Source organism: Accipiter gentilis, chromosome 27 (genome assembly GCF_929443795.1).
Source record: "Accipiter gentilis chromosome 27, bAccGen1.1, whole genome shotgun sequence".
NCBI classification, from domain to species: Eukaryota; Metazoa; Chordata; class Aves; order Accipitriformes; family Accipitridae; genus Astur; species Astur gentilis.
Window position 1 is genome coordinate 11,263,424 of NC_064906.1, and position 288,358 is coordinate 11,551,781.

General features: G+C 42.5%; 2 protein-coding genes across 8 annotated transcripts; both read left to right on the forward strand.

Moving 5' to 3' along the window:
• The first annotated feature begins 45,462 nt into the window (after positions 1-45,462).
• On the forward strand, positions 45,463-241,629 carry CARMIL1 (capping protein regulator and myosin 1 linker 1). Of its 7 annotated transcripts, XM_049830465.1 has the most exons (39): positions 45,464-45,899; positions 49,901-49,998; positions 124,436-124,486; positions 130,074-130,133; positions 132,392-132,513; positions 134,535-134,632; positions 134,989-135,059; positions 135,189-135,262; positions 140,435-140,510; positions 143,133-143,221; positions 147,967-148,061; positions 152,293-152,379; positions 156,077-156,180; positions 158,155-158,232; positions 158,348-158,424; positions 159,356-159,460; positions 164,245-164,314; positions 168,614-168,695; positions 170,056-170,155; positions 170,243-170,297; positions 175,920-176,092; positions 178,413-178,481; positions 182,956-183,049; positions 185,306-185,404; positions 187,856-187,984; positions 188,244-188,375; positions 192,280-192,455; positions 194,523-194,610; positions 197,652-197,801; positions 211,204-211,221; positions 215,392-215,458; positions 215,777-215,973; positions 219,999-220,105; positions 222,869-223,301; positions 228,524-228,602; positions 231,444-231,677; positions 234,395-234,529; positions 237,103-237,249; positions 240,998-241,629. In XM_049830465.1, the coding sequence occupies exons 1-39, from the start codon at positions 45,860-45,862 to the stop codon at positions 241,132-241,134; spliced, it is 4,296 nt and encodes a 1,431-aa protein (XP_049686422.1). In that variant the 5' UTR covers positions 45,464-45,859; the 3' UTR covers positions 241,135-241,629. The 7 variants fall into 7 exon arrangements, with proteins under 7 accessions (XP_049686427.1, XP_049686422.1, XP_049686423.1 ...); XM_049830470.1 differs by lacking the exon at positions 231,444-231,677 and having other exon boundaries at positions 45,463-45,899; XM_049830466.1 differs by lacking the exon at positions 211,204-211,221 and having other exon boundaries at positions 45,465-45,899.
• Positions 241,630-252,321: 10,692 nt separating this feature from the next.
• Positions 252,322-282,972, forward strand: SCGN (secretagogin, EF-hand calcium binding protein). The gene is made up of 11 exons (XM_049830501.1): positions 252,322-252,447; positions 253,088-253,158; positions 265,680-265,772; positions 266,328-266,417; positions 267,350-267,406; positions 268,314-268,391; positions 278,214-278,269; positions 279,763-279,808; positions 279,921-279,980; positions 280,652-280,720; positions 282,280-282,972. The coding sequence occupies exons 1-11, from the start codon at positions 252,375-252,377 to the stop codon at positions 282,406-282,408; spliced, it is 822 nt and encodes a 273-aa protein (XP_049686458.1). The 5' UTR covers positions 252,322-252,374; the 3' UTR covers positions 282,409-282,972.
• Positions 282,973-288,358: the final 5,386 nt, after the last annotated feature.

Here is a 288,358-nt window from a genome sequence, read left to right on the forward strand (position 1 = left end):
AATTGACACAACAAAATAATTACAAATTATTGCAGCATGTGCCCAGTTGCCTTATGGAAACCCCAGGGTGTGTTCTACACCTTGTGCCCTCTTGTCACAAAATAAACCCTCAGCTCTTTTCCTTGTCAGCGGATTTTTGACAGCCAAGGAAAATAAAGTGCAACTAAAGGCTGACCATCTTATTCATGGGATAACTTAAAAGGACAACGTTTTGGTAATTGTGTTCATTTTTTAGCACAACAAATGCCTGATTATAAAAGCAGCCCAGCCGGGTGGTGAAGACACAGCTCAGTGATGGCTGCGATGGGCTCCCAGCCTGCCATATGTGACGTGGAGCAGACGCGTCTCCCTGGTGGGAGATTGTGTTTCTGCATCCATCGCCATCCCTGGGGCTTGGGGAGGAGGCAAGTGCCTGAGACCGTGGCTGTCCCCCCCCCCGTACCCCACAGGGCACCCACCTTCCCCCTCGGCACCTGGCCAGGAGCTGCTGGTGGCTGCCACCCAGCGCTGACCGGGGACATCAGTTAAGGACAGAGGTACAGAGAGAAAAATCTAGAAGTGTAGAAAATTAAAATAGGGCTGGAACAGACCCACAGAAGTTAATTGTCCTGCCCCAAGGCAAGTCCACTCTAGACAGATATTGGCTAAATCAACTCCCTGAGACTTCACATGATGGGGGATCTGAGCCTTTCCCAGCAGCCTGTCCCACTGCTCCGTGGTCTCCACCCTCAAAAAAGGTTGCCTAAAGTCCAACCCTGCTCTGTCCTGCTACGGTTTAAGACCTTTTAGCAAATATGTGGAATTTATGTACATTTTAAAGGAAATATCTTGATTGGGGATTTTTTCCTTACTTTTCTTGAGCAAGATATTTAGGAATCCTTTATTCACAATAATCTCAAGCCTCTCCCCTGGATTCCTTCTTGACAGTCACTTGCCAAAGGAATGACACAAGAGCAAAGATTGTTTCAGGGAACAAAAATATTCACGTGTCAAAAAGAGTTATGGTTTTGAGTCCAACATCCCCTTTCTGAAGTGAAATGAATGCTGTACAATACTCACGGGCTGCAGAGCCGAAACACCTGGGCTTGCGCCGAGGGGTGGATGCGATGGGTTGACCGACCGGGCTCGCTGCGGAGTGGCTGGTTCTGGGACCCCAACCGGGTGGGCAGCAAGATGACTGCCGTGGGTGAGCGGACCCCTTGCCGAAACCAAGGCAGAGCTGCTCCCGGTCCCCCAGCCCGGTGCTAGCCTGGCATCCCACAAGCACCTCTCTCCCTGTCCCCAGCGCCTCTCCGTGCCCTACCAGGGATTCCTCCCGCACTGTCCTGCCCTGACCTTGCAGCTGCGTTTGCGGGAGAAAACCGGACCACACCTGATACTTGTTGTTGCCAGGAGGGGAGGTTTCGGATGCTTAAGCGTTGCCGCAGCCCTCGTGCTTGGCACTGGTTCAGGCTCTGCTTGTTGCTGGCCGCTTGTGCTAGCGAGCATCCGATACCGCGCTGCACGTGAGGTGTGACAGGGATACAAGTTGCTGGGAGGTACGGGGCGAGGTGGAGAGCAGCCGTGTCCGGGTGAAGCAGTTTTGAATTGGTCTGGGTGGGAAAAATGCTTTTTGTACATGACAAAGAGGGGCAAAAGCTGTGTTGCTTGTGGTGGGGAATGAATGGGTTGATTCAGCTGACTAGCATCATCTGTTGCTGGTAGTTGTCTAAATAGCATCATACGTCATCTGTCACTAGTAGTTTTCATAAGCAAAGGAAATACTTTACGTAAGTAAAGGCTTATTAAAACCAGTAATAATGAAAACAGAGGACAGAGAGGTTCATATCTAAGTCAGCCCACATTTGGGAACGTGCAGTGCCCAGCTGCAAGTGCTAGAGCGCTCCAACTAACAGCGCAAAGAGATGATGCTATGTGGTATTGCTTTCATTAATTGCTGCTTAGAAATGTCTCACTGAGTAAATCAAGGAAAGCCATAAAATAGCAGTGAGTTGCTCATTTGTATGACTGTCCCAGCAGGAGAACGCTGTTTTGCACAAGGTTTGAAATCCCAGGGAGGACAGGGTGTAAACAAGGGAACGCTCACCCAAGATTGCAAAGCATGGTCCAGCAACCCTAGCAGCACCCAGGGGAGAAAAACTCTCTTAAATGAATGTTTTGCTTGCCTCCTAGTATCACAGGGAGGTTTTGACACAGAGCCTTTCTGTGCATTATCAAGATTGTGGCTGATAAAAAACATTTGTTAAAACTTTTTAAAAGCCATTCCTGGGTGGCAATAAGAGGCAGGACTCGGAATGACTTTGTGGATGTTTCTGCTGCTGCTTGCTTCACGAGGGTGTGATGCCCACCCGGTTTTTGTGGGAGATGTGAATAGTTATTCCTCACTAGCATGTGGTATGGTGGAGCTACTGATGTCCTACTGTGTATGAATATTTTCTTTAGCCTCTTGTTCAGTGGCTGAGTGAGCATGCAGTGCTCACCTTGCCATGGCCAAGTGTCATCAGCACTCTGGAGCAGCAAGCTCAAATGCTTCCGAGGCAGATAAATTAACCCCCCTGATTTTACATGGGACCTTAGCATCTCATATTCCATAGGTTTCTTGGTTATAGTCTCTGCCTCCATCTACCTCAACATACCTACATTCTCTGCCTCCATCTACCTCAACATATCTACACAAGTGCACTTTGTGCATAATGCATCATTTTGGTGTGTGACGTGTTTCATTGACCCAAGAGATGCTATGGATGTTTCCGAACAACTACACTAGAAGGTATGCTTCCTATCAAGTATGCCAATCCCTGAATTTAACACAGGCTGTGAAAATAAGTCCCCGAGTGTGTGAGTGCAAATGAATCTCTGGGTTACATCGCCTGAGTCTCACCGGGACGAATGTGCCTCCCAGTGCCACACAACTCTCTGTGCTGCTGCAGGACTACCAGGCTGGGAGAGCCTGGATGGCCACGAAAGACATCAGAACAGAGGCAGTTCAAGAAAGATGTTTTATAAAAAAATAAATAATCAACTATGAAATCATCCAAAAGTACACAAAGTTCTTTCCCATTAAGGAAGAAGAGCTCCAGGATCAGCATAAAGGCTCGAGATGTCCCGTGCTGTTCTCTGGCTCCGCACTAATCTGCGTGTGAGGAGCAAAGGGAGCGCAGCCGTGCCAGAGCTGCTGCTGGTGTTTCCACGCCGTGCGACTGGGAGGCACCAACGGGATCCGTCTTCAGCACTGCAGCTGACAACTAACCGGCAAGTTGGCGTGAAGGGAGCTCAAACCATCGGTGCCCTTGTTACGCCCGGCAGGCATTTCAACGACTGCCGGCTGCTGGGGGAATTCCCTCAAGAGACCCTACCTCTACAGAAGGCTTTTAGGAATCAGGAAGGGACATTTATTTCCTATTTCTGTTATTCATAGAATCATAGAATAGCTTAGGTTGGAAGGGACTTTTAAAGGTGATCCAGCCCAACCCCCCTGCAATAAGCAGGGACATCTTCCACTAGATCAGGGTGCTCAGAGCCCCGTCCAACCTGACCTCGAATGTTTCCAGGGATGGGGCACCTACCACCTCTCTGGGCAACCTGTGCCAGGGATAATAGTCACAACTCAGAACTTCTTCATTTTTATACCTGTGCTAGCATGGCTCTATTGGCAGAACTTTGCAGCTTTTAGACTAGAAAAGTCTAGCAATCTTTAGTAAGATTTATACTCCAAACTAGCTGAAGTTAGAGGGGCCATCTAGATGTATAACACATGGTCTGTTGAAGTTAGGTGAGCCAAATTCCAGCAGTTCAAACGGAAGCTAGAAAGCCTGTTCCTCTTCTCAAACTGAGTTACTGGAGCACACCAGGTAACTTTTTGCTCCATCTTCATTAAACGTGGGAGCTCTGGACTGCATGGACTGTGTTCACAGAGCCTGAGTGTAATTGTATGTCATTTTTGACTGTGATATAGAATCTTTAAAGACAAGATACGTTAAGGAAACACAATGGAGATAAAATCAAAATAACTCGAAATTGGAACACTTGAAAACTTGGCAGAGAATTTGCTTAGGAAATTTGCACGGCAGGGAGGAGTGTGATCCCCCAAATGCTGGGGATTATATTTCCAAAATTACAGCAGGGATATGCAATAACAACTCCATAATATTTTGATTAGGAAGGAAGCAAATAACGTACTGCAGGATGCTGCTGCCATAGCACACCCCTTGGCAACACTCTTGTTAAAGAAAAAGAAAAAAGAAAAGGGAAAAAAAGGGAGAAAAAAAGGAAATCTTCCCATTGCTTAAAGATACATAGAGTAGAATTCAATGCTTGCAGGAGGCATTTGCAGGCACTCCTTCCCTTACCACCATTTTCCTCCCTGAACCCATCAAACAACATTTTCTGTGTTTACAGAAACCCAGTTATAGCCAAGTAGAAAAACTTCTCTTCAAAACCGTTGCAGCCAGTGACAATTTCTTTGGGATATAAGTAGTCTAGCAGGCTTTCCTCCCTTGCTTTTATACAAATTCTTTATTCTTCATTCCTGGTCAGTCTCATTAACTTCGCACACACCTTTCACTGCTCTACGCTCTCAGACAGTGACATGCAGTGGCCTCTTACATTTCGGAGAGGACCACTTGGTTTTAATGATCCACTTCTGACAGTTTTGGGGTTGAAGACATTTGAGACAGGTTTAAGATGCAGCCGTAGTAGGAACTGTTCTTGCTTTGTGGGCTGGCTTGTTCTTCAAACCAGGTTGCTGGGTGTTAAGTAGCACTATCAGTTCCTCGTGAGTGCCCACAACTTCACCTAAAATAGAGAAGTGTCCCAAAGGCCTTGTGTCTGCCCAGGGCACAGAAGGAAGGTGGTGTGTTATTCTTTCCAACACTGCAATATCATCACTCTCTGCATTTGAGTTCTGCTTTCATCATGCAGGGACATTCTTGCTGCATGTCGTGACGTGCCCTAAACCTAAAAAACTAAGGTAGGCCCACAAAATATTTCTAAAAACTAGACTGAGAACTGAAATTCATAACTCTACTAATATTAAAAAACAATAAATGCAGCAGAGAAATTGATTTCATGGCACATAATAATTCTCCCATGTCTTATCCCAACTAATACCTTAATGTGATAGCTACCTCTCTCTTGCTGTCTGTATGACAGGGACTAATGACTTCATCACTCCTTTTCTGTCTAGCATTCCCCATTACTCCACAGTTACAAGCCACCCTCTTCTCTTGAGAGATATCTAAATGATTAGCATGGTTAGGATGAGCCCTGCGGTTTTCTGAAGCTATTACTTCACTCCCAGTACATGGGACTTGGTGTTAAACTCTGCTGCTTCCAACCTGAGGAAGAGCTTCTGTCCCCAAAAGCAAGTCTTTGCATTTTCAGTTATATCTGTAGGTTGAACAAGAGAAGGTCCCCTTCGGTCTTGTCTCACTGCAACTATTAATTTATTACTCTGTCTCACTAACGTCAGAGATTTTTGAACCTGTTGACTAGCATAGACATGCAAAACAAACACAGTCTCTGTGCCAAGAAGTGAAAGGGTATATGGCAGAGGACTAGGAAGACAGAGTCAGCCCTACTGCCTGCTCATCTGAATGAAGTAAAGGGATGGGCACCTGGCCCAAAGGGTATACAAATGTCTGAAATAATGACCCGGGCTCCCTTTTTAATGTTGCTGTTGTTAAAATGAAGCAAACACTGCTGTAAAAGGGTTTTCTCTCCACTATTTTTGCCACTGCTTCTAGCGGTCCTCTCAGGCAATGAATAAAACTTGAAGAAGGGCAGTCTGGTGCACAAATGTTCTCGTTGTCTTAAAGGGGTCAGTGGTCAAAGGCGAAAAAAATCCTGAGCAGTTTTAACGTGGAAACCAGTGAATGAGTGTGTGTCCGTATCTCCTGTGAGGAGTCTTATTTCAGACAGAGCAACTACTTTGCAGTGAGAGAACAGACTTAGAAGATGCTGAAATTCAGAACAACTTGGTTATATTACTGACCCCTCCATTATACAGTTTATATAATTAGACATAATGACAAAGTTAGTGGTTTGTATCTGGCATCCGGTCCTCCCACAGACTCTAGCAATGTACTGCAGCTCCATAGCTTTTCCAGGTTCTCCTCCCTATTGCTAAATATTAAATGTCAGCAGTTAGCAAGTAAAACCAGTCACATAAATGATATTCCAGCAGGATGCTTTCCAATCCAAAACAAATCTTTGGTCTTATTCTTGACACCTTAAAAATGTCTTTTAGCAATAACTAATCTACTTGTACTAGGTCACTAGAAAATACACAGGTTACCAGTTATACTGTCTTAATATCATTCTCCAAAAAGAAAGAGGCTCCAAAGAATTTTAACAATCCTGAATCCCTCATGACTATTGGTGCAATAATAATTGCAGAGAAAAAGGGAAAGAGCAATATTTTTCAGAATTACAAGAGTTGTTACAAGCATAAATTTAGACACATTAAAAAGCAGTGAGTGAAGCGCAGAGGAAACCTATCACAAAGATCTCAGAAAGTGTTATGAAACAAGAATTCCACCTACTCTGTTGTGTGGTCCTGTGTGCTTATGCACAATGGACAGGCTAAGAAAAAGAAAAAAACCCAAAGAAGAGCAAAACATGCTTGCACCCACAGTGCAACTTTGGTAGAACCTGGCCACCTCAGTCCACCGGTGTCATTGAGACCCATACTAGCCAAAGCTCCTCAAAGGTCATAGGCATCAAAATTTTCACAAGTAAGCAGGCATACCCAAAGTTTCACTACTGACCCCCAGAGAGGCTACCGAATACCTGAGCACCTCTAAGGCTATTTTCAGCTCAGCAGCCTGGTGTCCCCAGGCAGCAGGAGGAGGCTCCTTCACAGGATAAAGCCATTTATGCGGGTCTTGTGGTGGTCCCATCCACCCTGCTGTTGACACCAGCACTCATTTACTCCCACCATGAGCCTTTTAACGGAGCTCAGGCAGGAAAACCTAACCTACAAAAAAATTCCCCCGAGCAGCTGGGTCTCCTGGGTGTGCTCGTACTCCTAACGTACGCAGCAGTGTGTGGTTTGGCACAGCGCAAAGCAGCTGTGTCACTTTATTATTCAACATTTACGATTGTCAGGGATGCTGGCCACGCCTAAATCCTCTTGTAGCTCTGGGCTTTAATTGGCAACATGTTCAAAATACTTTCAGTGCTTCTAGATGACAGCTATAGGTGCCTGCGGACAATGCTGGATGGTACCGGCAGCCCTGTCTGTAAAGGGAAATGTAGCTGGCTGTTAATGAATGTCATAGGCCCTTAGCATCACTCAAACAAGCTAAAGAATTAATTTCTATCAACACCTCTATTCACAGAATCTCTGGATATTTAACAAAGGAACTACAGTGCTAAGTTAATAACAGAAAAAGGCAGGGAAGGGAGGTGTTTAGACCATTTAAACCTTGCGTGAAACTATTGTGGCTAATTGGCATGAAATCGGGAACTGAAGGTCATGAGACCAAAGTCAGCTTCCTCCAGATCACGCCAAAGCTTGACCACAGTAATAAGGAGGCACAAATTGAACAAATGTGGAGGAGCATTAGTGCGAATAACCCTCCAGCTGCATACCCTGGTGCGCTTACTTTCCACCTTTGCAGAATGCTCTTCCCTATGCAGGATCAGGCCGGTGCTAACAGGAGAATAGTGACCCTTCCCCAGTTCCTGGTACTGTTCACTGCTCCAACCAATCTGTTCTGCTTCCCTCGTGTTTTTTCTCCTTTTCTGGCATCTGGAAATGGGCGTTGCTCGGACATGAGCAGTCCCTGGGCGGTGAGTAGCTGCCCAGCTGCCTGCACCGGTATGGGCCAGCACAGTGCACCAGCACTGCAGCTACCAGCAGTAGCTGTGCTTCTGCTCCAGCGGGGAGCTGTTATAAAAATCACAGCTCTCGGAAAAACATCTCACACGCGATGAGAAATGCCTTCCTTACAGGCTGCCCCATTATCTGAATAAAAATGTATTCATTTATCTTATCTTGCATTTTAATATCATGAGCTGCAGCATCTCAGCATGGCTTTTTCAGCTTCAGTTGATAATCGTGCTAATTTTTTCCATCTAAATTAAGCCACACAATGCTTAGGAGCAAAAAGCAATTGCATTATGATGTGTATTACAGAAATGTTGAATAAAAACTACGAGGAAATCCTTTGGTGATGATGGCCAGCTGCCTTTCTTGTAGCAAGAAATTACAAAGGCATTGGGAATATGACAGGACTTTTTTCTTTGCAGAATCAGGAAACTTGGGTGGAGGGAGCTGGAGTCGGTCTGCCTGGGCAGAGCAGCTTGGAGGCTGGTTGTTGGTAAGGCTGCTGGTGACTTGTCTGCTTGTTTTCCCCAAACCTGTTCCTCTAGACCAGACGTAACAGCTCGGGAAGAGCATCACAGAGACAAACTCATCCCTATGAATTAGCAGGCGGGAGGACGAGCCGGGCATGTGTTTTGAGCCCAACACGGGGTGAGCCTGTAACGAAAGTGCTCTCCGTAGGAGCCACATTTTTGTGATCTCTCTTAGGGACCTACGGCGGATAGAAGAATCTATGTAAATCTTATTTTGTGTGGCTGCACAGGCAGTACACCCTATGGATTGCAGAGACCTTGGCAATAACAGACTGCAGACAGGGTAGCAGGGCCTGACTTCGTCTGAGCGAAGATCTGGTTCTCCTCCTGGTGGGCTCGAGGAGCAGGGTCCCTCAAAGGGGGTGACTGTGATGATTGTTAGTAAGGAGGTCACAGCAAGCTTAACTTTCAGCAGACAGAGCAGGATGGTTTAGTCCTTAGTCCTTTTATGGTCTCACCTAAACCAAGGATGGGAGAATTACACCTCTCTTCCTCCGCTTTACCGGGTAGTTTGTTTGGTTTCATTTTTTTTTCACTTTCAAGGACATAAATGCCTGGCAAATTGTACCTAATTCTGCATAATCTGGGGACAGCTGAACATCAGATGTATCATGCTGAAAGCCACAGCCTCCAGAGTACCTTCTTCTCTTCAGGTGATCTAGTGGAAAACTTTCCCTTGGGAGATTTTAGGACTTTGTGCTGCATCTTTGATGAGCTGATTGCAAGTCCATCAGTGGTCCTCACTCCCAGCACCTGGGAGAGGAGACGTGGTCCCTGTATAGGGGGGTTGCATGGCTGCAGAGTGGGCAGGACAGGCTGCAGATATGTGCTTTGCACCCTTTCCTGGGGAAAATAAGCAGTTACAGTCTCTGGTGGGACCCACAGGGTGTGGAAGGAAAATGAGGCAGGTTTATCTCACAGGGCAGGGGGCACGGACCACTCAAACCCCTGATTAAGTGTTTGCTGTATCAAAAATGTGCCACCAAAGAGCTGTGACCGGTGGACTTGCCCTATATTTTGTTAGTAATGGAAGTGGGTTTAGCAGCATATATAGATTTACCAGGCACACAATGTATTTGCATTTATTGAGCCTTATCCTGCCACCAATTGGATTTTTGCAATACCAACCTAAATAGTTGTGTTCAGACATACTTTGTTTCTATGTGACTGAACAGTCCTCATGAAGAAAAAAAAAAATGCCCCTTATTTTTGGCACTTTCTTTCTATAAAGAACTTGATTAGAGGAGGCTGGCGTAATCAACTCAGCATCTCTGCTCCAGCCACATTGTAAGGTTACCATACAAATGAAATCATAAAATGGACACACATTTTTGCCTTCAAGGAAGAAATGCCCCCCAAATGCCATCTGCCACCGCAGCAAAAGGGTTTTAAGCTTCTGCTTTTCCACAACAGCGAAAGAAAAACCCGCAAAAGAAGGAAAATCAGAGCGAAAGCCTTCCACAAGTGGGTGTGCTGCAGGATGGGCTATTTTAGAGTAGAGAGCAATTTCAGGAGAGGGGGGTCTTTGGGGCTGTGCAGAAGTGCAGATCGCCCGTTCCTCTCCTGGGGGTGGGGGTACTGCACCCTCCCAAGAGCATCCTGCAGCCAGCACGTCCACCTCCCTCACGTTACTGTCATACGTACACACCGAGCCCATGCTGGAGGAAAACTTGAGCTTAGAAGATACATGAAATCTGTTGTTGCTACAGTTTGGGTTTTTTGTTTTTTTTTTTTAAAGTAAACTACACTTAATGAAAATACCTGAGACACAAAGTACCTTCTTTTCCTTTTGATTAGCAATTATGGTTGCTAATTAAAGCAATACCAAAATAATTGTGTCATAGTACAAAACTAATGCACGTATTTCTCTGTGCCAAAAAAATAAGATTATGACCTCCAGTCATAGTTCCAGAAGAGACAATGCTTTACTAATACTTTTACAGGGCTTAATTCAACGTGCAGATGAGAGAGAAGAACTGTGTAACTTTTGATGTATAGTGCAGGCCACCCTGTCACAGAAAGATGCAGAGAGAGATCACAACCGTCCCTTTTCTTAGAGTTGCAACACAACTAGCCAAAGAGTCAGCTTCAAGTGTTCTCACATTCCTCACTTTCTTTTGTTTTTCAAATCTTCTTTGTGTGTTAAAATATAATCTGCGTTTCTGTTGGTATGGATTTTCTTTGCCTAGTGCCTTCATATGGACACATCTTTGACCATTTGCTCAGGGGAAGACTCACTGGACAAGACTGATTTCCTGCAACCAACTAAATAGTCTTTTTGTAAGAATAAAAGAAAGGCACATCCTCCACAAAAGCTAATTCATGCAGCATGACTCTTTGAATATATAGTCTAGCAATACACAAGTGTTGGAAGTGGCATAAAAGATCCTTGAAAACACTTCTAATTGATTAATTCAGCAGGGTAGCACCGTGGGAATGATTGATTTTAGTCTACCAGACCTCCCTCTGGCCTTTTCAGAGACTGTTGATCGGTACTTGAATGGACAAATGAATACAAATGGCAGTATGACAATAGCACCCAAATTATTTAAAGCTTAAAGTTTTCCTGTCATTTTAGTGTATCAAATTGACTGCAACAGGTTAAAGATGCCCCAAAGACCAAAGCATTTCTAAAAAATGTATCTTTTAAATAGTGACAACATTAAGGTCTGTAGTAATGACTGGTCTCAGATAACTGATCTGATTGACAAATAATAGGTGACTGTGTTCTCCTTAGACAACGAAGGCTGAGGCATAACAAACACGGTGATAAGGACTATCAGAAAGGGTAGATAAAATCACAATAGGAGATTTTTTTTGAGGTCATCAAGTCAGTTTCCTGTTTTAGCTGGATTTGATAGAGCCTTTGCAAACCAAACCAAGGGCATGTACGTTACCGGTGCTTACTTAAACTTAAGCCGCCCTTACTTTGCCAATCAAAGTAAAAAATGTTAGTGACACGGGTGGAAATTTCTGCGGCTCAGCTGGAGTTTAGGAGGCAGGTCATAGCTGCGCTGAAGACATACAGTTATGAAATACCAAAATGAGAAATGAGAAGGACTATTTGTTGGTGCTTGATCCTCTGGGCTTGGCTCAGGCAAGCTGCCGCTGCAGCTCAGACCCACTTTCAGAAGCCATGCAGACCTGCTGCAAAGAAAGGTGGTTTTACTGCCCTTCCTTTGGCAGGATAACGCTTGAACATGGCTCGTGATCTTAGAAATAACCATTTCATTGTGCTTCCAGAGTAATCATGTGAAATATTGACGGCAGAGGAGGCAGGCAGCGGCTGTGAAGGAGCCCCTCGCTCCGTGGGAGGAGGATCACGCTGTCTCCTGCCCTGAAGGAAACCTCTTCTTGATGAACTTACGGCTTTTTGAAAGCTCCTTGGTTTCCCTGGTCCCCTGTCCTGAGCCAGGGCTGTGGGGCTGACGTGGATTTCACACATGGACTTCTGCAGAGGCAGCTGAGGGCTCAGCAGGGTAAGCAGGACACAACCCAGCCCCCGGTTTGAGAGCGAAGGCAGCCTTTCTCTTTCCCGGCATCCCTGATATGACCTTTAAATCCATGGTTTACTTGTGCTTGGTGGGACCTGCCTTGATTACTAAGTGCTGCAAGAAGGGGAAGGGTGCAAACTCGTGCTCATCAAAAGTATTTAGGTATCTTCTGCTGGTATTTGCAAAGGGACTTTGGTACTTTGACATCTTTTGAGGGTCTAAACCTGCTAACGCGGTTTCTCTTCACAACTTCCAGTGGTGGCTGGCTTTGATCAGCTCAGCTGTACTGTCACACCCAACCTGTGCCATCAGACCCTGCAACTGCAGAAAATTTCACTAAACAAGTTACAAGTGTTTCTTCAGATATCATGGTTGGGGCTTATTCAGGCTGGCTGGGACTCAGTTTTATATTGATTCATTTGTCTCAAAATTTACCAACTTGTTCTCTGCAATCTCAGCTTATTTATATAAGTATTGAAAATCTCTTACCCTTGTGACTGTAACGTAAACTATGACAATTATTCACAGAGTGTAACCAAGGAACATCTGCCCAAGCTATGAGCTGCTTGAGGAGGTGTCAGTACAGACGTTTCTGACGTTCCCTCCCCTGCCCCACGGCCTGCAAAAATACATAGTGAAGAAGTGGAGAGGATCACTTCGTATGCACCTAAAAACATTTCCTAGCAAATGACCTAAGCAGACAGCATTTCACTCTGGAGCGAGGAGTGGCGCCTCCTGGAGAAGTCCATCCTCCCCTCCACCAGCTGGCCCATCAGCCGGCAGGGAAGGCCAGCACGTTGGACCACTCTGGACTGGGAACCAAGCAGCTCTCGTGGGGACTTCTCCCTGCACATCTGCTGCCTCTCCCTGGGGCTGTCGATCACTGTGCAGGGTGTCCACGTAGCTGGCAAAATGCTGTGAAGCTTTTCTCCTTATGCTCTACCCCTGACAGCTTACAGCTTTTCAGCTGCACGTCAGAGGGAGCCCAGACTTGCTGGGCTGGACTGATTAGCTCTGCATCCCACCTGTATATTTCACAGAAACGGCATTTTTGTGCAATCCCCCTTTACGTCCCTCCGGTTAGGGCCATGGCAGCACACCTCTCATTATTCAGCATCTTGGGATTGCAATAATTTCTTTTTTTTCCCATTACCAGTGCATAGGAAGCACCACGCAAGTATGTGCCTGAGTCAAGCTCTCAAGTTAGTCCCCGTTAGCAGGCAGACACGTTCATGAAATTGTACGCAGGGCAATCGGAAATGGCTTAACCAAGCTTATCCGCAAGCAGAGTGCTAATGAGCAATAATTAGTTCACTCACGAGCTGTGGGCTTACCTCATCTGCTTAAAAAGGAGTGGGTTTCTAATATAATGCCAATTTTCATTACAGAGATATCATCAGCTAGCGCTCATCTCAGCATTAAGAAGATGTTGCAGTTTCTCAATTCCTGCTGAAAAACCTGCAGAAATACTTTGGTGTTTCTAAAGAGCATCTGGGTATATTAAAAAGACCCCATATGCATGTGTAGGTAAAATATTAATTCCTTAAGCTTTAAACCATACTGGGTTTATCTTGCACTAGGAAAGCAAAGGAAATACAAGCAATTACAGGCAAACTGAATTGCTCTGTCTACCTTCTTCTTAGAAGTTTTTTTTCCACTTCAAGGTGATTTGACGTTTTTGGGTTAGACTTTAGGAACTCAGTGCGGGAGCCCGGCTTTGTGTTGCTGCTCCAAACAAGAAACGATTCAATTATGCATCAGCCCACCCCTTCCCCAAAACTAAACCCTCTCAGAACCTGAACTCCCTTCAGCACAGGTTTTAAATAGAAAGGATAAGTAGGGTAAAGCTGGTTGTGGGAGCTACTTTACCTTCCATATTTTCCATCAGACGATGCCTCTGACCTGGCCGGGGTCTCAGGTCCCTGGCTGTGTTTTCTCCTACTGGGAGATGCCAATCTCCTCGCGCTCTGTGGATGATCAGGAGTGGGAAACGGAGACACTTCTGCGTTGCAGAGCTCTCCTTCATAACTGTGGGTCTATCCGCTACTGTGCCAAGATTTGGTGAATGCAACAGATGTTATTTTAATATAAGGGTTCAAGTTTTATCTCAGATTTTATATTAAAAGAAAGGGCCTAGTTTCACTGAAGCATGGTTGTGTGAAAGCATTATAAGGCTGTTCATCTTAGGCAAAAGTATATAACGGGTACTCCTGCTAAGCAGTTTTGCAAACTTGGTGACAAGCTTATTGCTGTTATTTCACTGCACACTGTTTCCTTAATGCTTGGAATATGTTAATCTTTTTTCAGTTTTGTCTTAGTGGTCTAAAATCTGGATGTTAAAAACAGAATTGGAAATTTGAGCTTAATTTCTTTGTTCTTTTCGAATATGCTAGTTTGCATCCAGAGAATTTACCCCAGCAATTTGACTTCTGCATCAGAACAAGCGGTGTAACATTTCTGAAAGTGGAGAGTTTTGCTCGTCACAAACATGAAAGCACCTTTTGGTGTGTACGTTGGAGAATAACTGATAAGAAAATTAAAAGCGAAGAGCTCACCTGAAAAAAATTGGCAACTCTAAGTTAAACAAAAAGCATTTTTCAACTTTAATAGCGCAATGATAATATTTCATTGGAGGTCTGTATTCCTCCCAGAATTTGCCTGATGCATACTGATATTCCCTATAGCTGTCCATCACTTAGAAAGTAGCTGCTTTCCATTATTTAATACAGATGCTTTACAAATACTTCTGTTATTCGGTTTCTCCTCAAGAGAAACACCCAGCACTTGCAGAGCTACTAGAGCTCAGCCGTGGGCGACTACAGCCCACGCCGGCTTTTGAAGGTGACTTGCAAAGAAGACTTCGGGATCCGGTGGCTTTGATGCCACCAGCACTCAGAAGCTTTGGGAAAAGCAACGGCTGCCTCTGGCACAGGATCATAATCCACAAGGGATTAAAACCCATTTCATCCTAAACGCCGTGCCATAGCATCTACCCCGATGACATACTTACCCTGCTTGGGTTTAAATCTCCATCTGATAAGACCTAAGTGTGGTTCTTTCTCATCTTTTAAAATAAAAGTTACAAGCTTTTATCTGGACTTCCCAAACCAGATGCTCAGGGCAGTGACTGCTCCATGCCTGGTGACTGTAGTAGTGCTTTTAAGGCTCTTGCGTGTCTTTTGCATTTCTTTAGCCCCGGTGCCCTCCACTCTGCACAGGCATAATCTCTTCTTTTTCATCACTTTCTCTTTGCTTTCCAGCTTAGTTTTCCAACATGTCACTCCTTACTCACATCAAAACGATTAACAGAGCTAAAAAGCTTAAGTAAAGCAGTCATTATATTTGGCACAGGTTTGCTAGTGCCTGTGCTGTGGACACTGTAACCGTTCTGTTTAAATGACCAGCTTTGGACCAGCTCTTTTTTTTTTTTTTTTCCAGCTGACTGCTAAATCCTTACCTATTTTGAAAAAAAGTTAGGGTTGAAACCCTCTTTAGAAGATCGCTATGAATGGGATTTATCTTGACTAATTTTATCCATCTGAAAGTTTTGGGACTAGCTTAAGCCCGTACTGTTCTCAGGGAGGAGAGGGGAGGAACTGAGGATGGTCGGTGAGGTAATTTAGCAGGAGAGAGTGATATAGCAATACAAAATGTCTAGATTGCTCCGTTCCCTTTGTCTTCAGAGCAGGAGCTGAGGGTGTTACGCTCAGACCCGGAGGCCACGCTGTTATCTCTGCTTGGGAGAAGATGCTGTGGGGCAGTTCCCATCTCCCCTGCATCGCACAAGGCTCATGCACGTCCTCAAAGTACAGTCTAAGTGGGATTTAAAGGAGATTGGCCCTAGGCCCACTCGGGGATTTAATTCCTTTGGATTTTATGTAAGCAGTCACCAAAGCTATTTAGTGCAAGGCATTAGGTAATGTAGCCTGCTCTGAAGATGTAGGGCTTGTGGGTTTTCCAAATGTTCTGCAGAATGGTAAAGTCCTTGCTTTAGGAACATAGCAGTTTTAATGCCAAAAAAAAGGGGGAAACATTTGGCTGTTGGACAGTTATTCCTTTACGCCGCCCCTATTTTTTGTCAAGTATTGTTTCATGACCCAATGAAATTTGTTGTATGTCCCACAAGTGGTGGGAAAAGTTTAGTGGCTGAACACCTTCCTTTTGTTCAGCAGTTGTCTTCTAAGGTCAAGGCATCTTTGATGAGGCTTCACTGGACGTCTGTAAGCTTGAGTTGGATAAGAGTGAGAAGCAGTAGTGCCCTCACAACAGGAGCTATTGGCTCAGCACCATACTTTTTAACTGGTGCTGAACACGAGACCGCTATTGCTCTGCGTAAGAGTTATCAGATTTGCTGATAATTCAGCTGAGAATTGCTGAAGTTTTGTTGTATCCAAAAGGATGAAATGGAGGGGGGTCTATATGCTAAGTCTATAACCATAAAGCAGAGTATAGCCCTCCAAAGGAAGGGTAAAAACACAACAAACAAAATAACTATTGCTACTAGTTTAGGTTACAGAAGTTTTTGTCTGTCTTGCTCAGGCAATTGCAATTATCACCCGTTTCCTAGGAATTCTTAATATTGGCACCTGTGAATTATTGGCTGTCATACAAACGTTATCTACTACATTTCCAACACCAGCTGCCCTGCCAGGGGTCTGCTGCAGCCTTACAATTAAGCTGTCAGCTTCCCTGGTTGTAAGGAGTAATGACAAAGCAGTTCCAGCTTCTCCGAAACACGCGTAAAAACGAATGGTTGGGGGGGGTCACATTAAGAAAAACAAAACAAACCACGCAAATGTTCTTGAGGTTGTTTTCAAGTACTTATTGACGTGAAATTCTCAGTATTTTAATTTGTATACAAAATGTACCTAGAAACCCATTATGATTTTCTAGTCACCGAAGGCTGGAGTTTAAGCATCACACTGGTACAGCCCTGACAAAGCCTCGGTGGGAAGAGGTTTTGCACAGCAATGAACTGTGAACATTAGTCATACTTGTGTATTCTGCTTTCCACACGTTGAAGGTCTGAGGAGACAAAGAGCCGTGCTCTGGACAGTTTTGAAATCCATCAATCTCTGTCGTTCCTGAATGGACCCCTCCAAGTGGAAAGGCTTTTTGCCCACGCAAGTACCACAGCGTTGCACGAGGTGTCATGCCGCCGGGTATGTTACAGTATGTTTTCCAAAGAACGTTTCCCTGAGGTAAGAGGCAAAATATAGCTCTTGTATCCAATATTGCATAAAGTCTACTCCTCTGCAGGAAAGCAATCTCCTTCTCCCTTCCCAAAACAAAAACACCATTTAAAATTACATTATTACCAAGAACGAGCAGGACAAACAGTGCACTTTATTTTTATTGCCATTTAAGGGTAGTTTAAAGCCAGGCTTATCTATTACCTTATAGAAGATTATTTCCATTTACAAATATGAACAGTATTTCGGTACTGCTTTCCCTAACACCAGTGACTTGTATAGATATATTTTTTTCCTAGGAACAAATTACATGTACCATGAAATATGGTAAGTTTTGATATTGTGTGAGGCTATGCAGTTCATGTACAAATTGAGCTTTTGCCATTTTTCCTTTCTGGATGACATTTTTGCTCCTAGCTTCTTGCTTTTGTCTTAGTTTTGGTGGCAATTGGTTTGGTTTGTTTTCTCACTTGGAAGCAAATCAAAACACAGCAGACATTTTACTGTCTAAATTGCACAGCCAGTTTGGAGCAGAAATAATAAAATGTTCACAACATTACTGTAGTAGGCCTTGCTGGTGAGGTGAAAACGTGCCTAACAAGGAAAACCTAATGAGATTTGATCAAGGCTCGCCATCGATTCTTTGCCCTAAAAGGTTACAGGTCGCGAAAGCTGCATTAGCACCAGGATACAGCTTTTTAGGCCCACTCTTGCTGGGCAAACACTGCGGCTGGACCCCTGATACCTGGCAATGCCCCAGGGTGGGTTTGTGGTGGTGACAAGCCGTGCTGCCAAGGGCTGGACCCAGACCTGGACCTGAACTGGGACCTGGACTCCGACCCAGAACCAGACCCAGCACCGTGCCGCGGGTGGCTGGGGCTCATGGGATGAACACGCGGCTGGGCCCCCCATGCCTTGCCTCCCAGCCCCAGCTGGGATTATGGTTCTAAACGAGTCACTTAACATTTCTGCTGCAGCTTCCCCACCTCTTCCCTTTCACCAAATGCTTACAGTGATATGTGAAGTGGTACGGACGGGTCCAACCCAGCAGAATAGCTGCAGAGACCACCCAAGACCGAGGACCTCGCAACTTCTGAGCACCCGGCTGGCATGGCAAGCCAGCAAAAGCCATCCAAAATGCTCCTCAGCCACACAGCCAGCAAAATTCCCTGATTTGCCATGCTGCAGCAGGGACGTACAATCCTTTTTCTCCGTGTGAAGTCTTATTGTTTTTGTGCAAACCCCTTCTGTTAAATTTCAGGAAAACCCAGAGAAACCTCCTCCCCACAGGTTCCCAGGGCTTTGACATGTGTTGGTGGCCAGAAGCCAAGTACATTTTAGGGAGTAGCAGCAAACAGCTGCTTTTCAGACTCTTCCCAACACAGTTTTAAGACTTGCTCCACGCAGTTATTACAAGCATGATTCAAACCCAGCTTCCAACCCCGGCATGAGCAGGACCTTTTAGCCTGCTTTCCTAAGGAAACACTGTACATGTGATGACACTCTTATCAATAATATTTCTTAACCCACTGGCCAGCTTCAGTCAAACCTCGCAGCCAGGCACCAGTCTTGGAGACCCCAAGTTCCTACAGGGTTCACGAACCACACGTGGCTGGGCCAAGGGAAATGAAAGAAAAAGCAAGTCAACCTGTATGAGACCCCAGAGAACCCAGGGAGAAGGGGATGCTCCGGATGCCTGGCTCCAGGAAAACCTTGCAACTTTTTTCATCTGCGTGGACACTGTCGAGTCCAGCAGGAAAGCAGATTTCATTAGTTCTAGTATCGTTTTTTACAGCAGTATCATGAACTTATGCTCTCTGGCCGATGTCTCCCGCAGTATTGGAACCAGCCCCCTCCGCGAGGTGAGAACGGAGAGTCAATTTTGTGAATGTCAAAGGCCTCTCGGAGGGCTTCTCAGGTGCGAGCCGTGGTTGCTTTCCCTTGGCAGGAGGGACGGCCACAACCAGCGAGGCAGCGAGGACAGGGTTGCTCTCCATTTGAAAACACGCCTTTGTTCAAAGCAGCAGTTTTTTGCCAAAAGCACACACGTACCTGCAGGGAGCTTCCTTCAGGGACCCGGCTGGAAAATGGGGCCGCAGGGGCTGTTCCTTTGAATGACTGCTTTAACAAGGAGGTACAGTGACAGCCTGCGCTCACAGGGACTTCGGAAACCAGCCAGCAGTAGTTTCCTTACCAGACTTTTTTTTTTCTTTTTTTAATTCTAAACTGCACATTTCCAAACAGAAGAGTAGCACGTCTCCTGTAATAGCAGCAGTTTTGCTGCAGCACCTCAGCAGAAGGCAGCTAGGGAGGAGAAGCCGAGTCTGGACATGAGGAACTTGCAAGGAGCAGACCCTCATGACTGGTCTCAGTACCGGCCACGCCAGGTCACAGAAAGCCATGCTCCTTCACCAATGCAGGCTAAAGCAATCTAATTCAAGATGCCAGAAGTTATTTCTAGTAACAAAGCCAACAAACACTCTTCTAGCCAATTAGTATTTTTCAGACTCATTATAAAAAAAAATAAAAATCTCTTTCCCTCATTTTCTCTTTGTTCAGCGCTGCAATGTTTCCCTAAGCCAGAGGCAAGATAAAAAGACAGGGTGGGAGAGATGTGCAAAGATAGCACCATTGTCAACCAAAGAAACCTCCTTCAATTATTCAGAGTATCTGCCATCCTCAAATTTCCCATTCTTACAGCTTGAGCTAAGTGCTGCTGCATGCATTTGGCAGTAGTTCTTATCAACTCAGAGGACAGCTCGAGTAAGGAACATATGTATTCATAGGATAATTAACGTCTAAAGTGCATGTTGTGGTAAGAATTTTCCATATACATTCTCAAACTATCTGCCAAATGTGTGTTTGTAAAGAGTAAGGATCTTCAAATGAAAAAGGTAAATGTAATCCTAAGTAGATATTAAACAGAAGTGCTTTTTTTCTACTTCATTAACAACTAGAAAATTGATCATAAAGCTGTGGCAAACCAAAATACTCACAAAGCTGCAAGCGTCAAAAACCAGTGAGCAACTGAGCACAGGCAACCGACAACTAGGAAAAGCAGACTTTCTGATATCTACCAGTAATATTTTGAATCTGAAAGGCAAACTGGAGTTGAACTCATAACAAAACAATATTTAAGAAGGTAAATGTGAGAGCTGGGTGTCTATGCTGCAACGCTATGAGTTAGAAAAATTCAAACAGATCTTGGTATCTCCATGGATAAACTAGGATAGTGAAGTGACGTGAGCTCTGGGCAGAGGTGTTGAGAGACAGCATGCTCATTTTATCATATTTATCCTTTTGCAGTGTAGTCTGAATGGCATTTTCATGTCAAAATCCCTTTTACAATATATCACCCCCTTGATAGGGGAGAGGATGCTTCAGTTTGCCAGCCAGCTCAGCCCATCATCCTGAACCACTACATTGCATCTCCTTAGGAGTGATTAGACGCTACAGCTGCCTGAACCAAAGAAATCCCCTCCCTTTCCCAGCTTGTCACGGATGCGTTACCCTTGCTGAGTGTCTGCAGAACCATTGGTAGCATTTCTCTCCAAGGTGCCAGCTGAAAGCGAGCCTGAATAAATCAGCTAGAAGTGGCTGGATCTCCGTACAGCAGCACCTGCTGCCGTATATAAGGTCTGTCATGGAAGGCAAGAAAACTGCCTCCAGTAAAACCGCGGTGAAATGGTGAATAACGTACCCCAGCAACTTGCAGCAAGGCTATATATACATTAGGTCAGTGACGTGCACGGCTCCTACCAGCCGAAGAAGCGGGAGGGCTCAGGACATTGCACTGTGACATTTCACAAGCCACCGATCTGGTTATGTTCTTCTCAATCAAACTTTTTATGCTTCGTGCAGCTGGTCAAAAAAAAGTGGGGTAGGTATTATTCTGCATTCCTTCTCCCAACGCACAAACCATCCTCTCTTAAAACTCTCTTAGAAATGCGAAAAAGCTCCCTAGCGGTCTTAGGAAGGGACCCTTTCAAACCAGCCTGTCCCAAACATGGTCCGCCAGCCGCAGGGCTTTGCTCAGCAGGGACTCCCCCATTTCGGGGCTGTAGGGGATGGACGGACAGCCGTGGCGGTCCCCTGCCCTCTCTCCATGCCCTCAGCACCCAAGCAAAGAGCCCTGGACCTAGGGATGCCCGTGGGCTCTGGGGAGTCGTGGAGCTCCGCTCTGTGCTGGCCCCATCCGCGTGGCGGGATGGGTGCTAACCGGTGAGGGAACACGGGTGGGAAAGGGGGATTGGGAGGGGATTAGGGGCCGGGGAGGGGGGATCAGACGCGACACTTACTGCAGAACCGCCGTCGCCTGGCCACGCGTCGCCAGAGCCGCGTCCGCACCCAGTGCAGGCACGAGGACAGGTCCAAGGCTCGAGGGGCTGCCCGTCCCCGGGGCCACCCGGGATGGCCCATTCCCCACTGGGCAAACCCGCGGCAACCCCCGGCCAAGCCCCAGGCCGCCGGGAGGATGCGGCGGGCGGCTGCCGAGGCCCTGCCGTCCCTCCGTCGCCATGCCATGTTTTATGCATGAAGGTGACGGTGCGTAATTTCATCCTGATTCTCCACGCCCGGTGCGTACGTGAGCTCCTGCGACGTGGAGGAGCCACGGCATCGGTCCCTGGAGAGAGAGAGAGAGAGCTCGGGGGGAGGCAAGGAGCGCGGAGCAATCCCGGGGTGAGGGAAGGTGCCCATCGGAGAAATGGGGCCTTTTTCAGCCTCTGCAGTATCGGCTGAAGCTCATCCATCTGCACGTCTACAGGTGCCGCGCTCTGCGTGGACCCCAGAGCAGGAGGAGTTTCACGGATATTCAGATGCCCTACAGAAACCCATGTGCGCTCTGGTCACAAAACCACGGTCTGTGTCTGAAACCCCAACCCCGCTGCTGCAAATCCCTGGCAATGTGGGGAAGCAGGGGTGCCAAGAGTGAGCTCCATAAAGCTTTAGCATGTCCATGTCAGTACTGCACTGGTAGGGGTGGTCAGCATTTCTTAATTTCTTTTACATATATATATATATATATGTATATGTATATATACACATCCATATCTTTCTTCTATGTTTCTATATTCTAATTTCACTTTTGGTATTACAGTAATCCCCAGAGTGCCACTCATAACCCTGTCACCACTGTGCGACGCCCTTGTTCCGTGACTTGACAAATGACCTCTCCTCCAATGAGTTGACAATTTAGGCACCTGATCACATTCCTATAAGCTTCGCCTTAGCAAATATGTGTGTGTTTCTTACCTTAAGTGTTCCCTACATCTCAAGAAAGAGGTTACGATACCCCCCCTCCTCCAGCCCTGCCGCCCCAGCATATCCTTCACCAGGTAAGAGCAAGGCTAAGAAGTGGGTCTGGAGCACACCAGGACCCCTGAAGCCCTTCCCTATCGCAGGTCCTGCTGTAAGACCACTGAAGTTTGGACAGGAGGGCTGCAAGCCTTGCCACATGCACTGGTGTAACTGGAGAGCGGTGGCTGGCAGGGTTTCAGGTTTCGTTGCCATTTGAATCTCGTAGTAGGGTCATCCAAAGAGCCGTCATCGTCAGTTTTTCTGGTCTGATGTAACCAGGTAAATCTTGTACTCTCACTGTAATGATAGATAAAACTCAGCAGATGCATCTGAGCTTCATTTTAAAGTTTGTTGGATTCGTCCCGGTCTGGACTAAAAGTAGTATTTTGAATCTACTTTGAAAAAGTAGAATTTTGAAGTAGTATTTCCCAATATTTCGTATTGGGAATATGAAAAAGTTGGTGATATTTGCCCCTGGAGTTTGTGTTAAAGCTCATGCGTAGCTCATCCACACTGGGAGTTCACACAGGATTCAGCATGACAACCCCCAACAGCCTGGAAATATAAAAACAAACCCACAAATCATTGTGAAGGGAAGATATAAAATTCCACAGACCTCCATTACATTTTGCCAGACATCAGTCATGTCAGATTATTCATTTGGAGCTGATTAGAAATGAAAGTAATGGGTGGTACAGAAAAACTCTTCGAAAAACAGGAAGAATTCGCTCTGAGTCTTGAGTCATTGCGCAATAATTTCATTTTGAGACAAGTCAGAGTGAATTGGCCACATACTGTGGTGGACGACACTGCCGGCATAAGAGGGAGCAGCTAACCCAGGCTGTTTTCTCCACCGACATGCTTCTGCTATGTGAATGGGCACCACCACCTATTTCTGTTTCTATCAAGAAGGACTCATCATATGATGCTTTGAATCTGCTGAAACCATTGCTGTACCAGACTGGAAGAGATTCCTGGGTCACCACATCCAGTCTCCAGCTGCCTTAGGCAATCTCAGCATATTTCCAGCCTTTAATAAATTGTATCTCAGAATTAGGCTTCCTGCCCTCTTGCCCATTCTTTACTTGAGAAAGAAGGAAATACTGGTTGAGGGAACTTTAAGTGGTGGAGACTCACTTTTGATTAGAATTCAGCACAGCTGTGATCTCAGTGTCACCAGTTACTTGCAGTGACACTGATGCATGTAATTTACAGCAATAAATGAGATATAACAGCAGGTATGTGTGGACTGGAAATAGAAATCAAATCTGAAATGAGAAAGGTATGATGGCTTTGTGTATTTTATGCTTAAATAATGCTTATAATTGTCTTTTTAGAATCACACAGACAAATAAATAAGAATAATGTAAGAGACTAGCTATGTAGCATTCAATTTTGCTTGTTTAAGGAAAAGACATTACAATGAGAAGTATATTTGTGCTGATGATAGCTTGTTTGCTTCAGTATTTGATGTTTGCCGTCCTCTTCTTTGTTCTTTTTCAAATACAAACACACCTAAGCTTAGAATATGGTATTTGTAGGTATATTTTTACCTTTGAGTAGGCGGAAGTCATCATTTTTACACTTGATTGGTTCCAATTCATTATTATTTTCTTCATAACTTATTGGGTGTTTTGCATGCAGTCATCTGGCACCAAAGCACAAAGGAGACGTTCAGAAAACCTTAATTATGCACATCATTTTTTACACCACCACCACCACCCCCCCCCCCCGCCTTCAATTTTCCTCCAGCTCATTCTTTGTAAATGAATGATGACATGTCAGAGTCACAAGGCAGGGCACCCAGTACATGTGCCTTTCTGCATTTTACTTTAAAATCTTGACGGAGAGGAAGAGACATGCACAGTAGAACTAGGAACCACAGAAGCAGTTCTCACCCAGTCACGTTGCTCCTGTAACTCCAATCAGCAAGAAAAACCTTGGCAACAGCCAACGAAGGCAACAGCCTTCAGTCATCGCAAAGTTTCCAAGGTTAAATATAACCCCTCAATCCAATGCTCCTCATTGACCTCCCAGCGCAATGTGGTTTTCTAGTGGCTGCTGCTATTCTTCTAGAAAGGCAGATAGTGATGGCCACAGACTGGTGCCTGGAGCCCTGACGTGTGGCTCTACTAGTTTTTTTCCCTAACATGCTGCTGATAAACAAACGCAGTTAATGAACCTTTTCCATCAGCAGAGGGGATCTGTTGTGGGGCTAGGTTCCCCCACTTCTCTTAAAGGCTTTAAGATGCTCTGATTGCAATATAGGCAATAATTTTTCAGCTTAGCAAACCACAAGCCCGCTACATGTCAGAGCATTGTACTTTGGCGTTTCAGATGCCTATGTTGATGTGCAGTGGAATTTAATCTTATTTAATGCTTGAAAGCAGTTGATAAGGTACAGTGATGTTAGTGGATGTCAAGAGTACACGGTGCACTCAGTGACGGAGTAACTAGCGTTTCAAGGAGAACTTCCATTTAAGCCACTCCGTGTGCTTCGGTGAAATGATTCAGTTAGTTAAATCACCAGGTAAGAGAGTTTATAAATACTGTAGGGGGGGGGAAAAAAGCTGTCAGAGTTGATGGCTCAGGATACAACCCCGGCGGCTCAGCTCTCACTGCCGCGCAGTCCTGTGCTCTTCTTGTGCCACCTACTGACCAGTCCCTCCCAACTTTCAAGAACATTTTTCAGTTTATTTTAAAACGCAAATACTTGCTGTTGCATTTTGCCCAAGCAATTAATAGCTAGTGAATACAGTCAGTCTTCATGCCTTCATAATAAGCTCTACTTTAGAGCTGAACCACCTTATTCTGCACTAGTTGGCTCAGTACAAGAAGGATGGGATGAGATGGGATGGGATGGGATGGGATGGGATGGGATGGGATGGGATGGGATGGGATGGTCTGTGTTGTCCAGCATGTCAGATCTGACAGTGCTTTCTGTCATTAAATATGTAATTCCCTGCTGAAATCATAATGATTTCACAGATGTTCAAAAGCAGAAGCTACCTGGAGAGTTTGCTTTCTGTCCATAGGTGCTTTTCCTGACATGGCTGAGCTACGGCAAAGGGCTGACCTCTCGTTCCCCTGTCAGGGAGAGGTACTGAAATGCACGCTGCAGGTCCTCACCCCCTGGGTGTGCTGGAGGAGAAGTGCTTTTCTTTTGGCTTTCCAACCCCCTGAAATCAAGAACTGCCCCTCGCAACTAAGAAAATACTTTCAACTTTGTTATCAAAAGTCAAGACAATCACTTGGACGTGTGTTCCCTAGCTGGGACATTCCCAAAGTGCTTACGGGGTGGAAAACACGTACCCTATTTTAGCTGTAAAGCTATATGTTTGCACCTACCTTGGGTAGATAAACCACAGATTGGCCTAACACGCTGAGTTGCTCCACCAGCTGGTGAAATGCTGGCTTTAACAATTGTTGGTAGGCTGGATATTGCTATTGCTCTGCAAATGTTTCTGATAGCCGCTGTAGCAGTTAACCTTCTGACGGGTTCGAGTTAGAAAGAGTTATTCCAGCCCCCATCCAAGAACCGACTGAAACCTGCAAAGAGTGGTATATGGCTGTGACAAGCCTGGGATTGACGCTCTTTGATGATTGTGGCATCAATAAATAATTCCTCCAGAATAACAGCATCAGGGGAGTATCCAGGCTGCTGCTAGAACAGGTAGTCCTTCCAGAGCTTTTTGTAAGGAAAAGGGGGATCGGAAAGGCACTTTTTTTCTGCACATGGCCTTCAATTATCACTTTGCTCTGGGGCCAAAGCAGCCTTGGCCAGGCCAGGGCTGGAGAAGTTGCTTCCAGCTGCAGTTTCTACCTCCCACTCCTGCTCTCCTCCAGCTGCACATTTCACTGGGGCCACAACCTCACCGTGTATTTTTAAAAATATGTGGAAAATAAGCTTTCAACTTTTTCGTTGCTAAATGGGCTGCCTCCTGCAACTTTTTATTCAGTAGAAAGGTAAAAATTGGAAGATGGGATGATAGGCTTCTTCACCCTAATTTAAAGCATGGTGGAAATTTAGTGTACTCTTTAAAAAAGATGACAAAGGGGTCATGCATGAATTTTGTGTTTGGGGACACAATATTTTCTTTTTAATTATTTAAAGTTCAGTATATTATCTTACATTTTTTTTCCCTTGCATTTTACTTATTGGCCTGTGGGCAATTCCATCTAAAATTAACTGGATTAATCATTCCAGAAATCTCAACTGGATAATCATGTATTTACTAAATATTTTTAGAAACTACTTCAGAGATTGGCAAGCATTTGGATTATGCTACCAATAAACTTGGCACACCATTGTACAGGAAGAAGGGGTTTTTTAGGTAACTATAATAGCTTCCTTGTTCTATGCTCAACTATCCTACAGGACCTGCCACAAAGCATCAAGCATTTAAGATTTAGAAATAACCCAATGCTTTCCACTTGCATACATAGATTTGAGTCAGAAACACTGCAGGAAGCTCACCTCTGACAAAAAAGCTTTCAGAATAGATTGCTTGCTGGGAATGACAGCAGGAGAGATAGCAGTCATACCTCTTGAAAAATTTATCTTAGCATTTTCCCATCAAACATGGAAAATACAGCTGTACCACTTATGGGTCAATAAATAAATATTGTACTCAAGGCACAATTCTGGTGCTTCCTTAATCTTTTCCTAAGCTTCCTTGTTTTCACTTGCAGGCAGCTACCTGGTACAGTAAAGCCAGCTCATTAAGCCACACTTTCAGGCGTGCGAGCTAAACCAACTGCTAAACCCTTTCAGATGCATAAACTCAGGGTGGGTAGGATTGTGTTTCTGCAAAGGACGATGCCTAAAATGGGAGCTGCTGGGAGAGTGGAGCTCATACGAAAGCTCCCAGCATGACTTTACTGTAGTCTTCCTCCTTGAAAAGATGCACCCAAACAAAATACCAGAAAGTACGCAGCAGATTTGTGACTGTTAAGAACCTTTGGAACACTTTATTATGATTATATTGTACCTATGCTTTAATTAGATAAGTAGGTTTCACTATAAAAGCCTCTTAATCAAGAATAAGTTTGCTTTTTAAGTGATATCCATTCTGAAATTTACTGAGCTGCTTTCTGTTTTTTCCTTTGAAGCCTGCTCCCTTACTTACTCATTTAAAGTGTAATTTCTGATAGCTCTTTTAATCATCTTTTCTATCAATTTCATCTCCTATATCCTGGTTTTAGCTCTACTCAGTATTCTCCTAAATATTTTTTCTCTTCTTAATCTTTTTAAATATGCGTCAATTGTTAACACATCACTGTTTTCCATAGCCCAGATTATACTTTCATTACCCTGCATCTTTCTCTTTGAAGTTACTTTTTGGCAGTTGTGACTCCAGCACCAAACACAGCACTCCGTGAGCTTCCCAAGGACTATGTGGGCCAGGACTTTATGTCCTTCTTTTGTATAGTTATGCTTTTGCAAGCACTGTGGTATATAGTCCCATATCACAAAGGAAGCTCACACCCTGTTTGTTTTTCAGTCTTCACAATTGACTTTCTGTAAGTAAATTTATTTCTTAGGATTCTGATTTCATATTTATATAGAAGTGATTATTGCTATGCTTCAATAATTTTTAATAATATCCTATAGAATAAGGAATGGTTAGGTTTCTCATATAACTATAACGTATCTGGTTACCTTAAACCAGAAAAAGAGGTAGTAGCACTTAGACTACTAATAAGATTTTTAAAGATGAGTTATTATTTACCTTCCACTACCCCTTAAGATAAATTACCTCTTTTAATAATCCTGTCAGAAGGTGCGGCTCACCTCTTGGAACAGATGTAAACAAAGAATCCACAGCTATTGCAGCTAATATTACTTGGAGTCCCAGTGCATTCATTTGCCTTCGTGATTCCTGACTTTGTAAAGCTGACAGAGACCCCAATGGCCTGACTCAAAGCCAGCGAAAAGTGTAAACCTGTATTCTAACCTATTGTGTTCTCAAACTGAGGTTGCACAAGAGATCCGGTAGGAGAGAAATAGGTTTAAATCGCTCTATAGTCTGATGCAAAATTTCCCTTCCTCTTGCGCATGACTCGGATGCTTTTACTCACTGACTGCCTTAGAAAAGCATGCCCGATGAAACATTTCTGGGCATTGTTTCTCCCCCCTTCTGAAACAAATGACTGTATAAAAAGAATCTTTTAGGCTTATTGCAGGGACTATTGCAGAGAATCAAAGACTTCAACGCAGTACACCGCTGTAAAGGCACTTCAGTGGTCATCCAGAAAATATAAAAAAATCATTAAGTCTGCAAAGTTATGTTTCAAAAACAGTTTGCCTCAATCCCACAGGCACATTCATTTTCTCCTGAAATTCTGAAACTTCCAGGCTTCAAAAGCTGAAACTTCAAAATTACATCCCAAATATTTGTAATAAAACTGCAAAAGGAGGCATCCTGCATCTCCAGTGGAGCGGTAGCATTTACATCATGATGTAAATAAACTGTGAGTTAGGCCTGAGCTTCTCTTCAAAGTGAAGACCCTGATCACGGCCTTATTGAAAGCTTTCTGCTCTGAGGTTTGCTTTGATGTGTCACACAGCTTGCTGGGATAACTATAACTCAGAGAATGATAGAAAAACTGAGGTTGGAAGGGGCTTCTGGAGGTCACCTGGTCCGACTCCATACTTGAATCAGGGTCAACTTCCGAATCAAATGAGGTTTCTCAGGGCCCTCTCCAGCTGAGCTTTGACAGGTTTCCAAGGATTAAGCTAAGAAAGCAGTGCCAAGTACCTAAGGTCCTCTACCTGCATTAAATAAAGACAGGACCCCAGATTTTCAGTCCTGAAAACTAACAATTCCTTGTTCTTGTCCTAGACCCATTTCCTGAAATGCTAGGGCTCCTGCCCTCCAGGTTTGGCCATAACCAAAACTGTACCCAAACTCCACGTCAGTACATTTTCCCTGGGCGGGTCATGAAGAGGTATCTCATCCTTTGTCCTACTTTTGGAGCATAACCACAGGTGACTCCTCTCCTACAGTGCATGGTGGCACAGCCTCGAGTGCCTTCTGCTGCTGCCGGCTAGTTCGGCACTGAATCAATCCATCCGACACCCTCTGGACAGACGGACAGAAATACGTCTGTGCGTGCAAGCCCCACAACTTTATATTGACATGGGATTCAGCATACGTGAAAGCATGACCCCTCTCACACAGCATTGGACACAGCCAGTTCGTTGCAGCTGAATAGCTCAGTGCTGCAATTAGCCTTTATCAGAGGCTCCAAAATGTTAAATGGCTCCTAAGCAAAGATAGCTCTAGCCGGGAGGACTGACTTGGTTGATGCGATAGGTGAGTGGAGAAAGAGCTGTCATCACCTAACAGAGAGAAAATAAAGAGAACGACATGCAAAGGAACGCACACAAGACCTGCAAACAGAGTTATTACTGCTACTGACCCCAAACGTGGTTGGTGTCTCTCGGGAGGACGTGTGATGTCCAGGAGGGCTCCTGCAGAAGCTAAACGTTCACACGAAGCACGTTCTTCCAAACCGGGAAGTTCAGAACAGGCACTGCTCTTTACTTAGGAAAGAGGTTTGGATCAGTCTTTCGGCTTTTAAGTTCATAAAGGTTCACACACAAGTGATCTTAAAGCCCATACAGCAACAGAGCTGGGAAATCTGTATCACTCTGACTTCATTTGTTGTACAGGTTCAAGCGTCTTTCGTATAGTCACTGTGGGCAGATGGTCATTTGCATCATTATAATGGTTACCCGTGAAAAAGTCAGTGATCTTTTTTTTTTTTCCCTGGGCTTCTTCAGGACATGACTGCTGTACTTTGGGAGAAGTTGTGCACTCTGCACAAGCAAAACAGACTGGCCTTGAGTCAGGCAACACTTTCATTGTCAGCCTCTGAACTAGCTCAGTGAACTCTTCAAGAGCAGGAAGATGCTCTGCATTTTCTTCCTCACTATCCTTTTTTCTTGGGAAAAGCTTTCAGTCAAAATCCAAAGAAGTTAGACATACCCTCTCTGGCATCTCTGCTCAAAATTCACCTTTCCCATGCTGATGTACAGATCATTCTCATCTGACATCACCTAAACTCAGTGGATGAGCAGGAATGTCTGTTTTTTCCCCGCTTTCACTCTATTGTCTTGTTTTGCCAGCTCACATCCCTGACTTTAATCTGTTTTGCCTAGCTGACACTTTTTGCCCACTCTGTAGACACTGAGGATGTGAGGCGATGTCTAACTACCCTTTGAGTATTTTGTTAGTACAAACCCCAGCACACTCTGTTCCTAGGAGCTAGTGCAATTTAAATAATAAAAATAAATCTCCACATAGCAGGAAATGCTGGGTTGGAGTGAGGGGTGTTTCAAGCCCCTTACACTTACACTTCCTTGAGCTAAAAAGATTTTCAGAGTCCTGTTTTTTGCTAATACAGCAATTAAGAAATCAGAGATTTTAAGAGAATGTCAAAGTTTATATGTAAGTTTTATGGCAGAAGCACAAGCAACATCCTGAAGTAGCCAAAACTCATCCTGCCCCCGGATCGTGTGGCCTTCTCACACATTTCTTCTGCTCCCTAGGCTGAGGTTTGTCCCAAAACGGTCTGATGAGGCGTTAGGGACCCATGGCTAACAGTCTTAGTGATTTCCACTGCGAGATCGTACTATTCGTGCTCGCCCAGGTCTTGCAAATGCTCCCAGTGGAGAAAAATTATTCCTCAAATTCCAGCAAAGGACTGGGAGTGAAGTCTCCCAGTGAGATGATCCTTGAGCTATCTTGTCCTTAAAGGATAGTCTGGCCAGAGCAGAAAACTCCTATCTGGCTGCTAGAGGAGCAAAGCATCCAAAGGTGTTTTCTCTCCCTGGAAGACGGGAATTTTAATCATTCTTAACCATATAAAAACATAAGATGAAAAGCACATACCATACTTGTGCTGGTATTTCTGTGACTCTTTAAAGAGCTAGATAAATGACGGTTGAAGAAAACTTTGTCCTATAGGGAATGGACAGATAAGTCAAAATCAGATAGGCTTATTTTTTCTTTAGCACTTTCTGGCCACAAGGTGTCAACCCTTACTCACAAGAAGAACTAATGGCTGATTTATTCTCAAGCAGAGCTGCCGCAAAGTTTATGGCTCTTCCAGGAGCAATGGCAGTTAGGGAAATAGAAAATGAAAAGCCAGTAAATGCAAAGGATGAGCATAAACCTCAACTGCAAAGTGTTCTCCTTCCATCTTGTATGGAGATTACATACACGCTGCACCCGCATAGCTAATGGATTAAATCAAAACTCAATTCCATCATTATTTTTCTGCAATATTTCAGTTTTGATAAGATATATTAAAAAGTTGTACTTTCCTCAACATGTTTCTATTTAATGAAGATGTGAAAAAGGTCAGCAAAAAAAAGGAAACTCTAGAGACACATCCAGGAACACTAAACGCTTCTGAATAACAAGTGACAGAAGAAAAAAAAAAAAAAGTGAGACAAAAGAAAAGGGAAAGCTAGGCTTTCAAAAAGCTCGGCACTATTTAAATGTCTGATAAATAGCCAGATTTTTCAACAGTCCTTTAATAATGAAATACTTTCTTGCCAACTGATGCTGTATAAACAGCATTTTTGTTTTCAGAAAACCTAACAGAGCAGTAATAGTCCAGCTGAAATATAGTAAAGACATTTTTCCCTTTTACCACAGCTAATGGACATTGAAATCCCTCTGGGTTCCCCGGGTGAACTTCATTCGCTCCGAATGGCAGTTCTGCATTCACGTACTCACTCCCAGTGCTAGCTGGAGAGAATAGCGCTGATTTGCCGAGGACAAAAAATACAAAATACACTGCACGTGTAATTTAGTGGCATTCTGAACTGTCTTTTTCAGTGCTGCTGTATTTTTTTACCCTGTGAGCAAGATCGTGTGTGAATATGCATGAATTGATGCTCCATGATGTCATATTGGGGAGGGAGGGAGGCATTTTGGTCTCTGTTTAGGGATTTTTTTCTAGATTTGGAAAAAGCTGGAAAGGGGAGAAAACTCCTTCTGCCCAGTCCACAGCAAAATAGTTTCTTAGTGCATCCACGCTCTGAAAATTGACAAAGACAGTGTGTTTTTACCTGGGTAGGTATCTCCTGACCTTATCGGTTAGTCCCTAGTGCTTCTCATGCCTCTTAGCACCCCTCTGCAGCACGCCCAGCCCCAGCTCTGCTAACTTCATTGCAGTGGCTTCCCCCATGTGACTGTACCAAAGCCACCAGATCCAGCAAGCTGTCACCGATAGTGTCATCCGATGGCCACACGGTCACACAGGTACAGCCCGGGGCCCGGAGCTTGTCGGCAGGACCCCTGATTGCTAGCGATGGTGCCTAAGATGGAAGAAAGCCAGCTCAACTGCTGGAGACTTGACTGAGTTGGCAGCTCAAGAAAACACTTTCTCTTTCAAACCAAGCCTATTTCATGTGGAAATAATCATTAGCCAGTAAACATTGCAAGCTCTGTGAAGGCTCTCTGGGGAGAGCAGAGCTGCACTTCAGCAAGGGAATTAGTAAAAACTGGGTGGGTCTTCCAAGGGAATGAGAAGCAAATAATAGTTTAATGCCCTTGGAAAAAGGCAAGGAGGATCCGAAGTCTGGTGAAGCAGGGAGTTGCTTCAGGAGGAATTGCTTTGTGTAAATGTTGTAGGGAACTCAAAAGACTTCACTGGGCAGCTTCCACCCCCTGCCATTTCCCTCTGCCCCGATCTGGCCGCAGCATCCGTGCTTGGAGGGATGAGCATCTCCTGCTGCCTCGTAGCTCAGCAGCTTTGGCACATAGTGCATTTAATGCTTTGGTGCATGCATTAAATATATTGGCATATATTGCATCTCCCTGAGCTAACTGGGGTACGTTGTGCGCGAGCGCCTGGGCTGGTCCCCTTTCTGCCTGCGGTGAGAACGTCTGGCACGTTTTCTCCAACACAGAGGCAAAGGTTTTGTGGCTGAACATCCTTGTTTTGGAAATATGGCATCACAGGGGCCTAATTCCTTTGCTGAGAAAGGAAATGAGTCTATCGGGTGTGTGCAACTGGGAAGATTGAGGAGGAGTGAAGTCTTTGTGTTTGCGGCATTTTTTCCCCTCTTTTTGTTGAATCACGGCTAAATAAATAAATCAAACAATCCAGGACAGCCATGAGACAGAATCTGAAGAGTACTCAGGAGCACGTAAAGCACAAATAAGCTCTACCAAAGGTCTAATTGTATCTGTGTTCACCCTGAGATGCTGACACACGCATTTTGCTGCTTATTAAAGAACACTAATTTCAGAAGCCAACTGATCTAAAACTGGAAATAGATACGGCTACTCCCAGGGCAGCAGCAATAAACTAGAGGTTCACGGAGCTCCTAGCTTGCTGGGAAACGTGCCTACAACCCTGCTCTTGGAAAGGGGCAGCCAGTCCAATTTGTGGCAGGCTGCTCCTGCTCAGCCAAGGGCAGGAGGTGCCCAAACCTCCCCCCCCGGAGAGCCTCCCATGCTCCCTGGGGTGGGATGAAGCCGCGATAGCAATTGTGGCTGCTCTGTTTGCAGCTGGGGTAGAAGCAAGCTGGATCTCCTCAACATTTTCAAAATATTGGGCTTTTTCTGATGTGCATCTCTTCCTCCAAATAGGTTTCTCTTCTCCAAATCCTGTCCTTGGGGTGTCCTGCTATCGCTGCTCCAGAGCCCAGGAGTCCTGCTGGTTTCCCTGCCAGGGCCCTGACTGCTCAGGTAGATGCTGAATTAGCTGTTCAACTTCTATTTTCACCTAAAACCACAGTTTGCCACCTCTGCTTCCTCCCAGCCCTATCTGCAAATATTGCAGTATGTATACCGTACTGTATACTTACTGTTTGAGATATTTTGGGTTTGAGTTACTGCAAGTTTTACCCTTCGTATTTAAACATGGTGCAGTTGAAAGAGAGGTAGGAAAACCCCAGGACCATCTGCCTGCTTGCAGCACGAGGAGCGGCACTGCCAGCGTCATGCTGCCTCGAATGGAGCTGGTCAGCCCGGCTCTGCTCCAACGCCTGGGCACTTTGGTGGGGCCAGCGAAGCCCCTCGCTCTCTACATGATTCCTCCGGCTGCCGCCAGGCATATTTAAGGTCATATTTGTAATCTGCCTGCACACCCATCAGAAACACAACTGTGCTCACCGAACAATTTAATGCAAGTTGTCTGACAAAGATTTTAGGCTTCTGTTAGGCTGAATGTAAATCAGTGTGTGTAATACTGATCAAGGTTTCCTGTTATGAAGCTACCTGGGGATAAGGGAACTCACTTGTCTACCCAGATAAGCTCATCTGTACAGAAAACTGAATAAAGCCATGCCCTATATACAGAAACAGTGCAGGTACCTATTTTTTCCTATTGAGGTACAGAATATGTTATAATTTTTTACTGGCCACGTGACGGTGTATCAAGTCAGTGTGAACACCTTGTGGAAGTTATAGAGGTGACCTTTACTATTTGCATCAGATTTGGTAGGTCTTGTCTCTGCTAGGATTTGGCTAGTAACGCGTAAAACCTTTTGCACTTCAGAAAAGCCTACAAGCAACATTTAGCTATCCATTATTTAAAGCCAGCAAAACGATGCCAGGAGCCTCTGTGTGCACACTGAAACAAAGAGGCTTTCTTAAGAGTATGCAAAAAAAAGAAGCAAGTGATCAACCAGGCAAGGCCAGCGGTAGACCATGGTCCTCTCTAGGAAAGGCTCTTGGCTGCCTGCGTGCGTCCCTCGGTATCTCACAGCAAACCCTCTTTTCCCCTGTGTGCCAGCTGAGGCAACAGCCTAGGTATTTGACACTGGAGAGCGATGGAATTTTCCAAAGCACAAAATTTAATGGGTTGTTACAAAACAAAAATCGTTTTTGACCTCTTGCTGAAGAATGGGGAGCTAATGCTTTCTATCAGCAGAGAGCTGTTAACGCGTTGAAAAGACGATGCTGACTCCTTGATGGCGGCGCAAATGAATTAGAATGAGGGAAGGAAAATTGTCATCTTGTACTGAGCACCTCATAATTTTGCTGTCAGTTGAAGAGCTAAGATTACTGCCAGCAGCAGATAATACACAGTGAAAGGAGCCAAAAGCATCAAGTTGCAGGAAAAAAAAAAAAAAAGAGCACGTGTGCAGTGAGGCAGGGAAGGAAGAAAGGGTAATAAAAACCTGTTCTGAACAGTAAATTAACCACTTAGGGGCAGATTGAAGACCACTAAATACTACCGGATCCTTTCTGTTAAAATGAAGATGAAAAAAATTAAATACGAACTCATCCCTGACACTGCTTTGTTTTACTGCACATAATCATAATAAACTGATATATTTGTGCTTTGAGAAATTGTGTTACAGAAAGTGACAGCCAAGGTTGATGACTGGGGAACATGCTTCCAAAAATCTCTAATCAAATTCGTGAGTAGATTTGGAGTCCACCAAGGGAATAACCATTTCATAATTGTTTTCAGAGATCATTTGAGCACTTGAACTTGATGAGAACTGGCGCTCATATGCTAAAAGCAAACTTCAGGCTGATTGTGAAAAAAGCCGTTCTTGTTGTGCTAGTTTATTATGTAAATCATCCAGAGAGGGAACAGAAATAATACCATTTGACCTATATCGCTGACTGAAAAGCACAGCTTGCAAATTGTGAATTGTGTTACAGGCAGCCATACAGTTCCCTATTTGCCATCTTTATGTCCCGGCCTAAATAATGCAGTCTTGTTTCTGCTCCCTTAGCTGGGAGGCACCTGTAACTGAGATCCAAATGTGAGCTGGAGATTAGAAACTGCAAATAGTTATTCATAAAATTGTGCTTTGCAGATCGCTGACTATTTTCTGAAGAAGTATGGGGGTACTTCTTTTCCAATAACAAATACATCCAGTAAGTGTGTGGTCTTTTCGATGGTGATTTGAGATTAGAGAAATGGAAGAGTGGTCTAAAGCGTTCACAGCAAGTTAAAAGATCAGTTGTGATTTTTCTGCAGCATCTGCTCTTTATGAGTGTGACCTCAATGTCATGGTATACTGACATGTTTTTCACTTGGATCTTCTCACCTGGTTTACAGTACAGCCCTGCAAAGAGCTGTAACCGCCTGGTGTTGTGGGTTAACCCCAGCAGGCAGCTCAGCCCCACACAGCTGCTTGCTCGCTCCCCCCATGGGATGGGGGAGAGAATAGGAGGGGCAAAAGTGAGAACACTTGTGGGTTGAGATAAATATAGTTTAATAAGTAAAGAAAGGAAGGAAACAAACAAAAAAAAACCCAACCAAAAAAGAAAAAAACAAACCCAAGAAAGTACAAAACCCCTCCATTGCTCTCCACCAGCTGACCGATGCCCGGCCAGACCCTGAGCAGCAGCAGCCCCAGGAATCTCCCTCCCAGGTTTTATTGCTTAGCACAACCTTGTATGGGATGGAATGTCCCTTTGGTCGTTGGGGTCGGCTGCCCCAGCTCTGTCCCCTCTGAACCTCTTCCCCACCCCCAGCCCACTCGCTGGTGGGGCAGCGTAAGAAGCAGAGAAAGCCTTGACCATGTGTAAGGGCTGCTCACAACAGCTAACACATCCCCGTGTTATTATGAACATGGTTTTCATCAAAACCCCAAAACATAGCAGCATACAGGCTGCTGCGAAGAAAATTAACTCTGTCCCAGCCAAAACCAGTACACCCAGTCAAGTGACTACAAAATGTGGCAACAGGGTGAGCAGAAACATCTTAGGGTGTTTTTGCTGATGGCATACCATGGAACTGCAAGGCAGGCTTTCCTTCAGCAACCTCCTCATATTTGTGGCTTCTCTCAGGAATTTTACAAGTGTTTTTCCTTCTACTGTTCTCAAAGTGCTCCTTTGGCACTGCTGGCTTGAGATCGTTGCCTCTGCAGCAAAACGTCCAGTGATTTCATTGTGTTGGAGAGCACTCTGAGCACCCTTCACCATGCAGGAGAGGAGAGGAGAGACAGAGCATGCTTAGGCTAAGTCTTTACTTCAGAAATAAACTGTGCCAGGAGCCATACTCAGCCCCTGGAAAGCAAACATCCGCACTAAAAAGCCATTCCCTGGTGTCAGCCTGCCAAGTGCCACCTAGCAAACAATTCTCCATCACTGCATGGTGACCGAGGTGCTCCACGAACCCCTCTGAAGGCTAAGGGAGCTCATTAGAACAGATACAAGCCACCGCATGCTCACCATCCTCAACACCCAGCAACTCACTGGGCTATTATGTTCACTAATAGAAATACAGGCTTTCTCTTCACATACGTGGTGTGGTGGTGTTTCTCCTGTTTTTTTAAATCCACTGATGTGAATTTTACCTCTCCTTTGCTGGGGAGCAGAACACCTAACTGGATTGTGAAGAGAGGCTGCTCGGTTGTTGGTGGGCTTCCCTGTGGTACCCTGAGGACCAGGATGAATGGCAAGCACTGGTCCTTGCCCCTTCACTTAACCAGAACCTCCCATCACATTTGGTTCAGTGGTGGCATTTGCCCCAGATACCAGCCACTTCAGGTATTAGAAACAGCGCTTGGAATTAACAGCCTAAAGATACTATTTTTCAGTAAGACTGAGTAAACCGCCATCCGTGGAGGTAAATTGGCTCAGAGGAACATATGCATGGACTTGAATGAGAGGAGGTTGTGTGTGTTGGTGATAATCCTATTGCATAGGTTTGTTGTTTTTTTTCAGGTTTGAAAAGAGATGATTTGAATCTGAAAAGTAGCACTTTTTAAAATAATTTGCTCCAAATCATTGGTGACATATATGCACCCAGAAAAACTGGTGTGACCTCAACTTTGCTGTGTTAGTCAACCCTTATGTTAACATCCTGGTATGGCCAGCCCCGGAAACAGCAATCTCATTTTGCCAGTAAATTCCTACTACATTGCAATATCACATCTGATGCTGTTTATATTAGGGACATGCAGCTAGGATGTTCTTGTTGTTTGCTCACATTGCTTTCCCCACTTGCTAATTCCTCTATATGTTATTTGTAAAACTTTCATAAATTGTTCAGGCATGACTGATGTTCCTTACTTTATTTTACAAAACATCTAGGACAACTCTGGACACTACAGAAATGGCAAGGACATCCTCCTGAAGGATCTCATCCTCACGTGGAGCTCTCTTGAAACCAGAGGCAACTGTGGATTTCACAAGGTGGGTGCAAGCCTAAGTACAAAAAAGTGAGTCCCCCAAAATAGTGCTGAATCAAGCCTAACAGTACTCCGATCTGTGAAAAAAAGACCAACACGTTGTTGATCTTGAAAACCATTCAGCCAAAGCTCTATAACTGTTGTATCAACTTAAATAGGTGCAGGCTCTCCGACTGTATTATGCAGGAGAAAACTTGTGCTGAGGGGGCAGAAGTACCATACAAAATATTACTGCCACAGATCATATCGGAGTTCACATCTTCTGTGTGAAAGGAGGAGACTCCTGCAGTTATATGTTCTAGCCATATCCCAGTCTTTTCCTAAAGGTGGCTGAAATTCAAAAGGCTGGTAGCAAAATGTAGCTAGAAAGCTATTTGGTATTTAAAATTCACCTGTAATTGCTGCCAGTCTTCTCTTTATTCTCCACATATTCATCTTGTTCTGCTCCCAAGGCAGTATAGTCCAAGACAACCTTTCCTCTACACTTCTTATCCTCTCCTCCCTGTCTCTTGGGCTGGAGGGTTATGTTTCTCGCCAGTTAGGCTTAGCACACTCTCTTAAAGGTTCTTGTTGACACACCACATGGTCAATGACCTCCCCAGAATGTGCTGCTTCTGAGAAACCTTTCTGAGATTTAAAGAACATATTTTCTGCAGCAGAGGTTGCTAGGTTGAATGAAAGGTGTTGGTCTTGATGGAAGGGCTTTTAGTAGTTTCTGGCAGGGAAGGAGTAAGAATACTAAAGGCTGAGAGAGAAGCTCAAACTTTTAAAAAGGAGAGAACCACATTCAGTTTGAAATTTAGGTCAGAACTACTCCAGATTTATTTTTGTACAGGTTCATTTCATCAGCTTCAGTGGCCACGAAGAAAATCTGTCTTCCTTTTCGGTTATTTCAGACAGTACAAATAACGTCTATGGAGCATGTTTCACTCCCTCGATTCCAGGGGATGGTCAGTCTCACATGGCTGACGGAAACCCAATCAAGGCATGCCGTTTGATTAAGTTGGAGTCCATGGTAAGAAAAAAGAGGTTTGCTGAGGCATCGGACATAGTGAAAGCCTCTAGTGGGGGAGAAATGGGGTCTCACAGATCCTAAAAATTGTGCAGCTTGACTTAGTGACAGGTGAGCCGAGGACCTGCAACACTCACATACCTGTTTTAAATGCTTTAAAATGTTACATTTCCATTCAGCATCTTGCTAAGTGTATTCCACGTGTAGCTAGTAATGCCTGGTACAGAACAGAGAAAACTAGGACGCCGGTTTAGGCTGCGTGTTTAGGAATTGTTTGCTTTTGCTCTCTATTCCACATCTGGAGTCATAAAAATTATAACAGTGTCTAACTAAATGTGATGGGATATGCAGAGGATTATGCTTTCACATGAGAGCTAAGTAGCAGAAGCAGATGAGCTCTTAAGAAACAATGATCCTGGTTTTATGCAAATCTGCCTGCTAAAACGAATGAGGGAAGAGGAATATGGAAATAGATGATATAATAATACAGTACAGTAACCAGAATTATTCTGAATAGATTTCTCTTATTAAGATTTTCATGAGGCATCAGCTGCAATTTGTAATTCTCTTCTTAACACTACCATCAAAGTATGCCTTATCAAAATATACATCTTTGCTGCTGCATTTATATTCAACCTATTTAAAATCGAGACAAAATACTTTTTTGCGTGTGTGTGTGCAGGGTACTGAAATAATTGTAAGAGCATACAGCAACCCAGAGTAAAGGGTTTGAAAAGACACAGAGAACAACAGACTACTTACAAGTGTCCCATTTCCTTTGCCAAACTAGCAACTGATGGAGGACATGCATTTTTCCCTATCAATTTTGTCTCAACTGCTGAAATCCAAAGCAGGCATCCAATCATTCAGCAATATAAGACAAATTTATTATTGTGCAATTAGCTAGCTACTTGTTCTCTGCTCTTTTTCTAATTAGCGTTTCACGTCAAAACACCCCTAAGTCCTGGAACATCTACAGGTTTCTGAACAGATGTGATCAATGTGAGGGTCCCAAATATCACATTTAACGGTATCACCACATATAGACAATGAACACAAAGATATTTACTGGGTAAAAATTATAACAAACAAACAAAAAACTGGAGAGAGTCCAAACCTGGAAGTTTTAGCCTCAGTGGAAATAAGGCTGGCATGGATCAGTAGACTTCATGAACTTCTGAGCTCAGGCATTATTGGAAGTATGTGTCTTAATTGTGCTTCACATACCTTGACAGAGTGGCAGATTAGCTGCCTCTTGCTCTTTAAAATGCCCATAATAATTGCAGTGATTGAAAAGAAACACTTCCTTAAATGATACCGCTCTTGGGAATGCCTGACAGTCTTAGTATTGTGGTATATGGGACAGTATGGCTCCATTTTGTCTGCATTCAACCAGGGCAGTAAACAGTTATCTATGGGGTTGCAAAGGCATAGCTGGAGAAGAATTCACCCCCTTGAATTTGTTCTTAGAAATGTGACTGGCAAGGCTGGGTCATTTATCTCTAAAGCTGTCTTTCATGAGCAGTTCTGTCTTTCATGAGACATTCTGAGCTTTTGCTGTATGCCGCAAGGCAGCTTTGCAAATCAGATTGGATCATCTGATTCCTCCCACCACGATGCTGCTCTGCAGCAGAATGACTCCAGGGTGTGACTTGAATGTCCGTCTGACACCTGCTGTTGGCAACCGAAATCTTTCCACTGGCTTCAGCAGGAGTAGGATCGTGCTACTGATCACATCATGACATCGGTGACATCATACTGTTGCTTCTCAGGAAAAAAAGACTGAGATTCTTCAGTGCTAAAGCCATAATCCAAGTGGCAGAGAAGCTGGCAGAACACACAGCAGTTGAGACTATGAATACCCTACCTTATGATGGTGCGCATGGCTTGGCACCAACTCATATTGACACCTGCCTTATCTGCAGGAGAAGACAGATTTAGGCTGAGAAGGAGGACAAGGGCAACAGGTAAGCTGGAAAACAGGAATACGTTATACCGTATGTCAGTACAAGGTGTGAGGTGACATGATAATACAGACCTGCGAGAGGTGGAGTCAGAAGTTCCTCAAAAGTTACTTCATGCAATTAATGGTTAATCTGATGCATGAAGGCTGCAGTTTTGAGGACATTTCCCCCCCCCCCCCCCCCCATCTCTTTCTGTGTCAAATGTCTCCCTGATCAATGTCTTCTGAAGCTCCTAGTTCTCCCCTGCTCTGTCACTGTGGGTTAAATATAAGCTGTGGATGCTGCAATGTTCCCTGCAGCCATCTAACTCACATGTGATCCAGCCCACTACTCTCATCAGTATTTCTGTCACGCCAGAAACTACAAGAACTTGAACAATCTTTAGAGAAAAAATATATCCAACAAAACCACACAGATCCCATCCCTGTGGCAGGCAAATGGGTTACCCTTTGAGTGACTTTTAAAATGACTTCATAGATCTTCTGCTCTGGCAGAAGACAACGTAACCTCTTTCCATTCTCCACGTGCCTGCTGCACGTGTGTTATGTGATGCCGCACTACTGCTGGAGCGTGATCCTAGCTAGGGCACCCAGGTTGTGATCATTTGCACCAATGCAGGTAACGTGAGGTTAGGAGGCCCTGCTAACACAGCAAGGACCGCTCGGGAGCAGCTCGGGGCAGGAGCTCCACCTGAGAGTTACGGAAATGCCACTGAGATCAGGCAGGAAACCCATTTGAGTCTGCCCCAGTTGTCCCAGTTTAAATTGGGTATCTCTGTTCTCCTCAGCTGTGCTGATGTGCCTCTATCGGTGGGCGAGGAGGGATAAAAGATGATAAAAATTCAATTACTGAAATGACAAAAATCCCCTTTCTGACCTCCTTCACTGATTCAGGTTACAATACGGTCTCACGATTTCTCACGCTGCCACAACACGGAAAGTGGTAACAGCCGCAAGCAGGTGTGGATGACTTGCTGTTGGGGGCTGAACTTCTTCAAGTCTCCTTGCCACTGGGGAAAATGTCTGTGACAACTGCGTCCCTGCTGAACTGACTAGTGGAGAGTAAGGGTCACCGGGAAAGGACAAAAATCACACCTCCTTACAAAGCCAGCAAAGTCTTCACGGTGAGGCTTTGCCTGTAAACTGCAGAGAAGAGTCTCCGTCCGGGAGGCTCTGGGAGTTGACTGTTTGGGATCCCTGGGAAGGTGGTCCAGTCCTCTCTGTGCTGGGAGGTGAACCCTTGGGATTGGAAACATCCTTTTCTTCCCAGGCCAGACTGATGTTGTGATAGCGCCAATATCTAGGCATTGCTGTAGTTGGAGGAGCAGGAAGCAGCGGCCTTCCTGGGCAATCATGTTCTGCCCCAGGGAATAAGGAATGGGAAATGATGCATTTTGCTGATTGAACCTGGCTTTGGGAGCACTAATCCACCTGGGTTTAGTCCATACCTCCCCTACCTTGAACCAGGTCCAGTCTCCTAGGAGCCAAAGCAGGAATTATACAGTAGCCTTGGCAGTGCTACTTCATTAGCCTATAGTGCTAGTGCTTAAAAAACAAAACAAAACAAAACAGCCCTTCCTGCTGCCATCGTTCTGGGTTTTTTTTCTTTTTTTCCTTTACACATCCTGGGCTTGCTGTGCTGGCCAGCTCGTGCGGTAGGAAGCTGTGAAGGAGGAGGTGCTAGCAGTATCCCAGCAGAAAGCTGCAGGCAGGCAGGCAGGCCTGGAAGGAACACATCATTTTTGCAGCTGATGCATGCTGAGAGGCCTGTGGTTGTCTGGCAGCAGCCAAGGAAGCAGGGTCCATGCTTCAAATACTGTTTCAGACAGAAAAGAGGCAGTGGCTTAGTGCAGCTTGAGAAACTGTCATGCTTTTTGTATAAGTGGTCATAGATCCAAAATGTACATGTTTTGCAGAACAGGTGAATAGTGATGGAAGAGAAGGTGTCTGTCTGGAAGTTTTAGCTGAACACAGGGCATTACACTCAGTGCAGAAGTAACTGCATGAAATTACACAGCCTCTTATGCAGACATAATGATCTGATTTTTCCCTCCTGGGTATTAGAAAACATGTGAACTTCTCAATTCTTTTTTCATTTCCTGTCAAAAGATGCCCGTGTTCCTTGTGGAAGTAAGCTTGTGTGTATACAGCAAGCAAGAAACACAGTTTTCTGCTGAGCTGCGAGGAAAGATTGGCAGGAAGGCAAGGAAGAGGTCAGCAGGTATTCTGCATACCTCAGAAAAGGATGCAGCTACAGTGAGGAAAAGGGAGCAGAAGACAGTCAATGGAAAAGGAATACAGTACGTTCTCTATATATATATATACACATATATCCAGATAAGATTTGATTGACATTGCTATATATTAAAAGCACACAGCTTCTTTACTCTTTTACTAGTATATTCACTTTTTGTTTATTTTCTTTAAAGGACGACCTTATTCGTTACATGTAAACAGCAAACTGGAAAGAGAGCGATTTGTAGCCATTTCAGTAGTAACCCTGTCTGTACTGGTAAAACCATCACTGACATTATTTAGAGAGCTGGTTGGTGCCATGGGGTATCATCATAAAATCCCACCATTGGGTCCCACCTACTGCTACTCATGTTTCTTCTGAAGACCCAAGGTATGCAGTAGACCCTGAGACACAGAGCGCAGCAGTATGGTACTGTACCAGGAAAACAACTCTTCTTGGATTTATGCTGTTGCTCTCAGTGAACGCGTTTCAGGTTTTTTAAGTAGACAAAAATGACTTTGATCTCCCAGATCCGTCACTCACTTGTAGAGTACTTGAGATGTGAGGTTTATGCAGTAATCCACCCCTTTAGGATGGAGGGCGACCAATCACAGTCCTGCTGCAGTGAAAATGATCCTTTCAGTGAAACTAGGCATCGCTACCAGAAGCAAGCCGAAGGATTTCCAGAGCTGCCGAGCCTCCTCCTTCGCTCTCCTCCAATAAGCCTCCTTCTGTCTTTATTTTTATAGGCGCAATTAGGCAGCTCACGTGCCGCGTTTCTATAATGTGGCTGTTACGCACGACAAAAATTCTCAGCAGTTAAAGTGCAACAAGCAAAACGCTGCGATTCGTGGATTTTTCTTGGGTCCTGGCAAAGAAGGCACGTTCGGTGCCCTTCACCCTAGCACAAGCTCAGAGACTCGCCTCTCCTCGCACAAGGAGTTTGCTAAGCAATCTCCAGCGAGGGCCTTATCTCAGAACAGGTGCTGAAGCGGCTGCCGTCCCTATGGAGATAAGGTGGGGGAGTGAGGGAGAGGCAGATGAGTTCTGGATCGAAGGTTACCCTCTTCCAGGGCTCGAAGCGATCCAGCCTGGGCCATCCCCTTTCCCAGGCGGCGAGGACTGACGTGACGATGACAACCACCCCCTTCGTAACCACACACCTTTTTTTTTTTAACGACACGAACGCAGAGGAGAGAGAATTCCCGCGGTGCAAAAGCCTGAAGGTGCATCTGCGAAAGGCAGAGTGTCTGTTGAGGAGGGCCGGTGCTGCTACCAGAGACCTCGCTGGCCGCCGAGGCCCTGCGGGAGCCGGAGCCGGAGCCGGGGCCGGGGCCGGGGCCGGGTAGGCCGCGCCGCTCGCAGCCGCCGGCAGATGGCCCCCGCCGCCGCCGCCCTCCCGGGCCCGCCGCAGCGCCGGGGGCTGATCGGGCGAAGGAGGGGCCGGCCTCCCCGCGCTCAATTTCCCAGCCCGCTGCCCTCCTCCTCCTCCTCCTCCTCCCTCTCCCTCTCCGTCTCCGCGGCGGGGCGGGCGCGATGGCTTCCTGAGGGCGATGCTCCCGGCCGCCGCCACCTCCTCCTCCTCCTCCTCTGCCGCCGGGTGCTCGGTGGGCGCGGGCGGGCGGGCGGCTCTCGCGAGGTGAGGAGGCCGGGCCGGGCTGAGGGCACCGGCCCTCCCGGGGCGGGGGCAGCAGCAGCCGCCGCCGCCGCCTCCTCCTCTTCCTCCTCCTCCTCCTCCTCCTCCTCCCGCCCGCGCCTGAGCCGCCGGTGCCGGGCGGGGGGGAGCCGGGCGGCGCGGAGGGGCCGGCCGTGTGAGGAGGAGGGAAGGAGGGAACCGGCGCGGGGGCCGCCGTCAGCCCGGCCCCCAGCGCCTGACGGCTGCCTGCGGGCCGTTCCTCCCCTGGAAATGCCGCTCCTGGCCGCGCCGGCTGCCGGGGGCGTCATGTAAGCGCGGAGGGAGAGGGCTCCGCCGGGCGGGAGAAGCCCCCTTTCCCTCCGTCCGTCCGTCCGCCCGCCGCACACCCGCACCACAGAGAGGCGCACGGCCGGCCCTCCTCCCCCGCCCCGCCGGGTGCATGCCCGCCTCGCCTGCCGGAGGGACGGAGCGCCGCTGAAGCAGCCCTGCCACCGGGCACCCCCGCACCCCCCCCTCCCCCGGCCGCCGGGCAAGCGCCACCATGGCCGAGGAGAGCTCCGACGTCCCCAAAGAGTTGATCGGTAAGGGATGGGGGACGGCAGCGGGGTGTCCTCGGGGGAAGGTGTTGCGGGGGCGGGGGTGGGGGGGGCAAGTTTAGAGGCTGCCGTGAGCGACCCCGGGCTGCAGCGCTGCCTGTGGAGGCGGGAGGGGGGGGGGGGGACGACACGACGACGGGGACCTGGAGGGGACCGCGGCGACGAGGGGCCGGGAGCGGCGGTGGTGGTGTCTGTGGAGCCGGGGGGAGCTCCGTGGGGGCCGGCTGGGGGAGCCGAGGGGGCTCGGCGGAGGGTCGGGGAGACTCCTGAGGGGGCGGCGAGGCCGCGCCGCCGGCGCTTGGCCCCGCTGCTGCGTGCGGGGAAAACGGCCGGGCGGGGGCTACGGGCCTGAGGCGGCCGCGGGCAGGGGCTGGACCCGTCTCACCGTCCCCGGGTAGACCGGGGCTCCTCCGCGGCCCCCCCCCCCCCCCCCCGGCGGGCGGTTGACAGGCGGCCCCGGCCCGGTGCCCGCTGTTCCAGCGCTCTGGAGGGGTCTGCCGGCGGGCAGGGCCGTGAGGGGGGGGATTCTTCGGGGGGCTGGCGGACCCGCGGTGAAACTGCCCCGGGACACCCGCACCGCCGCCCGGCCGGGGCAGGTCCTCGGAGCAGCTCAGCCGGAGGTCCCGAGCTGCGGCTCAGGTCGTTATTGATTATTCCCCACCCCCCCCCGCCTTGAGCTTTGCATAGTTTAAGACTCATTTTCCTAGGTACGTACGTACGAGGGAGCGAGGGTATTTGTAATTAAAGTTTTATGGCCACATGCAGGCAAGCCCCCGTGTTGCGTGGTATGCGCTTAGGAAATCGTGGGTGATGGTAAGGACCCTGAAAATGCTGCCATCTCTATTGGGGAGCTGTCGATAAATGGATCATTAACGCGGTGCGCTGGTAACCCGTGTCGTTTGGGGGTAACAGGTCTGATGCTCTAGGCCTGGTCCTCAGCCACCTTGCTCAGGCCAGAGTTCCTTTGGTTTTACTTGCAGTTTTGCCTGTTGAAGAGAGGTCTAAGGATCTCGCCAACATTAGAATAATTTAAAGTGTTGCCTTAACGACAGATGGAAACAGAAATCTGTCAGGCAACAAGGTACATGTTGCGTTAAATACAGAGCTTCAAACCTTACTTCGTTCATTTACACTGTTGCATTTCCTTCAGTTTCGTCAGTCAGTGCTATCGGTGGTAACTGGTTTTAGCATTTATAAAATATTGGTAAAAATCTGGATGGATGGTTGCAGCTGTCACAGAATTTTCTTCTGTATAGACAAAATAGCTCTTCTGCAGTCCCTTTAGTGGGCTTGCTTTAGTCTATATCTTACTACTAAGAAGTGATCGGCTGGGAAGTGTGCTGGGAGTAGCAATGGTCAAAACCATGAACTTTTTTAAAATGGCTAGGCATGCTTGAGGTGCTCTAATACCTGGTACTTACTCACTGTGGATCTGCGCTGTACTCTGTGTTGTAAGTGAGGTGTCGTGCGTATTACGGGGAAGAACAAAGTGAGCGTCTTCATACATCCCCTCCTCTGGTGGCTTTGGGCAATTTTAAGAATTACCCCCCAGTCTTGGTGCCCTGCTCCCACCCAACTTGCTTTGTCAAGGGCTCTTCTGAGACATTTGGATCTGTTTATGTGGATTGGTTTGGTTTCTGGCAGTGTTTTGGTGTTTGTTTCAAATGACTTTTTGTAGTAACCCTGTGTTTTGAGAATAGGATGAAAGGATGTGCCTTAACCTGTAGTGACTGGAGCGTGGAGATTAAACTGGGGGTAGGAGTGTTTGAGCTGTGGTTTTTGTTCTGTTACTCACTTCCCGTGTGACCTTTGTTGGGTCTCATAGGTCACAGTCTTCAAAAAACCCTCTCTTACTGTTGGCTTACCTGGATGCGCTCCACCGAGGCATGGGTGTCTGAAGTCACCAGCATTAGAAGTGGATGAGCACTTTAAAATACGAGCCTTAATGTTACGTTTCCATCTCCGAGTCCGAAAAACTACTTCGCGAGTCCACTTGCTACCCAATGTGTAAGGAAGTGTCCTGAGTCACATGGGGAATATATGAAATCTGTATCTTACCTCTTTGAAGAAGCGTTTCTAGCCCTTTCTGGAAGATGGAGCCTTGGAGGGAGCTGGCATCCCAACGCTCTGTGGAGGAGTCTGGGGTCCCAAGCCCTTTCTCTCCCTAAGTCTTGTTGAAGTAAGAGCGCTGGAGCTGAGGGCTTGCAGTCGCGCTCACCGCTGCCGTGTGGGACCTGTGGGACAGCGAAGGGAAGCGGGTCTCGCCACGCCGGCGCCTCGGGAGGAAGTCCCTTGCTAGATGTGGGCACTTGGCGTTGTTTGTGGGAGAGGAGAAACCAAAAGGCAGAGGCTGTGGCTGGAGGTAAAGTAGCAGAGACAGCAGCAATACCTTTCCTTCTGCAAGGTGGTAGGACTTTATGAAAAAGACTGTGTGGTCAGCTTGCTTCTGGATTCCCAAGCAGGGATAGAAAGACCAGAATTAGGTGTTACGGCATGGAGAGGAAGCCTTGGGAAGACAGTTCTGATCAGGAGGATGGGGCTGAACTTTCTCCCAGGCTTTGCTTACCTGGCTTGCAGCCTGGCTCCTGACCAAGCAGTTGCCCGGGAAGCTGGCCACGCTGGCTGTCTGCCACAGGGCTGCCGTGGCTTGGGGCAGGCTTCTCGCCGGGCAAGCCGCTGCTACCGAGGATCTTTTGTTTCCTGATAGGAAAATTAAAATTCCTGGGGAAAACATGCCGATTTTGCAGAAAGAGCTCTTTCTGGTGGAGAGTTGCTCTGACCAGGCGCGTTTGACTCGCGCACCCTCTTGCCCTGCAGGCAGAACACTGTGGCCTGGGCTAAACGTCCAGGCTTAATAAATGGTGTGTTGTTTGCGCTAATGCATTCTGACTACCGGATGAAAATTGTACAGAAAAGTGCTATACAGAGCACTATAATTAAAAGCCTTAGGAAGAGCCCCTTACCTTCAGTTTTAGCCTTTAAACTTGAGTGTGCATGAGGGCAAAGTGTGTGTTTCTGGGGAGGGCGGAGACTTACCTGTTACAGATGCCAGCTGTAGTGCTGGAAGTAGGCTAATGTGTTTAAAAGATTTCTTTCTTGTTCCTTTTCTGTGGGGGCTAGGGAGTGAAACTTATGGAAGGTGCCAAATTGGCTCTTCTAGATGAACTCCTCTGTTATCTCCCAGTTACATCAGTGTCAGTAGTTGTATAAGCTTTCTGACAGTTCCCTGTGTATACGTTCCCTTCAGGCTAGGGTGCAAACGTTTAGGGGAAAGGCTGGTTCATTTGGTACTTGGCAGAGACCGTGTAGACATGTGTATGCACATACGTATTAAAACAATGTAACTTTGTGTTGGCACTGTGAGGTGGCTACGTTGTTGTTGGGACTTGGACTGAGACCAGTGCTGCCTTCCATAGCATCCGCTGCATGGCTGTCAGGTGTTAGTATCTGGAAGTCTGCTTGGATTGCTTTGCAACTTAAATGCCCAGAGTGCAAAATGTGCAAATGTTTGCTTTTCCATTACCTGACCCATACAGCCTCCTTGATATTGACAAACAACGGGCTAAAATTTTTGCAATGCAAGAAGCTAGTTTGCTTCAGCAGGCTTTTCAGCTACAATTAATAGCAAGTGAGGAATTTGTTGTATTTTCCCATGGTAGAGCTAAGCAGTGCTGGGGCTTGTCTTGGGAATGCTTTTGATGTGTAAGTAGTGCTGGAAAGAAATAGCAAATTATGTTTAGAATCCTGGTGTATGAAATTGATAATTTATGTCTACTATGATAGGATTATTGTGTAGATTACAAACTTACAAAAGTTGTACTTGTGTTAGGTTGTGTTTAGTACTGGTGCATGTGCATGAGACTTACGTGAGTGCAAACGGTTGAACAACACAGCTCTGAGTCTTCCTGAAAACTTGACAGTGGTGTCTGTTTCCTTCTCATGTTGACACTGAAGGTATTTAATTAAGGTATTTTCTTTTATTTCAGAAAGTGTCAGGGATGTTATTGGAAGGAAAATAAAAATTTCGGTCAAGAAGAAAGTAAAGCTGGAAACCAAGGGAGATAAAGTGGATAACAAAATATTGGTAAGTACAATAGAATGACTCTCATTACATACGTGAAGGAAGAGCCAGTATCTTTTCAGAAGGCATTCATTCTCCTCTGGAAGGATTCTTTGAACTTTGTGAGTGCCGTAAGATACATGTATCACTTGTTTTCCTACTTTCTTGTTAGCCTGCACAGCAAGTTGATGTGCAGGCGTGCACATGTACACACATGTTTATCACTGAGTTATTCTTCAGACTTTACGGTATTGTGTTGTGGACTGATGCTAAACCAAACTATTATTAGAACCTGTTCTAAAATAATTTGCTGCCTTTGCTGGTAAGGTTTCCAGTCAAGAAATGCAAAATGAAGCATGTAGAATTACTTACCTTTTTTTGATCTGTTGTGCTTTTTGAACTCAAATGACTTTTTAGTATTCTCTGTTAAGTCATACATCTGCATTTTAAAAGAAATGCTTAATGTGTGGGATCCTCCATTGTCATTCCTAAAACTGTAGTGGAGGAAAGTGTCAAATTAATCTTACTTAAGTATGCTTTCCTGTTTTCTCAAGAATAGTTTTGCTGGCCTCTCTTGATAAGAAGGCGGCTATGGTAATGAGCTGGTATGCTTGCATACTATCTTGAATACTTGGATATTCAAAAAGAGATGGAACTGTATTTCTTTGTTCTTTTGTTTCCTCTCTATCAGAACTAGAGTCACAAACACAAATAAGTACAGTGCTGCTGTAGTACTTTGCAAGATATTTGGTGCTTTGTGTCAGTAAAAATGGTGTTGCATTTTTGAAAGTTTCATTGCCAAAACTGCTGTACAGATTTTGGGTACATTCCCCATGCAGATATTCTATTTTGTCTTTAAAACCCACAACTTATTAATCAGTTCTGAATTATCTTCATAAAGTACATGTTGCTTATCCCTGGGCAGTAAGACTGTGGATAATGGTCTACTTTTCAGCGAGAGCAGCTGCTTAAGGAATTTGAAATATTTTCTGCATAATATCTACCCATGTTATATGTAGCTCCTGGGTTTAAAGCTTCTGTTTCTGTACTGGAAATAGGTTGAATATGTGAATGTTGATTGATTGTCTCTATTTATTTGAAAGCCATGTTTATAGGGTAGTCTGACAGTTTCACTGAAGCAGTAACACTTGATTGACTTTTTGACTTACACAGAATCATTACTCTTATCAATAGTGAAATACATTGTGGAAATACTGAAATACTTTTCCAATTTGATGGGACCAAAATTGACATCCAAAAGGATGTCAAGCTTTGAATTGTCAGTGAAGTTTCTGAGGGATGTACTACTAGGCAGTGAAATGCCTAAATGTGATGACTCAGATGTTTTTTCTCTCTTTAATCTCCTAAACTCTCAGGTGGGGGACTTTAACCTTTTATGACTGAAGAGGTACTGAAAGGGAGGGAACCTGTTTAAGGGGTTCACAAGGTAGTCAGCACTTCTTGTGTGTGTGCATGTTGTCTTCAGTGCACAGGGTAAGTCTTTCAAGGGGATGAATTGCTGAAGGGGGTGTTGTCTGGTAGAACCATTTGTTCTTTGATGCAAAAATGCGGGGAACTTATTATTGGAAAAAAAAAAAAGAGAATGTTTTCATGATTAGAGAAATTCAGTGTTGACTGCTGGCATTGGATTTTGTGTTTTCTTCCACCACAGAAGAAAACTGCCCTGTGTGAAGCTGTACAAATAACTAATGGCAGTTTTTTTTACAATGTTTCTCTAATTGCATGTGTGTATCTTTACCTGAGGTCTTTTTGCAGAAGTGCTGAATGTTGTCTGCTCTGGCAGAGGCCAGTGGAGGCTGTGGTTCCTTTTGAGGATGCAGAGTTCTCTGAAATGCAGAGTGCTCTGAAAAAAAAAAAATAATTACACCAGTGACACCTTAAGTTGGGTACCTCGAATTAGTGGAGACTTTCTGGCCTTACTGTGTCTACACAGTCTCACTTCTTACCTGTGAAGTAAAGGAGATACACCCTCCTCTCCTCAAAAGAGTGATGCTGAAAATAAATAACCTTGCTTCAGAAATATGTAGGTGCTAAATGCCACAGGAAAGCTGCCAACAAAATTAAGAATCTTTGTATTCCAAGGTGGGACTTGACAGTATTCAGAAAATAATGCACATGGCTGCATTCTGACCAGGGCGGGTAAAACTGAATGCTGAATTGCTATGCCTTGGGTGAGTATGTCAAACTGAATGCTGAATGAAGTGTTGGCGGCAGAAGCAATTCAGTAATTAAAGACTATATCCTTAAGTGTATGCACCAGAGGGCTCAAATGCGATTGCATGGGCAACCTTCATGCCAGCCCTCCTCAACTCCTGAGAGCTTAGTTTTGAAATGTTAATCTGCTGAGCATGGTCTCTTGAGCTCACGTGTGGCAATGAATTGTTTTGTGATTTTGGTTTAAATTTTTAGTTGTTGGGTATTTACAGGCAAACTAGGTAGCATGCCTTGGGTCCAGCATGTAATAAGGAGAAAATACCAGTTGCTTTCAGTCTAGCTAACCCCAGAGCCATGGTGGAATGTGCTCAAGTTTTTAGAGGAGGTTGATCATAGAGGTTGGCACTGAGCCCTGGCACCCAAACCTGTGCGTTAATTAAATGAACTCTCATCCTTCCTTCCTAGGAAAATCCAGCAAAACCAGTACCACTTCGAGACAGGGAGATTATTTAAAAATGACTGCACTTGGCAGGTAACTATAAAAACAGTAGACCTGTGGCCCTGTTGTTCACAGTGTATTCAAGGTGCAGAGTACTAGAATATGGATGTAACCATCTACTGAAGTCACTCTGCTATAGGAAATTCCTCTGATAATTAAGATGGAAATTGGAATCTGAGATGAAAGAGAAAACAGTGCAAAACCCCTGGTGTTGCTTGAAATAAGGTCCCGATGTTAAACTGGTGAAATTGGTGGATAAGTCCATGATTGCCTTAAGGTGCTTTAGGATCTCAGCTTTGGGTGCCAAAGTTTTGCTCAGGCCGGGGCCCAGTGCTGGAGCTCCGGAGCAATATGGGGAGCCCTGGTCAAAGCTTCTCGTAGCTTTTTGCGTCACATACCTGTACCATGTCGGGTGCAGGCAGCCAAACTCCGGCAGAACCCTTGGGCAGGCAGCCCTAGCTGGCTCCACATGGCCTTCTGCCAGAAGCAGAGTGCTGCTGCAGGAGCAGACCCCACTTTGTTTGGCTTCAGTGTGGTTCTCGCAGCAATAGTCTTACTGGGTTAAAATAGATAAAGACATCACTGTTCTGTAATCGGTTGAGGATTGCTTTGGTTTTGTGGGATTGTTTTGTTTAAACCTGGTTTCTTATGAGGACAAGGCTTAAGGCATCATGCTGAGTGTCTGCTGTGTTCCTCCTCTAGCTGGCAACTTCTGACCTTCTCTCAAGTTTCAGCTTAAGCTGATGGGTATGTCGAGGTCTCAGTTGTAATGATAAAAGAGTCAGTTTGGGGGGAAGGGAGGAAAGGCAGTCAGAAAAAGAAGAGAAACTTTACACCTACTCCCTCCCCTGAGGGCCCTACCTTTTGGCACCATAAGGGATCAGGCAGAATGCCCTGACCATGAGAAAGATTTCAGTGTTTTGTCTTGGTTTTTTTTTTTTTAACTCAGAGGCCTCAGTGATTATCAGATTATCACCTATGGACAAACCCCGGTAGGAGACAGGGCTACTTACTTTCGGTGTTTGTGGTGCTGCTTTTTTCCCTTCAAAATAGCCAAGGTATCTGTACAGCATTTTAGTGAATATTTCCTGTTGCTGTTTCTTCCAATCAGATTTATTGTAATTAGTAGCAATCATTGAGAAATTGAAATTGTAAGATAAAGGCAATGTGTTAAATACATCTGACCAACTCCTTATACAATACTGATGTTTTCAGGAGCTGTTCATGACAGGCCAGATTTCAGGATTCCTCTTTGTGTTTTTTTACTACTAATAAAAGAGAATACTCCTAGTCTATTGGCATTTGATATTGGTTTTCCCTTCCAAAATAATATTATTTTAGACATTAAAGATGAGGAAATATTGCAAATGACTGTGTTCTCTATATGGCTGGTCTGGGGTTTTTTTTGCTTTGTTGTTGTCTTTTTTTTTTTTTCTTTTCTTTTTTTTCTTGTGTGGTTTTCTTTAAATGTTTTCCTAACCTCATGGCCATAGAATAGTGTCCTGTGATGTAGTGACCAGCAGCACATTATTAGGAAATCCCATTGACGAATCTCTGTTGAGCTGCTGCCCCAGCTCATTTATGCTCTCTTTGTTAAAGTATCACAATGCTGCTTTGGCAGGTGGCTCTCCTTAAAATGTACTGTATGCCCAACACGGATTCATTGGGAGTAGTTTGTAGGTCCTTGTCGCTTTCTTTGGGACTTATGTTTCCATGGGCTTTTAAAACAAAATTTTCAATTGACTCCTGTCAAATAGGTTTCTGTTTGTTCTGTCCACATGGTCTGAGATTTCTGAGGTTCTGCTTCTAAAGACTCACTTACAAAGACTGAAGTTCTATTTAAAGAAATCTATCTGCATTTCCTTGTAAAGGAGCGATTATGGCCATCTTGTGCACTGTCCATGTGGCTTCTGAATACTGCTTCAACAACCTGGCTGACTGTACTGAAGCAGCTGAGAAAAGCTTCTAAGAGCTGCTGTGCCTGTTCAGCTATAAGGGTGGCAAGTCTCCGGGTGGAGGCAGTAATATTTTGCACCGCCAAAACTATTTTGGGATTGAAAGCTCTGGCGCTTGTTTTCCATTGCTCATCTTTTGTCTGGATCCATCCATGATATTCTGTTCAAATAGAGATGAATTTTTCTATCTGCCTAGGTGCAAATGTCTTGCCTTAAAAAATACACACTTGTACTAAATCACTAAGAGCATGAAGCTCAGAGGGTTGTCCAAGGTTAGTTTTACATAAAATGTGTGCAATCTCACACGTTATATCATGACAGCTGGTGTGTGATAATGATGTTATATATGGACATTCTTTTAAAATAACGGTGTTTCCTCTTCCCTGCCCAGAACATTGACTGTTATGACATATATCTTAAGTGCGTGTTTATGAAGATGAAAGGAAGTAGGTGTTGGTACATCCCTCATGTCAGGAAATCTAAATGGAGTAATCAAAAAAATATTTATATATGAAAATGTATTTTAATACATTTACAAGGCGCTTCTTAGAAAACAATTGAATTGTGGCCAATAAGGTTGCTACAGAAAATTGAAATAATAAGAATACTGCTGGAAAGAGAATTTATTAATCCAGTCATGCGGTTGTATATAGTCCCAAAACAAGAACTGTTTAAAAAAAATAAATTATGTGCAAGTTTTACTGAAATCTATGTTTACATTAAACACTGATCTCTATAAGGTTACTTTTAACTAGTGGGAAGATTTACAAACTTTGCATTCTGATGCTGTGATTGTGCATGTGAACTTTGAAATCCTCTTTGTTGAGATGTTTCCACTTCTAGGAGGGGAAACTGGCCATCCATGGAATTAACCAGGCTGAGAGGAATGCTTCCCTCATCTTTGGGTTGGTGGGGTTGGGAATTGTTTTTTTCCCCCTCAATTTCCTCTTCAAATTCCTACTTCCAGTTTTTCTTTTCCTCTTCTCCTTCCTTATTTCCCACGCTCAAAGCATCAGTTGCAGAGGGAACCTTGTCTTGTGTTTAAATTGGTGTTGACACACTTTTTAGCATAATAATAATAATAATACGAATAAACTCTGAGGCTCCTTTCCCTCAGGTTTGTCTGCATTAAGGGCAAGATCTAATCTGCTTGCTTAATTAAATTGGCCTTTGACCAAACTGAAACAGTCCTCTTTTTCCCTGGCTATCCAGGCAAAATGTAGATTTTCTACAGTCCTGGCACTTTTGTGTCCTTTTGAGTGCAGCTCTGCCCAGAGCTATGTGCTTTCTTGACGCTCGGTTGAAGCATAGAAGATTTTTTGCACGTTGAGAGTATAGTGTATTCTTTGCATGCTTTGGGAGCATGGTATAACCATTACATCAGAAGAGCAGCTTGCTTGCTCTCCCTTTCTTTGCTTTTGGGCAACTGGTACACGTAGGGAAAGGTAACAAAAGGTAACTCCTCTTTCCGTGCCCTGAAAGTACCTGCCTTTGTTCTGTTTCGTACTTTGCATGTGCACACCCACCTGCAGGCCCATATATCCTTATCTGTGTTCTGGAAGGAGGAAGTGTAAACATTACCTCACTCTTGGTGGCTTCTGGTTTTCTGTTCACAGCTCTAACAGCTATCAGGAAAAAAGGAGTGGTGGGAGGCAGGAGTCCACTATGGCTCTGAATTGTTCATGGGATCTTTCCTTCTGTCAATTTTTTCATAACCCGATTAAAAAACAATTTTTTTTAACTGTCACACTCTTCTTTTGCTGAATATATAATGTACCAAAGTGGTTTGCTAATGTACTTTTGCTTCTAGAGGGCCTGACTCCCTGCCACCATTATTTGTGAATGGAGCTTTCCTAAGCAAAGATTTGCATTGAAATCGGTGCATAAAAGTGGCAGAAGACTGACTAGTACATATCATTTCCCCAAAGTTGGAAGTAGAAAATGAGCATTAGGGTCAACTTTGTGTCTCAGTCACTCTTCTCCACTGATGCCTTTTATTTTTTTTCCAAGAAAGAGAAGGCTTGGAAGGGAACAGAATATGTGTTATTTGGTAGACAATATAAATGCAAAAACCTTGTCCATGTTTGTTTGTGTTTTTTTTTTTTCTTTTCTTTTTTTTCTCTCACAGCTTGTTTTGTCTGCCTGAAGACACTTATTCTAAGAAAAGACTTCTCACATGGGGAATGTGGTTCACTTCACTGTAGGTGATGTGGAGGAGGACACAGTAAGCTTGAGAGAGGCTGCAAGGGCTGCTAATTGAAAAGTTCGTGCAGCATACTGTGAAAAATGCTTCTTGTTGCTCAGAGCCCCATTCCAACCATTGTTGTGGTGGAAAAATTGGTGAACATCACTGATTTGTCTGATTCTTAAAATACTTAATTTGGATCACCTACAATTCTGCCTCATTTTTTTTCTCGTGGTGGTGGTAATTTAGTTCTGTGTAAAGTAATTACAGGCGCAGGATTTAAAATTATTCCTTAAATATAACTACTGCTAACTGTGCTTTGTACTGCTACCAGAGTCCCCAAGCTGATTTCTGCCCTTGTTCCTGTCTAATCTCTCCCTGTTTCTGGAACACCCACTCTGTGGCAACTCACGAGTGATATCTTTTTGTTAATTATAGCTTCCCTAATTTGATTATTTAAGATGACAAACTATTATGATGAAAATTTAATTATAAGACCCAGAGTCTGATAACCCAACGCTCCTGAAACAGACCCAACCAAATTAATTGGCCTGCTGGCTGAGGGAAGAGCTACCCTGGCTTAGGGAGTCAGGGTAGCAGAATAAGGTCCAAATAGCTGCGGGATGCAATTTTAATGTTAACAAACAGAAACAAGTTTCTGCTGGTTGGTTCAAAGTTGGGAGAAGAAGTCGCATCGCTGGTGGTGAGCATGGGAGAGGTGGTTGCCTGGCCCCATGGGGACCAGGGCAGTGGCTTCTGGGAGAGTGATCATAGGAGGTGGGTTTTTAGCAAAGGAGAAGGCTTCCCCACCTCAGTCGAACAGTATTTGCTCATTGTTATATTACTGTCACTCTTCAGGGGGCTTCGCAAATGAATCCTGGCAGCACTTGCTGCTCTGAACAAATACAAACGAAAAGGGGCCATGTGTCCTGGTGAGGCTAATGCAAAGGTGTCTGCAGGATAGAAACTGGGCAGGTTATATTTCTGGATCTTCTTTCCAAAGTGACCTTTATAAAAAAATAAAAAAATAAAAAAATTGTGGGCTGCGCTAGTGGGTGCTGGACGTTGTGCAGCTTATTCCCTTGGCTGTATCCCTGCGTGCAGTAGAAGGCCTGTGTGACAGGAGAATGGGCTTCAGAAAGTGTGTATGTGGAGATGGAAAAACAGAAGGGGAGAGGCTGGGTCTATTTTCCCCTTAGGATTTCTGTCCTGCATTGCTTTTTTAAGTGGTGTTTGTCTGTGCTTTTTAGATAGCTCGATAACTAGATTTAATTTCCCCCCCCCTTTCTGCAGTTAAAGTGGCGGTTAGCAGCATGCTGCCTGCTGCGAGGTGGGCAGCGGTGTGGTTGGGATGTCTGGAAGCAGTCTAATAGCCAGGGCTTAGGAGGCTGAGGTCACTCGGAGCAAGCCATTTCCATTTCGTGCTCCTGAGTGCTTGGAAGATGCTTGCCGGAGGCATGTCTTTATGGAATAAGCACTTCAGGTACATGTCTCTTCTCTGAGCGCATCCTCAGTTCTCCGATTGAACAGCAAGCTTCCCCTTGTACCTAAAACTTTGACAAACCACTGCTTTGTAGAGCTTCGCGAAATGTTGAGGATTTGAGCTAAGTTATGTGTAGCTACTTATTCTTGGGGCCTGGGAGGAAAACAAGAAGGTGACATAGCTGCTGCAGAGCAGTTTCTACTCAGATCTGATTAGGGGAAGTACGTGGCTGTTAACCCTGATGTGAATTGGGAGACAGGGCACTGCTGTGTTTGTTCAGGGTCGACCTTTGAATGAAAAGGCTTCTCCCTCTCTGCCTTCAAGGCCATTAGCAAGACCGAAACTATTCATACAAAACTATTGATAAAGGGGAAGCCGTTCAGAGTCTGATCTCTTAACAAACACTTGAGCCTGGTGCTTAAGAACGATACCGTCTTACAGCCGTGCATGTTGAGCTTCTACTCCAATGTAGAGCTTGAGGAGCCTTAGGTGAGGAGCAGTGAAGGTAGGTCAATACAGATGTTTGGATTTTTAGTGCAGCCAGCTTTAGCTGATGATCTTCTCTTCTGGTGTTTACAATGTTTCCAGTAAATATTTGAAGAAATGCTAGCTTTGTTAGGTACTAATGCATTGGTGAGTGATAATTTCTGCCATGTTGGTAAGTTTATTCATATCTCAAATCTAAAATATGTATTTTATATTATTATTTTAAGAAGTGTAACATGAAAAATGGATTTTACATATAACAAGCAGTTTTCTTGACTGTGTCACTGTTCACATCTGCACCTTGGAAGTCTCTGAAAAGCACAGCGTTTGGGCTTTGGGCTTTCTGTTGTCTCATCTCAAAAAGATGCTGAAATGCCTGCATTTTTTGTGAAGCATGCTGGTGTATGCTATGTACAATTGTTGCATACCCACATACACTAAGGGTATCTTTATGCTCCCTTTCCTACCATTCCATCTCCCTCTTTGCTGTCCGTCCAATTTCTCTGCTTCAGCAAGTCTCTGGAAACCTCCCTGCGTGTAGATTACTGTCAGGACTTGGGTTTGCTTTTTAGTCTACCCCTTCTCACACTAGTGTCCCCATTTTCCCAACAAATGTATGTTTTGTTTCAGTTGTAAACTGTTGCTGGTTTTTTGCCTGCACTGAATACTACTAAAAATGGTAAGATGTGCAGGTCTCAACTCTTAAAAGTTGCACATTCAAATTAGGAAGATTTTAGGTGGTTGCAGGATTAATGCCAACGCTGAAAACACGTTGCCTTTTTGCCCTCTCATTATTAAACTATGATCTTTGTCAGCTGGCAAAGATTTCTTAAGCTTAGTAAATGCTTATTATAAGTCTTGGAAATATATTTTTCCCTGTTAAATGTTTTGAAAACATTTAGCAAAAAATACAAAACCTAAAGATGAGTTAGTTTCATGTGCTATTTCCAGTGTAATGCTATCCTTTTAAAGTATTTCCTGTAACACCATTAGATGGATCTGCTGTTGTTTGTATGTGCGTGAAATTGTATGAAATTAAAATCCTGCAGGTTTTTGTATGGTATTAATTTATCACAATGTAGCCTTAATGCAATTTTAGTAGGTCTTTGTTCAGCCTGAGTGGTTAAGTCCGCCCCAAATACATTATTATTCTATTTTATTTTTTCTATTTTTTTTTCTGTTTTATTTTTCTATTTTTATCTTTGTTGTTTATTTTAGAGTATTCCTTATGTTGTTTTTGCTTTATGGAGGGTCTGTTTACTGTCACCATAAAGAAAATATTGCAGACAGTTGTTTGAAATCAAGGCTGGCCTTAAGGACGTATGCATAATTGAAGGCGACATTGGCAAGTCAGCTTCTCCGGCTCCCCTTTCACCTCTCTAACTGCTCCAGTTTTCCACACTGCTCTCTGGGACGCGATTCGTGATTCGTATGGTGCTGATGATGCCTCTCCTTTCAGCCAGGAGCAGCATTAACCTTGTGTGGAAGGGGTTAGTGAATTGTGCTTGACAGAGAGCACTGGGGACCTCCTTTCCTCTGCCTTCCCAGGTGCTGCCTGGTGCTAATGCTCTCTGCCTCTGAGTAAATGCAGTGTAGTGTCGGGGTAGCTTAGATCCTAATGAGAGGAGGAATGCTATCATGCTTGTACCTTGAGATGTGCTGCAAAGAAAGCTTTGCTGTGGAGGAGCCTGTGTGTTCCAAGTTCACAGCGTGGCTGTTCCTGGTGTAAACTTGTTCAGGTGCCAGAGCCCCGGGGTGCTGGAAGAGTCTGGGCTGTGCTGGGTGAGGAGATGTTTCTGCTTGCACAATTCCTTCTGTAATGCTAGACCTCTCTCTTTTGCGGATGCACAGATCTGCTCGACTTCAGAACATGTTGGGAGGAGGGCATTCAGTAGCTGTACTGCTTCTTTCAGTGCACCAAAGAATGAGAGTAAGGAGTTGTATCAGAGGGACTGCTTGCTCTCACCAGTCGTTTCACCAGACACATTCTGGGAGGGCCAGCCTCAGAAATATTTTCCCAAGTCATCTTGAACTGCTAATTTTTTTGCTTTATTGATAATACTTCTAAAAAAAACCTCAGCCTGTGCAAAAGCGGATATGCAGCCTGACAGAACTGGCAAAAAGAAGAGGAATAACTTTCTCCACCTCCCTGTGTCACTGTTTCTGAAGTGGTAATAGCAGCTTTTCCTGGAACATAAAGAGGAAGAGCTGGCAAAGACATGAGACTCTCAGTCAGAAGCCTGGCAGGAATTAAGCAAGCCGCCTTAGTTATTCTTCTGTTTTTGTGTTCTCTTGAAGTATATTTTCCATGGACCAGGCAAAGGGACTGGTTATAAATACTGCACCAGCCTCACTGGGCTTTAGTTCTTGGTAAAGTAAGTGTTATTTTCATACATTTATTTATTCATGCCATTGCAGTTACCTTTGAAAGAAAAGTTGTTGTAGTATCACAGATTGCATAGGTTTTGTTTCTGTAGGAATACCCTTGCAGTGAATGTAGCCAATTGATAGAGAATTGCAGAAGTGTTTTAAAGTACACGAGAGACTTGTTACAGTGCATGGACATTGCTTCTCACTCCCCCAAAACTGTTTCAAGCTGTGCATTAGCCTTGAGGTCGAGGTCTCTGAATTAAGATTTAATATAATAAAATACGCTGAGAAAATCCTTAAATCTGTAGGGTCCAGATGCATCTTTGGGAAGCCATGTGAGCTGTTTGGTACAGTGTGGTTCTTAACCACCTAGTATCTTGAAGGACGCTGAGTAAGTCAGGTAAGTAAGACTTTACTTTCATGGATATCAGATGGCCCTACCTTGGGGAGCAGAGAGGTTTTCATAATTGACCTTTGGATAATCTGATGGCATTGTCTGAAAGAACAAACAAAAAAATATGTGGTCAGGTAGAATTTGTCTTGCCATGTCATTTAAATTCAAGTGGTGGAAATCCATTAAACACTGATCTGTTACATTTTTAGGCTTTCTGAATAACCCATCTGTTCAGTTATATTGAACTGTATCTATTTAAGATGTGACCAAAGCCTGATTTTGGTTTCTTAGCTGTAATCTCTTGTCGTCCAAGTATAGAGCACTCCCAGGTGGTTTTTGGACCCCACACTTGGCAGGGTGAAGAGTGGCTTGGATTGCCCTGTTGCGAGTTTCTTGCAAAGCCTGAGGATTAGTGGATCTGTTGGCGCGTAGTGGAGGCAGGCCAGTTGGACTAGGCATTAGGTTAATGCTTAGGGCATTGTGGATGCATTGACATGAGGAAATTTAGTATCTGGGTTACAGCAGCCTCCGGCGGTAGCGTTAAGCTGCTACGGTAAGAAAAATACTCCTTTTCTAATTTTTTTTTTTTTTTAAATTCCCCTGTAGTGGAAAATCTGTCCTGAGCTGATTTTAGCATTACATGGAGGTAAAAATTTGTAGTGGTTTGCAGTTATCACTATCCACTGTGGGGTAAGGTTGCTTTCAAGCATCTGTAATGCGGATATTGATGTTTTTCCATTCCTGTAGGCAGAGTTCATGCGTAAAATAAATGTTGAGCTTTTAAGTGTGTTTAATAATTACCCCTCCCATGAATGTATACCAATGCATATAATGTTGCAGAAACTGATGCTTTAGATATGTCTGTGACTTAAAGAGCCAGTTTGTTATATATTGCCTAATATTTTACACATAGATTATACACATTTCAAAGATTACTATGTTATGCTCTTATTTTAAGGTCAGTAGAGTAACTGAAACAAGAGGCAATAAAATCAAATCTTCTGAGCCTAGTATGCTGCCTTTTGCATCAAGATGATGTTCAGTTGCTAAATGTGTTTTTCCCCCAGACAGCGAAGGCATCTGCGGATTCTGCAGTGCCCATTTGTTTCAGCCTGGGCACACTCTGTCGACACTTGCTGTGAAATACTGTAGCCTGGTTCACCTTCTGTGCTGCTGAGCTCTTGTAGCTTTATCTGCTTAGTTTATTCATTATTAAACGCATGCTTTCTGCTTGACAAGTGCTATAAAATCCCTTTCACTGTGGCTGAACCCAAGAACCTCCACTGAGAGTCTAAAAGGGTTATTAATTTTTTTTAAATGCAAATACTACGCATTTCTACTTTCCACTGAAGTGCTCTTCAGACCAGACCTGTCCTGTGCCTTAAGCCGTGTAGTCATGTAAAAATGAAGTACTAGATTTTTCCAGATTTCTACTGAAAACAGAAACAAGAATATCTCATGTGTTTGAAAGTGTTTCTAGAGGTCTGATAATATTAGGTCTACATAAAAATGACTGTTCATACTATGTATTATGTGTGTTATTATATGTACTTCTGTATTAATGTAGCTGGTATGCAGTCCCCATTAAGAAAACACACACACAGCATGAAACAGAAAGGTATGCTTTTCTAACATAAGCTACAAGGGTTCAAGCTTTCTGAAGTTTTAATTTTAAAGTAACTCAGTTTAGACATCCAGTGTTAGTGTTTTTGATTGATTTTCAATTTTATGATCATTTGAGAACAACAAACAAATCAAGGCTTTGGGCTTCCTTCTTAAGCTCTAGCTTGTATAAGCACTGGCTTGTCTTTCAGTTCTTATTAAGCATGTTCTGACTCATTTTTGATGCATTATATTTTATTTATCCTTTCTTAGATGAGCATTCCAGTATTTGGGAGCCATAAACATATCTGATATTAATCCAGGACACCAGTTTTTCCTCTAATGGGGGAAGAACAGAGTTAACCACTAGATCTTGGTTTGATAAAAAGGTATCTTCCCAAATATAGGCTTTTTGTTTCTGATTCTTCTTAGAAAATACAGCCATTGTAGATTTTAGCTCAGTCTTCACCTGTGTATATTTATTTGTTTGCTTTGAAAATAATCAATTGGGGACTGTAAGGTTCCTCTTCTGTAAGATTCACCTCTGGGGTCAAGAGAGGTAGCCTCAGGACTTCTCATGCAGTTGTGTGTAACACCAGCAGTGACCTGGGACAGCAGTTTTGCTGTCAAGATAGCTAACAGTGGAAGAGCTGGCTCTTCCCCTAGAAAAGAACAAAGCAGCAGATGGGAGGCTGTCTGAAGAATATTTCAAAGAAAGGCCAGGGAGAGTGAGATCAAGGCCAGAGGAATTACTCAGACTGTTGAGTGAGCTTCCCTCTTGCTTTCTGTACTTGACAGACTGCAGCTGTGAACCTTGTTCTCCTCCACACAGCAGAAGGCCTGGAAGGAAAGGCGTAATTTTTTCTCAGAGTAGGGGGTCAACTAGTGTTTCTCTAATTGGGTGAACAGAAGCCGAAAAGAAAGCGATGGAACTCAAGTGGCTTTGAGGAACTTGACCAATCTACAGGCTAAATGTTTTTATGGCCATTATTAGTAAAGAAGTCCAAGGAATTGAGCCTTCCCATGCCTCAAACTTGTAGGTTTTAACTGGTCTCAACTGTGATCATCTTGGTTGTTCCATAGCTTTGCTTTCACTGGGCCAAGGGGCAGCTGTACGTCAGTCCCAAGTCCTGTGGCTCATGAAATAGCCATAGGGTAGGCTATGGGCATGGCAGGTGGTGTGCAGGTCTCCTCAAAATGCTGTAAACCAAGCTGGGTACCGGAAACCAGTTTCTTCTGACTGGTAGGGTCTTGGTCTCCCACTCAGTGTTGAAGTGGTGGGATAATTCCTTCTGGGTCGTAGTATCTCCTCAGAAGAGAGATGCTGGATTCCAGGATAAGTGTGCAGCTGAGGACCCTGACACTTGGTAGATGTGTAGTCAGTACTGGTTTAGCACCAAATGTACCACTGCCCCTTTCTACTGAGGAATGCTGTTTCGGTGCCATAGGTGCGATTATCAGGTGAAAGCTCTTTTCAGTAACACTGGATCTGCTAAAATGCTTCATTTCCAAGGCATAGAATCAAACTTTCCTTTTGGTTTTAGTGCTGCAAAATGCATGGAAGTTGTGGGAGCACTAATTGGAACCAAGTGTGTCACCTGCAATAAATAAATAATTGGATAAATTTGTATCCTTACCTCCTCCGTCTGGTTATGTGTCTACAAAAATGCCATGATGTTTGTTTTCTAGGTGGGTTTAACACCATTCCTTGGAAATCTCAAGCAGATGTGCAGAGCTCACTGTTCAGAGGCTTGAGTCTGGCTTATTGGATATTTGTTTGAATGTTGTTTCTACACCCAAACTTGCGGATGCTGGAAGCATTTCTGGTGTGAATATTAATGTTTGTCTCTTGTGAAGACTCATAGGGATGAAGCCCCACTACAGTTTCTATGGCTGCTTTTTCAGTAAACTTTGTTTCTCAAACCTTTCTGGAAGGAGTGAGCACTTGTGTGAGAACGCTAGCCTACGGCTGTTGGTGCTTGCTGAGAACGGTGTGTGGTTGTTGGCTTAGCTCTGCTCTCTAAAAACGGTGCTTTACTGAGGTTCTGCTTTTCTTCTTTCTGCCTTTTGTTGTTTTTTGCAGAATGATTGTGAACAAATCTAAACTTGAAAATAAAATATCTTTTGTTTGTTTGTTTTTGGTTTTTTGTGCTTCTGATGTCTGACCACGTAATGTTGTATCAGAGTACATGAGGATAGCATTAACTCTAAATTACACTGAATTTTAGCTATTGTGTTTATGGGTAAAGAGTCAGAAAGTTAGGACCTATCATGCAAGCATTTATAACAGCAGTTTCTAGTGACAGAAAGCCAAAAGGAAAAACGTGTTACCTCAGGTCATGTTGACAGTGGTGTCTGCTGTCACACTTATTTCTTTGGATTTAATGGTAATAAAAATTCCTGAACATAAGCTCTGAGCAGTATATTGATAACTGAGTGAACGATAAGTATGATTATTTCATGGAATTAATTACTTAGGTACAGATGTATAAAAACCTCTAGCTATCAGCATCCGATAATCAAGTAAGGTTGTCAGCTTGCTGTAGCCATCACATAAAACATCTTGCACCCATTAATGCTAAGCGTGTGCCTTGGGTTTTCCCCTGCATACCCAAACCAAGACAAATCAAATCAATGTGTTGTGGTTTGTTTTGTTTTGTTTTTCCCACCAGATTCAAAAGGTGATTATTTGTATGGACTGAGGGGGATGGTTTAATGACAGGAGGATAAGATCTTGAATCGTGGAGTCATAAATGATATTGGGAGCTTTCAGCAGCTGTCTGTTTTCATAAGAAGGCAGACTCTTTTGGAAAGTCTCCACTTTCCAGCTGGGAAAACGCATATCAAGCAAAAATGCCGTTTGAGTTGGGCTTGACAAACCAACTCTTTCTTAAAAAATATTTTTCTTCCAACATCATCTCTGTGCTCTGATCGTGTAAGTGGCTGCAGTGTAGTTCTGGTGCTTCCCAGTGAATTCCATGCGATAAGCTCTCCTGGACAAGTGTTGTCTTTGCAGGGCAGCTTAGTGTTCTTGAACTGTATGATGAGCTGTGATATCCTGGAAAGTTTGAGGCAGACATAGCCACCTACTTGGACAAATAAATAACAATCTATAGTTAAAAAATTTCTCTCCTTTGCTAATGTAGGCTATTCCTGTTTTGCAAATGCTAATTTTTTATATATCTGTTAATTTGCTTGCACATTATAGCAAACTAAGTATATTGCAACGTATTTGTTATTAAAGGGAAAACCAATCAGAAAGGAATTGTTTCAGTCTCTGACTCTAGGGAGTATCACCTGTAACTGAGATCTAAAGCTCTTCCCTGAAGTGAAAGTCCATGTAGGCAGATTTATTGTTATTAAGTAGGGAAAAAACATATTGCGAGGCAACACAAGCATTTAACAGATTTTAATAAATACAGTGTGCAAGGACCAGAAAAAATATAGTATTACAGGTCTGGTAGTTTTTCAAATGACCTTGAAAATATGCAAGTGCAGCTGTTCTTGTTAATGTGAAAGGATGCTTCTTAGGAAAAATGTGAGTCTGGTGGGGGCTAGGTCAGATCCTTGCAAGTAAAAATCTTGAAGATAGTGACTGGTGACATTAGCATCTGGTTTGACTGAGTTGGAAAGATCTACGGATTTGAAGCAGACTTTAGGACGGTGTGTTAGGATTTGGGAACTATCCCTGAGTATTTATCTGGTTTTTGACTGATCAGACTGGGAAGGGGATATCTTTGCCAAGAAACTAGCTTGAAAGCAATGCTGCAGCTTTTTACGGAACAGCAATAGCTCTTTTGTAGTTAAGTAGTGGATATGAGCTACTTAAATTGCTGGAGAAACTGGAGGTTTTCTAACTTCTTAGGCCCAGTTTGGTTTTGGGATTGATTCCTGAAATGCAAGATGTCTAGGAGAGACTACCAACTTGATTTGCATAATTCAGTAGAAGGAAAAGGCAATATTTACATGGCCAGGATGGCCTTTGCCATGGGGTGAGAATGGAGAAGGGCCATGTTGAACAGTCTTCAAGTGTTTAATTTCTTTGCACTTCTCAGTTGTCTGTGTGTGTACTGAATAAACTGACTGACCTTGAATCTTCATGATCTTGTAAGAAAAGATTGTTTACTTAGGACTTGTTGAATGCTGGGCAGGATTAAAGTTTGACTCAGTCTGGAAACTCTTCCCTTACACAGAGGAATATGTAGTATAATCCTTTCTCTAGAAGTTAACTAGTTTCCATTTGAAAGGTCACTAGTTTTTAAAAATGTATTTGGAAAGTTGTTTGCTACTAACTTTGAGAAGTCATATGCTGTCAGGATTTTTCTGCTGAGCTACGTAAGTGATTAAACCAAATTCCCTGGGCTCTGTGACATTTTTATCTTTACACTGAAGAAGCCGCTTCACTTGGTTTGTTTTCCTCTGTAGGGAAGTCCATTGATCCCTTGAAAAACTTGATATAATGGTTGTTACGTTTCTTTTGGTGAAGAACTATTGGCTTTCTGCTTTTCACTTTCTGAATGCTCTGTCCCTTCAAGCAAGGTATGGCACTCGGGTTTATAATTCACAGGATGCTGTATCAAAGGAAAGATGCTTACGGAATGGGTGGTAATGTGCGTAGTTGTGTGACTGCGACTGCGAAGGAGCGACCTAATGTCAAAGCCATGCTTGGCTTTTGTGGCTTTTCTCTTACCTGTGTTTAAAAAACCAAAAGTGCCAATTTCTTTGTAAACACCGCCCCGCCCCTAATGAGAGAGAGAGAGAGCAGCAACCTATGGATGTTTTGTACTAATAAACCCACAGCAATAACTTTGAACCCTCTCTCTACCCTGGAATTTCCTTTGTTAATTGTTACACTAGCCATTGATACACCAAGCTCTTTGTGGTGGGTTTTCATGTTTTATTGGAGGCTGGAGAAGAGCGGGGAAAAGACTTTCTAGCTAGAGAGCAACTGTGTTTTCCTGAGTGAGCTGCTGTGATGAGCATTAGTGACAGACAGTGAGTAAGCTGGGCAGACTAAGGCTGCTGCAAGGCAGTTTTACCTGTTAGTCTAGACAGAAGCCAGGTATCAAATCAACGCAGTGGAATAGCTCTTGTGAGCTGTAGCTAGCGGGCTTCGTGGTGCCGAGAAGGAAAAAGCAGATGGAAATGTTCAAATGCATTTCCTCCCTCCCCTTCCCCGTCTCTTGGATCTTTTATTTCAGTCAGTAATGGAAATCTGTGCTCTGAGTTTTGAATGAATGGCTTATACTGGGCTAGTGTTAAGTACTTAATGAGCCTCATTTCTCAAAGATCGTGCAGTCTGCCTCAGTTAACCCAGCTGTTTTTTTTAGGAGTACTTGTTTTGGCAGAGGCTTTTATATGTGTATGAAGAATGCACAAATAAACCGTTGTGCAATTCGCAATTAAAAAGGAGGTTGTAGGGAATGGGAAGTTTTTAAACTAGATCAGAGGCTGCAGAGCCAAGTAAAACAATTGCTCAGTGTCACTTTGTAGAACCCTGTCTCAACAAGACTTGTGTGTCTGCATTGCCTGCTGAAGAGAATGGAAACGTGAGCCCATGCTTGGGGGAGTTTTGCAGTGCTTGTCAGGATCAGGTCCCAGCAGAGGGATGTGGAAGTAACCAAGTAACCTGTGAGGACCAGGAATTGAATTGTCGTTGGGGTTTTTTTTGTTTGTTTTTGTTTTGGTTCCCCTCTAAGGGATAATTGCAGTGTGGCAAAATTCTGCAGAGTGTGTGCAATGATAGCGGTCAGGACTATTGTGGTTAAAATGAGTGAAACTAGCAACTCAGGAAGTGTGTACTTTTAAGGAGTGTTTGAAAGGATACAAATACATAAATCTAGAGCTCATCCACAGCTGTGGAGTTGTTTCAATTCATAGACATCAGCGGTTAGCCATAAGAGTAACTGTGCTAAGGTTTATCTTTATGCTAAACTCAGATTTCTGCACTGATTAGGTTAGCTTTAAGCAGTTTGGTCTGATGTAAATTTTATTTGGGATGAAAAGGGAGGAGAGCTGTTGCCTTGGTAATTGCATCACATCAGCAGTTCCAGTGACTGCTTTTTGTTGGCTAAAATTCCAATTATGAATGAGGTTTTAAAGACGGACCTGTGTTTTTCTTCTTCCTTTCATATAGGAGTCTTGAACAGCCATCTCCTGGGTGTGCTGCTTTAAAAATCTTTTACCTTTTAGAAGTATCCAGAATATCGAAGCAGGCGTAACTACACAGGTTAAAAATGTCAGCTGTGGGTTACACAAACAATTGCCTAAATTGCTGGAATTCAGATGTCTGGCATATTTGCTACAGCTGGTGTTTGTCGGTGTGCCTGCTCTTACTCTGAGAAGTCCTGGGTAACCTACCTGCTCTTGTGCAGCAGTCAGCTTGCCACGCGTACTGCCACGCTGCTGAGATGCGCTGCTGAGTAAGGAACGTGCTCTGCAGCTAGGTTCTTGTGATGTTGTTTTAACCTTATGTCTCCATCGTACTTAAGAGACCACAGCTCAATTCTTTGCTAGTCATCTGGGCAAAATAGAACCTGCTGCACATTTAGCTGGCTAAAAGCAAAGGGTTTGTTATTTGAGCTAGTTAAGTTGTTGGAGAACAACTCTGGAACAGGTGGGGTGAATCACCCTCTGTGAGTAGAGAGGGACCAAAGGGGGCACCTAGACTTAAGCTCAGACTAAATGCCTGTCTTTTAGATGGCTCAGGTTAAACAAAATGATTTTTTCCTTGTTTTTCTGCGCTTTGCTTTCATGTTTGTGAAATGGAAGAGTGGCTTGGTGCTACCTCGCAGAATAACCATCTTTTTGCCTGAATGGTGTATCCCACTGGCATGCAGGGTGTTTTTACGGTGACAAGCTTCCACGAACGCGTGGTACTTGGTTGTGCTGTTGATCTCTCCATTTGTCTTGCTGTGGCATGCTATAATTGTGGCTTTTGGTCTTCTGCTGGAGTCTGTAATGGTGTATGGGGACGTCTGCTGTGGGCTGTGGCAATGCGCTTAGCAGATGTTTTGTGGAGTCTGCTAGACACCCTTTCTACCTCCTTGTGATCTTTAAAGTGTGTCCAGCGCTGCTTTCCTCTCTCCAATGCTTAGAGGGAAACAGGACTGGAACATGTTGGTCATACAGAAGTTAAACATGTTCAGAAGTGTAATATAGTACTGGACTACTATCATTCAAACAGTGTCATGGATAAAACTAATAATATGTCACATACTGGCTGTGAGGAAAAAGAAGATGTTGGGAAGTATGTTCAGAGATGTTGTAGAGCAACAACTGTGGATTTGATCAAGTACAGTTCGCTTGGGTTGCAGGTGAGGAGGCTCTCTTTCACCGTCTCGATGGAGACCTTTGATGCTATCCTGCCCTGGTATATGTGGGAAACGCAGTGAGTGCTTTGCCAGTCCCCCTCCTGTAGCCAGGGTGGGCACCTCTTCGGTGGTCCAGGCATGGCTGGTGTCCCACCAGGTGCTGGAGGAGGAAGGTGGGCCTTTCCCTTTGAGACATGCACTTCTCATCAGGTGTCTCCCAATGCCTTTGCTCTAACCATGATACCAGAAGTTTTCCCTTTGTTTCCGAGATCAAAATTTTCCCAAAGAGCCAAAGATCAGACTTACTTTATATAAACTAAATCATTTAGAAGAGCTGAGGCAAATGCTCTTAAATCAAACATGAACAGAATAAAGTGTTGTCTAATCTGTCACCAAAAAAACAATTGAACTAGATAGCAACAGGCTTGAGGGGACAGTCTCACAGGAGCAGTGAAATCAGTTCAGGGAATAACGTAAGCTTGTCTTCCTCTCCTCAAGCAGGAGTTTCTTGTTACAGTGCTGGTAACAGGCCTCTCAAAATGCAGCCTCTGAACTGGTGACTTGCATCGCTCTGATTTAATATTATCTTGGCAGTCTTTGAAAGTCCAGCTGTGAGTCTACTTTATTATATTAACCATGGGAACCTATTTTGTATTCACAGAATGTTTGCTTAAACGCAATATCCTGGGAAGGGTAATAATCCATTGTAAATATGATATAGCCACTGAATGCCTTATTTCATGGAGCTCTTGGTCTTTCTCCCTTCCCCCAAGAACTCTTAATTATTTTTCTAGGCTCTTCATGCAGTTACTCTCTGTAAACATGTGGATTTATTTCTGCGTTCCCTCCCTCCTTTCCTCCTGCTGTTTGTTGCACTGCTATGTCCGGTCTCAAATGTTGAAATCTTTGGGGGGGACAATCTCTGTATTCAAGCAGGATAGCGGACTCTCAGTTCTAAAAGGGTTTGTAGGTGCTGCTTGAGCAGAGATAATAATGAAATGTGCAGTGTTTGTGGTGATATGTTTAGCTTGGGATATAAAAAAAGGAGAAATTTAATGACTAGCTATTAAAAAGTCCCAACCTACTCTTGCAAAAACTCAAAATGTCAGGAATCCAGAGCATTTGTATGCAACATTTCTGGCTTATGTTTTATCAACACCAAAGATGGGCCTTGAGTTTTACTGTTGTCCAAGGTGGTTGGCAGATGTGACTGTAACAACCAGAATGTCACAGTCCTCTGGTGCGTGGGGCAACTGTGGTTGTTCTTCAGATGATCAGAGAGTCCAGATGACCTGGGTGACCGGATGCCTCTGCTAAGCTAAGTGAGCCAGGCTGTTATGAATATGCATGGTGCCAGGATGCTTAGGGTGATCAGGATGATGGGGAAGAAATGGAGAGAACCTGGTGTCTAGGGTGCTGCGTACAGGGTGTAAGAGGCACCTGAACAAAGATGCTTCTTTCTGTGGATGAACGTGATCTGCAAGGGTACCACATACATAGGCTATTTACATAGCTAATCAACTCTTCTGAGCGCTTCAAATAGGTGTCTGTTCCTATGGAAGTACTAATAAACAGCTTGCAAAAGTTTTCTTGTATATATGCCCCGGTCACAGAAAAAATTATCACTGTATTAATAGGCTGCTAAGAGGTTTTGTTTTTTGCTTTTTCTTTACACCTAAGTGGCAGATGTCTTTTTCTTTCTCAGCAATTTTAATTCTGTCTCAAATACGACATCTCAGCAAATGATGGTCCAATACTTCATCTCGCTTTCCAGAGGACTTGGATGAGAATCAGCAGGTATCAAAAAACCCCCCAAATCCTACAACCCCCCGCCTGAGCGCTCTAACCGTTGCAGAAGAAAAAGCATGCAGCAGATTGCGTGAAGGATTCTTGGCTGCTCCTGCCTGGCCTCTGCCCTAACAGGACTGCAGTCCAATGGAGAAGCTGTTGCTTGTTTGCCTTCCTTTCAGTTGGAGAATGACTTCCCAAGGGTAGGTTTGTAATGGCCTGTGTAATCCCTGTCTTGAAGCTGCCTAGGGTGATTTGATCTTTAGATGCCATTCCTACTGTGAGAAAAAAAGCATTTTTCTTCTTTTTTGGTATTTCTTGCCTGTCTTGCATCGTTTTGAAGAGATACAAGCTATAAGTGGTGCTTGATGCAGTTTAGTAGAAATTGTAGCCACTTCCAAACTGAAATAATAGCGAACTTTTTTCATCCTCCAAGTATGAAGTGTGAACACACCTGAGGTAATTAACTCCACAGAAATGAGCCATGAGGTATGTCCTCAGCGTGACTGCAAGCGTACCTGCCTCTTGGGGGTATGTCACATAGGGTAATTTTAAGTGCCTGGGCATGGCAGGGTGCGAGACAGTGGCTTTTATTTTAACCTCTTAGATTCCCTGAATGACGTGGAAGGTAAAGATGAAATCAGGGAACTTGCTCCTTCTGTCCTCGCATCCTCCTGCGTGGCTCCTGTCTTCTGCCCCTGCTCTGCAGCGACGCTCTCCGAAGGGGCACGCTGGAGCTGCGGGGTGCGCGCTGCAGCCCAGGGCAGCGTCCCCAGGAAAAGATGTAGCAGGTGAGTCCCGACACACAAGCCTGCCTTGTGCAGTCACACACCAGGACTGCAAATTAACCTGGGGGCAAGAGGCCGGCATGGCAGGCGTGTGGGAAACAGAAGTGTTGCTCGCCGCAGCAAGCTGGGGACGATGACAGGGGGGTTGCTAAAAATTCCATCAGAAACATTGAGGGTCCAGCAGCTCTGTTACAGCCAGGCCTAACGTGGCCTAAGCAAGCTGGGATTTATTGGCACAGGAGTGGAGTTGAGAACAAGGATTGAGGCTGTTACACAATGCTAAGTTAAAAAAAAAATAAATAATAAAAATAGAGAGCATACATGCAGTGTTAGTAGGCCTCGTGTCTGCTCTAGTGTGTGGCATTATATAGTCCCACTAATATTAGTGGTCGCCTCCTCTTGGTTTCTGTGATAGAAAATTTAATCTTTCAAAGTTGTATACAAAGGTGCTGTTTTTAAACCTGAGTTAGAAATGTAGTACACATCTCCTATTTTATTTAAAATCTGGAATATCTCAAAGGAAGAAAACTGTCACGAAGAGAACGCATCCATGTCCTCAAAAAAGACGTAGTTAGGAATGAATAATAGACAAATCGTTTAATGCTCAATCTTCCGTTAATTTGTCAATGTTCACCCCATGGGAAGACCTTAAAGCGTTTTCTTGTTTGTCACCTTAGCTCTCTGAGTGCTGGTTAAATCCTGCTTTTCTAATTTATTGACATATTATTTTCAAGAGATAGATACATTATATTTACTGCATACCCTAGTGGAGCAAACAAAGAGAATCACTTTCTTTTCTGTAGAAGTGCTTCCTGTAGAAAACAAAGGGCTACTAGCTAGGAATCGATATTAACTAGGTGTGGCAACATGTGTGGATAGAACTTTGATAGCAATTCCACGTGTTTCTTGCTGCTTTAATTAGTTTTTAATATAAAGGTAGACCTTTCAGATTTTTAAAGTAAAGGGCATTCTGGACCTAACTTGTCTAGACTTTTCAAAAATCCAGCTTGTTTCATAGCTGCATTTATAAGCCTCTGAATACATTTGAAAACCTGCTTGATTGGTGGTAACTACTGGAAAATTAGAGAAGAAATTCCATTACTTTGTGGTCTTTGAGAGGATCAACAAAGTGAAAGATTTTGGGGGCAAACAGCATTTTCTGAATTATTTTTATTATGGGGTTTAGTAGGGAAGTATCATGAAAGGATGTTTGCAGTGATGGTTTTGTAGCCAATACAGTGGAATCAAATCTTGCAAAACGCTTTCTATTACTAGTTACTTGTTTGTTGTTTCTTTGACTTCTGAGGTATCTTAGAAATCTTGTACCTCTTTCTGAAAATATTCATATGATTGCAGTAATCAAAAACTGGGAAGGAAAATGAATGTGTTTGTGCTAGAAGGTTAGAGCAGGAGGGGTAAACGAGGCCGCTCAACTTTGTTCTGGTGAGGCTCCCTCTGTTATCAGTGTACAGATATGGGGGCTTCTCCAGACAGTGATTGGGAGAATCCAGATTAAGCTCTTCTTCTGAACCTCTTTGTGGAGACTGCTGTATCTTTCTTTTAATTGTGGTTTACCTCGGAATTGATATATTTACTTACCTGGCTGCACCTAAGCAGTATGAAGAATATCCTCTACTGCCGTGAACCTGAAGAACATGATTTGGAAGGGGTGAAGTTGTTTGGGAGGGAACAAAAAAGGGAGCACTGCTCTCCACTACATAGGTTCAGAATGTCAGTATACAGTAAGTGTGAGGAATAGGTATAAAAAGATTTCTTGCAGTGTCAAGTGCAGGGGCTTTAAACTTTCCTTGGAATGTTTTGCCTTGACAGTTCATTAGTTTTATTGCTCCAGTTTTGGCAGGAGCCCAGACACGGCAGTATTATGTCTGCATGGATAATGAAGACTCCATTTATAACTGTTAGAATAAAAAGCTATCAGTGTAATTTAAACGGGCTGTATTGGTAAGTGTGGTTCTCCATCTCTGAAACTGCACAGTGGATCTATGTTAACCCACCCATCAAGTCCTACTAGTAGGAAGCGTGTCTTTTGCATATCACTCCCATGTTGTTTCCAGAAGGTATCTAGTCTTCTAAATTTGTGCTACAGTGTAGGTCCTCTATAGAAAATGTTGTGAGGGGCCATACGTGTTTGATTTTGGCACTCAGTTGCACTCACAGTTGACGAAACAGTCGCTTGTTAGTATATTGCTGGATGACTGCATCGGAGAGGAATGCCACCGCAGGGGTGGGGGAAGGATGTTCACTAACCAGCAGTGGCAGAAGTGTGGGAATTTCAGAACTGAAGAGAAATAGGAGCGTCCAGTGTCTCCTTTTCATGTTTATCGTATTAAGAATTGAAGTACTAGTCCCTAAACACTGTCAAGTATATGAAATATCTTCCCAGCATATTAAATATTGTTTATTCCCCCTCCTCATTTCTTCTTTTTTTTTAAATTTTTTTAACAATTAACAAAAAGTAAATTGCATTGACTGACTCAGTGGATTTATAATGAAAAAAATTAATAGCTAGATAGGCTCTTGTTTAGTATTCATAGTATGGTGTTTTCTAGGAAATGAGATTAAGCTGTTAAAACATCCAAAGAGGCACTATTTTTTTTTCATGGGACTTGTCCTTACATTTAATTATTTAATTATGTATTTTTTTTCCTTACCACTAAGCATGTCATGCATCTCTGGCCTCAAACTGTATCACATGAAAGATTAGTTCCTACTTCATGGCTGATGAAATCTGAGGCAGATTCTCTCTGGCTGCAGAAAACTGGTGATGCTCCCTGCCCTGTGTAAGCGGAGACTGACCTAATGATGGCCCATCAAGCAGTATAATGATAAGGTGTTGTGTATCCCAAAATCTGAAGTTTGCAGTGGGACTGGGTGACTCGAGGAAGTTACTGTGGGGTTCCTCTACTGTCCCAGGCTTTGTCCAGGAAAGCCTCACGCTGAGTTGCTACAGGGGACATAGTGGAGAAATGTTACGTTGTTTTGCAGTTGAGATGCTTGTTTTTCTTCAGGTGTGGTAGCTGTCATTTACATCTGGTAGAGGCTGTCTGGAACTGAAGGCTTTGCAGCTTGTTTAGCATGATGCTTCTAGTTACTTTTTCTTTCCACATTTAATTAGTTATAGGTAGGTCTTGAAACAGTGCATGCTTCTAGAGTAGAAAAAATAAAGATGGGGGAAACCCCCCCATAATAAAAAGGAACAACAACAAAAAAATTTGCTTTTAGAAGGTGGAGTAGGTTCTCTGTGATGGCTGGGAGATAGCAGTGGGTTACTGCCTTGTAGGCATGGTTGAAAATAGGAAGGATGATTGCAGTTATCCACAAGGATGGGGTGTTGGCAGATGCTTAGGAATCGTCTCATTGGGTCCCAGGGAGGGACAGCAGCATGCTAGGAAGGGGACCAGGTGTGCCATGTATAGGAACAGGCAAAATAGAATTTTGCAGGAGAGCACCTTGTGTGGTCTATGCCCACAGCTGTTTTATCTGCATAGGGAGGAGAAACAGTGCTTGTTTAAATTTTTTTTACCATTGAGATGTATGTTGATCTGGCTGGAGAAAGGTTGGATGATGCTCTCCGAAAGGAATATGATGCAGTTGCCACTGGTTCCTAAGGCTTTGCCTTTTCTAACTCATATGATGTCTGTTTAACCAGCCAGCTTCCTGGCACACCTTCAGTTTTGTATCTCTTGCTTTTAATAGCACATTTCTCAGTTTACTGCAGCGAAATAATAAGGATTTTAAGGCTTTGTTTTCCACAGGTTTGCAAAAAAAGTGTCATGCTACAAGGGCAATTTCTTATCCTGATGATTAGTTAGAAGGCTAAGTTATACTATCCAGGAATTGTAGGGGTTTTCACTTGATTCAAGGCCCAACGCTGATGCTGAATACCAGAGGCTTGCGCATGACTGCCATCCCACGAAATGGGAGCGTTTCATGTGACTCTTCTCCTGTAAGACTGTGCCTTGCATTTTGTAGGGTTGCTGCCTTGTGTTTGGTGTCTGTGGGGGTGTTTTTGTACTGTATCAGTGCTATAAAACTTCTGGATAAAGGTGTTTGTTCAAAAGTTTGTGTGGGCTGTGTTAATACCTGTGATTTTGGGTCCTAGAGACCAGCTGGTGTCAGGTATCATATGGTTACATATATACAAACATGTAAGAGGAAATAATCCCCCAAATCATATCTGGTCTTGTTTTGTTCCACCTTTCCCAGCAGCCGAGTGCAGAAATGCTGCCCATGCCGTGGTGGCGGGCAAATGACCAGGAAGTGATGCATGCCGGTGATTAATACCGTGCGGCCAGAACAGGACGTTCAGATCGCGAAGGAACACGAACTTGCCTTTTTTTTTTTTTTTTTATCTGCTATTGTTTAAAACTGACCTGTTGCTTTCTTAGCTGGTGTCATTCTTGTAGAGGAATGTGACTTCTGTGATTGTAACTTTGCAGCAAAGAAATGAGTAATTACAAGAATTTCATAATGATGAGGAATCAAAACACATTTCTTAAGATGAGGAATTTTGCCCCAACCAGGGGGCAAAATGTGTCAGTAAGGTGGACAGTAATACTGTCAGGTAACTGAGCTGAAGGCAAGTCTCTGTTTATGCTTTGTTTTCATATTGCTAAATTGGCTCCTGATTTTCTACTTTTCACTCATTAGCATGCTAAGCCAAATGAGTGTACTCTTTGTCTGGCAGTTAACTCTCCGTTTTCCATCACTTTGAAATATGGATGTTCATATTGCTCTTACAAAAAGCCCATTTCAGGGAAGGATTTCCCCATTTTTAATTAACTTTGTAGTGAAAATCACTGCAATTTATTTGCAATTCCTGTTCATCAGTAGGCACTACTTTCCTCTTAAAAAAAGAATGCATATTTGTATGGGTTTTCACTTTGTACCTTTGCAGTGCCTCACTGTTAAATGTTTATGTAGGAATGCATGTAAATACCAGTGAGTGAGAAGAAACTTGTATTTCTTGTAGAGTGATCTCTGGCTTCACATTTAAAATGTGGCTCATGCTGAGCAGTTTTTTTACTTCATTTTGTCAGTAACAGGAACATTTTTATGTAACATTAATACAGCAGGACTATAGCATTGCTCTAGTTCTGAGACGCTGTAGTCATTTGACAAGGAATTTGTAAAGCAAAAGCCACGTGTTTAGGAACTTTGTAGTTTAAGCTCTAAGTTGTGGTTTAATGGCATTATCTAAAGTAGTGTGACCTACCGCTTCAGTGTAGGTAGCTTTGTGTGGTAGGTGACTTCCCTGCCCCCTTTTAGGTAGCAGGGGAATCTCACCCCTGCAGCGAGTGGTATGGCTGCTGCTGCTTCACTATCAGATCAGTCAGTGTAACTGCTTGGTGGGCAGGCAGATACTGTTGGGAGGTAAAGAAAACTTGAAAGGTTGAATGACTTGCCCAGGAATGGGCTGGCAGGGGAGAATTTGGGCATCAGGGCCAGCTTGACAGTAGAATGATATAGAACATCTCAAGCTGGAAGGGACCCATAAGCATCATTGAATCCAACTCCCTGCTCCTTGCAGGACTACCTAAAATCACACCATATGACTAACAGAGTCATCCAGATGCTCCTTGAACTCTGACAGGCTTGGTGCCGTGACCACTTCCCTGGGGAACCTGTTCCAGTGACTGACAACCCTCTCAGTGAAGAACCTTTTCCTAATATCCAACCTGAACATTGCCTGACGCAGCTTTGTTCCATTTCCTTATGCCCTATCGCTGCTCATCAGAGAGAAGATCAGCACTTCCCTGTCTGCTGCTCCCCGTGGGGATCTTGTAGGCTGCAATGAGAAGAAGATGAGGGGGGATCGGTTGTGCTTTGGGACAGAATAAACTGTTTCGAGATGAGGAGGGATGTGCATCTCTCTCAGAGACAAGACTTGTGGCATAGACTAAGTGGCTTCTCTGGAGTTACAAAGGAGAAAGTCTGAGACAATTCCGTACTTTGAATTAATGTCTTAGCCCCTGGTATCTGGGACTCCTGACCTGGATCCATAAAACAAGCAGTATTTTACCTTTTTGTTTTGTCTGATAAGATATTTCACCTCTGTTTTCCTCTGCCAGAATATTATTTATTGGCAAGTAATTGGCGTAGAAACCAGTATCATAACTGCTTGTCAGCACTGGCTGTTGTTGCAGGAAGAGAGTGGTACTGGTAGTTATGGGAGGAAGGAGAGCAGAGTAGCAACCAGTGTCTGAAATGGGCTGAATGAAGGCTCTCCTGGTTCCGGGGACCTGATGAGCGTGGCTTGCCAGAGCAAGGCGCTCTCAGGGGTTGACAGCCAGCATTATCTCTGTCAGCTTTGCAAGCTGGGTGTTAATGAAGAGAGTCCCCCCTACACCTCTGTGCCTGTCCTGAGGAGGGGGCTCAGCTAGCCCCTGCCACCGGGGTCTGGGTTGCTGCTCCCTGACTGCGCTGGCCTCTTTGTGCCCTGTGGCCGACTGCAGCCACCGTGCCGGGGTCCTCCTGCCTCCTCCCAGCCGTGTGCTCAGCTAAAACTCACCTCATAACCTTGCAGGATCTCTTTAGGGAAAGGCTTCCCAAGGAGGACAGCACTTTCTCATTATTAACATAATCAACTCGTATTTATTCAGCTGAGAGGCTGGATTGTAATAAATGCTTAGAGGACTTCAGCAGAAATGCTGTCGACTCAAAAGCAATACGAAGAGATGATTGCTTATGGGCAATAACTATCTATGGCATAAATTATTTACAGGGTGCTTGAATTGTCAGAGCTCTTGAAAGAGAATGGGAACTTAGTTGTGTGCTATGACAGGGCTGGCTTGTTCAGCCTTGCAGGGAGAGGGGTAAAGAACAACACAGCAGATGATTCGTTTGAACAAAATGAACATGGGTATTCATTCCTAATACATACAGTTTCTGCTGTCACACCCTGGCTCTTCACAGCCATCCCAACTTCTCAGGTTGGTTGGTAGTTTTTGCTGGAGCAGCAGTGCTCACTTTTCATCCTTTACAGGTGGTGACCTGCTGTGAAAAGTGCTGTGTTTTCAGAAGAGACTGCATGTCCATGAAAAAGCACAATTTTACATGTTTGGGTCCCAAACGTGCACACATGACTGTCTAGACTAATAATATATTGAGCTCAGTGGAACTGTGTGTGCATGTGGTGTTTATGTGTATGTGCTATATGTAAAATAAAGCCTATGCTTAAATGCCTTCTAGGATTTGGTCATTAAGTAGTTAATCAGTTTGTAAAGCGCTCCATAAACGTAGAAGGTACTGTGGTTTTGCAGAACACTAATGTGACCATACAGTGAGACAGGGTATTGACGAGGTCATTCTTTGAAAATCAAGGTGCTTAGCATCCTGCCTGTGCGCTTTGTATCCGATTGGGGTGGAGAGCTTAGAAAACTGTTTGTAGGTCTGTGAGATGGTTTGAGAAGCTACAATATTGGAGAGTTTTAAATGTGTACAGGAGAGAAATCACTTTTGTGAACATGCTTCAAATGGTTGTGAGGTATTTGTGGAAAATACAGTGATTCTTGCTGTGTCGTGTGGCCTCCAACAAGATAGAGCTGCATAACAATGTTGTGCACAAAGGTTTTCAAGTTGTTTTTTAGATGCTGGTATACTGCACATTATGTGTGTGTATGGATAGTGTAACTAAGCAGTTACGTTATATATTCTGACATGACTAGTACTGTGCTGGTAACCGCAACATCCCATTAAATGTTTAGCTAACTTAGAGTATTTCCTAGAGAGGAAAGGGTTACACACGTAAATGTTTTTCTTAACTGTGCAAAACACAGAGGCATCTGTAAAGAAAACAAATGCCATGAACACATAGCCAAAAATTGAAAGTGCAGGCAAGTGACTTTAAGGTTAAGGCAGCCAAGTGCTGTCCAGGAATAGGGCTCACGTGAGAACATTACAAAGCCGCTCCCGCTTAAAGTGCTTCAGCCTTCACAGAGTGCTGCTGCTTCTCTCTGGAGGGTCTGGAAATGTGGCACCTTTCCCCTCCTTTTTGAGAACATAACCTCTTCTGGATGAAGTCATGAGATACGTTCTTTGGAGGCCCATTCAGTGAACAGTTTGAAGATTTGATCTAGACCGCAGAAGGCTGTATACTATAGGAGCAGGGGCAGTGTCAAGGGATCCAGGGCTTTGGTGGATTACGTGACTGGTAGTATCGCTCACTGAAACTTTGATCTCCTGTTTTGAAGCTGGAATAAAGCAATGGAACAAAAAGCTTACACTAATGACTTATTTTTAATTCTCTTTTTTTGGCATTGAGAGGGTGCTGTGCAAAATTGTAGGCAGCACTACAGTTTGGATTTTTTTGGACAGAAGGATACATACACCAAGGTTAAATAAAGCTTGCTATTGAAACAAGACACTTGTAATATTACAACTTTGGGGAAGAATTTGTGCTGTGATGGGCTACGACAAATGTCTTTTGTTCTTTACATTAATCTTTGTCTTGTGTGACAAAACCAAACATACTTATTAAAATTATGAAGTTGCTTTTGCAACAGTAATGCCTCGGACAAGGCGAAAAGAGGTGAAGTATTGCTACAGAAGGCAAGGATGTGAGAGGGAGCATCCCAAAAGTTGGGAAGAGTGGTTATAGGATATCATAGCTGCACATGCTTAATATGAGCTAAAACATAGGTTAGGAGAGTCTACCCAGTTCCATTCTTACAGTAAGAAGCCCGATGTCTCAATCTTGGTTCCTCTTTATCCACTGAGAATCTAAAGATTGGCTGGAAGAAATGACCTCCAGGAGCCTGGGCTAAGAAGGACAAAAGAGGAAAATTTGGCCCACGTGCTCCAGCTGACATGGAGAAATTGGCTCAAGAGTTTCCAACGAGCTTACTATTTGAGCTTGTGTGTATGGTGGTGCCGATTCAGCAAATACGGGTGGCTGCCTGTGAAAGTCTGCTCAACTGCAGGAGCGCGTTGGGACTGACTGTGAGGAGCAGGGTGCAGGCACCGGCTTTTGCTATCCCTCTGGATCAGAGGTGACTGGACAGCAAGGACCAAGTCATGCACATGCAGGCCTGCTGGACTCCCTGCCGTGTTGTTCCTTGCCCCTTCCCTGCTGCCTGGGAGCTGGAGATTTCCTTTAACCCAGTTTAAATGCATTCCTCTTTCTGTTTGTCTGAGCTCTTGTGCATCATCTGAACAAACACCATCATGCAGCTCGGTGGGGAAAGCCTGGCCTCTGAGGTGGCAATTAGGCGTTTTACTGGCGTCAGCAAAGTCTTTGAATATCTCTGAACAAACCCAAGATAAGCATTCCTGTAATAAAGTGAGCTGAAATTCACTTAGGTACCTCCTCCACTCATGTCTTCTGAAAGTGTAAAATAAAAACCTTGTAAAGATGCGCAATTTAATAAACCCCAAACTCTTATTGTCCACTATCTCTCCAGCAAATTCTCTGGTGTCTGTAATACTCGATGGTATGTGTCGAAGGCTGGGAATAGCAGAGAAATGAGCTTTTTGTGGTTTGCTGTGAAATGTTCCACATCATGAGGTTTACTAGTCACAGTTACTGCCATTTGTCAGCTACTTTTTCTTTTAACAGTTCATTCACAAATCTGACATCAAGTTGTTAGTGTTGAGAACCAGCTTCTTCTAATTTGTACATAATACATCCTGTGATACTTAGCATTGCTTAAAAAGCCAAACTTATTTCAGTGAAGTATTTCTAAGCTATATGGGAAAGACAGCTATGTAACTTGTTTAAAAAGTGTCTTAAATAATTTTGTGCTTGGAGTTATGTGCTCTACTGACCTTTTCATAGTTATTGCTACATTATTAGCCATTACTAGAAAGTCTTTTAAATATCACATTAGTATTTTTTCATAATAGAAAGCTTTTCTCAAAGAGTTTCAATGAATTTATGCCGTACAGAGAAGACAGAATGAGATTTGCAAACTTTGTAGAGTATTAGTGTAGCGTAAAAGATTTCAAGTTTTCATTGCAGTAAAGAATTAGTTTCTATAAACCACAGTTAAAGAATTTCTTAGAATTCAAATTAGGATTCACATTGATTTGATAAAATTAAAATAAAATAGACATGTCAGCAATAAAAAAACCCACCGTGATCAAATGATTTGTCAGATACAAAAGAAGACACTATTGCAAGTTCGTCAGCTGCTCAGTGACCTTGAAAATTGTCCTATAACATGTTGATTGATATATTAGGGGGTCAACAAGTAATGCTGCATTAAATACCGGGGTTTTTTACTTGTGGGTTTGTGGTTGGTTTTTGTTTGTTTGTTTTGGGTTTGTTTTAGTGGTTTTTGTTTGTGTGGGGTTTTTTTTCCCGTTCCTGAAATGAACTGAGTATGTGCCATTTGCTGAGAAAATAGAGTGATTTTGTTGCTTAAATTTTCTGAATCTATCCAAGGCTTTTCTTGACAGGGAAGTTTTTAGGAAGTGTCAGGCTTGTGCAGTGTTTGAGGTCCCTTTGTGGTAGATAGCTCCTGTCCCTTGGCTGTGAAATAGCATTCATTCCTGCTCTGTGGCTGCCCTGGAGTCCTTTCTTCCTTTTGTAGTTGACTAGACTGGTATTTTTTTTCTCCTGCCCTTTGGGATTAAGGTATAAACCTTTATATTAATTTCCATTATAGGGGAAGTTCCTCATAAACATTATTTGATCCCTTTGACTTCATTGCAAAGAAAGAATATTTTGCAACTGGGCAAGTCACTTTTTTTTCTACAGCGAAGAACAACGGTCCTCTTAAACCCAGCGAGTTGGTCACAGTACCATCCAGCCTTCCTTGGCAAACAGTCTCTTACCATCAGCAGGAGCAGGGACGTGATTGTCCACCTGTACCGGGCGCTGGTGAGGCTGCACCTCGAATCCTGTGTTCGGTTTTGGGCCCCTTGCTCCAAGACAGACATTGAGGTGCTGGAGCGTGTCCAGAGAAGGGCAGCGAAGCTGGTGAAGGGTCCGGAGCACAAGTCTTATGAGGAGCGGCTGAGGGAACTGGGGCTGTTGAGTCTGGAGAAAAGGAGGCTGAGGGGAGACCTTATCGCTCTCTACAACTGCCTGAAAGGGGGTTGTGGTGAGGTGGGTGCTGGTCTTTTTTATTTTTAGAGATAGGATAGAGGATTTAGGAGATAGGATGAGAGGAAATGGCCTCAAACTGAGCCAGGGGAGGTTTAGATTGGATATTAGGAAAAATTTCTTCACTGAAAGGGTTATCAAGCATTGGAACAGGCTGCCCAGGGAAGTGGTGGAGTCACCATCCCTGGAGGCATTTTAAAGACCCGTAGACGTGGTGCTTAGGGACACGGTTTAGTGGTGGACTTGGCAGTGTTAGGTTAACGGTTGGAGTTGATGATCTTAAAGGTCTTGTCCAACCTAAACGATTCTATGATTCTATGATTATAATGTTTAGTAATGAAATTAATTTAAATTAAATTAGTTACCTTCAGTAATAAAAAAAAGAGAAAAGAATCCACAATGATTCTGGGTGTTCCCCCTTCTTCTGTCTTTTTAAATATAGCCTTTATGATGTACCTATGCTGAACACGTTTAATCTGCAATAGAGGTTTATATGTGAAGTTGTCCAAGCCACACAGCTTGTAGGTGTCAATCTGCAGCAGATCCCAGACTTGTGCTGCCCTCCAGCAGTCTTGCCTTCCGCCTAAAGCTGATGTGTCAGCAGTGGTATGCTTGATTTTTGAATTAATTAGGTGTTCTGCTACTGGGCTTGTGGGCTTAGTTGAATTCATGAATTAATCATTTTGTGATTTCTGTGGAGGAAGGAAGGTGATACGTTGGCCGTCCAGCAGGTTTTTAAATTTTTATTTCTTGCAAACTTCAGTGACTGGGGTTGTGATAAAAGCACTGTTGTTGGGTAAGTATTGTATAATTATGATTATTTTCTCAATTAAATTGTTCCTTCCAGCTCTTTCCTCTTTCTATAGTAGTGTTTATTTTAGAGAGAGGTTTTTAGTGGCTGTTTTAGTAGAGATTTGATTTACGTGTTTTAATTCAGTTGGAAAAACTTCAATACTAAGAAAAAGCCCTTTTTTTTTTTTTTTTTTTTTCCCCCTGTCCCTCTTCCTGTTAGTCTTTTACTCTCTTCACAGTAGCACCTAGTGTCTGCTTTTTGAAAGCTGTAAGAACAGAGTGACACAAGTAGGGCTTAGGGCATTTTCAGCCTGGCAGGCTTCAGGGTGGCAGGGGAGAGATGGAGGGGCAGCAGGGAAGGGCTGGCTGTTGGGACAGCAGGTTTCTTGCTACGGCTGGTGGGTGTTGCAGTGGGGAGGCTGGACATGGGCATGGGCCTTCTACTCTGGGACCCCGTTTTCATGTTGTTTTCAGAAGGGAGAAATCGATGCAGACATAGGATAACAGAGACTAGATCCTACTGCACACCTGAAGACCTAGTTGGTATATGTATATGCCTCTACAGAATACATAGAACGAAGCTAAGGAAAATAGGGAGCAACTGTGAAGTGCTATGATGTATATTTGTTACAGTTTATTTTGGAAAGTGTACATCTCTTGCATGTTCCTGTACAGCCATCCCAGAGTCCTAAGTTTTTCTTAACTGTCACACATGCCATGTTGTTTAGGTCTTTCATTTTCACAACCAAGTGGCAAGAGGGCTGCAAGAAACATACCAAATAGGCTTTTAGTTAAGTTCATCTCACTGTAAATTTCTTCCATGCTTCCAGTTCTTAGCAGATTTCCCACTGTAAGAATAAGAGCAAATAACTTGCATTTCAATCCCTCATAGTAAAATCAGCTCTTTTAAGTGCATCTAGATGGCAGCTGCATTTGCTGGGGATGGCTGTACCTCCAGGAAGGCTGCATGTCAAATCCCAAAGAGTAAACAATGATTGATCTTTATTTGTTCAAGTTTGCATAGTGTATCTTTTTTCCTGCCACTCAGCTGACCTGGGGTGAACTGCCTGACTTTGTATGGACATATTTTGTGGAGAGACCATAGTTTTCTGGATTGGACCTTTATTACAGAGATCTTGCAAGGGGATGTAAAACCAGGAGGAAGCCCTTGGGGATGCAGTGAAAGAGAGGATGATCAAAAAGGAGGTTTCTTCTGAAAGAAGGTGGTGAGTAGCAAGAAGTGCATAATCTCCCTGGCCGGACAGACTGGGATGGAAATCACATTGCTTGCCTTCCTGTATCACAGTTTTGTACACTGAGTGGCAAGCTGTTAGAGCTTATGAAGTAAACGTGCTGGCAGGTTAAAAATAATCAGGAAATATGTTACTAAATACATCGGGAGTTTATTGAAATGGTAGTTAATTTAAGTGGAAATCATTCATGAAATCAGCAATTCTTAAATTTGTTTTGCTGCTCTTCAAGTGCCATTTTGAGGCAGGAGTCCTGCTTTTTCAGGCTCAGCATTCGAGGCAAAAGTCTAAAACGTTGCATGTCTGCCAAGGGTTGTGGCTTTTTCTTGGGAATGGTGGCATTGGATCGAAGTGGTTTTTTCACTGACTGATGGTACATTTTCCCATATGGCCTTAGGTTATCTTTTCATTTCTGTTTTTTAAGTAAGCGGTAGTGTTGAGGAATGATTTAGGGAAGCTTGAAAACCAGGTGAACTGGCTGAATAGAAAATTGGACTGGACCTTTAAGTATTTCTTTAGTTTTCATGCCTGGTGCCTATTATTGCCAGCAATGGTTAAATGGCCTTTAGTTGACTGCCTCGCATTTCTTTGAAGGTTGTTTTTGATTGTTTTCTGTACTGATGTAAGAGGAAGTTGCTGAACAAGTTATGTGATTTATGTTGTGCTACATATCCCTCCTTGTTTCTTTTCCTTAAACCTCTGACTAAAAGTACGTGACCTCCTGGGGTGCAAATAACTTGCAGACCTTGTAAATCAGTGGCAAGTTAAATGTGTCCTAGTGTTTCTTAAATAGACGCAGATATCTCTTTCTAAACATAGGAAGCCTGTGTGTCTAATGAAGTACATGACTTTTATGCCAGACAGTTGTTTATATAATACAGTATAAAAGTTTTATAAGTTATCTGGGCAGTATTTCAGCAAAGTCGGTTAGCACATGCCAAAATCCAGCTATTCAGGTAGTACCTATACTTCAGCATAGGGTTATGTGTTCAAGGGACTTCTCAGTCAAGAGCTAAAGAATATTCAGTTGTTTTTTTTTTGGGGGGGGGGGGGGCTTTTTTTTTTAATTGAAAAGAATCTGTGTGACTAGAGATTTAATTGTGCTGTATGAATTGTTTTAGGTTTATTCTTAATGTCTTTGCAAGTAATGTTTGTTTGGGGTCATTTTTGTTTTCTGTGCAGTTAATATCTGAACATTACCAGTCTTAAGTCTTAGTTAATAATTTGTCAGAGCAAACTTTTTCCTGGGCAAGAAAGAAGGTTGGAAAGAAACCATTTGTTCTCTGAAGTGATAGAAGCCATTTGGACTTGTCTGTTTAATTACTTCTGCATGGACGGGAAAGGTGTGTCGGGTGATCCTGCAGTGGGGTTCCTCCATGGAGTGCTTGACACTAGGAAACATCAAATACTGTCTAAAATCTGCTGAAGCGTGTTGCCCTCTACTCTGGGCTTTTGATGGTGATGAAAAACAGTATATAGCCAGAGGTTTTCTTCTTGGCTGTATATCAGAGGATACTGGTGGTTTTCAGAGCTGTGAATTTACACAAAGCTGCTTTGTCTCAGTGGAACTGTTTCAGAGGAACAACGTAAACCTAGAGAAAAGTGGGCATCCTGAGGTTTCTCCAGATAACTTCTAAAGAGACAAACTCCAGAGGACTTTGCCTGTTAGCATTACAGTCTGGCAGGGATCAGACAGTTCTGGGTGACTTTTGGCAAGCCTGGAAAAGAAGCTCTCGGGAAGGGAAGAACTGTCCCAGCCTGGGGTATACTGATGGATGTTTTGTAGTCAAATGGTTTCTTTTGAACATTTGTGTCTGGAGCAGTTTCACAGGGGCACTGAAGCTGTTCACGAACTTACAGCATCTGTGACATTCATCCTTATTGCATGTGCTGGACGTGTGCAACATTAGGCCTGATAGAGCTCTGCTGTACCCTAAATGCCTGTGTGTCATGTAGCTGCTTCAATAGCATGAAGTTTTTCTTGTTTGCTGCATGTGTGTAGCCATTGCCTTTGCACTGGTTTTTTTTCCTGATGTGTTAATATCTCATCGTGTAAACACGCTGTACAAAGAAGGAAAGTTGCGCTCTGCTGTCAGAAACCTTGATGGGAGCTACTGTCTTATGGAGATGCGCGCAGCAGGAATGACAGCTTGCCAGAGAACTGCTGCAGGGCAGGAAAAGTGAAGGTAGTCCATAATGGCTTTATCCTGGTTGTGGCACGTGCCGTGAGGCACTGGATCTTGCATCCTTTAGTAGAGCAACTGTTCCTGAGGTACAAGGCCATGTTCACCCAAATCTTAGCTGGCCAAGGATGAAGGCTGTAAACAGCTGTTTTATTAAGCTCTTCACATTCAAAAGCAGTTGCCTTTAATTGTCAGTGAATCGGCAAAGAACTCTTGCGCAGGTGTGTCTGCTGCATGTGTCTTTTCCAGCAGTCGAGCCTTTTGAAGTGTTATGTGAATTCTGACAAGAAGAGTTGTAGGCCTTTCTGTTTGCAAATATGTAAGGTACTGAGTATGATTTCAGTATTGTCCAGTTTCTTAACTGGGGACTTCTTTTCTGTACTGCTAGTTTTTCAGCAAACAGAAGACCTTCAGGTTTTATTAAATAATCCTTAACAAAGATTAATGTCTGCAATTGTATTTTGAGTATTTCAGGTTGAAGTCTCATCTCTGTACATGAAAGTACTCTTTTTACATGACAGGAGAGAATCTTGTCTTATAACCTGCTTGTTCAAAATTTCTCATTGAAACAATCAGTGTGTTAAAATATGAAGTAAATGACTGTTATGAAAAGAATGCAAACCAGTATCTAAACGAGATCTGTATCAAGAAGTTTCCAAGATAAAATTTTGGATGTTGACTTTGTCTTTGGTAAAAGTTTCTTTTAAAGACCTTAGGGAAAAAACCTCTTTTTTGTTAGAAATTTAAATGGTAGATGCTTGTGGGAAGCTACGCTGTCACACCCCTGAAACATGTTGCAAAGTGATCTAATAACAGGTGAAGAGCTTTTATCTGTTTCTTAGCAATGCTGAAGTTTAGCGGAGTATGGAGAAAAAGCCATCAGAGGATAAAATGAATAATATCTGCCATGAGTAATAATTTTCATTTTGCCTCATTAAACTAGGCACTAATTAGATACATTCTAAAAAAGTCATGATTCTTTTATTCTCATGGTAGCTTTTTGTTTCTTGTAACACCAACTATGTACTTGAGTTGATTACAGTAGAGCAAGAACAACTATGGTAAGGCTAATCATATCTTATTACTTTTAAACCCAGTAGTACTCATGTGACAGAAATCCTGCATTTATTCAGTCTGCTTCCTGAAGATTTAATTCACATAACAATTTGTAATATGTTTACCCAGTGAAGTATGCCAACTTGAAATACACAGTTCCAAAATAAAATTATCCCCCCCCAATCTCTCTCTGGTTATTCTGTTCCTGTTTACTGGTTTACTACTGCAGAATTAAATAAGAAAGAAATTGTTTCAAACAGCCATCTTGCAAAATCTTCAGTGAATGAGGGAGAAAAGTGGGCTCACTACAGGTTGTGTAAAATTAATCACGTCCGTAGTCTGTGGATTTAGAAGGTTGTGGGTTCAAGACATCCTGAGTTGCAAAAAATAATGTGTGAAAACAAAAAGTAAAAAAGCAATTGTTTTGTATTAAAAACCTGAATAAAGAGTACTTCTAACTTTATTCCTAGTTCTTAGTGCAGGAAAACTTGGCTGACGTGTCCAGAGAAAATTAGTGACTGCATTGTCCTAAATAGAAGACATTTTCCTCTACTATCTTGTCTTTCCAGAAAGTAAGAAATATTCTTGAAATTGTAAGGTCATTGCTTTAGCGGGGAAAAGAGGAGAGTTAAGAGAGACATACAGTTTTAAAATACAATAAACGATGGAGACTTTGAAACAGGGAGAAGGGTGGGTTGACAGTTTTGAACTTTATTGAATCCTTTGATTGGGGGTTCCTTTGGTGTTTGAAGTTAGCAATAGCATCTCCGGGATGAGCAGGTTGGTTTTAAAGGGATTAACTTATGTGACAAGTGCTAATATTGAAGATTGATTCTGTGCTGGATTTATGCATTTGTTGACATATTAATTCTGACAACTCTTAAACAAAACCACTAACCAACTAAAAGGCTTTTCATCCTTATTTAAACTCACAAAGACTTTGTGAAGTGGCTTTTTCAGTGAGTGGCTACACAATATGGAGAGGGAAGAACAGTGTGCTAAGAAAGGAGGTATTTTTAATGCTAACAGAAGAGTCAAAAAAACCCCCACCAAACCCAAACTACACAGTGTTATTAAATTGTCCAAATGTAGGCCTGACCGCCCACAGTCAAATTTTAAATTCCTTGAGTTAAAAAATGTTTATGATGAGAGTGCTGATGTACAACAAACTCAACAGCTCTTCTCTAGTGAGTGATAGATGGTAAAGCCAACACTATAGGGCTTTCTTTGAGTAGAGCTGAATTAGCTAAAAAATATTCCCTCCCTCCTCTGCAGGATAGGACTGCACAGATCCTGCCCTCTTACATTTTTCAAACTGTGCTATTTTAATTTCAGCACGCATGCTGATATTCAGCTGGTTACAAGTGTCTAATTATTGTGATTATATGCATGCAGACTTCATCACTTTTTTTTTTTTTTTTTTTCCAAATGGAGCTGGCAGTGCAAGAGACGCTTGGCATTTTATCTACTGTATAATTTGCTTGTTTTTATGCTTAGTGTAACAGCTTGCTGAATGAGTGCCGGAGTGAGACGTAGATAAACAACAAGGGGAGGGTGGGCACCCAGGCACACCGGTCCCAAGTAGTCATTGCGTGTATCCAAAAAGACCTATCAAACAGGCATTGGGAAGGCCAAAAAAGTGAGAGAAAATTCAGAAGTAACTTCTGCTGCTTGCTCCTGTACACCCGTTGACACCCGTGTCTTCATTTCCCCCCCGCCCCGGGGAGGTAATTTCTCTGTGGGTGAATGACATCCGTTGCTTGAAGAGGATGGCCGGGCGTTTCCTTGTGGGTACATCGGTCCCTGGCGGCGGCTCCTCGGGATGAGGAGGGGTGGGTGGGGAAGGCAGCCATTACCGGAGCTCTCACATGCCCCATCGTTTCTAGAGGGACGGTGGCATTGCTCCGTGAGGTGGACCTGGCCTCTGGCCTGCTGCCAGGGCTGCTGCAGGCTGGTCTGCCGAGAGGCGGTAATCACCAGCTCTCTGAAAAATCGAGGATGGCTTCAGTCAAAAAGAAATACGTAAAGTTCTGCCTGCCCCACTGGGGCAGAGTGGGAGGCAGAAGCGCCCAAGGGTGATCTGCTGTCAGGACGTGGCGGTAGGTCCTTGCCCCCTCCTCCAGGGCAGCCACAGGACGAGGTGCCTGGGTGCCTGGCCTGGCCCAGCTGAGCGAAGGGCAGGCGGGGGCCTCAGCAGCCCTCACTGCCTCACTTCTTCCACAGCCTGCGGTTATGCAGCAGCCCCCATGCCTCTGCAGCCTCGCCGTCTGTCACAGCCTGTGTGCTTGGCCTGAGTTTTGCGTTTACTTCCCTGGGTAGCTGCACGTGGTTTACGGTTTGCATGGAGTAATGGGAGGCTGCCGCCATGTTCCTTCTCCCACAGACGCCAGCTGACAGACAAGCACTAGATGCCAGAGGTTCTGGTTTCGTTTCCTAGCCCCGCTGACAGTTTGTGACCCATCAGCATTGATAGATGGGGCCGTGCTACAAGCAACTCGTGTCAGACCAGAAGTTAATCCCAGCCAGTGCCTGAAATAGGTGTGAAGGCTCTCCACGGCCACGCTTGCTGCTGCCGCCCTGGCTCTCGCTTCAGGGAGCCTCCCTGCCGCTTCTCCACCGATTGGACTCCTTGTCCACCTTCCCCCTGCTTTGCATACACCAAGGCTGCGGGATGGTGCAGTGAGATCTGGGTTATCTCAAGACTTGAATCCTGACAGGGGAGAATTCCGTGTGGATCGACTTACTCCTTGAGAAGCCACCTTAGTTGCCTGGCATGGAGTCTGCGGCAGGCCAGGAGGCAACTGCCATGAGCTGCGATAAATGCTTTTTTGTGTGCTGCTTGGGTGGTTCAGTAGTGCTTGGGTGGTTCTATACTGGACTGTGCTCTAAAACAGCCTGCCAAGGGCTGTTTGTTGCTATCGAGTGATGGTAGAGGACGTTGCGAAAACGGCACATTTTGCCCGCTCTTTTCGCCATGTCCCTTGGCAGAGTAGATGGAGCTGTGCTATTAGCCTTTTTTCTCCCACCAAAGAAAGTAAACATTTCAAACCTGTGCAGCAGGACCTCCTGAATTCTGTTCTTCCACTTGACTTTTTTCCGGGTTTTGAGTTGAAAAGTTTGTGATGCTTGTCGTTTTTTCTTAAAGCAGTGGCTTGATTTTATTTGTGTTCTGATTTGTAGCTTTTAGTGTGAACTTTGGTAGCATATCTAAGCTTTTGTTTGCAAGCCTGAGGTCCGTGCTCAGGTGGTTTTGGAGAATAAAATGGATTCTGATGTTACTCCGATACTGACATCAGGATGTGGGATTTACAAAAAACATTAGATGTTATGAGACTTGGCAGTAAAATGCTGAAAGGTAGGTTAACACCCCTTCACAATTCTGCCTGAAGTGAGCTCACGGAAATTCTCAGTTACCTATAAAAGGTCGCTAGGTTGCAGTAGGAACTATTGGCTTGTGAGAATATTGCATTTTATTCATACTTCGTTCTTTTGGAAGTTCTAGCATTGCAACAGGAAATTAATGTTTTCTTATCTGAAATAAAAAAAAAACAAACCAACAATATTTTGGGAAGTATTCCTAAAATGAGAATTCTGAAATACTATTTTGGGGGGGTGTGACGACGACACATTGAAATGTTGAATATCAATAATAGTGTGAAACTTTTTTTTTTTCAAATTGATAGTTTAAGGTACTAAATAGAACTAAGACACATGTCTACTCTTGTGAATACAGAGATAGAAGGCAAAACAATTGACAGAGAAATGTCAATATTGTCTTAGTTTAAAATGCCTATATGCCTCTACATGTTTCCATGAAATGCTGAGCTCATGAGAAAGTGTTTTGGTGTGGGGTTTTTTTGTGCCCCCCCCCCCCCCCCCCCCCCTTTTTTTTCTTTTTCTTTTTCGGTAAGGTATTCATTTGAAGTATTTTTAACAGTCAGTCTTTTTCTCTCTCCTTCCCCCTCACCCTTTTTTGTTTTTCCATCTGCCATATGCTTCACGTCTTCTTGCAAGATCACTGGGGATAGATGATATCTAAATATACTTTTTCTCAGTTTTAGCACAATGTGGCTCTGATCCTGATTGGGACTTCAATGTTCTTCAGGATAAAGATGTTAAGGAAATAGAATGCCATTTGTGAAATGGAGCCTTTATGAATATGACAGGTGTTTGAGCCTTCAGCAGAATCGGCATTTCTCCAAAATGTCCCAATATTTCAGCTGAATAAGGTATCGGCCAAACCCACGAGATATTAAGTTATATGGATGTAAAACAAGCGTTTCTGCTTTTTAATTAGATTTCGTATATATGGTATATTCTCATGTTCTGCTATGAGCTGTACGCTCCCTAAATAAGGATTTCAAGACTGATATATGTTTGGACTGCATTTAAAAATCTAAAGTTGCAATAAGGCAGAGAAAACTCAAAGAAATATAATAAACATATCCAAACTGCCTTTTAAACTTTCTTCCATACCAATAAAAGCAGTTCCTCCCATTATGTATGGTCTCTAAGTATCTCTGCCATGTTTTAACGCTGGCACATTGAAGGAGCCCTGACTGTGGGAAGTGTCTGGTTTAATGGAGACTGCCCCATGTGTTTGTGCTGTGCTGTGTTTTGATCTCGAGTAGGACCCGTGGCTGCTGTGTGCCCCTGAAAGCAGATGAGCAGGAGTCATGAACTGAGGCAGCAGTCAGAATTGCTGAGTGGAATAAGAAGGGCACACGTACACTGCCTGGGTATTTAATGGGTAGGTAAGAGTAAGCAGGATGTCTGACTGAGCTCCATTCTCTCCTGGTCTGAAAACCCCAAGTTTCTTCAATATGAACTGTTCTTCTGTTATTTTTAATTATAATGGGGTCTAGAAATCTAAAAGCAATTATCCACAGTATTCAATGTAATGGGTAGGGATTCTTGGGCAAGCCTAGACCACACTAGCTTGGATACTAGAAGCTGTACAGTACAGAAAGGATGAGGTGATAGCAGCAAATAGTGGCTTCATAGTACTGTAGCTGGGCTGCTCCCTGAGCTAGTTTGGGTTTTTCTATATACTGTTGTTCATGCAATCTAGACATAACTACGTATTGCCAAAGGCACTATACCCTTCAAAAGCTTTAAAATAGGGAAAGTAGGGAAAGATTATGAGAACTCTGAAGTAAGGGGACTTGCTTGGATTTACTGGCAAGGTCTTGAACAGACTGAGGTCTTGTACGTCTCCATCAGGCTCCGATCTGTTAGACAACACAGCCCCTTTGTAGCTTGTTCCCTAATCATTCAGTAGATGAAGCACATGGGCATAAATAAAGTAATATAGAAAACTATAAGCCTCTTGACAGTGGTGTGGATGGTAGTTTGGGGAATGGCAGGCAAGTTTCCTTCGACCTCTTGGTTTCTGGGGTGTGCTGCAAATCATAGACTATGGAAAGGAGGGATTTCTCTGTGAGATCCCAAATGCAGCCAAAAATGGTTTAAAGTCTAGACTACAATTATTGCAGCAGGATGGGGGGAAGTGCAGTACATACCTAGCCTTATGGTTAATTTTGTAGTATTTCTACATATGCAGAAGTACTTACCTCTGGCAATTGTGTGCTATTTGAGAATGCACAGTAACCTTTCTTTAGCAGGACTAGTAAGAGATGGACTAATAAGAAATAGAAATCTACTTGTACTTATGAAATAAGCATGATTTTCCTGTTCTTACCAACTTGCCTTTTTACTTTCTCTGTTAGTGAATGTGAACTATTTTGGATCTGTAGATATTAATTTCTATTAATGTAGATATGCTAAGTTCCCTGGCAGCAGTTTTTTCTGCAGCATAGGAATCTCACAGTGTAGTGGGTTTTTGTTTTAAGTATTAGTAATGAACAAATAAATACAAATTATCCATTTCTTTTTAAAGTACACATTATTTCAATGTAGGGTTCTAGGCTTAGTATTTATATAAAGTAAATAATAACTTCCAGTTTGGGCATGTTATTGTTCATGTTACTGCAACTTGCTAGAAGAAATAAGATCAGATTTACTGACTTATTTTAAGGATATTTTGGTTTTTTTTCCCCTAAGTTAAGCAACTGTTGTGGGTTTTTTTTGTGTTGTTGATTATCTTCTGTTGCTGCTCACATCAAACTTGGCAGCTAATTCTGTCCCCCTTACATACCATGCTGTTCTGGATCCGTTGCTTGTGGGTGGGTGTTTTTTGCTAGCCGTTTTTTCATGGCTTCTATTAACTATTTTTCCCGTCATTACATCTACCTTTCTCCATCTTCCAATGCGATGCGTTAGCGGGAACACTCTTGTATGAATTGGGATGTAGAAGTTTGCTTTTTATATGCATCTGACACGAATTCTGTAGATTCAGGAGGTAGTCTGTCAGAACTGAATGCACTGCTGGACCTACCTGTGTCAAGCTGGGGCTAGCTACACCTACAGACCTGCAGAGTCCCAGGCGTCTAGTAGGATTGCACAAGAATTTAGCAACCAACAATTTAAAACAAACAAAGCAACTTGCCTTCCCCTCCCAAAAAGTGGAGCTCGTCTGGTATTGTCACAGTGTAGGAATATTTAACTGAAAAGTTAGTGCAACTGCAATCTTAAAGTCCTCTGGCAAGCTTTGCTCTATGACTACCTATTTTAATAAGCTCTTGTGGAAGCAGAAAGAGGCACTTGTATCAAAATCTGTTAAAATATTGATGAATGAAAGAAACCCTTGCAAGAGAAGACTGGTTCACTAAGTCCAGTTCCTGCTGTTACAGGCATCCTGTATCATATAATAGTGCTCATATATTAACCAAGCTCTATCTTTACAGTTCTTGCCTCTGCTGCACCCATCTGATATCTTGCTTTCCTGGTGGTGAGGAACCTTCCAATTTCTGACTGAGGTGTTGTCACAAGTTTAGCCATACTCGGTTCTTGTGCCATTGTAAGTTTAAGTAGTTCTTGTCTTTTTCAAGGTTTACTGAATCAGTAAGAGGGACACTTACAGTCTCCTCAGAATGCAAATACACCGAGCTCTTTCTGGTGTCCTGTCACACAAGTAGTTGCCTCTCCTCTTAACCGTTTATTGGTGAGGCCTTTAGACTTAATGCTGAGGATTTTTGTCTTAGTGTCCTAGGTGAAATGTTGACTTGTGTCTGGTCTTTGTATAACCCTTGTTTTGTCCCTTGTAGCGAGTTTCCTACCCACCTTAAAGTTCTTAACTCCTAGCTCCAGTGACCTAAGCAACACTGGTGCATGCTGTAGGGTACTCAGCTGTGTTAGAGCTAACATACTTCCTTCATCTAGAAAATGAGATACCACATTGAGAAAGAATGTCATGTTGGTCTCATGAGATTTTTCGTTTCGGTGCTGGCAAACTGATGTTGTGTTTTATTCTGTTTTCCTTTAGCCTCTTTCTTTAATTATGCCTCCCTTTACAATGTGTTCCAATGCCATATGTTTCTACTGAGGTGATTTTTATGAGCAGTACTTGCCTAGATGACTTGTTTTTGTTTGCCACTTCCTCTGCCTTAAAAAAAAAAAAAAATAAAATCTAGTTACTGTATTTATTGAATGTTTTCAGATCATATACCACCCTATACTTAATAGTTTTACGGAAGTCCTTGTACCTAGCCCTGCAATTTCATTTGCCAGTTCTTTAAGAATCCACAGATGGCAATTATTGAGGTTTTTCTAGTTTCGAGTGGATTAAGCTCTTTGAGTTTTGCTGCTGTTTTCATGCTCTCTGCCTCATAGGCATCTTGAATTTCTCAGGCTGTAAAATAAGAAAGTTAATTCCATTTCGAGACTGTTGAAAGTCGCCTGGAGGGCATGTTGATGTCGGATGCTCTGCACAAGTGTTGTGGGATGCCAAAGTGAAATTTTCATTTTGTTGTTTAAAAGTAAGGATAGTGATGCCATGGAAAAGTCTACAACTGTGTCTTGATTTCTTTTTTCACCCCAATGGAGCATTTCTCCCGCTCCTCCTCTACACTGCTCTCTGTGCTCATTCATGCTGAATGGGAGCAGCAGTAATTCCTCTTCATAGTGCTTGCCCCATCATTCAGTGATGTACCATCCAACAGGCAACCTTTCCAGGCACCTCGTCCTTTTGCCCAGGAGGAGGGTTGTGCTTGTGCTGCTGTTGTGCTGAACTCTGTCAATAAAAACAGAAGCAATTTCTCTGCTACCTCTCAGGCTTTTGCAAGGATGAAAGAGGCAGAAACACATGGCTAGGGAATGAAATGTGGTATTTCCCAACAGATTATAGACCCCAAAAGATGCTCTTTGAATGTGTGTAGTAAAGCTAGGAGTGGGTTAGATGTGAATGAATGATGGAAAGAGCCAGACTGATTCACTTTGGTAAGTTTAAATGGCTTATGGAGTGTTAATAAGTTCGTTCAGATTCACAAACAGCATTTCCCCATCTAGTGAGGTGAGTGAACCCAGCTCATCTCTGGTTTCACTGGGGAACTACAGAGCGGACAAGAACAGTTAAGAAGATAAAGCCACCACAGAAAAAGTGTATTTGAGGATGGCTTGCGACTCTGCGTGGTGGTTCTTTCACTGACGACTTCTCTTAAAATAAAAACATTAAAAAAAAAATCGAAGCTCAGCAGATGGCCGTGTAATCTGTTGTTGAGACTGTAAAGATGGAGGCTGAGGAGACTTTGGGAAGAACTTGACACACCCTGACAGAGAAGCAGTACAGCACGTTTCTCCTTTCTTCCAGTCCCACCTTGCCTTCCATCTGCCCTCCCCAAACCCTACAGAACAGATACAAACCCTATCAGATTCAGGCTGCTGTTTACAGAAGGAAGTTGGAAGGCTTCAAGCAAGTAGAATTTTGAAGCTCAGAAAGCATCAACTCTCTAGTAATGGTGTTTTCCTTTTTCCTCCTGAATTCCTCTGGGGGCTAGGACTGAATCTTAAACTTCACAATTTTAGAATTTAAGATTTTAAAATGTAGAGTTTTAGAATGAGCAGAAGTAAGGAGGCAAGGGCCTTCTGAACAAGAGAATTTATGCAGTGGGGATGATGTTATTGCTTAAACAACTGCCTGCCCCTAGACCCTTCTGTTTAGATTGCTGTTGGAGAGGCTTGTTTGACTCTAATGTTTTTTGTCATTGCCAAGCCAACTTCTTTTAGCCTTTCACAGAGCAGAAAAGAAAAGCCTTGCTCATATTTCGAGTATTTGAAACCTACCATAGCCTCAAGCTTTAGCTTCCTGTGCTGTGCGGTAGAGTGTCTGATAATGAAAGATGAAAGCTTTCTATTTTTGTCTTGTGAATGTAGCTCATGTTTCATGGGCCAGATTGGTTGATTTTTGTGTGTTTCTTTTCAGTGCTGCCTTTATCTTGGGGAAGGGGGAAGAAGGGAATAGCGACTTCACTAAGACGCTAAATTTAGAGTGGTTAGAAAAAGTGAGGATATGTATCTAGGGTCTTTCCAGCTTTTCATACTCAAAGCACCTGAAGAGGCTGATATGTGACCAAGCATGTCAAGTTGAAAGGGTGGTGCCTGGGCACCAGAAACCCCCTTGCCCTTCACCCTAGGGAATATCACAAGTGGCAAATCTGTGCACCGTGACATATAAAGATGATCTTTCTCTCTTTGTCATTTGAAGTATACGCTGCAGAGATAGCTGTTGGTGGTGTGTTCTGATCTAGACGAGCTTAAAATGCACATTTAAAAAGTTGTGATTGATTCTGGGTGTGTTTTAATTCTGTGTGCCTAGTACACTGAAGAGCTTGATAGGATAATTTTATTTTCATAAAAGTACTCTTAGAGATGAGCGACAGCAGATTTGTGGTTTTTTTCTAGTTACGCAAAGTACAGAGACGGTATTAAATGGAAAGGGGAGAGTACAAAAAGAGGATATAGAGGAGAGGCCATGATGTTCTGTGCCTTGGGTGTCACATTTTCTGCCTTAGATTTACTGGGGAAACGTGCTTATCGGAACTGTAGTTAAACAAGTGCTTTTAGTATATGATTATAAAAGCAAAACATGATTTATATTTTCTTTCTCTAAGACCTATAACCTAGCTGTAGAGTTAATATTTTTTCATTATAGTTGTGTGTATTGGGTTGTTCTCCCACCTTACTTTGCTCTCAGATGTTGGTATTTCCATATTCTTTTTTTTAGGATGATGGATACCTTCATTAAAAACATGTCTGCACAAGTATTGCAGAATGAAATACCACGTCTATTCACGGCGTGTTCCTGCTGTAAGAATTTTTCTGTGGAGACACAAGCCCGCGTACTTGTGTCTAGTCTGAAGTGCTCCAGAGCAGATGCCACCCATGTTCTGCAGGAGGTCATAGTCCAGGATGCAGTTCCATCTACAAACCCCAGCCAAGAAGTTCTATGGCTCAGCCTTCCCTCTCTTTCTGCCTCAGCTGTTCACTGCTATCCCTTTCCAACCTGCCAGCATTAACTCCTCAGCAAGTGTGATCCACGGGAAAAAATTAACTGTCTAGGCTGTTCTGGCAGAACTCAAGTTAGGTGAATGCTACCGGATTTTACCTCCTTCTGAACACTGGCACACCTGGACAGCATTCCACACTGAGGATGGCTAAGATCCCCTGCAAAATAGTGCTTTTTTCATTACAAAATAGTTAGAGTTGTTAACATTTATAGTAGGTGGTGCTTTTTGTGATGGTACGCCCAAACTACAGCTTCAGAGTCTGAATGGCTAAGATGTTCTGTACCACGCTGCCCTGTTCATTATGAATTGGCTAGCGTTGTTAGCATATTTACAGTAGGTCCTACTTTTTGTGATGGCGTTATCCAAACTACCATCTTGTGGAGCCAGGTGTCAAGTTTTCTTTTTTTAAAAAATCACCTTGGCGCTGCTGACAAACGGCAGCAGCTTCCAGGTAAATCTGCTGGGTTGCAGGCACGTGTGAGAAGAGTTCAGCATGCGTATGCTTTCATATAGCATCAGCAGCTCCTTGTCAGACCCTGCGTGTGTAGTACAGAAAGAAGCAGTCAGCTTCTTGGGCAGCCTTTCTTGCTGAGAGAGGTGGTGTTCTGTGGAGAAAGCTGTGTCTCGCATGAAAGCATCTGGGAAAGCTTTATTTAGCTTCCTAAGTGTACATTATTTTCTAGAAAGCAAGAGCTGCGCTAGGGCTCACGCAGTTGTCAAAGGTTTCCTTGCTTTGAGTAAGCGGGAAGATCCACAGTGATTCTTTTGAGTTTTTCTATGACAAAGTCCCAGACTAGGAAGATGAGAGTAGAGTATGAATGATGAACAGTGAAGCTTTGTACAAGAGCTAACTTCATGTTTGTTCTGCAATAGGATCTCAGTGCTTGTTTTTACCTGGTTATGAAAATACGAATATTCTTACATTTTGCTATTTCATACTTATTAGATAGCATAAAGGGCATCTTACGGGGTATCCTTTTGATCCTGCTTGTTATAATTCAAAGTACTGTATTAAGAAGACATAAAAGTACATTTTAATCCAAATCAAAATGACAAAAAGGAGTATATGCTGGAGAGGGGCATTTGGAGTATACTTGAAGTGTGTTGCTGCTTTGTTCTCCAAGTGCTCTGAGACAGAACAGGCTGTTGCAGTTATACAAGACCTTTGTACACTGATTCCCCGCCTCTCCCCAGCAGTTTAAGAAGCTCATGTACCCTGGTATGATATACGCTTGAACTGGCATCTTGGAAAGCAAAACAGGTTACGTTGAAGTCATTGACGGGAGCCAGAGAGGGAGCATGCAGCATGCACTGTGGCTTGTGTGGAGGCTACACCCTGTGCCCTGCTCTGGAGGTACCATGTTTGCGAGTAACTGTGTGTGGGCATGAGTGTGCACACATGCATACATGTTCATGAGTAATTGTTTCCGTGAAAGGAATTGCAGAAGGCTGACTACATGTCTGGCTAAACAGTTACTGAATCTGGTTAAGCTATTTCAGGTGGATCATTCACAGAAATAATCTGTTGTTTTCACGGAGTCGGTTATGTTTGCCCTGCTTGTTTAGCATGAGATGGGGAGTTGTTTTGCAGTACATTGCAGGCTGGTTTTGTTCAGCTTCATACCTGCAGCTGTTACTTTTCCACATGTGCAATTTTTTTTCAACATTGCTGGAACTAAATGTTCTTCCTTTTAAATGAAATATGTCAACAATTAAAGAAAAAAAAAAAAAAAAAAAGCCTTGGTGAGCCAGGTTCCTGGTGGCTGCGGGATTGCTGGAGGATGGCCAGTGGTGCTCGCTGACTGAAGATAAGAAGTAGAAAGTGGCAGCATGTAAGTCTCGAAATGGGAAATGTTGCTATTTGGCTACATGCAGCTAGAACTGCTTTGTGAGCAGAGTCTGAGCACTGTAAAACAGCTGGTGACATGTCTCTATTTGAAAGATGATTTTGGCTTGCAATCCGAGCCATGCTGCATGAGATACAGAGCAAACTTCAATTAATGTTTGCATTTTGTTTGGTAGGTGGCTCTGTTGTAATGTTGCTCAGGATAATTTGTGCTCTTCCCTTTTTCCTGTCTTCCCTCTTAAGTATGTAGTGAAGTTACTCCTCTGCAGTCTTAACTGTTTTCTGTCGGCTTTCTTCTCATTCCTGCTTGCTGCTTAGGGCCATAGTGAAGGGAGTTCAGCTCCTCCACCTGTATGCTGTGTCAGTAACTGAAGCTGCCTTTTGAGAGCAGAGCAAGGAAGGGAAATGCTGGTATCCATAACGGTATCTGTAAACTCAGAATTCAGCAAGGTCCCACACTGCATAAGTGTGACATTTCCATTGTTAAAATGGGTTTCCCGGAGTGGGGAAGAGCTCTGTTGGAGTCAGGTTTAGAAGCAAAAAGGGCTGTGTAAGATCATGGCCAAGTTCTTAGCAGTCAGTATGTGTTTGCTAATGGTTCCACCTTTATGACATGTTAGATTTGTGGAGAGAGAAATGACTATAGGAATCAAGTGGGAATTACTTTAAGTGGAAACACCCACAATCATTGATGAATTTTCAGTGTAACATGTCTTTATTAAAGCAAGCATTGTCCTTTTTTTTTCTTCTTCCCCCCCCCCCCCCCCCCCCCCCCAAGGTGCAATAACAATGAGCAGCAATAGTTCTAATACTGGAAGAAGAGCCTAAACAAGGGCAAAAAACATGTCCAGCAGTAAATTACTGCTTTGGGTTTTTTGTTTGGTGGGGGGTTTTTTTGGTTTTTTTTTTTTTTTTTTTTTTTTGCTTGTTCTTTTTAGTGACACCCCTGCTCCTCTTTGGGATTGCAAATCTCATTTGCTGCTTAAAAGTTTTCCCACAGAACTGAGAGAGAAATCATGACAATTTGGCAAAAATGAATGCACAAAAAAAATTGAAATGTGTATTTAATGTAGGACCATTGGAAGCACATCCAGATGGAGAGATGGTGCTGCCTGGAATACTTGTGCTGTCTTTGTAGGAAGGAGATTTTATTGCTGCCCTATTGAGAAATGAGTTTTTCTAAAAGTTATCAAGTTTTTGAGATAAGTTTTGCATTCCGTAATGCACAGTGGCAAAAAGCAAAGAGCCAAAACATTCTGACGATAACATTTTATAGTTCAGAGAGGCACTTTGTTTAATATCCTTGCTTAGTAAATGTAATTGTTGCAGTTGAAAATTGGAAGTTAATACTTACATGACCCAAGGCAAACAACTTTGCAACTTTGAAACAAGCCAATTCCTGTTTGCAGTTGTAGCAGATGCCTCGTTTCAGACAAAACTTCAAATAGCCATGACTCATGGCCACCAACTAGAAGTGTTTGTTGTTCCTGAGGGTACAAAGCAGTTTCTTTTATGTTTTGGGCAGTGAGTCATGGCTGAAAAGCATGTTGTTAGTGCTTCTAAAGGTAAATTGGATACAGCGATTCTGTGGACAACACCTGGAGTTCATGCACCGTTAGTTATTTGTGGGGATGGACTCTGGTTTGCTGTCGTGGATTACTCATAAAAGATGACCAAGTGGTTCACAAGATCTATTCTGCGGGTGTGTTTGACCTCCTCTGGAGTCATTGGTGACAAAGAACTGTGACCTCTCACAGTTTGATGCTGGTTACAGACAGATAAAACTGTTGATAGTTGTGATTTCATTAGAGATGAGACATGGGATTGTGCAATGAGCTGGTGAGGCCCGGCCTGATTCAGCATGCTCTCCCGCTGCGCACGTACTAGGATTTGCAAAACACGCAGACTACTGTTGCTTCCACTTGACTCCTCAGCTGGGCCAACAGCGCTCCATTGTACAGTCTTGTGGGGTGTCCAGGCTCTCTATCAGACTAGCTCAGCATCTGTGCCATCAGTTAGCCTGTGCGAAGTTGGCAGTGGCCGTCATTGATTCGCGCTGCCTTGCCGGCCTGCAGGTCTGAAGTTGTTTCTTCCTATGTTGGAGGGAGTCTTATGCTCTGGTATAGGTGTTCTGGCTGCACATGTGTGACTGCCTCTCTTTGCTACCCTCAAGACCAAAGGTGCGTAGGGCATTTCAGCTTCCCAAGCTGCCACGTGTGGGGGTTTCTCTGATTTTGGTAGCATCTAGATGCAAAGGTGTGGGGATTCACACATTTGATTCAAAGTCAGGGGTGGAAGAGTGTGGCTGATAGGTGGCATGTCTTTAACTTCTTCCTTTGGGGGGGGGGGGGGGGTGTGCAGCTCTTCTTTGCTCAGGACAGCAGGCATGAAACAAGCAAAAGGATGGAAGTTACCTGGCCTCTGGGGTGCAACTGTTTCACAGTTCATGGGCCAGTTGGGCAAATGACTTAGTTCCCTGGTGTCTGCTTCCTCAGAGGCATGGATTTGATACTGTGAAGGGTGTGGACTGCAGCTGACTTCCCCAGTGACTCCGCTTGTCTGCTGACAGTGTTGCAGATGGAAGATAAATTGCTCATCATTGCAGTCTGACAGCTGCCTAGAGAGCAGAGTAGGATTAATTCCTGAAGTTCTTCCTTAACGATTTCATTTACCTGGGTGGATGTTCACTACTGAATTTCTAACTCCTTTGAGTTAGAATGAGTAGTAATATAATTACCTGTCTTGTTAATTTCATGTATTTCATGTACACTTAGCATCCTAGATAACACGGCTAGTATGCTGTTATTTATCTCTCTTAGGAAAAAAATCTACATTGTTAAAATAAGCTGGTAATGTGGTTTTACTCTATTTAGTAGAGGCTGTTGCCTTGGGCTATGGCTTATCTAACAGCCATGAAGACTGTGCAGTTTTCCATCTTTGCTCTTCATCGTTCATATTACGTGTCTATAGTTTGTTCAGGGCAATAGTGGGTAGGGTATTTGTGTATTTCTGGTGTATTTACACAAGGCTGCCCTCTGATGATTGCACGCTCTGGAGCTGGGTCTTTTAATGCATGTCTTGATGGGCAGCCCCTCTGTAATTAAGTAAATGCCCTATTCATTCGGCTGGGAGGTTTGCTTACCTTGTATTGTGCCATTCAGTTACCTATTGAGGTGTTACCCTGTGAAAGTGCTGTAATAACGACAGGCTGTTGGAAAAGCAGGTAGCAAAACAATAGCCTGAAATAAAATACTTTCTGGAGGCCTCTCAAGGGTCGTTAATAGACAATTCCTGAGCTTTTAGCCGTTAAGTCTGCTCTGAGCTCCAGCGGGGTTACAAAACCTGTTTTGTCTGGCAGTAGTATGGATCAGTGAGCCAAAGGGTTATGAACAGTTAAAAAAAACCTTTCTGACAGAGTTCGGGCCCTTGTTTTGGAAAAGCTGTTGAGAGAGTATGAAGGAGATTGGGTTTCTCCTGGGTCTCTGGCACAGGAGTTTGATAGTCACTTAGGTGAGCGAAGTTTGCAGTATGTGTTTGCCCATATTCCTCTCGTTCTTTTTTTCTACTGATAAGATTCAGTATTGGTTGGAGAAGGCCGCTTAGCCACTCGATTTAGTACGGCCACAGCCTTCCAGGAGGGAGAAGATTCGGGTACAGGGTCCTGGGAGAGGGGCTGGGCAGCTGCGAGCACCAGGGGCTGCGGCTGGGGCTGAGAAGGAGCCAGCGATAAGTTTGGGAGCTCCGAGGAGTGTGCTGGCAAGGGCTGGAGTGCAACCCAGATGTGCAGACTCCAAACAGTGAGGCTGTAGCCACCTTTGCTATTTTTATTAAAGCTGTAAGCGGTGATTTGTGAATGTATAAAAAAGAGACCCTGGAGAATGTTGTGTATTAAAATGTCTAGGTTTAGGTTGTAATTTATTAGAGTATTTTTCTGAAGACAAGAGTCAGTTGGTTTGTTGGGGTGTCTTTCGTGTGTTTGGGACCTTGAAAGGGAAAATTCTTTTATAAAATTAAACTTTATTACTGCGTACAGTTCTGGGACAGGTACTGTATGTTGTCATGTTGCTTTCATTGGAAAGCAAACATAAATATAGCCGCAGCAGTGTTAAATGCTGTGACTAACCTAAGATACTCTGTTAAATACTGTTTTAAGATTTTATGCAGCCAAGCATGTTATCTTCCACCGAAAGAACGTTTGCTGCGATTTTATTTTAGTGATCTGCAAGCGGTTGCTAAGTATACACGGCAAATGGATTGCTACCTGCAGTATTGTGAAGAATATTGTAAGAAAATCTTGGTAATGTTTTCTGCTCCTTTAGTATCAAAGAAGTCCTGTGGAAAAATGTCCCTGTACCCTTTTTGTGTATTTTCTCCCTCCACTGTATACCTGTACGCATGTATCTCTATCAGGAAAAAAACCCCAACCCCCCAAAAAAACAAAACCTGAAAAATATCTTTATTTTGGTTTCTTCTATTTAATTGCTGGTTACTTTAGAAGTAAAAGGACTATGAGGTCTTATGTTTGCATGTTTTTCCCTTTCTATTTAACTAGCTGAATAGCTAATCTATACTTCTCGTTGTATTAGATAAAGAGAAAAAAGCCTCTAAGTAGACAAAATGTCTTCTTCCGTGGTGCTGTGGAGGTTACTGTGTAGGTGACCTCTGCTTTTTAATTTGTAAGCAAAACAAACTTTGTGTGAGCACAGTCAAGCATAGTTTTTTGTTCTGATTACAGTTTATTTTTTTAAAAAACAGCATGAACCTTTTAGAAGGTTACTTCTACTTACTGCCTTAAGTATGAATGTACTTATCTTGGCTGATGTGATAGCTAAATGGAAGCTGAAAGGGCTCTTTGGAAACCACTTGTGTATCTGTGGATAGCAGGAGTGCCAGAATTACAGCCAACTTGACCAAAATGACATGCTTTATGTATGTTAGGGCATTGAATGAAGCATGCTACCAGGTTAATTTGCCCAAACTGGGAGCTGATTTTACAGTCAATTCATTCCTTTGCTTCAGTCTGCTTGAGTTTGCTTTTTAATTCTGTGAATTAGCATCAACACATGTGGGAGGACATTTTCTTTGGATCCTCCACTAAATTCTGAACTGTGTAGAAGCCCTGACAGTGAGAGTAGTTGAGCTGAATGTCTGTCTCCTCATTTACCCTCTTAATGGGCTTTTCACTGTGTATTTTTGCACCTATTTGAAGCAGTGATACTAGTCTTCCAATTACTGTTCAAGCTCTTTGACTGTGCTGAAGAGCAGTTATGCAACATGTCTGAGTTGCTTCCTTTTTCCCCAAGAGTGGGCAAGGACTGACAGTATTTGATTCTACGTGCAACTTAACTCTTGAACTGAAATTCAGAGCTCAGGCTACGGATACTCTGAATAGACCCCTGCTAAGTGAGGAGGAGAGGCTGCTAGCTGTTAAAGAATAGATGCTGCGTGCTCGCAGCATCAGGAGAGATGGATTTTGGTCTGGTGCTTCTGATACCTTGAGTGCAAATGTACGTAGCATTTCTATCTTTCATACGTTGTAGGAAGAGGTGACTCTCTTTTGTTAAATTTATTTAAGGTTAATCAGCCCAAATGGCACTGATCGTTTAGTGGTTAAACAAATACATGAACCCTTGTGCGTGGGCTTGTTACTGTGCTACTTGGTGCCCCAGTGATCTGCCCTACCAGCTTCCAATGTCTGTTTCTCCTTCAGGGACCTCCACCATGCCTGTGCTGCTCCCCTTTGAATGTGGAGCAGCTTTGCCAGGTTTATCAGCAGAGGCATCTCCAAATGAGGCGTCTGTGTCTGGTAGGATGCTTGGGAGTGAACTGCCAGGTGGTAATTACCAGAGCAGAGGGCTGCCAGGGCTGTCTGTATACCTAAATCACAGAATGACTCAAAGTCATCCAGCTGTGGTGCATCACTGGCTTGTTTAGATGCTTAATTACATTGCCTTCCCTCTTCCCCTCTTTCCTAGAATCATAATAACCGTCTTATGTCTGGTCCTTTTTAAAGAAAAGTTAGGCTTGGATTCTCTTCTCTCTTGGAGAGTTTCTCCTGCTGATGAAAAGCAAAAGGCTGACAATTAAAATCATGGAACTTGTCCAGCTTTGAGGGAAGGCCCTCCTCCTTATATGAGATGGCCAGCAAGCTCTGGCTGAGCCAGCTGTGCCGATTTTAGGAAGTTTGCGTTTCCTTTTGCCACCTGCCCCTTTGGCAGAGGTTATCGCTCCCCTGGTGGGGTCGGCGGTGTGGCCGTGCCCACCTGCATCAGGAGCTGGAGAACTGATTCAGCGTGCATGCGTGTGTTAGCTCCCTGCCTGGATGAGCAACCTGAGCAGCTGTGTGGCATCGCAAGTGCCGTACAGCGCGATGGAATCGAGGGGGGAGAGTGAGTTCAGCCTCTTGGGGATAGCCTTGTGGTTACGCTGGATTAGCTGCAGTCCGCAGCTGCATCCTAAGACTGCGTTTTGGCACGTGCTTGGAGGCTTTGCGCTTGTAATTGATTTCCCTCACTTTCTTTCTGGCTTCGTGTGACCTAGTACATGGAGTGCCACGGCTGATGGAGTGCTCCTCGCCCTGTAAACAGTTTTATGTATTATCAGAGGGTATGCATTTAATTCCTTTTTTTTAATTGGGAGATTTTTATCTTGGGTTGAGTGATTTAGATTTCCTGTTCCTGCTGCTTATCAATGGTTTAGTGGATGTAGTCGGATCTTGGAAGAGAGCAGTTCATATGCATAAACAAGGAAGAAAGAAGAGGTGGATCCTGCTTCTAGTGCTGGTGGATCATCTTCAAATACTTCTGCATGACTATGTGGTTAGAAAAAAAGCCACCATGTATTTGTGTGACTGTTGTAAGGCTTGCTGTCTTTTGGGGACACTAAAGAAATTGTGTGTAGCTATTGCCCCTGCCCCCCCGCCCCCCGTCTTCTTTACTTAATAACTAGGGTAAGACAGAGATGACTTTTCAATTCCAGACTTTTTTGTGTGTGTGTTATATAGATTTGCTGACCGTATTTTGATAAGAAAATTGATTTTTGACACTATACTAGAAATGTACCAGGTCTATGGACTGGTAAGATAGCATTAACTGTCTTTTTTATTTTTAAATTTTTTTCTTTTTTGAAAGACGTTAGCTTTTAGGTCTTATCCTTTCCTTCATAGTTTTCAGAAAGCCTCATTTGTTTGTAGTTCAAAAAGATTTCTCTAGGAATTAGCAAATTAAACACAAAAGAAAACAGTATGGTTTTGTTGTTTCCTTGAAACTGTTGTTTACCTAGTATTTGTAGTCTCTCTGCATTTGTTTATGACAATGAAACAGAAAGTAATGCTTGAATTAATGCTCCGTTACAAAAGCGGTGTACTAAGTTAAGCATATAAATCATGGGAGTTTATGCATTGTGCAAGAGATGGTATTTTGAGCTAATAATCTGGAATAGAACAGCACTGTCTTGTTTAAAGGAAGTGTGGTTCTGCAGCCCTCTATACATTTGCTGCTGAAAAAGGGTATGTTTATAACATAACCGGAGTGGATTGTAGGGAAACATGTTCCATGGTGAAAGTGACCTGGAAAGAAACATTTTCATAGCTTCATGTCATCGCTGTTTTTCATTCCTTACACACACGTATATCCCTGGCTGAGATGTTCTTTTGTCTTGTTTGTTGGTTTCAGAAGCTTCCTGGCTTTTCTGTAAGAATTATTTGGTGTCCCAGATCTGCCAATTATGAGCTTCTCAAGCTATGGGCACAGGAGCAGAGGGGCAAACCTCCAGGCAGAAACCTGGTGCAAATAGCACTGAAGCAGCTGCAGACAAAAGGGCAGGCTGTGCATTTGATAAAGTAAGAATTGAGTGCACTGGGATTGAAATGTAGGCATATGAAAGGTGACAAATTTAGCCCAGGGTAAACTTGCCTTTGGGAGAGAGCTCAGTCCCTAGTAAGTGTCAGGTGTTCACAGCTTTTAAATCAGGGCAGCTTGACTTGGCACAGATTAACCCTTTTGTGAACCCCTATCCTTGGTCTCTGCAACCCATATATATTTGGGTTTCTCTGGTCATGTTATCCGTTTCTGCTTGGGGGGAAAAAAACAAAACTGGGTGAAATGCTGAAGGTATGGTGCATGGTGCATTTCTCCTGGATTTCCAGGCCTATGGTGGTCCAGATCAAACCATGGCTGTGAAGAGGATGCTGGCCACCTGGAGGTCATGGACACATCTACTTTAGGTATACATGAACTCCACAGGCAGAGTCAAACGTGGCTTGCATGAGTTGCATGTCAAGAAGCACAGCATGTCTCAAGCATGTTGGTTTACTGAGCACAAGCAGAGCAGCTATCATTTGCGGGCAGTAGAGCAGCCCAGGCTTTCCAGAAGCATTCAACTTGCTATATATAAGTGCAATCTTTCTTGTTTCTACATAGAACAAATCTTCCAGAGCCACAATTGAAGGGGTTGGTCAGCCTCAGCCCAATTTTTCTTCTTCCAAGTTCTTGAGTATATGTATGTTGCCAGCAAGTAGGAACTTCAGACAGTATAAATAAAAAGCACTGTCCTTACCGATGCAGGTTTGTGTGGGATGTTGTAGTCTTTGGACTGGTAATGCATCCTTCCAGAAGAAAAAGTATGGCAAAGGCTGGAAATTGAGTGAAGAGGAAAAATTCATGTATTAGTCCTCAAAACTGTATTACCTTGATGTTTGTCACTTCTGTAGTGTTTTTGCTTTGTGTTAAAATCTCTTTCCAGTTTGACTGCAGGGAAGTATCCATTTCATGTTCCCCTCCCCAGGAATGATACCCAGATTATGAAAGCCAAGGCTTGGCCCTGTCTGGTTGTGTCTTACATCACATCTCCATTTGGTGACCTCATTTTTTCAGGGTTGCTAAGCTTGTTCATTTGTGGTGGCCCCACTAGGCTGTTGCAGTACTGGCCCTGTGTAGGGCTTCTGGAAGCCTGTGGTCTACTGCCTTTAACCATGTTGGAGGGAGCATTATTGAGCACCAGTGTTTCCAGACAGCTGTGATCCATTCAGCATGTGTTTATAGTGACATGATCATTATAACCAGGATCAGAGCATAAATTGTGAACCTTGAGAAAGAGGAGAAAGTTGTGCTTCCCTAGCTAATTTACTGGGATTCAGAAATGTCATAGAATTAATTGATTTGTGCCACAAGTGGGTCAATGATGTACTTTGAAAGCTCTTACGGATTTTCATGTGGCTCTAGGAAAAGTGAAACTGCCTCCCCCCCGCCCCGCACCCCTGTTGCATATTCTAAAGCAAAATTCTTCAGACTTTTTATTAGCAACCACAACACACGCTCAGCTTCTGAAGCTGCTCTGAGGTGTCAGGCTGAGGAGCCGAAGTTACAGGCCCCGTGCAGATAATTGTTGGATGAAGCACTGTGGTCTTTGTCATGCAGAGTGGGCGTAAGGATATATTAATATTAATTTAAAACCCTGGTATTTGGCGTCTCTTCTTGAAGGGGTTATACTTACTTGCTTTTGTCATCTGCATTTTTAAATTAGGGCCTTAAGCACATGTCTGTTTATGGTCATAGCTTGTAGGGTGGGAGTGGCCTCATTAAAACATACTTTATGAGACTGTTTGAGGTGAAAAGCCAGTTTTTGTTCTTTCTTTTAAATGCATAGAGTATGAGAGACCTGTTGTTCTAGCTTGAGCAAAGTAATGTCTCCTGGAGCTTCTTTACTCAGCCTGGAGTAGCTATCAATAGAGTATCCTGTTGTTTCCATCTCCCTTGACCACTACGTTAGGAGAAATCTATACCTGAGGACAGAAGATCTCTTAATTTCTCATCTAGTTTATGACCAAAGGGGAAGTAGTGGCCCTTTCAAAATTGGTGGGAACTCTGCAATGCGACTGAATTTGAAAAGTCAAAATTTCACCACAGTCACCTTGATGTGGATGCTTTCTTTTCCTTGTTTTCATCTCTTGGTGCGCTTGCTGTGTGAGAAATGCTGGGATTTAGGAAAGGGAAAGAGGAGACATCTGTATGCACTCTGCAAGAAAATAAAAAATGGTGGTGTGGACAAATTGAGTGATCACAGGAGCCTGTTATAGAAGAAATGGAAGATAAAACAAGGCTGGGGGTGTGTGTGTGTTTCAGTGTTGCAGTTGTGGGAGGTTTTGAGTTTTGATGGCTGTGCTTTACTGACATCATTAACATGCTCATCTGAATAATGAAGTTAATAGTCCAATAATGTGAGTGTGTGTGGGCAGAGTTCAAATCTTCAATGTATCTGATGTTCTGTCGGGTGCAATTTTCTGCAAACCTGCTAACAAGACTGTGATCATTCATTTATGGTGTGTTTGGGAGCTTATCTGTGTAACTCAGAAACTTTACAGTGATTTTTTTTGAAGTTCTAATTTTACTTGTACAAAATTTCTGCGTTGATACAAGTATCAATGCTCAACAAAAGGAAAAGAAAACATATTTAGACCTTTCAGCAGTGAAAAATCTTGAGAAGAGATGATAAATGAGTTGAAAAGTCATGATTACATACATTGATCAGCCATTTAGGCAGCACAATTGAATGATATTTTCCTTTCTGGCTTGTGTGAGAAGACCAGCAAAATTGACTGAATCCAGGTGAGTTTAAGTAGTTGATGGATGATGTAACTCCAGCAATAGTTGATCAATGTTATTGTGAACTTAATTAGGCTAGGGATGACAGTCAAATTAGAAGCAAATTTAGCTAAACTGGTGTGTCTATATTAATACCATAGTTTATAACTGGTATAAACTTAAAATTGCACTTGCAAGCCTTGCTTTTACAAACTAAACTTAGATGGACTGTCATGTAACCAAACTAAAACTTCACTTGTGAGATCTTGCACTACGTAAAATAACTATTAAAATCCCACCTGAAGTTAATAGGTGACAAGGAGAGTCAACAGTAGCAACTGGATGGAGTCTACCCTGGAAACTGAACATTTGTAATAGTTTTTTGAAGGATAAGCACTTGTACGTTATTGTGAAATATAGTTACCAACATTTGGTTTTGGTTTTGCACTAAAAAAATTTCCATTTGCCAACATGAAGAATAAAAGAACTTTTTTTTTTTTTTTAAAAAAAAAAGAAATAACAGCAATACTTCTGTGTGATGGTTCAAGACGATTTTAGTATGGGCTTTGTCTCACATTGGCTTTGAAGCTGTGATGATTAACATTTTAGGTTTAAAGTTGTGTTTAAGGGTCTCACTGTAGTAGGCTAAAGGCCTTTGGGGTTTTGTTTCTTTTTAGGAACTGCCCACCTTAAGAACATAATAAAGACACAAACTGTGTGTGTAAACACCCTGTGTCAGAGTCCAAAAGGTAAAGCATTGAAAAGATACAGCATGAAAAATTCTGTCTATAATGTGCTGAATTTCAGGTGAAGGCTTCCCAGCTTTATTAAAAGCAGTACATCTCCACTGGTAGGAGAACGAGTGGGTTTTCAGCCATGCTACTGAACAGGTAGAGGTAATAGACCTGGGGATCCTGTGCTTAAAGGCATCCTGGCTTCTTAAAGTTTTGTCTGTATTAATTTTTCTCTCTGTTTTCATCACTAGTGGAGCTGTCTTGATGGCAAGAGCATGGTGGTGCTTGGAAAAATGGAAGCCTAGAAAGGGCGTGCTATAAACTGCTTCCATGCTGCAGTCAGGATACCTTCTGACTAGTCTTATTCAAGGAAGCCTTAAATTTCCATAAAACCAGGATAACTTACAGTAGTGTGGAGCTCATTCTAGCCTGAAAGACTTGCCTGTGGGATGTGGAAGTCGTTAGGCAGTTAGGTCACCTAGAGGACCATGTTCCTGTGCTGCTGCTGCTGTTGGTACCTGGGCCGTATTGCTGCTAAGCTGACCTAGGTTTGTTGCGATCATGCATTTATCTGCAGAAGAGGCTGCCTTAGGCTGTGCTGGGCCCATCTGGGGGTTCAGTGCTGGTGGCACAGGGGGCTTAGGCTGTGGGGGGAGCTGGTCTTACCACAGTGCAAACTGCCGCTGAGCCAGGTGGGTGCTCGCCTTCTCTTCTTATTTGGGGCCCTATACCAGCTTTTCCTCTATTGGCAATTCCTTTGATGTCTCAATTACAGTTTTTGAATCTGTGTTCTGTCTGCAGGGTGATTTTGAGGGTGTGTGCAAGAGTGACCGCTTGAGATTGCAGCCTGGCTCGCGAGAAAGCAGGTCTATCAGTTCCTGACGGTGGGGGATTGTGCTGCCGGCTCCCAGGGGCTGCTCCGGCTGCTCCGCCTGGCCAGTGCTGCTGCTCCATGAGCCCCCTGTGCTTCATGTACCCCAGCAAAAAGCTCTGGAGAGTGGGTTGGCTTGGTCAGCAGGAGAGCTTAAGCAGTTCCAGGATGGATGGGGGAAAGGCTTGGCTAAGAGGAACCAAAGGCTTGGCTGGCTGGAGGACGGGACCGAGTGTTGCCTGCAAACCTACCATCTAAATAGTGAAGGCTGTTCTCAGGTTTACTTTCCTTTTTGGCAGACTGTACCTCCACAGCAAAAATTAAGAGAGTCTGCAAATTGAGGAGCTTGTAAATCATAATTCTGGATAAAATGATGAAGCCTGGAAGGATCTAGTTAGCTTTACATTTTTGTAGGTCACACTGACAAGCCTTGCAAGTTGTTCAAATCCACAGTAGTGATGTAACCCTTTAAAAAGCTTTCTTCTTCTCTGAGACTCTTGTGTTCTGAAATGAACAATGATTAAGAAGCATCTAGCATGTGGCTCAGTGCTTACAAACCTGAACTTCACCTACAAAATTGTTCTGAGAAACAGTTTGACTCAGAATACCTTTGTGTCAGAATGTCGTGAAAGTTTTCTGGGGAAGCAAGCTGAATTTTTTCCAATTTTTCAGAGGCAACGGTAGTTTACTAACCACTGGAGTCTTCTGTATAGCTAGGAGCTGACTCTTTACTGACTGTTGGGTAGCAAGTGTTACAGTTGTTACACTTAACTCCTAAGTTTGAAGAGCAGAATTATTTGTTGGTTTTGCATTCAGTGGATTGTAATTTCCGGTTTTTGGCATGGTTTCTGCCACTTTTTGGAAGTTTAATTTCCATTTGGCTGTTAGAAATTGATGATCTTCTCAGATAAATAGGGATATTTCATTATTACATGCATTTTGTCAGGTTAATATACTGTATAAGAAGCTGTACAAGTAAAACACAGGCAATATTAGTGTGATACATTTAAATAAGAACCTTCAAAAAACCAGAAAGTATTAAACCAGCTTTTATATTGGACAGGAGCATATTCATTTTTAATAATGAACAGCATTAGATAATTGACGTTATATGACTTCTAAAAATCAGCACAAAGAATAATGATCCTCCACTTAGAGGTTTTTGCCCAGTGCATGCAGCTTGTACTTCTCAGGCAGACAAGACTGTGTGCGTGTTGGGGGTGGGGTGAAACTGCAAGTATTTTTTTGCAGGCTGTCGGAAGCAAAATTGCTTTCCTGGAATGTGGCAAGTCCTGAATTTCTGTCTAAGGGTAAGCCAGACGCAATCAGCTGTGTCACTGCCCAAAGCTGGCCTGGCCTCCGGGTTTCCTGCCTGCTAGATACAGAGTGGGAGCAGGTGAAAGGACTTCAAGCTGGGATTTGTCATCTGGTGCAGAATTCCGTTAAGAAAGAAATCCATCCAACATCATGCACCTGCATGATGGGAGTGGGGATGTTGGTCACACCTCGGTTATTTAGGTCCCCTGGCTGTAAGAGTATAAAGTGCCTGACAGAGAAGCTTTTGTGTGTTTTCCCCAGATGCTAGCTACTCATCAGCTAAGCTGGTGGGTGGGTGGTCGGCACTCCGTAAGCCAACAGAGGATGCCTCAGCCATCTTCACCTCCCAGTGCTTAAATAATAAAGTATGGGAGCTGTGGGAAAGGAGTTGCATGGGGGGATGGCAATGGGCGTGCAAGGGAGGTCCCTTCCAGCCCTGCCTTCTTGTGCAGGAACAGGGGAGTAATTTGTTCTCTTCTTCTCATTTCTGGGAGGTGTTTTAAAGCTCTGAAAGAAAAGATTTCTTTTGCAGAGGGGGAATGTGATACACTAGAAATAAAATAACTGTAAAAGACACCACTGTATAAAACGTAAAACAGTATAATAAAAAAAATCTGAGTTTGGAGGCTGGGAGTATAGTGGTAGCTTTTGAGGATTTTAAATGACCAGGTGGCTAGTTCCAGCTCTTAAGCACCATTCCTTTTTTTGAAAGATTGATGGTCTTAAGATATCAAAGTATAAAAAGATGAAGACTTGCAGCATACCTCAGGTGATTAAGGATGGAGTGGCTGTAAAGTTGTGTTAGTTCCAGTGGGTACTTTGTATTTTACAGGTGATAGAGATGGAATAAGGGTTCTGTGGGGAAACAAAAGGAAGAAAAGGAAATCAGAGGGTACCTGAGGTCTGCAGTAAAGCTCCTGAAGTGATGTAAGAGGAACAGATCTTGAGTAATCCCCTCTGGACCTAATGGGGAAGAGGGTTTTGTACCTGTAACAGCGGTTTCTGTGGGAAAGACCTGCCTTGGCTTGGACGTTTTCATAACTTTCCACCCATTGATTTGGTTCTGTGTTTCAATTTGTATATGCCAAAGAGAGGACAAAAAAGAGTTAATTCTACAGATTTATTAAGCTGACACATTTCTCTGGCCCTTAGCTCTTGGGGCTGTCCAAGGTCAATGTTATTGAGACTGTGGTTTTTGGCACTGCGTATTGAGGAAAATTTGTTTTACGGTGCTTATTTATTTTATTTTAATATTAAGTGGAGCTAAGTGCATTGCACTTTACTAACTGAATCTTCATTTAATTGTTGCTAACTAAAAGCAAATATGAATGGTTGTTAGAAGAGTTTCTTACAAAACGCTTGCATTATGGATCAAATCACATTTCCTCTGTCCCTGAAGTTTTTGTTTTGTTTCCTGGTCTTTAAAATTCTGTATTATGTTTGCATGTGACATACTTACAAAGAGAGCAACCTTGTCACCTGCAAAACATTTAATCTGCAAAACGTTTAATCTGGCATTTCTAAGTGATAAAATTAAAGGGAAGAATAAAAGCCCTGCAATAGCAAAATCTATTTCCAGCTGCTTCTGCATAGAAACAGCATCATACGCAGCACACCAAAATGCTTCCAGTCTCTTACCTGCTCTCCGTAAACCCAGAAAGGGGGTCTGTGTAGAAAGGGGGAAGGTGTACGGATGTTTCTTACTATTAACACCAGGGATAGGTAGTGGCAGGGTTTTTCTAAAGGGTGCCTGTATGCTCCTGTTATGATGGAGAGACGTAATGCAAGAACATACAAAATTGTTGCACAGAAAATGCTGGAGTCCAGGGCCTTTTGAATTACAAGTAAACAGCGTGTTTTCAACCTGTTATTTAACCAAGTATTGGGGGCTAGAACATGGTAAAAGGCTGGTATGTGGGGAATGTATCCTGCTGTGGCACTTCATAACCTGAATGGAGGCAGTGAATCTGTGTAATGGCTGTATGCAGAGGAGAGCAAAAGTGGGGAAAAAAGCTGGAATAAAGGTGTATTAGCACCAATGTGCTAGTGACCTATTTAGGTGTAACATAGGTACAGAGAAGGAAAAACCCCTTTGGGGTTGTATGCCTCATTGATGAGTTACAAATGAATGTATGTTGTTGAGCCTGCTCCCCTCCTCTACCCCAGCTGGGGTCAGCCCAGACTGCGTCCAGTGCCATGGAGAGGACTTTGTATCCGTGAAATGCTGCTGCTCTGTGTTGCCTATTTTCATGACTCAGAGCAGGCTTAAATAATAGGGTAGTAGTTAGGTCTTCTGGCATTTAGTGCTTTACAGCACTGTGGTTCTTTGTTCTTGGGAATTGTGTGGCGGTGAGAAGAACCCAGCGAGGAGGTTTTGCAGTCTGCAGGGGGTCACCTCGGCCGAACTGCTCTGTGTTGGACATCTCTCATGAGGCCATGAAAATCTGTTCCATGTCTGACCGGTTGAAAGAACAACAGAGCCCTGCGCACATATGCAATAGATGGCCGCCCCTCCACAGGCAGCCTTGCGGTTAATGGAAACGATAGGATACGATACAAAATTCCTGACTGCAGAGTCTCTGTATCAGGGGAGTCCCAGTCTGCACCACTGGTGACCACATCACAAGCTACCTCAAGTGACAGGGGCTGGCAGCTGGGGTGCCCGTGGCTCCTGTTGCTGCCATTGGTGGTGTCCAGCCAAAGCTGAACCCCTGTCAGTATCTTCTGAAATCCTACCTTTATTGGGATAGCTGAGTCATTTGGGTATTGCAGACAGGGTTATAGCAAGTGTTTGTATTTATTTGTGCTCCAGGTGTTAAAGAAGTCAAATTTGATTCATGCATCCTTTACAAACAGTTCACAGGGCTAGGACGCTGCCTGAAGGTGATAGTGGTAGTCTTGTTATAGTTGTTGGAGGAGCTACCAAGCAAATTTGGTTTAGGCAAGAGATTTTGTTTTAATTTGCTGATAAACCTCCAAGCTATGTTGTTTCCTCTCATACTCCAGAATTGGGAACCATTTACTCCAAGCTTCTCTTCCAAGCTTTGCCACTTCATTTTGCCCTTTTGTTTTAGGCAAACCTCTTGGCATGTCAATGCCTCGTTTTTTGTCCTTAAAAATGAGGATACTTTTTTCTTAAGTATCTTCCAGGCAGGACTTGTTCATTGTTGCCTCTGAAGTAGAAACTGCTCTGCATATTGGAACAGCTCTCCAACAGCTAAATAAGCATTTCTGTTGAAAGAGTTCTCCCTAACTTAGACTGAAAGGGAAACTTGAATGAAGCACTCCGTTATGCCATCTTGTGGTGTCCCCTGTCTTGTTCACTAAATGAATTTGAAAGGTGCCTCTTCTCTTTTTAAACACAGAAGATTTATTGCCAGCAGTTCTGATATCTGACCCTACTTTTTTTGTAAAAACCCATTTCAACTAAAAACTGTTCCCCATATCATCCTTTGCCATCCAGAAAATATGGAGATTGGTGGCCATAACAGATGAGGCTTGAGGATTTTAATGCAGCACAGCAGCAGTAAGGACCAGTGAAAACCTGTGCTCCGCATAGCATGCTGGTGGCAGAGCAGAGGGCAGGCAGGCAGGCTCTCCGTCCGTGGTTCCAGCAAGGGGACCTTGTTGAAGAAGCTGTGGTTGACTTCAGGAATGATCGTAGAGAAACACGCAGCAGAGCAGTCCTTCGTGGGGATGGCCGAGGTCATTAGTTGTGCTGCAGAGCTTGCCCCCGTCTTGAGCAGGAGAGAATTGTACTGGTGCAAATAAGAGCTTCCCTTACTGCTGGAGGGTCTGCTCTGGGGTGTGTTTTGCGTAGGTCTTTGGCTGGTCACGTAGGCACCGGCAACTTAGGCAAGCCTGGGAATGTGTTCAACTCGGCTAAGGTCAGCTCAGGGAGGGGGAAATTCTGTTTTTTGTGTCTGAATGCCAAGAACTGAATTGCACTAACCCTTTCCTGAAGGGTCTTCCCAGCTACAAAAGACTGCTTTGGTGTTGGTGGATAAATAAGTAGAAACAGGAATGAATGAGATTTGTCATTGGTTTTATCATAGGTGACACTTTAAAAGTAGCAGAGACCAAATGATCAGAGTCAAATTCAACCTCAGACAACTGAGAGGGCTGTGGGTGAAGGTGGTGGGGCTGTGAGCCCTTAGATTGGGGCTGAACTGGGCTGCTTTTGCTGGTGTTGCTGCTCTGCAGAGAAACCCACCACATGCCAAGTGACACCACCATTTCAGAAGCAGCATATACGTTTGTGTTGTGCCTGAGCTAATTGGGCTTCCAGAAAGACCTCCAGGACGTCAGCTAGCTGCTTTGTGTAGGGAGGCTCAGTGCTTTTAACAGAGACTGCCTTGCTTGAAACCAGCTCTCTCTCTAACATGGTGCTGAAAGGCGCCTTTTATCTAATCGAACTCCAGTTGCTTCAGGATGGAGCATTTACAACATCAGGCATGCAACCCGGGAAATGAATGGTCGATCCTATAGGGACGGCGAGAGACCGGATGCTCTAACATGTATTGATTCAGCCATACGTTAACAAAACAAAAACTGTATTAGTGCCGCTGCTTTACCTCATGTTATTATGTGTACATTAGATATTGGATTGGTAGTAGTAATGGGAAACTTATGATAGAAACCATAAAGCAACTAATAAGTGTGGAAACTTAAAAAATAATGATCGTATTTGGGATAATAATGGTAATGAATAATAATAAAAATGGGGATGTTGCAACTAAGAGGTATATAAACAAACGCAACTGTTTTCTGGACTTCAAGGAATTCTCAAAATGAGGGATATCTAAATAAGAAAATGCATCACAAATATTTCTTTCCTCAAGTAGATTACAATGGAAGAGACAGAAGCAGTTTTGAGGCTGACAAATGGCAGTTGCTGGGGGGAAAAGAAACTACGATGGAAGAAAAGGATCAGAGAGTGTATTTTAAGGGGTAAAACTGCAACAGTTTACCAAAAAAATACTAAGTTTTTGTTTGCTTTTTAATATCTGTGTCAGTTTCCAGCAAGAGAAAAACATTTGGCTAATCCATCTTTTTTTGTTTATTTGTTTTCTGTTTGAGATTTCAGTAGAGGGAAGTTTTAAAACATCTGTGCTAGTGAGTGGAATGAGCTTCATGCAACTTCCCGGGGCCCATGAAGTGCTGAGGTGGTTTCATTTTGTTTTATATTTAATCACGAAGCTGTGTACACTCACTGTGTTTTCCAGAACTCTTTATTCCTGGGCATTTTAAAAAGGGTAGTAGTGATTTTTTAAAAAAGATTTCATTTGCTTGTGAATTTGAAACTGCTTTGAGTTGCTGTGGTCTGTCTGGCAAAATAGATGCAATTAGCACAGAGCTATGTTGCTCCAATGATCTTCCCAAGACTGTGACTGCCAGGTAGCGTGGCTGGGTCAACCCAGTGCAGCCCTGTTAATTTAACTTACAGTGCTAAAATGGGTAATAAGGCTGTGATTTGATAATAAATCTAGAAATGCATCTGTATGTTTATGTTTCATTGATATACTTGCTGAGGATCTGTGTTCAAATTAGTTTTACTTGCTGAAACAAATTATTCTGGTAAATGGAAGATGACCTTGTAGGCCATGAGTCTCCAGAGAAATAATTTGCAGGGTATGTTTTTGGTGAACGTTTCCAAATTAATTTCCAAATTTTGACTTGTTTTATGTACATTGTGAGCAGCGTAGGGAGCATTAAGGAATTTGGAGTGATAAAAATGTTAAGAAATCATCAACTTGGGTATCTGTGTGTGAGTACGAGTCATTTAACATTCAAATGAAAATCCTATTTTGTGCTTGAAAAAAGGCAGAGTAGGAAGACAAACCAAAGCTACTATAGACTAAATATAATTCTCTTTTATTGGCCCTTCCATGGAGCAGCAGCCAGGTTATGTACCCTGTATATAATTCGCCTGGATGTGCTTGCTGCCTTCACATCCGTCACTTGCAAACCTTTTGGCTTACAAGTGTGTTAAAGCATGAATCCACTCCTGAGTCTCTCTCTTTACCCTGTGTGTGTTTATCTTTTGATGGGATCTTTTAACTTTATTGATGATTGAATACTACTTGTGGCCAAACAAAATGGTTATGGAGGAATGGGCCTGTGTCTCCTTCAGCTGAACAAGTGATCATTCTGTTATCAGAAGATAAGGTAGGTTATACACTGTGCCCAGCTGACGTTCCTGATGGGTTGTGAAGGGAGGGAGCACTTCGTTTAGAGTTGTCCCTGGAATAGGGATCTGCTCCTCCGAGTCTCTGGTTTTCAAAGTGATTTTCATCATGACACTCCTGTACTCAGGGTTCCCTGGGTACAAAATAAGTATAACAGTGGCAGAATCTTTTCCGTAAAATGTTTGAGAACTGCTAGAAAGTAACTGGTGGCTACTTCTGCATTTTGGTTTCTTCGTATGAAGAAATTAAAAACTCCAGGAGATCTAGAATTTGCCTATTCGTAAAACGCAGTGCTCCTGGATACTTCTGAACGCCTTAGACAATTGTGCAATTAAGCACATACTCGTTATTCATGTCAGAGGAATGCAGAGAGACCTAGGACTTCCTTCACAAAAATAGCTCTGTGCTTAAAAGGGGCCTTGAACTGTCAGTGTGAAAACACCTCCGGATGCCACTGCCTTTGGCGCCAGCATGGTATTTCACAAGGGAAGAATAGAGTGATACGTTGGTTTAAGTAGTCTATAATATATGTTCTGTTGCTCTTGCAAGTACTAACAACCGTGCAGAATCCTATTGACATGGGAGAGCAAGTATCTTAATAGCCATTATTTATTTATGCACTGAAGCCTTATTGAGGAGAAAGAGGTCACTGAAAACTGTTCATGTTTCGCAGCTTATCCAACAAGTCTCAAGTTGATTTGGAGTAGAGGCTACTGTGTTGCTAAATGTGAAAAAAACCTGGTGATGTTAAAATGCAGATGTCTTTAATTTTGCAATAATAGTTGACCTTAGCTTCAGTTGGCTTTATGTAAAAATCAAACTCATACTTGTTTGCGACAGTCTCAACTGTGAAAACTGTAGAAACCTCAGCGTTACTGGATTAGAGGGCTCAGGCTTTTTTGTACCATTGTATTTGCTCAGGAGTCGTTTCTTTACCGGCTGAATGGGGACTATCATCTTACAGTAGTCCTCTCCTCTGTATGTAACTACACCTTCTTAAGGTAAGTGGGTACTTCAGCTTTGTTGGTTTTAGCAAGATCATTTGGGGAGCATTGGTACATCTGCCATGAGAATATACACTGACATGTGCTCTGTTGCAACATCCTTTTCCAACATCTTTGTGTTACAGCCTTCTGGTTACCTGGTTTGCATCTAACTTTGTTATTTGGACGGCTCATGTGTACTGTAATCGTATTAAAGGGACCTTGTCAATGCTCATGAAGTAGCTTGAACCCATATATGCAGGCAAATGTTTTATAACAGGACTGTGACATGATTTTACCGTAACCAGCCGTCCCACTCTGGTGGCATACACATGAACACTGATCCCTCTAATGTTGTATGCCACTCCCTAGAAGGTAAATGCAGAAAGCAGCTCTTCAAAAGCTGTCCTTTGCCCTGACTATCTCACTTCTGCACCTGAGACGTGGCGAGCAGAAGCAGACCAGGAGAAGCTGTTGCAGCTGCTCTGCCTACTGGTCTGGAGGCATTTTGCTGGTGGTGCTGGTGCAGGGAGGGTGCCTGATCACCTATCCCTCTTCAGAGCTGGGTGGCTTGTTTGTGGGTGCGATGATGGGCAAGAGGGGCACTCTTACTGATAGGGAAGCTTTTCTTGTGAGCACACAGGGGCGTGACTGAGGGTGTGATTCTCCCCAGAGCCTCCCAGGAGAGTGAGGTGCACCTACTGTGGGTGGCTGCCCTGAGGAGGTGGGTGGGGAAGGGGAAAGAATCAAGGTTTTATTACTGTGAGAGAGAGATGCTGTCTGGCTAGGGAAATTGTGGTTGTGGTAAAACCCCTCTGACTCGCCCTTCCCCTTTCTCTGCATGCCGTACTGCAGAAGGTGTACTTGCGATAGGCACAGCTGGGAGGAGAGCAGGAGAGACTGTTTCTCCCCCACGCGTGAGTGCAAGGGGACGAGGCTGGATATGCCAGCCAGCATAACAGGCCTTCAGTGAAGGGGTGAGCCTTACAGGAGGCAGTGGTTACTATTCCACAAGGGTTTGGGTCTATCTACATCAGTGATAACCAGAGCACTAGGTCTAACCACATCAACCCTGAAACAGTCGGCTAAAATCCAACACTAGCCTATAGCAACATTCATGCTCTTAGGTTTTAGCAAGATGTGTTTCAGCTGAGATGCCGAAGCTGAAATTCAGTCTCTGAAGCATTGGAATGGTGTTTGGAGCTGGGTGCTGGGTCGCCTTCTCAGGCTGGTTCTCGCTCTCCAGGCAAGGAACGTGTTTTGCGTCAAACCTGCTCACCTAGAGATGGATGCTTACCAAGCAGAACTGGGTTCAGGAGGTCCCAGCTGTGTGAAGAGCTCTGCGTGTGCTGTGGGATTTGGATCCAGATGTTTGAATTAAGTTCATTTCAGGTTTTTGTCTGGAAAAAGATGGAGCCAACAGTAGCTAATTCTGTAGGCAGATAAATAAAAAAGCAATACTCTAGTTTTGCAAAATGAGTCATTCCTTTTGCAAAGCGTAAAATCTGTGAGTGGGATGTGCTACTGGAGATTGGAGTGGTACTTTTATAGATCATTATATTTTGATTGGCAATAACTTCTGAAATATTTGTTTTGTTGTGTTTTTTCCCCAGAGTCACTGGTCTCACTAATCTAACCACGTTTTTCCATTGTCCTTGCTGGGGAAGAAATGCAGGTGGTGTCGATGAGAAGTCTTTGCATTGTTACTCTATAAATACACTGAGTGTGTCCAAAAGCAAATGTTTGCTTATGGTCTCTCATATTACTAATAATATCATGTTTATTTTGCATATTTTTGTTATATTTGAGTACATCATATGTTCCTGGTAGGACTTCTTATTCTTGCTTCTTTTTAAAATGTCACTAAGATTGCTATTAGATGTTCTTGAGAGATTGATTAAATAAATTTCTTGCAGCTCGATGTTGTACTAACTAGCTTATAGCTGATCAGATTGCAGCAGTCTCTTCACTATGCTCCACTGGATCTGAGCCCAGTTTTGCTTCCTTCGGTGTATGACAGCAAAAGGAATCAACACTCACTACTAGAGGCTTTTTCCCCTCTGGTTTCAGGATTTTCCTGGAAAAGAATCTTTAATAACATTCCTGATAAATTAAATATTTCTTACAAATTCTGTTCTTCTTTTTACAATAGGTGTTGGCATCATGTCGGGCATTTCTTTTAACATCTCGGATTCCCACCAAGGTAAAGACACTGTGTTTCTATTAATACTCTGTTTTTTTTAGATACAAATGTAAGTTGCAGGAACTTAGCATATTTTAGTTATACATGTGCATCTGTTTAAAAAAAAAAAATTGAGGAATGGTGTGTTGCATGGTGTTGAGTTAGAATGGTGCTTCCATTAGTGTCTGTCTTAAATGGATTTGTCAATTTATATATACTGTTTCAGAGGATTTTTAATTTCTAGAAATGCAGGTTGATGAAGAATTATGTTGGAAACACTGACCTGAAGAACTGTAAGATGAGCCTGATAACCTTTGTAGTGGGACAATTTATGTCCAAACAAGCTGATGGCATTATTCCCCTCAGTGTTTGTAGTGTGAAATAGAAATGCTTTTGATTTGGAGACAAAAATTTTATTGAGTTTTATTAAATTCTGCTGTTTTCTGACGATTTCTGTGGTTCATTTTGAAAAGCATCTTGCCAACCTGCCTTGTTAATGCCAGTGAATTATTTTTTCTAATCCTGTGACAATTCGTAATGATTGTTGTAGCAGAGAAGGATAATTTCCACATGAACGAAAATGACTGATGTGGAAGAAATCTCTTGTCCAGCTTGGAATCAGTAAATGGGAATTTGGCATATGTTCTATTCTGTTGTGTTTTACACGTACATATGTGTGTCTGTGTGGGTGTGTAAGTGTGTGTGGGTGTGTGTATATGCTTTATAGAACAGGATCAATAAATGGAACAACTGATACCAGGTTTTCAGTTATGGTCACTCGTAAATATGACTGTGCCTTTCCTATAATTTGAAGATACTGACTGACAGGTAGGATGACTAGTTTGAACTTCTGCTGAAATTTATTTCCCTCAGTTGGTCACTTGTCCCTGTGGCACTGATGTCTTTGGTTGTCTGTTGGCTTTTGGATCACTGCAGTTTGCAGCCTGTTTTAAGACAGGGTTTGATGACTGGTTGCATGGAAACATAGAGACAATTGATGAACACCTCAGACATCAGTGCAGTGGCAGTATGATGGACAGGTGGTGATGGTGATCTTGTTAGATAATGGCAAAGCCATTGTAATTCATGAAAAAGCTCTTGAAGGCTAGGGCTTGGTGTACTAAGGAATAGCTCTACTTCTAGTTTAGCATTACAGACACTTCTCAAAACTCCTTTTATTAAATGGATTTACTTAATCAAAAAACTTGTTTCTGTTTTCCTGGAAATCTAGAATGCAACAAAATTGTTACTTTAGTGATAAATGGAAGAAAAGTGATCAGAAAAAATGGTGTCTGCTCATGGTTTTTGTCAAATTTAAACTTTTATATCTGAATAACTATTAGGATGGTTGAAAATGCATTTCTTTCTAGCAGGATTAGTGAAAGTCACTGAATTTTCTAAAGTCTGTAATATTTTCAAAAGCTGCTCAGAAGCTTTCTGAGCCTAAGAACTTCCATATAACTGTCATGCAGTAACTGCTAGCAAGACAGCTGAGAACATGCAACAAAGACACTTTATTCCTCCAGGGACTTCTCACACAATTGAGTATGCTGAGAGATGGCCAGTTCTGAGTGACTGTTATTACTACATCTGATGCCAAGCTTCACTTTTCCTTAAACAATGCTGTTGAGATGTATCTACTAAACAACGATCAAAGTTAAAAGGAATAAAGGTTGATTAACTGTAATACCATCTCAAACAAATACCTTTAGAGCAAGGACATTACAATTGCCACCTCATAACTTTATACTCGGGTCCAATTGTTGTCCCCCAAACGGGGTTCATTTACCTGCTGTGCAGGCCAATAACCCACAGAGTCGAGGTATTTGCAAATTAATTTCATTGATGTGCATGAAGGGGTGCCTGTCTCAAGACAGCACACCTTTGTCTCAAAAATTCCCACATCTATATACTTAAGTAATACACATTCATTATTATTTCCTGTAATGATTGGTTCGTTCTTCTTCACCTCTCATGTAAATTAACATGCAGACTTTGTCTTCTTCCTTCTTTGTCATCTTTTGAGTAGGTGGTATCATTTGAGTAGGTGGTCACGATCTCCCCCTGTAGGAATTACCTTTTACCTACTTCTTCAAGCTTTGTTGGTCAGACCACAATCCATTACCTTTTCTGACATAAACATGAAGCCCCATTGTCTAATAGAATCATAGAATCGTTTAGGTTGGGAAAGATCTTTAAGATCATCAGGTCCAACCATCAACGCACCACCACCATGCCCGCTAAACCTGAAATGCCATGTCTGCATGGTTTTTGAACAGCTCCAGGGATGGTGGCTCCACCACTTCCCTGGGCAGCCTGTTCCAATGCTTGATAACCCTTTCAGTGAAGAAATTTTTCCTAATATCCAATTTAAACCTCCCCTGGCACAACTTGAGGCCTTTTCCTCTTGTCCTGTCACTTGTTACTTGGGAAAAGAGACCAGCACCCACCTCACCACAACCCCCTTTCAGGCAGTTGTAGAGAGCGATAAGGTCTCCCCTCAGCCTCCTTTTCTCCAGACTAAACAGCCCCAGTTCCCTCAGCTGCTCCTCATAAGACTTGTGCTCCAGGCCCCTCACCAACTTGGTTGCCCTTCTCTGGACACGCTCCAGCACCTCAATGTCTGTCTTGGAGTGAGGGGCCCAAAACTGAACAGAGGACTCGAGGTGCGGCCTCACCAGGGCTGAGTACAGGGGGACGATCACCTCCCTGCTCCTGCTGGCCACACTATTTCCGATACAGGCCAGGATGCCGTTGGCCTTCTTGGCCACCTGGGCACACTGCCGGCTCATATTCAGCCGGCTGTCGACCAGCACCCCCAGGTCCTTTTCTGCTGGGCAGCTTTCCAGCCCCTCTTCCCCAAGCCTGTCGCGCTGCATGGGCTTGTTGTGACCCAAATGACCCAAGGGCCTGACACTTGGCCTTGTTGACCTTCATACAATTGGCCTCGGCCCATCGACCTAGCCTGTCCAGATCCCTCTGTAGAGCCTTCCTACCCTTGAGCAGATCAACACTTCCACCCAACTTGGTGTCATCTGCAAACTTACTGAGGGTGCACTCGATCCCCTTCTTAGTTAGTTCCTAAACCCTAAATCATGTCTAGTTATTGTTTCCCTATTTTAAATATTAACTAATGGGGGCTATATACAGGAGTTTAGCAGTTCCCTGGTTATTACAATCATATTATGCATATTAATTGGTAACACAACTAGTTCATTTCCACTAATCTAAATGGATTGATAGGAAAGAAGTGTCATACTTAAAACCTACTAATTCTTGCTACAGTCTATATAAAATGTAATTGCAACATTAGTAAATGTTGGATGTGTCATCAAGGCCACAGATAAGTGTATGAAATATTTGTGGGAGTGTAATTCAGGTTTATGAATATATTTCTAGTGCCAGCTTTCATTAAGTTTTGATTGAAAAAAATGGAAACTGTGAAATTAGCTGTCTTGGTAACTGAAGGGTCCCCAAATGAGAGGCAGTCATAGCCTTTTAAGAGGATTTTAAAAAAAATTATAAATTTAGGTAATAAATGAGATTATGCTGTTTAAAACATTGTAAAAATTATTTCATAGTTTGAGATAGAGGATGTTTAGAATGTGTTCTGTATTTTTCCTGCAAAGCAAGGACTGTAAATCCACGTTTTTAATTAGAAAAATGAACGAAAGATGTTGCCATACTTCCTGGTATTTGTTAATTCTAGTCAAGAGGATTTTCGCAGATTGAATTCTTGAGTCTCAATCTGTGTAAACTTTTCTCAGGAGTAGAAAAGTGTTTTTAATCGTGTGTACACATATATATGTTTGCACATACCCAGTACATTAGCAAAATCAGAACCTTCAATCTGGTATGTAAACAATTTGCTAAATAGGATGGATTTCAATCATAGAAACTTTTCCCTAAAATTTCATTGTGATTTGGGTAAACAAATGTTAGATAGTCTCATATGTTTGTTTAATTTGACTAGCACTGGAGAAAGAGCCTTTCACTTCTATATGTGTAGTCTAGCTTACTCCAGTAGCCAACAAGAGCTGCTATGGATTTTTTTCCCCCTTTTTTTTTTTCCTTTTTTTTTTTCTTTCTGGCCTGAATGAACTGTATGGGGCCCTGTCCTGTCATCACAAAAGACTGCCAGCTTTATCTTAGAAATAAGGCACTGAAAAGGACTGACGAGAAGTGAATGCCTTACCCTTGCAAAAATGCAAGGTGTCGGTGTGAGCACTGGGAAGATGCTTGTGCTGTTTCTGCCTCTCCTGCCTTGGTTCCCTGTGTACCCTTGCTTTGTAAGCAGCTGTAACGGCACCCCTGTCTGAAACTGCTTGCTGTGGATGCTGCCCCTGCAGCAGAATAAGTGAAATAAATCACATGAAGACTTCTCAAAAACTTGAGAGTTAAATTTGGTCACAGTTAGGTCTTTGGTGGAAGGTGAACTTTGCACAGAAATGGCTGAGGGGTGCGTATATAAATCACATGAAGACTTCTCAAAAACTTGAGAGTTAAATTTGGTCACAAAGTTAGGTCTTTGGTGGAAGGTGAACTTTGCACAGAAATGGCTGAGGGGTGCGTATATCTTCTGATGCTGTCAAATCATGAGGGCAACTGAAGGGAAAAGGATTGCCAATAATACGGAAATGGAATAATATGGTGTTTGTCAGTTAGCCTGGGAGCACCCTGACTGTGAACCGAGGATAAGATAAAGCACAGGAAACTTTGTGCAATTCAGACAGACTGCTCAGTTACAATGGTTTTAATGATAAATAAAAGGAAATGACCATGCTAATGTCTTGCCCTGTAGTTATGATTCAGTCCAAGAGGTTTGTTTCTTTCTGCTTATCTCAGCTGTCAAGATGTTTGTCTACGTAGTTGTGAATTCAGATCTTAGCACGTTCCCTGTAGCCCTAGATTTGTCCTTGGAGAAGAGGACTTTCCTGCCTTCTTCTAAGCTTCCATTTGGATTGAGGACGTTCCCCCTTCTGCCCTGCCTACCCTGACTGTTGTTCAGATAACCCACTCAGGGAAAGCTAATGCATTATTTCCTCTCATACTTTTAGATATGCTAAAGCAGTCTTGAGTATTTATATATCTGTATCTATCTATCTATTCTATTTTTATTTACATACTTATACAAAAAAAATTGTGTCTGCATGTCCCTTCGGCTTCTGTGCAGTAAAATTTTTCACATCTATGATCAGTGTAACTAATGAAGGAGTAATATGTGATGTTGTAAGTTTGTAATTAATGATTATTTAGTCACAAGGGTACGCATCAGTAGGGTGCTGTATAAGCGATGCATTTGACTATAAAATTTTGTCATAAATTTTGTTATAAGCTTATGTCCTTATAGTTTCCAATAAAAGCTCCAATGTGGTATTCCTATAACATCTAATAACCATCTGAATCTGTAACAAGCAAAGGTAACTGCACTTTTGGTGTAAAATGCAATCAGATAAGATATTAACAAATACTTAGTGTCGGTTACAGAAATTGATGCAAAATAACATTAGCCTGGTTCAAGGTTTTCTTAACCTCGTTGAAAAGTATAAGTGCTCTTTAGAATAAGATGATATTTGCATTAACGTGGCATTTTCTTTTTTGACTACAGCTAGAACTAACTTTCAGCTACTTGGAAATCCAAGGAGTAACTTCCAGTAAACCGGGTCAGGTGAGTGTATTCTAGATAAAAGATACTTGTTTACTCATTGCTAAATCTGTTTCAGTCAAGGAGGTAATGCTCCAACATGCAGGTGTCCCCATCCGGTGACTACACTATATGTTTGCACTCCTACATTCATGATTCTTTAAAGTCTTAATGATAATGATAAGAATTTAGAGATTCAGTTTTAGGAATGTGTTGTGCAGGTGGGATGATGATAAATACATCCCTCCATCCCCCAGTTCAATATGGTACAAGTTTTTATTTGTCTCTTAAGTGAATTTTTTTCTCAGAGATGATAAAACAATGGTGGCTGGTATATAATCATCACCATGCAAGCTTGAATGGCTTCTGTGGTGTATACCTTCATGGTGAAGCCAAAAGCTACTGCTTGCATTGCAGGCAGAAATGGTTTGCTTCCAACTATTTTTGATACCATTACTATATACAACCCAAAACATATTTGACAGCAAGTTATATGTCCAAAAAAGTGATTGTCAAAGAGAAGGTGCTGAAAAGAAGAATGCCTTTAATACGTTTTTCATTCATAAGCTGAACATGCTGACAAGATTTGGCAGTTCAATTGTATCAAAGTCTTCAATGTGTTTTGTGTGTGTTTGGCTTTAAAAGAGCTTTTTAAAAATAGGAGCATCTGACACTTTATTTGAACTCTGAAAAGCTCTCATTGTGTTTAATATGTCATCTTTTTAACCTGGCTTTTGATGCTTTTCCTTGAAGGAGGAGAAAAAAAAAAAGTCCAGATGTTTATCTCTTTAATGGGAAGACATTTAGTAAATACTGTGTATGGTTTTGTGGCTTTATTTATTTAAGGTACTAAAATGCCATCATAGCTAATGCTAATTATTCCTGGGAGCATAGACAATCACTGCCGTAGCAGGGCTTACAAGGGATTTTTAGCAGCCTCACTTAGCATACTGTTTTCCTGAAATATTTTTTAAGGTTTTGCATGTTTACATTCGTTTGTGTTTTGAATGTGTGAGACTTAAAGCTGAAGGCAGGCAGAATCCTAGATTATTGCTTGCAGGGCAAATTGTACTGTTGCAGTTGTCCTACCAACGGCATGTTATATCTTGTGATACCTGAAGGATGTAGTCTTCTACTAGGCATCTCACAGAAAGCCACGAAGAGCTTCCCACTGTCAGATAAGTGAACAAATGGACAGAGTAACGTAGGGAAATGTTGTGCTAATATTGGTGACTATGAAAAACAGTAGTAACTTGCCCACTCATTCATCTTCAGGGAGTGAGAGCAACAGGTTCAGAAAGGAGTTGAGTTGGTGGGAAAAGGTGTGAAGATTTTTGGTGTGCTTTTGGGATAATACCACCTCTTCAAGGGTTATCCTGGTGATGACCCTAGACATGGACTGGGAACCAAAAGAGCTCTGGTAACCAGTTTCAATAAAAAATCCCCTCAATCTTCTGTAGCATACTGCACAGTGTCCCCTCTCGTACTGTCTATCTACATTTCTTATTTATTCCTAATGCTAGCTTCTTACTGTGTCTGCACGGCTCCTCATCTAAAAGAGTTTATGACTTGGGCTGTGCTGAATATTCACATTGGAGAATACAGAAACATTACATTGCTTCCTGTGATGCAGCTGAAAGCAGCAGCAGACCTGATGTCTCAGTCATACAGTAATCTGATTTGGTTATGAACACTCAATATATAACAGAGATGGGTTGCAAAAGGCTTTATGTTTCCCCCTCGCTGAAGCACGTATCCCCTAGACAGCAGGACAGTAATGTTAGCTGAGTTAGTGCTTCATCTGAGCCAAGACAATATATTACCGTAACATTTTCTTAAACGGCATAGATCAAAGCATTAGAGCTTTTCCAGGGGATCACAGCCATTAAAAACTTTTACTTTTTGCTGTAGGAAGCAGGCCCTGCTCATTCAATAGTTTCCTGTCAGGCTGTGCTTGTTTCTCCTGGTGTTCTGGGATGTGTTTCAAAAGAGGACAATGCTGTGAAAAGTTCTTGGGTTTCAGAGTGTCAGCTGAGGTCAAGATCCTTTGAAACTTTTATTCCCATGGGAAGCAGGGCACTGTTAGGAAAAGCAAAGTTTGAGTACAGGGGTCTTGTACATTCAAGAACAACTTTTCTGAAACTTTACCTGGAGTGTTGTCGTGTCATGTCTTAAAGAATAACAGATTCCTACCAGCATGCAAAGCATTCAGCTGGCATTCAAAATGCTCTCCTTTTTAAATGGTCGTGAATTATATGATACTCGGTTCCTCTTATTTGCAGTTGATTATGGAAACTGAGAAATGCAGCATCTCCATGAAGATGGCATCCTCGGAGGATGTGAACGAGGTGCTGGCGCACATTGGGACCTGCCTCAGGAAGATATTCCCTGGCCTCTCACCAGTGTAAGTGTTTTTTAGGGCACCTCTAGCGGCAACAGATTGTGTGGAAAGAGTGACAAGCCACCACTTTTTGTCCATGGGTCTCCCCACCCTGACCTCAGAAGTGCACCGAGGGTATGAGAAAACCTTGAGGCAAGCAGTAAGCTTTTATGCAGGTATATGACAGAGCCAGGAGGCAGTGCAGAGCATCGGTAGGCTATCCATGCTCTGTAGGGTCAAAAGAGCCTTTGTTTTGAAGGGGTGATGCGGGTATTTGGAGTCTTAAGTTTTCATTTTAACTTATTGCCTCTCCAACCTCAGGTATAGCTTAGGCTCTGGCTTTTTGTTGTAATTTACTCCTTTTCCCCAAACCAGCTATGATACTCAGTGGGTTTTTTTTTTCTAGAGGTAAAATCTGAGTTGGGAGAGAAGGGAAAAGTTCTGTTTGCTTTCAATGTTTGTGAAATGATGCACCTAATTGGGAGCCTTGCTTTTCAAAACTGAGCCCTGGGCAGTCTTGTCATATACTTGCCTTGGTGTAACTGGCTCCTTGGATCATACATCTCCTTCTCTACCTTTTTTTGCTCTGCTGCTTTTTTTTTTGTTTTTGTTCTTGCCTTTGGTTGGTTTTTTTTCTTGTATCTGTGCCTCTGAATTTTATCATCTTGCAGCAATTCTCAGAAGTTTTTCTTCATTTAATTTTATTTCTTCTCTCTGTCCTTGCCTCATCTTCATCACTCTCTACCAGATCATGCAGCTCTACTATTACTTTCTTCAGCTCCTGGTTTTCAGCAATATTAGAAAAAGTGGACTGTGCAAAAGAATTTTCTGGGATACATTGATCTTTCTAAGCAAGCTTTTGTAACAGACATTAGATATAAATGGTCAGGCTAAATTTACATGTTTTATTATTGGTGCCTGTCTCTATTATTCACCTTTCCTGTAGGTGGAGTAGGAAATCAAGTTCATAAACTCTGGCTGGCAGTTTCTTTTTTTTTACTTCCAGTTTCTCTCTGTGGCAGTATTATTAGCTGCCTTAATGGAGATCAAGCTCTTCCTTCAAAAAGCACACATACAAGTGAATATTTGTGAACAGGTTTGCCATAAAACCTCAGTAACAATGTGAGAAATGTAGGCAAAAAGAGTAAAGAGGGCAAGAGGGCTGCAGGCTGTGCGTGTTTGAGTGTCTGTGAAGGCCTTGAGACCTATACATGTTTTCTTTGGGCTTTCTTGAGAACATTGCTGGAGCATTTGGTGTAGCTGTATGGAGAACTTGATTCCTGGAAAAGAAATCAAATTTCTTACTCTTCTCTCATTACTCTCCTGGCATTACTTTCCAAAATGAAGGCACTGGAGTTATGCTGATCATATAAGACCAGAACAAGCAAAAAGGGGGAAAGAGGTTTCTCCCATTAATATCTCTTATTAATTCCTCCCCTCTGTTTTATGGAATTCTGCAGTTTATGAGGCAGTCCTGTCATTCAGAAAAACAGATCGTTTCATTTCTGAAAAGGTAGGAAGGGATTGTGGTGTTTTTTAGGCGAGGAGGAACACAACCAGATTGCAAAGGATGAAGCTGGGTACCCAGAGTGCAGCCTAGAGGCCACAGGCAGCTACTCAGCATGCTCTGTGGCTCTTTGCACCATAGTGCTTTTACTGCATAAAAACACTGTATAAACAGCAGCAGTTTCAGTGTAACCAGTAATGCCATGTCTCCCCTATTTTGGTCATTTTTGTATTAGTTGAGGGCGACAAGTCTGCCTAGCTTGAGTCATCCTGTCACAGAAGAGGACTCACTTGCTCCAGTAGTCACAGGGTTAATCATTAAAGAAGAGACAAATAAATGTTACTCCTCCTGGGAGTCATCACGATGTGTGTGACTTTTAGGCAGAGAAGTCAGTTGTATTAAAGATGGTATTTCTTCCTATACACTCATTTAAAATTGTACTTGAAATAAAGAAGATTTATGAATTTAAAAGTACTTTCAAAGTCATGAATGTTTTTTTGTTTTTTTTTTTTTTTTTTCCTTTCCCTTTTGCATCTAGGAGGATTCTGAAAAAAGTAACTATGGAGCCTTCAGAAAGACTGGCTAATCTCCAGGCCCTGTGGGACAGTCAGACAGTGGCAGAACTTGGACCTTGTGGTGAGAATAAATTCAAAGGTTCAAATATAAAAAGGCTGGAATTGCAGTGTTAGGAAGTTTAATTCTATTTCTGGCAGAAGCTTGTAAAGGTGTAATTAGTTCTAAGGTGTAATTAGTACGGAGCAGACTTCTGATTGGTAGGTGAAGGAACTATTTTAAGCTTTCTTGCAACCTGCCGGGCAAAGATAGGATAGTCTGAGTTTCTTTCAGCAGCACAATGGACAGCCTTTTGAGAGAAAAAGAGAGTGAGTTTTGAAAGACTGGATCTTTTAAGTATTAAAGTATCCTTTTAGATGCTTGTTTGTTTGTTTGCTTGTTTTACTATTAAGTTAAATACTCTCTTGGGTTGTTTTTAGGAGGCTTTTCGCAGATGTATGCCTGTGTTTGCGATTGGCTTGGATTTCCCTATAGAGAAGAAGTACAGTGGGTAAGTACATGTCATGTTCTGGAGCTCTTTTCAGCTAACTGTACAAATGATGAAAGAGCAGGTAAATCATAGTACTTGGAAAAAACCAACAGTTCTGTAAAGATGTATTTGGTTATGTACTTTTAACAGGATGTTGATACGATTTATCTGACACAAGATACCAGAGAGTTGAATTTGCAAGACTTCAGCCACCTTGACCACAGGTAAACAATATGCAGCAATTATGCTAATATTTTGCAAACTTTCCTTGTTCCCCTTGGAATAGGGTTTGCCTGCCTGTGCTAAAGTGGGATGGTTCCATAGCTGTTACTTGAATGTGTAGACCTCTGAAATGACCATCTCTAGCATTTTTAGTTTTCAGCACAAAGCTGCTGTTTTTGCACGAAAGCCCCATGGAGAGCACATTTCATTGAGGAATCTGAGAAGATAAATATATTTTGCTATTGGAAGCACTCCAAAAAGTTAACAGATAGAAGCTTTTCCTGTGACGGTGGATATAAGAGCTCAAATTCAGCAGAGAAACATGCAACTACATCTGGTGGGCAAAGTAAAAAAAAAGGAAATTATGCAGTCTGTATTTATGCAGAATCTTTTTTCTCATGGTGTACACAGTAAAGGAAATTATTTTTGTCAGCAAGTCAGTAGAAGGTTTAAATTGTTCAACTGAATTCCAGCCAGTAGTTTCTCCACTTACAATAGATGCTATCAAAACTGTGTACTTCCAGAAAGGAACTAATTGAGGGTAATTTTACTATGAGATGCTGAAACTTAGCTAAGTGTTGTATTTGGTTTACTGAATTTAGCTGGCTGAGAAAATTGGATTCTAAGAAAGTTGAATCTGAAGATACTTAAGTAGGAGGAAATGAGAGGAAGTCTTAACTAAAATCCATCATTATACAAGGAAAATGACAACTTTAAGAAACTGTAAATAAGATAGAGAAAGCATTTGTTTCTTTCGAAAAGCCCAGTAGAAGAATTAAGAATCTGTCAGGGGTACAATGTTAAAATATTGTAACAGGAAGGCTGAACTTGGAGGTAGGTAAATTAAGAGTATTTTGCCACAGCATTCTTTGCAGCTTTAAGCTATCTGGTATGTAAACTTGCAAAAAACCCCACTGATATACTTACTTAGCTTCTGTGATGGGTTTTCACAGTCTGCACTGAATCCCATGGCAAAGTTACTAAGCTGTACCTGTGCTGGCTAATTCAGAAATAATTTGAACAAGACTACAGGGCTGCAACTAGTGCATGACGGATGTAGCCAAAGACTGTTTGGTTGGTTAAACCTTGTTGAGAGAAGATAAGGAAAGGAATACTATTCAGCACGAGCAAATGTGGGACAAGAACATAAGAATGCTTTAAACATATTGCAAGTTGGAAGTGCTGTGAAGACCATGGGGTATTCCTGAGAAAGTGACTTACAGATACCCAGCTTCAATAGAAATTAAATGTTTGAACAATTTATTGGGAGTGAAAAATATTGCTTATTAGGAAAGAGCAGATAGAAGAAGTGTTTTAAGTATTTAGAGTATCTCAGCTGATTCAAATGAGTTAGCTTTCGGAAAATGGAATAATGGGTTTGTTGCGTCACAGAAGCTTTTCATTGAAGCATACCATACAAAATTGACATCACTGAGGAAATATGTTGTTAATAAAAGTCTTTATTAAATGTCTCATGATTCTGTAAGTCCAAAGCTTCAAAAAAATTTGGAGCCATTACATGCCGTGCAATCCCTCTTGTGATGAGAGTTTCTACGTGTTGACTGAACTGAGAAAAAGGTTTTGGATTGAAATTTCAAGAAAACTAAATTTTTTAGGAAGACAAAACCTTACTTTATTCATTAAAAATACAAATTAGGATCTGAGATCCCAGTCAATTCAAGAACATATGTGAGTGTTTTGTGATATACTTAGTACAGTGAGAATGCTATAAATTAACAATATGCCATCATGCTTTGGAGTTTGAGAGACTGCTGTACATCTTGCCCACCTAATTTTTGGGATTGCTGAAACTTCATGTTGTGCAGTAGCTCTGAAGTGAGGTAGGATGGGTACACCAGTTCTCCAGATACAGGGGCTATGCATTGCAAAAATAAACAACTTGTGTTTTTCTTAGTAAAGCATTTCTGTTAGAGGTCAACATGAGATGGCATGAATTATAGATGAATTTAAGTTCCCAGAGTGTCTGACACTTAGAGTGCATAGCATGGCTTGCCGCATGGGAACATGACTTCTGAGGTTTTATCTGAAGTTACACTGTGCTGCGAACCATATAATTGTTTAACAACAACAGCAAAAAAAAGACTCAAAGTGAACAGGGCTTATTTAACTCAGTAGCATAATTTTCATCTGTGTAGCATATATTTTAGCATATTTGGACATTCAAAAAATTGTCAGAAAAGTGTGATTGGTTAGATTTTTTTTTTTTCTTTGCACCGTTTAGATTTCTTGCCATATTAAATACACTGGGGTACAGAGATGTTGGAAAAAACTTGAAGGCGTTAGTGAAGCTTGAATGTTGTTAAAGCTTGGAGAGATTTTCTGCATTCCAGGAGAATAGAATCTGTTTTCATTTTAAGATGGGACAGGTTTACGTTTTGTAAATCTTACTTTATTCTGGATGGTAGTTTAGTGAACAAACTAATAAATTTAAGGAACTCAATATAACTCGGTGAGGGAAAGTTATGAGAAGGCCCAGCTTTTGGAAATGGTTGTTAGCATTCTTTCATAGAGCATTGCAAAAGAATTCAGATCGTTGTTAGTACCACATCGAGAATTTAATAGAATAAAGGGAATAAAGCAGTATATAATTTTGAAAACTCAGTAACAAGTGCAATGAGGTTAGGCGAGCTCAAATCAAGAGGAGTAGAGGTAAATTTCTAAAGGACCCTCGTTGGTCAGAAGCACCTTCAACAATTTGAACAAAATGAAAAAAGGACTAAACTACATAGCTTCTCCTTCAAATCAGGTGGTAGAATCTGATAAAGCGAAGTTTCTAGACAGTAAGGCTATCGCAGAACACGCAGAGGTTCCACTGTCTTCAGGCAGGTGGGGAGGAAGCGGTGGGGTGGCGTGTGTGGGGGTTAGCAGCTGGTCTTACTGAAGAGTGCCAGTATCTGTGCTGGTCTAGGGTTTGAATAAACAGGCCTTGAGTACTGCGGAAGACTAAACTATTTAAAGATGAGAATTTGCAAATCAGATGGGTCGATTTGTTTTAAAATATTCCTGTCCTGCTGCAGCAATGTTTCTTTAACTTCTTGAAATGGTTTTCCCACGAACTCTGAGCACCACGTGTCCTTCAGCCATTTCCCTCCACGGCCTGGGGAGGAGAGGGGAGAAGGGGATGGCCTCAGGCAAGTTCTGCCCACAGCCAGTCTCCTGCCCAGAAGGTACTGAGCTCTTGCCAGCCCTCCAAGCCAGCTTACCAGCTCCCTGGTAGTGTAAACACTTGCAGTCAGTGATCCCCGATTGTTGTCCCTCCGTTCCTTTGGAGGAACGGGTGCTGCTGCTGCTGGCTGAAATACATCTGCTGGTGGTGCCTTCTGCCTCTTTTGGGGGTGGTGGTCCACAGCGTGAACAGCTCTGCTTCACCAGTGCAATGGTGGTACCGTCAGCCTGTCCAACGTTTGCCCTGCAGCATTCACCACCAGCTGTGGCTGGCTGGTTACCCCTGGGTGGATAAACCAAAATTACACCTGAAAAATAACTCTTACGTTCGATCCACTTCTAAGGCAAAGGCACTGGCAAGAGGGACATCAAAGCTGCTAATTCATTACCTTCTTACCGATTGCTCCAGGGGACGGCAAAGGAGGAACAAAACTCTGTGTGGACATTCCTTACTCCATAGCAAGGTTCCCACCTGCCCAGCCTAAGGGCAAAATACCTCTGGGTTGGTTCCTCCTCCCCCCTCCCCAACATTTCACTAGTCAGTTACTTCTTCATATGGAGATAAAGTATGTGTGTGTAGGACCAAAAACAACGTGGTGGACAGAAATAAATCTATACACTTCATGAAGCTGGTAAGACTCTCCTGTGCCAGTAGAAATGTCTTCACACAAGACTTGATGTGTGCTGTGAACAAGATGGAAAACAAGCTTAATCCTTGAAGGGCACCACACCCTAGTTCCTCTGCAGGAGTGTGAAAATGGCCTATTTGCATGAGCTTCACAGTTGGTGGGCTACAGTCTTTTGCTGCAAAATGCCACACCTTCATACCGTTACCTTAGTGATGGGCTTGTACTTCCAAATCTAGCAACTGCAGTTCCCAATATAGCCTGCTGAAGGCTTGCCCATATGATGTTGCCTTGTCTCCTGGCTTTCCTACGTGTTTTAACAACCACCCTGAAGTGTCTGAATGTTTGTAGAGGAAAACCGAAGGGGAGGAAGAAGGAAAAGAAGACGGGAGAAGGCTGCTGCGTGTTTAGTGCATATCTGTGCCTACCTGTATATGTCCTGAATGAAGAGCTGGGGGGGGTGGGACTAGCTTATAAAAGCCAGTACTTTTAAATTTCTCCCTGCAAAAACGGAGGCTTGGATGGCATTATTTTGCTGGTCTGATAAGTTCATGTATATTACAGCTCTTTGTTTCATCATAAAGACAAGGGCTTTCCAAGTAGCTCTTAAGTCCCAGTGTAGGCGTATATATGTATTTAATATATTGCATCAAAATGATCCAAGTGCTGCACTGCTAAATGGTGTGCTGGTGCTTGATGAATGATTCTGCTGGGGGGTAGTGTACGTACATGACATTTATCAACATCTGTTACTGGAGAAACTTAACAGAGGGAGAGCTGATCCCATTAAGAGGCTTGGAATGAAGAAAACGGGAATAATTTAGAATTTCATTTGCGAAATCCCTTTTACAGTTAAGGAGGGTTTGTGCTAAAAGTCGCATTATCCTTTTGCAGGTCTCCTGCTTCCTGGGGGAATTTAACTATAGAGATGAGACAAGGAGGTGTTCTCTAGAAGCATTCAGTCATGGAATTATATTAAATAATCAGACTGCCAAAAAGCTTTTTAGCGTCATGCTAAATTATAATTAGAGGTGATTAAGAAGCTTAAATATGTCACAGGCTGAAGAAAAAGTAATGCTAAAAGTAGGAATGACAGCCCAGACAAATTCCTGATTTAAAAATTCATGCTAGAACGGATGTCAGTTGGCCAGTCAAAAATTTGTATTAAAATATGAGAAAGACACACAGCTACTGGTGGTGCTCGTCTTTTAGAATGCAGAGCTTTCTGTAACGGGGATCATAGGCAATTAGCATTGCAAAAGCATGGGGAATTAAATATGGCAGAACATTTAAGAGATTGTTTCAAATGACCAAAGAAAACAATTATTTGAAATGTGTGTAAAAGTGTTTTTCTTTTTCTAGAGACTTAATACCTATAGTTGCTGCTCTGGAGTATAATCAGTGGTTTACAAAGCTGTCCTCCAAGGATCTGAAATTAGTAAGTAATAAATTGAAACAGTATACCTGCTCCTACCAGGCTGTGCTGTGTTTTAGAGGATGCTATTACATTTTTCAAGGTGAACTTTTTCAGGCAAGTACAACTGGGCAATGTATTGAAATTTTGTTTTCCTTTAATCATATCAGGAAAATCATATCAGGATAGTTAATTCATGCCATAGAAACAATACTGAAAGTCAGGCCTTGTCAAAATTTCAGGTGAATAAAGTTTGAAAACTTTGTTGGGCAATAACAGTAGTGCATAAAATTATTTCACTAGGTGTTGCTAGCTCCCCCAAACAATATTGGGTGACTAAAAAGGAAACTAACTTTAAGCAGCCAGAGATCTCAGTTGCTTTTTGGAGGTGGAAAGAAATGACCAGGATTCTGGGTTTTTTTCTCACATATAAGGCAGGTTTTCCTCATCATTTTCATTGTAATTTGCTGATTTTTTTTTTCTCCCACTTGTCTCAAGCTAACCCTGTGTTATAATAAGTATGTAGTGATGTGTGACATTGATTTTCTTTCTGAACAGCAAAAAGGGGGCAAATCTAAACAAGTTGGACTACTGAAGAAAGGGCCAAGAAAATCAGTAATTAGGTGACATTTAAAATATATCAAAATATACTACTACTTCTAAACTTGGAAGTTTATAGTCAGAGGTAGAGTTAGTGGTTTGATAAATTGCTTTCACGCTTGCATCAAGAAGGTTTTGTCCTTAAAAGTGAAGGTTGAGTCTCATCTTGTTTAAATTGATGCAGTTTTATTGATCTGAAAATGTTCTCATTGCATTCCTAAGCTACGATTTTCCATGAAAATTCTGTAGAAACTAGCTTATGTCATTCTTGTCAGAAGAGTAGGCAAAAAACTTTCCTTTCTTGCTAGGACATCTTACTTGAACTTATGCATGGAGTGAAACTGGGGGTATTTTTAATCCTGTTGTAGTTTGCTGTTAAAATCAGTGTTGTTAAAAGGTACAATGCAATTAATCAGTTTCTGCTTCAGTGAAATGAGATAGTTTGCTTAGTTAGAAGACTGGCCAGTGTAGTTTGCTTAGAACAAGAACTGGCCATATTATCTTATCTGAGATATTTTTGCATGTAAGTTTTTTTTCATTCTTAGCAACTTTTCTGTGGAAAACAAATAAACTTTGTCAATCCTGAAAATGCATCAATTCCTTAAAAAAAAAAAACAAACAACACCCAAACTTTATCTTTCACACATTCCATTTTCAGTCAAAATGGAAGATGTAAATTGTTGGACAGTAAATCCGTGCCATAGGAACGCTGCTGAGGGTCAGTATGAGGTCAGACATATCCGGAGGCCATTGAATGCATTGAGCTTCATGAGTCCAGCTCTGACATTGTGCTTGATAGACAGTATCCATAGTGTTTTTATAGTACGTGTATGAAACTTTCCATTTGCAGTCATGCTGCTGTAGAAGCATTGTGATAATATTCTGAATTATTAAAAAATGGAGGGCAAAGATAGAATTGGGAAGACGGCTGAGTTGACAGTCTTCAGAAAAAATTGTCACCTTTACTGCGTAAAGGATTAATAAGATTTTATGTGTGTGGTAGAGCAGGTTTTTTTCTTATTAGGAAATTCAATTAGTTTAAAAGTAAAACAAATGAACAAACAAAAAAACTAGAAAATGTCAGACTGTCATTAGAGACACAGATATCCCAGGTATGAATGTCACGTTGCTTTTAAAGGCAGATAACAGAATAGTTTCAGCACTTCATGATCACAACTGAAATTCAGCTTTGGACATCACATGAACATTGGTTAGTCTGTGCTGTGGAAATGAAAGGCAAATCCAGAAACGAAATAAAAGATTATAATAAAGGTGATGAGGTACAGAGTTTACTGTACGGCTTTTGAATCATTAAGGTTTTATCTCTCTATTTGAATGAGCACAGCAAACAAACCCTTTTGTTATGTTTCGTTCGTGGCACTTGCAAATGTCGTGCAGATTCTAGAATGCAACAACAGTGAGATCACGAGATGGGATTTACTTCTCTGTAGGTTGGAAGAATTCATACTGAAATACACTGGCCTTTAAGCACTAGTCCTTAGCAGTCTTTGGAGGACTGTAGCTAGAGTGCTTTTGCTCTTGAGGGTTTTTTGGCTTTGTTTTTTTGTTTGGTTGGTTGGTTTGGGTTTTTTGGGTTTTTTTGTTTTGGTTTGGTTTGGTTTTTTTTGTCTGCCTTACAATATCTTTCTTTGTGCTTAGTTGTCAGTCCTGGTTAGGCTTTATTCCCTTTGATGCTAGTTGCCACTTTCTTCTGAAGAAGTAGCGTGCATATGAACAAGAGTTGTTTAAAAATAAATGAGCATTTTTTCTGAATCATGGGGTTTAGGTTTTTTACTATCATTGTAAAAATTCTGCCCCCTATAATTAGGTGGCCTGATTTATAAATGACTTGCTTTTACTCTGCCGCTTGCTTCACTGAGTCTTTTCCAGAAGTCCTCTGTTGCCACCTGGGTGTTTCTGGTATTTTTACTATCTATGTATGACAAGATGATTGTGGCCTGGATCCCATTACGATGTACAGCTTATAACTCAATAACCATCTGCTCTGTGTTTGTGTTTAACGCTGTTCTGTCTTTTCTGTGGCAGTCCACTGATGTCTGTGAGCAGATACTGCGGGTGGTGAGCAGGTCCAATCGATTGGAAGAACTGGTACTAGAGAATGCCGGGCTTAGAACGTAAGTAATTCCTTTGAAATGTCCCATTAGTTACTACTTACTCCCAGTAAAAGGGATGGGATGTGTGTTAGCCAGAATAAGCATTAAAAAAGCTTGTGCTCAATGTCTGCCTTGTTCTGAAGAGCCTGTAGTCACAAGCTTTTGTCAGTTTTTCCCGAGGTTCCTTATGTCCAAGAAATCCCTTTAAACTGATGTTTTTTAAGATTCTGCTTGGAGAGTTGGGTTAAGTGGAGCAAAATGGCTTGGTAAGAGCATAAACCCTAAATCAGCTCACACTGTTCCTCTCCAAATATGGTTGCCAATAGAAGTACGAACACCTTTTTATAATTTAAAAAACAGTGTTTGAGGCTTGTTAAAAAAAGCATATTATTCCATCTTGCATAACAGATTATTGTTTCATTCGCAAGAGAGCTGTTTTTATCTTACTGTGCATTGCAGTCTGCTCAAATATAACAGGACTTCTACATTAGCAACTTTTTTAAAGAAGCAAGAAAGTAGGTAATTAAGTTTAATGCCTTGCCATAGCCTTGAAAGAAAGGTACATAGAGGTAAGCCATGCAATTTAATCCTTGCATATGTTTTAAATACAGTAAGTTGTAGTTACTAGGTATTCACTTTTTTTCCCGTCACAGGAAATAGAAGCAAAGTTCAAGTTACAAATTTGCCCCGATGGAAGTATTTGTAGCTTCTTTTAGTGTAAGAGTAGCATCGAAGATGACGTAGACAAGATAAACTCTAGGACTAATGAATTTTTATGTTAATAAAAAAAGCAGTGCAAAGGTTGGAGAAGAACACCACTACACTGAATTACAAATAAAGAAGGGAAGCAAGCACAGAGAAAATATTTGGTGTGCTTTAAATTGTCTCCTTTTCCATTGTTTGGGTCTTTTTCACGTTTTTAAAATGGGTTTTGCTTTGAAATACCTTTAAGAAAATTGCCTAAATGACACAGGAAACTTGAGGTGGAGTTTGGAATTACATCCAAGCTTTCTGATCACTAGCGCATTGCCCTTCATAACTGTCATTCAAACATAAGCACCTGATTTTTAATCTTTTTTTCTTGCAGTATGTGCCATGAAATCCAGTGATAATCATTAATATTAAGAGATATATTGACTACTTCTGCCCATTGCCTACCTTAACTTACCAGAGTTGGATTAACTGGTTTCAGTTTTAACAGGACTTGACAGATAATCAACCTGTGACTTTGGTTTTTGTGTTTCCATCTACATGCACAGTCTTTGGCATTTTGCCTTGATGTGTATCTGCTCTGATCAGCATTGTCTGTCTGTTTTTGTCAAGGATGCATTTGTCAGTTTTGCCATTTATCATATCTGCTTGCTTGGAGGAAGTCCTGTTGTTATGGGGTATCTTCCTTCACATAGCTTACAGACCAGTCATTTTTAATGAGCAGTGACAGAATGCCAAACCAGGGTTAAGAAAGAGCTACCAAGAGGAACGCATTGAGAAGTAACCTGAGCAGCCGCAAGAGCATATTTCTTCTTGCAGCAGAGTCAGTTTAAGATGATTCAATTCTTTTCTACCTCCAGCCACTCATTTTTGTGATTTGGTTTGGGCCATGGCTCCATAAACGCTTGTCATCCTCCCTGCTGATGAGATGGCAAACGATTGTACAGTAGCAGTTGTAAGGACCCAGGACTAGGAAAGTGAGGACTTGCTGTTGGGGAAAACAGGATGCCAAGTGAAACCCCCTGTCTGATAAGATTTGTGCCAGTTTAGATGCTCTTGAAAATTTTATCCCCATTGCGATTTCTTTAGCAGATGTAAAGGTTGCAGTCTAGATTGTGTTGGATGGCTTTAATGCATATAGCAAACACTAACATTTTGGTATGTGTGTTAACTGAGGTAGGTGATAGCCAGATTTCAGGGAAAGGAGAATCATTCAGAATGACCTGAACAAATGAGCTTGAAAAGAGAGTTACATCCCTGAGGTGTTTTAGAGGGATGGGACAATATGTCATAACCAGAATATTAATTTCCATGAAACTGCAAGACAGATCCTTCAGTCGTCTGCAAAGGCCTGTTTGCAGGAGCTGGTGAAAATGAACTATTTGTTGTGCTTATGTACTCTCTGAAAGTGGGCAGCCAGAATGTCCCTACCGCCTTCCACACCGTCCTCTGCGGCCCTGCTCCAAAGGGAGTGGCTAGCTGCGACAGAGGGGGAATATCAGAGGTGCCAGCTGCTGGTACCCAAAGGGCCTTTAACAGTGATGTTGCATTTCATCTTCCCCTGCTGGATGGGCTCTGAATGTCCTGAGACCTAACAGTGTTAGTTCCTCCCACGCATGTCCTCCTTTTTTTCTGTTACAGGGATGTTGTCTAGACAGATCTTGAAGAATTGTTTTGTTTGTCTGAGATTTCCAGATATGCGGTATTATTACCCTTGGTGAAATATCCTTAATCTCCTATAAGCATAGTTAAATTGAGTCTTTTTTGGGCTTTACCTCCAAGCCTGAAGGTCCTCAGCTCAGGCAAGCATGGCTGTGCAATGCATACAGAGCGGGTTTGATGCTTTATAGAAAGTGTCAGGCTTACATTGCATGCCCTGTTCATGAAGTGTGCAGCCAAAAAAAGTAATAAATTTTAGGACTTGAAACAAAAAGTGGACAAAGGAGGGTGAGGGATGTTGCCCAGGTGCCTCTGTTTATGGTAGAGGCTGCACAGGAAGTAGAGAAGTTGTATTAGTTTTTTGCAAAACGAGCCGTGGAGTCCCACGCACTCTACATAGGTAATCCACTGCTTTCTAGTGGCAGTTGATTTACTGTGTCATTGTTAAGTAATTCCCCCCCCCCCCCCCCCCCCCATCCAAAAAGTTCTGGTAATTCTGCCTATATTGGTGGCAAAAGCTGGAGCAGAGTTTGTAAACAAGCCTGGAGGTGTAGGCAGAATACTGTAATGACAAGAATCTGTTAGGGATAAAGGAAGAGGAGGAAACTCCCCATGAAGAAAGGGGTTTTTGTTTGTTTTTTTAACTCAAAATCTCATTTTTTTCTTGGCTGGACATAAGGAGCTTGATTCATTTGCCTAAGCACAGGCATCTAGTGCCATTTGAAATGCTGAAGGGTATCCACAGAGTGTTGGCAAATGTAACCGAGGACTTAGGGAAGGTATGTAGTCTTCTGCAGCAGCAGCTGGTAGCAAAGCAGGATACCCTGAGGCCTGTCAGGTGGCAGAGATTCAAGCCCAGAATTTCTTTTTGTTGAGTGTTTGTATTCACATGCTGCTTTTATTTTGGGAAAAGAATACGATCTTCCTAAAGGCAGCTGATTACCATGCATTTGCAATGCTGGAACCTGTTCTAGCTCCAGGATTCTGTTTAAGGACATGGGGTTTCAAAGGGAAACTAAACTTCCCTGGCACATCTCTCGACTCAAGTACACCTTGCAACAGCAGATAACCAAAAGCTGTTGAGGCTATTGCTGTCCAGTCTCCACTCTTTTCCAGATACTGGAAGAGGATGCTACCTGCACTGCAGTTCTCAGCACACAGACTGATCTACTAGTTTTATGGTAGGCAGGATCTGTCCTGAGGAAAGAGGGCAGTGTTCATTACCTTCCTTCTAGCAGTGTAGCTGGTAGTTCTCCACCACGGGCCTGCAGGAGGTAAGATAATGTACTTCAAGGCAGAGAGAGAAGGAAGCTCAAGGCATATTTTTGATTTCTACCTCAGTATCTAACTTAGATGAAGTAAGAACATTGAAATTATAGTCTCAGTTTAACAAAAGCACACAGTAGGGCTAGTCCCTTAATACACGAAAGCTTCCCAGTAGGTACAAGGACAGGTTTGTCTTAGAGCTGATAACAGCCAACAGCCTTCTGACTTAAGGCAAGGAACATGTCTCCACCAGAGTCTGACACTGTGGTCACGTAGGAAAACCCAAGCTAGCTTTGAACATAGTGCTATGGGTGGTGGTAGGTCCAGCTGCAGGGAAATGCTCTCAGATGGGGCAGTGTTCCCTTGCCTCTCAAGCGGATTTGGAACAGAGGTAGGGCATGCTACTACAGCTACCTACTGTAGTTGGTTAAAACTAGCTCAAAGCTATCTGTGCTACCTGGCCTGGCTATGGTGGGCATTATAGAACCGATACACCGTTGTCTCTCTTAGGACATGTTGGTAGGACTGTGGTCAGCCGGTTATGTACTTTGATGCTTCTCACTGTAAAAAGAAACAAGCAAAGACCAGTTCATCAGTGTGCTGCTGTTCTTTGCGAGAGCTATACCTGCTGTTTTACAGGGCCAGAAATACTTCTGGTTTGTTGACCATCTGAATATGCTGCAAACCCATCTGTTTGAGTGACTGTTGGTAGAGATTTGCTGCAAGTGAGGGGGTTGGCTTGTGGGTGAAGGAGGTAGTGGTACGCAAGTTGATGTATATATACCATGTGTGCATGGCATGGAGGAGATGGAAGATGTGCTCGAGTTTTCAGTCATTCTGTGTAACTCCTATTTTATATCTTCAGATCTTCATCAAAAGCAGTTGGAGCTTTGATTGAGTGCCTTTCAGTCTCTTAAGTCACAGAATAAATAAATAAATAATAAAATAACCTGCTTTGAAAGCAAATTAGCCAGATAAGCGTTGTTTAGAACTGTGAAGAATCAGTTACTGCTTTGCAGTAGGCTAGGCCACTTCTGGCTAGTAATCCCTTGACACTTCTAAGCTTCTGAATATGCTGTTGATAGAGGAGATAACAGGATTTTTTCTCCCTCTCTTTTCTTTTCTTGCAGAGATTTTGCACAGAAACTAGCCAGTGCCCTAGCCCATAATCCCAACTCAGGACTCCATACGATCAACCTTGCTAGCAATCCGCTTGAAGATAGAGGTACTGTAACATTTATATTTTTCTCTTTCTACAAATGTAATAGGAGGATTACTGCTGCTCCGTTCAGCTTTGCCTGAATAATAGGTTATTGTTCTGTGTGTAATGCTATTGTGAATATCTGTTGTTCACAAATGACTGAGAATCGCTATTCTCTTTTGATTTATACATATCCATTAGCTTGTTGAAAAATATTTAAACGTCTTCAACCAACCATTGATTTCGTTATATTTCATTACGTTTTTGTAGAGGTTTCCTGTAAAGGAAGGTGGAACGTAATGACTACTTAGGACTAGAGAGTAAAGAAAGTGGTGTGCATTTTTAAAGGCAATGTAATCAGTTGAAAGATGAAGCATGAGGCAACTTTGTTGCTTGGATCATATTTTCCTGATGGTTTTATGTTTTTATTTCAGCCATAATTCCATATTTTCAGTATTGAAACTATTCCTTTTTTTAGCTTCGTGCTAGTCCGTCGTGTTGCCAGTACTTGGCGATGTTCAGTAATACTGGCATAACTGGCATCCTTATGGAGCAAAGTGCTGTTGACTCCACAAGATATAAAATCAAGCTGAACAGCTCAGCTTTTCTCAGACTAGGCACTGTTAGGCACGATTTCAGTACGTATCAAGTCATTCCCCTCCCTTGTCTACTCTCTTTTCACCCAAGAGGCATTTATTTTTAAAATAAGGTTACATTCTTTCAGTCTGGAGTTGACCCTTCAGCGCTGCCCATGTGAGATTTCCATTTGCTTCACTTAACGCATTCCAGGCACACAGTGTTCTGGGATCAGACTATCTTGGGCTCCTGTTGGGCCAGAAGAAAAATAAGAATTTTATACAGTGAACCTTTTCATGTTTTGTTTGGTTTGTTTTGGGGAAATTTTTCAGTCTCTTTGCTGTCATGATTCAAAATGGAAAAACTGTTCATTTTGATTACAGCCTAACTGACTCAGAATGTTGTTAACACAGTTTTGTAGGTGTGTCTCCTTTCTTGCTGGTTCAGTGAGGGGAAAAAAAGATGGGAAGGTTTTTTTCCTTTCCTCTTTTGTGTATCTTTTCTTTTTGACTAGAAACAATTATGAAAATATTTTTGTTTTTATTAAAATTGTTCACATGAATTGCTTTAACTCTTCTGATTACCTCTTGCCTGCTAATTACCGATTGCCCTCCTGAAGAATCCATATGATGTGAAAGCCAATGTTTTGCTGAAGAACATTATTATTACAATGTGCCGTAGGCCTAACTGCATTGTACAAAAATTTCTGTTGTAAGCTGGAAAAAAGGCTGCTACATTGTTGCTTCTGCTTTTGAAGAAGTGTATTTAGATTGTGTTATATGAAAGGTTTTTTTAAAAGGAACTCATTTTTATCTTGAAAGCAAAACAAATGACCAAACATTTGGTAGATATTCTACAGTGCAGGGAATTATTTTTTTTTTAAATATATTGGTGTGCATACTTTCTTTCCAACAAACCTATAGATTCAAATTATTCTGCAGTATCCACGTGCAAGATACAAATGAAATGCAGAAACTACAACTTGGAAAAATTAGTACCTTTTTTTCATTATCTCAGTCTCTCCTATCACATATGCAATTAAGATTTGACCTTTTCATTAGAGAATTTGATAAGTTATATGAGTACTTAAGGAGAAATTGACTATAATTGCAATGTGCAAATACTGCAGTTTTTCAGTTTAAGGAAGATTTACATGTCCTGTGATCTGATATTCACTGAGTGCGAGGTAGATTTGACTTCATTAAACTGAAGGGGCAGTAAGCATTTCACAAGTAAAAGGTGGCATAAAGGTGATCCATGTAAACATATGGATTTCAAAAAATATCTCTTGAAAAATCAGCTGCAGGAACTGGAAGTTCAACCAGATTATTTTGCAATTATAAGGGAAATAACACAGTTGTGTGAATTATGGGGAAGAACATATTGTTGTGCCTTGTTTGAACAAAAAAACACACTAAGCTATTATATATTATTGGTACTCAATAAGTAAAGACATTATATTATTACATTAATGCAACCATCTATTCCAATAACATGGGAAGTGTGTTTAGTTTAACTGAGGCATAGGACCTGGCTTCAGTTCAAATACAAAATAGTGTTTATATGAAGTGATTTACACTAAGACCACTCTCTTAATTTGTGATTGGCTTCCCTTTATGGTACTGTCAATATTTGTGAGACTAACACCTGGAGAGTTTATTATCAATCTTGGCTTTAAAATCTAGCCATGCTAAAGCAATGGGAATTTTGCTTTTGGCTGTACTAGGATCAGAATTTAATCTCATGTATTGTTAAAAATAATGCAAAACAAACATACAGAAGCCTAGAAATACTTAAATTCAGAACTGTGTGCCTGGATGCAGTTAACTCTGTCTCCCATTAGAGCTCTCATCTCTGTTATGATGTTAGCAAAAATGGGTGGCTTAAAGAGTGTTCAGGGGCCTGAGTGACCAGAAGCACTTTTTCTTTTCTGCACCCGATTCCTGTATCTTACAACTGAGTGGATTCTTAACCTCCAGTGCTGGTAAGATGTTAAAATTATTCAGCTTGGCTAGAGTGATAATTGGTCTGGAGGTTGTTAGCTAAATACAAAGATGGAGAGGTAAAATTATTTGCTGCACATCTTACTCAAAATGCTTCACAACAAAAATTACATTTGTGATATCTTTAATGATTCCGATTGTACTCCTTTTTCTCCTCTTCCACAAGCATAATTCTAACTTGATTTTGAAAGTATATATTGTGACTAAACCAGCTTAACAAATGTGGACAGTCAGCTACAGAATATAAATTCTGAGGCCAGCTCAAGACAGATTGAGCCTTCTACTTCAGAGGATCTAAAAAGATATTTTTTTTTAATAGTAGAGCTATGAGAGAAAATTCTATTAATAGGACTTGATTCATTCTTGCTGAAAGTTGGTGAAGACATTCAGTTACCATTGTGCTTTACAATACACAATGCCAAGGCACCATGGGTCTACTATTTTGGCACTATAAATAAAATACAGTATGTTGTTTTGAGCTGCGTGCACATTGCACCTATCACCAGGATACACAACGTGCTTTGTACAGAGAGCATTAAAAACCCCCCCTACAACAATATCTGCAATGTAGCTGCTCTTTTATTATCAATGATAGGTAAAACATGATAAAAGCAGAGCAAACATATGTATGTGACATACTAGCAGACTGTTTCATGTCTGCATATGTGGAGAATGGTATCAGCTTTTTCATTTACTGTGTTACGAATCAAGTAAAAGGCTTTACCCCCTTTCTCTTTGCCCTTTTCTCTCCGAGCGAGTTGCTGTAGAGGACTGTATTTCATACCTCAGGTTAAGCCTGGAGTTTCTGTGTTGATTTATTTCTCTAATAAATATTTTATGGATTGGTTCCACTGTTATTTAGGATGTGCCCTCTTAATCAAACTTCAATATTTTGCTTAAATGGGGGGATTAAATTTATGGAGTGTGGAACTTGGATACACTGAGAAAGGGCTTTGATGAAAAGTGCCTCTTTTTTTTCTTTTCTTTTCTTTTCCTTTCTTTTGTTGTATTTGTACTGAAGTAGTCCAGTCTCTGTCATCATCTTAATAGGTTTTTACTGTTTGTGATCGCAAGCAGTTGTAGCATTTCCAAGCCTGTGTCCTGGCTGGTAACCTGCAGGCTACTGTAAGGGAATTAAGTGGCCATTACGACTTGGTGGAGGTTTCAGGCTCTTGGGGTTTATCTCAGAAAAAAAGAGCAGTGTTAGCTAACGTGGGTGTCTCTTGCCTTGACAGCCCTTCGTTTTAAAAGAAAATAAAAATAGTTTGAAGTTTCATGTGAAGTACCATCGTTGCGTTTTATTTTGTGGTTCATTTTTTTTTTATGGGTGTGTTTTTTGGGGGATTTTGGGTTTGGTGTTTTTTTTTGACTGAAGCATAAAGCTTCCAGATTTCCAATATTACATAGTTTTTAAACTAATTAAGGTGGCTCGCTGATTGTTAACAGCAAAATTCCCTATCTGTTCAGTGGTTAGCAAAGTAGGGATCTCGACTACTTCAGTCGTTTCAAAGATTTATGGTCCTAAAAAGACAGGGTCATTTTGGGCCCACCCCCACAGCGAGTGCAGTTCTTCCTGTAGTCCCACCAGCGCAGTTTGCCCCGGTGTGATTGTTGGGAAAACCTGAGATCACTCAGTTAACCTGAAAACATCCGTTTTCTCTTTGTTCCCTCAACAGGTGTGTCATCTTTGAGCATCCAGTTCGCCAAACTTCCAAAGGGACTGAAACATTTAAATTTATCTAAAACCTCCTTGTCACCTAAAGGTATGTTTTATACGTATGCCTCTATTTCTGTTCTAAAGTTTCAGGCTTCCATCCTAGTAATACTTTTTGTTACCAGATTCTAAAGTAATTAATTCTGTAAATTATTTATGTGTATATTCTCAACAATGCAGCTGCTTTTTTGCAGTCCTAGGTTGCTGAACTGTGGGCGGGGTCTGTGTCCCCTTTCGCACTTTGAAAAAACTCTTACTTGCTTCTGTAAATTTTGGGCTTGAACCTGTATTATGAAGAAAGATTGAATTTGGAATTAGCATAAATTATATGTTTCATATATGCTTTAAAAAGGTGTCTGAAGCAAAAATGTGTAGGGAATTTTCTAAATGCTTTGCACACAATTATTTTATGAAACCAAGTGTTGTGGCAATGACTGTTAAGTGGTTCGCTCTGAGTAAAGAGTTCTTTGTTTTATAATTTACAAATTTCCAGTTTGATATTGTAATTAGAAGTGTTTGTATATTTTAAAAGCAATAACATTACTGAAACACAAGTCAGAAACTTTCAGGATATTTTGCATTACTGTTCTACAAATAATAGATGCAGTGACCTCTCAAACACACCGCACAAACCCAGGGTCTCCTGTATAGAACATGAGTGTTAAAAGTATAAAAAATGCACTGACATTAGTGCAGCTTCTTTGCAGATGTTGATGACCTGGAAAAGATGAGCGAGTTACAGTCTATGAAGGACATTAGTTGATAACAGATAGGAGCCATGCTCTTTTATCCTTTTAATTATTGCTCTGTGAAGTGCAGATTCTGTGTTCTCCTAAGCTTTAAGGGTCGACCTGGGGGAACATGGTGGAGGGAGAAGTGGTTTTTGTTGGTTTTTATGAGTGTCTGTAGCTCTTGTTATGCTTAAGTAAATGGTAAATCCTAAACTGAGTGTATTCAATCACGATTTTCATTAAAAAGACTTTATTAAACTCTGGGCTTGGTTTTTTCCAGTGCTAACTCCATTTTTGGTGACGTGATTAAGAATCTTGACTAACCTCACATGTACTCTTGAAATTATATGTTCATGAATTTGACAGAAATTCCTGCAGTTCTGGTATGTTCATTCATCCTGTGATCTGAATGATTTCAGCAAGCGCTTGTGATCATTGAGTCAAGAGAACACTCTAGCTACGCTTCTGTCTTTGTAAAGAATAAATGCCAGCTTGATGAAGAAGTTCATCCACAAAACTCTTGTCAGTAAAAATGAAGTCTGAGGTTATGAAAAGAATTCAGAAGGTTTTTAACACACTTTTTAAAGACAATCTTTAAACAAAAGCTAAAAATATTTTCCAGCATATCTAATACTGGCCTCATGTGAATCCTAGTCCAGACTACATTGCAATAACTATCCGTTCTCCAGAGAGTAACATGTCACCATGAATATTGTCCCATGGCAGCTCCTCAGTATTCCTTAAAAAAGTACATGCGATGCCCTAAAATGGGAATTCTTACCCTCTGGACCTGAAGAAACTCAGCTGCACTTCTTCAGTTGTCTGTAAAGCTGTCTGTCTTAGCCAGTTTTCCTTTAACTTAAGAAGACAGTACTGAATTGGTTTTAACTTGGGAGGCTACTTTTGAACTTGTAATGTGGGCAAAGTGTAAAGGAGACCTTGGATCTTGGATTCAGTAGACTCCAAGGTGCATGGATTCCCCCCCCCCCCCTCCTTTTTTCTTTTTATTTTTTTTTTATTTTGAGCGTTTCAGTTTCAGAAATTCTGTACAGTCCCTCACTGGTTTTGACCTTATTTAAAAAGCGCTTGCTATTCAAGATAAGTTTCTAAGATTGAGAAGTAAAGTTCAGGTAGTAACTTCCCAGCTGATCTTTCTTCAAATATTGTATCTCAAAGTTCCTGAGAGCTATTAACACTCTGAGCCTCCTGAGAGTGGTAAAAGAGCATGAAAGATTGTCTGCAAATGAAAGTGAGATTACTGTTAGAGTATAGCATGAGGTGGGTGAAGTTCAAACAGAAATTTATTGATTTGAAGATTCTGATTAAATGGAAAATTCTAGTATACTCATTCAAGGCTAGGGCTTGCTTTTCCGAGCCCGAGCCAAAGGCTAATTAAAAAATCCCTCATTCACATTGTTTGCCTTTACCGATGTGGCTCGGTTTGACCAGTTGGCCCTTTTTAAACATCAAATAAGCAGCAACATTACGGATTGTTTGATAGTTGTTCTTCTCCCTCAGACTCAGACACTGCTCCTGAATTCCCAGAACTGGTTCTTGATCGTATATGCTCAATTGTTGACAGTACATTACATTCATTTCTACTTCTTGTTATTGCTTATAGATGCTGTTGAGAAGACTCACTAAAGTGAATCCACAGCTATAAGCTCTAGTGGTTAAATAGAGCTTTTGGAACTTTCAAAGTTTCAAAAAAGCATTCATTTGCAGTTGACCTTTGTAGGTAGGGTGTGGATTCAACAATGCAATGTTAAGATAAAATTAAAATTACACCGACTGAAAAGTTTTGAGACTTGGAAAACATGTCGCTGTGCTTCGATTCTTTTCACCATCAAAAGCCTCCTGAAACCAAGAGCCATACCACTAACGTTGGAGACTTTCTTAGTATTTGGAAGCTTAGAAAACCAAAGCACTGACATAGGGTAATTTGGTCTCCAGTGGCTTGCTAGCTGCTTCCTCCATGCCCTCACTGGTAAATCTATTTCATAATAGTTTTTAAGTGAAGAATGGACATGTTCCATCCAATGAATGCCAGTCCATTTTCACTGACCAGTAGCTTTGAGAAATTGCCCAATATTGTGTAGTAAATCAAAACATCTGCCTTCTTCATAGCTTTAGCTGGGCACTTACAAAAAAACTACTGCACCTACTAAAGGACACGGTAATGCTTACGTATGTAAGAAACACACATGTAGTGCTTGAAAGGCAGCAATAGCCATCTGCAATAAATTAAGAACTTGGTGGTAAGCTACAGAGCCCTCAGGTGAAAGTTAGATTTGAAGGAGTCAGAAGTAGCCAGGTCCTAATTTATATTTGGAAAAGCTGAAGAATTTTGGAGGAAGAAAGCTCTGACTGGTTAGTTCCCCATGTGAGCTTTTTAATTTTAATGTGAAAAATATGTATTTGTTCTGATCAGGATCTGAGAGTCTTTATGCATCTCTTGATATTTTAATTAACTAACTATTTTTCTGAAATTACAGGCAAATACATTAATTGAAATGTTCTTAATTTCTAGGTCTCATCAGTTGCTTTTGAAGTTCTGGCAATTATAATTGTTAATGTACTTGCTCTTCCACAGATACTTTCATCTAGTTCCACAGATACTTTTATCTAATCATTATTGTGTGCAGGAAGACACTAACTCAACAGTATGGAGTAAACTCTGTTTTCAAAATCTGTTTCAAAATGGGATTGCACTGTTAAAGCCTCCATAGGCTTGGCAAAAAGACTTCTTCACTGAATCTGGGACCTCTAACACGCTGTGGCTCCATCAGGGCAGCTGGTGGAGCGTGGTCCAGGCAAAACCAGGCATTCTGTGGTAGGGAAGGGTCTCGTATCTGCCTGGTGATCTGTATTCCTCTGCTGCAGTACAATGATGGTAACAGAAGCTCATTAAACATTTGTGTATGTCTGTGTTGACTGAAATTGTGCACTTGCAGGGTGTGGGCCAGTTTTGTCTAGGGTTGACTAAGTTGAGTACCGACATTTTTTTTTTGGCAGGGGTGAATAGCCTTTCCCAGTCACTGAGTGCCAACTCACTGATCGCAAACACGCTCGTCTATCTTGACCTCTCAGGGAACGCACTCCGTGGTGATGATCTCTCAGTAAGCACTTTCTTCTCATTTGGGAGTTAATGAATGGATGTTTTAATTAATTGTTAAGAGAAAAGCAAAGCTATTTTGCTTAGAACCTTCTTTGCATTTATTTTAGCACAGTTCTAGTACTAGGAGAGAAAATAACATTTTGATCTCTACTCCTCAGAATATAGTAAGAGAATTAAATTGCCCCAAATGACTAAACGAATCCACATAATTTTAGTTTGGGCTTTTAGTCCTTGGCTTCTACTGATAAATGAGAAAACTGCAAGTGTGCCACTTGTTTCAGTGGACTACCATGCTCCCCGAGTTCTGTTTGAAAGTGAACAAAACACAATTGAAAAAAATCATCTTCTTTTTAGGGATAAAGTGTAGTACAAATTTTTCATTGGAAGGCTGGAAACAAATGATTTCTTTTGACTTGGAAAAACTTAATTTCTAGTTTTCAATATTTTTGTTTGTATAAATGAATCTGTGCGCCTCCTTGATATGTGCTGTTGAAGCTCATGATTCTTCGAAGAATTTAATTATTTTTAAAATTCCTTTGTTCAGTTTATCAATAGCCATAGAAGTGCAGCTCTGTTTTCTCCATAACGAAATCCACTTAGTTCTCAATTTGTATGTGTTCACTTTTTGACTGTTACATCTGTATTTCTCACATCAGAAGTTGCGTGCATGTGTCAGGTTTTGAATTCTTTAAGTATTGAGCATCTAAAATATGCAACACCAGAGTCACCCAGTCTTCTAATTTAAAGTGCAGGCAGACATGGCGCTCTGACTTTTTCACAAATCTGACTAGTTTCACATTTATCAGCATATTCAAAGAATTAGTCTTTGCAGACATAAGAGGTTACAGTTTCAGTGGGACAAGAGGATTTAAAAGGTAGCAAACAAATAGTTAAATTTAAATACACACAGTGAGTTACTCTTAAAGAGAGAATAACATAGCAAATAATGTAAAAACAAAAAGTAAACTAAAATGTACAACTTTGATAGGCAATGCTTAAAGAAATTTGATGTCTACCTACGATATTTTAAGGGACATAAATAGAAGAAGTTGGGCTTTTCTTAGCCTGTCAGAGAGAGAGATGGTTCAAAGAAAGATTACTAATACTGAGATCTCTTAATCTGTGGAACAGTTTTCCAACAGGAGTAAGGAAATCCTGTTATTTAGCAATTAAAATAAACTCTGGCAAAGCACAGGGATTTTTAAAGCAGGGATCTTTCTTGCGCTGTAGGTATAGGGGCTAAATGACCTAATTTTTAGGAGGATGGATCTATTTTAGAAATGTTGAACATGCTCTATTCGGCCGAATTTCATGTGGAGTTGAGCATTCCACGTTTCTGTGAATTAGGTCACGCTTTTGTCTTCTATGTTGTTCTCTGAGACTAAAAAAAGCCCCAAATAAAGCAGTGTTGTAGTAAGAAGTTTTACATAAGCTAACATTTACATGACATATCCTATGCAGTACTGAAGCCATCAATGTTAAAATCTTGTTACCTGTTCTGTATTCTCCCTTAAGCCTTTAATGCACTGCTGATACTGAGAAATAACCATGGGCTTCAGAAGCAAACTAGTTGCTTCCCTCATGCTTAAAGGGGCTGGCTTAAACTTATAAACCATTTAGACTTTCTGAAATGTAACAGCAATCTGAGTGACGTTCCAAGGTATTTCTAAATAAATTAGTCACCATTTGCTGTGAAAGTGAATTGCAAGGTAATTCAAGAGTTGTACGTGAAGAGTAATGTTTGGTAAATGTAGTCCGAGCACTGTTTTTCCCCTGTTACTTTAAAAAATGATAGCCTGGAAAAGTAAAACAGGTTGTATCGATTAGGTGAAAAGAAGTTTCAGACGCAACTCTTGCAGTGCAATTTTATAATAAAAGCCTGAAATGCAATGAGAAGTAGTGATCCAGTAATTGGTGTCATGATATCAAAATTAACATGGATAATTCTCTTTTTTTTTTCCTCCATTAATTATAGAGCTTGTACAATTTTTTGGCCCAGCCAAATGCCCTTGTTCATCTGGATTTATCCAACACGGAGTGTGCGCTAGATATGGTAAAGATGTTTTTTGTGGAGATTCAAAAACCAAGGAAACATTCCCCACCTCCTATCCCTAGGTACTTTTCTGGGTTAATATAAAGTAAAATCAATCTTCTTTGTTTTAAACCAGGTGTGTGGAGCCCTCCTTCGTGGGTGTCTTCAGCATCTAGCTGTCCTTAGCCTCTCTAGGACTCTCTTCTCTCACAGGTACAGTTCAAATGTCAGTACTGTCAACTCCTGCAGTATTTTGTTTTATAATTTCTTGCTCTCGTGTTACACCTTTCTTTTCAAGAAGAAATCTAAGACTTTATAAAAGTCTTGGAGGACTTAGTGCTCTATGAAATAGGTATTATTTCTTCCAAGCAAAATATTTTCTTTCCCTTTCTGCTCTTTGCTAGATGGCTGTAAAATAAGCTATCTTGTCTAATACTTTTTTGTGATACTGATGCAGTGGAAAGTATATATCCTTAGTCTCTAAGACGCATAACATTAGGCTTTGAAGTCTGACTGACTTGACTCCTCTTTAAATTTGGTTTTAAAAGTTTGTACTTTTCATGACTTCATGATGGTTACAAATGATTTTTTTTTTTCCTTTTTTTGTCCTTTTCTGGGAGGAAGTCCCTTTGAAAGTCTTTGAGACTGAACATTGACTTTGTAGAATACTTGCATTGTAGGAAATATTAACATTAGCTTCCATTTTCTTCAAATCAGTGTCTTGGGTCCATATCAGAGATGATACCTAATTGGGGGTAAGCCACTCCATCATCGAGTAATTCCTTCTAGTGGTGAAACGGCAATTTCAGGGGTTTTGTAATGTCCTGTTTGATCTTCTGCTCATAAGATATAAGTATGTTCACTATTATCCAGAGCTAAATGATCATTCTGTGTAGTTCACGAAACAGAAGCTAGATAGTAATGTCGTCTTTGCAGCAGTGCAATGCTGAGGATTGTTTGTTGAATCAATATTTTGATGACATTATATTTCTATGCTAATTGAGAGCTACTGATTACAGAGCTGTTGAAGGTAGAGCAAATTAAACATGTAAAAGATCATTACAGTTCTGATGGCTTGTCTTCACTATTTATTGGAATGAGGAGTGTCTAGATGCTACTTCTTAATGAATTTGTTTACTTACAGAAAAGGAAAAGAAGTCCCTCCCTCCTTCAAACAGTTTTTCAGCAGCTCACTTGCTTTGATGCAGATTAATCTTTCGGGAACTAAACTCCCTCCTGAGCCTCTAAAGTAAGAATTTCATTTCATTTTCTCCTGTTGCCTGAAACCTAGTTTGCATTGTTATTATGTGAGTGCCTCATATTAAAAATGAAGGGGAAAGGATTCTGCCTTTTTTTTTTTTTCCCATCGTACATTATTGATATTGCAAGAGTGTGTTTTATAATGACCACATATTCAAGAAATGTTATTTCCATCTCACAGTTGAGACTATTAGTCATATTTTGTTCCGTGGGAATGTCACAGCTGTTTACCTTCCATCAACATTTTTTTTGTGATGTATTTCTTTGTGGCTTATGAACAAAACTGTTTGCTTCACAGTAAAATGGGATTATGTACTTTTGTGAGTGCCATTCCTTTGAGGTTGTGGTATTGCAACAGCCGTTATGAAACTGAACCTGTTGCAGTGCTTGGGAGGAGAGAACTACTGCATAGAGCTATGCCCTTCTTTTGCGGGGAAAGACACTGGCAGCAACTTCTAGGAATGCTAAGTGTAATGCATCTCTTTGCTGTATGTCACCCATCCTGTGGCTAACAGGTTCTGGTGATGTGGATTGAGTACTAGAGAGAAACTCTTCCTATAACCTAATGCAGGCTGAGGGAAATTGTGGTGCACTGTGAAGTGTGCAGTTTCAAACCGTGTTGAACTTTTCAGATGTAAAATTTAAAGGTGCGTTTTAAAGTCAAGATAGGTCTCGATAGGTAGGTCTAATCTAGATAGGTAATTCTGTCATTATGGCAGAATCCTTGTGTTTATTGGGCTAAATTAAAGAAAGGGCTCTTTCCAGAGTGTCAACTTGCTAGCTAATATGCATTAAAACATACCTAACCCTATCCATAGTAGGCATCTAGACATGTTCACTAACCATTTCAGGGGACACATGTCCAAAATCCTAATCTGGACACAGATACAGATATATATGTGTATGTATGTATACTTGTGTAGTTGGGAGCCTGCCTTCTGAAGGAGAACAGGGAAGCGAAGTGGGCAATAGCTCCTCAAGGGAGTAGCTCATGAATGGGAGTTGGTGGCGAAAGTCAGAGATGTGGGATATAAAGAGTAGTTATAGTTAGTGAGTACCAGATGGAAAGCTTCTGATACAATCTGGGGGAAGCTAAGGGAGAGAAAAGTAGCAAGTGCCACACAGGAAAGAGGAGTGTACATTGTTTTGGGATAATTTTTTCAATGTATTTTGACATTGGAGAGGACAGTACAATCTGATGCTTAAGTAAGATGCACTGGATTGAAATCAATATTCAACTGCAGGAGCCGACCATTTTAGCTCTGAGCTTTCACTCTGTTCTGTGTGATGCCCTTGGTTGCTGTCTTGCTTGCTTAGACTTTGCTAGGATTAGGAAGGTACGGTACTGATGTGTTTTCAAACAGAAGGTGATTATTGAGAAACATGTTGGGTGATTCTGATTAATTTAGAGCTGTTGATTCCATGGTGGAGGGCAGCAGGGAGCTATGTTTAATGAAGCAAGAAGAACGGAGGATGTATGTGACTAATACACAGGATAATCTTACCAGTGCTGCAGGAGAAAAAGAATGCTGTGAGACACTGAATATGTCTACACAGATTAGGAAAGGTGAGAAGCCCCAAACACTAAGGTTCATATTTAGCGCTTCTCCTTGGCATGTCAAGTATCTCCTGGGGTGTGAGGCGTTTTGGCAGATGAGTGCTCTACAATAGTCTGTGCTCGTGGAAGATGTTACTGTATTCATTTATTCCAAATACTTGTGACCCCTTGATCTGCCAGCTGTGCAGGAAATGAGATCTTCCTAGTCCTTTTCAGCCAAAATGATTTGTATTAGTAAAAACCTACTCTGGTAATGTTTAAGCTAATCTGTCTCAATTGGACTGAATTGGGTCGAGCTCGCATGACTTCCATGTTGGTGGAAGTAGAGAGGCAGTGATGGTTAGTGTAGGATGAGCTGAGAGCAGAAACCTGTTTTGCCAGCACAGACAGCTCCAGAAAGGAGCATCCGTCCAAAGTCCAGCTGGACGCGGATGGTCTCAAGAGTGTGCATGTTGCTCTCAGCTGGCTGGTATTTTGGCATGGGCTTCTTTTGTTTTGTTCTAATGGCAGTGTCCACCTCTGCCTAGGAGGTAGAACAGAGCTCTTAAAACTTTTTGGTAGTTTCCTTGATGTGGTTTTTCTCTGACCTGAGTTTTTTCTTCAGTCTGAGCTGAGTGTATTTCACAACAGTACAGAGAACTATGATCTGCAGTACACCTTGTTCTCCCTCAAACCCTGTATGGCTTGACTAATAAGCTTCAAAAGCATCCTGTGGAAGTTAATCTGGTGTTAAAAGGACTGAGGATGTGCTGTATCCTGGGGCAGCTGCTTAGCCTTTTGGTCTTAACTGTAAGAAATTACGAAACTTCTACAGAACAATCAAGATCATAGGATTTGTTAAAGACAAGAAGATGGAAACGCCTTTTTTTCAGACTTGTTTGTCATTGCTAAGTTTACAATAGCACATGAGGTATGATTTCTAGAAGGAAAAATAAAAATGACATAGTGTACGATAATATTACTTCTCTGCCATCTTTCATCAATGCATGCCAAAAAGCTTTGGACAACATGGGCCTTGGAACTGTCCTGTGACAAAGGAGGAGTTCCTGGTGTGGGTCCATGAACCCGAGTCACCAAGTTGGATGTGTGATTCAAGGTCAAGCCTGCCTACAGAAAAAAATACAGATTAAAATGCAGATACCTGATATCCTGAGTCCCAAATTCCCCTGATAAATTGTTTGATTTCTTTCTTATCAGCTTCCTTTAGATCAACAGTTGTGGTGTGTTTAATCGCATATGTAGACTAAGTGAGTTTAAAGATATTGGTTAATAAGTGCAGTCAGCAAAGGAGATGAACTTGCTTGGACAGTGATGGACCTGTTAATATAAGACAATCCTTTCAGGGAAGAGGTTTGCTAGTAAAGCTGTACTGCAAGGATGTCACATAGTGGGTGGGGAAAGGGTGCTTTTAGTTCTTGTATATAGTTAATACAGTTAACGTTCCATTGCAGCTTGCTGTGTTTTGTTTTGTTTGGTTTTTTTTTTAAAACTGAGTGGAGCAGTTTATACTCTCTGTTCCTTGTTTAAGTGTATGTTGGCGGTTTTGTTCGTTTACAGACATTGCCAGAAGTTGTATTTTGATCTGTCAGTGCTATAACAAGACAAGTTTCTGATATGCTTCTCATGCAAATGCTAATTACAAGGCCAATTCTTGCATTCTCCATCTAGCACAGTTGACAAGACCTTTCCATGCATTGCCATGTGTGCGATTTAAACATAGTGGCTAAGTATAGCTATAATATGTCTGCATTCAGTGCCTTGGAATGCTGGTGATTTTTCATGACAAAGAATTGAGAAATCATGAGATTTTCTTAGGATGAGTTTATAGGAAAGAGGTTAGGAAAAAAAAACAACCAACCCTTTTTTTCTTCCTGTGAAGAGAATACATTTGAAGCAGCATTGTGTCTCCTTTTTAATCTGCATTTTTTAATGTTTGCACTGTATTTTTTATGTTACCTCAAAATGTTTAGGAAGTTCTTTGCAAAGTTATCATCAGCCAGACTAACTTTGAATAAAAGCATGTCTGGGAAGGAAATATACACAAGGATAATCTAAAAATTTGTAAAAAACTGTTGCAGAGCTTTCACGTTTTTCAAAGTCTGTATATTAATAGCTTAAGAAGTAAATAAACACAAGATATTTGCCTTTGTTAACAACAGAGGTCTGATTAACATTTATACCGGGAGGGCAGATCTAAATAGGTTTAAATGAAGAACCTTCCTGGGGTGCGCACATTTTAAATATGGCTTTTACACACTACTTGCATAGCAAGTGTGTAAGCAGATGACTCCCCAAAATGGATTGGTTTTTAACTTTCTTTATGCATCAGTAGTTTGGATTCTGTTAGCTTGCTTTTGGCTGAAATGGAGTTTGGGAAGGAAGTCCTTCTGTTTGTCTGTTTAATTACTAATTCAAAGCAGCATCTATTCTAAAGATACTAGAAGGTATACACAGACTGTGTTTGCTCCTTCTCTAAGACAGATACTGTTGTGCTTTCTGATTCGACAATACTAATACATATGTGATATTAACACTAACTCTTATATGTCGAAACAAACTTCTGTAAGGGTTTAAAGTTGTATTTATGAAAATCATGATCAGTTGTTGCTACACTTGTCTGCCATTCTGCCTAAAGACAAAGGATACCGTTGTCTGGGAATATAGTTTTGAAATCTGAAAATATTTATTGGGTTGCAGGAGTGGAGAATTGTGTGATACTTGAACATGATCCAGCATTTTAGTGCTACAGGCACTGTGCCTGGCTGAAATGGCTGGCTGCACTGCATCTTGTGTATATTAAAAAATCCAATTTTTTCCTGAATTTTTTGAAAATCGGAGAGTTGGTGCAGTCATACAACAGAACGCTCCTTTTGTAATCATTTGATGCTTTTTGAAAACAAATGTTGAAGAAAAGTCATCTCTGATGAATGTTATTGAATGTTGGTGTAGCATTAGCTTTAGTTTCTTGATTAGGCTTGCATCCCTGCAGTTTTTGAAGCTGCTGGAATGTTCTAAGCATGGCAGGTTTATGCTGCCACTGTCATTTAAGAAATAACTGCTCAGCTGGTGTGGTTTTGGTTTGAAATGGTTCTGTGTGTTATAGGTGTATTAACCTGTGATCACTTAGATGATGATGTAAAGCTGCCTCTTTTTTTTCTTCTTTTTTTCTTCTTTTTTTTTTTTTTTTAAATGGTTCTAAAATTGATCTTTTTCAGAGCGCTTTTATTAGGCCTGGCTTGCAATCACAATCTGAAGGAGGTGTCTTTAGATCTCAGTAGCTGTGAGGTAAGGAATATTTACCAGGACGTGTTCAAAAGATGCAATGATGTGGAATTAGAGTTCCCCTGAAATCCACTGGGTGAGGTATTCTTCCTCTGTAGTCAAAAGTTATGGGAAAGGTAGAACTCAGAGAAGCAGTTATGGTAAAAATCAGCTTCTGTGTGTTACAGCATCCTAAATAATCAGCACAGAGGTTGAAAGCAGCTGATTGGCAAAACCCTCCTTGCAGTGTAGCTGTTGTAGATACTGAAGCAGTGTGCTGTTTGCTGCTTGGCAGCTTCTGCCCTCTGGGGCTGTGATTACACAGGACCCTCCAGCAGGACTCTCCAAGGTGCCCAAATTCTGACGAGTTGCAGGAAGCTGCATGCCCTGAAGGCATGTCTGTGGTTTGATTGCCTTCCTTCAAAACCAGAGACATGCTTCCTCTCTGCAGGTTTGCTTTTTAACCTTGGGAGAAATTTTGCTTTCCTAATAATTAATCAATTCAGGCCAATAGGGAACTTTGATCAAAGTTGGTTGAAGCATGCCATTAACATAAGAGGCACCGTGCAAATGGCTTTAAATATCTCAAGAATAAATAAAAACAATTGTGGCAGCTTGATTTGCTTTATCTTGTTTCCTCTTGCTTCTCTGTGCTTTGCTGTGCACTTCGTTTCTCAGGATTGTCCGTACCCTTGCAGGATGATACCTGCATGGCTACAGCTTATGACAAAAGATCAGCCACGACCCTGGGGAGACAGCGAGGCAGTTACGTAGAGAACCATGTGGGCTCTTGCCAAAACCATCATGAACCTGCTTAGGCTCAGGCCTTCTCTAGCTGTTAGGCCACCTTTTCTTTTTTTAAGCTGCAAAGAAAGCCTCTGACTTGTTAGGCAGATCTTTCCAACTCCATCAGCTGAGTATTAACTGTTCTGGAAGTGCCTTTCAAATGCAATGGTTTCCCTTCGAGTAGAAAACATGCAGTTTGATGAACATGTTGAGGTGTAGTAATCCTTGCCTTAGGTTCGTGGTCGATTGCTTTTGGAATGTGCACATTATTTCCTTATGAAGGACAAACCAAATCACTGTGAATGCATTTCATAGTTCGTTTTGATATTTTACACTTTAGAAAATATGGTATCACTTTGAAGAGCACTACATGTAAATTCCAAATAGAAAAGCTTTCAAGTCAAATACACATGCTTCTGACTTCTGAGTAGAGAGATCAGACGGATGATAATTTTTCTTTCAGAGGGAGAAAGGAAAAGGGAGGAGTAATTAAAGTAACAAAAATGAAGTCCTGTAATCATAACCTTAAAAGAATAGATCAATAAAACACAAACATAAGTAATGAAAGTATAAATCAGCATGTAAAACAACGAGGGCTGACAGGAGTGAAAGCGTTATCCTTTCATTAAATAACCCCCAGGATGGGATATGGAGGAGCCCTTCGAGGGGCGTTTTAGCTTTATTGCACACCAAAGCATGCGTGGTCATGGCTGACTCTCATGACACAAAGGAAGGACTCGTGCCCAACTCGCAGCGTTCCATTCCCGTAGCTGGTCCCTCCAAACTGACAGCACTTCCTTAGGTCCTTCCCTTAACATTTTTTCACATCACTGAGCTTTATCCATTCTCATGTGCTTTGGAAAGAAGAAGTTATGCTTCCACCAAGAGGGGAGTCGATGTGCCAGGAGCTGGGAGTACTCTCAGTGGGCCCAGCACCACAGGGTTGTGTTCCACCTCTCCCTGACCCTCTGTGAGCTGGGCAGGGTAATCTGCACCCAGAAACAGAGCCATGGGAAGCTCGGAGCCGATGATCTGCACTACTCCCAGTTCCTGCAAGCACATGCTGGTAGGAGGCTAGAAGGCTGATGCTTCAGCTTTGCCCTCCTCTTTCCTACATCAGGCAAACTGCACTCAGCTATGGAAGGATAAATCTCTCTGTTCCTTCCCTCTCCCGCCATTTTTCATTTGCTCCCATAATTTTCTGGTATATTGACTCCAAGCTTAATCATTTTATCTTGCTTGTTTGGTTTTTTTATTATTTTTACTATGAAAATTACATTTTTATTTCTACCTGCTCAGCACTGATGTATTTCACTCTTTTCCCTTCTGCTTCCCTTAGCTTGGTCACTGTGTAAGTACCCTCCATGCTTTACCTTAATTGTTAAATCAGTAAGCAGCTTTGTTTGCCCTTCCCATATTGGTACCTCATAGCTTTGAACACGCTTGGCATTTTTAATTGTTGAAGGGTTGTTCTTCATTTTCTGAATAAGAGCTTGTATTTGTAGTCTCAGAAGTATGTTATATAGGAGATGATGCAGAGGGTTGGTTTTTTTTATTTTTTCAGTATCATGGTTCACATTGACAAATAGTCCTTCAATTAATCTCTGCTTATATATAAATATAAAATTTTAATACAGCTGCAATAAATTTTGATCCCAAAAGTCAACTCATTTTCATCACCCTTGGATTAAATAGGTATCACCATTTGTGCACATAAAATGTTTGTGCATTGAAGACTTTCAATATAGAGTTATCGGTACAAGATTGAAAGCTGCTTCTGAAAAATTGTACACTCCAACCCTCAAAGTATACATATCATAAGCATTTGGATTCTACTGTGAGTAAAATTTCAGTGTAGAGAACTTCTACCATACCAACAACCAATCCAGGACTGCATATAATCTGCCAGTTCCATAGATTCTGCGGTAATAGATGTGACACTGTAAAATGGTTGTCTTGTGGTCGGCCATGCTGAGAGAGCAGCACAAAGCAAAATTGAATTATTTTGACATTCTTAAGTGGATACTACAAATGCTCTTACAAAAACAGAGTTAAAATTGCACCGCTTCTGGCCCAAATACAGACTTTAATCTGACCGCTTCTTGAGAGGATAGGGTGAAGGATAGGTAGGCTTTGTTTTATGCAGAAGAGGAAAGGTGCCTTACATTCTGTATCTCTTACACTTCCAGATGTGACTTACGATTTAGACGTTGCCTTTGGCCACCACTGTTCTTAAAATGCTCAGACCAAGTTGTTGAGCTGCTTGTTAACCAATCGCATATCTCAAACTTTTGAAAGTGCCAGATCAAGTCTTTATTGAAAAATACTTCTGAAGGCATTTGTGGTTCCTTAATTATAGCATGGATAAAAGAGAGTATTCACAGAAATATCAGCAGGTTGATTCAGGATATTTAGCCAAGTAAGTCAACTAAGTAAAATATTACTCATTTATTTATGCACAGGAGGTGAGAAGGCTATTTCATGTTTGAAAAAGCTTTCTTTTTTTGAAGCAAGGAAAGTGAAAATGGAAAATGCAGAAAGAGAATTTTTGTAGAACTTTTCCCCTCTTTTGCTTAAGTCTTTTTCTGGGGGATGTTTATAAAGTGAGATGCACTTTACATAGTTTGCCTAGCTGCAAGAAACAAGAAAATGCTTTTGCTTCTTCGGGAAAAAAAAAAAGTTGTGTTTTTAATTCAGTAGCGTTAGTAAATAAGTGTGTAAGTTTTAACAACTTTGATTCTTAATGTTGATGTTTTCCCCTAGGCCATTTCACTGTTTCTTCATTAAATCCTGACATTTCTTTTATATTAATTTTAATATTTCAGATTAATAATATCATAATTGATACTTTCCAGTCAGGCATTTTTGTTATTGTTGCTGTTTTTCTCTTTTATGCCTATTTATAAATTAAGAATAAGGTAAATTACTGACTTCTCTTGTTTATGGTATTTTGTGGCCGTTTTACAATTGGATTATTTAAATTTTCTTTTCAGTGACAAGGGAACAAATTTTTTTTATTTTTTTTTTTTTTAATTTGCTATTCATCTTTGATCTGGGCACCCTAGCATTGTGCTAAGAGCTGAAATAAAGAAGATGCTAACTATAAGCCTTGACTGTAGTGGAATTCAAGGGTGACAGTGTTGCACACTTATAGGCTGGGCTAAGTTTATTTTTGTTCTCATTAGAAGTTGGAAATGTCCTGGCCTCTTCATGTAGAGAACCCGCACCAAAGTCCTGCGGTCACTGCCTGGCACAAGCGCTAAAGGATTCATTGTGTCTGCACCATTTCAATCTTTCCCTGATTTAACTGCTGAGCAGTAGTTTTAAGAGAAAGGAAAGAGTCCCTTTTCTCATTTATACGCAAATAGTGAGAGAGAAGGATGAGAATAGCAGGAATGTGTGCATAGGCTGTCATGTTGATGTGCGTAACTTCTGTTGCTGTTAGTGCCTTCTGTATTCACTACGCTTCTACCACTGTTTTCTGTGTGATCTTGAAACCATAACTAGTTTGCAAAATGGATCATGTTTTGTCTCTAGTTAAGATCGGGAGGTGCACAAGTCTTGGAAGGATGCATAGCAGAAATACACAATATCACCAGCCTAGATATTTCAGACAATGGTAAGTACACAGAACAGGAATGGAGGGTCATGAAAGTCCAGAATCTGAGAAATGCTTTTTCTTTCAGCTCATGGTGTAATCAAGGATGATCACTCTTGCTTTATGATTGTTGGCCATATTGGCTATCGAAATCTCTCAGACCAAGAACTCTTATTGCTATAAAGTATGTAAGAAATGTTTATAGACTAACTGTACCCTCAGAAGTTTATGTTTGAGATAAATGTAACACAGCAGAATAAATTAACAGCAGCAAGCATCATATTAGATCTAGAGGAAAGTGGGTTTAAGTACAAGAGGATGAGAAGCTCAATGAGAAATGAAAGTGCAGTGAAAGAAGAAAGAGAAAGACAGATACAGAATGAAGCTGAGGTTGTGATGCTGAAGAAGCGAGAGAGGGAAATTTGGAGCAAACAGTCAACCAGCTTCAGGTCAGAGAAGGCCTGTTTGAGTCTTCGGAAAAGTCTTGGAGTATTCCTGCTTTGGAGGCTCTCTGCATCCTAGCTGGGGATACCAGCTGGCTTCTTATCTTGCAAACTCAAACTGTAGATGTATGGGATGGAAGAATTCACCTGCTGTGTTTGCCCCTCTGACAGCCAGATGTGGAAATATTTCAGAAGGAGATTCCCAGTACACCAAGAAAGGTGTCATGGATTGGCAAGCGGAAAGCTTTGGGAGCTACTGACTCAGCCCAATTATGTAAACAGATTGATTGTTATAAGTAAAGATATTTGACATCTAAATTGTCCCGCAGATCTGGATCCTAAGTCATTGTAATCTAACTGGTGGACTCTTCAAATACACCACTAGTTTGGGAATACAATACTACAGCAAGTTATTTTTCTTACTCAGGAGTAGAATAAAATCTGGCTTGTTTTCAGGTCATTTTATTTATAGCCTGTTATGTTAGCGTTTTGCATTTGAAGGCTTTGAGACCTTGTTGGTACACAGCTCTACAAAGACCAAATAGCAACTAGCGTGGTCTCAAAATTCTCAAAGGAACTTTAAACTCTGCCTGACAATGCGAGGAACTACCCTTGGGTGGTTGGGCTATGGAGAAGGGACTACATTTCTCTTCTGTATTTCTGAGAGGTGCCTTCAATGGCTGATTAGGATGGAGATTTAAAGGGCTGATTAAGATGGAGATTTAAAGGGGTTTGGAGAAAGCATTTATTCTTATTGAAAAACAGAGGCAAAAAAGAGAAAAAGATTTTGTAATAGAAGATGGGAAATTTTTCTAGAGCTCTTGGAAATTTGTACACCGATACGGTTAGTTGAATGAATATAGCGTTAATAATCGGACCCTGCCTGGGTCTTTTGTGAAAATGTGTTTTAATTCTTAATCTAATCTGATTCTTTACAGGCCTAGAATCTGACCTCTCAACACTTGTAGTCTGGCTTAGTAAAAACCGATCGATAAGGCACTTGGCATTAGGCAAAAACTTTAACAACATGAAATCCAAGTAAGGTTTTTCTTTCTTTTAAATAACAAGAGAATGGATGAGGAGAAGCTGCTGATCTCATCATCTTCCTAACTTTTCTTCCCTCAGAAATCTCACTCCAGTACTTGATAATTTAGTTCAGATGATTCAAGACGAGGATTCAGTGAGTATCTTTCTGCTTATTATCATCATGTGTATTTGTACCTGCACAGCCTATTTCTGATGATTTTCTTCACTGTGTTAATTTGCTGCATAAGATTTGATCATGATCCTGCACAGACACATCCAACGTTTTGGGTTTTATTTTTTCAAATAGTAATGTGGGTTATGTGTAGCATGTAGGCAAACGTTTCTTAGGATAGTCTTAGGATCTGTGCTTGTTGAAAAACATTCATTCTAAATAGTTGGATGTGCTTAACCTAGTTGATTTAGACCTAAATTATAAAGCCCTGTAGGCACAAGTTTTCAAAACTTTTGTGCCCTGTTAGGAGATTACAATGGTAGTGTTCTCTGGGTGGCGATACTCCTTCAATAACAGAATTTCTGGGTTTCATTTTTTTAATTAACAGAACGCGCTATTTCCTGATAGCTGTTCTTGAGTATTAGCTTTTTTTTTTCCTTGACAAAATGTAAAGTCACTGCAGTGATCTCCTAGAACTTCTTTCTCCTTCAAAAGATGCAAATAAACGGTTCACAGTGCTGTTCTTTACTTCTCCTAGTACATTCATCACAGGAGAAATTTCATAAAACCCTTTCAGAGTGCTTTGCTGGGATCCTTGCCCACTTTCTTAATTTCTACCCTCTCTCCTGATTCTGAAAGACTTTTGTGGTTGGATTTGTGTTCTTGCTTTATTTGGCACCCTGGTTTTGGCTATAAGGGAATCTTAAGATGCTCTGTTACTCTCATGCTTGTCAATCTTTATTCATCTCTTCTTAGTCCTTTCTTTCTCCTTCATTCCCCATACAAGTAACAAGCAAGCTCTGCTTTTCCCATTCTCCAGAAATCGCTGACTGTAGACTTCAGTTGTCTAAACACCTGCTATTCTATTGTCTTTATTGTCTCACCTCCAAGTTCATGGTCTCCACACTAACTGCTTTTTTATTTTCTCCTCCCATCTGTATCTGCACCCTGCAATTCAGTGGACCAGTTTTTACCAGGGTTTCCGATGTCTCCTTCCATACAAGGTCATTAGACCCATATTCTGTGTTTGTCTTTTCTTACTGCTTAGTTGTACTTGAAGTGGTTTGTTAAACTAGTCCTCTCTCCTCTCTGTGTCGTCTTAATTGGGATTAGTGGTACTGGTTTTTTCCTTGATTCTTTGCCTACCTCCTCACCTTATTCTTTAAAACGTGGGATGTCGGTGTGACACAATGAAGTGCTGCATATGGATACCAGAGCTGATTCTAATTGAGTTGACACCTGTAATGAAAGCAGTAAGTCCTTCTTTGCACAAGTTAGATGGAGCATCATGCTAAGAAGTGTACTGGTCGATGTCTGTGTTACTTCTTGTACCAAACTAGCCTTTTCATTTTGTGGTGTGTGACCACCTCCTTCTACCCTGTCTCTAAAGGGCATGGTGCAGGGCTGTTTTCCCCTTCTCTCCTTTTCCTGTTGATACCGTACTGAGGGGTGCTATCACTTCATCAGGTAGCACCTGCTTCTTCCCTTTGGACATTTGTCTCTGTCTCGCGTCTCATGCTTAATCTTTCACATCTATCCTGAAGACTGTTATGTCAAACCAGATTAATCACAAGCAAATGTAATTTAGTATGTTTTTCTTAATTGCCTTCATCCCTTTGCTCTGTTGCAGATGAACATTTCATCCCACTCAGGCCATATCCTAAAACACCTTTTCAACACACTCTATGCATCTTTTCAGTATCCAGACCGTCTTCTCAAACATGCTGTTGGTTTTTTGTTTTTGTTTTTGTTTTTTTTTTTTCTATTTATATGACAATCCTGCTCATATTATCTGTTCGCAAGGATAAAAATTCCAACTTTTGCCTTGTTGTTTCCATTAAGTGTTACAACCTTCTGTTTATCTTTCCTGGCTTCTGTTTTTTAAGCTTCCAGGACAGAGACAATGTAGCTGCTAAATTTTGGATGTATCATTCTCACAGCTCTCCCTCCCTTGCATCATCAGCTTTAACTTCTTGTACTCCTTTTCAGCCCATAGACAATGTCAGCTGTCGTTCCGCTTTCTGCCTTTGCCATAATCCGGTGGTCAGATGTGCTCCTGTAATTGTTACTCACTGTGTCTTTCCCGAGCTAACCTACAGAACATGCTCTGTAGTCTCTGTTTTCAGTGTTACAATGAAATAATCCAGCAAAAAGTTATTTTATTTAGGAACTTATAATAACTGTATCTCCTTCATGTCATGCATTAACCTTTGGGATACAGCATGTGATCCTGTTGTTCTCTCCCCATGTTCTTTTCTCTTGTTAATCCTCTTCAGCAAAGGAATCTTGTTTGTTTCTGGTTCATCAGGTGCTAAAATCAATCTGAAGCATTTCCTAGCAGCTAAAGAGTTGAGGATGTAGACCCTGTAGCACCATGGGAAAAACATGTGTTGCAGATAGCTGGATGGTCCTCACTCTACCTTGAGATAGTACAATGCTTAGAAAATTGTGTTAAGTTTCTAGTTATTTTCATTTGGGTTTGAATCCTAAAGGGGGTGGTCCTTGTTCTGCCGTGCATTTACTGCCACGGGACATTAAAAAGTAAGGGTGGCATTGGAGAGACCAGGGCATGGTCTTGCCCAGAGCATACTGCTTGATCAGCATTGCCTGCAGGCTGCTACAGTTTGGGGACCATGCATTATATGCATCAAAAGCTGAAGCAAGAGGCTTTAATCTAAAATAGTCATCTGCCAAATACTTCTTCGTGTATTTACACATGCTTTAAATACATACGTTGCTGTGTTAATATGAGTCACGAGTAAAATGATTTAAACACTCAATAGCTTGGTTTTATGACTAAAAATACAGCTAGATGCAAACGTAATTCTACACAATTTAAAAGCAGTAGTAACCTAAACAGTAACATTTCCTAAGTGTTTAATATCGACAAGAATGTAATATTTAGATTTGCTTTTTGGTTTTGTTTTGGTTTGGTTTTTTCTCTTTTTAAGTAGATGCTGTACTGTGCAGGCTAGAACAATGTATTCTTATTAGTGTTGCTGGAAGTGTCTGAAGCTGTGTGCTTACTGTGTCATTTCTTTTCTTGCAAAAATAGATGTTACACTGCAGGTACAGTGTACCATTACTCAGAGTGATAGTCAGTCCTGCATAGGTGCAGAGAATTACTACAGCACTGAGTATCTTTAGTTATTAGTTCAGTGTTTGTTGCAGAATTGGCCTTTTGAGGGTTTTTACAGCATTTTTGTTTGTAGGAGGACAAATTTACCTTGATTTAATTCTTAAATGTTTTCTAGCAGTATGAGAAAATCACTGAATACAATCATACAATTTCTAATTCTGTTCTTTACTTTAATAATTCCTCTTCCTTAATAAGATTGTGTTAAGACATCTTCACTGTATTGGCAAAGTGTCTGTTTTCTGCAGCAGGGGCACTGAAGTGTTTGTCAGACTTCGGTTTTCTCACTATCCAGCTAAAACTATTACGTTGTTAAAAGTAGTAAATGTTTGTAGGCTATGTAGAGTATTGCCCTTGTTTATGGGGGATTTGGTTTTCATGGGTTTTTCTGTTTGTTGTCATTTGGTTGTGTTTTTTAATGTAATGGTCAGATAATTCGATGAATATTTAGCAGCCTGTACGTTTAATCCTACAGAGTTACATTTCGATTGTAGTTTGCATTCAAGGCACCAAGTGAGTCCAGAGGTTTTTGCTCCTTGCTGATTGAGTAAATGGTAAGGGTAGCTGTGCAAGAAAACTAGCAGTTCATTCACTTCAAAGATGCTGCTAACACAGCAGATGCTTTACTGTGCTATATGCATATTCTGTATGTGGTAGTAATGATGTATAGGTGTCAATCCTTGCAGAACACAGTGCAGAAGTGTTTTCAGTCATATACTGTTTTGTCAGAGCGTTGAAATGTGAGAGGTGAGAAATCCTTTCCTGGGAGGATATTTGAGGTTCAGAAAAATTGGTATGCAGGAGGGAGCACCTCCAGCTAAGTTTCTCAAATGCCCCTTTTTAAAGCGACACATGAGAAACAGAAGAAACTTCGCTTTCAAGCTTATTGGCGATTTCTGTCCGCATGCTGCGTGGTGCTGCTTTTCTGCGAATCTGTCGCAGGAGGTCTTCTCGAATGTGTGCCAAGAGCTCTAAGTGCCATTCTAATGTGATGCTAATATTCTTTAGGGTACGTAGTGTAATAAAATGGGGAAACATAGACAGATTAAGGGCATTAACATAGTAATTTAATAACTTCCATTTAAAATAAAACCAGTATGTGGCTTGTGTTACTGTTAGACTTTTTAATTATAAACCTGCTGTGCCTCCAAATTTTTATGCATTTCCTCATTTATAAGTGCATTTCTTATTGTTGCAAGCTTTTTGGTTATCACTGTAATCCAGTGGTGTCTGGAGGCTGGAGTCCCATTGTATAGCAGGTACCATGCGAGCATCTTGGACCCTGGAAGGTGTGCACAGTTCAGTTGGTTTATTTATATTAATCTAAGCTTTAGGCATCTAATGTGTGTGCCGTGGTTAGTCCTTATGAGATGTTGATTTTCCCATATTGGCAATTTGGAGATTTTGGGCTCCTAAAATTTATCCTCCGATACATGCCTAAGTGGGTGTATAATGACAATACGTTCCTCTGTATGAACTCACACTTGAGCAAGGGAAATGTTTTGTGGAGTTCTCATACATCAGCAAAGACAAATTACAATTTTAGCAGCTGTAATACCCCTGTAAGGCATGGTGATGGATAGACTGTAGTTCTTGAGCTCCTGCCGTTGAGTGCTCGGACACTGAGAATGGAGGGAATACAGGCATTTTTAAAAGAGGTTTTCTTAAAGCTTAGAGTGTGACTTATCGGAGCCCAATAAAGTAGTTTCAGATTAACATAGTGTGTGTGTGTGTATATATATATATATATATATAAAAGTTACATAAAGATATTGCAATCACAGGTGTCAGAACACCACTGTGAATAATATCCATTGACTTACTCATTTTAATAGATAGTCTTCTTACTGTTTTTAATTTCAGAACTGCTACAGTTTTCTGTCTTTTCCTCCAAAATGTCCCTGCCCTTAGTTGAAGGAACAGATATGCAAAATCACTCCTAAAGTTGAAGTAGCAATAATAAAACAGTTTAAAAGAATTTTTTGTTGTTTTAAAAATGTCTCAGCTCCTAATTTGTCCTTGGAGAAAGCTCTCAGTCTGAGGGAGAGGAGGGGAATGCTAGATATTCTTTTATTTCTCACTGACAGGGAAGCATCCTGGTTAAGCAAAACCCACTGGACACTAGAGGTTGTCTTGCGAAGCTGGTTGTGGCTATCTTGCCTCTTCAGGTTCCCACTGTATACTGTACTTAATAGGACCCAGGAAATTAGAGGCACTGTCACTTAAAAATCTTTTTTTCAGGGTGTTGCAGCTTAATCTGTGCGTGTGTATGTTTGACATCTATGCTCTATGTCATTGACTCCCAATTCATCATGTGTTGTAGGATCTGCAGCAAACACAGAAAAAAACTTTTTGATGCTTACTGCTGTCTCCAAAAGTTTGGGGACCTTGTAACTTGCTTTGGTTGATCTTTGAGGAATGAGTGCACTATCCGTTGCTGTTATCAGTGCCTTTTCTATGCTCCACAGCCTCTGCAGTCATTGTCCCTCGCAGATTCCAAGCTGAAGACAGAGGTTACCATCATTATTAATGCCTTGGGCAGCAATACTTCTCTTACGAAAGTGGATATTAGTGGAAATGCCATGGGAGATATGGGAGCAAAGATGCTGGCAAAAGCCCTGCAGATAAACACCAAGCTCAGGTAAGGGAAATGTATTTGCAGTAAAAGATAGAATGGCTTAATAATACTGAAATTGTTGGCTTATTCTTAAGCTATTTCTCTTCAGAACCCTTCTAGGTACAGCCACTTTATAGTGCCTCCATTTGGAAAGATTCTTATCCTTTTTTCTTAAAAAAACCCATAAAACAAAACAAAAACAAACAAAAGAAGCAAATTGTCTCTGCAAAAACATTCCATAACTGGAACTGGAGAAAATTACATTTTCTAAATTTAAACAGAAAAACCTCTTGTTGGAACAAGAGAGCTCTAAATGTCTAGAATCCTTGAAGAAAAACTACCTTGTTCTAGAGCTCTGGATGTCATCTAATCCAAAGTCCTTCTCAAAGTAGGGCCAACTTTAAAGCTATATGAGGTTGCTCAGGGCCTTGTCAAGTCAGGTTTTGAAGATCTCCAAGTACAAAGATTCCACAGTGTCTGTGGGAACCCTGTTCCAGTGCTTAGCCACTCTTCTGTTCTGCTCTCTCTTTTCTACTGGAGACCTTCCTCGCAGAGAAAATTCTAATACTGGGGTGGGAAACGAAATTATTCTTTGTCTTCTGGAGTAGCAGTCTGTAGGAGAACTAAGAGCATGTGGAATTCAGAATGGGTAGCAGCATGGACCATCCCTCCTTCCCCTCTCCCCTGCCTATGATGCTGATGGACCTTGGCGTCTCTTCACTGCAACTTCATCTGCCTGACAACTTCACTGCTTTTTAGCACATGTCTGGCACTGATGACTTGAAAGTATCACTTTCTTTCTATCCAGCATGTGATTAGCAAACAGTAAAACCTTCAATCAGCATGAATCTGGATGGGGACCTCTAAATGTGTTGCCATCATCAGGAAAGCTAATCCTCATTCCTCCTCTTGTCAGACTGTGCAGATGAACCTTCCTCAGTGTATTGTCTCTGTGAAGAGACTAGTTTGTGCTTGGTCTCGAAGCATTTGTTCCCTGGAGGATAAGAAATTCCCCAGAACAGTCCTGGCTATTTTGTTCAGAAGCAGGGATCCTGGTCTTTGAATTCCTATGCCCAAACTGAATATTGAAAATGTCAAGAAAACACTGGAGAGGTGGCTTAGGTTTATTGAATGTATTAACATGAAATGACCACAGTACCTGAAGAAATAAAACCTTGATGGATTTCAGGATGGCAGACTGAAATGTTTCACAGTACACTGGATGTCGCAGTTGACATAATGTCACCACAGTCTGTGGTGTGATTACAGACTGAATAATGCAATGGTAACTGGCTCTGCTTGAAATGTTATAACATCACATGCAGGTGGAAATATAAACACACGTTCCAATGAGAAAAATATCCAAGATTTGACCCTAAGCATATCTGGTCTTTGCAGAGTGAGTGTAGAATCTCTCTCCCTTACCTCCATCTTTCTATCTAAAAAACAAAGGGATAATTCTGCAACAGCACAAGGGTGTCAATACCCGTGAAACCCTCTCCATCTGCCTTTTTTCTTTTTTTTTTTTTTAAACACCAGAAATCTCTGTTTGTTGTTTTTTTTGCCTTTTTCTTAAGAACAGCTACAACTAGTGCTCTTGCACAAGCAAGATTTATCTGCTTGACTGTCTCTTCTGACTACTAATGAGATGTGTGAACATGTGTTCGCAAATTGCCAGGCAGTTTGCTTGAGTGGTCTAAATTGGGGGAGGAGGGGGAAGGCTTGATCATTCTTATCACTATTGTATGTTCAAAAGAGCTACAATTTATGCACCTAACCTAAAGGCTTCTACTGGCATCTAGTTATGTTGCATGTGGGATCATAGGAACTGTGTGATGAGCTAGTACAGGATTGAATATACAATAGCCTGCAAATTTCTACCACCAATCAGCATGGAATTTTAAACACCTTTTTTTATAACTGTAGCCATATAGCCTATGTAGAACAGAGATTGATCACTTACTGCAGTTTTCTTGTTTTTCAGTGTGGGCTTGCAAAGCAGACATTTGAACTTTATTTTTTTCAGACTATTCCTGGAAAAACCTGGAATTTTATCTCCAAATCTTTCTATTAACTTGTATTTTAGAAAAGTTATGGTTTTATGTTAATCATGGAAAATATAGTAGAAAGTCCCCTTTAAAGAAAGGGAAACTGAAATTTGTAGTATCTTTGTCCCTAACTTCTGTCACTTCAAGTTTTTAGCATATAACTAAAACCAGATTTTTAAAGTGCTGCCTGCCACTGTACAATTTTGAACATACAGTGTTGTGTTATTTCAATATAGATTTATTCAGTGATTGTCATTTAACTTTTTTTTTTCTTTCCTTTCCCCTCCACCCCTCAGAACTGTGATATGGGACAAGAATAACATCACTGCACAGGGCTTCCAGGATATAGCTGTGGCACTGGAAAAGTAAGTTCTCAAGCAACTGAATGACTGATGAAAAGGCCAAAGACCTACATCCTGAATGATCTGAGCAGCTGCAGTTCTCACTGCAGTCAATATGATCTGAAGATGCTGAGTGTTCTCAATTTTAAGCATTGGGGTGCTTAATTTAAAGGAAAATTTATGATTTCACTTACTTCAAAAGGATGGGAAAAGGCTCTGTGGCTCTTTCATCCATACTCTGCTATCAGCATTAAGGCCATTGAGTTCTGCTGTTAGCATTCAAATTCTGAATTTGGGAATATTTTCCCTTTTCTTTATTCTCTTGTGTTGACAGCATGCAGAAATTCTATTCTAGTCAGTGAATGAAGCTGTATATAATGACAGAAAATTACTGAAGCATGCCTTTGTGGTCTGACTTTTTTTTCTTTACCCCAGCAAGTTGAAACTAATAGTGATGATCTCAGGAACTGCAGTTGTTCATTGTAATCGCTGTGGTCTGGGTCATTTTGCTTGCCTGAGCTTATTCACAGTTGCAGCTATTACCAGTGATAGATGCTAAATGACTTTCATCTCTCTCCATCTCCATCTCATTTCTTTATATGTTATTACTACTTTTCTTAAGAGGGAAGAATTACAGATTTAAATTAAGCAGGAGTTGCAGTTGTTTCATGTCATTAAATCCCTCAGACAGGAACAAAGGCTCTCTTTAGAAGGTAAAGGTAATGTACAATTGCTAGTTTCTAGACAAGATGTCTTGCAAAACTGTGTAACTACTTAGGGGAGCATCTTAACCCTTGGAGGGGTCATGAGGCTAGACCATATGAAGTTACTTGTTTTATGAAACTGTTGTAGTTTATATACTTGGTTTCAAAATGAATTCAGTTGCACTGATGGGGAAAATTATATAAATGATGCATAATTAAGCAAATCATCTTGGAGTGATTCCACTGATAGTAGTGAATAATAATTTGCAAAGGTTATTTGTCAACTTGCAGGCATTTCTCTTTTAGAGAGCAATAGGATGTACATTTATGAGAAAATCTGGTAGAAAAGAAAGTATGCTTATTTTCTGGTTAGCATCAACTTCTTTTCTGTTCTGAAGTGCTTGGATAAGTAAATAGAAAGGAGGGGGAAATCCAAAAGCAAAAGCAAATCATCTAAGCAGAAAAAGAAGAAATGCTGCAGATAATTCTGTGACACTGCACTTTGTTGAGGTGACATCTCATTTATTTAGCTTGGAAGCTGAGGTCATTTTGTGTCTACTCTAACATTTTAAAATTGTTAAAACCATTGATAATATCAGAAACTAAGCCACAAGCAACAAAGGTTTAAACTTGCAGGAGAGGGACTGTCAATACTGGCTGAAAACAACTAGCCTTTAAACAATCCATCTTAAGACATATTGAGAACATCCTCCACCATATGTTTCCTAAAAATACATGAAACTGTCAATATTCTGTAGGAAGGAACTGTTGTTCAAAATGGAATGAAATATACTGAGGATGCTTGGGGGTATGCGTGTTGTGTGTGTTGTTTTGATTTTGTTCTTAAGAAAAATATTCATATACTAAACCACAAAAAAGAAGAAAGCTAGGCTTTTGTAGTATGATGAGGAGGCTGAGGAGAATTGTGAGGGATTGTAACAGATTTTAAAACAGGCTGGAATAATCTGAAGATTGTTTTTTCCCTTCCTCCCAGCTTTTCTTCATCTGTTTATAGTTGTGTGAAAATGTTCCTGCAAGGGAATTCCAGGAGCATGGCTGTTGGCAGAGTTGCCCCAAGGGTGTCCCAGCCAGCTGATGTGAGATGCTGAGAGGATCTTCTGTAGAGTCTGGTACAAGTGTCAGTTCAGGAGAGCGTTTGAGAACAGTGGGCATTCTGTTCAGCCTGGCCATTAAACAGGGACTTGAATCTCTGTAATTTTAATATGAAAATAATAATGTGCTTGTGTGCTCTGCAGCTTGGAGCCCACTCTGTCATAGAACTGTACGATGTTGCCCCATCTTAATTTCTAAAAGACACTTTTTCTGTATAGATTGGCTGAAGAAATAGCTCAAGTTCTAAAATCTGATGGGAAATGCTGGGATTTGTTAGAGGGCTATGAATTTTTCCCTTAGCAGTGACATGATATTCACATGCCCAAGCCTGCAAAACAGATGATCTTACTCCCTTTATAAAAAAGACATAGGCAGTAAAATCACCACTCTGCAGCAGAGGGTGTATGTCCTGAATGGAGCAGAAGTTACTACAAGGGAAATAACGTGTGATGAAATGTAGGACCGTTGTCACACATGCTGTATGTAGAGGGAGAGACAGGAGGTTTTCTGAGACATCCTTTCCAGTCTCTGAGCATGTCTCTGAAATTCAACATCTTTTAAATATAGGGATTTTGCTGAGAGTACTAATGCGTTATGAAATAACTAGATTATTATGTTGGTAGCGAAATGTACTCCATTACAAGAGACAAGTGGAGTGTTAATAAAAACAAGAATGGAGGAATATTTTAGACTTCAAAGGAAGCAGGGAAAAATGAAGTGTGAAGATAAATATTGCTCTGATGATCAAAGTTGAAAAGTGAGCTTTAAATTCTTGATTTTTTTTTTACCCCTAAGAGCTTGTTAATTCTTAGGTGAAAATAAAGTAGCATTCTAATACAATGCTGCCTGTCTGGAAGGAAACCAAGTACAGAGCCTTCCTCAGGGTAGGGGTCTTCTAAAGTTCTGCCTCTGTGATTGTGTCCATGAAATCTCTTTGCCTTTCATTCCCCAGCCCCCCCCCCCTCCCCCCCCCCCTTCCTCTGTGTGTGCAAGAGAGGGTGCACTAAGTCTTTGACTAAATTGAATTTAGCATATAATTACTAGCATCAGAGCTGGCAATTACAGATTTCAATGAATGGCATGTATTAAATGTCAAACAGCTGCAGAGATCCTTAGAAATCTACCTTTGTTTCCTTTTAACTAAATAAATACCCCACCTGCCAGGTAGTAGTCAGGCAATTGGCAAATTCTGTAATTATTATCTGTCTTTGAGCTTGGTGTCTTTGACATTTTGAAATTTTCCCCATGCTGGTGGACACCTAGTTAGTTATTTGCTGTTTAGTATTATGTGAGGACACATAACAGGGTCTGTGAAGTTTGCGTACTTCTTTTGAAGGACAAGACAACTAGAAAGAAAAGTTAATTTTCTGGCTGTGATGCAGTAGGCAGTTGGACACTGTGGAAGGACAGGGACCTCGCTGACTCCACGTGCGTAACTGCCCTGCTACTGACAGCTACACGTCACCATGTTTACGTTGCGGAAGAAACGTAGAAGTCTTCCATTATCATTTAAGGTAAAACGTTGGGTGGTATCAATGAGGAATCCGTGTGTTTGGCAGTTCAAAAGACCGCTGTCCTTCAGAGAGAGGTGTTTCACGGGGCTAAGCAACTGGTGAGAGAAGAAGTGAAAGAACCTTGCAGTTTCACAGTAGTTAAGGTGTCTGCTGTAGGAGTTAGTGCATTTAGTGAGGGATGGGTCCATTGAAGTCAATGGAGTTGACTCAGTTGAAATTGTCATCTTTCAAGTGCTCAAAAATAGAGGGTTCCAACCATATTTATATAGCTCAGGATAGAATAGGAACAGACAGTTAGTGGGATGTTTGCAGACACCCGAAGAAGGACAAAGAGGTGTTTGCAGGAAATTAAGGCTAATTGAAAATAGGAAGAATAATTTCCTTTCCAGGTTTTAAGAACTTCCTGCTCTTTTTGTTTTCATTTATCCAAATCTGAAGGTGTGTGGATGTACCACTGCATGTAGCATTTTAGGTTTAACTATGTCATGCTAGCCAATTTATGCTGTCAGAGTTTAAATACAATTTTTACTCAAGACCAAAACCCTATCTTTATTCTCATGTCACAGCAGATGGACAAAGCTACAGAAATATTTTGCAAACAAATAAAATGCAGGGAGGAATTGTTTGCATAAAGGAATATGGAGATGCTACACTTGTTTTGTCAGCTTTTATTAAAAATTCAGCAAGTGTTTTCAAATTGTTATAAACACAAGACATTATTAAATAGTAAATTTAAAAAACTTGGTCTCTTAGTCACTATCTATCTGTTACTGAATATTTCTACTTAGACTTAGATCTCTTAGAATTGCCAGAAGGCACTGACGCTCCCTCTTCTGTTTTGATATAGGAAAAAGTAATCCAACCTTGTGTGCAAAAGTATAGAAGACAGCTAGGACTTTAATTGACAGCCACTGAGCATTGGCCACTTAACTGCATTTTTTGCTTTTCAAAATCTCCACCTCTGTCTAGTGGCAAGGAAGAATTAGCAGCAAAAAGGAGCATGCATGCCTCCAGTTAGTCCACTTACAAATGTGAAAAATACATTCTTAGTACCCTCCATGGACAAGCTAGATGCATTTTATTTCTCCCTTCCAGTTTATTCGTCATAAAGAGATACAGTAATTAGGTTAACTTTTACTCTTAAAAAAATCTTTTCTTCTTCTTTAGGAATTATACTTTGAGATTCATGCCTATACCGATGAATGATGCTTCCCAAGCACTGAAAACAAACCCTGAGAAAACAGAAGAGGCGCTACAAAAGGTATAGCATATACCACTGACATACAGAAATAAAACCACTAAAAATAAAGTAATAATTTTAAGTGGCTGTGATTTCATGCTTGGCTAAGTAAGAATTCTAGGCTAGTTTCATTGATTGTTTGATTTGCATGGATATATATGTGGTAATCAAGTTCTGCAAGAGCGTGTAATGCTTTTTATTGCAAAGAGTGGTTGGAGTGAAGGCTGATGGAATGCAATGGTGTAGTATCAGAAAGTCATAACTAAGTGCGTGCAAGCTAGACCTTGTATTGCTGTATGCATAACTATGAAAGAGAGAGTTAGCAACTGACATGTTTGTTACATAAGTTCTTGTGTGTATTTCCATATGTGTAGAATTACTGGTATGTGTTTTTCATTTTGGCATAAAAAGTGCAGTCAGCACTGTAGAAGACAAAGGATGCTCTTTAATTTGGAGGAGGATAAAAATGTTTACTGCCTGCGTTTTATACTGTACATATAAAATTCACACACTGTATTGCCCTAAATAAACAACTGTACCAACATGTTCTTTTGGATGAAGAGGTGTTGACAGTATCTGTAGCTGTTCCACTTGCATGAGTTATAAAACCCCCAGCTGAGCTTAAATACAGTAAATCCTGCAAGCTCAAAATGAGCCTCCTGCTCAATCAGAAAGCACACAGTTCACATCTCCTTAATCAGTAGTTTTCCTTCAGACAGGGTAAGGTCATAAAAACCTTATAAACAGTTCTTACAGATAACTGTGATTAAAAAGCAAATCTCTTATGATCCTTATTAGTAAAGAAATTTTTGGTAAAGTGATTCTCACAGGGAAAAGTGCTGGTAGTTAGCGCCTTTTTCTTTGATGCAAGAAAATGATCTAAATTCTGCTTTAAAAAATCTGAGTCATGGGGGATGGACGTATTTCTTGCATCTCGTTTAATGTAATTGTGGATAGGTTCATATCTAGAATGATAGATGCATCTCTGAAAAAAATATCATGAAGCTTGTGGCCATGGGGATTTAAATTCTGTGTGTTAATTAGGCATTATGTACAAAGAGCGTTTTCTTTTCATTTCAAAGTTGTTAAAACTGTTTGGCCCTGAGTTTGTTTTAACACGTGTGATTCAGGCTTTCTTTACACAACACGAGGAAGTTCTCTCCAAAAAAAGGTCATAGTCTCGGGAGTGGTGCTGTGAGCGCAGCTAATTCCGTGCACGTAGGAATGCCTGCCCACATGGACTGAGTGCAGGGACACCTGAACTGACTGACTGACACCTCGGGAGAGTCCGTAAGCTTCAGCACACCACAGCTTGAGTACAACGAGAGTGCTCCTGGCCTTGGTCCAGCACCAGATGGACATAGCAGCTAGCCTCCTGAGCTCCGGTATCTCTGCAGCACGCTTTACTTACAGTGTGGGCAAACTGGATAAACCCTGCATTACTGTGGGGCATGGTCGGACTGTTCCAGCTCTTGCTGCTGATGCAAATTTAGAGGTGGCCATCCCTATTAGCCTCTGCCTCACAACCTGCGGGCCACTCCACCCAGCCTTTTCCACTTTCTGACCAGACCCATCACCTTTGATGAACCTTAAGCAGTTTACTAGTAGGGTTTTTTGATGTGACTAAATTTGATGGAGCCAGGTTAGGGGGGTTATTCTATGTGCCGTTAAGCTGGCTGATGGTAGGTGTTTACTGCTGGTGACAGTTGTGGTAGGCTGTGACCGGCAGCTGTGAGTAGGACTCACTTGTCTTTGAAGAGTACTTACGTACTGCTTAGCCTCAAGTAGCTTTTGAACTGAGGCTCCTGTGTCAGTTAGGCACTTTTAGATATTTTATCTTCTCTCTAGACCGTACTGCTATTTAAATCTGTGTCTTTGCAGCGAGCCAAATGCATCTAAAAGAAATAAATCTACTATCTTGTGTCATTGTGGTCTCTACAACAACGCTTTATGGACAGAGTCCCTGTAAATATTTCTCAAACCTGGTTCTACTCCCTTGTCGGTGTAACTTACTAAATTGTTCAAAATAGAAGACTAATTCAGAAAACAGTGGCAAAAGCACAGTGTTTAATGATGTTTCACGAGTTCAGTGAGTGAATGAATATTGTCCACTGTGATTATTAAGCATTGAGACACACAGAATAAGGTTTGCAGATAACAAACAAATACTTATGCGGTTTTTCCTGTCACTCCCTATTTCTGATATGGCAGCAAAATTGAAAGCAGATTACAATGTGGAGAGTCGAATCAATTTCCTAAACTGGCTTTGTTTTTTAGATAGAAAACTACTTGCTTCGTAATCATGAGACCAGAAAGTACTTACAGGAGCAAGCGTACCGGCTGCAGCAAGGCATCGTCACTAGTACTACTCAGCAGGTGAGAACTTGTTCCTTACTGGTACTTCTTCGTGTCTAAAACCTGCCTGGGGACAGAGTTCCCTCTCGTTCTGTCAGAGTAGCTTAAAGCAGGACGTGCCTCTTGGATGATACTTCATTTCCCAAGAAATAATAATTATGAATGATAATATTTTGGAAGGAAGAAAAGCTTTTGTGAGAGGGAGGCCTTATGTACAGTAATACTGTGTAGAGAAAGACCCGAGCTATTTCTGAGTGAACTGCTGTTGGAACCAGGAATGGTATAGTTCTTCTGTGCTCAGGAGTCTGGCTTTTCAGCAGGCTCTCATCAGTGTGACAAGCATCATCATAAGGCTGTGCCAATTCTGGTGTCTGAGTCAGTTCCAGTCTCTCTGGCTAGTACTGAGCAACCATGTAAACGTGCCCTTAGGTACCACCAGAGCAAATAGTCTTAGAGAGTAAGTCGTCATCTACCTTACACCTTCAGAACTGTGGGTATCATGGGAAGCTTTATTTAGAGGAAGGGAGCAAAGGAAGGTAGAAGTCTTTTGTGCTCTTTGTAGTCTGGACAGCTGAAAAGGCTTCCTGTCTTACACAGCCCACAATGTTGCTTGAAGCTGGGAAGCTTTTGTGCTTTGTCAGCCACTGCCAGGTTTCCTAAATGCCACGTGTAGTTCCGTTTTGTTTTCCTTTCTCTTGAGAGGACTACAAGCATTTTCTGTGGTAGCTTACCATTCTCTCTGTTCTAGTGCACTTCTTGCCAGTACGCCTCAGGGCTGTTTTCCGCTCCAGTACACTACTGAAGCAAGGTGGTGTAAGCAGAATAAAACTTGTCACAGCCTTTGTTTTAAATTTACTTCTGTGCTTGTTGGCACCAGTTGTGTTCCCATGCAAATGGGAGACTCCAGCAAACAGGAGAGGAATTGACTCTTCAGCTGAGTCAATGAAATTTCTCTCTGTTCTCCGCATATTTTTTTGGTGAATCTTAATTCAAAGTGGCCTTTTTTCTACCTGTGTTATTAACATTTAATGGGACAGAGTTTTATTGCTAGAGCCTGAAATTATCCTCTAACCTCTCGACAGAGAAAACAGTACGTGGAGATGTACTGGCACTAAAAACTGCAAGAGCAGCATCACTTTATTTTATTTAAGTAATTTATCTGTTCCAATGCCACCTTTTTTACTCAAGTTAATAATCTCCATATGAATTAAGTTTAGATCTTTTTATAGCTTGGTGGTTTTAGTTGTGCTTTCCTCCACCAATCACACACACATCAGGTTTCAGTAAATGTAATTTATTGTTATTTTGAAAGTAGAGCAAAATTACTCATCTCTGTATTAAATTGTGTGCAGTAGGGATGGATTTTAAAAACAGTTTTGAGAGAGAGCTGGAAAAGATTCTCTAGGTAGTATGGTGGAATTGCATTATTATTATTATTATTCCCAGAGTGTATTTTTTTGAGTCCAGATGTCCCGATGAGACTTTCCACTGTCTAATAATTAATTAGCTTTTTGTACTTATACAAAAAAAACCCCAAAACCCTTTGAAGAGGAAGAGTCATGTGGAGCAGAAAAGGAGCATGCTGTGAAATTATTTCAGTTCTCGTTGCTAATGATATAAGATGTTAGAACTCTAGACTTTCTATGTTGATGACACATGCACTCAGATGTTGCTTCAAAACGTCAAATAGCCTGTTCTAATGAATGCTATGTGGGCTGATAAAGACTTTTAGCTATGATATCTCCCTGCCCTGTATATCTTAATCAAAACTGACTATATGTCAGGCATTCTTATTGGTTTGTCTTGTAAGGATACAGATATACCACCTGCCCTGTATTTGCAGCATACTGAATAAATTGTGTTGCAGATACAGATTAAGCTCAATTTATCCTACTGTGAAAGGTCTGGTGGAAACTTCTCCTTTGGTAGTTAGAGTTCACGTGCAACTAGGAATATTTACATTTTGAAATAATACCTCAGAAGCCTGTGCAATTGAATTTTGCTCAGACAGGAGAAATCTCTGTTGGTGTTTGAATGGATAGTGACAGAGCTTTCTTTTACTGTCTGAACTTCTTAATAATTCAGGGACCTTCAGAGCTAAGCGTTAGATATATCGACAACATCTTCAGCATTAAACTTGCTTGGAAAAACAGAACAACACTTGAACTGGATAACTTTTTGGTTATTTGCGTTATCCTGGAGGTAACTGCGAGGGAAATATGCCAAAGCATTTATTTTTTTTAATGGTAAAGTTTTATTTATTTTCCCGATGTTTAGGTATGTCTTTCTGAGATATAATGCTTTCTTTCAGTAGCGTTGATATACCTCCAAGCTCTGATCATGCATTTCCAGATTGGTACATTGTCACTACAAATCTCATCGTGCTACTATTGCTTTGCTACCTGGACTGAATTCAGTTTGTTTGACCAACATTCTGATGTTTTATGTTTTCTATTTCTTTTGTTCAAGTAGATGATTGACAGAATTTGTGTAAAAGTGCAAGATCATCTCAACTCTTTAAGAAACTGTGGTGTGGATGCTGTACAGGAAGATGTCAAATCTGCAGAACGGCTTATGCGGGATGCTAAGAACTCCAAAACAGTAAGCCTTTCCCAGCATACTGGTAATACTGAGAGCAGTTCAGTGTGTGCTTGCTTTTGTCTTTTTGGGGAGTTAAAATAACAATGTGTCACAAAAGAGTATATGTTCAGATGATCAGCTGTAGGTAGTATTTAAAGTGACAAAATAACTTTAATTTATAAAGACTTTGATTTGGCAGAGGGATTTCTGCCTATTCGTCCAGATTTGAAGACAGGTAGTGATGAGCCTACTTTCCGAAGATATTCATTCTGTCTTACAGCTCTTACCAAATCTGTATCACCTTGGTGGAGCTTCTTGGGCAGGAGCGAACGGTTCACTCTCCAATCCAATCCAAGAGACACTTGAATCCATGGCTGGAGAAGTCACAAGGGTTGTGGATGAGCAACTTAAGGTCTGTGGATAGATGTGTTACCATCTCTCACTTGCAGAAAAAACTAAATCTGACATCTGTTGTTAACTACAAATGTGCCACACTTTTTTGTACTTCTCAGTATAATTGTACATAAGCTATCTTTTCATTATTAGTTTCTTATAACTTTGTGCTTTATTAGCTGGGTACTTGCCCAGTTGGAATGAAGAAAAATGCTTTACAGTTTGCAGTGGGCAGAAGGAGCATATACTCTTTATTATCATCTCATTTTATCTTCTAGAAGGGGAAGACTTATCAATTGCTCCTTAGGCCCTTAATAAAGGCATCTCTCAAGCACCCAGAAAAGTCTCATGCCCTGGAGAAAAGTACTCACTAGTTAAATTATTCCACTGGAGTGAAAGCTGCTTTTCTGTAGACTCCATGGCAGAATTTTTTTCCCAGTAACCACTTTTGAACCTGGTGCAGAATTTCCACTTTAACTGTTTGGTTTGGATAACTTGTATGTATTGAGAACACCCCAAGAATTAGTACAGGCAACTTTACAGGAAATCTTTCCACAAGTTGCCTGTCAAACCTCAGTTCTTCAAATAGATGTCATTGATCTGTAAATATTCTGACCTGTGTGTTCAGTGGGCTTTTGCTCAGAAACTTCTACCTTCAATTATGTTAGATCTTACTATATAATAAGCAAGGAAGAGTCATCCATACAGTATGTGCAAAGGTATTAGTCCAGGAAAAAGTAAAGGTGGGGAAACTTCAGCAACTGTTGGGATCTGTATGGAAGCTGATGAATTTAAGAATATGGTTCTGAGGCAGTTCAGATCAACTTAAGTTTATGACTAAGATACCTTGCCTGTGTTTTGCTATATTTAAACTTATTGAAGAATTTGAAAGTGAAGGTTGAACTTCGGTTGAAACAACATGAAAATACTTCAGTCAGTGGGAATATAATGAAGAACAATAATAATACCACATTACTAATTACTTTTTTGAAATTAAAAAAGTTAATGAGGAGGAAAATGCTGCTGAATTTTTAGTATTTTTCTCCCTTTCCCCATTATATGAAATAAGGTGAAGATTCTTTATCACTTTTTTAATTTCTGCAGACATGAAAGTGATTTATTCACAAGATTCCTCCCAGTGGAGCTTCTAGGCTATTACTGGGATGGGAATAGTCAGGTCAACCGTTCATGCAGGGGTCATGCACTTAAATAAGGCCTGTGAATTTTGGAGAGTCTTATAGAAGGGAGGAAAAAAAAAAAAGCCTCTTCAGCATTTGGAATGTTATTTATAGTTCCTGGCATAAGATTGAGTTAATGGGCCTTCCATTTATGCTTTTACACATTTACAGCAAAAGGCACTTTAGCTCAACCATTCTAACTTTTACATTTACTTTTGATTTGTGTGGCGTTAAAGTGCCTTACAAGAAACTATAAAGTCATAATGCTCTTTGTATATTGTAACACTCATTTTTATTAATTTTATGCTCAAGGCTGAAAGGTTCTCCTTTAAGTTCTATGGTGTTGTACTTTGTGTGGAGGAGAAAATGTTGAACATGGATTAGGATTTTTTTTCTTCCCTTGGCTGTTTAGATCAATTCAAAACATCATATGCAGTTTATTATTTGTAAAGATAAGGGAGCTCACATAATTACAATTGGTTTTGTAATTGTTGGGGGAAAAAACGTCATGTGTGTTGTAAGTGGAGTTTTGAATTTTAGCTTCCATAGCAACCAGAGCCTGATTCTAGAAAGAAGTGTTTGGAAATTGGGTGAAATCAATGAATGTTCTTCAGGCAAATAAGAGATTTTTTTATTTTATTTTATTTATTTTTTTTTCACCTCAAGGAAGAGAAGAGGGGGAAGAAAGAAGTTAGAATAAGGTAAAGCAACATCTTGGAGTGAGTTGAGTTGGCCAAAGGAGAAATTACAGGAAGGCCCTTCCTTGCATTTCTGTTCTCCTGCTGGTGTCACTGTGGACACACAGAACCCAGAGATGCTTTGTTCCGTTGGCAAAGGCTCGAGGGAGAATCGTAGGCAAGACGAATGGTGCTTAGGCAAGAGAAAATTGTTTTGTAAGGACAGGAGCACTTAACTATTTGTCCTAAATTCTGTCCTAGTCCAAAGGATTTGTTGGCTTCATCACCGGTTCCATTTTTTTCTTTAGATATCATCATCCTCCAGTCCTTTTACTCACTGTGTCTTTCTCGTGAATGTTAATAGGCATTAATTGTGGGCAGGACATTGTTCTCTTCTTTCTATACACCTGCTGACTGGCACTTGTTGGCCTTGTGACGGAAATGTTTGCCCCTCCACACTCAGTATTGGTAGCTGTGAGTTTCTGTCACTGAAAGGTTTTGGTTTGGAAGTAGGGGGTGGGGAAAGGTTTCTGTAGATATGATAATAGTCATGTGAAATCAACAGATGAAGTCCACTACTGAAGAAATTATGTTCAGTTGTGCACTTAAAGAAGAGATCCACACTCCATTTAACTTTTAAGTTGCACATTCTCTGATTATTGTGAGTAAAAGTAAATTTTGAAGGTTTCAGGTAGGGTCTTTACACTGACACCTTCACACAGCATTTTTTCACGTGATCCATTTTGAAAGACCATGCTTAGACTGCAATTGTAATTCAACATAGCAAGTTTTTATAGCTTTTATGATTGTGATCCGTCAGTAACTCTTGGGAGGCTGAGTGTGATTTTTCAAGGTAGACTACACAGCTGCACCAGTGAATGAATGCCATGGGAAAAAAATCCGTGTGTTGGAAATTCTCGTTAGTAGTTTACCTGGCTCAGTTGTCTCTACCATTGAAGATCTTTGTCTTCCATGTGGATATGGCCGCAGGGGCTTGAAAGTCTCTTCATTAGTGTTGTGGCCCCAGAATCTGCTTGGGGATTGAAGAAGGGAGTGTGGGAGGAGTCCTTAGAGTGCAGAGAGCTTGGGAACCCAGAAACAAGCTCCATATTAGCTATAGTGGCAGTTGTCCCTTATACCTGTAAATCAAAGGATTTAAAGATCAGACTTCCCTGGATGTTGTGGCTGCTTCATGCTGCTGTGTTGTCCTTGTGTATCTACACTTAAAAATCAGTCAGACTGAAAGATTCTGCTTTGAATCGTTAAATTTATCACGCAGTAATGGCGTTTTTGTTTCTTACTTAGTATCTACATACACCATCAGCAGGGGAGACCTTATTTTAAGAAAAAGAAAGTTGAGGGAGCTGGAGGGTTACACGGTCCTGTTTCTGGAGTGTGTATGCTTTTCTTCTGTCCTGGTTTAGGGTTTTGATCAGTTGTTAAAAAAGAATAGAAATTGTTGACTGCACCTAAGGTTCACTGTGGACTTCCATGTATGTAAATGAGATCCATATATTAAAGGTTTGTATGCCCACTGCAAATCATACTTGTAGCTACTTCTTAATATTTGGCTAGTATATCCCAGCCCTGTACAGCATGCCAAGTTCTCATGAATCTCTTTTCTTCATATACTGGTGCCTCTTACAAATTGGCAGGTCTGGAGCATTGATGAAAATTGCTGATTCAGGGCACAGTTTAGGGCAAAGGCAGCTGCAGCAGAGCATCCACTGCTTCTCCAGCATGCAGAGGCAGCAGTGGGGGGTGCACAAGGGAAGCTAATTTATTGTTCTGACAGTTAAACACAGAGATGTAAATGCTTCATATTTGAAAAGGCAAACAAGTACAGTTGTAGGTCATTTTCAAAACAAGTATGTTGCTCCTCCTTTATTTTGTAAAATGCCTTTTAGATTGCAGCTGAATTGCAAAATGGATTGGATCTTAGGAAGAAAAATTATAAAAAATTAGCAGTCTAAAAGTGTCATAGTGCTATGCACCAGAATAATGCTGTGATCTTCCAGCTAATGAAAATCTCAATACCTGATGTTAGCTTTTGCTTACTGTGCTGCAGACGCTCCTTGAGTCTATGGTGGATGCAGCAGAAAACCTTTGCCCAAATGTAATGAAGAAAGCTCGCATCCGTGAAGACCTGATTGACGCTAGCACTGAGAAGATTTCCATCCCACGCACTTTCGTGAAAAATGTCCTCTTGGAGCAATCTGGAATTGATATCCTCAATAAAATTAGGTACTTTAAAAGACTAAGCAAACAGAATTGGTTATAGAATTTCGATTTTGGGTTGCATGTCTATGTGTCTGTGTAGTGAAAGATTTTTTTTAATGCTTTCGTGACTCACAAGAAACTATATTAAGGCATTCAAACAGCAGGAAATTGTCTTACTGGTCTAGTGAAATTAGTTCAGGAGATTCAAATATTTGGAATCTCCAGGGATGTTAACTTGATCATTAAGGCATGTGCTTCTGTTTTATTTAGTAAGAGTTTTGGTTTATGGTACACAAATAACATTTTTATGACTTGATACTTTTTTTGAAACCTATTTATGTTCTCAGGTAACAGTGAATTACTGTAATAGAAGGAAATTGCACTTGCTTTGAGTGTTAACAGTGCTTTGTCTGTTGCTGCATTTGGTCTTGTCCTGTAGCTGTAGCAATCACTTTAAAACTTTTTGTTTGCGTGGGAGTTGTGCACAGCAGTCAGACATACTTAACAAATGGAAACTTGGAAATTCAAACCACAAACCTGGAGCAGAAACAGTTACCTTAAACAACTCTTACTTCACCCTTTTAAGAAGGGGGGGGGGGGGGGGGGGGGGAAGAGGCTTTTACCTGACCTTTTACTGCCTTTTTTTTTTTTAATAAATTAAATATATATCAGGGAATATATTTATGCAGTATAATGTAGTTGACCTGTACTTAAACCTTTGCAGTTGCCATCATTTGGCTAAGGAATCCTTCCTGCTTGATGGAAAAGCGTGTCATTTTGCATTGTGATGTTAATATCTGTGCAGAAGAAGAAAATAGTAAGACTTAGAAGTTAGTTTTGCAGTGTGCAGCAGAACTGGCAGAAAAAGGTGTTAAAGACTTTAGCTATGCCTTCAGAGTGTTTAAAATGGTTCAGGGAGTGAGTTTTCTTCACTTCAGTCCACTCAAACAAATCTTGACCTTGAGACAATAATAGTGTTCCTTCCACCTGTAGAAGCTGCAACTGTCAGTGGGGTGAGGGTGCCACACTGTCACCCTTCCTGCCTTATAGTATTTGAAATTAATGTAGAGGTAACTGAAGGAAATCCTTCACTCTCACTCTCTTCTCACCGTGGCTTGGTCACCATTCTACCTCCCTCCCTATGAATTGCATTGCCTTTCCGAGGAGTTTCTTACCTTTTTCCCCAGGCTTTCTGCAACAGTAGTGCTAGCCCCAGATAGAAATAGCTTTGTTAATCCAACACAACTCAGTCCAGACATAAAAACCTTAAAACAAAATCATGGTACTTGCTGGCAAGTGTCAGGTGAAGCAGTTGGCCTTGAAACTGTAGAGACGGGAGAGATGCAGCTTTGGGCTGCATCTCAGGCGTATGTGTTTGTCAGCTGCAAATCAGCTGCACCCCCACAACCTGGGCCTTTTGTGCTGTGGCCAAAGACAGGACCCTAAGGGAGCAATTCAAGGTACACATTTCCTTGATAGGAAGGTACCAGCGAAACCTCAATTCAGTGTACAGGGTGTGTTGGTGTTCCATGTACATCTGTGTAACGGGAATGGCTGACGTGGAGTTCTTGAGACAGAAAGCGGTTACCTAGAGCAAAAAGAGGAAGCAAAGTTGTGATGGCAAAGACTGGAGAACCAGCATTGGACAGTTGTCTGTCAGCTGGCAGACAAACACAAAAAGGAGTTGAGGAAGTGGATTGTAGCTGTTCAGTGTAGTAGTGTTAAACAGGCAGCACTGTCCCAAGCCCATTCATCTGAGATTTGTGTTTCTCTGACTTCAGTGGCAGAGTGTTCCTTACTGAGTTTCACATGTGGTTTTTATTCAGCTCTCTTGCCCAGATGTTTTCATTTCAGCTCTTAGAAAAATGTTAGAAGCAGGTTAAATATGGTACAGAGGGCTCTTGTGTTTATTGTGTGATTCATGAGTTTATTTCTGAAACCTGCAGTCATGTATCCTGACACCCTCTAATGTTTTACTTCAAATAAAGTGACAGGACTGTGGATAATTGTCACACTGCTGAACAGTAATAAAGACAAAATTCTCCTGCATGAATTAAAAATCTCTCTGTCTCATTTTTAATCCTCACACAGTGAAGTAAAGCTGACAGTGGCTTCTTTCCTGTCTGACCGAGTTGTAGATGAAATCCTGGACGCACTTTCCAATTGCCATCACAAACTGGTGAGTATTTGCATGGTTGATATCTGAATGTGCTGGGTATCTTAACAATGCCACTTACATTCATAAGTTGTTCAGTTTCTCCTTAGCACAGCTCTATTTTGAAATTGGTCTTACTTTCATTGGCATCACTGACATAATTTGAAATATGATGATGGGACTATTGCCTCTTTGCTTTAAGGAAGATACAACCTTGGAAGAAGCTGCATTATATATTTGTCCTATTATCTTTTCCACTACTGTCAGATCTAAAACTAAAAATGCCATCAGGATGCAACAGTGAGTCATTAGTTAAGAACAGTGTCAGTGCTTGTCCTGCTGAGATGATAAAGGTTGGTTGCTCATGAAATGAGAGGTAAAATTTCTTTCTTTAGAGGAGGGGCTGCTGAGACCTTGTTCCCAGAATGAGTACCTCTTGAGGCTACCTCAGAAACGTAGGTGTCAAGTTTGAAGAGAAAGGGGTAGAAACATAGGAAAGGAAACAGTTTGTTATTTGAAGGTGCTGAGCTGTCAGGAGGCATGGTTATTTATTATAAAGGTACTTGCTTCATCAAGAGAAGAAGAAATAAACAACTGTGTATCCAGAGAAAAACATATTTATTTCTAATGCAGTGGACCTCTGTAAGTCAAATCCAGTACTGTTTTTTTTTAAAGAAGCCAGGGGGTGGTCATTCTCCTGATTGAAATTGCTCTTCATTTCTAGTGGAAATTTCTCTGGCTTCATCTTGCAGTCATGAATTTTTTCAGATGCTTTTCCCCACAAGATGAGAGAACCATATATATTTTTCTCTATTTCCTCTCCATGAAGTCCTCATACATAGAAAACAAATCACTCTTTCCCCCCCCGCCCTTTTTTTTCTTTTTTTTTTCTTTTTTTCTTTCTTTTTTCTTTTTTTTTCCTTTCTTCTTTTTTTTCTCTTTTTTTTCTTTTTTTTTAAATAAATTAAAAGACTGGGTTATTTGAGGGTACATCTTCATGATAGAGAGCAGCATTGTGTAAAGATAGAACCTCTGGTCTCAGGAGCTATGCAGCAGCATCAGTCTGTGGTGTAAGTGGCTACTTTAATTAGCTCCAGTTGGTCCTGGAGCAGGCTCAGCTGGCATGAGCAGTGGGCCGTTTCTCTCCAGTGGTATTGCACAACTTGGACATACTCTGACTCTTGCACAGTAAGTCATTTTCTCCAGCCTTTGAGTAACAATTCTGTGCACTTTCTCCAGCTGTTATGAAAGGCTCTTTCAAAATTATGGTACCCAGAACCAGACAGACTATTCCAATGTTTTAACCAACACCAGATAATAGGAGTGAAATTGTTTTTCTCCTCACGTTCTTTACTCCTTGTATTTACATAGCCAAGGAGGTAAGAATTCCTTTTGTCAGAGTTTCAGTGGTAGCTCATGTTCAGGACTGGCTTTGCTAGATCTCCCTCCCAGTAATCACTTCTGGATGCTTGACACTTCGTGCTTTTCAGGATTGTGTCCATAGGTAATTGCCAGTGCTTTTAGTTCCTAGGAATGATTGCCTGTACATTTTCTTTGAGTTGATTTACTTTGTGATCCATTTTGGCCTGCATTACTAACATGTCCCTTTCACTGTTTAACTCTCCTTTGTTTCTGTTAGCTACAGATTATTTCAGATAGTATAGCACTGATGAAAACACTGAAGAGTAGGGATCTCAAAAATGCTGGTAGAGGAACTCCTGTCTAATTTGTCAGTCTTATTCTTCAACTGACAGCTGCAATCTGAGAGCTGGCAGCTAGTTCTTAATACAGCAAAGATTAAATGCACTGATAGACTTCTGTGCCAGCTCCTTCAACTGGAGTGTCACGTACTACTAATTCAGCCACCTACAAATGTCTGTGTATGTTGCATTGATGTAGCAGTTTGAGGCAAATTTGAAAAATAAACATTGTTCCACAAGACCTGAGTTTGCCTAATGTGATGATGATTAGCATTAGTTATTATTCTAGCCATTTTAGTGTGATTAAAGGTAAATCCATAACAGCTCTCCAGTTTTTTCTGAGTAGACCCTATGCTAAGTGAGCTATAATTGACTCAGGTCATCTGTTTACCCTTTTGATGGTTAACAAAACTACAATCCACTGGTTGTCCAGAGTCATGCTGATGTTAAGCGGTGGACTACTGCTCTCTGTAGCTGCCTCTTTGAAGGCTTCTGTGACTAACTGATTTGGACCAGCTGATCTTCAAATACCTGCTTTTAGCAGATGTTACTGAATTTTCTCTTCAGTAACCAACAGAACTAGAAAATATTTCATCATTTTTCTGACAACATGAACCCACTCCATTCCAAGTACAATCTAGGGTGGTTTATATTACTTTCTCTGTGTACTTCTTAGTAACGTTTTTTGCTATGCAGGTCTAAAAATGGATTTTATTATTGTTAGAGTCTTTCCTCTCTGATACTTAAAAAAAATATATCTTATCCCATAGATCTATCAATGGTGAATTTTTTTCTTTTTATGGTAACCTATACCTATTTCTTCAGTGAAACAGAGCTGAGGTATTTAACAAAGCTGTCCTGTTTTTTGAATAGCAGGTGTTAACATTTTGGCCATCTAATAAATATGAAAATTATATTAGCTGAAATGGTACATGTCTTTGTGTTATTTAAACACAGTTATTTAAAGTATTTGTGTTACTTAAAACAAAAGGTACAGGACAAAGCTTCTCTTCCACCCTTTTATTTTCTTTATAATAAAGGTAGGACAAATGCTGAGGAAGCCCTATAATACCATTATAAGTCAAAAGTGGGATGGCTTTTTATCTGACCTTTTTCCTTTTCTTTTTTCCCGTTCGACTTTCTCTCTTCCTTCTTAGAATGTGTGATGAAAGGGGTTTTCCATCCAAAAAACCTAAAAAACCAAACCCAAAACAAAACAAACCCTGTGCAACGATTTAACACACACAACTGAGCTTGGTCTTCTAGGATCTGTGATCACTTCAGTTCTGTAAGCTTTCTGGTTGGGTTTGGTTTGCCTTTTTAACAGTTTGGTTGACGTGCTCCTTTCTTTATCCTTGCCACCAGGCTGACCATTTGACCAGACGTGGCAAACCGCTTCCACAGCAAGAGTCGCTGGAAATTGAGTTAGCTGAAGAAAAACCAGCTAAACGCTCTGTCATCACAGTTGAGGAGCTGACAGAGATAGAACGTTTGGAGGATTTGGACACTTGTATGGTAAGACACATTCCTCAGCCCATTTGGTTAAGCATGCAAGTAACTGGAAGAAAAATGTTTTTCAAAATGTCATTTGGCAGTTTCATGGTATCAGGAAACTGAAATTAGGAATTGGCTTCTAGAGAAAATAGAAAAAATAAATGTTAGCTTGTTAACATTTTGTCTGAGTTGCATATTGTTCAGCAAAGGAAAAGCTTTTCCCTTTTCTTCACTTATCCTTTCCTGGTACCTATTCAAGGGCCCTCGCCTTGCATAGATTGCTACAATCAAGCTAATACAATAAACGTCTCTTCCACTGGCCACAGTTTCACAGAGATTCAGTTGCAGTAATAAATTTGACCATGCTATCCTTTGACAACATGTTGCTTTCTGCCTTTGTCTTCATTCTACTTGACATGGATTCCTCTGAACAAAAAATGCTTCTGCGTGGAAGTTATATTATTGACCATGAACAGAAGTTGATGATTTTTTTTTTTTTTAAATGATCTTTTAAATGTATGGAAGAAGTCTTAAAACCTTGAGACTGGGCTGCAAGTGATCCTAGAGGGCAAGCTTTTCAAAAGTAATTGAGTTAGGAGTGTGAGTTGCAGTAAAAATACTGAAGCACCTTATAAAATCCCATGTGTGACTTTTATTGTAAAGATGGTTCTGTGCCATTTCATGATTATTTGAGATGTAAATCCACAGAATTACAAATAAATGGGTTGCTGACTGTTTTCAACCTCAAATTCCCCTCCACCCAGCTCAGTCTGTTGAGGAACTCTCAGTGGACAGGAACTTCAGGGAGCACTTCTCTATTACAACTTAGTCTAATAGGTGGTCACTGCTGCAAGGGATGGGCTTTCTCCTCTGCCCTCCTACCTGGCTCATTGGCCTTGTGCTTTCACAGGAAGCGAAACGGGCAGAAAAATTGATTGCATCTTTTTGTAGAAGAAGTTTTGTTGGTTAACAGCTCCCTGAACAGACGTACTGCAGAGTCAGGCAAGTACAGCTCAAGAGAAGGAGCAGCAGGGTTGCTGCTTTCTGCAGGAGCTATCTATTGTATTGGTCTCATTTAGCTATAAAACAAAAACACACCTTCATTGGAAATACCAGCTTAAAATAGTTCTCTCTCCCTTCCAAATCTCCTTCTTCACCAAGATTTGATGAGATGCAACATTTGTCTGAACATCACAAATTCCTGAGGCATGTGGTTGTTGATGGCATCATCTGGCTCTTCGCTGATACTGTCAAGTTCTAGAAGCTTTCTGTAACCAACGTTCAGTAATCATTTTGAGCCCTAAATCCTATGGGAGAGAGATGTGCCAGTAAAATATGTGTCATCTGAACACTGTACCTGTAAGTTAGTTTTTCTATGCTGGCTTTATATATAGAAAAATAAGGTAAGCGCTCATTTTGACACCCCACCCTCCCCCTTTAAATTTATTCTTGCAGCCTGTTAAGACTAATAATACTGGAAATATAAAAAATAGCTCCTGTCTTTATCTCATATCACCATGGTTATATGAAAGGATCATATTGCTGTGCTGTTATCTTTCACTTTGGTCATACTAAAATAATGGAAATGTGATGATGCTTACACTCTTTAAAAGGTGCATTAGATGCTAACTGTACTTATCTTCAGAAGTGTTTATATGTCTCTTCATTCTCTTCATTCCTCTCATTCCCTTCATCTTGCACAGAGATTCAAATACCTTTGTGACCCAGATTCTCATCAACATCTAATTTCTGAAAAGAATGAAGCATCAAATAAACACGAGGCAGTAATCATAGTCAGTGCTAAAGAATCCACTTACTAAAAAGTGTAATCCATTTATAAGAACTGCTTTTTGCATCTTGGGTGCAAGTGACATTGGTTGCTGTTGTAAAAATATATAGATAGCCCCAAGAGGCTGAGTAACAGGGGGGTTTTTACTGAGCTGTTTTTCTTACCATGTTTTTGCAACTAAAAGCATCTTAAGAATGGATTTCTTGCATCTTCTGGATGGAGTTAGTAACTTCAAAGAGAGTGCTTTCCAAGTGATGTATTTTAGCTGTGGAGAATCCGATGGATTTTACATACTGTCTTGGAAAAATTAACCTGATTTGTGGCAGCTTTTGGGTGTCATACAGTTATTTATGTGGAAATGAGGAACCTTCTGAAAGGGGCATCAGTGAATCCTTTGTGAGCTGGTCAGTGCAGGAAATGGTTATGTTGCTGGAAGGTTTTACTAGATAGAGAAGCATATGGTTTTATGAACTATAGCTACGAACCTAATTTCCTTTGATTATTTTTAATCTTAAATGAGAAATAGCTCTTTAGATCCAACTTCCAAAATGGCATTAGTCCAGAACGATGCCTTGTTTAGCCATTGGAAATCCCCAAGCATTATGAAACGTGATGATAAAACAGATGTGAGCCTTGTGAGTAGATGATGCACCTGGCTGTGTATTCTACAATCTTTGAACCTGAAGCCTTGAATTGCAGCTTGGTGGAGTGCATGTTTGGGAGCCTAATCTCCTATTGCCAAAAGAATATGGAACGTGGGATGAGGCTGATCGTGATGCTGGGATGCCAGGAAAAACTCGCCTTTTCTAAGTTCTGTCTATCAGTTTGCTCCAGGTAGTTGTCAAGATGCCTGGGGAAGAAGAGATTTTGGTCTTATAGAAGAGGCACTGAGCTTGGACCACTGTTTTGGGGAGAGCTGCTTTTTTTCCATTTGCAAAACTGGATTCATTTTGCAAACCCATTATTTCAGCAAGCCTGTTCTCTTCGCTCTTGTAAGCCTATCGAGGATCAATATTCTGGCTGAGGCAATGCATACAACAATGTGTTGTGATTCACCAGCCTCCCTTGAAGCTGTATTTGAACAACGTGGGGAAAAACTGGATCCAGGTTCAGTTTTGACCCTATGCTTACAGATAGATTATATAGCACTGAAGCTAGGTGAATGACTATGAGTTGAGGTAAATGTATTTGTAATAAAATGCTTATGAGCTGTTTGTTCTTATATGTGGATTGAAAGTGGACGACAGGAAGGTTTGTTTATAAAAGTTGGACTGGCAGCACAGGGATCTGAAACCTCCAGTGATCACGGAGCAAACAAATGGGCACTGGTGTGTTTCACAGCCTGCCCACCTATTCTCAGGCAGGGCGCAGACTGGCTGTGGCTGGGAGGATTTTCCTGCCAGAGTAGAGAGTTGCCATCCATCCACTTCGAAGTTTGATATGTATAAACACCACAGACAAGATAGAATGAAATATCATGAATAGGCCCATGAAATGCACCACTGAAAAACAGATTTTAAAATATCATTTCTGGTATTTTTTGTTGTCAGAATTAGGACTTACTAAATACCAAACTGTGCAGTTAAAGCTTATTAGCTTCAACTTACGATATGATCCTCATCCCGCCTTTAACGGTGGCCTGAGAGTCCATAATATGAAAAATTTGTCAATCATACCAGAATTTGCTGTCTGTTATATGAGTTCTGAAGAACGCTGGAAGCAATTGACTGGTCCAGCATAGGACGTGATAGCTGGAACGTTATGGGCCCGAGAGTTTCTGATCTCCCTGAGCTGCAGTACAGTAAATTAATGCTTCCCTAATCTACAGCTGTCTTAGTTGTCTACATTTAATTAGAGCTGCATTGATGGTAATAAGTCATTAGATAAAAGTTGCATGGAAGTAAGATGGAAAGAAAAATCTTTACGCAGAAAATCAGTTACTATTCTCAGATTAAAGGAAAAACCATGGCCTGCTTTTCAGCACTTAGACTCACTCATGAATTAACTTCATAAAATAGTGTGGTTTCTCTAATTTTTTCTGTGCATATATGACGAGAGTCACATTTCAAACTAATGCATACATTTTAAAACTACATAAAGCACCCTTTTTTACTGAGATTGAGTATCATATATCTTGGTATGTGTAATTGTGTAGGTAGATACTAACTGGTTTAATTTTGCGTAATGCTTTTAGTTGTACTTTATTTTTTCATAGCCATTAGTTCTTTGCAGAAGTAAGAGAATTAAATAGTGCTCAACTCCCCACCAAAAGGTAAAAGAGCATCTTTGTTAGATTATGTTTAAGAGTTCTGTTCTAAGGCTGTTTTTTTTTTAATCTATTTGAATGTTAGTTTGGCTTCCAGAATACTAAATGGAGATCACCAGAGTTGAGCCACTATTTAAATAAAAGTTTTGAGAGAAATAGCTTTTTTACTAGAAATCCGTGTACTCATCATCTTTAAAATATCCATTTCAGCAATAAAATTTTATTACTATAGGTAGTAACAAGCATACAGCCAGGATAAGTATTGTTTTTAGAGCACAGAAGAGGTTATTTGCATTATGAAGGGGTATGGTAGGAAATAGTTTGAAACATGTAAAGGAATTGTAGGTTGTAATACACAAGTATGCTTGTAAATCTTCTTTAAAGCATGTCAGAGTAAGATTGAAATGCTTGGATGGTAAATTATGTGTTTGCAAAAATGCTTGTAGCTAATAGAAAAGGACTGCCTGTGATGAATATTGTATCTTAGCCATTTCTCATCTATTTCTAATTTTAACCGTAGAGATGGTTCTGTGACTTTAATGGAGGAAAGATTAAAAAAAAAAATCCCATGAGCAATATATTAATGTTTTAGTCTTTATTGAACAATAGATTTCACCTGTACAGTAGAGGAGAAGATTTGCAGAAGTAGCAGAACAATTGTAGATTGGTGGTGTATTTTTTTTCCTGGGAGTGTACTAACTAACTATTGTCAAAAAATTAGCAGATTAGTCCAGTATCAAGGTGAAGACTTATGAACCTGTGGGTTCTGAAAGACAGGGAGTGTATGGACCTTGGTTTTTTTCAGAGAAAAGGGAGAAATTGCACTCACCACACCAGGATTAAATTTATTTTTGTAAAAAAAGAAAACTCATAAAACACCACCTGAAAGCTTTTCTCTCCCCAGCCCCTCATCCAGAACAAATTAGAATTAAAACAACAGAAACCCCTTCAGTTGCTTTGACTGGAGGAAGGAGAAAATCATGGTACAGACTCATGTACATGTGCACTGATACTGTAGGGAGAAGAAATAAAGTAGAGATTCTCTGGTATGCCCTGACATACTACCACATCTGATTCTTGTTGCTCTCTGTTTACCTGCAGCAGAATTGTCTCAGGCAGAGATAGTCAGCTTTTTGGATGAAAGGCTGAACACCTACTGCAATAAAACGCCAGTTCTTGTTGGACTCTGTGTGTTCTCCTGTGCTATAAATAAAGCTCTAGCTCTGCGACTGGCTTAATCCAGCAAAAATCATTGGTCTTGCTGAAAAGAGCATTTCCACTTTCCCCTGTACACAGCGCATTCTTTCCTGCCCACACCCTCACACTTGTACTGGTGTTCACACAGCCTCACTACAAACTGGGTGTGGGAATTGATTCAGCTGAAAATTAAGCTTTTTACAGAGGATTTCTCTCCCAGGTTAGTTTACAGACTGACTAGTCCTCTGGTTGAGTTCACAAAACAAATCCTGAGCGGCAGGAACAAGCAGGCAGGGATGACAGCAAAGGCAGCAGCCGGGATGAATGCCGGATTAAATTGATTGTGACACTTGAGTTTCTCTCTTGTATGCATTAGCAGAAATAGGCCTTTGATGTGTAGTAAATACAGCACTCTGTGGGAAGCTAGGAATTGGCATTATGGTATGTGAGAGTATTCTTGGCTTCTGAAAAGGCTCCATCACAGGCATGTGAGCAAATCTACTTCAGTGGGAGTCCAGTAATATTTCTGGCTCACCCCGAATTAGGACAGTTTATGAAAACATCACCAGGAGGGGCAAAGCACAGTGCCCACATGCTCCCTAAGCCCTTCCCTACACATGCAGTGCTGTGGCCGAGAAAGTAGGAGACAAAGGGAGACAGTGTGATAATTTTGCAGAACCTGTGAATGTGTTGTTTATTTGCAAGTTGTGTGTTTCTATGTTAGCCTCACCATTACTATTGTGATTACATTAATTTTAATTGTGAATATTACCTAACTTTTCCTGGGTTCCTTTATATATAGTTTTGCAGCATTCTCACTGCCCTTAGAGGTCCCTATCTGTGTTTATTCAATGATTGTTACATGTATAGACTACAGGCTACAGTCTCTTTCAGGCTCATGAGGGGCTACGTGTTCCCAGCTGAAACGCTTTAAAAGAAACCTGGCTTTCAATGTCTTTTTCTTGGTCTCCGAGTGGAAGGAGGTGATGGATAATTGATACGTAGTATGTCTGTCTTAAACCACCTGAGATTTCTTAGTCAGAGTTCAAAGCTGTTTCTCATAATCCAGGGTACATTATTGGCACAATATGAAGTAAACAAAGAATGTGATAAACTGCTTCTAGAAACAGCACTGCACACTTGGTTAAGAAAAAAAGTAGTGTAAAATTGGAGACTGCTTTCTACTTAGGTTAAAATGAGAATTGTGAAGTGCAGCTGCTGAGTATTCTGTTTGCATGGTGGCACTTCTGTATCAGGAGCTTGTCTTTGCATAATACTGATGATTTGTTTTACCTTGGTAGACCCAGACTTGTATTTGGGGTGGAGGGGAGGGTGTGTAGTTAAATCCTTTGTGGCAGTAGGTGTCGTACTGATACTGAGTTTCCATCATTTTACTTCCCGTGTCCTGAAAAAGCCACATTGGAAGGAGAGTTCGGTAACAAAGCACCCACTGAAACGCTGGTCTTGAGAGTTTAACTTCCCTGCAGTGGCTTTAAGAGGGAGTTCACTGCTAAGAAGTTAGTCTGTGGCAGACAGAAAGGTCTTGAATATGTAGCTGTGCGGTCTATAGGTAGCGTCAGCCCTGGCCGCTGAGTCCCACCATTTGCCACTCTGCTAGCAAGAATTCGAATGCCTTAGGCTGAAGGCAGAGTCATCTCAGCAGGTACCAGCTGGCTGTTGCAGGCTCTAGCCTGCTGGTGGGCACCCGTCCACCACTTGGTGAGAGAGGTGACTATCTGGGTCACCTGGGTTTGCTTGCCCTGCCAGCCAGCAGCAGGGATCACCCAAGTGCTCACTTACTTCAGAAAAAGTGGACGGGTTATGAGGACAAAGCCCCTGTGCAGGGGCTGGATCAGGGGGCAGGTGTGTGATCCCTTTTGCCAGCAGAGCTGTGGAGTCTGTTGATGTTCAGCACAAATAGATGCAGAATTCATCTTTCCACAGTCTCTGTTCATAAGGACCTGCTCGTTATTTCCCATGACAAATGAGCAAGAGCTCCTTTGGAGGAGTTCTTGCCAAAATCTAGACTCTGTAACCTTTGGCAGAGGGACAACAGCGAATCCCACGAGAATAACCTCTAACAGTGCTGTTTCTGTAGCGCACATCTGTCTGTAGCCATAATGCTTCTAGATTCAATTAATATCTGGCAAGTTGACCTTCTCAAGTGGTTGAGGAGTTTTCTCTATAGGTTGCACGGTCCTTTCTGCTGCTTTTGATTCTTCCAGCATCTCAAATAACCTGGCATGAGTTACTTATCTGTGTTATATGGGGGAGTCTTGTTTATTCTGAAATCTGGAAAGCCTACTGAAAATAGCACATGCAGAAGTCTGTCCCGCTAGGAGTGCTTCATGGTTCTCGCTTCACCCAGAAGAACAGGAGGCTTGTGATTTTTTTGCTCTGCAAAACTGATACCTCATATTGCGGGGATAAAGAATAGCTGCTCACAAGAAGAGGGGAGAGGAAATCTGTGCTAGGGCAGGCAGTTATAGAGTACCATTAGATTTTGCTATATTTTGTCAAGGAAAAGGAGGTTAGGATGAGCTGTGTTACTGGAATAGAAACTTTGAAATAAATAAATAAATGAAGTCAAGAGTACCTAGTGCCAAAAGGCTAGAAGACAGCTTTCAAGTCATCAAATGTAATCCCTGCTATCACTGACAACTGCATCACACAATCCTATTCATAAATTTATCAGGCTTCCTTTCAAAACATCTCTCTCTGATTAGAGGAGAACTTAGAGGTAAATAGATTCTTCTGATGTTATTCAGGTCAGCTAAAGCCTCATTGCAAAGTAGTGGGTATATCTCTGCAGTGAGATCTTTCTTCATGTGAGTAAAGATCAAATTACTGTGAATTTTCGAGGTCAGTAGTCACAGGATTGGAATACTGATCTGAAACCAAAAGCATTTAAACTGGTGAAAAAAAACTTCAAGTAAGCAGATGTTAAAACTAAAAGGAATGAGCAGGATAGAAAGACAAAGTGATTGAAAAGTCAGGGTAGTTTCATTCAAAGCTTATTGGAACCTCTTTTCATTCTCTACTTTTTAGCAGTGGGTCATTTCCAATATCATGGTATTTAGATACTCCAGGGGAAGTTTGTGTCCATACTCTCTGAGAAATTGCAGAATCCAGTGCCTTCTTACCGGTCAGCACTTAATTCCATACTTGCAGGTGAGCAGTCCTGCTTTGAAGGGTAGGCATCTTCCTCTTCTGTCATGGTATTTCTGTCCTTCCTAGGCTCATGTTCTGCCCCATGACAGTATGACCAAGCAGCGTTATTTGAATCACGTATCACACTTAGGTGCTGGCACTCCATAGACCTACCTTTGAGTTTTGCCATCCTCTCTTGGGTAGTTATGATTGACCCTTTTGATCAGTTTGTTTGAGAGAAAAAAAATCAAAGACTTTACTCAAGAATTTCTGTTTCCCATGCAGGGTCTTAGACTATTTGCTAGTTGCCTATCAAGATACCTCCTGGTTTTAATAGGGAGATACCTTGATACAGTAGTTCCTGACAGGACTTAAAATTCAGAAGGTTGGGTTGTTGGGGTTTTTTTAATGTTGGAGTTCACAAAGTATATCTCAAAGTGTCTGAGGGGTATAAAGATTTACTGTGTGTGCTGGAAAGATGTCTGAAACAAACTTCAATGAGAAAAGAGCAGCAGCTCAAGTATGCCTGGGTTTTCAAGTTCTAACTTCCCATCATAATTCTGAGCAGGGAGGCTACTAGTCCACTTCGCCATCCAGGGCAAACTGTATCTGATTCACTGTGGTGAGTCTCCCTGTAGCATTTCTCCTTTGAAATGTCGCTGCTTCAGTGCAAATGATGCATCACCTGCCCCCAAAGAGTTTAATGATGGTGGGAAGATGACTGGTGGTTTTTGCCTGAATGTCTACTTACCCTTTTGGTAGCTGTTCACTTCAGGTTGTCAGAAGCAAGGAGAGATGCAGAAGTTGTGTTGGTTCTCAGTCCTGGGAGGCTGTAGGGCAGGCAGATACAACAGTTCCTGTTCATAAAATCATAGAAGGGTTTGGGTTGGAAGGGACCTTTAAAGATCATCTACTCCCCCCCGCCATGGACAGGGAGGTCTTTCAGTAGACCAGGTTGCTCAAAGCCCCATCCCACCTGACTTTGAACACTTCCATTCAGGAGTACCTTGCCTCAAACTTGCTTTGTTGATGTTATTGCCCAGGGCACCTGATACATATGGTAGCTGTCTTTACAGAACTAAGAATATCTTAAATAGCTGTCCACCCCTCCATATTTGCTGAGGTTAAGAGCTTTTTCTTCTTTCTATATGGAAGTTTAGGTCATGAACAAAGTAATGCTTACATCAGCATTTGCCAGCTGAAAGTAATGAACAACCACAAGCAAGCGGGTTGTGGTGGCGTAAAGGGATAGTTCTGACTGCATCTGCTCTCTGATGACCTGCAGCAGTTCTCTGTTCTACGCTTAGTTTTTAACTAAAATAAATCGGTTGGAACTATCCTCTTTGTTCATCTTAAAGCCCAGCTGCTGTAGAAGACGCTGCTAGCCTCTTCATGAGCAAGTAGAAAACAGAACTGATGATACGGAGAATTGCTTTTTCTCTTGCAGGTGGTAGTTGCAGGCAGAGTTCCTTGCAGGATACTCATTCAGAACATGAAGTAAAAGGTTCAGTTTAATAGTTTTAGGAACTGCTCAGTTTAATTCATGCATCTGTTTGTTTACTCTTCACAATAAAAGCTTTGGATATTTGTATGCAGGAATATTTATCAGCAGGAATTCTACATGACTTGAGAGACGCAAGTGCAGAATTATTAGTTGAAAGAATTTATTGAAATACTTGGTGAAATATCACAGAGTACATGAGCCACGTCTCAGCAAGTAGAAAAGCAAAGGTTCCTTGGCTGGTAAAATGAAACAAGCTCAAGGGCAAATCTATTGAGCTTATCTTAGTGCAGCGCTACTCCTTTTCTTTCAGAAGATGTTGCTGTACAAAGTAATTCTAAAGGTCAGGCTGGTTTAGATGAAACTAATTGAATTAATTGTGAACCACAGCTCGTTTTCTAGAAATTCAACTCTTGAGGAAGGGAAGGAAATAAACATACAGACCTTAAATTCACATATGGATTATTTGTATGCCATATTTATTTAGAGTATCTATATTTATATATAGTATTTCTATATAGAGGACAGAACTGTGAAATATAAGGTCAGGACTAGATCCTCTGCTGGTGTAAAAATGTGTAGCCGCCACATTCAGGACAGCTGTATCAACAAATAGCAGCCTATCACAGCTTGGCCTTGGTTTCTGAATGATGCGTTAGTGGCTTTGCTCTCCTGTCTCTTGTAAAATACTCCATTAGCTGTCATGGATTTTAGCATTGCATTTAACTTTTCAAGGACAATGGCACTCGAGGGGAAGATTCTAAGGATGGTGATTCAGGTTACTGTCGCTGCTAGTGGGAAGTACATAGCTAAATTTCTGCAAGCCCTGCTGAGGGTTTTACCCTGGAAATCATGTCATGAAATCTTCGTAGTTGAAGGAAGCAATAGGAAATTTCTAGTTTCAAAGGCTTTCTGTACAGATGGTGAGACACTTGTGTGTCCAAAGATTCATCTGCAAAAAGGCAAAGTTGGTCAATTTACTGCTCTAATTTATAAAGAATACCTGAAGTTTGGGGGGTTTTTTCTTTTTTCTTTTTTTTTTTTTTTTTAATGAGAAAACAGACATGTGACATTCTCTGTCCAAAGGTAAGTAGGAGACTAGAAGAAGCATGGGAAATGTCAATTGACTTGAAATGGTGTCGTGGCAGCTTTACAGGTCAGGACTCCTAACAGCAAAAGAAAACAGCAGGACTTGTGATAAAATGCCTTGTTTTCTTATGCCTCTTTCTTAAAAGCATACCCCACAAAATACAGATAGCTGAAACAATTTAGCAGTAGTTTAAAATGTTCTGGAAGAATCCTTGAAAATACTTTTTCTGACAGCTCCTTCCCAGTGGGCACGTTGTTATGATTCCCCGATCCAATTTCTGGTTTTGTTTGGGTTGAATTTCATTGGGATTTTTGGTTGTGGGTTGGTGTTTTGTCTTTAGCAATGACCTGTGTATGCTGGGAAGTGAACCACTTAATTTTGCAATTATGCTGAGAGCAAACGAAGGGAGGACTTGGGTGGCCTCGTGGTCTGTAGTACTTCAGGGGTCTGAAGACTGGCATTAGGTTCGCTGCAGAGCAGCCAGATTCCTTGGTGACTTCAGGCAAGTCCCTTAGTCTCTGCTTTGCTTAATGGTGCTTCCTCGTCTAACCTGTTGCCTGCTGTGTGCCTTCCCCTCCTCCTTCTCCCTCCTTACTCCCCACCCACAAGCTGTTTAGCAGCTTTTAACTTTTAGGAAGCTCAGTAGTCACACTCACTTAGGTGAGATCACTGAAGTGTGGAAGGTAGGAGTTTCCATAAGCCCTTGCTGGATCAGGACCATAGGCTGTAAACTCCCCCAAATCCTGGGATTGCTTCCTCTTATGTATCTATTACTTTGCACTTTGGTCCTAATCACGTTTCTAGCTGCTTCTATAATACAAATAATTTTCCTGCATATGCATTAAATACACAAAACACACTGGAGTACTACCACAAATGCTGTCTGAAAGAGGAACCGTGTTGCACATTGATTTTTGAAGTGTGCTGGAGATTTATTTTTAAGATGGTTTCAGTTTTCAAGATGTTTCTCAATGGATTCTGCAGTCTGTCCAGCAATCTCAGAGCAGCCCTAGTGAATGGTAGTATAGAAGATGGGCAAGAGAAGAGACAACATGGATTACGGCAGGGAAATGTAGTAAGAGCATATGTGTGTATGGATATCGTACAAAAATGAGAGTAGTGAGGAGGTTTGCCTGAATCGCTGTTAGCTGAGAATTCCTGCATAAAGCCGAAGTTTCTGAAGGTAAAAGAAAATTAAACAAACGAACAAACAAAACCCACCAAACAAACAAAACCCCTGAGGACAGTAGGAAAATAAGGGAGTGGAGCTGTGTGCAAGAACACTTTTCTTGCTATTCAAAGATAGCCCATGATATCCTTAAAACTTTTAGCTACAGTTAAGCTTAGAAGTATGAACCTCGAGAAGTGGATCGTTATTGTTGAAAATGTCAAAGCATTGAAAAACTGACCTTAATATCCTTTCAACAATTAAATAATGAACTTCATGTTATGTGCAGACTGTTTTCACTGCTGATAATTAAATGCCAGTGCAATATCCATTTAAAAATGCAGCGGTTTCTTGCCAAGAAGTTTAATCCAGACCATGACTATTGACTTCTGCCGCAAACACTCTGCTAAGACCTGCAGTGTTGTTATAGCAGCAGTTCCTATTCAACTTAAAGACAAACTGCGCTTCTAATAATTGTTTGTCCTTACTCTATATTAAGGAGGAGCGTGATTGGTCATGTGCCACACAAGAGGTGGGATATGGCATTGCTTTATTTTGTATGATGGCTGTGCTGCTTCCTTTTTTTCTTTGATTTTTTTGAAAGAGAGAGGAAAGGTAGTGCTTTATTAATGGAATAGCATGCTTCTAATGTGCCAAAAGAGCTTGAAAGCCTGTGCCTCTAAACCTCCTTATGGGAAGGAGAAATACAGTTGCTTTGGATTAGGTTGGTTTAAACATCAGAACAGACTTGCATCCCTCTTCATTCTTTCAAGAGAAGCGTTGTTTTGTTTTGCTTTCCTTACTCTCTGGCTTTCCACAAGAAACTGCTGATTTTTAATTCAGAAGCTTCCTTCAGACTAGGAAATAACAGAATTACATTTTTTTTTTTCCTCACTACTGGTGCCAGCAAAATGAAAAAACACAGTACATTGGGACAGCAGGTGGCAAGTTGGCACAATTGGTGAGTGCCATCTATTGGAAACAAACACCTGAAAAACTGAATTTGTCCCGACATACATAAAACAAGAGAGATCACATCCTTCTCTGGTTATCCTCTGGAAACACAAAGTGTATAGCACCTCCAAATCCAAGGGATTTTTATCTCATTCTTGCATGTCACCTTTCCTGCTAAGACTTCTAAGTGTTTTGGCTTTAGTTTTCTTTATTTTGGTGACTTCTGGTTTTGCCTCCTTTCCTGAGAACTGCTATTGCTTTGTCTTCCCCATTCATATTCTTTTTTCTTTCTTTTTTGCTGCATGGAGACTCTCTGCTGTACAAGTGTAAGTATTTTTTTAGCTCTGCTGTTTCTGGCCTAGTTGTTTACGTTTTTGTGCTCCATTTGCCTCTGTACTGCCTTGTGAGTCTCCTGGGAGACTGTAGTGCCATCCGTCTGCACCTACAAATGAAATAGGCAGCAGTTCAGGGATGAGATTGGATTTTACAAAAAGGTTCAGCTAGTGTGGCATCTGAATGTAAAGCATCCTTTGGCTTTAAGACCAAACCAAAGCAGAGCGCTGCTGTCAGAGGTATAAGCACAAACATTACTGCTCAGAAAGAAAATCTATTGATTTGGTTTTATATTCAAGTGTCATCCAGCTTAATGAAAGAATGGCTTAAAAATGGGCGTAAAATAGAGTTTTCTTGCCACTAGGGTGGGCAAGATGTTGGGTTATCTAAGCTTGGTCAGTTGTGTTTTCTTTGTCTAGTTGAATCACCTTGAGCTTTTGACTGCTGTTCTCACCTTTTGGTCCTGTTGCCTTTAATACATTCTCAAAGCTGAAACCCCATACATTATTTTGCAAGAAGGAGGGTTCAAGGGAGACTGGTTGGGGAGCTGAATTTCAAGAGGGAGGGGTAAGTTGTTCATTAGTTTGTTTGAAGTCTTTTGAAAGGGAAGTGACAGGAGGGTCACAAAGCTTCTTTGTATCTAATAGGATTGAATATAAATTACTTTGGAGGAGAAGAAAAACATGGAAATGGGCATATCCCTCAGTACTGAGAGTATTTCAATTATCTGTATAATCAAGGAATGTAGAGTATTTCAGACCCTGTTGCTAAAAGCACTCAAAACAAAGTGATTTTAGTTGTTGTTTTTAATTCCCAAGATACTAGTGTTCTTCCACAGTTGGTAATATAACTTAAGAAAACTCAAGAGAGCTCAGATAGTTTTGTGAGGAAGGGAGTCAGAAGGGAGGAATATGGAAAAGTGATCATGGGAAGAGGTCCTGGGAATTTAAAGTTAACTTGGACACGTGAGAGTGTCTAACTCTGAATAAGCCCTTATTTGGGAGCGTGGTGGAGATTTGCTGGCTCCCATCTACTGCAGGGGGGTACTTCCTTGGAGCCATCTTCGGAGATCTTGGTGGCATAGGTGCACGCAGACTTCCAAGAGGACCACCCAAGACCCAGAGATGCAATTAATCTTTTTAGCTGTTCTGCCAGGCAGCCTACAGTGTGCTCACAGAAAAGTAGGCAGAATAAGAAAGAAGTTCAGGAGGTGGTCTGCTAGAATGGAAGGTCCCTGGAAGATATGAGAGAAGTGAAGGAGGGGAGGTTAATACTAACAGCTATTCCCCTATAAAAAGGCCACGAGTGAAACGTAAGGCAGAAGAGCTGCATTGTGCTTGTGTGGCCAGAGGTGGTGGGAAGGCAGAAGGTGCGCGTCTGCCAAACCTGAACTGCTTCCATGAACTATGGCAAATGGGGCTCAGGCTGGGGAGAGGCAGAGATCTTTCCCTAGGAGTTCAGATATCTCCTCTGGTAATGACATGTGCTCTGCTGTTGTAGCATACTGCATGGTGGCTGAGATATTAAGCTGAGATTAAGTCTAATATTTTGTAAAAAGAGCACACTGGCCTATTTAAATTAATGCTTTGACCCATTTTGTTCTGTGTGTGATGTAGAAAGTTCACTTGGCAAGAAGCCTTTCATCTGTGCACTTCCTAAACAGGCTAGAAAACAGAAGGTTTTCAAATAAAAGTGTATGTATAGCTGTTACTCATGCTGTTAAAGCAAATGGGAGGCATCTCTATCCCTCTGCCTTTATCCCCAGCAACCAAGCTGCTGATGGATCATGCCAAGCTGACAGTAAGTTATAGCAATGATCCAGAGACTGGCTTATGGTCATCAGCACAAGCTCTGCAGGGTCATCTGGGGGTACCTTCTTGCCTGGGAAAGAAGATGAAATCATTCTGTTCCTGGCTGTCAGGGATGTCTTGGAGCTTTTAAGTCCCTGCACAGGAACCTCAAAACTTGCCCCATACTGTTTTGCATTGGTGCCCTGGGCCGATGCAGCTCCCAGCTTGTCTGCGATCACCCAGGAGCACTCTGAACACTGGCCGTGGCTGTGAAGTTACTGAGTGGTTGGAGGTCTCCCATCAGCTTTGTTTTCTGTCCCCCTTTCTGATCTTTAGCACATCAGTTGCTGCATTATCCTACTAGCTGTAATTTCCAGTCACACCACCAAAAAACGTGGCAAGCACAACAAAATGCATGCAAATACACATTAACAAGAGAAATGAGATGCGGCTGGAAATAAAACCAGGGAACTACTGATAGTGACTCCTAATTGCTGAGCTGCTTCAACTCTTCCTTACATGAGGTGCGGATGCCTTTTGGTTCTTTCAGTTTTGGGTGATGGATTGGCAGCTGTCAAGGTATGCAGCTCAAAGGCTGCCCGGCTGCCTACCTGTTGCACAATCCACTGCAATTTTGGCTGAAAAAGTTCAGCACCTCTCCAGCCACTTGCCATCAGACCCATTGCATTTAATTTATTGGTAACTGAAAGTAATGTCTGACCTTTTGATGCCTGCTCATTGGTTTCAGGGTAAGTCTGCTCAGGTGGCAAGCTATTTCCTGGCTGGTTTTGAAACTATTGTCTCATTTACTGATGCTTGTTAAATGTGGAAGTGTGAACTTGCAACAGCTAAAGGTATCTTTTTTGCCCAGCGATGTGCAGGGCCATAAAAACAGCTCTGTTGCCCAGACAGTGCTATCACTGCCTGCTCTGTAGTCTGGAAGTCCTTTTCTGGTCTTGAGAAGATGGGTAATAACTTTCCTGTTATGAAGATCTGTCATAACCCTAGGCATGTGAATAGTGGCATACTAATCCCCTGACTACTTTGGATGGGAATACGAACTCGGTGTCAGTCTGTGTGCTGAACTTCCAATGCATAAAAACTAGCAAACATTTACCTTAAACAATTCATGATTTGTCTGAAATGTCAATGCCAACTGTGTCTTTTCTGGCTTATAGAAAATTGATACTACTAAACTTGATTAACAATTCATTTAATGAGTTGTGAGCCATAACAGCTTCCTGACTGACACTCCAGATTTGACGCCACTAGGCTTCAAAACTAGCAGGTAAATGGAATTACATGGATGTCCCTAAAGCCGGCATGTATGACTCTACCACAGAAGGAGTCCATCCTTGCAGAAGCTGAGTCATTTTAAATTAACTCTTTAGAAAACATACAGGTCATCTTTTTTGTTTAAAAGTCTTACAGTGCTGAGCTATGTTGAGAGGTTCTGAATTGGTGACACATGCATTTCCTGTAGCAAAAATGTCTTTCTTGCCATGCAAACTTTCAGAAGAATTCAGGCAAGAAAATAAGGGCAACTTTATTCCAAAAATAACAACCTCAGGTCTCAAGTCTGGGTATTTGTGCTCTTAAGGCAATGTACTCCTTTTTTCTGGGAATGTGAAGATGAGAGAATAATAGTGCGTAACTTTCGCTAACTACCTTGAATGTATGCCAAGGTAACTTTCCACCTACTCTCAGCGTACACAAAGTCTGGGGAAGTCATGTGCTTGCTGGACATGCTGCTTACACTGACACGGTATTTTTGCTTTTTGAAGAAAGGCCCTGTGCTCCAAGACTGCATTTTCCTAGGGAAGTTGGGTGAGCTGTGTGGTAGTGTCCAGAGGCATAGATACCTGAATTTTAATCATTCCCAGTAGCGTGTCACTAACAAATGAACTGAGGAAGTGTATATAAAAATAAAAGCCAGAACAAGGGGGAGACTATCCTTGGTATCGTCATTAACTCTGCAGTACTGGAAGCAGTAATTAAGTTTTTTGTGCCTCATGATCTCAGATGCAGAGGTGAGGGTTTAGTAGTTCCATTGTTTTACAGTTGGGGATCAATGAGTTAATGCTTGGACAATTCAAATAATCATCCTGTGTACGGCCTATAGTTTTAATGGGAAGAATAAATTACCTCCCTGCTTCTGTTCAAAGTCAGTTGAACAAAATGTCAATTTAGAAAAAGTTCTGAATGTTTGAGAAGGGGAAGAAAAAGCCCCATTCCCTTATGGTGTTAAACCCAATGACATCCTGAAACGATACATAGGACTGAAGAACTGATTTGTTGGCTAGAGAGGAAAAGGTGTGCTTTGGCATTTCTTCTGTCTGCTAAAGTAATTTTTGTTTTGTTTTATGTTTATAGATGACTCCTAAATCAAAAAGGAAAAGCATCCACAGTAGAATGCTCCGGCCAGTGTCCAGAGCTTTTGGTAAGTGAGAATTTCTTAAAATCTTTTTGCTTCTTTGCTTGCCTGAGACTCTTCTAGGTAGTTCTTGATCAAAAAGCACAGGTGACTCTCCCTCCCTCTGGATTGCATTTGAGGCCCACACTGGTTGCTTTGATTTGTGATGCTTCTAGCATGTTTGGTAGTAAATATTTCCTCACAGTGTTCTGTCTGCTCACAGACATTTTGTGGCTGAGTTCTTGAAATGTGTTTATAAGTATTTACCACAAAAGAGAGGAATGGCATTGACTTTTGTTTTAAATAGCATGTTAAGTCTAATTAGAAAGTTTTGATTTCTCTTAGAAATGGAATTTGATCTAGATAAAGCACTGGAAGAAGTACCTATCCATATAGAAGACCCACCATTTCCTTCCAGCAGGCCGGACAAACGAACTTCTGGATTCATTTCAGAGCTGCCATCAGAAGAAGGGAGGAAACTGGAACACTTTACAAAATTAAGACCCAAAAGGAATAAAAAGCAGCAGCCCAGCCAAGCAGCAGTGAGTCTACGTTAAAATATTGCTGGCGATGTCATCTGTTGATTGCTTTTTGCCATGAGTCAGGTCTTGCAATGTAATGAGGACAACTGTCAAAGTTTTAAAAGCCATAAGCAACTACTTAATTTTTCTGCTGGTATTCATGTCTTTCAGTGTGCAATCCCTATTACAAGCTTCTTATCCTCATTTTAGGCTGTGTCAAACAAGACATGTTTTATCCTTTTTTAATTTGCTTTTGTTTTTTCATGGAAGCAGTTTCTGGAGGTACTTGGTGCTTTCACAGGAAACACAGAAAATATCATGAGACTTGTCAATTATATTGCAGGGGTTTGTTAAGTCTTAATCCTTTTTTCTGCCTGCATTAAGATGTGGTAACTTGGCATGAGTTCTTATTTCTATCAGCTCTTAGAGGAGTTACTCTGTGACACCCAGCTTCCCACAGCTCCTTAACTAAAGATGGAGTTTGGGCCAGCGAATCTGCATAGTCACAGATCTGCTTTTCGTGCTGGAGCCTGCCTTAGAAAATCAAAACAGAAGAGCACTGTCTGTCTATGAAAGGCATTGGTGTGAACCCGAGTACATGTGTGTGGAGTTCTCACAGTTCCATTTCCTTGGCATACCACATCAATAAAGATTTATTTCTGTGATGGTATGTCCTTGGGGCATGTAAGGACAGATCTGGAGGAGTTACAGAGCTATCTCAACAGCAACAGTGCACAGCTGATAAAAGTAACATTTATCAAGGGGCAGCCATTGCTTCTCTGAGTTTTGCTGCCTAGTAATGGATGCCTGTGGCCTCTTCTGCTCCCTGAGGACTGTCGGCAGAGAGGACCCTTGAAAATTTCCCTAATGCTGGGGAAGATCATATTGGGCAGTAGAGTGCTTTTGGCACCGCTTGGAAATGGAGAAACCTTCAAGCAGAGGGGATATTCAAGCCAGCTTTCCATTCCCTTGCACTTTACAGGGGAGGAGAGAGGTAGCAGAAAGACGGACTGATCTCCACGTTGGAGTGAAAACGTATCTGTGTTTACTTCTTCCAATTCCAATTCTGCAGAATGCACATGTTTTCCCAGTTGCTAAACTTGCCTCTCTTCCAAACTTACTCAGCGCATCCTGTGCCAGCTGCGTAGGGGTGTGGAAGGAGTGGGGGCATGGGAGGGCAAGTGCTTCGCTACCAGGCATGGAACTAGGCCATACAATATCTTGCTCAACAGATAGAAAAAGCTTACTTCTTGTGGAGGAGAAGCGTTACTTCCCATGGTGGTGCAATGTTGGGGGAATGCTCATCCATATTGAATTAATTAGGAAATTAGGTGTTTATTTAGTTGCAGAAATTGAAAGGAACTTTTTTACTTAAACTCATTTGTCCCTGTCTTGTTTTTATGGATCGTTTAATTCCTTACTAGTTCTGACCTCATAACAAGTCTAAACAAATTTTTGAAAGACTCAAGATGTTTGCTTTGATACTTCCAAGACGAAACAGCCAAATTTTGAAGGGCAGAATCATGAGTGGACTGTGGCATTGTTTGCAGAATTGATTTGCTGCTGGTTTTGCCACTTTGAGAATACAGAAAGCAGTGGTTAGGAAAAGCACTTGAAATGAGAGGCAAAATCTTGACCTTTTCTACCGCTCAAAGCAGGTCTGTTGGGTTGTTTGCTGTTCCCCTTATTTCCATTTAGTAATTTAAGGGATCTCACATGATCATAGCTGTAGTTCTCTGGTCTTGCTGGAAAACAGATTTGTTCTTTGTAAGCTGAAAAACATAAGAAACAAGAAAAATGAAGAAAAAAGGGAGAAATGTAAACTTTTAACTTGGGGTGGGTGAGCAGGCAGAAGAAAGATTTACAGTTTTGTCAGAGTTTCTACTGAAATGAGTGTTCGGGGGCGGGGGGGGGAGAGGGGAAAAAATAAAACTGCAGCACCACCCGACGCCAAGTAGCTTTGAAGCAATATGATGAAAACAGTTGTTTATCATTTAGATTTTTTGTGAGATCTTAATCTTATGAGTTCTTCCATCATATGTGAAGATTTAGTACAGCAAAGAGGTGAATCTTATTTATTTCTGCTTCCAAGCCTATTTTTTTCCTCAATAAAGAAATATAGAAAGCTCAAAAAAAAAAAAAATATTGGCAAATGAAAACGTAACACTTTTTTAAAGGAGTGTAAACCATGAAATAAACCAGGGCTCGGTCTTTTACATCAATGTTGGTCGCTATAAAAGGCATTACAGTAAACATCTATAAGGAAATCCTGTGCCTTGAGGACCTTATTAGGCCCTCAACATTTATGTATGTCTTTAGGACATTTTTAGGAACTTGCTGGTTTTGCAGATGCAAACCATTCTCTTTTTTGAGGTAGATCTTTGTAGATCGTTGGATTCTTGCATTACTTCCTCTTCAGGAGAAGCACTTGCCTTTGATATTTACATGTTTGCTCCTACTATCTGGAGGGCTCCAGTATCAATATTAAATAGTTTCTCATTTCTGTTGAAACGTGTCATCCACTTTTGGTTGACATGTTTTGGTTGAAACATCAGTGTCAACTGTTTTTTAACTGAGAAGGTGAATGTTTACATCGAGACAACCAGCACTGGTGTGACCAACCCAGATGTTAGTATATGCATTGCTGCCTAGTGTCCAACTAAACAAGTTCTCTACAGAAAACCCCAAAGGTAGCAGAGCTGGAAGTTTGAGAAGTTGTTGTACTGCTTAGAATAAAACTTTTTTATAGAAAATATGCAGTTTGGCTGGCAACAAAGCAGTCGTTACCGGGTGGGCTCTTTTCTGATCAGTGTTACATTGCTATAGCAGGTATCAATAAAATATTAACTATTATCTTTGAGAACAGAGTAAATACTAGACTTCTAACATGGTTCAGCCATGGAAAGTAAAAAGTTTCCTGGATATGTCAAAGCATTAGTTCATATGCAATCCGTTGTCCTGGCTTAATGAGGCTGGGTTTGATGTTAACAGCAGCTTTTAAGAGTATTTATTTTTCTTTTTAGAGGCATAGAAAAGAGTGTGCATTCCAGCTGAAAAGGGAAGCTGGGATTACTCTGAGTTATCATGGCATCTAGGAGATTCCTTGATTTAAATTGCTTCAAATTACAAACCCTGCTATTTTGTGGTAGACTAATTCCTGGTCAATAGTACTACCAAGAATACAACTGGGTTGAGTCTTGTGGAGTCCTCTGTAGTCACCTAAAAGGTTTCCATACAGCATTTAAATTGAAGGAAGTCTGTCTACAGGTAATAAGAGCTTTTCCACATCAAAGCCACATACGGGAGCTAGACCACATGAGAAATCCTCCCAGGATACTGTGTGTTTCATCTTCAGGAGGTTGCAGAGTCACCAGCTAATCTTCACAGGGCCTTTGTGGTTGGCAGGTGTTACTAAGTCAGCCTGGTTTAGATGCCTCCAGTCACCCACATTCAAAATGAGGGCACTGAAACCAAAGAAAGGGAGGAAGTTTTCCATTTTCAGACACTGCGTGAAAATCTGTGTTCAGTTCCTAAAGTGAAACATCTGATTCTGTGTTTAGAGTCTCTGCTTGTGGAAGTGCTGGACTGAATGAACTATAAAAGGCTCTGTTAGCCTGCTGGAGCTCTGTTTCTAAATCTCTAAATCCAAAATCCAGAACATATGGGGTTTTTCTGAGTAGGGAAACAACTAGCTTTTGAAAATACTTTCTCTTCAGGTCACCACCTGATAAGGAATTAATTTCTCCTTAACTGCTTTTTTCCTTTCTAGCTGAACTAATGCTCTATTCTCACAAGCCCAAGGCATTTGATTCCTGGCCTTGTGCATTGCAGTATCCAATTTGTCACTGGTGTTTTGGGTTACTTTGCGTTTGATGTAGAGTGTCGTCTGGCCTGTCTAAAGGGAAGATTCCAGTGGTGATTTCATTGTCTGCAGTGGGGTTTGGTTGGCACATGCAATTTTTGTAATGTCTTAACTCTTAATTATTATCATTGAAACAAATACGCTTAGATTACTGCATACCAGAGAGAGCTTTTTCTTCTGTCAGGTGTCTGCTGGAGTGCCTCCAGAAGGGGATCAGAATGGCCTCATGGGGAGAGTGGATGAAGGTGTGGATGAATTTTTCACAAAGAAAGTGACAAAAATGGATTCAAAGTAAGTTCCAATTTAATGTTTTTAAAAACTGAATAAAAAAATATTCATCCTGATAGCTGGGCAAGTAGCACTTCCAAGTTCTATTTGACTTCTGCTCCCAATATCCAGGGTTTCTCTTGCCAAAGTCAGAAAATACCTTAGTAGTCAAGACATTGTGAATTCAATTACCCTCCCTTAAAAATGACTACTTTGAAATAAATTGCTTTAATACATCATGGGGGGGAGGATTATTGACTAATGTGTATTTTTATAATTCAGTTGACTTCATTTTACCCTTCAGTAGAGCTCATTAGAGCTGAAGTAGAGCTGTGTGTTGGCTGAGGATCTCCTCTCCAGTGCTAGCAGTACACACAGGTGTCTCTGTCTAGTAAGGACTGCTGTTGGACATAGCGTTTTGATAGACGACAGTAGATTTATGTTGTTATAGAAATACGTTAAGGACATGTTTGACCAATTTGTCAATTGTGATACATTCATCTGAAAGATACGTCTCCTTCAGCTTTGTATAAGGGTTATACAGCTTATACAATTGCTTTGTAGCTGGTTGTATTTTTACAGAACCGTGCATCTAGATGTTCTTGTATTCATGCATGTTTGTGCACATACACACACACATGCAAGTACTTCCATAAATAAATGAGAAAGCTAGGGCGATTTCCAGACAACTTGGAATGACCCATTCTGTGCTATATGTGATATCCATTAAGGAAAATGGTAAGTGTTAAGCTGTGTCAGGAAAAGCAAATGTTTTAAGTCACTCTGAGTTATAAATATCTATAGTGACATGTGAAGCCATGTGTGATATACTATGTATAGTGGTAAAATCATGGTAGCTTTGAAAAATGGATTAGCCAGGTTAAGTTCAGGGTGCTCACAGACTACTGCATCCTCCTGTGCTTCCCTTGGGTGCCTGCCAGCCGCTCGTTTCAGACGTTCCTGTGAACTTGCACTATCCCTGTATGCCCGTCCCGGCCATGCCCATAGCTAGGGATCTTTGATCCATTTGCTACACTGGTGGCTCTCTCTCCGGTTGGGGTGCTCTTATGCAGATGTCTTACGTGCCCAGCTCTCCCCTCAAGTGTGAATACTCCACTTGTAAGACGCCTGTAGGAAATCTTGCTGCAGGTGGGTTGTTTTGGGGTTGGTTGTTTTTCTGAGGATGACCATTCCACACTATACAGGTGACCTCTCTGTTTTCCTTACTGAGAGAAGGTGGCTGTGCCAACTAGTTCCTATTTCAAGCAGGGTCCTTAAGGGATGAGATCCCCCAAAGCTGTGTGAATCATGTGCCTGGATCAGTTGTTCTCCTTTTACTAATAGGCAGATGCAAACCGGAGGTAGCGCATTCTGGAAACAGAGCAGAGTGAAATTATATGTTGTGGTGGGTTGACCCTGGCTGGATGCAACGTGCCCACCAAACCTGCTCTATCATTTCCCTCCTCAGCTGGACAGGGGAGAGAAAATATAATGAAAGGCTCAGGGGTTGAGATAAGGACAGGGAGAGATCATTCACCAACTGCCGTCACAGGCAAAACAGGCTCAATTTGGGGAAATTAGCTTAAGTTATTACCAATAGAACCAGAGTAGGGTAACGAGAAATAAAACCAAACCTTAAAACACCTTCCCCCCACCCTTTCCTCCTTCCCGGCTCAACTCCACTCCTGGTTTTCTCTCCCTCTTCCCCTGCCAGCAGCACAGGGAGACGGGGAATGGGGTTGGGGTCAGTTCCTCACACCTTGTCTCTGCCGCTCCTTCCTCCTCAGGGGGAGGACTCCTCGCTCGTCCCCTGCTCCACCGTGGGGTCCCTCCCACGTGAGAAAGTCCTCCACCAACTTCTCCAGTGTGAGTCCTTCCCACGCGCTGCAGTTCTCCATGAACTGCTCCAGCATGGGTCCTTTCCACAGGCTGCAGTCTTTCAGGCACAAACTGCTCCAGCCTGGGTCCCCTGTGGGGTCACAAGTCCTCCCAGAAAACCTGCTCCAGCGCTGGATCCTCTCTCCATGGGACTACAGGTCCTGCCAGGAGCCTGCTCTGGCATGGGGTCCTCCCCGGGCTGCAGGTGGAGATCTGCTTCACCATGGACCTTCCTGGACTGCAGGGGGACAGCCTGCCTCACCAGGGTCTTCCTCACCACGGGCTGCAGGGGAATCTGGAGCACCACCTCCCCCTCCTTCTGCACTGACCTGGGGCTCTGCAGGGCTGTTTCTCTCACATATTCCCACTCCTCTGTCCAGCTGCCATTGTTGCGCAGCAGTTTTTCCCCCTTAAATCTGTTCTCCCAGAGGCACTACCACCATCGCTGATGGGCTTGGCTTTGGCCAGCAACAGGTCCATCTTGGAGCTGGCTGGCATTGACTCTGTTGGACATAAGGGAACCTTCTAGCAGCTTCTCACAGAAGCCACCCCTGTAGCCCCCCTGCTACCAAAACCTTGACATGCAAACCCTATACATATGTGTATAGACAGCTTGGGCAGAGCTGTCTGGTGTTGGAAATAGCTGGGTGCCCAGTGCAGATGAAATGACTGCCTCTCTTCATTATGCCATGCACAAGGCCAGCACAGGAATCCTCAAGACAGTATGATTAATGTTAATTGTCCAGTTTTTAATTTAAAGACACCAGCTAATGACTGAGCCTAGGGCAAACATATGGATCATGCAAAAGATTGACTTTGCCCAGGAGAAGTCACTTGGTACTATTTAAAAGAGAAGGAGCAGGGGAGTGGAGGAGAGTTTAAAATGTCTGTGTCTTTTTTTTTTTTTAGGAGACCATCAGCTAAAAGTTCAGACAGCAGTGAGCCCAGTGAAGCAGGTGATGAGAAGAAGAAAAGGGACTCAAGGAAGAGTGGCTTCCTTAACTTAATCAAATCAAGAGGCTCCAAATCTGAACGTCCCCAGACTGTGCTGGTGGCAGAGGAGCCCTCCTCACCCAAGGTTGCTGCAAAAAGTCCAGCTGTGGACACAAGCAAGAAGGAGGTAAAGCTCGCAGAGCAGAACGGTGGTACTGAGCGATCTGAGGAATTAAAGACGCCAGACTCACTGGAGGAGGCACAGCCAGACGATGCAGCAAAAGCTGAGAGGGGTGACAGCAAAGGAAGCCCCCAAGGAGGCCGGAGGTATGGCGTGCAGGTGATGGGCAGCGGACTTCTCGCAGAAATGAAAGCCAAGCAGGAGAAGAGAGCAGCCTCTGCTCAGAAGGTGAAGGCAGTTTGATTTCTTTTGAGTTGTTGAAAAAATGTGCAGGAGCTAGGTGTCTTCAGGGAAGGTGGGTTGGTTCTATAAGGGTTGGTGGCTTAACACGACAGTCCTGCTTTCCACCAGGGATTATGGTGTTCCTGCAAGAGGATTGCTCTGTGCTGTGGTGCTTGAACACGAATACCCTGGCCAAGGGTTAAGGCTGCACATGTGGAGCAGGAGATGCACCCTTAAGCCTGCACCGTCTCTCCTCTTGTGGAGGAGGTGACACCAGCTCTTGTGCACAATGTCAGGCCATCATAAGCACAGAAAAGGACATGTAATTGTTTGCATGTATTACAGAGTAATTTTGGGGTGACTAATAAGCACAGTTTGCATGTCTCCACTCTATATGATGCGTGGTTTGTTCATGTGTAATGGAAGCATGCTTTTCAACAGGTAAAGCTAGGACAGACTTACTCTGTGCCCCCTGCACACTGGTACCTCAGGTGTTTGGCAGAGTTAACTACAGTGGTAGCTATCTGTACTCTTTTCTTTTGGAAGGTGATCTAGAAAGATGGAGAGATGTACTGTATTTTATTGTATATTCCATGCAGAGAAGTCAATCTAGCTTCCAGACACTGTTTACAACTATTCAGCTTATACTTCTCTTGTTGCACTTTTTTATGTTCTTTTGTACCACACCTAATTATTTTTATGCTTTTGATTTTTGTATTTCAAATACTAACACTCAAAGAAAATAAGCATACATTAAAACAAAAAATCTATTCCCAATGATCTGTCTGGATTCCCTTCACTCTCTCTAATTTTTTCCTCTATGAAGTGATGATGCTGGACAGGAGCACTGCTTCACTTCGCAAATGTGCAGAGTGGAATATCCTGGTGTTGCTCCAAAGCGTTTTGTGCCGATCTATTTTGCCTAATGCCCATTTCCCATTAAACCTCACCATTATCATCCCCTGTTTCCTCCCAGCTGCAGTTGGCATGTTCTAAAATTATCAAAGGATCAGCCTTTTTCTCACTCTTCTCTACCTCTTCCACATGCGGGGCACTCAGATGCTATCCATTCCCTGCCATTATCCCCTGTAATTTGGAAGGTGTAACCTTATGACAAAGCTTATCTGCAAAGCTTTGCTGTGTTTTCCCATTGCAGAATTGTCTTGCTGTGACCAAGCAAGGCACCAAAAGTGCATTTTTACCTTTCTTCTTAGTCTTAGAGTGCTTGCCCTGATGTCTGAACCATTCCTGTAGACACTGGAGTCTTGTAATAAGCAGATTCAAATTAACCCAGTAGTCTGTGGCTCATTAAAGGGATCCTCAGCATAAAACCGATTTTTCTTAAGAAATTACCAATTCCCACCTTTCTCATTGGTGCTGAGTAGTGCCCATGAATAGTCTTACTGATTTCTAAACCACCAAGTTTTCAAATAAAATGCTGTATGTTTTTAAATAAGTGTTACGCTCTGCCTGTAACTTTTAAAATACCAGGCTACTCCAGATTATATAAATTCTTATAACTCCATAAATTGTGTATGCTTGCTGCTCTTCAAGTTCTTAGCACTTGTCATCTAAAGTTAGTCAGATCTGGAATGATGTGACTGAGGTAGAATGTAGCATGCGTAATTTCTTTTTAAGTGGGGAGAGTAAAAGTCCTCTTCGACTGATGAGCTTTCGTAGCATTGATTGAAAACTTGAATTTCATCTGTCAAAAATAAAAGTTGTTGCCTTTTCCCAGGTTTTTTTTTTCCCCACCCTTTGCTTTTTTACTGGTTGGGAAGGTTACCCCTCTTCTTCCAGGTTTAATTTGCAAGAAAATAATGTTATTGAACTTATTTCTTTGTTAGAATTTGTAAAAATTGATATTTATGGAATGCAAAAGTAGGTCATCTTTTATTTAAAGAGAGACAAGAAAACTGAATTGAAATAGGAATCTGTACACAGCAGGGCACTGAGTTATCCATTCTTAATGTTGCCCAGACCACACAAAATTGAACTGCTGTTCAAAAGAATTTTTCACATACTTCATCCTAGATCGCAATGTCAAATAATCTAGGTTTGCGCTTTTATTCATGGTATTAATGAAGGTGAAAATCATACAGTAGCCTGATGGTTGAGCTACAGAAGACAGCATCCCACTGCTGTTACATTGTTTAGGATGGGTATGACATCAACTTGCCTAACATCTTCAAATTTATCAGGATTCCAGTATGACAGAAAATTGTATTTTCCTTTAAGGTACATATGGCTGCTTATATTCTGAGCGATTTTACGTGAAAACAAAGCCAGAAGGAATTTACTATTTCATTCATACCCTACTGCAGTCTTGTTACAGATACAAGTGTGAGCAGGTGCACAGTAGATGGAAAGATGGTAAATGTTTTTTTGGTTTTTTTGCTTAGAATACAACGTGCAAATTGGCATTAATGGCAGAGACGAGTATTTGCAGATTAGTGTTGCCTCTAGGCATACATAAAAAGATCTTTTAGCTCCATCTAGTGTTTACAACCTGAATTTTTAAATATCTTGAGCAGGACCTATGAGCAGACCAAGATCATCTGCAACCTGTTTACTCACTCTCGATGGCACCCAACTCTGCAGTATTTCCCAACCTTGCACAAATTCCTATTAAAAGTAGAGCCTGGTCATTATTTATCTACATGATAAATTCGCCTGCAGTTATCTAACATGACTGACAGCTTCTCAGAGTAAACTTTTGCAGCTAGTGTTTAGTGTTCTCTTGGGACCGTAAGCAGTTTGTAATGTGTGTACAGTAGGTAGCCAAATATGCAAACATCCCAATTGCATTTTTAAGTACTACACTAATAGGTAGCAGCACTGGCTTTTGTACCTGTCTCTGTACATGGTCATATTTCCCCAGTAGTCCCATAACTAGGGAGGGAGGAAGGAGTTATGGTGAAGTTAGTTTTCATACTGTCATACAGTTCTCTAAAGTAAGTTACTGTAGGTAAGTGTTATGCATATATCGTCAATATTTACATAGGAAAACGAGTGTTTTGGTGAAAGTTCATGAGAATTCACATTCCATGAAGAAATTAATGGTAATTTCAGTTCTCAAAAGTTTTTTTTCCAAGGTATGGAAGAAAAATCCAGTAAGTGGAGAGTGGTATTCCCTTCAAAAATATACAGCCAAGACAGTCTTACAAAGAAACATGTGACTTTAGGAGGTGGAAAGGTGAGAATTTAGCCAAAACATCAATGACAGTCAAGAAAGGGGAATAAAAACTGAGTTTTCACCCAGTGGTACAAAGCATAATGCTCCTGCTAGCTTTGGAGGGGACGTTGTTTTGTCTGTATGGGCACCATAGCTTACCATTCTGGCCCTACAAGTCACGGCATTTCTAGAGTGCTTCTGATCAGAAGACTTGGTTGTTTGGCTTACACGTGGCTTTTAACACACAGATGGTTTTATACTTAAAATCTGTAGAACTATAATCCCTTAGAGTGGATAGTTATATCTATATCGGGGTAGTTTTACAGTACAGGAAGTTTAATGACAATTCTAATAGCATCCTCCTTAATGCAGGGTGCCATTTTAAGTGCACACCTGTACTTAGTGGAGAGGTTGGGAGGTAGCATTGCCCTGCCAGGTCTTAATACAGCAATAGCAGGCACTCAGCATCTCCATCCTTTTCTTTGTTGTATTGAAGAGAGTCTTTGTTTTAGGAGCCGTGAGATTACATGAGCAAAATGGAGGTATCAGTAAATCTGTAAGGCCAATCACAATGTTTTCTGCATCGCTTCCCAAAATCTGCTTCTCTTGAAATGCCTGTGTTGATTTACCACCGCAGGGGAAAGATACGTAGCCAGTGTGGATATTTAGAGGTATTCCCTTTATGTTTATATTTAAAATACTATTTTCATTCTAAATCCATCAATTTTTCTAGAATTAGTATGTGCTCCTGCTACTTGTAACCATTCTGTTCCTTCCTGCATTTCCTGTTGTCCAATTTTTATCTACGTGCTATACCTAGCTGTCTTTCATATTGTAAGCTCCAAAGAGCAGGGACCGTATTTGACGTGCGCTGCATGACATGTGGTGGAGGTTTCTGAACGCTATGGGACAGTCAGATCCCAGCATGAGTCGTGCAGAGTTGGTGTTGGAGCAGCGATAACAGTGTCCTGAACGTGTCAACGTGACTTGCTTGTGGGTATTAACCAAATGCAATAGTCACCAGCACAAACCATTTGCTTTAAGTCATTTGCCACACTGTCTTGAAACAGCAGATCAAGAGCAAGATTGAAGCTGCCTGCAAAAGTCTATCCGCACTTTTTTAGTTTCAAAAAAATCTCACTTTTTTGCCTAGTCTTATCTTTATAAGGTTTTCTGTCATACTATATCCCGCACTTATTTCAATGCACTTTTTGTAGCCTCTCGTTTATCCGTCTGCTTAAGCTTTGGTAGTAGGTAAGACAGTAAAAGGAGGCTGGTTCCTTTTTACGATCACATTGGCTGTATATCTAAGCTTCTCCTGGTGAATACATAGGTTTCAAGATCACTTTAGCTAGAGCTATGATATGACAAAAGTCTCTGCACCTTTTCTTTTGAGACCGGGATGTTAGGAAAGCTATTGTTGAGAACAGAAGACTTTAGCCAGTATATCAGCACATAAACAAGCAGCCCCCTTTCTTTAGAGGTGCTGAGCATTCAGCAGTGCTTGTGATGGGTAGCTTTAAACACCTTTCAGTAAGTAAGCTCTGTTTGTTTTTAGAGGAATCTTGGAAAATATGTGAGTGCTGCTAGTTCTGTAGTTGCAGGTTTATTTAAATTGGTTATTCTTGTATGTGGAAGAGCATAAGATCCATTCAGCAGCCATATTAAAAACCTACATCTTCAGAAAAAGACTTTTTATTTTAAACCTAAACAAGGAATTTTGAAATTCTATCTTTGGAGAGAAGAGTGTTTCCAACTAGCACCTTCAGTTTCCAGTCCTGTACATTAGGAGACCTGTCGCTTAGGAGGCAGGGTGTCATTGCAGCTTTGCTTGATGTGTGGCAGTATTAGTTACAAATCAGCAAAGTTTTCTTCCCGCTTAGATCTCCCAAGAACTGAAAGAGAAGCAAGGAGAGAGAATCCACCATTTATTACTATCACTGCTTTCTCTGCCTTATGGCTTCCAAATCAGAGCTTTTTTTCCTAACAGAACCACTGAGTTGTATAAATTACAGATATGTTATTAATATAAGAGCTTTTCTCACTCTTTCAGAAACTTGGGAATGACACAACTTCCAGAGAGTCTTTTGACACGGCAACGAGCTCAGAACGACTGGATGGAAGTGGTACAGGTACAGTTTGAGTTTCCTGGTATAAACTCTTTCTAGAAAATACAAAATACCTAACCTCAAAATCTCACTTGCCCCTCCAGATTGTGTGCCTACAATTGGTTAGGCAAAATATGAGCTTACGCTACATGAAAAGGACTAGAAACAAAAGCACACTTGTTTTTTTGGTGTTGTGTTGGACAGCAGTTCTCATGAAGTCAGCTCTAGGGCTGAGTTGACAGGTCGACTTTTGTGTTCCACGTTGCACAGGAGGGAAAGTACTTGGTGCGTGCGCCTGGGGCGCCTTCGAAAGGATGCTCGCTTGTAATGGGATCAGCAAAGCTGAAGCTGAACCCAAGGAGCCAGCAAAAATATCTGTGCACAAAGAAGTGAAACTCCTGAAGTTACCTGATGACCTGAATATGACCAATTTACAAGGTAGTCTATGCATGTACCAGCTTGAGTAGTCCTGGTTTTCAGCTGTTAGAACAGACATCTCGTATGCAATGGCAGCTGGCTCTTCCTAGGGTTTACCCAGCTTGGCTGAAGCTAGGGCTGTCTGCAAAGCTGCAGAGGTCCCTGGACACCGCATACATGCGCAAAACAACTCTCCATCACGTACAAAGGGGAGTCCAGCCTTGCAGTGCTTACAGCACAGATTCCATCTGCACCTAGTCCTGCTGTGCCCCTGTCAAGCTTTAGTCCTGGGCCCTGACATGGCAGTGCCTGCAATGCAGCCATCTCAGGACAAGATGAAATTCTGGTCTCTGCGCATACTTTTGGGACTGGCCAGTGAAGTGTTCAAAGGGGATTCAGCTCTGATGGTTTGTGCGTACCACGTTCACTGGACTGAAAGTAGTGGGCTGAACGAGGAAGTCCAGGTCTGATTTCTCAACAGCAGTGGTAGGTATCCTGCAAGCCCAGCACACGGGGTTGCCAAAACATAACAGAAGCAAGGCTGAAAAAACAGGCTGAAATCAAAATCCAAATGTGGCCATCTTGGTTGAGCACTTCAGAAATCAATTTTGAAGTTTTGTACCTTTCTAAAGCTAGTTTTAAAGGACAGCATGTTCAGAGCATGCTGAACTTTATAAATCAGTGCTTTTAGAGCTTATCTTTTGAGGAGGACCTTGTGTAATATATGTGTGTCCTGATATCATCAAACTGAAGTCAGAGGAGCAAGAATAGTCTGTGCTTGGGGCATTAGAGTAGCTGGGGGTGTCTGACCCCAATTTTTCTCTGGTCCTTGTGTCTGTATATGACACGTTTCACCCCCACCTCACTGCACTGTGCATGCCCCTTCCTTTTGGCCTCCAGCTGTCAGTTCTTTCTTTACCGCTCTTGCTTGAGAGCTCCCTGAGGCTGCTCTTCACTGTTGTGACTACAGTTTGTCTTTGTTTTGGGTTAATTTATTTTAACTTACTGGGCTCTAATAATATTAGGAGGCCTGAGGTTAGGAAGGCAAGAAAGAGAGTTAATGGAAAATTGCTGGATGTTGCTATAGGAAAAGTATAGATAGTGACGCAGAAGGAGAGTAAAGGGGTTTTTATTCCTTGCTTCATGTCTGGATGTTGCCTGGTTTTTTTGTATGCACACACTCGCAGGTGGAGAAGGTGTCCTGCTGTTTTGCTTGCGGCATGAAAGTCTATTGCATGCATGCAGACAAACCCTCCCTGTCACGCACTCGCACAAATATATATGCGCCACACAACTCTCTATAGTTTGCCAGAGTTTAACTCCAGCTGGGCTGAAAAACAGCTACATAAGCTGGAAAAACATACTGGAGATTGGCTTGCAACAAACTATATCAACACTCCCCTCCCTCCCACTGCCATTAAAATGTCTGTGCTCAGCACTTTTGTAACAAGTAGGACTTCTGAATGGGAATAGCAGGTAGGTAGGTCAAGTCAGCATCTGTAAGCACATACTTGGCTTTGCTAAGTACGAAGGCTACCAGCGTGCATTTCAGTTAGTCCGTAATTCTCTTCTGAGAATAAAGATGTGACAATTACTGAAAGTCCCAAGCTAACATGCAAGTTCCAAGATTATCGTTATACCTGCCTTATACATACATAGCCTTCAACCTTCTGAAAGCGTCAGAGTAGGAAAGTAGGGCAGGCATTTTGCTTGTTTGAAGCCTACAGTCCAGCAGGCTTTCTACCAACGTGCACAGCTAGATAGGACTGATTTATTGCTTGGAAGTCAGTCTAGCTTTATCTGTAAATACCTTGGTCTTTGTTTGGGATGAATAATATGTTGATAAACTTGCTAATGTGTGGAAACCATAATCCATATACAGTGTTATTAGATAAATCAAAATATTATAAAAAGAATACTTTGATCTTGGCTAAGTTTCAAAATCTCCTCTAGAGCTTGCTAAAAGCAACAAATAAAAAGATGTAGCCTGCTGATCACACATTTGGGATTTATTTTCTGGGCCAGGATTTCTTTGTTGATCTTGGATACCCAGCCTTTTGTCTGTAGAGGCACAAAACAGCCAAAGGCTGCCTTTTCCACTGATCCATCGCTGTTTTCTCAGCAGGTAGGCTGTACCATCTGCTCCCAGAAATACGAAGGAACAATAAGGTCCAGCCAGCCATCACCCCAAATATATTAAAAAGGGGGAGATTCTGTCACCTCTGAAGCAATCGAATTATGAAGCTTAGCACATGTAAGAACTAGCAGTTCTAGATGTTTTTCTTGCAGTGATTTTTGAATGAAATGTTAGGGGTTCTCTTACACACTCACACAGCAGTGCAGCAGTGAAATATGTGAGCTAATGATGGTATTTTCCACACAAGCATATCTGTGCACGGAGCCTTCTGTGTTGCAGGAGACTTTATTTTATGTGTCTGTTTATTTTAGCGCCTAAACTCCAGCAGACCCTTCCAGAGAGTCGGTTTGCCTCAAATAAAGGTGACTCCATCTCAGCATCATCAGAAAAAAATTCAAAAGCTGAACCAAAGGCAGAAGCTGGTGCAAAGGCAAGAAGTTCTTCCAATACACCGACCAGCCCAAAACCCCCCCTGCAGTCAACGAAGCCCAGCCTGGCAGGACGACCCACAGTGCCACAGAAACCACGCTCTGCCTCTCGTACTGGTGAGGAGCACTTCTGGGCATTCGTTATCCCCAGCTGGGTACTTCTGAGTGGTGTTTGTGTGGGCTATGGAGGACATGCCCATGGCCACATCCTGAACAGAAGTTAAATGTAGGGGGACAGGTTCTTCAGTCACTTGCTCTTGACTTGCATCCTTCTTTTCCACCTCCCTTTGCCCTGATTCAAATAAACTTATTAAAATGGTTTAATCTGTGATCCGTAATGGTAAAGCCTGAGGAGAAGCAATAGCAGCAGCAAGAGAGCTGTTTTGAATTGGCCTGTTTTCACAGAAGAGGTGAGCATAGAAAGCTACTTCAGCAACAGAGCCCTGTTGTAGTAGCATTGACAAAAATGACTGTTATTTTCTCTAAACACCTGGCTCTAAATACTGAAGTCCTTGGGATTTTCTGGCAGGCGGCTCTTAGTCCCTCAAGCAAATGCCTGTTAGTCTTAATAACTTGCACAAACCAATTGTCTCGCTCTCTTTTTCCTTGTTTTGCCTTTATTTCTTTCCTTATTGCTTTTGACTGGAAATAATTGTAATTGTGCTTTTATAACCCTGCAAGACTGCCAGTTGAATGACTATTAACTTCTGCTCTGTCCTAACCTCCAGTCCCAATATTATCTCAAGGTTTCCAATAGTGGGAAATATTTCAGCAGATCTCCTATACGTTTGTCTGTCCGCTGTTTAACAGGCCAATGTCACAACCCAGTCTTCTCAAAGTAAGCCACTGCAGTTAAGGGGAATTAAATACTAGTTACTGACTCCACCAGTAGCTATGGCAAATGCATCTTATTAATTGCTAATGACTGAAAAATCTGAGCATAGCCATCTCTAAGAGCTTGCAGACCTCTAGGCTTTTTCCATACTTGCTGTTGACCTTAGAAAGATGTCATTTCTGGTGAGGATGAGGGGGCAGGGGGATATTACACCCTCCTCCCTGCCCTTGATGTGTAACCTGAGCATTACTTAGTCTCTACACTCCAGTGGGTAGAATGTTGTTCAAATACAGAATCACCTTCAGGTTTTAGATGGCTTTAAATTTATTTTATTGACCATTTTAGAAATGGTCATAAAAGTGAGTGGTGTCAGGTAAGATGCTCACAAAGATGAATACAATAGGAAGGCATGGCTTATTTGGTGATGCTTAATCTGTAAAATAGGCAGTGTATTACCTCAGAAACTTAGCTGTCAGAAAGACCTGAGCTATCTGTTTCTGCCGGCTCCTCTTTCCTGCAGAGAGCACGTACTGTGGGTTTAACACAGAAAGCAATTAGTATTTACCTGTAATAGGCCAGCTTCTCAGGTGGCAGTAAAAGCAGCACCATCTCTGTTGCAGTCTAACTTCTGTCCTAGTACTTGTAGCAACTTACTGGCTAAGCACACCCAGGCAACGCGATGAAGCAGCCAAGCAATAATCCTATTTACACTCTTGCTCCCACTGTTGTTTCCAGCAGTGTGGCCAAACTAATGGTAGCAAATTTTTGTTAAGTAATCTGAGGGCAAAGGAACACAGCCTGGATGTCCACAAATCATCGAAGACTGAAAGTGGTTCCTCAATAAAGCACATAACAGCGTCAGTTCGGAAATACATAGCATTGTTTGCCAAGCACTGTGCTCATCCGTATGTTGATATCGAGCTTCCCAAAGCAACTGGCCTCACAGGCACATCAAAAGCGTGGAGAAGGTCCAAGTATTGGTGTATCTGTTTAGATCAAGTTTCATTTGGAAGGTCATCAGTTTGCTGAAAGTAAGAAGATTGACTCCTTGGTGGTAGCTCCTCAACAGCGAGATAAATTCCTGTTAGTTTCTAGTATGCAACTGGATTAACTCATTGTACAAATATGTAACACAGGTGATACTCTGAGTTCCTTTTTCCTTCTATCAATACTAATGTATCTTCCTAGTTCCTCTGTTGCATACACATGCCATCGATTACTCCTTGGGAAGCAAACATACAAGCAGTTTAAGTAATCTATCGTAGCTGTACTTCCCTACTGTCCAAATGAAGGCTGTCTAGTGTAAGACTGAAAAGATCTTCCCAAAAGGACTGTAAAGATGGTAGTCAAATTGCCATACATAACGCATATCCAGCCTTTTAGACAAACAGCATATCCAGATGGTTTAAACTATGGATTTGAATTTAAGTTCCAGATTTCCTCACAGTCTAGAAGACAAAGTATTTTTTCTATTTAGAAAATATTTGCGGATGCTATCCTGTTATGTGCTGGCAATTTATTCCTGGAAGTACAGGGTTCTGCAGGCTATTTATGAAATCTGTTTCCCTGGTTCACTTCTATGCCTTATAACTGTGAAACAGGACATCTAAATTGATCAGTTCATTATGTTTCAGGACAATAAAAATATAAATAGAACAAATATTTCCAAAACTCCATCCAAAATAATTTTCAGCTGTTCTTTACAAATTGCATACTTATATCTTGCAGGAAATTCAGTTGGTCCCATCAGATTTCTATTTGTGCTACAATAGCAGTACATGTTAAAAATATGAAAATGAGATCTTTGCTTTAGCTGTTGAAATTCTTTCACCATTCTCTTGACGTAATGTAAATTCCTGAATCCTTCTTTTTCTCACACAGATTCTAGCTGTTTCTTGTTTGTGTATTGTGTTGAGGTTTGACCTGTCATAACAGCACCGTTTCTGTGAGCTACAGCACAAATATAACTTTTCACCTTTTTGTTCCTGGTACTCCACAGAGGATGCTCCGGAGTCTCCCTCTGGCCCCAGTTCCCCAAAAGTTGCCCTGCTTCCACCTGTGCTGAAGAAAGTTCCTTCTGATAAAGAAAAGGATGGTCAGAGCAGCCCCTCAGTCAGATCATTTTCTCAAGAAGGTAGGAGTGTTGGTATTGTTGTTCCAGCGTGCTTGTCTTCATTGCCCCCTGATTTGTTTTCGCGTAGAAGGGAAGGGGGTTATTTATTTGGTGGAAAAAGAGCAAGGGAAGTGTATCTGGTCACCTGTCCCTCATCTCCTTCCACGCATGGGTTGGCGCTCTGTATTTTCTTCCTTTGATCAAACCAAGTGAAAGATGAATCCCTTGGTATTAATAATGTAGCTGAACAATTAAGGGACTCTAGTGTTGTGTATATTATGGTTTAGTTTGGTCTGAATCGAGATGCTGATTGGTATTGGTCACACATAATAATGTGAAATGCAGCTCCGTGGTTCAGCACGTTTCCAGGGAGCAGCCATGACTTTGTTCCTTGCAGCCAGCCTGTTGCTTCGTTTGTATTTCTCCTTTCTGTGCTGCATGTGACTGAGTTCTCCTCCTGCTTGGGCAATGAGTCTCTGTGTGCCAGGGCAGGGCTTGGTACCTTTTATGCACAACCGTAGACTGCTGCCTTGTCTTTGCTGCTTTTCATGTGTGCGCTGGATTTCCACTTTTGCTGATGCGTTTCCTTGCCCACAGTTGGCTCTTAGAAGAGCTAAGGCTTCCTCTGATAGCATAGGATACGTGGAGAAGTAGTTACAGCAATGTTGCTCAGCGTGGTGTTTGCTGGCACAAATGACAGCGTTTGAAATCTGGGGGTGAGACCTCTTCCTTCCTGGGGGTGTCCTCAAGAAAGACATCCAAGGTGATTCCCATCACTTAAGCTGTGAGGCAAAGGGGTGTCCTTTCACACTCTGCCAGCAGTTTTTCATAGCGTAGGATGGCGGGAAGCGAGTTAGGGCAGGTACGTACCACCGGGTTGCGAAGACTGAGCAGTTGTGCTGCCCACAGCGCCCACCGTTACCCTCTAGATGAAAGGAGGGGCAAAGCCATCCCCAAAGTGGGATGGTGCATTTTGAGAAGCTTCTCCTACAACTACCATTTCCTTTATGAACCTCGCAGTCTGGGTGTTGGTCTGCCTGGAAGGTTATTGCTGTGGTGGCTACCATTTGGTGACCGCATGTCAGCACATGTGAAGCGTTTGTCTACAGGTTTTGAGTCTCACTTCAGCCACCTGTATGATGCCTTTGGGCTGCTCTTGTGCCATAAAGGTAGCCCAGCAGAACTCCCACAAGCGGAGTGAATTACGTAGAGCTAGCAGGACACGACGCACCCCAGGACCTCTCCTGTGTCTGGAAAGGGCTGAGGGTTCAGAAGGTCCATGTTGGCAAAAGCCACCACAGTCTGTGGCTCAGGGTCCAGAAAAGACAGCAGGGTGTCTGAAGTGCCTCCTGGTGGCTGTGGCATTATGAGAGCTGCAAGGCAGAATAGAGCCTGTTTATTGTCCTGCCCTTAGTCCCGTCAGAGCTGGTGTTGAGACAGGTGAACTGGGCTACAGCTTAGGGATCAGGCTCGCTACGCTGGTGCCAGCATGTTGGGAATGGTTGCACTCAAAGGCTGTTGCCACAACAGACTTTCTCAGCTGCTGTCTGGTACCTGCATAGGCTGGAGTCCTGGTTTTCTCACCAGCTTTTCACCAGACTGTGAGAGAGCTTGTTACTACATAACTAGAGAAACACGATGTAATGGGACTCGTTGCAGCTACATGTTAAGGTGAGGTTAACCTCCCCATTTCTGTGCTATTTGCCTTCTCCATCTCCCTGTCGTGTGAGGGGACGTATTGGAGAAGCAGGGAATGTGGGATTGTAACTACAACCCTTTCGCGTTACAGCAATTTCTAACACAGCAGAGATTTGACAAGTTTTTGCAGTCTGTGTTGTCACATGAGAAGAGGGACAACTGCTTTATTTTTAAAATGTGTTTGCTGTTTCCAGATCCTTACACAAAAGCGGTCAGACACAGTGCTTTCCTCACTCTTTGCTCCCTTAGCCAGACCTCCACAGACGACTTGGGCAAACACAGGGTTTTCTAGTTGCCGCTACATTGCACTGTATGAATTTTATCAATAATAGTTCAAAATGGCTAAAATTGGGTTTCCAGGTCCTTACGGAGCTGCTATGCTTTGCATAAAATTGTTTGGGAAAGAGTAAATTCTGTTTCTTTTATTTTTTTTAATTCTTTTTCATGTTTTTCTTTATTACTGTTCTACTTCCTCACTCGGTCATTCCTCTGTCCTGGCTTTCTGCCGCCTTTCAGGCTAGCATGCTCAGATTTTTTCTGCAACTGGTAAATCACTGCAAATCTGCCTAAGTTAGTAAACTGAATTATATCTCCTGCAAAAGCAAGCTGCAAATTAGGTGATACTTGATTTTAAAATTGCTTTATGTTAATGAGTTTAACTGTACTTTGTGGGACAATCTCGAAATACACCTCTTTACACAGCACACCTGTAAGATCGGGCTGCAGTTACCGACATATGCAAATATCTGGACTAAATTTAAGCAAGCACCTGACATTGATTACTACTCTTTGAACAATTGATTAAATGGGACGGATAAGTGAAATTATTTGTATACTTTCCATATGTTGGTCTACAGAACAGCTTAGGGGTATAAATGAATCCTTTTCCCTGTTAGAGCAAACAGGAGATTGTCAAAAAAGAGATACAGCTCATGACTGTGCCAAGCCATCTGGCAACGTGAAAACCACTTCGGGGCAGTATGCTACCAGTGCAGAAGAGGAAGCTAATGTGCTTGGGCAGAGGAAGGCCCAGCCAACTTCTGGTTAGAAGTTTTCATTTTTTATCGAGGCAGTGCTTGATAACTGGCACTAACAATTGTTAAGAAACGATAATAGCAAAGAAACCACAAAAGGGTGTGGGTTTGTCATTGGATTAAGAGAAAGGTAAAAATCTCATGGGATGCCAATCATCTTTCTGTCTCCGTGGGAACTACGTGGCCTGCAAAAATGTCCAGATAAGAAATGTGTGTGCATTTTTCCTTTGTGGCAATGCCAGTGACCAGCACCATACAGCCCCATACAGCCCCTCTGCAGAAGAGGGCTCATTACAGACCGTGACTGCGCATTGCAGTGCTGCTGGCACACCGCTGTGTAAGTACGCTGCAGGTAGACTGTCCGCTGCTTTGTGTGCTTACGTACCTTTCCTTTTTAAGATGCGTGCACTGAAGTATTGCAAAATACATTTCAGCCTGAATATTGTTAGTGCCAGTTTCAGTACGTCACTCACAAAACCATTTGAGAACTAGGTAAATCAGATTATTTTGACGTAGTACTTCGATTTTCAGCTGCGTAAACAAATAAAACACCTCCAGAAGAACCCAAACTCAGCACTGTGCTGCACGCTTAAGCCCCACTTCCTGAAGGGCAGCTTTGACTTACAGTGAACTCATTCAGTAAGCTATAAGAAGGTTTGGTTGATCTATGTATTTTTAAAATATAAAAGCTCCTGTTCTCAAATGGTACATGTTTACATGCTTCACTTTACCTCCTAACTGCTTTGTTTAAAAAACGATTCAAAATTACTTTTTTCTGAAGTATTTTAATGAGGTATTTGAACATCTCATGCAATTACATTTACCTGCAATTTTTCTATTTATAAGACATCATGTATCCCTTTTCTAACATCCTCAGCCCCAAATGTATAAACTGATGTCCTTTTCGTATTGTAGAATCAAACTTAGCCCACCTAAACTTGGAATCTCTCCTCCCTGTCATAATCAAACTACTATATTTTAGTTTGTTCTAAGGTATCTCTAAGAAAGTAAGTTTCAAAAGCCGAGGTGCTGCCGCAGATCTATGCAGGTCACCTGTGCATGGTTTCATCAGGGCAAGAGTAAGCTCTTGTGGCAGAACGCTGCTTGCTGGGGTTGGACTTAGATGCCTGATATATTTTTCAGGCATTTTTGGGGCAAGCTACCTGTCTTGATTTATCAGGCCATAAACTAAAATGACTGCTGCAGGATGTGTCCTGGGTTTTCTTTGAAGAGTGAATGGAGGCCAAACAAAGGCGATGTAATTACTCAGAGGTACAAGTATCAAGAATGACTCAAAAATTTCCAGGCACTGATTTCTTTGAAAAGCAGTGGTGTTTGGTAAGGTGGAAATGCCTAAATTTTTTTAACAGAATTTAGGTATCTTAATCCTCTCCAATTCCATTAAATTGCTTTAAAAACCTTTCTCAAAATCCTTTCCTCTTCTTTCCCACCTTGCAAAGCCGGGATGAGAATGTAGCAAGCACGTAGCTGCTGGCTCTCATTTCGTCCCACCTTTTGGCCAGCACAAATAAGGAAACAGGTATTTTGGACTCAGAAGAACTACTTGGGTAGCAAATGGTGCTGCATGTGCGGAGGTAGGTCTCCACAAGATGCGCGCTGGTTGTGTCCGTTCTGCTTTCATCACGGCAGAGATCCAGGACTGGACAGCGTCTGTGCCAAACAAAAACGGGCCAGAGCTTTCTGTCCCCTGTTTCGCGGCCTGTTGGCATGCACCAGCGCTGCCTGGGGAGTCGTGTTGGCCCCCCAGGGATACAGGGGGCATCCCTGCCGAGGCTGCCCCAGCAGCATCGGCTCCCTTGGGATTCCTCCCTCCCGTTTTCCACATTCCTGGCAGACCCTAACACAACCTGGCATAATTTGAAAGACCACGGAGATGAGTCAGCGACAACCTGCTGCTTGTCTGCCCCTGCTCTGGCTGGAGCCGCACGCTGGTGACAGGGCAGGCTGTCCCTTGTGGCGGTGAGGCTATGGGTGAGTGGTACTGTCGTGGTTTAACCCCAGCCAGCAACTAAGCACCACGCAGCCGCTCACTCACTCCCACCCACCCAGTGGGATGGGGGAGAAAATTGGGAAAAGAAGTAAAACTCATGGGTTGAGATAAGAACGGTTTAACAGAACAGAAAAGAAAAAACCGATAGCGATAACACTAATAAAATGACAACAGCAATAACGAAAGGATTGGAATGTACAAATGATGTGCAGTGCAATTGCTCACCACCTGCCGATCAACGCCCAGTTAATACCTGAACAGTGATCACTCTGCCCCCAGTCCCCCCAGTTTATATACTGGGCATGACGTCCCATGGTATGGAATACCTCTTTGGCCAGTTTGGGTCAGCTGCCCTGGCTGTGTCCCCTCTCAACTTCTTGTGCCTCTCCAGCTCTTGCTGGCTGGGCATGAGAAGCTGAAAAATCCTTGACTTGAGTCTAAACACTACTGAGCAACAACTGAAAACATCAGCATGTTATCAACATTCTTCTCATACTGAACTCAAAACACAGCACTGTACCAGCTACTAGCAAGACAATTAACTCTATCCCAGCCGAAACCAGGACAGGTCCGCAGGGAAGGAGAGGTGGTTCTTCATGGCCCCCGCGGCTGCTGGTGCCTTGTTAAGAGGGGTATGCGCAAATGTGAACAGGCGCAAGGATCCCTGTGAACCAAAGCCTGACATCCTTATCTGAAATGGTGGAGCAAAGAAGGTCTCGTAACTGTAACATTTAATCTTGCTGGCGAAGGGTGAGATGACTTGCAACAAAGTCACATTTAAGGGCCACTGTGTGTTTAAAGGTTCATTTTAATTGGAAGTATGAGATTTCTGAAGCTATCAATCCTTGCATAACGTCACCCCCGCTGATGTGTATAATAACTCTCGTTACCATAGCAATTGTAGACCACTGATTAGATCAGGAACCTTAACAAGGCTTTACAACCTTCTTTCCAATTTATTTCAAACCTTATAGGTTTGAGGAAAACCCTGACCTTACCGAGATTTTAGAGTGCTGGGCGAACAAAATAGGTACTGTTTGCATTTAGGTGATGGGAAGCGGGTATGTCCTTCTTTCTCGGCTGCTAAGAGGTGCAGAGGCCATGGTCTCAGCTGGAAGAGATGCACGTTGGGCTCAGAGCCATGGGTGTCCCCTCCATCAGGGAACTGGGAAGGCATCGGGACCTGGCAGTGCTGGTGGCGCAGGGAGCAGCAGTTCAGGTAACTTGGATGCCAAGGTGAACGTCTGTCCTGATGAAGGCTGCTGAGTCAAAAGGGAGAATAGAGATGTGTCCTGCTAGGGAGACAGGCCTGCCTGGAACCTGTGCCACCGGTCTGAGGGGTGCCCAGCGAGAATATCCACCTGAGCAGTCGGGAGTGCATCGTCTGAGATCCAGCCCTGCTGGAAAAAATAATGCTGTCCTGGTTTTCACATGGTGCGATGAGAAGAAAGTCTCCAGGCCGTTTCTAAACGTAATGTTTATCCGTGTCACAGCGAAGTACTGAGTTTCATATTTAAAGTTTGCCTGCTTGCCAACCAACAGTGGCATAAAGTTTGCTCAAGCTCTCTCTGTTTTCTCTGACCTTTTTCTGGGTTGAAGAATTAAGGGACCTATGCTACTCCCACTAGTGCAATGAATCCAGTGGGAGCAGGAGCAGGTCCTTTGTGCATGAATGACTCTTTTATTATTATTTTTCTTCCTCTCTCTTCTACAATCATTATTAAGACCCATTTCTGTTTTATACAGCTGCAAAAAGAAGCCCTGGGCAGCAGTCTCATGAGTTCCAGGAACTGAAGCAGAGGTCCTTAAGTAAAGACGGCCATCAGGGAAGCAAGTCCAGTGACTCTGGCGAAGAAGCAGATAAAGATTTTATTTTTGTTTAGCAATCAGTACAAGTGCTTCATAGCGCAAGAGCTTTTAATAACAATCAGGGTACAGCAATCAACAGCCCTTCTAGCCAGCTGCTCTTTCACCGCAGGTACATTTCCATGCAGAAAACCTGATCTTCCAATCGTGATTTACAGTACAGTCACATGGCGTTGATTCGGTCCTTAATTTCTGTTCTGTACGAGGCAGACGTTCCTTTCCATGCCTTTGCTAAAGCCAGCGATTCCTTCATGTATTCTACTTGAATTTCTCTGAAGCAGCTACAAAGAGTGCCCTGCATTAGGGCATTTAGAAAGCAAAGCAAATTAACTGGACACTGTCTTACACTAATACACTGTACAGCAGGTAATGTGTTGTACTGCTGAATGTAAATGTGTCAAATCTGCACGTGACTTACCTATAAATATATTCTTGCGGTATGCAATTGCACATTGTAATTATATTAAAAGAGCACACTAATAAAATAATTTGTATAGATTATATATATTAAATGCTTGGGTATGGTTTTTACATTCTCCCATCGGGAGCTTCTTTCTTCCTGTTCTCGTACTGTACATAAAGCTCCAACGCTTACATTTGTGTACTGTCAAAAAGCACAACAGAGAAGGATTTGGATGACGTATAATCATGGTATGCTTCCACGTTCGTATATTAATGTATATAGTTGATTGGAATGAGGGCAATTGAAATTTTATTAATATTGGTGTTTTCTAGAGGCCTTCCTCAGTTCTGTCTGCATATTAGCTTCCTTTCAATGTGTAATTCTACAAGAAAAAGAGCTCAACATCTGTAAAAACATTTCAGCTTTTGAGGGAGGGGATGCAAATTTCACAGCTACCCACTTACATTACAGGTTGAGGGGATTTTATTCATATGTATATTTGTAACAATAAAAAATGATTTTACAACTGAAACATTAGTCTTTGTTTTTACGGCACTATTTGTGGTCTGACGGTCTCTGCTCTTTGAATGATGACATTGTGCCAGGTAGAAAAAGCATGCAGTTAAACCCATATAATCTCTTTCTGCTTCTAGTACAATGTCTGCTGCTGCTGAAAGGGACACATCCACATCATCTTTGTAAAACTGCTGAAAGAAGGACCTCTTTGCTAATCTCCCTTGGGATCTTCAGCAAAGCAGCCTTCACATGAGCCAGAAACACCTGCTATCTAATTTCTCTATGTTGGTTCCATAGGACAGAACAAAATTGTTTTGATAACTTTCTCCCAAGAGCAATTTCCCTGGCCCTGCCATGGCTTCTTGCCTGGGTAGAAATGCTCAGATACCCGTCTCGTCAAATGACTTTCTGATCCTTGTGCATGTGCCTGCTATTGCTGCTCCTCCTGTTGCAGTATGCTAAGACAAAATAGTAGCCTTTTATACCAGAACATCTTAGAAGCACTTTGTAGACGTTCACATCTCAAAAGTAGGCTATGGGGCTGTGGGAAATAAGTCCTGAAGGCTGAGGGTTCATACCTGGGGTTTACCCTGTCTTGAAATTCTGCACTTATCTAAAATCATTAAGAGAAAGTTCTTCTTATTCACATATATATATATATATACTTGATATATTGGGTATCAGTGAGAATGAAAGACAAATGGCAAAGGAAAATTTGGGATGCTTGTATGAGAAAAGAAAAATAATCTAGTCATAAAATAAACTGCAATTTCTATTCCCATAGGATGTAGAAGAGACACTGTCTGAGAAGTGTAAGTATACAAGAAGCATTGCCTGATTTGTTGGTTTTGTGAATTTAAGAAAATTAACAGCAAGATTTGTGGTATTAATTAAAAAAAAATTAGACTCTAACTTCCAGCCGTTGAGAATTTGTCTTACTTGTGCTTGATGTTCTCTTCACCAGGCGTGTGAGATACTGTACTGGTCCCACGGTGCGAAGTCATGTGTGTGCCCATCACCCTGGTATCAGTAAACCAAAGACAGGGATGTCTGAAATGCTGTAGAGAGAGTATGTGTTTGTGCTGATAAGAAGAAAAGCTATGGTGCTGTAACAGTTGTCTGCTGGAGTGTAAAGGTTTCATTAGACAGCAATGTTTTTCCATATTAGTTATGGAAAGCCTTTCCAGTCTTTTTCCAGCCATCAGTGTGTTGTGGGCAGGCTGAGCGGTGGAGAAACGACTTTAGGAGAGTGCTGCTGTGAGCTCTTGGAGACCTGGGGTTGGGTTTTGTGTGCACTTGTGGTTTTGGATGTGGGGAGGAGTGACAATTTTCATTTTTTTAGTATCTTTCTGCCTCGCCAGCCCAGCACTGTCAGCCCTATTGCAGAGAATTCACGATGAATCCAGAGTACCCTCGTTGTACCTCTTCTCCATTTATGAAATAGTGACTTTTATTTTCAGTGTCCTGAGCCCATGGGGGCCTCAGGTAAGTGCCAGTGTGTTTTGGGGAAGTAACAACCACTACACCCTGGTGCAAAGCCAAGCTGGGTGGGAGGTTTGGGGGGGTCACGGCTCTGGGGTGCAATGGAGGGGTTTCCTTTCCACGAGCTGTGGACCCTCCAAAACAGACACGCAGCTGGGGGAACCCTCCTCATTTCTCTTGCTGCCTCCCTGCTGCCTGAGCCGCCCTGCGGACACTCTGCGGTCGGTTCCCCCGTGCTCCCTGCCTGTCCCGGGCCGTGCGCTGCCGTGGCAGAAGCCACGTTTGGCTGCTTTGGTGGGACGCCAGCAGGAGACATCCCTGGATCTCCTGAAAGGCCGAACAGAGAGATCAGCTAGTGGTGCCGCTGAAGAAAAGCGCTGATGCTTGTTCTCCCGGGGCATCCGTAGCATCTTTGAGTACCACCGATGCTCCGCGTTCCTCCCTGTCCCGCACCGGGCCCTGCCGCAGCACCGCCGGGACGAGAGGCGGCTTGCTCTCCGCAATGCCGTGCTGCACGGTTTGGCCGCTCAGAAAGGGCTCACGGGGTCCAGCTGGGGTTACGTCCAACACAACGGTTTGGTCCTCGGACCGTGGCTGGTCTCTGGCAAGATGGCAGCTGTGTGTTGCGTTTGCTGTGTTTGGAGGCGATGGCGAGGGGGTGGCAGCATCTGAGGTGACGGTGAGGTCCTCTGCATCCCTCCATCTACCTTAACATGTGTACTGTACGACTAAATCGGAGTGAAGGACCCACCAGCCCTGGTCACCCGGTTAGAAATACTGCCCTGGAAGGGGTCCTACCACCAGCATCTCTGGTCAGAGCTGCACCTGCCTGATCCAGCCTGGGGGAAAAAGGGGCGAGAAGGTCTCTTGGAGGGAGCTGCCCTGTCCTTTTCTGCTCCTAAATCTGGTTTTCAGGTTTTGCCGTTGAAGAATTTCATCTGTGATGTACATAGTGGGAGCACCTCCCCGTCCGAGGTGTGCCGGAGAAGGGCTGTGAACTCAGACAGCTCTATGCCACATCTGCAGGACCTATGTCCCGCTCCCTACTACAGAGGGTTAAAATCTGGCTGACGGATTTTAAGCATTTTAAAGTATTCCCTGATGTGCAGTAACAACAGTAAATGGCTGCTTCCTAAGATGGAAACAGCAATTGTCTTAAATCTTCCCCCTCCACCAGAGCCATCCAGCCGGGCTGAGATGATTTGGGAATTAATGTGGCCCATGAGTCACAAATCGGCGCAACCCACCACACTTCACTGAGAGCTACCATCGGCGCAAGCTCTTGCTGCTGCTGCTTATTAATTGATCAATATGGAGATGATTTCTCCCTCCTGTTGCACAGGAAAAAAAAGCTATTGAGAAACGTTTTCTAGGAAAATACTAGGAAGCTCTGCTCCCATTTGCAACACTGCTTTCTCGTGGTCGTGAGAGAGGCGTGCTGCTTTCCCCGCGCCCAGGGATGCTCATGCTGGGTGGGCTGTGCCTGAATCCCCCCTCTGGAGATTATCCTCTGCTCGTGCTGAAACTGAGGGGAGGTTTCGGGTAGCGACACTGTCCTTCGCTTCTCCTGGAGCCCAGGGGATCTCTAACAAATGCAGCGCAGGTGAGTACCAGAGATTATCGTTTAATGCCAGACTCTTGCTGATCAGGCCTGGAAAGCAGAGTGGTCCTTCCCTGCCCTAAGAGAGAGTCTGTAAATGGGGAGGATGAGAATTGCTACATCAACACAGTGATGACCTTCTCTTTCCTTCAAATGTAGATGACAAAACCCAGTTGTCCAAGTCGTTCCCTCAGCACCACCAGTCCTCACTCCTTCCCTGTGAGCCCTTTCCGTAGCTCTGGGCAAGCAGCCGGTGCCCAGGGCCTCGCCGCCCTGCCCGTGCCCAGCCAAAACTCTCCCAACTCCTTTGGATGCCCCCATGGCATTGCCAGCAAGTCTCTCAACTGCTCACTGGATAATTAAAATGCCTTCAGCCTGTCTCATAAGCATTAAATTGCATCCAGCTTAAAGAGAGAAAAGCACTGCCTCGGGTTAGCCTCCACCTCCCCATCATGGATATAAGAGATCATAGGAAGGTCTGCCAGGCACCTTCCCAACTTTCCTCCTCCTCCCTGTGCCCATCCTCCTGCGGTCCCTCGTGCCTCTTCCCAACATCAGCATCTCGCCAGCACCACAGCGGGTGACTTTCCACCTCAGCCTCCACCAGTGTCCGACATTTCCAACGCCACCATGACCACAGGCAGGGCAGGACCCCGCAGCGGCCGGGGTGACTTCCTTGGGGGGCAGAGAAGGGTACGTTCATTTTTCGTTGAAAGCAACCAGCTTCACCAAACAGCCAGGGCTCCCTGACCCTTGGGCCACGTCTGCGCCTCACTTCAGCAGGCACTGCCGACGGCTGCCGGCTCAAAACGCTGCTCCCATCGTTGCGCGCGGAAATCTTCTTTTCCCTTCATGAAACTGAGGTTTCCCCAGCTCTGAAGGGTGGTTTTTCAGCCTTGAGGGTTTGCTGGCAGTGTTGAGGCTTCAATGGATTTTCCTGTGGGACTCCTGACACCTTGTGCTCTCCTTCCATGCCCCATCCTGATCCCTTGAGACACAGAAGTGGGTGGAAAACTCTCCAGAACACCTCGGCTGAAGGCACTGGGGCTGCAGGCTTGTCCTCACGGGGCTGCTCCTTGTCCTGGCCCGTGGCCGGGCTGTAACAAGGGCAGAAAGGCCGGAGGGTATTGAAGGCAATACTTCATCTTGGAGGCAGTGGCTTCTTTAGTCATTTACTTTGGCTATTTATTTATTTGGGGTTATTCTGAGAATTGCTGAAAAGCTAAACGCTCCTGGATTGTCTGAGGCTCTGAGAAGGGGAGCTAAGCGGTGCCGGCTTTGGCAGGGTCTCCCGTGCTGAAACCCGGTGGTACCTGGTAAAGGACGTGGAGCCACGTGTGATGTGCCATCGGGAGCTCCCCAGCTGGTGTTGTGTGTTCAGGGACCCGCGAACTTGCATCTGAACGGGGTGAAGAAATGCAAAAGTGAGGTCTCACGGTGAGCTGCAGGGCAATGAAACAAGTCAAGAAGTGTAAAAACTGACGGCAAGTCCCTAGAAAGCAGCCTGCGGGGGGTGCGTCCAAGTGGTCCTCGGGGATGCAAGACATCCCAGAGGGTCCGGGGTCACCTGCGGTGAGGGGAGGTGAAATCCCAGCTGGTGGAAAGAGGCCGAGGCTTGGAGGAAAAGAGGGAAGGGATCAACTTCTCTGTCTCTGCCCGCTTAAATGAAATCTCTTTAAAACAAGCGACTCTGTTTTCCTCTGCGTTCAGGACAGAGCTGTCGCTTCTCCATCAGCACGCAGCCAGGGACAAGCTGGTCGTTGGCACGGGGCGCTTGCCTGGGTGGGAACCGGGATCTCCGTCCTTTCCCTGCCTGTGGCAAGTAAGTCCCGTTGCCTCACCATAGCTGGGCTGCCAGCTCACCCCCTCCGCGGGACATCCGACCCGTGGTTGCTCCTGCTGCATCGGAGAGACCCCGCAGGGGCAGGGGCTGCCGCTGTCCTGGGGGTGCGAAGTCCCCCGGTGCCGAGTACCGAAGAGAAATCACTCTAAGAGCATCGATGCTCATCAGCACCAAGAAGTGGAACAGTAAGACTCCATATTTTCAAAAAGAGAGAAAGTGTGAGATGAAGGGGGAAGCGCATTTTTTAGAGGTGTCTTGCGCACAGCAAGGGCTGTGCTATCACAAAACTTAATTTCTTATGCCATATCCCACAGCAAACTGAAGGAGAGGCTTCTGCTGACATGAGGAGTCTCTTCCCAACATGAACGCTACTCTGCCTTTGACACCCCTGCATCAGCTGTCCTCGGGCTTTTGTAGATGTGGGTTTCAAGCGCCCGTGTTTGAGAAGCCTGCGTGGGAAAGCAGAGATGCTGCCCTGGTCCCTCCCAGCCCCGTGGCGGGGTCCTCGCTCCGATGCCACTGTGCTGATGCTGCTTTGGCCATTTGCGATGAGCTCTGCCAGCTGACCCCAGCCTTGACCCTTCAGAGCCTGTTTTTTCTGCTTTTCCAGTAAGTTGAATTCAGGAGAAGAAAAGCTGCGTGGGAGAACGAGCGTTTTAATTAGATTGATACCAGCCAGAGAAGGCAGGAGAGGGGCTGCTAGCTTGGCAAATCCAATTTAGTTTCACTGAATGGAGGAGTAAAGTTAACTCTGTAATCTCTGCTCAGCATCACCTTGAGGCTGCCTCTTTCCCTTCCCATTTCCTTAGGTGGGTAAGACTCAGGCAGCGGTGTAAGACTCAGGCAGGGGTAGAGGAGAGCCGCGTGGAGGCCGTACAGCCCCCACTTTATTTGGACAACGTTAAATTCTAGCAGAAGACTGAAGTAATGAAAGTCATTAACTGTAACCGAGATGGTAGCCCCTGGCTGGGTAGCATTGAGCAGCATATGGCTGGGGGAAACGTCGGCTTTTCCTTTGGGAAATCTCTTCTTAGATCCCATGCGATGGCCTGAGCCCTGACCCCTGCTTTCCAGCAGCATCCCAGTGGGAAGAGGTTGGCTGCTCCCCCATAACATTCAAGGGATCCCCATTGCTCGTCCAAAAAACAGAGAAGAGGACAGAGGGCGGGTGCCTCTCAGTTTGGGGAGCTGCACAGGGAAGGCTGGAAAAACCCAGCCTTGGTGAGAATCTGTGGATGGGAACATCTGTGGGATGGTTGTCCTCATGTCACATCCCATCCGTCGGTACCAGGACCTGAACTATCTGCGCACGTCTGTGCACCCCCGCACCCCCACACCCTGCACCAGCTGAGCCAGGAAGGATGAAGCCAACATCCAGCCCGGCACGGGGACGTGGGATTTGCTGGGCAGTTGTACCCCTCTGAGGGTGGGGCTGGAAAAAAGAAAAGCCTGTTTCTTTTCTGCGGCAGACAGCTTTATCTCTGACTTGATTCCCAGGCAAATGGGAGGGGGACTCACCGTTATTTCTACTTTGTTTCCCTTTTAGTTTGTCTTTCATCTGCTTCTCCAGTATTTTCCTTTGCTGGGATGCTCACAGACCTCGGAGTTCCCAGCTGCACGCAGCAGCTCGTCTGGCACGCTCGCCTCCCACCATGCTTGGAAAAACGGGTCGCACCGAGGATCCCGGCTTGGGCTTCCTGCAGGATCCGTGCAGGACCCCAACTACCTGCGAAACACACACTGGGTGCAGGAGGAAACACTGATGGGTGCCGGCGGTGGCTTCCTTGGTGTCTCCGGTCAGTGCTAAGCTGAGGGTAGCTAAAGCCATTTGATAAGGAAAATTATTTCCATTTATAAATCCATTTCTGCATCTATTGAAATCATCTTCTGAAAAGGTGAGGGACAAAGTCGTGCCACAAATCCAGATGCTGATTTTATTTTTTTTATTTTTTTTTGGGTTTCCTATTCTGGTCATGGAAACCCAAATGTGTGGCATCAATACTTTGAGTCTGGACCGAAGAAAGAGGCATTTGTCCACTGCCCCTCTTTCTGTTTCCGAATCAGCAATCTGCACTTTTATGCATGTTTTCCCAATTATAGTTGCTTGATTAAGCCTTTCTACAAAGCTAGCCCAGCCTGGGGTTTGGCCACGTGCTCCTTACTCTGCTCCTTACTTTGGAAAAATTGCCATTTTTTAATTTATTACCAGCATCAGCTAAATAATATGGCATTGCTGGTGTCCCCCAGCTGGGGGGCCCCGCGACCCACAGTGGGGCTGCATAATGGCCCTGCAAATGCTTCCAGCATCAAGGCACTTACTGAAAATCTGAAAATAAACCAATAAAAGAAATATCTGAACTAATGATCTGCCATCACAAAGCCGTTATGGAAAAAATCATCCTGTCAAGTATTATTACATTAAAGTCATTTCTGAACTTAAGAAAAAAATAATGGGACGGTGGTGTGGTTTTCAAAATATGTATCTTTAAAAATCTATAATGCTCTGAAGCAGAAGAATTCAATTGCCTTTTTTTTTTTTTTTTCAATTTCAGCTTTTCAAAACATGGATTTGAGAACTTCTACCGTGAGTGTTACTGCACAGTGCAAAGCCAGAGCCAAAGGAGAAGTCCTTAATCAAAAGCATTCCCTACTTTTTAAAATACTGCCTACCTTTAATTCTTATTTATTCCTTTAAGGAAATAAGCCAAGGCAGAGCGGTTGCTGAGTTTGGTACGTGAGCTGCACACACAGCAGCTGCCTTCAGTTTGTTGCTTTAATACTAATGGCAATACATCCCCGGTTCAATACGCTCCTCAAATTTACGGTACCCTGCAGAAAGCCCTGCCAAAGCAGTAAAAGCTGCCTTGAGCTGGTTTGGGGTTTTTTTCATTCATGCTTTACTGAGTTACCTATTTTTGCCATGCAGTGGGGGCAGCCAGATCCTCACCGCAGGCTGGGGTTTCTCGCAGCTTACCTGGTTCCAGCCACTTTAAGCTAAATTTCTGCAGGACCTCTAAATCCATCTGGTGCGATACATGGGTGGGGGGCAGAGCGGTTAAGCTGTCTGTCTATGGGATGACCCCTGTATCTACAGGGTATGTTGGTGGAGGGTTTTGTGGGGGAGCAAAGGCAGAGCTGGTGCAAACAGAAGAGGAGGCCATCAGCTCTGCTCCTTTTTTTCCCCTTTGCAAACATGCCCTGCTGCCGTTTGAAAGGAAAGCCTCTTTCTGCCGGGGCAGACAGCCGGCACTGAGCGTGCGTGGGAAGACAGGGATGCTCAGACGGACGGACACGTATCATCCACACCCTCGTGCACAGGTAACGATGAGTTTTTGTGAGAACCCGTTAAGCTTTAAGGTCCTTTTCTGTCTCCGCCCCGGACCTGGTTTCACTGAGGTTGTGCGAGATGCTGAATAAATATTGGCAGTTTAAATAAGGTGATGCTTCTTGCCTGCTCTTCCTCCTGTGAGGGCATGGGGGAGAACCAGCTGTGGCAAGCTCTTCTCAATGCCCTGACGTTTGCATCAGTTCCCATAAAACCTCGCTGTCTCTGTCCCTGTCGACCAGCAGAGCGCTTCCCCTTGCAAGTATTTCAAAACGTGGGTGGTATTTCCTCTTAAGTTAGTTTTGTTAAGAATATTCTCAGTAAGAAACTAGTTGCCATGCTCATACTACCAAGGACCCTTGTTGGTGTCAGCCGCGGTGATGCTTTCCAAAGCCAGGTTACAAACCTTGCTAGAAACCGATGGATAGCCCTTTGCCGAGAACCTGGATCGGGATGCTCCCTGGCTGGGCCAGATGGGCTCTTGGTCCTGGGAGGAGAGCTGGGGCCAAAAAGTGGCCTTTGTGCCCCACTGTGCTGTGGAGCAGCACCTCATCCCACGTGGGAGCTCAGGCAGCTCCCGCGGGGCGCACGAGGCCACCGCTGCCGGTGAGCCGTGGTGGGAATCGCTGGGGAGAAGCGGCTGCGGGAGATGGTTTCGCGGGGGAGCCGCCAGAAATGCCTTTTGGCAAGTGAGACAAGGACAGGTCAAAGGGAAACCTGTGGAGCGGCTGGTCATGCCAGTGAGGCGCTTGTGCAGGTGTCCCCTAAAAATTTAGGCTTGTGTCGTTACCTATGGAACGTACGCTCCTCTCCCGCGCTGGGGTCCCCTGCCTGAGCACGCTCGTGAAACCCGGGGGTTGCTTTTAGCCTTGCCATTGCGTTAACATCTTGACGATCGTTTTTCTGAAGTCTGAAGGTGACCCCGGGCTGCCGGCTGGGGAACCCCCGTACCGAGCCGCTCACACGCTGCTGCTTAAAGGCATCAGCTCCGCAGCGTCCGTTTTCCTTTGCGCACTGGAAAAGCTGGAGATCGCTGTTGTGATCTCTCTGAAAGAACTGAATTTGCAGACCTGTTATTTCCTGAGTAAAACACAACTTTTAGTTCTTCAGGTTTGGTTTGGTGTTTTTTTCTCAGATCAAACAGGAGCCTGCTCAGGGCAAACATTAAATACTACTTTTTAAAAGCCTTTTCTGCGCTGCTTCCGAGAGCCTCTCTAAAGCCATCAGTACTTGTGTAAAATCAAAATACATGTATCGAATCAAAAGCAACTTGAAAAAACCCTATCTGTAAGGGATCTCAAAGGAGATACTAAAGTTGCTAGAAATGATTCCAGGAGCACACACAAAGAAAGACACAGAGCCCGGTCCCAGGTACTGGAAATCACTGCAGATGAATGTATGGGTGACGTTCAACTCACACATAGTGCCAAGCAGGACCATCGTGAATATAAATATCAGCCTTTCTCTATCAGCACTGAGACCTCTGGCCCCAGGGTTTCTCCTTTTGATTAGTATTACAGGAGGAAGGTGGTGTAGATTTCCATCCGTCTTCATTCCTGCGAGGGAAACCCTCCTGAGGACTTGGGGGTGATGAGAAGGGGCGAGATCCCTGCCTGCTGCTGCTTCATTTTCATAAACCGAGGAGGAGGGTTACTTTTTTTTTTTCCTAATTTTTTTTTTTTCCCTTCCCCCCACCCCCAAGCACCGCTTCTTCTCTTCTGAAGTCTCACGTTTCCCTCCGGCGCTCCTGCCTTCCTCCCGGGGGGGGGGAGTTTGAAAACTTTTAAGGCTGTCTGCAAACGGCGCACGGCTCTTTCGAAGCGCCGGCTGAGACGGTCCCCACGGGACCGACCTTCACGCGTGGCCGGGGAGGGGGGGGGTGGTGAGTGTGTGCGTGTGTGTGTGTTTGTGCGTGTCTTCCCCACCCCTTCCTCTCCGCGCCCCCCCACGGGGCCGCCCCCGGGGCGGAGCCGCCGCCCTCAAAGCCGGGGCCGCCGGCGGACCGCGGGCAGAGCCTGCGCGGGTTTTGCGCGGGTTTTGCGCGGGTTTTGCGCGGGGGGTGGGAGCGCGGGAGCCGCCGGCAGCACCATGGAGAGCGGCACCGACCGCCGCCTCGACGCCGCCGCCTTCCTCGGCGCCTGGCGGCGCTGCGACGCCGACGGCAAGTGGGAAACACGCGTGGGGGGGACACGGCGGGGGACACGCGTGGGGGACGGGACACCCACGCAGGGGGTGTCTGCTGGATGGGTGCCGCTTAGAGGCTGTCCAGGCGGGTGGGTGCTGTGTGCATGGGTGCTGGGGTGGGTGGGTGACGCTGAGTGGGTGCTGACACGCGGGGGGGCGGGGGGGAGACCGCCCGGGTGGGTGGCGGTCTGGGCGCGGGTGCGGCGTGGGGCGCCTGCCGACGCGTCTAAGATTCACCTCCACGGGGTCCTGCGGGTGTTTCGGAGCCCCACTCTTCCTCCCCGTCGTGCCCTGATATGGGGTCTGAAAAATCCTCCTTTTCGCTCCAGAATTGCGGCCTTTTCATCACCTTCCTGTTCCTTCTGTCGTTCCCTCTCGTGGTCCCGGTTTGTGGGAATTTTTTTCCTGAAAAGTTTTCTGTAAGGAAAACTCCGAAGGTTGCTCTGCAACGCCGTGCCCAGCACCCGCATCGACGTGAACTGATCCAATTGAATAGGAAAATCCCCGAGGGGGCAGGCAGGGGCCCCAGCTGAGACCCCTACCATGCAGCCCACGACATGGTTTCCCAGAGCTCAGGCAGTGCCGCCTGACCATTAATATATTTGACTTTTCTTTAGACAACGGTTACATAGAAGGGAAGGAGCTCGACAGTTTTTTTCATCACCTCCTGGAGAAACTGGGACCAGAAGTAAGTACTGCGCTGCGTTAGTTGTACATCAAGTCCAAGCAAAAAGGTCGTTACGCTGAGAGGTGATTTGTATTTGTTGTTCTCTGATTCCGAGCTTCCTTAGCAATCCCCAAGGCAAAGAGCTTTTCTCTTGGCAACAGGATGGCATTTAAGCAGGTATGACAACAAGTGCAATCACCGGAGAAGTTTGATCGGTTGCTTTCAGTCCAACAGCTGCTGTCACCGTGAGATTGCGGTTGGCACCAGCTGAAGGGGCTGGTTGGAAGCGCGGAGAGAAAGTCATTTACTGCCATTGAATAGAAACAAATGAAAAAGCACCGGCACACAGTCTGGCAGGGTGAGTGGGAGGACAAGGGTCCTGATGTACTCAGGCAAGCGCTGATTAGTTTTGTTAATATGACAGGTTTCTTTCCAAGGTCAGTTTTAAACAAATACGCTGTCATTTATCTTAAACGGTGCTTAGGAAGCAGGCGTATGTCTCTATTGCTGAAAACGGCTATAAGCCAAGCAAGAATCTATTCTGTTGCTTGTAAGGTCAAGACCTGGCTCTCGTGTTTCTGGGATTCTCCCCTGGTTTCCTCTCCTATTTTTGGCAGCATTTCCCCTCTCTCACTCTCTGCATCCCAGTTCTACCAGAAGTTGCATGACAACTTACAGGGGCTGGTTTCCTTAGCTCCAGGTCATGCGTTGCCTTTGACTGTCGCCATCAGTGAAGGAGAAATCCTATCACTCAGGTCAGCTGCTCAGAAGTATATTCTAAGAATATATTCTGATAAAGGGCTTAATATTTTTGCTACACAGCGTGCGCCCAACTAGGAAGAGAAAATGAGTAAGCATCTTCCAACTGAAAGGGGAGGGTGTGCCAAAAAACAGAGATGCAACAGTTGCTTTAAGCAAAAAGTAATTAACAAAAAAGGGAAAAGGTAGCTGATAAAAGGCATAAATTCATGAGTATCAAGTGTAAAATCAGAATTATACTGACAAGCTAATTAGGATTCTTGGGTCTTTGGGGCTGCAATAAAAAAATAGAAGCTGTGAATAATTTTTCAAGCATGTTTTTGTTTAATTTGCAAGTAGATTTGGATAAAAATATCGACAGTTTCTGCAGAAATGTCTTGCTAGTGCATGGATGGTTAGATGAACAGATAGGCACGTAAAAAGACTTCAAAGCAAATAAAAAAAGATTCAACAATAAGCACTAAGAGTCATTAGGGACACAGAAAAACTGACTTGAAGAGAAATTGAAAAGCTCATGATCATTTACTCAGGAAAAAAGATGAAATTGGGAGCTGCTTGTTTTGGGGTATTGAAACACCAGCGCAAAGCATGCTCAAATGAACCCAGTGACAGCAAATGCGAGATCTTGAAGGGGAGGCTCAAAATGAGGCCGCAGAGCTCAACGCTGCAGTGGGTCACTGAAGCAAGGGACCCCCAAGATGGGCTCTCTAGAGTGAGCTGTAGCTGGTGATAAAACCGAGGTTTAGCCAGGGATCTCACGCTGCAGGCGGCTTCCTAATGATGAGAGGTCAAGAGGAAACTCCCAGCCCCGTTCTCGCCCATAGCTGCCCTTACACATCCCTCCCATGAGATTTTGGAGGCAGCATCACACCAGCTGGGTTGCAAACCCGGTGTGTTATAGCAGGTTTTGTGGTCTTGCTGATATCGATGTGAACTCTGTTATACTGTGTTAGGTATCAGCACACAGAACACGCAAAATGAGGGTGTTCTAGCAATGAACGGTTCTGCTTCAAGAAAGCGAGAACAGTTGCACTGATTGCCAAAAGTCATCGCTCACATGGCTCCAGCTTAAACCAGCACCCTCATCTAGCTTGTATCTCCTTTGGTTCTGCTGTCTAGGTTTTGCCATTAAAAGAAAAAGCTTAACAAATTGAACAAAGAAAAGAACCGACTCCTCCTCTCCGTATTAAACAGAAGAAACAGGCTAATTCCAGAAGACAGCGCTCACTAACTGCCAGGGTGCTCAGACTGGCTCTCAAGTGGTTTCAATCTTCTCCCCTGGTTTTCTTGCCTATTTTTGGCAGTATTTCTGCTCAAGCAGTATTACCCTGATGTGTTGCCTTGTTCCCCTTTGCCAGCAGTCTGGTTTTGGTTCTCATAGTCGTGTAGGGACAAAACGGTCTCCTGTCCAGCAGGCAGAGCAGTCTGCCTCGGTGGCAGAAAACCCAAGGGGAGCTTTGTGCTGGGGGGCTGAGATCCTAGGTATGGGGATCGCCTGCAGCGCTGGATTGAAGAAAGGTCTCTACTACCTTTGTACAATGTGTTTGTCTAACAGCATTGAGCCATTTTTCTCCCTTTCCCATGATTTGTGAGGCTTATTGTTATAGTGAGAGGAGTAAAGGATCCCCTTTGCACTGGTTTTCACCATCCTTCAGAAAGAAAGCGTCCCTCGTGATACAAGCTGTGAGCTGGGACTGAGCTCATTTTGACCTTTACTTCTTCTTTGGGCTCTTAACGCCTGTTTCTTTGCACAGTAAAAGAGGGAGACAGCAGTACACTGGCATAACTTCCAGATGTGTCACAAGGATTAATTAGCGACTGTGTCTGAAGTGCTATACAAATGATAAACAATGTTATCAGCACTGGAAGTTGTCTCTGCTTGAATAGCGAATGGCTTCATAATTATATTTTTTCAGCCTGCACTCTCTAAGCTGTTATTTTTCTTAATGACCACTGTACTCCTTCAGCTCTGTTTTTCTTCCCAGCTACTCTGCAGCATCCCCAGCTGACACTAAATGCCAGGGGATGGGAGCAGCTGGGAAAACAATGCAAAAGGGAGCCCGTTGGGAAGCTGAGAGGCACAGCTCTTCCTGACAGCTCTGACCGAGGAAGGAAACTTGAAATACCATCCAGGGAGGGAGGCTAATTCATCATCTTTTATTGAACCATCAAGAATTTGGAGGGGGGAAAGGGAAAACTTTGCAACAAAGGTAGACCTACAATAAACCTACCCAAATTCCAGATGCTGCTTTCTGTCCCTCCTCCTCCAGCAACGGGCAATTGCTGGAGGCATTGGACAACGTCCTTAATGACATGCTTTAACTTTTGGTCAGCCCTGAAGTGCTCAGGTAGTTGGACTAGATGATTGGTTTAGGTCCCTTCCAACTGAAATATTCTATTCCATTCTAAAGAAAATGCCTTCAATTTCCAGGTGCGTGTTACGTATCCCTAACGCTTCAGTGATTTATAACACTAAAGTTTATATAAATTCTCCATCAGCTAGAGGGGCTTCTGTGATTTGGTTTGTTTGGGGGATATGAGGCAGAATCGAGGATAATTCAGCCACGCACCAGCACAGATTTGTGAACTGCTGGCATTACCCATCTGCTGCCATTATTACTCCTATAACTTCTCTCTAACTGTTTGAGCCTCCAGCTTCCAACCTGCTGCTGCATGGCTGCTGTGAGCTGCCTGGGCTCTCTCCGGCTCACTCATAAACTTCTTTCTTCTACATTATGGCCACCTTTCTATGCATTTTCTAAAAGGTTTTATACTGAGGTGAAAACTTAGTGGAAAGGACAGTTTCTTTCAGCACCGAAGAAGTAATTTTATTGGAACAGGAACTACAGCCCCTGCCTTTCTCTCTTATATTGCTGTACATCTTTCTTTATCAGTATAGAGCTCACTCAGCATCTTCCTTGCTTGCTCTTTGCTATAGTTTTAACGAAGCTCTATGTATCGTCTCATAATAATTAGGCAAGAAGAGTTTTATAGATGAATGGCTATAAATTTGGGATTTGGATTACTGAAAGTTTCCATAAACCCAATGATGTCTGGGCAGATACAGAAGGAAATGCACATTGCCCTTAGGCTTGTAGGGCATTCACAGAAAGGTACTTCACTTTGCTTAAATTGTACTAAAATTAGACAGAAGACTTTCAGATAAAAGTTGGTTGCCCTCACCTAACTGTAAGTCTGTAAGAGACCACGTGTAAAAATTTTTGAAGTATAAATTTGATCAGGCAAGACAGGTATGAGCCTTGTTATAATGCCCCTGCCCCCAAACCATAGTTTTGATTTGGATAGTTATGACTGAAAGGGACTGACGTTAATCCTCAGGACCTTACCCTGAATAGCCTTAAAGGATTTGTCTTTGCTTTTTACTTCCAAAGAAGATGAGCAGCCTCCAGCTACTCTTGCACTTCATCCTTGCTTTGCACAATGTATTCTCTATGTAAATTAGGTGTTTAACGTAGTATGGTCAGGAATGCAGCAGCTAGTCATTCAAACAAAGTTTAATGGCCAAAATATCAGCCACCCTCCAAGCCATCCAAAGCAGACTTCCCCTATTTTTAGGGGGGGTTAGCCACCCTAAGAGACCCAGGATCACAGACCAGGTGTCTGGTGACCAGCAGGTCAACAGCAAGAAGACCCCTAGCAGAAAGCATTCATCTTGCATCCTCCTTCAGACTAATTCAGAAGTCTAAACCCTGAGTCGATCCTGATTGTTTAGACATGAGGAAGAGATTCCTTTCTGTGAGGGTGGTGAGGCACTGGGACAGGTTGCCCAGAGAGGTTGTGGATGCCCCATCCCTGGCAGTGTTCAAGGCCAGGTTGGATGGGGCTTTGAGCAACCTGGTCTAGTGGAAAGGGTCCCTGCCCATGGCAGGGGGGTTGGAACTAGATGATCTTTAAGGTCTCTTCCAACCCAAACCATTCTATAGCTCTGATTATTGCCAAATACAGCTCTTTCTGTAGGTGTGTTTTTTGTCAGCCTTGATTAGCCTGACCAGGTCCTCTTCCTGTTCCTGCACATTAAGGCAGGGCACGGCAAGTGCCTGGAAGTATCTCTAAATGCAAACTCAACATGCCTATGAGAAAAAACAGACATGATGTGTTTTCATTGCCCAAAGGCATGTCAAAAAACTTTCAGCCTAGCAGAAAGGGCAGAACAAAGAACCTATCCAAAGCCTAACCACAAAACCGTGATGGCACAGGGAAGGCTGTAATAGCCTTTGTTGGATGCTGATGTCTACTACGTGAAAAAATATTTCCCACATATGTGCTGATGAGAGCTAAAAAAAGAACCAAAACACAACACGGGATGACAGGATAAGCGCTCATCTATTGTTGCATGCAGGATTACAGTAAATCCTAACCAAAATACAGGGCCAAATTCTCAAGTGATAGCACTACAGTTAAGTAAGCAAGATTGGTCCAAATGAGAAGTTGGCCCAGGAGCTGCAGGGTGAAATCCCACGCTAATGCAGGCAATCCAACGTGCAGCTGCATGGATGAAATGAAGTCATTCGTGTGATTCATATTTTTAATGCTACGGGATTTAAAGAAGAAATGTTTGGCCAAAAAAAAGGTTCTTCTTCTAAGGTCAAAGTGTACGTTACTGATGTCTCATCTGGTCTTTGCTGGCCTCCTGTCTGTACTGTGCGGCTTTTGGCATGGTAATAGTTGTTGAGTTTGTTTTCCAACTAGCCTTCTTGGCAGACATAATTTATTTTCATAGATCTTGTAGGAACTTGATATCACTGGAATCCTTTGCCCTTCTATCAAATTTGGCTGAGACATTGTTAGGAGAAACATGTGCTCAAGCCAGCATTTTCAGATAAGCCTCATTTTTTTTTTTCAAGAAACAGTCTATAATGGTCACTTACATTTAGTTTCTTCTTGCCTTTTATACCCTTACCAATACTGTGGCTTGCTTCCAGAAATCATGTCAAGGAGGAAAAAAAAAAAAAAAATCCATTTATGACAAGACTGTCTTGATCAGCATGAATTAAATGAGACGTCCTCTTTCATCAAGTAGGAAAGGCTCCACACTGCTCCATACATTCGCTTTTTACCCCCCAAAACAAATGACTCATAGTCGTGTTTTCATCAAGGCAAGCTGCTGCCAAGCACATGGATCCCTTAAGGAGCAAAAATTTAATTAGACAGCAGAAGGCAAAGAGTACGACAATATAAAAGGAATGGGTTAGCAAAGAAGACAGATTACAGCCAGGTTTCCAAAGCATCATAACCAACCATGACAAAGAAATTAAATGCTGTGGAGGACAGAAAAAAAAATGTGAGCATGCCCTTTCCATTATTACAAACAGTATTAAAACCAAGATTACCTTTGTGATGCTAAATACTTCTAAAGGGTTTTTGCAAAAGTGAAGACGAAGACTGGACATGGAAAGGCGAAAGCAGAAAATTAATTTGTTATGGCAACGTGAAGCATAGAAGCTTTCCTCTGCAAAACTCTGTGGAAGACCATCCATAGTGAGACATTTACTCCTTAACCCCGAGAAATGTATGAACAAAGCCATAGCAATATTTTACACTGTGTGCTTTTATGAGGACAAAAAGGACATGGCCTTCTCCTCATGGTACGTAGTAAGGATTTCTTCCTTGACTGCACAGTGAGAATATGCAGCAGCAGCTCCTGGAAACCACGCAGCATCTGACCTGTGAGGACCCAGGCAGCTGAAGCTTGACAACTCCTATGAAGCAACCTGAAAAGGGGTTAAAGCATCTCTCCATTCCAGGCTAGCTCCCATCATCATTATAGACCAGTGAAGATTGTTTTTCATGGAAATTAGTAGAGGGTTGGGTTGGTTTTTTCCCCTTAAATAAGCATCAGGAAGATATTGCTGGGGGTTCTGCTGCAGGACCCTTTCTTGCCAAGTACTTGCTCTCCTAGAAACCACACTCTTCCTCAGTGCAACCCCGAGCAAAACTGGAGGCAGGTCCTAGTTCAGGTATGTTTTCCAGACTGTGGCAGGGAATCCTCTTCATTACAATGCTGACTGATGCTAAACATAAGCATCTCTATAGCTGTTTCTGCCTTAAGTAGGCAGCAGTTCAGGGGAAATTGTGCTCCTCTGTCAATTAGGGCAATTACTTCTTGATGAACTCAGAGAGGTGCATTGCAGCAGGGAAAACATGAGATGACAAGAAAGGCCTCCCCATACAGACAGCTACCAGAAAAGATGCACCAAGTCTGCAAAATTGTAGCCCAAGCAGTGAACACTTCAGAAAACTTTGCAAACCTTTGAAACTGGGAGGGATCTGCTGCTTGACACAGGCAACCCAGTCAAGACAGCATCAGCTCTGATAAAAAAAGCTGGGCTCAGCTACAGCCATTTTCCCCTGTTCCGGATGATAGAGACAAGAGGCACTAATTTGTATTGTGCTATTTGTACAGTTGCTTTCCAGAGCAGAAAGGTGGTGTATTTTATTTTTTTTTTGTTACCCCTCCTGTAATTCATAGCATTTGAACAAATGAAGCGTGAGCCTGAGGCATTTGCAAGCAGAGCGTGTTTGGCTTCTAGGCTTTCCTGCTTGTTGCAGTCTGTAGTTGAACAGTGAGTTAATAATTAAAGGGAAGGAGGGAAAAACAAACTTCCCCAGGAAGCCGGTGGCCATAGCCCTCGGCACAGCACCTGTGTTTCCCTGTAAACGCCGGGATGTCCCCCCCTTCTTGCTCTCCTGATCTTTCTGCCTCTACCGCAGGACTTGCCCCGATCTGGGAGGCAAGGAAATATTTGTAGGAGCCCAAAGGCAGAGAATAAAAAAAAGGCAGGCCTCTCGACGAGTAAGCTGCCAAGCTTTTACCTTCGGCCTCCCCTCAGCAACCTCATCGCGGGGTGGCCGAGGCAGCGAGGGGGTCCCCCGTACCCCCAAACCAGCCCCAGTGTTGGGTGAGAGATGCGCTCTCACACCACCGGGCGGTTGCTGGTTCCCTGCCCAGGCTGTGCCTGCAGAAACTCCTTCGACTGTAATTTCTTACCTGTGCATAGTTATTTTGTCCCTTTAAGAAATACCTGAATCTTGTCTGTACAAACCACCGATACTATTGGAAAAAAAAAAAAAAAATCTGCTTAACATGTTTACGTGACTGTAATTGGTTGCTATATCTACAAGGCTTTTAAAAAATTTAATAGTCTTCATATTGTCTCTCTTTAATTTCCCCGGTGACTGGCTTTGCTTGCTATTTGTCTCTGTCCACCTCCTTGCTTTGGAGCAGAGCTTGGCGCCCCAGCAGGGGTGTCCCCTCCTCAAGCCTTCCTAGGGCTGCCGGGACATTGCACCGGTACAAATAATACCAGGGACAACACGTTTGGCTAGTAAAACCCTGCCTCAGCTCCATAAATCCTGGACTATTGCATAGACAGTACTTTTGCCCAAATACTCTTCTCCCTCTGTTTCTGGAGCATGCTCTTGTCTAGGCATGCTGAGCGCTGAACCACACGCAAGCTTCCCAGTGCCTCTGCCCTGCTGTAGCAATGCTGCAGCCCTGATTTGGAGGCAAAACCATACACGAACAAGATCTAAGCAAGCCAGAGAATTGAACTTGCTCCCTAAGCCTTCAGGGAAGGATTGGCAGCTCCGGCCATCTGCCCCACTGTCCTGGCTCTGCCCTGCAGCCTCCAAAATCAGATTACAGAGTCAGCAAATACAGCAGGAGTCTGCAGTTCATGTCATTGCCTGGACAAAGGGAACAAATCGTGCAGATTACGTGCGAGGTTTTTTCCAACTATTTAAATGTTTTTGGAATGGAAAGGAAACCAGAGCAAGCAACTGGTCTGCACCATGAGTAGGTTGATCTTGGAGACCAGGTCTCCCAACCTTGGTTTCTGCTTGGAAGTGGCATGGCTTATTTGATTTTTTTTAAATTATTTTTTTTTAATCTTCTGGGATTGGGGTTTTTTTTTGTAAACATAAAGGTCCCCTTTGAAACCTAATGGTCATAAACCAAGTTATATCATTCTCAGTGTAAAAATTTGTAATATACAAATAATTTTGCCTTGAACGCGCATCTTGGGAAAGCCAGTTTGTGCAGTACCTTTTAGTTTGCTTTTATTCTTTGGGACTAAAGGTTGGGGTTTAGTAGATCCATTACCACTTGTGTTTGATAAGTAGAGTATTTATGAACAGAGAGAGATTGTTCAATTAAAAAAAACAGCACTGCAGTGTAACCCATTGGACTAAAAGCAGTTTATGTATGGAGCTATGTAAATATTATAAGTATTTCAGGTATTTACTTGATGTATCCCATAGTTTAAATCGGTTAAAAATAGAAAAAAAAAAAAAAGAGGCAGTCCTATTTTTATGCAGATAACAATGTTCCTGCTACACAAAGCTCAATGAAGTGGTGGTTAATAGCTGACACAAAGTTAAGCAATAAGCTTTCTTAACAAATGACTAGTCTGAACTCCACAGTGCACTTTTCGAATATCAGCTATGATTATCGTTTCAGAAATAACTTATCCTACTGGGCACGGAGGAGGATAATTTCAGAGTACTTTGCAAGGCTATTGAAGTTGGCAACTGATAGGCTTGCCTAACTCCTGGGAGGTGTCTCAAAGCGTCAAGGTGCCGTCAGAAGGCAATTTAAATAGCACGAGGGCGAGTTATAACGCCCAAGGGAAAGAAAACTGTACGTGCGTGTTCAGTAGTGTGCTGTGCCCCCGATGCCCGCACCTGGGGGGCCCAGCAGTGAGGACCACCCGGGGCAGTGGTGCGGGCACCCAGCCACGAAGCCCGCAGGGCTTGCTGGCCACCACCGCGGGGATGGAGCATCCTGCAGCCATGCCCTGGGACCTGCTCAGGGCCAACGGCAGGCCACCTCGGGCACATCCCTGTGGGATCGCTGCTGGGCGATTTGTCCCCTAACTGGGAGCTGCCAGCCCTCGGCTTTGTAACCCAAGGATGCGCCCCAGGGGATGCACTCAACCTGCCCTACAAAGATCCATCTGTCTGCACCCGTCCTCCCATTCCCACTCCCAGATTCCCACACTTTCCATCATCTGGCACATCCTAGTCCTGTAGTACCCTAGATAGTGGAGAGATCAAAGAGTTTCGCTTGTTCTAAGCAGAGCTCCCTCTAGGTTGTTTTGACTTGACATTTATAAACCAAAGCCAATTAACTCTTTCTCCCCTGATTTCAGTGTAGGATCCTCTGCACTGACAGTGCTATTAAAGATTTCTCTTGTCATGGTTTAACCCCAGCCAGCAACTAAGCACCACGCAGCCGCTCGCTCACTCCCCCCCCATCCAGTGGGATGGGGGAGGAAATCGGGGGAAAAAAAGTAAAACTCCTGGGTTGAGATAAGAACGGTTTAATAGAACAGAAAAGAAGAAACTAATAATGATAATGATAACACTAATAAAATGACAATAGTAGCAATAAAAGGATTGGAATGTACAAATGATGCGCAGGGCAATTGCTCACCACCCGCCCCAGCTAGTCTCCGAGCGGCGATTCCCTGCCCCCACTTCCCAGTTCCTATACTGGATGGGACGTCCCATGGTATGGAATACACCGTTGGCCAGTTTGGGTCAGGTGCCCTGGCTGTGTCCTGTGCCAACTTCTTGTGCCCTGGCTGGGCATGAGAAGCTGAAAAATCCTTGACTTTAGTCTAAACAATACTGAGCAACAACTGAAAACATCAGTGTTATCAACATCCTTCTCATGCTGAACTCAAAACACAGCACTGTACCAGCTACTAGGAAGACAGTTAACTCTATCCCAGCTGAAACCAGGACATCTCTATAAGCCCAAAATGACTTTGTGCAGGTAAGTGCTCATGAGCTCTGAGGCTGCTCTGAAATAAGGTGAAGGGAAATTAAATTATATCATAAATGATCACTCATACTATCTGCCTATCCATCCACCTATAGAGATCTTTTTTCTGTTATTACTGGCAGTAAATTAAAGCTTTTGGGAAATAGCAGTCACATCTAAACACAGGGGGAAAGGTGGTGACAAAGTGGGTGCAAAGGTAGACCTTAGCTTAATGAGCCTAAGCCAAAGAGATCTCATTTTCTTCTTGCTTACCTCATCTGTGACATCCTAGCGTGTTTCTACACCTCTGAGTGTGGCAGCTGCTGCTGAGCAAAGGCTCTGCGGCTGTACCGCTTGAGAGGAGCTAGAAATCGCTGTCGTCAGCTGGCTACGACTGAATGTGGGTACGGCCAAGGAAGTTTTGGGGTGTGAGGCACGTTCAGTTTCCAGGGTGGTGGTTTCAAATACCCATCCGAAGTGAGAACGTGAGCTGCAGTTGCTGAGCGTGCAGCCCGGCCATATTACTCTGCTCAGAGGTGACAAACCTTCCAGAAAGATCTCCTTCTACCCCGGGCAACTTTTCACAGAAGAGCGCAATTGCTGCTCCAGGTCATGCTTTGCAGAATCACGGCCTAAAGGAGCACATAAGGCAGTGAATTATCTGGGGTTTGGACACGTAACATCCAGGGCATCACGCGGAGTGTGCACACCCGCTGTTCGCTCTGCCTGGACAGGGCAACGGGGTCCTTTCCTAAGAGTGGGGTTTAGATTTGCTTGGCCTCTGAACAGCCAGGTAGGCTGCACCGAGCTACACGCTGAGTAAATTTGAGAAAGTCACTCATGGTCTTGCGTCACCGTATTAAGAAAGGGATTGTACAACCTGTTGGGCCCACGATAGTAGCTGAAAGGATGAGAAACTGGGTTAGAAGACCCAGAAGACACAGCTGTAGGCCTAAGTCCACCTGGACGTAGAAATGATAAAACCTTTGAAGGGCTTTTCTTCAGGGGTTGGGAAGAACTTAATTTATTATCTTGTAAAAAGTGCTGCAAAGGTATGCCAAGAGCCATCTGGGTTATCCTCCTCCCTCCCTCCTCTCCCAGAGAGAGCCACCTCCCACGGGACTGGAAGAGGAGCCAGGACCTGCTCAGTGCGGGTGCAGAGGGTAACATTGGACTTCATTAATTGCTTGGGTGAGATTAACTCGGTGAGCTTCCCAGCCCAGCCACAAAGCTCATTTGACCAAGAAGCTTTTCCCCAGGGTGGGAAAATCGTGCTTTATGTAGCCCAGTCAGACCAGATACCCGAATGGTTACTGCTAAGAAAAAGAAATCATGCCTGATGAACCTAAGCATCGTATTTCACCTGTCACAGCGATGCCTGTCGAAACATATAACCTGACAAGTCCTGAAAACTCCTCACTAGGTATAAATTGATTATGGGCTTGAGCAGATGCAAAGGGAATGTGAATTGCTTGGAATTCCATACTATTAATCCAGAAACACCAACAGGGCTTGGTGCCAAGTCTTGAACCAGTTGACAGGCAATAATAAGCAACAATCTAACTCCACTGACACCTTTCAAGGCTGATGATCTAATGAACTACAGAGATGTAGTTCAAGGATAAGGACACCCTCCTGAAAAGCACAAGTGGAAAATGAGCTGTGTGGAAACCGCTGTAAGGCACACTCAAGCAAAACCAAACCCCAGTGATATTGTGGGAGCAGTTGGCTAAAGAAGCAGGTGTCACTGAAATATTTTGGGGTCTCCAAACTCTGGTCTTCCAACCAAAAGCTTAGCTGCAACAAAGCTATGTATAGGACTTATTTCCAGAAATTCAGCCGCGGTGGTGTGTTTGTGGACTTTTAGAAGCATTATCCCCAACTGTAAGGATGCAGTGATCCTGCCAGTTATCTGTGAGTGAGGAGGGATTTCCTCCAGGAGACTCTTCTAGTGCCCTCAGCAATTTTCATGTGTGTGTTGTTTTCCCCGTGGCAGAACACCATCACAGAAGAAGAAGTTCAGAGGATGAAGGAGCAATTCGTGTCTGCCTACGATGTCACCACAGACGGACACTTGCAAATCCAAGAGGTATCTCTTCCCAACCCCAGCCCAGGATTTCTTTTGTACAAAGACAGAGAATTAGGACAGACTTTTTCTTAGGGCTTGTAGCAATAGGACAAGGAGTAACAGTTTTAAACTAAAGGAGGGTAGATTCAGACTAGATAGAAGAAAGACGTTTTTTACAATGAGGGTGGTGAAACACTGGAACAGGTTGCCTAGAGAGGTGGTAGATGCATTCAGCATCAGGTTGGACGGCGGTTTGAACAACCTGATCTAGTTGAAGATGTACCTGCTCACTGCAGGGGTGAACTTTAAAGGTCCCTTCTAACCCAAGCCATTCTATGATTCTATATTTAGAGCCTATAGCAGACTTGGGAGATATGCAAGACAGAGCTTAGGTGGGAAGGAGGTGAGTCATGGAGTACTACATTAGCCAGATCTGTTGGTCTGGGGTCTATTTCCAAGGCAGCAACATGCCCAGCTTATATTTTCCCATATTGGGTCAGCAGCCACCCAAGTGTTATCTTTACTTTCATGGTTTGGGTCTGTTTTGGGTTTTTTTTAATGCGGTTTTTTTTCCAGCTTGCAAATATGATCTTGCCGGATGATGAGAACTTTCTGCTGCTTTTCCGACGGGAAACTCCCTTGGACAACAGTGTGGAATTCATGCGGGTCTGTATCCCCGCATTGCCTCTTCCCTTTGCACACTAACAGTTTCTTCAATACATACGCTTCCACCCTCGGTAGAACACAGCATGGGAAATACATGGGTATTGTGGAAGCAAACCTCGTTCTGACCTGTTCAGGTATTTTATTTACACCAGCGAAGCAGAGATGTGGTAGCTAGGACTGGACCAAGGGCACCCGGAGACTTCATTAGACTTTGCAAGTGCTCTCAGCCACCTATCAGTCATGCCACCAGAGACAAAACCTTACGGTAGTACCTACCCACTGATAAATCCAGCCCTGTTGGGAGCTACAGCCAAAGCTGCAGTTCCTCACCTGCACCATACCACAGACCAAGAGGGCAGAGGAGGCATGTTTTAAGCACCATTTTATCCTGAAGTATTAGCCTGCCAGGGCGTGGAGTGGAAATCTCCATAAGTTGGGCCAACTGAGGAGCACAAGCCCATAATGTTTTCTTAACCTTGCCCAACCTCCCTCCAATGTCTGCCCCTAAGTATCCCAGCACAGAATTTCAATTTTTCCAAGGCTGCTTGCAGGAACTTTTATTTCACGTCCAAACTAGGGACTTCTGCAGATCAATGGCCAGTTGTGTAGAGCCTTGACTCTTACTCAGGGCAATAAAAGAAGCTGCATGTACAAATTAGGTAAGAAACACAGAGCGGTTTCTTAGTCTTTTCTTCCTTTTATAGACAGTGTGTCTGCATTAAGTATGTGGTAGCAGCATGTCACATGTATAACATCCAAGTAAAAGCTATTGTGTGGAAAGTTTATTTTATTTCATCTACAATTAATTAAATATTGGATAATGCATCAGCTTGCTCATTACGGAAGTCCTGATTTGAATCTTTACGATCTGTCACCCGAGCAGATGATTAACTGCAATATTTATGTGATTGTATCAATCTATCCCCATTCAGATCTGGCGCAGTTACGATGCTGACAGCAGTGGATTTATTTCAGCTGGTGAGCTCAAAGTAAGTTACTCTAAGGAGTCTCTTTGGGCTTGGTCTACAGCTCACTGATGTCAATGGGAGCCTTTCCATCACCTTTACCAATTTCCTGCCTTTTTTGTGCAGTTGCCAAGTGGCATTTCTAGGCTGTTCACAGTATGTTTAAGGACTGGGGACCCTCCGGCTTTCTGACACGGTTGCAGGGACCCTTCCAGGAGGGAGGATGCTCTGCTGTTGTCCTTCTCGTCATGCTTCCCTCTTGCCTTGTCCCATGACCTCACTTGTCTTGGTGACCCCCAAGCACCCAAGGAGTCCCCCAAACGCTGCCTCACCTTGGCTTTGTGCATGTGCTTCTCTCCCAGCTAAACAGAGCCAAAGCTGTTGTGGTTTATTAATGGGATTTCTTCACAATCTCTTCCTGAACCTGCAGATTTTCTGAACAATGATTTCTTTCTAAAGCTCAGGCTATTGAGGCAAAAGCCTGTTTGGAAACTGTAACTCAAACACTTTGAGCCAGCCGGGCATAGAAGTCCATCTGCAGACCCTGCGCTGATGTCTCAGTGTGTGGCTCCAGCCTGTGGCCCAGCAAAAACATAAGAGGATGTTTAAGCATTTTGCTGAACGGCAAATATTTTGATTTGAGATCAGTTAGCAAATATTGCAGGACTTATGTTATCTTCTGCTTATTTTGTGAGTTAATTATGAGTCATTCCAGTATGCCTGCTCTGGGGAAATCTGGTTATTTTCTAATTTATTTGAAAAAATATGTTTCATCTAAAAAAATGTGAACTTTATGTGAAACTGACAACATTAATACTAATTAGGAATGTGAAATTAGATTCATGTAACCCTGCTGAATTTGGATTTAATTTCATACTCTTATTTCTTGAATTTACTCTAAAAGTAAAATTTGTCTCTTTCCTTACTACAGGATTTCCTGCGAGATCTCTTTTTGCAACATAACAAGATGGTTACTGAAGTAAAGCTGGAAGAATATACTGATACCATGGTAAGAAAAAATAGTGTCAGTATTGTTTAGATTATAGTACTGCCTCAAAACCTCCTTCAGGGTCAATGTCTATAAGGCCATAAATGCCCTCTTAAAAGGTGTATCTTCTCCAGGAGATCCCTGTGGAAATTTAGCACATGCTGCTGCTGTTTCTTTGCTCTGCATATTGGCTGTGAACAGCATTTCAAATATTGTGGTTTCAGCAGAACCGTTTCCTATGAGACAACAGCTCGACATTACACCAAAACAAATTGAGCTCTAAACCCCTTTAAAAAATAGGTGAGGTGCACCTTCTTCAGGGTATGTTCAGCCTCAACTGAATCTCCAGGTCCTTCCCTCCCTCCCTCCCTCCCTCCTAGCGAATCCTTTTGCTCCCAAGACACACAAGTATCCGGCTCTTCTGCTCTGCAAAGCTCAGCAAGCCTTGCTGGCTCCCTGCTTCTTCCCTGAAAGACTGGGAAGTTGAAAGCTTCAACTCTTCTTCTACCTTATCACACTATAGTTTTTGTACTGCAATCGGCAATATAATATTTGGTGTAAAAGTTTAGCATCAGTCACCTGGATTTCAGAGCAACTGATTATATCTAACCATTTAAAAACAAGAAAAGGAAAAAAAAAAAAAAGCTCATTTCTGAAGTCATTCTCAAGGGTATTATTTGAGTTCCACTAGCAGACATCTACCATTGCAATTTTCTAAATGATTTTCAGATGGGACTGCCTTGATTCTTGGCACAAAATCTGTGTTTGTACCTAAAAACCAGCTTGGTATGCAAGCAAACAAGGAGCTCTCCACATAATTTTGCAATAGCATGTTATGAATGCATGATGCATCTGTGCCTAGAAATGTGACCCTTTAGAGCAAAGTGAAAAACTGTACCATTACAGAAGAGTGTAGGTTCTTTTTCATATTTATAGGACAGTGACGGGAGAGGAATGCAAGCTACAGAAATTATTTTCCAACTGGCAGAGCTTGAAAACAATAAAACGCCAGAAGCTACAGCTAGAACAAAAACCTTTCTGGTAGTATTTGCAGGTAGCAAATAGCTTTTATGCTGCTCCATTAAGGTTTCCATCCCCAATGGCTAATCTCTGATCAGGTGCTGGGGAACAGGCGACCTGAAGCTTGTAGACATTGGGCGGTTCATTTCTTTCAACTCCTTTCCCTTTCCCATAATGTCCCAAGGAAGATCTGTGATTTCTGCTGCCCTAACACAGCTAGATATCAATGCAGCCCAGGGCAGACAGCCAGGAGGTCTGGTTTCTATTCCCATGGTTTTTTATAGATTGGCTTTGTATCTTTAGAGATGTAGTTTAGTCTCTACGTTACAGGATAAGATTTGATCTGGGAAAAGGGATGCTTTGTATATCTGGGGAAATCTATGATCTGAAATGCAAACCTGGCTCGTGAGCACAAAAGTTTGTTCAAAGCTGCAATGCCAAAGGAATCAGGGATGTTAATGGTTATTAGAAAATAAGGATATGGCAGATGACTTTTTTTCCTTGCGATTCTTTGCTATAAACTGAAGATCAAGGATGTTTACAAACACACCTGATCCCAAGAGCTAAGGCAGGGTGGAATTACAACACACGTAATCTTACCCTGTGATATGCTGTAGTAAAATAGAGGATATGAATTCTGTACGGCTCAGCAAAGTATCCAAATGAACGGCATCTCTATAGTAGCAGATACGCTTCATGAAGTGAGTGCATGGGAACTTATCTGAAGCAGGAGGAAAAAATTATAAGTAGGGAAGAAAGATTCAGTCTTACATCTGCAGGGCTGGATTAAAAAGCGAGAAGTGACTCGAGGAGCCAAGAGCAAAGGTGCGATGTGAAGGCCCAGGGCAATGAGAGCGCTTTGCTTTCTCTCTGCTTTCCATGTGGAGCAGGGAGCTGCTGAAGTGCAGAATCCTGACGGGACTCTGCCACCATCACCACCGTCTGGGAAAACAGGGGAACAGTGGCCCTTACATCTCATTCCTAAGGCTTTTGCAGACTTTCTGGTGTATCTTCAGCAACAGCAGCACCAATTCCTTTACTGCAGAATGGAAACACTTGTATTTCTCTCCCTCATTACTTTGCTCCCACGCTTTTATCTGTTTAGAGCCCAAGGTCTTTGGGACAAGGACCTGTTTCTGCTGCACGCAGCTACAGGGTCTCTCAGGGTGGCCTGTCTATCCAACTCAGGGCTTTCAAGTGCCACTGTAATAACATTCAGTTGAAATCAGCTGTGTCCTAAGGAGCTATAAACCCATCTGTCTCCAGAGGAATTTACAGATCTCTGCTCTCTTTTCTGTACATCCATAGCCAGCTGCACACATCTTAAGCAGCTACTGATACACTGAGTGGACCCTAGCGCCTTCTGGACATAGGGATAAAGGGAAAAAGAAACTATCATTTTAAAGAGGCTAGTCCAGGCATGAGGAAAAAAAAAAAAAAAAGAAAAGAAAAAAGGCAATTTATGATTCTGTGTTGGGTATTTGCAGCTTTAGCTTGTGCAAGGTGTGAGCAGACATCATACCCACCAGGGCATGCTAAATACTTGCCACTTACCTATGCTGCTATGGATGATCTTACACCACATTAAAAACAAAGCTGGGAAGAGGGAGAAAGTATTTCTTTTGGAAGAGATTGGTTGTCTCTAGAAAGGAACATCATTTTATCTGGTTGCTTAGGAGACATTTCTTAAGAGGCTATTCTGTTTCCTTGTGACCTTGACATCCTCTCTTCGGAGAACACTGATATAGATCAGGGATTTGGTGAACAAGTGATGAACCCCTAGAAAGAAAACAGGTAGTGAACACGTTGGCATTGCACAAGCGCTGTGGGTCTGCTAAATCAAATCTTAAAGAGCACTAAAACCACTGGGAAAAGTCACGAAAGAAAAACATTTGAGTTCTCAAGACTCTTCATGGGGGAATTAAAGTAGCAACCCTGTGCTGAGGAAGCCCCTTTGCAGGCACAGTTCTTGTTAGTTTTCATGCCTATGTATATGTGTGCGTTGTATTAATAGTCATTAAGTGCGTATTAATATTTCTTTACATGCACCCACTCGCATGAGAAGATGCAGGGTCACGTGCAGTTCTGAAGCCTTGAAAAGATTCTGTAGGTTTGTCGCCTTGCCGTGGCAGAGAGCAGGTGCTCGGGGGCTGAAGCGAAGCTTTGTATTGCTCTGAGCCTCTCGGGGCCATGAGAAGATGCTCCAGGGGTCCTGCAATGTGTGCTCCGGGAGAAAGGGTGGGCATAGCTGAAAATGGAGGTTTTTAAGAGCATGGTGAGAATATTCTGCCTTCCTGAAGTAACACAAGCTGGAGAAACGAAGATTTGCCCCCTTGGTGCTTCATGATGAGGAGGCTGTGGAGGATGACAGTAGTACTAACAACCTTTCCCAATCCCTCCCGACCTCTCCTCAGCCCCCAAAGTCAAGCTATTATTAGGCTTCTGGGTCCTGGTGAAGTTTCAGCCCATGGCTAACCAGCTCACACGTGTGTTTGACAACATTTTGTCATGAGTGACAGCTTCCATACCTGTGCATGCACGTAGCTGGGTACTTAAGCAGAATATTGTAAATGCCAGAACATGAACTAGAATTAAGACATAGTTTCAGATGAAATTAAGTATTCATCCTTTTTTGTTTGGTAAGAACACTCAACTTTTGCATCTTGGCATATGCTATTACCTTGTTCATAGAAACACTGATAGCTCATAGCTTCCCGGATAGCAGCATGCTACTTCTAGTCTGCAATCCCAACATCTAGTAGCCACATGCAGGGCAAGGTCATTACTGAGGCAAACTTCAGCAAATTAAGTTATATATACTGCTGAAACCGTCACACCTGCAACACTGACATTCAATTTTTGCATTGCCTTATGTTGGTAATGTCAGACTGAGCGTATGAAAGTCCTTTAGCTTGAGCATTATTATATTTTAGCAAAATGTAAAGGATAAACCCCCGCAAACCAGCATAACATCTTTGCCTACCACAAGCTAAAATTCTAGAGAGGCAATAATGTAAGTGAACTAATAATTCAACAAGCATTGGTCATGAACTACAGCATTTGAAAGTTTGTAGATGGAGATGGCTGAGGATGAAATCTTAGCCCCAGAGAAGTCAATGTAGAAATCCTCCCAGCTGTGATGAATGATGCCAGGGTTTTGCCGTGCTTATCCGCAAAGGTTCTCCTGAGGACTAAGCTACGTACCCCGAGCACACAAGCCTGCAGCAGACTAGCTGAGGGCTCCTCATCTTCTCAGTGCAATGGGGAACAGGTTGACTTCTCCCTGAAGACAGTCTGTGTCCTTGAGTATGCATTGCGGACTACCTTTACGGTACCTTGGGGGGGATTTCTGGTGCTTTTGTGGCTGCTGCCTGTCCCCGCGGCGAGGGCAATGCTAGAGGCTCAGTGTAGTCACTCGTCTGGCTGTGAAAGCCTGTCTGTCTGTCTGGGGTCAGTGCCAAGGCCGGTGTACTTATGTAGGGAGATCGAAGTCAGAGCACTGAAAATCCAGGTGATTTAGCCCCTTAACACCTTACTGGCCAAGCTAGCTTATCTGTGTTAATGAAGTCTCTTATGACCAGCAAAGAAATGGTGTAATAAAGGAAAGACAAATATTTATTGTATTGGCAAAAGCCTAAGCAGAGTTCGTTACGTTCGTTAACACACGGAGCACGCTTCCCAAAGCTCTAGAAATACGACAGGAGTGGAGTATAGCCTAAAAGACTGGTTGCCTAAGGGAGCAGCCTTTGTGCATCCCTTCTCCTGGTAGCGGTCCATGCTGGCCTCCCTCCCAGGTAGCTCCGTAAGGATGCCGTGGCCCCCAAGAGACTGCATCTCTAGCGATGCACTGGCACTGCAACCATCACATCTCCTAACCCCAGCCACCATCTATGGGAGCCCCCCCATCCTTGGAGAGCTTCCTCCTGGCTTTGGGGGGCTGCGATTCCTCTTGTTGCTTTGCTGTGTGTGATAGAGAGGACCCACACAGCTGATGAACGCGATGGAGGGAAATCTGCCTCCCGCCTCCCTTCTAGACTTAATCCTGGCAGTGCTGTCATCTCCAGGTTTGCGCCACCCTCGCTCCTGCATAAGCCAGGGGAAGCAGAAAATCCCATTAAAGCTGAAACTTCATTTCTGAAGATCAAAACCAACAGAACTCAGGAGCCTGCAGGCTTTTGAAAACTCCAGCAGATAACGCCTTGGTCTTTTAGGAACCAAAACACTCTTAGAAATCCTGCACTAGACGACTCATCTAGATTCCACAGGCAATCTGGTCAGGCAGAGCACTGAGTTTTTGTCCTGAGGGTAACTTGCTGGCCATAGGGTTCTCCTGTCGCTCTGCAAAAGCCTTTATGCCCCTGTCCTTCCCTAAGGAAAGAAACCATAGGCAGTCCTGCAGCTCGAGCACGTGCCTGTCTTTATACACCCTTAATAACTTTTGTACTCACTGGCCAATTTTAGTTACAGCTGTCGGGTATAGGTGCCCCCAAGGTACATATCTGTGAGAGGAGGAGGTCAGGCAAGAGCCGACTCTTTCCGTGTCCCACCTGAGGGATAAACCACTTTATTACACACAGAGAACCAGAACCAGAGAAGGTTTAAAAGCAGGTTTTAGTGAGTCCAGGGATGGCAGAACTATTTATTTTAGTTGTTTACTTCCTTCCTTATCTCTGTCACGGAAAATAATTCAGATTTATAATCTTGCTCTTCAAAGCACGCATGTGTTTGTCATATCATGGTGTTTCAGTGGCCTTCTTTACAACACCAGACTGGAAAAGCAGAGGTATTTCCTTTGCTGAATCCAAAGCCAATGGCAGTTTTGATTTTGCTCTTAAAAACCCAAGATGTAACAACTTTTATTTTGCAAACCCGGCTTTTACTTATGCTCTGTCTGCCTGAGTGCATGGACTACATTCAAACAAATAGAACTAAGGCTTCCCCAGTGCACTACCATTAAAACGTCAGTGAATTAATTTGTGCAAACACTTTAAAACACGGGGTAGCTTGACAGTAAAATAAATGCATCATTTTATAAAGTATACTGCTAGATGTAACAAAGCTTTTAGTAAAACGGAGTGCTATTTAAACATGCCAGACCTTATCCTTAACCACATGGAGATGTTTCATATCAGCCTGGCAGCATAAATATAGCTTTCAAGAGTGTAAACTGAAAATCCATTAAGTTTAACACATCAAGATGGTGTGTAAAGGCAAAAGTTTAAATTAGAAACAATCTCATAACGTCTCCCATGACGTACGCTTTGTCACACGGGGTGGGTACCCTCTGTCATTCTTTGCGTGCTTACGTACACAATTAGCAGATCAGATCAAACACTCGCGTGCTTGAAATTTGAAAGTTTAATTAATAAACATTTCCCCAGGCTTTTCCGGAGTAATGCAGCCCAAGATTGCCATGTAGTGGGCATGCATGAGCTCCAGTTGTCCAGCTAATAGGATTAGGTCTATCTTATTAGCTGTGGTACCTTAACTAATTCAGTGAACGCTAGTCCATCTTCCCTACATGTTTTCCATCTTTCATATGGAAGTCACTGGATAAGAATTAGCTCAGCCTAGCTCTTCCAACCAGACTTTTATTTTCTCTCTGTTGACTGGTATGGATAATCAAAATATTGCATACGTTTGAAAAATTTATTCAGGATACTTGTTGTAGAAAAAGGCCAAACAACTTGAAAACACAAAGATTCTCTCTTGGTATTGCAAAAGCAGAGCTGAGTGTAGGAGGTCGGAGAGGGGAGCTGGTTAGCTGTTAAGTAGACATGGTCAGCCACTGAAAGTTTAATGTTAAGCTCAAAGAAAGGGTGCAAACTAAGCCAGTTGACTGGGGATGTGGCTTTTCATTAAGCAATCCACTAAGGAAAATATTATCTCTGCAGTTAAATGTGTTTTAATGGGATCTGCGCTATTGCTGGAATACTGTAAAGGGTTCAGAAATGGATAGAGTTGAAAACCACCGGCTCAGAAAATTGGTAATGCAGCAGAAAGACGTTCACATCTATGTCATCACCTCTGATCTAGCCTAGATTAGCTCTTCAGCCTCCTGGCTATTTGTGACTTCTAAAACTGTGAAAACGTGCTGCACCCACAAAGTACAGCAGATGCAGGGCAGGTGGGACACTCAAAGTCCCAAGAACAGCTGTGCTAGGGTGCTTATTTATTTATTCTGTGGAAAAGGAGATGAGACTTGAGATGTTTCACTGAAAAAGTGACTCATGGCTTGTCTCAGGCCTACATGAAATGAAAAATGGGCCCTAAGTCTTCCTCTTGGATTGGGAACCACCAGATCTGGCCCGGTCTCAGAAGCTGCCACCACGGTCAGAAAATGCAAGAAAATAAAAAACACTTTCAGGAACTCAGAAATGTGTAGGAGAATCTGGGTGAAGTTCAAAGACTGCTAAAGGCGGTAAGTTTTAGTGTGTGTTGGTAAGGACGTTGTATCTTTGCATGAAGAAAAGACTAGTGCCTTTGGCCGGAGCTGCCTTGTCCTGGGCAGCAAAGAACTTCTCCCCGTGCATCCCACCAAACGCTGCCCTCTCCCACCGCACCAGGCGCCCTGCTTTATGGTGACTTCCTACAGAACATGTAACTAAGCTCCTCGGTGGCCTAAGAGAAGGGATTTAGAGCGACACTTTCAAAAGCACTTAAGTTACTGTAGAGCCAAGGGACTATGGTATTCCCACCACTCAATTGTTGGTGCTTTCTCTAGCACCAATAGTCTATGGAGTATTTTTCAGACTAATAGTGTAAGCTGGATGTTGCAAAGCCATCTGCGGCGGAAGGTCTTCAAAAGTGAACTAGCAGGGGTATCTCCCTCTCTCCTCACACAACAAACAAAATCAGCTTAGGCAGTGGTGTCCCATTTGGAGAGAGGCTTTTAAAATCTTATCTGGGATGAGTTATTTCTAGAAGGAACATTAACCATTTTCTATTGCCTGCCGAATAGCTTCTTTATCAGCCAAGCTCTGAAAGCTCAGGTTTCTCTCTGATGGCAGCAGGAGGCTGTCATTGCAAGGACGTTTCTCCTCTCAGTGGCACCAGCAAAGGCAGCTCCTGCTCCCATCCCTTCCTCCAGCCTTGCCCCATTGTGGCCCCAGCAGAGAGCAGGGAAAAGTCCCATATTGCAGTGGGATAACTGATGGGGCAGAAGACAGGATGGAAAAAGTTAGATAAGCTGGAGAGGGACAACTTGGACTGATGCAGCCTGAGAGAAGTGCTTAGGATAGCTCGGCAGCTTTATTCATCTCTCCCGCTCTAGAGCAAAAGAGATTCAGAAGCCTTTCTTCTGTCATTTAGTGGCTCTGCACAGAGTGCGTGCTCGGCAGAGGCCAGTGAGACAGAAAAGTGGCTTTTCTTGTGCCACTGAACACTCACATGACTATCAGGATGTCATTTTTCCAAAGATCTCAATATGGGCCTTCAATCGTTTATAGGAGTTTTATAGTGTCTTTCAATGGGAGGAAAAGTGAGCCCACACCGAGTGCTCTTCAAAAATCCCATCAACCCTCAGTGGTGTAAAGCACTTAGAATAATGAATGCAATAAAATCCTGTCGCAGAATCTTAACCTAAACGCAGTCCAATAAAGGGTTACCAGAGACTCCCTGTCCTCAGCATAGCTGCCTGCCTTTGAGCAAGGGGCAGGGAGGAGGCAGCGCTGACAAAACGGGCAAGGTCTCCCTGAGAAACAGCAGCTCTCCAGATACTATCTCTCCTGATGCAAGTCTCCGGCTCTGTCCTGTTTTCACTGCTGGGAGGTGCTTGGGACCTGCTGCTGGCTCCCACGTGTTCAGGCTGTGTCATAGCGGATGGTCCTCTCCCTCCAAGCCTCCTGAGATAGGGACTGGTATGGGCCTTCTCTAGCACGTGTGCAATTACACCAAAGATTTGTACTGACCTGATTACTTATAACCACTAAATAAGCAAATGAGATTTATCAAGGTAAGATTAATGCATATTCCATTACTGAGTATCTGGCAAAGGATGGCAACCTGTCTCGGTAGAATATTAATCTTCTTCCCCAGCTTCATTTTTCTAGAACTTTGAGCCATGAGTTTTTCGGGTTTGCAACTCATTAAACTTCTCCCCTTCTTTCCCTGTAACAGACTCATTTTTGTGCCTTGCAGAGAAACACAGTACCAAATACAATAAATAAATAAATAATTTCTGGTGGTGACTCATCAAAAAGATCATATTAAGGAAAAGGTACTATTAAGGAAAGGAGAAGTTTTATATTCATTTGCACAGATTAACCTCTTGACATTGGCAGCCTGAACCATCTTCCTAGTCTTGGCACTCTCCGATGGCAGGCTTTGAGCCAAGCAAAGCCCACTGGCTTTAACAGCATAAAACCCTGACCTGAGTGTCTATCAGAAGGTGACATTTGCACCTCAGCTGCTCGGTAGCCACAGCAACAGTCAAAGATAAGGATGGAGCCAAGCTGGAAGTGTTCGGAAGTCCACCCCCTTTTTTCGGCATTTTTTTTCAGGGGCCGTGGCAAGGCCAGTATTTAGTTTCTTAAGGTGTTTGCTGGAGACCTGCCTTTATCCCCGCGTAAGGAGGGAAGGGAGCGGTGCTGGTATTTGATTGCTTGGGTTTTTGCTGTCAGAAGGCAGGAGGGTTTTGCTGTGCTCTTGGGCCACCCTTGCACCCGGTGTTAGCAGAGGACGCCGTGCTGGCCGAGGCTCAGGCAAAGCACCCCGAGCAAGCAGAGGTGAGGGCACAGGGCAGAGCAAAATGTATGTTGGCTTTTTTGTACGTGTGCTTTCCTCATGGCCTATCTATTTTATCTCTGTCTTCTTGATTTTTAGATGAAAATCTTTGACAAAAACAAAGATGGACGGCTGGACCTGAATGACCTGGCAAGGTAGGCTTTAATAATATTGATGGGGTTTTTTAGGTCACAATGGCAGATCCAGGCAAGGTGATGATCTCCCTGTGGGCATTTGAATCCTACCTCCTTTCAAATTAAATCGGGTGCTCTGATGTAGGTATCTCAGGTCACTAACATATGGTCCCCATCACAATAGCCTGAGAACCTAGAGCCGGTGACACTGAGCAATGCCAGGACCTGTTTGTGCATCACCAACACCCTCTGGCATGACCCGTGCTACTTCTGCGATGCTCCTCAGGACGCGATGAAGCAGGCAGTGACACCATTTCTCCAAAAGGATGACAATCCCCTTCAGCAGGGTCACAGATGTGCATTTATTTCACATCATTATGTGCAGCAGGGACTGCAAAGAATTTTTCTGCTTGTTTGAGAAATAAAAGTGGCACCACAAAGGAGTTTGCCAATGGCAGTAAGAAAGTATTTGGAAAGACAAGGTGAAGACGCTTGTGAATGAAGCTGGGGACTCAGTCACGGGCCTCTGTCTCTTTTCTGTCCTTGATACCTCAGAGGCTTTTATGGGATTTTCACTGCATACAGATAGAGAGTATGCCTCTGTCTGTAAATGTACATGCAGTGACTGGATGGGACTTTAAACATGCAGGTACAGTCTTAAAACACTGGTTTGGGGGATGAGAGGAGACGGGTGCTGGTTTGCCACTGTTACTTTCTGCTTGGGATCACAACGAATGCCAGCACAAATAACTGCAGTGCATGTGGCAGTTCCCTTTGACCACTGACTATATGAAGAGAGAGAGAACTAGAGGCAGAATGGAGAATAAAGGGGTTTGCCCTTGCGTTTTCCTCTTAAATATGGTTCCCTACAGGCCCATTACCCAGGGCGGCTGAGGCTCCCCTCTGGTCTGAGCGCATTTCTCATACCTGAAACCCTTCAGCATGTGAACACAGCTCAGCATGCCCTGTGCCACAGGCTCTAAACCCCTTGGGGTCAGCAGAGCAGCTGGAGAGAAAAAAGATTTTATCGGTGCTATGAGGGGCTTTGGGAGGGAGGAGGGGAAAGGAGAGGAATTTGGCTGGTCCCAGTGCTCAGGCCAGTATTACTTTGTCCTTTACTTTTACAACCACCAATTCTCCCTCCAACAGAGAGTGATAAATTACTCTTTCCTTTAGGGCAGCACAACAATCCAGTTACAAGCAATGATTGTCTGGTAGCTCTTGCTTTGGAGGCTGACCACCTCCATTGGGCTGGAGCACCAGAAATGCTCTGGGAGAAGCCATAGTGCTAAGAGACACATTTGCAGCGAGCCAAAGGGCGCTGCCATTCCCAGTCAGACAGGGAGGGAAGCGTGTGTTCCTGTAACAGCCCTCCATAAATAACCCCGCAAGCGATTTTCTTTTTTAAAGGCCTATAATCTAAATTCCCTTTGCTTTACGAACCAAAAGAGTTCAGAATAGTTTGTGTGCAGATGATAAAGCGGAAGGATTGTAATTTAAATCTCTCCATTCAGGATTCTGGCACTCCAGGAAAATTTCCTTCTTCAATTTAAAATGGATGTAAGTAGCTCAGTTTTATGATGCATTGTTCCCATCTCTCTCAGCTAAGATAACCTGGGCCCAGACTTGAATCTTTTTCTTTTTTTCATTTGCTTGTCCTCTCCACATGCAGGCTTGCAGCACGGAAGAAAGGAGGAGAGATTTTGAGAAGATCTTTGCACACTATGATGTTGTGAGTCCCAGAGGCTGTTCCCTCGGGGTCTTTAAATGACACAGATTTAGCATACGCTGCTCAGACTTCTTCCTCCCGCGGGGTGCTGTGGGGTCACTCGGGAGCCGCAGCTGTGCCCGAGCCCATGGACCAGAGGGGCCCAGGCACCAGACTGGGGGATAAGGTGGGGACAGAGGGGAGCGATGGTCAGAGACCTCCTGGCAAAGGACCCGTTTTGACTTTCGCCATTGCCACGGCCGACACTGCTGCATTAGCGGTATCTCTCTGCAGGAGACGCGAGGGCTGTGGAGGGGTGGTGGCTTTAGCTCTAGCAGTCTTGGGCAGTTTGGGACCTGCATCACCACCACCTTGAGAAATAAAACCCCTTCCAGTACTGAACCAAGGGTTATTTAGGGCATCTGGCCCAGGGCAGACATGACCACCCATCTGCCTGTTAGAAAACAGCAATTCGGTGCCGCTTCGGACAGTCTCGTAATTCCCTCAGGGTGGTGGTGATCAGCAAGCCTCACAAAATGGTGGGAGATGTTGCTCCCGTTTGAGGGGAAGAGATGGTTGGGGAAAAAGGAAGGGATCTTAGTGGTATAGAGCTCAGTGACCAGGTGGACCTACTGAGCGGTAAACATTGCGGTTTTGACTTACTGGAGTGTTTTGATGTTTATTCCATCTTTTAGAGTAAAACAGGAGCACTTGAAGGCCCAGAAGTGGATGGGTTTGTCAAAGACATGATGGAACTGGTCAAGGTAGCTTCATGGCTCTTTCTATTTACTAATACCTTATATTTCCGAGACGAAGGTGCTTGGTTTTGGTAAAGTTATGTAAATAGAGAGACTAGTGAGAACACAGAGTCAAATTTCACTTGGATCAGCAGCAGAAATGAATGTCATGGTCTCAGCATAAACACTATAGAGCACTTCACCATATCACAGAAATTCTGCCTGACAAATTAATACACCTTCATGCAGCAACTGTGTTTAAGAAAGGTCCATTCTAGCTCACACTATGAATTAGGCAGATGTTACAGCATCACAAACTGTGTCGACATGGATCAGCCATCAGAAGTCCTTTCTTCTGTTTTCCCTGAGGATATGGTCCTCACCAGCTTGACCTCATGGTTTATTAGATCATCATAGAATCACAGAATCATAGAATAGTTTAGGTTGAAAAATACCTTTAAGATCATCAAGTCCAACCATCAGCCATGCCCACTAAACCATGTCCTGAAGTGCCTTGTCTACTCATTTTTTGAACACCTCCAGGGATGGTGACTCCACCACTTCCCTGGGCAGCCTGTTCCAATGCCTCACAACCCTTTCAGTAAAGAAAGGGCTACACTTGAAAATGACTTGAGCTCTACCTCTAATCAAGAGCACCATGCCCTGTGTGTCACCAGTTTCTCAGAGACAGCAGAATCAGTCTGCATTGGATTACCTCGAGTTTCCAGATACAGTCTGAGATAGAGCTTTTGATGTAAATATAGTCTGGTCTTTGGCTCCCCCTGAGCCTGAGCTGGTGCATTTCTACACGATGTGACCCGGCGCAGAGATGCCTGCGTTCCCATGTCCATTTAGCGGAGAGCAGAGACTGCAGCTGCGTGCTGATGGCTGCATGTGTATGTACATTATAGCCACGTGGTGTGTAGGGAAGAGTGTGAGGACAGGCAGGAGGTTGGATTTGTGCTCTATGCATGTGTGTTCAAAGAAGCAAAGGTTGTACTTCCCTTCATTGCCATCGTCCTTGGGCACTGCAAGCTGTGCATGGGAATTTGGTCTCCTCCTGAGAAACTGGGAAGCAGAGGAAGTGGTACAGCATTAGGAGCATACAGAGACAATATAGCCTGTAAAGTATGTCTTTAGCATTTGTTTGATCCACTAAAGGTATTTTTAAGTTGCTGGCTAGCCTGTGAAATAGTAGCCTGCTGACAGAAATGCCGCATCACTCCTCACGTAGCAGGTTTGAGAGAGGAAACCAGAGGAAAGCACAGGTCCAGTAGTGCAGGGATCTGTATTGAACAACTTTCTGCAGACTTTTGTTTGATACGGATCAGATACTGATGGCCTTGACTAAGCACAAAAGTCACGTTGCATTTCCTTTCAGTTACTCACAGTCCCATACCTCTTCTGTTTTTGCAGCCCATTCTCTGTTCACTTCCCCACCTTGTATGAGCTGATGTGGGGTCAGGCTGTTTGGTCACTCCTCCATGGGTGGATGTCCCAGCCGCTGCACAGCCTGCTGCTTTACAGGGCTGGGGAAATCCAGAGCTGTTTTCTCTCTGAGCCACATTTTTCTCTTTTGCCTGCAGCCCAGCATTAGTGGGGTGGACCTGGACAAGTTCCGCCAGATCCTGCTCAACCACTGTGACGTGAACAAGGATGGGAAAATTCAGAAATCCGAACTGGCTTTGTGTCTCGGGCTTAAAATGAACCCGTAGCCAGGAGGGTGCTCGTGGTTGTGTTTCCCTCGTGAGATTTGCTTGCTGCTCCTCGTAGAAGTGTGTCCGTGCTGCCGTGCGAGTGGTGGGGACAGTGGCTGCACAAAGCCATGTCAGACTGGGATTCGCACGGAGAGCATCCCCGGTCCACCAGTCCCTTTGTGGTGTTCGCTTGCTGCCACCGCTTGTGGGTCCCCTTAGCAATGTCTCTGCCCACGAGCACACCAGCTGCTCAGAAAAAGGGTTGCTTTTCTTCTCCTGCTCCCCACAAAATGCTGCCCTGCCCACCCCCTAGGATAGGGACAAGCATGTCCTTAAAAATGCCATGTTGGTGCTCTCGGAGCGTGGCTGCTAGGTGTTTCTGATGGTCGCCTTACGTGTGAAGTCAGTCCTTTGGTGAGCATCGTGCTTTGTTTGTGCATTTAAAATAGTGGATGGATGACAGTGTATATGTGCAGAAATAAAAAATGGCAATTACAGAAATTCATTAAGATTGGAGTTTATCTGTTATGTACGGAAAGCCATCTGCCGCAGACTGGCAGACCATACATTGTAGCCATTTTACGTAAAACACGTTAAATGGCAAGAGGTTTTGTGATGCCTATCAGCCTTTCTTCCAACCCAAACTGAAACAATATACAAGTTTTCCATAAACTGAAAAACTGGAAGGACAGAAGCCTGATTAGAGCAAAGCTCTTAAGCACATGCTTAGTTTTTTAAATCTGTAAGATTTAGTAAAGACTTTTAACCTGTATTGAACTTAAAGCTACCTATCACTCCCGGGCCATGAGTGTGGTCCTGGAGCCTAATGGCAGCAGCATCATTTGTGCCTGTATTTCCCTATTCCAAAGGCTTTGACTGGTTTTTTGGAAAGTGCCACACCTACACTATCATGTCCAAATGATCCTTTCTTCATTTCTGAAGAGAAAACTGTGGAGGAAGGGTTGTTGGCAAAATTCCCACACATTTCAGCATTTATGTCTCCGACAGATGAGAGGCCCAGATTTGACACTACAAGTGTCTTTCTGGTTATGTTCTTTGCAGAAGAGGGTACAATGAAACACTCCTTTTATACTCTGTTTTATAAAAAATTAATCAGAAATTACCTTCTGTCGACACAAATAGAGATGGAGACATGAGTCAATAAAATGCTTAAGAGCATACACAACTTTAGGGATGTGCTTATTTTCTATTTACACTGATAATAAGAACAAGTGCTAAATGCATCACCAACCATCTTTACATCGTACCTGCAATATGATGTGACTTATGGGCCAAAATAATTATGCCTTTAAGTATATTCTTCTGTTTCTCTCTCTTTGTTCGGTCTTTATATCATTCTTATTGTTACTATTATTATCTTAAACTACATTTTCTATTACTTTGGACATGGGAGCAATTTCTGTACCATCCCCTACAGTATATTTCCACTCATAGATGTATGATCTTTATGCTATTTGTATTTTTCAGTTAAAACATGTCCATTCTGTTTTACCCCTGTTTAATCCTACTGATATCAGTAGTACTTTTTCTCATTTATGAAAGTATAAATTCAAGAATATCCTGCCTTGCCTTGCCAAAAATACAGGAACTTTTAACCTAAAATGAAAATAATCTTTTAAAGACTGTATACAACCACAGCTCTCATTTCGAGAGTTATACAACACTTCATCTTTATTGAAACCTTATGCTTTTCACATCCTCTACAGACAATAGTTTTTATTCAACAGACACTGAGCAGTAATGAATTTGATATGTCGGTGTCACAATGTATTTTGTTTCTTTTGTACAACTCTGGGATTTATTTTTTTTTAATACTGGGTTTGCTGAAGCCTTCCTCTCTGCAATTTCATGCAAATAGTTTTATTAGCTTTAAAAAAGTAAGTGCATAGCCTTCAGTAAGTAAGTTTACAAGAACATTTTACAAAACATTAGCAAAAACTAATTTGGGGTCATAGATTAAAATTTTATATACAGAACTCAGAAGAGGGTTTTTTTTATGATTTTAAAAGACTAAGTTTTGCATTCCCATGAGGATATTTTTTGTGTCCAGGGCAGAAACTAGAGAGCAGGAAAACAATCATCCATGCTGCCTTGCTTGTGGGGACTGTAAAGGAGAGCCATATCCCAGTGGGACTCCAGCCCAAGTGAGCCGCAGGTCCCCTATAAGCAACACAAAATGTCAGGAGATGCAGTGGGATTTGAGTCCACGTTACAAAGGTCAGCAAGGCAATTATAAACGAGCCATGCTCTTATAACCCTCTAGCCTCTAAAAGTCAATGTTATTGCAGGAGATAGGCATTTTGAGACCTCCCGTAGAGAAGATGTGTTCCTTGCTTCCAGATATTTTTATTTTTTTTTAATTATTATTTTCACTTCAATAATGAATGATCTGTAAGGCCCTTTGGTGTCAGGCTCTGGTGATTTCATCCCTTTAAGCTGCTAGATATATAGATAGGTAATGCAATACATTTTGATAAAACATAACTATTTGCCATTTTGCAAATTTGAAGGGTACTTTTATGTGCAGTGTGGATTATACACATTTGAATGGTTACATGAAAATATCTGTTTTCCATTAATTATATGAAAACTTAGTGCCTACAAAAACCAAAAGCATATACACATCATGATGCCTTCTGCACTGTAAATATGTTGAAGGTACACAAGGAAGGCTTGGGGCTGTTCGATCAGTGCATCCTCTGCCAACAAAATTTTGCGGATATCACAATATTTAGGAGCCTGCATCTTGGTAACTAGAATTTGAATGCAGAAAGTGAATGAAAATGTTTGCCAAGATATTTTCCCTTGGTATTATCATGTTTTTCTCAAGAAAACTGGGATTAAGGGATTCACAGTTTCCTATTTCTTCACAGTATGCAAATTTACTGAAATCAATTTTAACTGACTTATATCATCATATTTAACAGGTATATTTTCAAAAGACATTTAGCTACCCCAAGTGTAGTGGTCAATAAGCACAGTGCTCCCAAATGTGTCATTTTAATGTTGGTTCCTTCCTTTCCTTGTTTAATTGGCAAACTGCTGGATCTGGAAATCAATGTGTGAAATTCCTTGAAGCAAAGCTGTTTCTTTGCCTCCCTTTTCACTGTGAGTTATTGGAGATTATGCCTTGCACTCCCATCATGCTCCCTGCTCATCTTGGCCCTTCTCATTTTTGGCACTTGACATAGGTTTTTTTCTGGATGACTTGTCATGATAACTTTATTCAGGAGATGCTGCCTCTGACAGTTTCAGTTGACTGTGTAGAATCAATACCCATGAAAAATGAACATTTATGGGGCTTTTTAACTCAAATCCATCCCTCGTTTATCTTCATTGGTTTCACTGGAAATGATGTTACAAAGACACAATCTTTTCTCCTATCATTTTGGACCTCAACAAGCTGCTTGCTTATCCTGCACCATCACCATGGAGATCTGCCACTGGAGACCCCCAATTTCCTGAGCCAGCCTCACAAAGCCAAATTGCTCACGTGCCATCTTGTCCCTTGGTCTGTGCAATTTTTTTCCCCATAATAATGAGCCCAAGTGCACATGCTCTCACTTCATTCCCCAGTCTGAATATACTCCAGCAGTCTCACATCACTGACACCCAAACTGGAACCAGATGAGATGCTTAGAAATCGTAACATTTGAGTTTCGTCAGTGCTTTATTATCAGATTTGCAGTAAAATAATTCTCTCCCTTTGTTCTCACAATATTGCTTTAAATAACATGGGTGAAGCTGCCTGCACATCTTACAGAAACTGCTTTTTATTCCCACTGAAAGCTGAGTTGAGCATCAGCCCCAAAGAAGGGCTCAGAGCATAGAAAACCAGCACAATATTTTGATTAATCTGCTTTTCTGTTTGTGTGGCAAGAGAATAGTGTCAATATTAATGAAAACAGTTGTGACTAATGCAGCCAACAAGACTATCAGAGAATCATCTGCCACAATATAATAGGAACCCATCATGAGAAACACCTTAATTACAGCTATTATCTCTTAAAATGGCTGGGTAACTCTTACATTAATCTGATTTGAAACAGAAAGTTGCTGTTACGTAGTGGATGTTAAATGGGGCTTTGCTGTGTAATTACATGGGGTAAAGTAATTGTGAAAGTCATTTTTGTATGAGGGCTACACTGACTGCTAATGAAAAGCTCTCATTTTGTGGCACCTGTATTTTCAGTAATTCCGTGGAGAATTGTGTCTCATTTTAAGCAACATTCGCACATGGGAGAAGGGGGAGAAAAGAGTGCCAGTTTCAACTATTATGAGAGAAAATAAGGGAACCATTTGCCTAATGCCAAGAGGCATCTACAGGGAGCTCCCACTGGGTCCCAGAGGTAGAACCACTTCCCTGCCCTCTCTCACTTAGCTGGGCAGCACTGATTTTTACGCGTTCATCCCATGGTGACGCATCCCGCTGCCCACCTGCCCCACGCTCAGCCTTTACACCGGCTTCAGGCATTGCCCTTCCTCTTGGGTTTGTTCCTTCACATTTGCTGTTCTGAAAAAAAAAAAAAAAAAGCTTTTCCCTGCCCTGCTGCTGTGCTGGAAACTTTGCAGAGGTGATGGGTGAACTGGAGCGGATGTCTCTGCCCAGGAAAAACAGCTGGCGCGATGGCACGCACGGTGTGGACAAACGCTCAGGCTGCATTTCTGGCATCTCTCTAGATTAGCTGTTTCAGGAAAAAATTAATTCGATAGGATGTGATGGAGTCACCACAGCCCACTGGAGCTACTGTTATTAGTCAACGTGTCTGGAGAACGGGCATCTGCCCCAGGCTCAAAGACACCTGGTTTGGGGTCCCTCCTCTGCCCGGCATCACGGCTGTGAGTCTCAAATGATTTCGACATGCTTGGTCTTACTGGGGGAAGGTTTCTGTTATGGATGAGGAGAGCACGTAACCGCATGTTGAAAGCCAGACGCCTTGGTTTGGAAGTGTACTTCCGAGGGGTATGTTTACAATAATGGCCACCACGTTCCCAAATAAAGGAGACCTAGAGGTGTTGGTGACGTGAGGGACTGCACGGGCTGCGCTTTGGGGTGAATCTGGTTGCCTCTTTGAGGTCCTCCCTCACCAGACCCTGGTTACAAAGCCCAGGGAAGGACCTCCAGACGTTATGGAGGAACACAAGGAATCTAAGCCCTAAATTAATTTTAAATGCAGCTGCAGCCCTTATCCCTGTACAGTAGGGTTTGTACCCACTCTTCACAGTTCTGCTTTGTAAAATAATCAATGCCAGAGTGTAAAGAGAGAAATAGGTCTCCACTGCTGATGGGGTCTGAAGAAATCGTCCTTCCCGCATTTCTCTGTGAGGTGGAAGAAGGGTTTTAATGGTGCTGGGCAGGCAGAAGTTGCATGAGGCCTAGTCCTCCGTCCCCAGCTGAGCCCCCTTGGCTCTGGAGGAGCCTGACCAGCTCAGGACCGACAGAGATGTGGCCATGGCTCCACTACCAGATGCATTTTAAAGCTTTTAAAGCTGGGGGTTTCTAAATTAAGGAGCGCAAGCGCTAAAAAGCGGCAGCATCAAGGCTCTCTCAAGTTGACGCCACAGTTGAACACCTCTAGATCTGAGAGAAGCCGTTACTAGGCCCGTGTCTGCTTTATATGAATAAAGGGCTGTAACTCAGCTGTCAAGGGGTTTCTTGCGGTTGTTGGGGCTAAGAAGAACATGCCCTCGTCTTTTGATTCCCTGCAAAGTCTCATGTAAGACATCCCTCCCAGCACCTCATAGAGACAAAGATGGAGAAGAGAGATGCACCCAGAATTCCCATCTGGGTGGCTGTTTGAACAGATTGTTGTCATCTGTCACTTTGGCTAACATGCCTCTAACATTGATGGTGTGGCCAAACAGTTTTTATTTACCATTGTTAATCCTTAGGAAATAGGTTCATTTCTCCAGCACATAAAAACCAGGAGCCAACAGACTGCCAGGG

Bases quoted from the DNA above. Each gene is read 5' to 3' on its own strand.
- SCGN (XM_049830501.1), top strand. From the start codon at position 252,375: ATGGAGAGCGGCACCGACCGCCGCCTCGACGCCGCCGCCTTCCTCGGC. The intron at 253,159-265,679 runs GTAAGTACTGCG...TCCCCGTGGCAG, and splicing joins TGGAGAAACTGGGACCAGAA to AACACCATCACAGAAGAAGA. The intron at 267,407-268,313 runs GTAAGTTACTCT...TCCTTACTACAG, and splicing joins TTTCAGCTGGTGAGCTCAAA to GATTTCCTGCGAGATCTCTT.
- CARMIL1 (XM_049830465.1), top strand. From the start codon at position 45,860: ATGGCCGAGGAGAGCTCCGACGTCCCCAAAGAGTTGATCG. The intron at 134,633-134,988 runs GTGAGAATAAAT...GGTTGTTTTTAG, and splicing joins GGCAGAACTTGGACCTTGTG to GAGGCTTTTCGCAGATGTAT. The intron at 143,222-147,966 runs GTAAGTAATTCC...CTTTTCTTGCAG, and splicing joins GAGAATGCCGGGCTTAGAAC to AGATTTTGCACAGAAACTAG.